Source organism: Coregonus clupeaformis, chromosome 35 (genome assembly GCF_020615455.1).
Source record: "Coregonus clupeaformis isolate EN_2021a chromosome 35, ASM2061545v1, whole genome shotgun sequence".
Lineage (NCBI taxonomy): Eukaryota > Metazoa > Chordata > Actinopteri > Salmoniformes > Salmonidae > Coregonus > Coregonus clupeaformis.
The window spans coordinates 35,744,215-36,032,572 of record NC_059226.1 but is presented as its reverse complement, the minus strand read 5'-3'; the positions used below and the strand labels follow the sequence as shown (position 1 = coordinate 36,032,572).

Here is a 288,358-nt window from a genome sequence, read left to right as displayed (position 1 = left end):
CAGAGAATCTTGTTTCTCATGGTCTGAGAGTCGTTAGGTGCCTTTTGGCAATCTCCAAGCGGGCTGTCATGTGCCTTTTACTGAGGAGTGGCTTCCGTCTGGCCACTCTACTATAGAGGCCTGATTTGTGGAGTGCTGCAGAGATGGTTGTCCTTCTGGAAGTTTCTCCCATCTCCACAGAGGAACTCTAAAGCTCTGTCAGATTGGCCATTGGGTTCTTGGTCACCTCCCTAACCAAGGCCATTCTACCCCGATTGCCCAGTTTGGCCAGGCGGCCAGCTCTAGGAAGAGACTTGGTGGTACCAAACTTCTTCCATTTAAGAATGATGGAGGCCACTGTGTTCTTAACGACCTTCAATGCTGCAGAATTTTTTTTATACCCTTCCCCAGATCTGTGCCTCGACACAATCCTGTCTCGGAGCTCTACGGACAATTCTTCGACCTCATGGCTTTTGCTCTGACATGCACTGTCAACTCTGGGACCTTATATAGACAGGTGTGTGCCTTTCCAAATCATGTCCAATCAATTGAATTTACCACAGGTGGACTCCAATCAAGTTGTAGAAACATCTCAAGGATGATCAATGGAAACAGGATGCACCTGAGCTCAATTTCGAGTCTCATAGCAAAGGGTCTGAATACTTATGTAAATGTGATATTTACGTTTTTTTATTTTTGATAAACGTTCTAAACTTTCTAAAAACCTGTTTTTGCTTTGTCATTATGGGGTATTGTGTGTAGATTGATGAGGGGGAAAAAAACAATGTAATCAATTTTAGAATAAGGCTGTAACGTAACAGAATGTGGAAAAAGTCAAGGGGTCTGAATACTTTCCGAAGGCACTGTACATCTGAAGTTGGTAAAACAGTTTGCAAACATTAAAGTGACCAGTGTTCATTGACTATGTACATAGGGCAGCTGTGATGGGTGATTTGAAGGACTCAGGCGCAGAAGGGTAAATCACAGAATACAGAGTTTATTCCGGAATACAGAGTTACGCAGATATAGCGTCAAACAGTCCAGTGCGCAAAACAGGCGCACTGGAACAAAACAGGCACACAGGGAAAATATACCCTGGCAATACAAAATACACGTAGCTCAACCGAGCTACTCTCTCCTCACATTAAACATTCACCCACAAGGACAAGGGGGCAGAGGGAACACTTATACATGTACTAATGAGGGGATATGAACCAGGTGTGTGTAATAGACAAAACAAAACAAATGGAATGATGAGATGAGATGCGGCAGTGGCTAGAAGGCCGTTGATGACGAACGCCGAAGCCTGCCCGAACAAGGAGAGGAGGCAGCTTCTGAGGAAGTCGTGACAGCAGCAGTCTCTAAGGTGCTGCTACTCATTTACATTTACATTTACGTCATTTAGCAGACGCTCTTATCCAGAGCGACTTACAAATAGGTGCATTCACCTTATAGCCAGTGGGATAACCACTTTACTATGTGTTTTTTTTTTGGGGGGGGGGGGGTAGAAGGATTACTTTATCCTATCCCAGGTATTCCTTAAAGAGGTGGGGTTTCAAATGTCTCCGGAAGGTGGTGAGTGACTCCGCTGTCCTGGCGTCGTGAGGGAGCTTGTTCCACCATTGGGGTGCCAGAGCAGCGAACAGTTTTGACTGGGCTGAGCGGGAACTATGCTTCCGCAGAGGTAGGGGAGCCAGCAGGCCAGAGGTGGATGAACGCAATGCCCTCGTTTGGGTGTAGGGACTGATCAGAGCCTGAAGGTACGGAGGTGCCGTTCCCCTCACAGCTCCGTAGGCAAGCACCATGGTCTTGTAGCAGATGCGAGCTTCAACTGGAAGCCAGTGGAGTGTGCGGAGGAGCGGGGTGACGTGAGAGAACTTGGGAAGGTTGAACACCAGACGGGCTGCGGCATTCTGGATGAGTTGTAGGGGTTTAATGGCACAGGCAGGGAGCCCAGCCAACAGCGAGTTGCAGTAATCCAGACGGGAGATGACAAGTGCCTGGATTAGGACCTGTGCCGCTTCCTGTGTAAGGCAGGGTCGTGCTCTCCGAATGTTGTAGAGCATGAACCTATAGGATCGGGTCACTGCCTTGATGTTAGCGGAGAACGACAGGGTGTTGTCCAGGGTCACGCCAAGGCTCTTCACACTCTGGGAGGAGGACACAACGGAGTTGTCAACCGTGATGGCGAGATCATGGAACAGGCAGTCCTTCCCCGGGAGGAAGAGCAGCTCCGTCTTGCCAAGGTTCAGCTTGAGGTGGTGATCCGTCATCCATACTGATATGTCTGCCAGACATGCAGAGATGCGATTCGCCACCTGGTTATCAGAAGGGGGAAAGGAGAAGATTAGTTGTGTGTCGTCAGCGTAGCAATGATAGGAGAGGCCATGTGAGGATATGACAGAGCCAAGTGACTTGGTGTATAGCGAGAATAGGAGAGGGCCTAGAACTGAGCCCTGGGGGACACCAGTGGTGAGAGCACGTGGTGCAGAGACAGCTTCTCGCCACGCCACTTGGTAGGAGCGACCGGTCAGGTAGGACGCAATCCAAGAGTGAGCCGCGCCGGAGATGCCCAGCTCGGAGAGGGTAGAGAGGAGGATCTGATGGTTCACAGTATCAAAGGCAGCAGACAGGTCTAGAAGGACAAGAGCAGAGGAGAGAGAGTTAGCTTTAGCAGTGCGGAGAGCCTCCGTGACACAGAGAAGAGCAGTCTCAGTTGAATGACCAGTCTTGAAACCTGACTGGTTTGGATCAAGAAGGTCATTCTGAGAGAGATAGCAAGAGAGTTGGCTAAAGACGGCACGCTATATTGGTATAAGTAGTTCATTGTGTAACATTAATAATTATTTAATTATTGTTATCAGAATTAATCAAATACATAAGGTATGGACATATTTCTTTGTGTGACTACAACCTCCTTTAATATACTGAACAAAAATATAAACGCAACATGAAATAATTTCAACGATTTTACTGAGTTACAGGTCATATAAGCAAATTAGTCAATTGAAATAAACTAATTTGGCCCTAATCTATGGATTTCACATGACTGGGCAGGAGCGCAGCCATGGGTGGGCCTGGGAAGGCATAGGCCCACCCACTGAGGAGCCAGGCCCAGCCAATCAGAATTAGCTTTTCCCCACAAGAGGACTTTATTACAGACAGAAATACTCCTCAGTTTCATTAGCTGTCTGGGTGGCTGGTCTCAGATGATCCCGCAGGTGAAAAAGCCGGATGTGGAGGTCCTGGACTGGCGTGGTTACACGTAGTCTGTGGTTGTGAGGCCGGTTGGACGTATGACCAAATTCTGTAAAAATGACATTGGAGGCGGCTTATGGTTGAGAAATGAACATTGAATTCTCTGGCAACAGCTCTGGGGGACATTCCTGCAGTCAGCATGCCAATTGCACGCTCCCTCAAAACTTGAGACATCTGTGGTTTGTGTTGTGTGACAAAGCTGCACATTTTAGAGTGGCCTTTTATTGTCCCCAGCACAAGGTGCACCTGCGTAATGGTCATGCTGTTTAATTCTTGATATGCCACACCTGTTAGGTGGAAGGATTATCTTGGCAAAGGAAAAATGCTCACTAACAGGGATGGAAACAAATTTGTGCACAAAAGTTGAGAGACATTTTTGTGCATATGGAACATTTCAGGGATCTTTTATTCCAGCTCATGAAACATGAGACCAACACTTTACATGTTGCGTTTATATTTTTGTTCAGGATTGATAACCTCATTAAATGTGTGAAAGTGACATTCTATAAACTGTATGCTGTTTCCCATAGAGTAACCATTACGATGAAATTCCAGATCTCCATAAGACGTTCGGCTCATTCCCAGAAGGCTTTGTGTCCTACTTCACCTCCCGCTTCCCCCACCTGCTGCTGCACACCTACCGGGCCATGCTCACCTGTGCTGAGGAGATGGCCTTCCAGAAATACTACCCCAAGTTGAGAGAGGCGTGGATGGTCTATGACACACAGACAGCCTAAGACCAAAAGGTCCTTTACACCAATCTTTGAAGTGATGACAACCAAGCCACCAGCCCAAATATTGTGTATTTTTCTAGGCTTTGCTTTTATTGTTGTTTTCGTAACATGAACCTGCAGTGCACTGAATCCAGAGACATTCCTTCAATGACAATTCCATAACTAGATAGAGGCTGTCAGTTCACTGTACTGTCAGTGTACAAAAGTGAACTTAGCTTTTTTTTGTGTGTATCTGTTTTTCTATTACATTGCTTATGAAATATTATTATTTATGCATGAAGGTATTCCTGATCCTCTGTGGACCCTGACACTGTACCTTGTTTTGTTTATGTATGTGTATAGGTGATTTAATGCTTTATAGATGAAGCCTGTACCATGTTTGACTATGATGGCTTTTAGTGCCTCAACTAAATTTGAGTGGTCCACAGTGTTTTTGTTCCTTTTTTTTCCTGTATTCTTATATTATTGTATCATTGTGGATTGACACTTAAATACATTTTCCTAACTAGGTTACCCTGCCTGGTCCTTATGATCACTGTTAGTCTATTAGAGTCTACCCTGGTCCTTCTGATCACTGCTATTCTATTAGAGTCTATATAGACTGATGTGATAACAAGATGTTTGTACTGTAGCTACTTATTCATTATGATGTACTAGCTATATGAAATATGTGAGCCTGCTTCACGAAAGGGGGGGGGGGGCAATGCAAATAGTCCGGGTAGCCATGATTAGCTGTTCAGGAGTCTTATGGCTTGGAGGTAGAAGCCGTTCAGGAGTCTTATGGCTTGGGGGTAGAAGCTGTTAAGAAGCCTTTTGGAACTACACTTGGCGCTCCGGGTACCGCTCACTAGTTAACATACAACACCATACTTTTTGCATTAGATAAATGCACTCAAATAATCGAAGTATAGGCTACCTCCAGTGTAAACTGTGCGGTAGCATACTAGGCAGCGCCCAGTTTGTCCCTAGCGACATGCCGTCGAAATCGCTCCGTCCAGTTCAACAACAACTTTTCACGTGCGTGGGCAAGCGAAGCGACATTCAATGCATTTTATGTGGCCTGCCCTAGAGTAAGTACTGGGGAAAATGCGTACATTTAATCTCATAATTTTCACCGGCTTTCTAATATCTCTTGCTAACATTTAGCTATGTATGCACTAGGCAGACAATTCTAGCTACAGTCTGTTCTAGCTAACGTTAGCTTGCACACTCCTTGTCTTGTTTATGTGTGTAACGTTAGACTGTGTACACCTGTCAGCTGACATATAACATCTATCGGTAGTGATAGGTCCACAATTTGTTGTAGTGTGTCCATAGTTGCCAATTATCTTAGGCTACCGTTTCATATCATTTTCATTTTTCAGACTTCTACACTGACATGCTGGCTCGTCAGCATTTGGAGACAGTTTTGCCCCACCACCTCCCAGATTTCCCAACTCGACACAGGACATGGGTTTGTCTAGTTGTCTGTCTGCCCTGTCTCTCTCTGCCCTGATCACCCTGGCCTTGATAACATGTTTACACCTTAGCTACCTGTCTGACCAAAAGGTCTCACTGATAAAGTTAACTAGCAAAAAACAACCAGATGAGACACCAATACACCTATCAGTAAGACATGGTTTAGAGGAGGATCCAGCAACAAGACAGGCCAGTGAGAGGGAGGATATAGTGAACCTCCAGAGGGTTAGCTCCCATCTTGCCCCCAGTCACAGATTGCTGGGGGAAGTCCCCCACCCAGCCAGCTCCAGTGGTCCCAGAGAGGCTGAGTGTAGGAGGGTAGCCCATGAGAGCCGCTTTGACTGTGCCCGGGACCGAGTTCTGAGCCAGACAGAGTGTCAGGGGAGAGGGTGCTGCTATGCTCCCCTACCACAAGGCCTCTCTGGAGGACCCCCGTGGTGCTTCTACCCCCCGTCATACAGCGGGTACAGGATGGGGCCCCTCACCCCCACTTCCAGGGGCCAGGCTGCCACCCTCACGAGGCCCACTCCCTCCTACCTGCCCCGGGATATCTCTATACTCCAGTTGGAGGTCCTGGATGAGACAGAAGGCCGACTGCACCTCACGGTTCGTCTTTGTGGATGTATAACCACTCGTATATTTCCTGCCGAGATAAAGGGTTTGGTTTCCATTGTCTTTGTCTATAACATTGCTTTTAAACGTGTTGCCTCTAAAAAGGGCATACAGTATTTGCTACATGTTTTATCTCATTACTTTTTAATAAATTTTACTATAACCAATCACTCATCAGCGAGAAGTCATTCTCCTCAGACTATATTATTGTGTAAGAGTCATAACAACACGTTTCTTCTCCCTACAGTTGAAGGATCCATCGTCCCAGCGATATGAAGTTCCCCTATCCACTTCCCCATCCAGAGGTAACGCTCAAACCCAGGACCACCTCTATGTCACTGAGTTTCAAGCTGACCCTTTTGGGTTCATAGTGTGCCGGAAATCCAACAGCCGTGTCCTGTGAGTATTCATTGTCAGTTGGTCTTTATGTCTGCTTATACAGTACCAGTCAAAAGGTTTTACACACCTACTCATTCAAGGGTTTTTCTTTATTTTTACTATTTTCTAAATTGTAGAATAATAGTGAAGACCTCAAAACTATGAAATAACACATATGGAATCATGTAGTAACCAAAAAAGTGATAAACAAATCAAAATATATTTTATATTTGAAGAATCTCAAAGTAGCCACCCTTTGCCTTGATGAGAGCTTTGCACACTTGGCATTCTCTCAACCAGCTTCATGAGGAATGCTTTCCAACAGTCTTGAAGGAGTTCCCACATATGCAGAGCACTTGTTGGCTGCTTTTCCTTCACTCTGCTGTCCAACTCTAGCCAAACCATCTAAATTGGGTGGAGGCCAGGTCATCTGATGCAGCACTCCATCACTCTCCTTGGTCAAATAGCCCTTACACAGCCTGGAGGTGTGTTTTGGGTCATTGTCCTGTTGAAAAACAAATGATAGTCCCACTAAGCGCAAACCAGATGGGATGGTTCATTGATTAGATCTCCTAAACTTGACATAAAACAATTTGGACTCATCAGACCGAAGGACAGATTTCTACCGGTCTAATGTCCATTGCTCGTGTTTCTTGGCCCAAGCAAGTCTCTTCTTCTTATTGGTGTCCTTTAGTAGTGGTTTCTTTGCAGCAATTCGACCATGAAGGCCTGATTCACACAGTCTCCTCTGAACAGTTGATGTTGAGATGTGTCTGTTACTTGAACTCTGTGAAGCATTTATTTGGGCTGCAATTTCTGAGGCTGGAAACTCTAATGAACTTATCCTCTGCAGCAGAGGTAACTCTGGGTCTTCCTTTCCTGTGGTGGTTCTCATGAGAGCCAGTTTCATCATAGCGCTTGATGTTTTTTGCGACTGCACTTGAAGAGATTTTCCGGATTGACTGACCTTCATGTCTTAAAGTAATGATGGACTGTCGTTTCTCTTTGCTTATTTGAGCTGTTCCTGACATAAAATGGACTTGGTCTTTTACCAAATAGGGCTATCTTCTGTATACCACCCCTACCTTGTCACAACACAACTGATTGGCTCAATCATTTACATTTACATTTTAGTCATTTAGCAGACGCTCTTATCCAGAGCGACTTACAGTTAGTGAGTGCATACATTCTTTTTTTTTTTTTTCATACTGGCCCCCCGTGGGAATCGAACCCACAACCCTGGCGTTGAAAACGCCATGCTCTACCAACTGAGCTACATCCCTGCCGGCCATTCCCTCCCCTACCCTGGACGACGCTGGGCCAATTGTGCGCCGCCCCATGGGTCTCCCGGTCACAGCGAGCTACGACAGAGCCTGGATTCGAACCAGGATCTCTAGTGGCACAGCTAGCACTGCGATCAATCACATTAAGAAGGAAAGAAATTCCACAAATTAACTTTTAAGAAGGCACACCTGTTAATTGAAATGCATTCCAGGTGACTACCTCATGAAGCTGTTTGAGAGAATGCCAAGATTGTGCAAAGCTGTCATCAAGGCAAAGGGTGGCTACTTTGAAGAATCTCAAATATAAAATATATTTTGATTTGTTTAACACTTTTTTGGTTATTACATGATTCTGTATGTGTTATTTCATAATGTTGATGTCTTCACTATTATTCTACAATGTAGAAAATAGTAAAAATAAAGAAAAACCCTTGAATGAGTAGGTGTGTCCAAACTGTTGACTGGGGCTGTATGTCTGGCACTGGTTCATTGATCAGATCTCCTAAACCTGACATAAAACTGTTGTAACCATGTCATAGGCCTAACACATAAGATAAGGATTTTTTGTATCGATCCCAAAGGGTAAATTGGCTTGCAGTATGACAATATATTGCTGTGTTTCTACTTATAGCAGTCATAAGCATGACGTAAGATCTCCCTGTCCCTACTTACAACTGTCATAAGCATGACACCGCTGTCCTCTGTCTGTCAGTGTGAACACCACAGTGGCCCCGCTGCTGTATGCTGACCAGTACCTGCAGCTGTCTACCTCCCTGGCCTCCTCACTGGTGTCTGGGCTGGGGGAACACTACACCCCCCTCAGCCTGGACCTCAATTGGACCTCCCTCACCCTCTGGAACAGGGACATGGCGCCCCATGTGAGTCTGACGTCATTATCATCATCTTCATCATCATCATTCATTTGCTTCCTTTTTAAATCATGATCAGGAGTGGTAAGTAAGTCAGATGTCTTCTTTATTCACCATGCAGGGCGATGCCAACCTGTATGGCTCCCATCCGTTCTACATGGTGCAGGAGGGGGATGGAAAGGCTCATGGGGTCTTCCTGCTCAACAGCAATGCCATGGGTAAAAAAGCATGTTGCTCCATGTACCATATCCTAAAGCAGAAATGTTTTGTTCTAATAGGAAAGCTTTGGTTTGAGCTAGTATATTTTGTAATCCCTCTTTTGATGATCTGACAATGTAATGGGTATTTAGCCTCGAGCAGACCACCAAGGCTGTCGGACATGCTACTTAGCAGCTCTGCCCAGAATGTCGGCAGTCAGTCTTTTTGTGTGTTTACATGGCACAGTACTTCTACTGTATCAGGATACAGGTGTAAATAATTGAGCCGAGTTTGACCTCTCCTTCTCTCTGTAGAGGTGGTCCTGCAGCCTAGCCCTGCTCTGACCTGGGTGGCTGTGGGAGGAATCCTGGACCTGTACATCTTCCTGGGCCCTGACCCTCAGAGTGTTGTCAGACAGTACCTCCAGGTTATAGGTATGGCTGTGTATGACCTTTAGGTGTAACTTCCTGTCACTGAATATCCTTTTCTTGTCTCCTATCCCAGTGTTTCTATGGTGGGAAGGGCCACTGGTGGGTCACAACTAATTCCTTTTGGGTAATAGCTAAGGAAAGGATAGTGTCTGTCTGTATCTTAGTGTCCTAGTAGTCTGAACGTGCTCCCTCATCTCCTTTCCTTCATCTCCTTTCACTTATGTGAAAGAACTTGACTGGTGAAAGCAAAACATTTTCCACTGTTAGGCACCATCCACCATATAGGTGTTATCCACCATATTGCTCTAACCTTTTGTGAATCTTCCGTCATAGCTAATGTCTACCCCGTCGTCTTCCCCCAGGGTACCCTATGATGCCTCCTTATTGGTCACTGGGGTTCCACCTGTGTCGCTGGGGATACCGGTCCACCAACGCAACCCGAGAGGTGGTGCGACGCATGCACAACGCCAACTTTCCCTTGGTAAAGATGCTGGAGGAAACACTTATATTGCAGTACAGTATTATCACTTGGGTTGACAGCTATTGGATAATGCTAACATTGAATTGTTAGCATTATCATGCTACAATGGGTTTTCTCCATGCTAATGCTAATTGGATGTTTGCGTTCTCAAGTACAGTATTATCATACCACTGAGGGTTCACAATTCTTGGAGAACATTCACTGCATTCTTTAGTTCAACTGCTTTTGTTCTTGGTCAGGACGTGCAGTGGAATGACCTGGATTACGCAGACAAGCGTCGGGTGTTCACCTTTGACCCCCAGCGCTTCGTGGACCTGCCAGACATGGTGAAGGAGTTCCATCAGAAGGGCATGAGGTACATTCTCATCCTGGTAAGAGAGAGGCCTCAACCCTCATAACATTTTGGACACATAGGCACACTAATAACTAATATTAGATTGAAATAGTACTTCAATGTAATTTTGTATTCTAAATAACAATCTGCATTGTGATTAAATTGTTGAATGAGTGCAATATTGGAAGGTACATCTAAAACTTCTAACCCTGATAGAAGGGAGCCAGTTAAGGAACCTTTCCTTCTCAATCCACAAGATGGGAGCAAAAGCATTACTGTAATTGTATTTTCCCAGGACCCTGGGATCAGCAGCACCAGCCCCCCTGGTACTTACCCACCCTTTGATGAGGGTCAGCGGAGAGGGGTCTTCATCAGGAACTCTACAGGACAGACACTCATAGGGAAGGTCAGACCTAAAACTCTAATTTCTCCTCTATTTCGAGACCCAGTGTAAACTGGGCTACATATACTTGGGAAATAACATATTTTTGATCGGTTTGAAAACATTGTGTATGTTCATTGTGTATTCAAGTAATGTGTCCGCTGAAAAGCAAGGTTACTCTAAACAAAACTTCCTCTTGAAGGTGTGTGTGTGTGTGTGTGTGTGTGTGTGTGTGTGTGGCATGCAGGCGTGTGTGTTGTGTGGAAAGATATGCATGTTCGGTTCCTCAATCTTCTTCCTCTGTGTCCAGTTGTGGCCTGGTCCGACAGCGTTCCCTGACTTCACCAACCCAGAGACACAGAGCTGGTGGGAGGACTGCATCCGGGAGTTCCACTCCAGAGTCCCCCTGGATGGCCTGTGGATCGTGAGTGTGTCGCAGATAGAAATGTCTTGTAGAGGGCTGAAATCATCCCCTATTCTATATTTGCACTAACAAGCTTGCATCATCCAGGCTGTGTCAATGCTACTCAGCAACCAACACACTCTTTCTCTCGTCGCTCTGTTCTCAGGATATGAATGAACCAGCCAGTTTTGTGCAGGGCTCTATGGAGGGGTGTCCTGACAGTGATTTGGAGAGCCCCCCCTACGTGCCACGTGAGTGTACTGCAGCTGAATAGTTTCCTGTCAATATAAAATCAATTGAGGAATTTAGTGAATTCAATCATACATTTTCATGAATTCTGTCTCCATACACACACATACAGGGGTGGTTGGAGGACAGCTGAACACTGGTACTCTCTGCATGTCAGCTCAACAGAACCTGTACCACTCACTACAACCTGCATAACCTCTATGGGCTGACGGAGGCTAGCGCCACCCACAGGTCAGACACAGCACTACAGGGATCAGTGTCACACCTTATCCTAAAACTATGTTGTCACATTTACTTCTGGTTGTTTGAATGAAGCAGATTTAATTTACCTTGTCTAGATTACAAATTTGCCGCCTTTGTAACTGTAGTTGGAAGATCAATTATAGCAGAAGTGTCGAATCAATGTTGAAACTATGTTGTACCTTGGGTTAAGACTGTATGACATGACCTCCCATCTTTGGCCTTTGACCCTCTCAGTGCCCTGGTGAAGGTCCGGGGGTCGCGACCCTTCGTGCTGTCCCGCTCCTCCTTCCCTGGCATCGGCCGTTTCTCCGGAGTCTGGACGGGAGATGTGAGGAGCGACTGGGAGCAGCTCAGATACTCCATCCCTGGTGAGGGGAAATACATCCCAAAATGTCCATCTCCATTACAAGCCATTCCCATTCCTATTCCCAAAGCCATTCACAAGCCCTGAGTGTGTGTTTTAGCCATCAGAGGACTAATGGTACCGATGCACCATCCAGACAGTACACGTTGCAGTGTGCTCTTACTCAGCAGTTTGTTGTCTCCTCTATTGTCCTCAGTTGAAAGTTGGAGCCTTTTCAGTGGTAGTTAACTATGGACTTGAATGAGGGGTTTGAATAGTCTCTCTCTCTCTCAGACTTGTAATGGAACCTCCTACTTTTTATTTCACTGGATGTAGCTAGCAAGTACAGAGAGATGCCTCTGTCTGCCTGACATCAAAGTTAAATAATGAATAAAGTGAATGAATATGGCCAATATCCGTCCGTCCCTCCACCCCCCAGCCGTGCTGCTGTTTGGCCTGTTCGGGGTGCCCCTGGCGGGGGCGGATGTGTGTGGGTTCGGGGGGGACACCACAGAGGAGCTGTGTGTACGCTGGACCCAGCTTGGAGCCTTCTACCCCTTCATGAGGAACCACAACGACAAGCCCAACGCTGTGAGTTGTGCTATCGTTGTGTGGGTGGGTGCACGCAAGCCAGGTTGTATGGTCTATACAGTTAACTTAGTTGGATAGGAATTTACCAAAATGTTTTCCTGAACTGCTAATGTCTTTTCACTGTCTCTATGTAACAGTCCATGGGTCTCATGTATTATGAATGGAGGTATCTCTAGCTCTGTGTGTGTGTAGCCCCAGGAGCCCTATGTGTTTGGGCAGGAGGCCCAGGCGGCTATGCGTAGCGCGGTGACGTTGCGTTACTCTCTCCTGCCGTTCCTCTACACACTCTTCTACCACGCACACACCTCCGCAGACACTGTGGCCATGCCTCTCTTCCTCCAGTACGTCCCTCTACTCCTCCTCTCTTCTCCTCTCAATTGCCATTGTCCACTCCAATCTTCCCTTCTCCTCTCTCTCTCTCTCTCTCTCTCTCTCTCTCTTCAATATTTGGACACTATTGTAACACTCTTATTTACACTCTTATTTACTATGTTGAAACTGTTTTCTGCCCCTCCCTCCCTCTCTGTCCATCTCTCCCAGGTTCCCCTCGGACCCTAACTGCCAGACCATAGACAGACAGTTCCTGTGGGGAAGTTCTCTGCTCGTCAGCCCGGTGTTAGAGCAGGGGTCAGTGGAGCTGGCTGCCTACCTCCCCCCGGGGACTTGGTACAGTCTGCACAATGTAAACAGCTCCTCCATTCAATACAGTTATACACTAAGTGTACAAAACATTATGAACAACTTCCTAATATTGAGTTGCACTTCACCCTTTTGCCCTCAGAACAGCCTCAATTCGTCGGGGCATGGACTCTACAAGGTGTCAAAAGCGTTCCACAGGGATGCTTGCCCATGTTGACTCCAATGCTTCCCACAGTTATATCAAGTTGGCTGGATGTCCTTTGGGTGGTGGACCATTCTTGATACACACGGGAAACTGTTGAAAGCCCAGCAGCGTTGCAGTTCTTGACACAAACTGGTGCGCCTGGAACCTACTACCATACCCCGTTCAAAGGCACTTAAATATTTAAGTCTATGGCATGGAAAGAGCAGGTGTTCCTAATGTTTTGTACACTCAGTGTATTTGTATAGGCCTTTCATACTGTCACTGCTATTAGTTCACAACTGCTTAAAGGGATTCCTAGGAGACCTAGCCCATCTTTTCTGTCGCTAACAGACATAAACCGATAAAAAAATATGTGTGAGCCTTTCTTACAGTCTTGTAGGCTTACTTTAGGACCAGGCAAAGATGTGTAATACTGTTGTACTGTGTCTACTATAACCATATTCCAATGGGCATCTCTCTCTCTCTCTCTCTCTCTCTCTCTCTCTCTCTCTCTTTCTCTCTCTCCTTTCATCCCTCCCTCCCTAGGGCCAGCCGTTCTACAGTAAGGGTCAGTACCTGCTCCTCCCAGCCCCTCTGGACACCATCAACGTCCATGTGAGAGAGGGACACATCATCCCACAGCAGGTGTGTGTCCTCTGTACACAATAGAGTTTGGTTGGCTGTTGTTTCATTGTGTGACAAAGCTTCATCTTAGGCCCATACTGTGGGTGTTACACACTGATGGTGGAGGAGATGAATGAGCTGCCAAACTCTCATATCATGAAATCAATTAAAGTTATTTGTCATAGAACAAGAGACACAGAATTCCTTTCTGAAACTGTGTGATAAAACCTAAAATGAAATACTCTCTGCGTACTAATCTGACTATGATCTTTTGGAGCTTGTGTCAGTTTTCTGTGTAAAGCCTGTTGCCTGTCTTAATCAGTAATTATATTATATATTTCAATGGAAAATACCCTCAAAATACCTTCTAACTGAGATACAGGAGCCAGCCCTGACCACCTCAGCTTCTCGCAGTAACCCTTTCCTCCTGACGGTGGCGCTGTCTGCTGGGGGTTGGGCCTGGGGTGACCTGTTCTGGGATGATGGGGACAGTCTGGACACCTTCCAGAGAGGAGACTACTCCTATGTTATCTTCATCGCAGGACAGGTAGGAGATGTAGAGGTCGCATAGGGTCCTGAGTTTTTCCTGATCACACAACCTGACCAAGGAAAACTTGGGGCCCTAGTTATAGCCCACTTCAAGGCTATCCCTGATGTAGTGAAAAGAAGAAAAAAAAAAAAAAAAAATTAAGTAAGCTTTATGCGACATCTTTTTGAGTGCGGACCCATCACACCTTTTGTGTGTCCTACTTCAAGGTACTTCATGACATCAAATCAAATTGTATTTGTCACATACACGTGTTTAGCAGATGTTATAGCGGGTGTAGCGAAATGCTTGTGCTTCTAGCTCCGACAGTGCAGTAATATCTAACAAGTAATATCTAACAATTTGACAACATATACCTAATACACACAAAACTAGTAAGGAATGGAATTTAAGAAAATATACATATATGGACAAGCAATGACAGAGCGGCATGGACTAAGATACAGTAGAATATTATAGAATAGAATGCAGTATATACATATGAGATGAGTAGTGCAAGATATGTAAACATTATTAAAGTGACTAGTGTTCCACTTCTTAAAGTGGCCAGTGATTTCAATAGGCAGCAGCAGCCTCTAATGTGCTAGTGATGGCTATTTAACAGTCTGATGGCCTTGAGATAGAAGCTGTTTTTCATTCTCTCGGTCCATCTGGGTAGGAAAAATGTAGGGCCCTAAATGGAGATCAGGGAATTATCTAGGGTGATTTGGATGTTTCTGCAGTACAGTATGTTTCTAGCAATGCTTGCAAGATTTATATCCAGATCCAATCCAATCAAAGATTGAAGATGTACTCTTCCCCTGTCATCCTGTGAACAGTAGGCCTAACTTTTAATGTCTAATGTATACTGGTACTATACAGTGCCTTCGGAAAGTATTCAAACCCCTTGACCTTTTCCACATTTTGTTACGTTACAACCTTATTCTAAAATGGATGAAATAAAAAAACATCTGCAGCAATCTACACACAATAACCCATAATGACGAAGCGAAAACAGGTTTTTAGATATTTCTGCTAATTTATTAAAAATAAAAAACAGAAATACCTTATTTACATAAGTATTCAGACCCTTTGCTATGAGACTCGAAATTGAGCTCAGGTGCGTCCTGTTTCCATTGATCATCCTTGAGATGTTTCTACAACTTAATTGGAGTCCACCTGTGGTAAATTGAATTGATTGGACATGATTTGGAAAGGCACACACCTGTCTATATAAGGTCCCACAGTTGACAGTGCATGTCAGAGCAAAAACCAAGCCATGAGGTCGCAGGTATTGTTCGTAGAGCTCCAAGACAGGATTGTGTCGAGGCACAGATCTGGGGAAGGGTACCAAAAAATTTCTGCAGCATTTAAGGTCCCCAAGAATACAGTGGCCTCCATCATTCTTAAATTGAAGAAGTTTGGAACCACCAAGACTCTTCCTAGAGCTGGCCACCCGGCCAAACTGAGCAATCGGGGGAGAAGGGCCTTGGTCAGGGAGGTGACCAAGAACCCGATGGTCACTCTGCCAGAGCTCTAGAGTTCCTCTGTGGCGATTGGAGAACCTTCCAGAAGGACGACCATCTCTGCAGCACTCCACCTATCAGGCCTTTATGGTAGAGTGGCCAGACGGAAGCCACTCCTCAGAAAATGGCACATGACAGCCTGCTTGGAGTTTTCCAAAAGGCACCTAAAGACTCTGACTATGAGAAACAAGATTCTCTGGTCTGATGAAACCAAGATTGAACTCTTTGGCCTGAATGCCAAGCGTCACGTCTGGAGGAAACCTGGCACCATCCCTACGGTGAAGCATGGTGGTGGCAGAATCATGCTGTGGGGATGTTTTTCAGCGGCAGGGACCGGGAGACTAGTCAGGATCAAGGGAAAGATGAACGGAGCAAAGTACAGAGAGATCCTTGATGAAAACCTGCTCCAGAGCACTCAGGACCTCAGACTGGGGCGAAGGTTCACCTTCCAACAGGATAACGACCCTAAGCACACAGCCAAGACAACGCAGGAGTGGCTTCAGGACAAGTCTCTGAATGTCCTTGAGTGGCCCAGCCAGAGCCTGGGCTTGAACCCAATCAAACATCTCTGGAGAGACCTGAAAATAGCTGTGCAGCAACGCTCCCCATCCAACCTGACAGAGCTTGAGAGGATCTGCAGAGACAAATGGGAGAATCTCCCCAAATACAGGTGTGTCAAGCTTGTAGTGTCATACCCAAGAAGACTCGAGGCTGTAATCGCGGCCAAAGGTGCTTCAACAAATTACTGAGTAAAGGGGTCTGAAAACTTATGTAAATGTGATATTTCCGTTTTTTTTTATACATTTGGAAAAGTTTCAAGAAAACTTTTTTTGCTTTGTCGTTAAGGGGTATTGTGTGTAGATTGATGAGGAGGAAAAAAAACAATAATCAATTTTAGAATAAGGCTGTAATGTTACAAAATGTGGAAAAAGTCAAGGGGTCTGTATACTTTCTGAATGAACTGTACATGTGTGTGTTTGCCAGTAGGGATCAATACGGTTTTTCATTTGATCCAGTCCCAGGTGGTGAGTGACCCCCTGCATCAGAACGGGGCCCTGGACGGGCTGGTGCTGGGAGGGGTGCGGGTGTTCGGGATGCTCTCCCCACCCCGCTATGTATGGGCCAACGGAAAGAAAGTGAGGGATTTCTCTTATCGGACTGACACCAAGGTGAGCAGTAGCTGGCTGAGTTACCTCTATAGAGTTTAGAATTAAGAAATAGTAGAACGGACATTCTAATTCTGCTTGCCTACCTGTTTATTCTATTCAAATCTACAGTATAATATACACTGCTCAAAAAAATAAAGGGAACACTAAAATAACACATCCTAGATCTGAATGAATGAAATAATCTTATTAAATACTTTTTTCTTTACATAGTTGAATGTGCTGACAACAAAATCACACAAATTATCAATGGAAATCAAATGTATCCAACCCATGGAGCTCTGGATTTGGAGTCACCCTCAAAATTAAAGTGGAAAACCACACTACAGGCTGATCCAACTTTGATGTAATGTCCTTAAAACAAGTCAAAATGAGGCTCAGTAGTGTGTGTGGCCTCCACGTGCCTGTATGACCCCCCTACAACGCCTGGGCATGCTCCTGATGAGGTGGCGGATAGTCTCCTGAGGGATCTCCTCCCAGACCTGGACTAAAGCATCTGCCAACTCCTGGACAGTCTGTGGTGCAACGTGGCGTTGGTGGATGGAGCGAGACATGATGTCCCAGATGTGCTCAATTGGATTCAGGTCTGGGGAACGGGCGGGCCAGTCCATAGCATCAATGCCTTCCTCTTGCAGGAACTGCTGACACACTCCAGCCACATGAGGTCTAGCATTGTCTTGCATTAGGAGGAACCCAGGGCCAACCGCACCAGCATATGGTCTCACAAGGGTCTGAGGATCTCATCTCGGTACCTAATGGCAGTCAGGCTACCTCTGGCGAGCACATGGAGGGCTGTGCGGCCCCCCAAAGAAATGCCACCCCACACCATGACTGACCCACCGCCAAACCGGTCATGCTGGAGGATGTTGCAGGCAGCAGAACGTTCTCCACGGCGTCTCCAGACTCTGTCACGTCTGTCACATGTGCTCAGTGTGAACCTGCTTTCATCTGTGAAGAGCACAGGGCACCAGTGGCGAATTTGCCAATCTTGGTGTTCTCTGGCAAATGCCAAACGTCCTGCACGGTGTTGGGCTGTAAGCACAACCCCCACCTGTGGACGTCGGGCCCTCATACCACCCTCATGGAGTCTGTTTCTGACCGTTTGAGCAGACACATGCACATTTGTGGCCTGCTGGAGGTCATTTTGCAGGGCTCTGGCAGTGCTCCTCCTGCTCCTCCTTGCACAAAGGCGGAGGTAGCGGTCCTGCTGCTGGGTTGTTGCCCTCCCTACGGCCTCCTCCACGTCTCCTGATGTACTGGCCTGTCTCCTGGTAGCGCCTCCATGCTCTGGACACTACGCTGACAGACACAGCAAACCTTCTTGCCACAGCTCGCATTGATGTGCCATCCTGGATGAGCTGCACTACCTGAGCCACTTGTGTGGGTTGTAGACTCCGTCTCATGCTACCACTAGAGTGAAAGCACCGCCAGCATTCAAAAGTGACCAAAACATCAGCCAGGAAGCATAGGAACTGAGAAGTGGTCTGTGGTCACCACCTGCAGAACCACTTCTTTATTGGGGGTGTCTTGCTAATTGCCTATAATTTCCACCTGTTGTCTATTCCATTTGCACAACAACATGTGAAATGTATTGTCAATCAGTGTTGCTTCCTAAGTGGACAGTTTGATTTCACAGAAGTGTGATGGACTTGGAGTTACATTGTGTTGTTTAAGTGTTCCCTTTATTTTTTTGAGCAGTGTATATTGTTTATAATCCTGTTTGTCTGTAGGTTCTGACAGTGACCAGCCTGGCCCTGCCCATGTCAGAGGTGTTTGAAGTCCAGTGGACCTCATGACCCAGTGAGCCTTATGAACCGTGTGACTCAGTGAACCTCATAATGACTCAGTGGACTCTGTGACCCAGTAGACAGCCTCTCAGGTTGTTCTGGCACTCCTGACCTAGCAAATCTCTGACAAGAACCTCCACCCAAAGTTGCCCCTTCATCACTGCTACCCTGAAAGTTTCCCCTTCATCACTGCTACCCTGGGTAAGCAATTGCGCTAATAGACTTCTGGGTTTTATGAATGGACGGACTACACTGAAGTATTTTTGGAAATCATGGTTTTTATTGCTTTTATATTCAACTGTATTTTTAATAAAATCTGTGAAAAGTACCAGTGTGAACTGTGTGGGTTATTGGCGATGATAAACTTTTCAAACGCTCAATCAGATATTTCTCCATTTCCTCGTTGTTGCAGATGAGTGATTACATGACATTGTCTCAGGTGAGATGCTGAGACAGTGGTGTGAGATTGAGAATTGGGGTCATTCTAGAACACTGGGCTGAAATGTATTATTGTTTTACTATTTTAATTTGTCTCTCTGAGAAAAGTTTTATTGTAAATCTTTCTAACCTTTTATTATTTTATTTGTTAAGCACTTTTGAAATGCATCCCCTGTAAGAAATGTTCTCTATAAATAACGTTTGATTGATTGTCCTGAATAGAACAGTTAGCAGTGGCTCTACACAAATGTTTTTATTAATTAACATCTTAAATTGATCAGAATATGCAGATTCTGTACACTTCCAGTATGATGGTAGGATCTGTGTTAAGTCTTATCAAATTACTTCTAGTGATATTGCCATATTGTTACCATTAAAGGCAATAGATAGCTCTGGGTTTGTTTCTCCTAAGCTAAGCATTGTTTCTCATGTTTTCTTATTAGTGAGCTGTCACCACTGTTTGAATGTGCAGTCAGTTATCTCTTTCTTCATAGTCTGGTGAACATCTGCCTTATAACTCAGTGCAGTTAAGCTCAATACAAGTGTACAATTGCATATTGTAAACAATTATGAATTGCACAAAATATCATACCTGTAGTAGGGTTATGTTATCTTATGTTATCAATTATTGTTTAAAATATTGGGGTCGAAATACCTTGTCTTGAAATAGTCATTTTGAGATGTGCTGTTTATTGTTTAAATGATTGCTCATTATCCTTGCTGCTAGTGGTTTAACCTGCCATATATAAGAGTTCCAGCGGGACATCTGATATCCGCGTCATGATGCTCCGACTCCAGCTTCACTGGTCCTGATGATGCTCATGTGAGTTCGGGATCAGCCAACTGCAGTGAAGCTTTCGGCATTGACCTCTAAAACGTCATACTATGATAAAAGGTTAGCCTTACATAGATGTCTCATTTTGATGTGTTGATGAGGATAATTTGCTTTTGCTAATAAAACAAAAATACTTCCAAATGTAATGTGATCCTAATAGTTGACTGGCCCGTGCTTTCACAGAAGCAGCCTTTATCCAGTCTGCCATCCCGGAAGCAGAGGAATTTGGGGGTTGGGTTAGAGAAAGATAGCAGCTCGGCGTGCGGTAGAGAAAGACCGCACGGATACAAACACGCACTCCGCGTAACAAAATACCGAAGACGTGACCTCAAACTACTCTGATACAACCACCATAAACACCGCTTCGCTTCGGAATGGATAAGCGGCAAAGACAGTAGTCTCGGGTGGGACAGAGGGTGAGAAAGCAAGACTGCATCTCCTGTGTTTTTGAGTGTGCATTTATTTATTAATTCCCCTGCTCGCACAGGTGTTCACCGATTACCGAAAAGGAATAAAATGACCTCGTTTATTATGGATAAGGTTATGGTGTTTCTAGCCTACAAGAACCCGGTATTTCCTAGGCTAGGCTATTCCTTTGCCGAACTATGCGGGGTTGGTCGGGATGTGCGCTGAATGTGATGGGGAGCAATTTGAGGACATAGGCCAGCCAGCTAAACTAAAATATTTATTCGTGAAGGTAGGCTTAACTACAGATAAAATCCCTGCCCGGCCAAACCGATAGCAATGTCGGAGAGGCAGGGGAAGAAGGACCGGGCCCGTGAAAAATAATGTTGCGGCAGCGAGAATCCCGCTGTTCCATCCTCTCTCCTGTCAAATTGATGTTGCCTGTCATTGATACAATGTGTCAATAGTTGATGTAGCCTCGTCATCACGGGCGTTACGCCACTCTTGAGGATACTCCTCTGTTACTGTATCGCGTAGGCTATTGATAGCCTACAGCTATATTCATTGGCATAGAGAGAGCATTTACTAATGATTTCCACATGGCTATCTCATTGAGTTCATATCCACCTGTTTAAAGCTATAACAGGGTCAAATTATAGGCATATGCCTTGTGAATGTGATTTGGGAAGGTGGGCTAAGCCAACAATTTTTAGCTCCCGTTCGATATTTCTTACCTAGGCTACTTCCATTCGAGCTCTACTTTACTAGGCATAATGTATACAGAATACTTATTGCTCTGTCTGTGTCTGATACAAAGCCTATTGGCTCTTTGCTCATGGAAGTTAGTCTGCATGAGGGATTGCAACACACTGAGAGAGTCTGGTTATTTAAAGTCCCTTTTAGCTGCCCCCAAGGCAGTGGTTTGTTGTCACAATCCAGATGAACAGGAGAGGCAGTTAATTATGGAAGCCTCCTCTATTCAAACGTCAGCAGCCTGACACGTTTATTACAGTGGCCCGGACATGAACTTGAACCAACTGATCTGAGGCACTGGAACCCTCTGCCTTTATAGTCATTGTGGCTGGCAGGACACAGTGGGCTACTGTAGTGATACACTCACTCTGTATTCTCATTGAGGAAGGTTTAGTAGTCTCAGAAACAGAACATCTTCATTTTATCTCAGAAAATCCTTAGGACTGTTTTGTTTGAAGTTTTTCTGAATATAACAACTACATACAGCAAGGCAGAAGGAGACAAATACTCAATGAGATGAATAGCTACAGAAAAAATAATGACAGAATGCAGACTTCACACTCACAGGAGAGTAACAGGTTCTCTGGAAAGCTGTCTCCATTGTTGGAATGCTACAGTAGGACCAGTGTGAGGTGACAGAGGCTATAGTGGAGGAGACAAGGCAATGTGTGAACACACACACTGAGGTGATGACAGCATGGAAGAAGGAGAGAGAGGGTGGGTGGATGGGAGAGAGAGAGAGAGCATTGTGCTATATCAGTCAGGCTCCCTGCTTAGTCACATGCTGAATATGGAATCATATCACACTCTGACCTCTTCTCACCCTGCTGCGATCATACTGACCAGAATAACCTCAGGCTATGGACACACACAGAGATCTGGTTATAACTGTTGTTTTACCACCAAATAACCTCTAACTTCCCTGTTTTGGTGCAGATCGTCACTGTCTATCAACTGGTTAGGGATAGCTGTTGTCTGGGGCGACCAGAAGCAGAAACATGGACTATGAAATGTAGCTTTAATCTGTTGAGGTATGGAAGGTCCAGGGGGGTATGGTTGACACTGAACACCTGGTATAGTGAGTTCAGCCTGGTTTACTACTGCTCATTTGCAAGTCGATTCAATGGATTGGCTTTGTTCTGTAAGCAGTTACCATGCAAATGTCCATGTGAGCAGCTCAGCGCTATGGCCAGAGTGGTTTTAGGATGGTTGTAATACTGAAGTGTAGTGTGGAAATGCAGTGTTCTTAGACAGGTAGCCTAAGAGAGCGACTTAATCATTGTAAAGTGTTACCAGGCCAAATAAATACGTTTGTTGCATAAATGTGTAGTACAACGTTCTTCATGAGGTTTTCTGTTGCCATATTTTCATTAACCATATCTTCAGTAGAGAAAATAAACCGATGGCTCCGGAATACAATACCTTTGATTGTCTTCCTCTGTGGAAATTCCTTGCAACAATGGGTAACTCCCTCTGTCTATACATCAGGATCGTTCCTAGGAACCTCACTCACTCTCCCTAGCCTGGTACCCGGTCTGTTTGTGCTGTCCTGCCAACTCCTATGATCAATGTCAGTCCAAAGACCACAGCAGTTGGCAAGGCGGCACACACATATCTGGGACCAGGCTACAGTACATACTCCATGGCCTTGCCCGGATTCCGGGGTAGAAGACTTCCTGTCCGAGTCCTAATAAGGCAGAAGGGTGAAGTTACCCCTAGATGCTGATCTTGGGTCAGTTTTGCATTTCCCCCACAAATGGTTAAGGTTAGGATTGGGAGAGTGGAATCTGATCCTAGATCTTTACCAAGGGGAAACGTCACCCCGGAGCCCTGATAACAGGAAGTTGTGGGGCATAGAGTTATTCAGAGGAAGTAAACATGGCTACCTCCCAAATGGCACTGTATTCTCTATGTAGCGCACTACTTTTGACCTAGGTCCATAGGGCTCTGGACAAAAGTAGTGCACCATATAGGGGATAGGGTGCCATTTGGGTCACAGGCCATGACTCAGGGTTCTGAGGAAGAGGAAAAGGATGGAACATTCCACACATTCAGGAGTAGTGGGGCACTGGGAATGTGTTAGAGGTCAGCTTGTCCATAGACCATGTCCATGTAGTGATAGGGAACTAGGCTACATTATCATAGGGTCTCACAGAGCAACTTACCCAGTATGGAGTAACACTGATATGCCAGTAGCAAAATAGTGGCCAATTCCAGTCATAGGAGAAAGGTTGACTGGAGTGAACAGCAAACTGATTTTGTTTAGTCATAGTGTAGTCTCTTTCATCAGCCGCTGTGAAAGCTATGAGTCTGGCACGTGAGACCAGTCATAGTGTAGTCTCTTTCATCAGCCACTGTGAAAGCTATGAGTCTGGCACATGAGACCAGTCATAGTGTAGTCTCTTTCATCAGCCGCTGTGAAAGCTATGAGTCTGGCACATGAGACCAGTCATAGTGCACAGTTGTGTGACATGTTGAGTATAGCCATGGATGCTGACATCTGTTAGCTCCTAATAACAGGCTAGGATTTCACATGGAATGAGTGACCAGGTGTGTGTAGTGTGTGTGTTTATTCAAGGTGGGACACACACTTGCACACACACACCTACACTAACAGAGCCAATTGTGTGAGTCAAGATAGTTGACGTGGCATAGGAAAACACTAACTGTGAATATTTGTTGCATGCCAGGGTTGACTTATCGGGGTAAGAACACACACTAATACTATACAAACATCACAGTGTAACTTAAGTACAAATGTCTGTCACTGCCTTAAAATGAAAGCTGAAACTGTAAAAGAGTTAGCTTTGCCATGTATGGTTGTATAACGATAATATACGTTTCTTCAGAAAGTATTCATATCCCTTGATTTATTCCACATTTTGTTGTGTTACAGCCTGAATTTAAAAATAAATGTCTCACCCATCTACACACAATACCCCATAATGACAAAGTGAAAACCATGTTTTTAGAAATGGTAGCAAATTTGAATGAAAATGTAATACAGAAATATCTCATATACATAAGTATTCACACCCCTGAGTCAATACATGTTAGAATCACCTTTGCCAGCGAATACAGCTGTGAGTCATTCTGGGTAAGTCTCTAAGATCATTGCACACCTGATTGTACAATATTTGCACATTATTCTTTTAAAAATTCTTCAAGCTCTGTGAAGTTGGTTGTTGATCATTGCTAAACACCCATTTTCAATTCTTGCCATAGATTTTGAAGTAGATTTGAGTCAAAACTGTAACTAGACCACTCCGGAACATTCAATGTCGTCTTGGTAAGCAACTCTAGTGTATATTTTACCTTGTGTTTTAGGATATTGTCCTGCTGAAAGGTGAATTTGTCTCCCAGTGTCTGTTGGAAAGCAGACTGAACCAAGTTTTCCTCTAGGATTTTGCCTGCGCTTAGCTCTATTCCGTTTATTTTCATACAAAAAATCTCCCTAGTCCTTGCCGATGGCAAGCATGCCAATAACATGATGCGGCAACCACCATGCTTGAAAATATGAATAGTGGTACTCAGTGATGGGTTGTGTTGGATTTTCCCCAAACATAACGCTTTGCATTCAGGACATAAAGTTAATTTATTTGCCACTTCTTTGCCTCTTTTTTGCAGTTTTCATTTAGTGCCTTATTGTAAACAGGATGCATGTTTTGGAATATGTTTTATTCTATACAGGCATCCTTCTTTTCACTCTGTCATTTACAGTGCATTCAGCAAGTATTCAGACCCCTTCCTCTTTTCCACATTTTGTTACGTTACAGCCTTATTCTAAAATTGATTAAATTCGTTTTTTTCCCCATATCAATCTACACACAATACCCCATAATGACAAAGTGAAAATAGGCACACACCTGTCTATATAAGGTCTCACAGTTGTCAGAGCAAAAACCGAGCCATGAGGTCGAAGGAATTGTCCTAAGAGCTTCGAGACAGGATTGTGTCGAGGCACCGATCTGGGGAAGGGTACCAAAACATTTCTGCAGCATTATAGGTCCCCAAGAACTCAGTGGCCTCCATCATTCTTGAAGGGATGAAGTTTGGTCCCGTGTAGCTCAGTTGGTAGAGCATGGCGCTTGCAACGCCAGGGTTGTGGGTTCGATTCCCAAGGGGGGCCAGTATGAAAAATAAATGTATGCACTCAAGTCGCTCTGGAGCGTCTGCTAAATGACAAAAATGTAAAATGTAAAAAAAATTGGAACCACCAAGACTCTTCCTAGAGCTGGCCGCCCGGCCAAACTGAGCAATCGGCGGAGAAGGGCCTTGGTCAGGGAGGTAACCAAGAACCTGATGGTCACTCTGACAGAGCTCCAGAGTTCCTCTGTGGAGATGGGAGAACCTTCCAGAAGGACAACCATCTCTGCAGCACTCCACCAATCAGGCCTTTATGGTAAAGTGGCCAGACGGAAGCGACTCCTCAGTAAAAGGCACATGACAGCCCGCTTGGAGTTTGCCAAAAGGCACCTAAAGGACTCAGACCATGAGAAACAAGATTCTCTGGTTTGATGAAACCAAGATTGAATTATTCGACCTGAATGCCAAGCGTCACGTCTGGAGGAAACCTGGCACCATCCCTACGGTCAAGCATGGTGGTGGCAGCATCATGCTGTGGGGATGTTTTTCAGCGGCAGGGACTAGGAGACTAGTCAGGATCGAGGGAAAGATGAACGGAGCAAAGTACAGAGCGATCCTTGATGAAAACCTGCTCCAGAACCTGCTCAGGACCTCAGACTGGGGCGAAGATTCACCTTCCAACAGGATAACGACCCTAAGCACACAGCCAAGACAACGCAGGAGTGGCTTCTGGACAAGTCTCTGAATGTCCTTGAGTGGCCCAGCCAGAGCCTGGGCTTGAACCCAATCAAACATCTCTGGAGAGACCTGAAAATAGCTGTGCAGTGACGCTCCCCATCCAACCTGACAGAGCTTGAGAGGATCTGCAGAGACAAATGGGAGAATCTCCCCAAATACAGGTGTGTCAAGCTTGTAGCGTCATACCCAAGAAGACTCGAGGCTGTAATCGCTGCCAAAGGTGCTTCAACAAGTACTGAGTAAAGGGTCTGAATACTTATGTAAATTGATATTTCAATGTTGTATTTTTAATACATTTGCAAAAATGTCTAAAAACCTGTTTTTGCTTTGTCATTAAGGGGTATTGTGTGCAGCTTGATGAGGGAAAAAAAACAATTTTAATCAATTTTAGAATAAGGCTGTAACGTAACAAAATGTGGAAAAAGTCAAGTGGTCTGAATACTTTCCGAAGGCAGTGTATACTGTATATATGATTTGTTGCTTTGAATAGGCAAATGTCGTGCTGTAAAATACTAGTGCCCCACTTCCTCCATTCTGACCTGATTCTGTCCCTCTCCCACCCTCTGCTTCCCCTCTCCTTCCTCTTTCCCCCATCTCCCTGTGTCCCCCTCTCTACCCATCTCTCACCTCTCCCCCTCCTCCCACTCCAGAGGATGGGCGCAGTGTCCTGGTGTCAGTGTAGATGTCTCTCGGTCGGCTCCTGCGACGCGCCTCCTCCAAGGCCTCGGACCTCCTGACCTTTAACCCAGGGTCGGCGGGGTCGCGGAACGGCTTGGACGGAGAGATCATCTTCTCCAAGAACAATGTGTGTGTGCACCCTGCCGAGCCCCTGCCGGGCCTGCCCGAACACCACCCAGGTACAGTATATAGCTGTCTAGGAGTCCCCTACATCAGGGTCGTATTCATTAGGGCACACCGTAGCGAAGATCTTTGCGACGGAAAACGGAAAATAGGATTTCTTATCGGACAAGTTCATGCAGTCCCTTCCTGTTTCAGTCCATTTTCTTGCTTTTGGTGCCTAATGCATACGACCCTGGGGTGTATTCAGTGAGCTGAACTATTCTGAACGTCACAGAAATGTAATGAATAGTGCTAACACGATTCCCTATTCTACCTGACAAACAATCATATTTGTTCTACACCATACATTTCTATCTGAATGTTCTGAAACATTACATCCTCCTGAACAGGCCCCAGCTATCACTATAGCATTCACCTGTTCACCTCTTCCTCTGCTGTTCTTCTCTTTCTTTCCCAGTGTGTCATATAGTAGGGTTGAACCATAAGTCCGATTGATTCCAGATATATATAGATGTACCAAATCTGGAGTCAATCTGACTTCTGGTTCATGGGAAGAAGGTTTTGTCCTGAGAACTGATTTGATTCAGGTGTCCTTTTCTCTTATAGTGTGATCTTCTCAGGTGACCTCGGTGTTTTCGTGTGTGTGTGTGTGTGTGTGTGTGTGTCCTCTCTTTCCCAACCTGATCTCATCAGGGTGAGTGTGTGTTCTTGTGTGTGTGTTCTTGTTCACATTCCTGTGTTCCTGTGTGTTTGCGGCCATGTTTCTCCCTCTCCCTCATGCCTCCCTTCTCTCCTCAGGGTACCTGTGTGTGCACATGGAGAAGGATGAGAGCCTGGGCACCACTCTAATCCTGACCTGGGTTCCCAACTCTCGCATCCAGAGACAGGACGAGGAGGCCCTGCGCTATATTACCCCCGAGAGCTCACCTGTCCGCAGAAACGCTCGGCGCAGGCCCCGCAGGTAGAGTGGGGAGAGTGGAACGTAATGGAGTTCTGTATGTGGTGATATTGCAATAACTGGTGTTATCGTGAAAACTGCTTGTATCGCGATAACAGGTTTTATTGCAGTAACTGGTTTTATCATGAAAACGTATTGTATCGTGATAACAGGTTTTATTGCAATAATTGGTTTTATTGTGATAACTGCTTGTATCCCGACAACTGAGCCTGAACTTTTGTAATACAGGTAAACACTGTTTAGGGATGGTGGTTAATTTCCATCTGGTCTTATCTAACTGAATTTCATCGAAAAAGTTATATTTTATGGTAACACTGTAATGCTAACCCAACCTGCAGGCCCCACTCCCGACACCCTCCCGCCCAGGAGGAAGATGAGGACCGGGAGGAGGAGGAGAGGATCGGGAACGGAACTGGGAATGGGAGAGGCCTGGGTCTGGAGGCCAGCGTAGAGCCCCCTCCTCCCCAACAGCAGCAGCCCCAGCCTGGGGGTGATGAGGGGGATGAGGGGTCCTGTGAGCTGTCGGCTGACGAGGTGAGCAGGGACAGCACCATGGGCTCCGACTCGGACACCTTCTCCTCACCCTTCTGCCTGTCGCCCGTCAGCGAGGCCCTCTTTGAGAGCAGCGGCTCTGTGTTCCTGGACAACGAGAGCAGGTGAGCTGGGGGAGGGGTTTGTGTGTGTGGATGATACAGACCTGGGTTCAAATTGTAATTTAAATAATTTCTAATACTTTATCTGGGCTTGATTGAGTTTACATGTTCTAATTGAACCAATAGAAAAAGGCAGGTTAATGCAAATACTAGTATTTGAAAGATGTCAGTATTTGAACGCAGGTCTGTTATGTGTGCACACATTTGTTTGTGACTTGTGTTGGACATCGATAGGAATAGGGTGTTTTAGTGAAAAAAATGAGGTATTGTCAGTTGGATTTTGTGTGAATTATCTCTGCGAGGTAGCTATTGATATGCAGGGAAGTAATGGAAACAGGAGATGTCGTTTCCATGGTATTTATAATTTATGTACAGTAGGGAAAAAAGTATTTAGTCAGCCACCAATTGTGCAAGTTCTCCCACTTAAAAAGATGAGAGAGGCCTGTAATTTTCATCATAGGTACACGTCAACTATGACAGACAAAATGAGAATTTTTTTCTCCAGAAAATCACATTGTAGGATTTTTTATGAATTTATTTGCAAATTATGGTGGAAAATAAGTATTTGGTCAATAACAAAAGTTTCTCAATACTTTGTTATATACCCTTTGCTGGCAATGACACAGGTCAAACGTTTTCTGTAAGTCTTCACAAGGTTTTCACACACTGTTGCTGGTATTTTGGCCCATTCCTCCATGCAGATCTCCTCTAGAGCAGTGATGTTTTGGGGCTGTCGCTGGGCAACACTGACTTTCAACTCCCTCCAAAGATTTTCTATGGGGTTGAGATCTGGAGACTGGCTAGGCCACTCCAGGACCTTGAAATGCTTCTTACGAAGCCACTCCTTCGTTGCCCGGGCGGTGTGTTTGGGATCATTGTCATGCTGAAAGACCCAGCCACGTTTCATCTTCAATGCCCTTGCTGATGGAAGGAGGTTTTCACTCAAAATCTCACGATACATGGCCCCATTCATTCTTTCCTTTACACGGATCAGTCGTCCTGGTCTCTTTGCAGAAAAACAGCCCCAAAGCATGATGTTTCCACCCCCATGCTTCACAGTAGGTATGGTGTTCTTTGGATGCAACTCAGCATTCTTTGTCCTCCAAACACGACAAGTTGAGTTTTTACCAAAAAGTTCTATTTTGGTTTCATCTGACCATATGACATTCTCCCAATCCTCTTTTGGATCATCCAAATGCACTCTAGCAAACTTCAGACGGGCCTGGACATGTACTGGCTTAAGCAGGGGGACACGTCTGGCACTGCAGGATTTGAGTCCCTGGTGGCGTAGTGTGTTACTGATGGTAGGCTTTGTTACTTTGGTCCCAGCTCTCTGCAGGTCATTCACTAGGTCCCCCCGTGTGGTTCTGGGATTTTTGCTCACCGTTCTTGTGATCATTTTGACCCCACGGGGTGAGATCTTGCGTGGAGCCCCAGATCGAGGGAGATTATCAGTGGTCTTGTATGTCTTCCATTTCCTAATAATTGCTCCCACAGTTGATTTCTTCAAACCAAGCTGCTTGCCTATTGCAGATTCAGTCTTCCCAGCCTGGTGCAGGTCTACAATTTTGTTTCTGGTGTCCTTTGACAGCTCTTTGGTCTTTGCCATAGTGGAGTTTGGAGTGTGACTGTTTGAGGTTGTGGACAGGTGTCTTTTATACTGATAACAAGTTCAAACAGGTGCCATTAATACAGGTAATGAGTGGAGGACAGAGGAGCCTCTTAAAGAAGAAGTTACAGGTCTGTGAGAGCCAGAAATCTTGTTGTTTGTAGGTGACCAAATACTTATTTTCCACCATAATTTGCAAATAAATTCATAAAAAATCCTACAATGTGATTTTCTGGATATTTTTTTCTCAATTTGTCTGTCATAGTTGACGTGTACCTATGATGAAAATTACAGGCCTCTCTCATCTTTTTAAGTGGGAGAACTTGCACAATTGGTGGATGACTAAATACTTTTTTCCCCCACTGTATGTATTGAATCCAGTCTCTCTCAGTTCAGACGCTGAATATTGGTGTCTTATCTCGCAATGGAGACCTATTGAAATGGTTTAAGCATAAGCACATAACAGAAATGCTTTTCCAATTATTTGGGTAGAGCAGCATCCAACTTGTTAAATAAATATTTGAAACTGACTGCCTGAATGCAAACAAGAACCTGCAACTCATTTGCGTAAATGTCCAATGCTTATTTTAAGTAACTGCCAATTTGATCGTTTTCCCACCACTTTATAAAAGAGTTTAGAAAAAAGAGCAAGAGCGAGAGAGAGCAGCAACAGTTTTCTGTGTTTAAAGGGTATAAACTTGAATAATGTTGAACCCCCACTCCAGATGCCAGTTTCTCACCTCACAACAAGAGAATGGATGTTTCTCACCAGATCAAGGTAGTTGTAATAGGCTAAACCTACCACATAGTGGAGCCACAGAGAAGAGGATAAGATTACTTTTACTGGCAGTGGGGGAGGTTCAGACTTTACACCGCATTAAAAAAAATATAAAAAATATTTACTCTTTATTTAACTAGGTAAGTCAGTTAAGAACAAATTCTTATTTACAATGACGGCCTGCCAAGGCTGGATGTGTGCACTCTGTAGGGAGAGAAAGGGCTGTGAAAGCAGATAATGACAAGGTTATGGTAATATCCAGTACATGTATGTTCTTATTGTCAACATGGGCCAAAGCACACACATTGTCCTTCACTAAATGCAATCCAATTAAAGCAGCTTAGTTAGCAGTTAGCACGCATATTCATTATGTGGTCCATGCGGGAATTGTACCGACAGCCTTGGTGTTGCCAACACTCTGCTCCAACCAACTAAACCATCTGGACTAAACCACTATCATGTTGCTGTACTGACTTTATGGCCATTCTCCTTTATAAATCCCTCAGAGGTCGTTTCCACACAGAGGTATTTGGCCAGAAACACAGCCCAGGATCAGTGAGTTTGAAGTGTGTGCGTGTGTGTGTCCATTTAGTGTGTGACTTGGCAGCTTTCTCTTGCACTGCCTCTAACCTTTTCTTCATCCCCTCTCCCTCCCCCTTTCTCTCTCACTCTCTTTCGATTGCTCTCTCTCTCTCTCCCTCTCTCTTTATCTCTTTCTCCTTCGCTAATGTTTCTCTTTAAGCTAATCTCTTCATTTCTTGCTCCCTGTACTTCCTTCCCCCCTCCCTTCCTCCCTCCCTGGGTCTGTGTGAAACTCTCTTTGATTCCTCCCTGCTCCTGGGGTTGTTGTGCTGGGCTGAGTGTCAGCTGGGTGGATTAGAGGAGTGGTCTGGTCCGGGCCTGCAGGCAGCAGCCAACGCCTCTGGAACACCACAGCTCTCAGCTTTAATTGACACTGTTAAGGGGCCTGGGACTGGAAACATGTCACTAGGAATCATGCAGAGAGAAATAATCTATGTGTAAGAAAGAGAGAGAAAGAGCGAGAGTACAGTATGCTGGTGTGTGAGAGAGACTGTGTATTGTAGCTAGTGTGTGTGTGTGAGTGCATGCGCGCATACGTGTTCACAATGCTATTAGTGTTTCACCCCTTTGAAACTCTGCTCTAAATGGTTAAGCCATTAGTTGCTCCAGTACAATATTCTAAACCACTGAATGTAGTGCGTCTGTAGGACAAAATTGCTATTATTTTTCTTAATCTTTAAAACTTTTAAATTCATAATGTATCTCAAAGGCTTCTTGCTGCCCTTTACAATGGTTAGAATCCAAAACATAGGTAATTCAATTATAATGAATTTCCATGCAAATGTACAATAATACATTATATTGTATCGTATTAAAACATAAAACCTAGTTTTAGCTCTCCTCCTCTCCCTACCCTACCAAGGGTTTTGATTAGATGTTTTTATACTGAACAAAAATATTAACGCAACATGTAAAGTGTTGGTTTCATGAGCTGAAATAAAATATCCCAGAAATTTTCCATACGCACAAAAAACTTTTGTGCACAAATTTGTTTACGTCCCTGTTAGTGAGCATTTCTCCTTTGCCAAGATAATCCACCCACCTGACAGGTGTAGCATATCAAGAAGCTGATTAAACAGCGTGATTATTACACAGGTGCACCTTGTGCTGGGGACAATAAAAGGCCACTCTAAAATGTGCAGTTTTGTCGCACAACAAAACGCCACAGATGTCTCAAGTTTTGAGGGAGCGTGCAATTGGCATGCTGACTGCAGGAATGTCCACCAGAGCTGTTGCTAGAGAATTTAATGTTCATTTATACCATAAGCCGCCTCAAACATCGTTTTAGAGAATTTGGCAGTACGTCCAACCGGCCTCACAACAGCAGACCACGTGTAACCATGCCAGCCCAGGACCTCCACATCCGGCTTCTTCACCTGTGGGATTGCCTGAGACCAGCCACCGGACAGCTGATGAAACCAAATACACTGCTCAAAAAAATAAAGGGAACACTTAAACAACACATCCTAGATCTGAATGAATGAAATAATCTTATTAAATACTTTTTTCTTTACATAGTTGAATGTGCTGACAACAAAATCACACAAAAATTATCAATGGAAATCAAATTTATCAACCCATGGAGGTCTGGATTTGGAGTCACCCTCAAAATTAAAGTGGAAAACCACACTACAGGCTGATCCAACTTTGATGTAATGTCCTTAAAACAAGTCAAAATGAGGCTCAGTAGTGTGCGTGGCCTCCACGTGCCTGTATGACCTCCCTACAACGCCTGGGCATGCTCCTGATGAGGTGGCGGATGGTCTCCTGAGGGATCTCCTCCCAGGCCTGGACTAAAGCATCCGCCAACTCCTGGACAGTCTGTGGTGCAACGTGGCGTTGGTGGATGGCGCGAGACATGATGTCCCAGATGTGCTCAATTGGATTCAGGTCTGGGGAATGGGCGGGCCAGTCCATAGCATCAATGCCTTCCTCTTGCAGGAACTGCTGACACACTCCAGCCACATGAGGTCTAGCATTGTCTTGCATTAGGAGGAACCCAGGGCCTACCGCACCAGCATATAGTCTCACAAGGGGTCTGAAGATCTCATCTCGGTACCTAATGGCAGTCAGGCTACCTCTGGCGAGCACATGGAGGGCTGTGCGGCCCCCAAAGAAATGCCACCCCACACCATGACTGAACCACCGCCAAACCGGTCATGCTGGAGGATGTTGCAGGCAGCAGAACGTTCTCCACGGTGTCTCCAGACTCTGTCACGTCTGTCACATGTGCTCAGTGTGAACCTGCTTTCATCTGTGAAGAGCACAGGGCGCCAGTGGCGAATTTGCCAATCTTGGTGTTCTCTGGCAAATACCAAACGTAAGCACAACCCCCACCTGTGGACGTCGGGCCCTCATACCACCCTCATGGAGTCTGTTTCTGACCGTTTGAGCAGACACATGCACATTTGTGGCCTGCTGGAGGTCATTTTGCAGGGCTCTGGCAGTGCTCCTCCTGCTCCTCCTTGCACAAAGGCGGAGGTAGCGGTCCTGCTGCTGGGTTGTTGCCCTCCTACGGCCTCCTCCACGTCTCCTGATGTACTGGCCTGTCTCCTGGTAGCGCCTCCATGCTCTGGACACTACGCTGACAGACACAGCAAACCTTCTTGCCACAGCTCGCATTGATGTGCCATCCTGGATGAGCTGCACTACCTGAGCCACTTGTGTGGGTTGTAGACTCCGTCTCATGCTACCACTAGAGTGAAAGCACCGCCAGCATTCAAAAGTGACCATAACATCAGCCAGGAAGCATAGGAACTGAGAAGTGGTCTGTGGTCACCACCTGCAGAACTACTTCTTTATTGGGGGTGTCTTGCTAATTGCCTATAATTTCCACCTGTTGTCTATTCCATTTGCACAACAGCATGTGAAATGTATTGTCAATCAGTGTTGCTTCCTAAGTGGACAGTTTGATTTCACAGAAGTGTGATTGACTTGGAGTTACATTGTGTTGTTTAAGTGTTCCCTTTATTTTTTTGAGCAGTGTAATTTCTACACAAACTGTCAGGAACCTTCTCAGGGAAGCTCATCTGCGTGCTCGTCGTCCTCACCAGGGGCTTGACCTGACTGCAGTTCGGCGTCGTCACCAACATCAGTGGGCTAATGCTCACCTTCGATGGCCACTGGGCGAGCAGTTTGCTGATGTCAACGTTGTGAACTGAGTGCCCCATGGTGGCGGTGGGGTTATGGTATGGGCAGTCATAAGCTACGGACAACAAACACAATTGCAATTTATCAATGGCAATTTAAATGCACAGTGATACCATGACGAGGTCCTGAGGCCCATTGTCTTGCCATTCATCCGCCGCCATCACCTCATGTTTCAGCATGATAATGCACGGCCCCATATCACAAGGTTCTGTACCCAATTCCTGGAAGCTGAGAATGTCTTCCATGGCCTGCATACTCAGACATGTCACCCACTGAGCATGTTTGGGATGCTCTGGATCTATGCGTACCACAGCATGTTCCAGTTCCCGCCAATATCCAGCAACTTCTCACAGTAGTGGGACAACATTCCACAGGCCACAATCAACAGCTTGATCAACTCTATGCGAAGGAGATGTGTCTCGCTGCATGAAGCAAATGGCGGTCACCCCAGATACTGACTGGTTTTCTGTTCCACGCTCCTACCTTTTTTTTTTAAAGGTATCTATCACCAACAGATGCATATCTGTATTCCCAGTCATGTGAAATCCATAGATTAGGGCCTAATTAATTTATTTCAATTGACTGATTTCCTGATATAAACTGTAACTCACTAAAATCTTTGAAATTGTTGCATGTTGCGTTTTCTATTTTTGTTCAATGGATTTTATTCAGATCCCCATTAGCTGTTGAAAAAGCAGCAGCTATTCTTCCTGAGGTGTACACAAAACATAGAACATTACAAAATGCACTAATAGATAAGAACAGCAACACAAATGTAAAACTACATTTTAAACGACTAAAGAAAATGGTGTTTGTATGCGTCTCCACAGTCCGCGTTGTTCCTTGAGGTGTTTTATCAGTTTTCTTTTTAAATATTTTTTTTTCTTGCCTGAGTTACCTGAGGGTAGAAGAAAATTCCATGTAGTCATTTTCCCAGCCTCTGTTCTGACTTGGGGACTGGGTTTTTGAGCTGTGTTAACTGGCTGAACAGACAATTCGGTGCTATCAATACATCAATATTTCTTACAACGATCGACAGTGATGCAGTCAATCTCTCCTCTTCACTGAGCCAGGAGAGACTGATATGCATGTTATTGACATTGGCCATCCGTGTACATTTGAGGGCCAGACGTGCTGCTCTGTTCTGGGCCAGCTGCAGCTTTTCTAGGTATTTGTTTTGTCGCACCGGACCATACAACTGGGCAATAGTCAAGATGCGACAAAACCAGAGCCTGCAGGACTAGTTTGGTTGCATGTGATGTTAAAAAAGCAGAGCATCTCTTTATCACAGACAGACCTCTCCCCATCTTTACAACAATAGAATAAATATGCTTTGACCAGGACATTTTACAATCTAATAGAACACCAAGAAGTTTAGTCTCTTCTACTTGATCAACAGCCACATTATTCATTGAGTTTAGAGACCGTGGGTCTCTGTGGGTGTTTAGCCCCAGGCTCTGGTTCTCAGGGTGACGCCAGAGCTCTGTCCCCAGGGTACAGCATCACGTAGGTGGGGAGCAGAGTGCTGTGGGCAGTCTGGTCTCACCCCAGCTTGTAGCTGTAGCTCCCCTGACGAGGGACATACCATTAAAACAGCTTTTCCATCAAAACATGCTGTTGACATGTACTGAGTGTACAAAACATTAAGAACACCTTCCTAATATTGAGTTGCACCCACACTTTTGCCCTCAGAACAGCCTCAATTTGTCAGGGCATGGACTCTACAAGGTGTCGAAAGCGTTCCACAGGGATGCTGGCCCATGTTGACGCCAATGCTTCCCACAGTTGTGTCAAGTTGGCTGGATTTCCTTTGGGTGGTGGACCATTCTTGATACACACCGGAAACTGTTGAGTGTGAAAAACCCAGCACTGTTGCAGTTCTTGACACAAACCGGTGCGCCTGGCACCTACTACCATACCCTGTTCAAAGGCACTTAAATATTTTGTCTTGCCCATTCACCCTCTGAATGGCACACATACACAATCCATGTATCAGTTGTCTCAAGGCTTAAAAATCATTTTAACCTGTCTCCTCCCCTTCATCTACACTGATTGAAGTGGATTTAACAAGTGACATCAATAAGGGATCCTAGCTTTCACCTGGATTCAGTCTATGTCATGGAAAGAGCAGGTATTCCTAATGTTTTGTACACTCAGTGTATAGTCTGTGTATAACACACTGTTATACATAGGCTATAGTGTAGTCGCTATAGAGAACAGCATCAGCTATTAGTGTGAACATTTAGCATTAGCTAATTGAGATCCACTGATGAGGTAGATGACATTTAAAACCTCTCCGTAAGCACCCACTGTTATGTTAGCGTAAGCTAGCTTCGCTTCATTGATTAAGTAGACGACATTTAAAACAGGTCCATGTTCAACACCTTCTGTTAATGCTGCTTAGTTAACTGGAAAGACCATAGAGACTGTTAGCTTAGCAATATCCCTATGAGAGTTACGGTAGAGTTAGCATGTAGCGCAGTTTAAATATTTGTTTTAATCAATCAAATGTTGTCAGGTGTTATTACAGCAGACCATTAAGTGTGAGACGTTTGGTTTCTGTATGTTCTCTCAGCACCTCAATGTAATACAACAGGCCTAGTACTCAGACCTGGGTTCAAATACTTAAAGAAATAATTTATAATGCTTTTGCTGGGCTTGATTGAGCTTTCCTGTTGCAATGGAACCAATAGACAAGTCCCAAACGTGCAAAGCCCGCTCATTTGGCACCCCAGACAGGCTAAAGTAAACACTCAAATTATTTGAAAGATTTCAAATAGTATTTGAACCAGGTCTGCTATGACTAGGTTTAGATTGAGCCAGACAGAATCCCCCCACTTCTCTGTGCTGTAGTGTCCCAGAACTCAGAACTGGGACCTGGTTTATGATGTGATACATGATCCAGAGGGCAGTAAATCTGACCAATGAGGGGAAACCTTGCTGTCTCTATCAATCTCACATATTACTTTCCCATATACAGGTATGTGACGACCCGAGACATGATCAATTCACAGCCATTGATTTAGTTTGAAACTGACCAGCTCTAGCTCCTCTCCTCGGACCAATAGGCTGTTTGTGTTTATTATGGACTTAGAGAAATACTGTTCCATCAGCATACAAGGAAAGAGCATTTCAATGTAAATGTTTTTCCATATGACTGACTTGTGTTTCTTAGACCTGTTTTTAAAGTTGGCCACATTTGCAATTAATACGTCACTGTGCTTCTCAGGTCTGGCTCTCAGACTCCGAGACGTGTCTTGGAGTACGTTTTGGTTGTTAGTTGTGTTTGATTTACCCCCCTTACCCAGTTGTTTTATGTGTGTGTGTGTGTGTGTGTGCGTGTTAACGCAGTAGAGGAACTCCCAGCTCGGGTTACGGTGCCGGGAAAAACACAGTGGCCATGGGGGAAGGACGGGGGAAATTGGAAGGCAGATGCTGTGATTTGTGTGTGTGTGTGCACAGTTTCTGTTGTATGCACTGTGTGTGTGTGTGGCATGCGTGGTTCCCCCCTGCACAGTAACCTCCATGCATTCTTCTAATTCTCTGTCCCCTGGTCTAAGCCAGCACAATCCCAGGACATAAAACAAGGGACCACAACAGGGCAGCAAATAGACTCCTGATATTCAACACTAGTCACAGACAGTACATAGCCCTCTGGACCCTGTTTGCGATATCTAGGCTTATGTATTGTTAGAACGACATTTGTGTGCAATGCAATGATTGTCCAACATTTCCCTTAGACGCTGTTCTAAGGTCTGTTTTGCATTTACCACTAATAGTTACGGTTACCATCGGGTGGGTGTAAATTAATCTGATCCTACAACCAACTCAACTTCTCCCCCCTCCTTTTCTCAGGGAGCTGTGCGACGAGTCCATGACCCATTCGGCTAGCTCCGCCTCCAGCCTGGACAGCCACGCCCCCTCTGAGAACAACAGCCAATCGCAGGGCATGCGGTGGGAGGAGCAGCAGAAGGTGCTGGCGTTGGAGCAGCTGGGGGGAGTGTTCCGGGTCGACCTGGGGCATATGAGGTCGCTCCGCCTCTTCTTCAGGTCAGCCAGGGGTCACGGGGTCACGGGGGGTCATGTTGTCTGGATACTTTATGACTTCAGGAACTGACTTTTACTCTCATAACAACTCACCTGTGTACAGTTGTGTTGTTTGGCCTGTGAGGGTAAAGGGGAAGATTATCATTGAGTCCAACTCAAACGATTACAAAAATGAAGAAGTCACTTCAAAAAGTAGGCCTATATGTATGTAAAAAAGTACTGTATTTGACAATCCAGGAAATTCCCCTGAAATTCTTCTCCAACAGAGTTTGCTGTATATGTTATAAGCCATGTTTGAGCAGTGCAGGAACAATGTATGTGTATTTCTTTCAGCCAGTGTTTCTGTATGTTTGACATACGGTATGTTTTGATTCCAGTGATGAGGCGTGTAACAGTGGTCAGCTGGTGATCGCCAGCAGGGAGAGCCAGTATAAGGTCCTCCACTTCCACCACACAGGTCTGGACAAGCTGGCTGAGGTCTTCCAACAGTGGAAGTGCTGTAGAGAGACCCAGCTCAAAGACCAGGTGAGACATGGTAGCATTGTGGCTAGACCGGGAGACTCATGGGCGGCGCACAATTGGCCCAGCGTCGTCCAGGGTAGGGGAGGGAATGGCCGGCAGGGATGTAGCTCAGTTGATAGAGCATGGCGTTTGCAACGCCAGGGTTGTGGGTTCGATTCCCACGGGGGGCCAGTATAATAAAAATATGTATTCACTAACTGTAAGTCGCTCTGGATAAGAGCGTCTGCTAAATGACTAAAATGTAAATGTAAATGTTATACCATCTTTTTTTACTTCGGCGTTATTATTGTGGCTAGATATGTTATTTCAGTGTTAGCATAATGGCTAGTTCCTTGATATATCTCTTTCTCTCTCTGCCCCCCACCCATCTCTCTCACTCTCTCTCCGCCCCCCACCCATCTATCTCGCTCTCTCTTTCTCTCTCTTCCCCCCACCCATCTCTCTCGCTCTCTCTCCTCTCTCTCTGCCTCCCACCCATCTCTCTCACTCTCTCTCTGCCCCCACCCATCTATCTCGCTCTCTCTTTCTCTCTCTTCCCCCCACCCATCTCTCTCCTCTCGCTCCTCTCTCTCTGCCTCCCACCCATCTCTCTCACTCTCTCTGCCCCCCACCCATCTCTCACTCTCTCTTTCTCTCTCTTCCCCCACCCATCTCTCTCGCTCTCTCTCCTCTCTCTGCCTCCCACCCATCTCTCTCACTCTCTCTCTGCCCCCACCCATCTATCTCGCTCTCTCTTTCTCTCTCTTCCCCCCACCCATCTCTCTCGCTCTCGCTCCTCTCTCTCTGCCTCCCACCCATCTCTCTCACTCTCTCTCTGCCCCCCACCCATCTCTCACTCTCTCTTTCTCTCTCTGCCCCCCCACCCATCTATCTCGCTCTCTCTCCGCCCCCCCACCCATCCATCTCGCTCTCTCTCTCCTCCCTCTCTTTTCCAGGTAGTGGATGAGAAGTCATGTATGCAGTTCTCCATCCGGAGGCCCACCCTGCCGTCCGCTGAGACCCACCCAGAGGAACGTCTGTACCGCCGCCTGGACGTCACCACCTGGCTCCGACACCTCAACCACAACGGACAGGTGGAGGAGGAGTACAAGCTACGCAAGGTGAGTGTGTAGCTGTGATAAGACCTTGGAAGACTGACTGAGTCAGTGGGCAGCTTCAGATACACAGCAGATGTGGAACGGTCATTGTTCAAATCACCAGTTATGTGTGTGTGTGTTTTAAGATATCTTAAATTAAAATTACTTGGAGCTGATTTCCTGGTATTTTTACAGTGTTATGTCCAACAATGAAAATGAGAAAAACATTTAACCACCAGCAGGCCAAATTCGTCCCTGGGCCACCAGTTGGGGAACCCTGGTGTAGTTACTGTAGCTAACATTGTTAAATTCTAGACTTCTACTACCCAGGCTGATCATGTCCTCTCTTTCCCCCCCTCAGGCCATCTTCTTTGGGGGCGTCGACCCATCCATCCGCGGGGAGGTGTGGCCCTTCTTACTGCACTACTACAGCTGTGACTCCTCCTCCCAGGAGAGAGAGGCCTGGAGACTGCAGAAACGCTCAGAGTACCACGACATCCAGCAGAGGAGGTAGGTGGCTGTGGGGTGCAAACAGTATGTTTCTGGGTTTACTATAACTAATGTCTCTCCATCCAGGGGAGCTGCACTGCTACTGACTGTGTCTCTGTGTGTGTGTGTGTGTGTGTGTGTGTGTGTGTGTGTGTGTGTGGGCAGGCGGGCGGGCTGGGGGGGGCAGAAGAAAAAAAAAGTCAGTTCTAACCATAATAAAGTTGTGTATTGTATTTCTATTCCATGTAAGAAGGACATTCATAACACTGGAACATATGTGGTTTATTTATCCAAAGGAATAAGGTGGCACCAAGCCATATCCTGCTAACTATTAACACACACACACACACACTTTGCAAATGGAGCAAACAATAGACACACTTACAGAACGTGTTATGGGAGTGCTGGGTGTAAATGAACAGGCCTCTTGGGAAACAACATGTAAACGCTGATCAAATCATATTCTCATATTCTACCTATCAATAGGATGACTACAGCTCGATAGGCACGTACGCACCACACATCACACACCACACACCAACACACCACACATCACACACCATGCACCACATACCACACACACCACACATCACATACCACACACCACACACACACACCACACATCACACACCACACACCACACACCACATACCACACACTAAAAGAGAGTAAAGGATGCAACTAGTCAGAGTTTACATTAACCTTCCAGCGTTACCTGTCTGTGTCTGTCCCTAATCCTCTTTCTTTTTTCAATACGTTTAAATTTTTTATTTTTGTCATTTAACAGATGTCTTACCTAGAGCACCTTACAGGAGCAATTAGGGCTAAGTGCCTTGCTCAAGGGCACATTGGCACATTTTTCACCTAGTCGGCTTGGATATTCGAACCAGCGACCTTTCGGATACTTGGCTGTACGCTCTTACCCACTAGGCTACCTAAGCCTCCACACAGTGTGCATGTGTGCACAAGTGCACAGAATTAATATGATAATTGGCCAGTCTTCAGCGGTATGGTATATTAACCTTTTGAATACATCAGAAGACCTAATCCAAACCAGTCAATTAGAAGCTCTATTCCTCCTGTGATGTGATGTGGCTGTTAGAAAAACACTTGACTGAGCCTCCAGGGGCCACTGGCTCATTAAGACCCTGGAACTACAGTCTCTGCCTTATAGAGGTGGTGGCACTGGTAACACTGTCCTTAAAGCCTGCAGATATAATGCATTATGATGCAGGTATAATAACTTTTATAAACTGGGTGGGTCGAGCCCAGAATGCTGATTGTCTGACAGCCGTGGTATATCAGACCGTATACCATGGGTATGACAAAACATTTATTTTTACTGCTCTAATTATGTTGGTAACCAGTTTATAATAGCAATAAGGCACCTCGGGGGGTTGTGATATATGGCCAATATACCACGGCTAAGGGCTGGGTCCAGTCACTACGCGTTTCGTCGTGCATAAGAACAGCCCTTAGCCGTGGTATATTGACCATATACCACACCTCATCGGGCCTTATTGCTTAAATAAGACTTATCATGAACATGTATGACACCCTTAGAATCATCTCTTTGTGATCCTGACTAAAGACCAGCCCCTGTTAATTAAATCAATTAGTTATATATGGAAATGTAACATTAGATTATTTATATTTTGTTTTAGATGGTCATAAGTTACATTTTGAAGAATCAATTATTGCTTGTTTGATGTTCAGTTATGTGCTGTAGCCAGTACTGTTGAAGATGTAAAAAAATGGAGGATCCTGCTTGAGAGGAGAGGAATGTCCAAATATACCTGTTCTGAACAAACACTGGAGGAGAAGAGGGTTGTGGAGAGTTGATTCAGTTTACTCGTCTATTTTCTAGAAGGTCTGATGTCTTTGAGGTCTTACATGCTAATGTTAATGTTGAGTTACAGTGGGGGAAAAAAGTATTTAGTCAGCCACCAATTGTGCAAGTTCTCCCACTTAAAAAGATGAGAGAGGCCTGTAATTTTCATCATAGGTACACGTCAACTATGACAGACAAAATGAGGAAAAAAATTCCAGAAAATCACATTGTAGGATTTTTTATGAATTTATTTGCAAATTATGGTGGAAAATAAGTATTTGGTCAATAACAAAAGTTTCTCAATACTTTTTTATATACCCTTTGTTGGCAATGACACAGGTCAAATGTTTTCTGTAAGTCTTCACAAGGTTTTCACACACTGTTGCTGGTATTTTGGCCCATTCCTCCATGCAGATCTCCTCTAGAGCAGTGATGTTTTGGGGCTGTCGCTGGGCAACACGGACTTTCAACTCCCTCCAAAGATTTTCTATGGGGTTGAGATCTGGAGACTGGCTAGGCCACTCCAGGACCTTGAAATGCATCTTACGAAGCCACTCCTTCGTTGCCCGGGCGGTGTGTTTGGGATCATTGTCATGCTGAAAGACCCAGCCACGTTTCATCTTCAATGCCCTTGCTGATGGAAGGAGGTTTTCACTCAAAATCTCACGATACATGGCCCCATTCATTCTTTCCTTTACACGGATCAGTCGTCCTGGTTCCTTTGCAGAAAAACAGCCCCAAAGCATGATGTTTCCACCCCCATGCTTCACAGTAGGTATGGTGTTCTTTGGATGCAACTCAGCATTCTTTGTCCTCCAAACACGACAAGTTGAGTTTTTACCAAAAAGTTCTATTTTAGTTTCATCTGACCATATGACATTCTCCCAATCCTCTTCTGGATCATCCAAATGCACTCTAGCAAACTACATGTACTGGCTTAAGCAGGGGGACACGTCTGGCACTGCAGGATTTGAGTCCCTGGCGGCGTAGTGTGTTACTGATGGTAGGCTTTGTTACTTTGGTCCCAGCTCTCTGCAGGTCATTCACTAGGTCCCCCCATGTGGTTCTGGGATTTTTGCTCACCGTTCTTGTGATCATTTTGACCCCACGGGGTGAGATCTTGCGTGGAGCCCCAGATCGAGGGAGATTATCAGTGGTCTTGTATGTCTTCCATTTCCTAATAATTGCTCCCACAGTTGATTTCTTCAAACCAAGCTGCTTACCTATTGCAGATTCAGTCTTCCCAGCCTGGTGCAGGTCTACAATTTTGTTTCTGGTGTCCTTTGACAGCTCTTTGGTCTTGGCCATAGTGGAGTTTGGAGTGTGACTGTTTGAGGTTGTGGACAGGTGTCTTTTATACTGATAACAAGTTCAAACAGGTGCCATTAATACAGGTAACGAGTGGAGGACAGAGGAGCCTCTTAAAGAAGAAGTTACAGGTCTGTGAGAGCCAGAAATCTTGCTTGTTTGTAGGTGACCAAATACTTATTTTCCACCATAATTTGCAAATAAATTCATTAAAAATCCTACAATGTGATTTTCTGGATTTTCTTTCTTCTCATTTTGTCTGTCATAGTTGACGTGTACCTATGATGAAAATTACAGGCCTCTCTCATCTTTTTAAGTGGGAGAACTTGCACAATTGGTGGCTGACTAAATACTTTTTTCCCCCACTGTACATGACTAGGGGATTCTGGTAGCAGATCCAGGTACAGCTGATGACTGTTCTCCAGAAAGGAAGAAGAGAGAGAGAGTGAGGCATGGAGGTAGAGAGGGAACGAGGGACTGGGAGAGAGAAGGAGTGAGAGGGAGGAGACGCCGAGGGACAGGCAGACACAAACACAGCCCCAGAAAGTAAACAGTTGCGTGAAGTTGCATCACGCCTGGTGTTATTGTTCCTGGCGGGGCTCAATGGAAAACACATAGTGTTAATTAAATCCCCCCTGCTCTGCTCGTTAGGGTAGGGGTCAGGTCCTCACTGTTCAGGTTCTGAGCCAGAGGGTGATGGGAGGGGGTTAGGGTTAGATCATAGGTTGTTTAAGTGGTTTCAACAACCTCACCCTACCCTTTTCCTGTCATCCTATCAAGGGTTCAATTAAAAGTAAGTTTTTGAAGTTGCGGAACTGCCCTCAAGTTTGGTTGACATTAGTGCATAGCCCCAGTATTTAACCCAGTTTAAAACCGCTTCCTACCTGTGTCTGCCCCGGCCATCCCCAGGTTGTCTATGAGTCCTGAGGAGCACAGTGACTTCTGGAGGAAGGTTCAGTTCACCGTGGATAAGGACGTGGTGAGAACAGACCGCAGCAACCACTTCTTCAGGGGAGAGAACAACCCCAATGTGGAGATCATGAGGTGAGGACAGCTGGCTCTCTGTCTGGGTCTCTCCCTCTTTCGTTCCCTGTTCTCTTACTCTCTCTTCTCTCTGCTCTTTCAATCTTACACCTTCTATCCCCTGCCACTCCTCTTTCTCTCTTTCCTCTCATCTCTATCTCTGTCACTCTTTATTCTATATTTCACTCTTCCCTCTCTTTCTCATTCTCCTCTCCTCCATTTATTCCTCACCTTTTCAATTCCTCATCATCTTTCCTATCCCATAGTCCAGTGCACAGGAGGTAATATTGTACATGAATATCATATTCTGAACCCTGGGGGAAGCTAGCTAATGACTTTCATGCTTTATTGACTCCCACTAAGCTCTTAGTACACTACTTCTGATGCATACTTACAGCTAATAGCTTCCTAAATGAGGCTCTAAAGGTTTCGAAACCAGGCTGTTTGTTAAGTGACTCTCATGGCTGGATCTCAGTTTTGGTCAAAGTAACTGGGTCAAGTAGAGTAGGGGTGGGGGAGGTTAGAACTCTCATGTATTATTATGGCCTAATTTTATCTCACCACTTTTCATATTTGTTTTATTCATTCGCTTACTCTAAGTTCTAATGCCATAGTGTTAATTAGTTTAAGTTCCTTGGTGTCCACATCACTAAGGAATGATCATGGTCAACATACTCCAACACAGTCGTGAAAGCACGGTAACGCCTCTTCCCCCTCAAGAGGCTGAAAAGATTTGGCATGGACCCTCAGATCATTATAAAGTTCTACAGCTGCACCATTGAGAGCATCCTGACTGGCTGCGTCACCGCTTGGTATGGCAACTGCTTGGCATCCGACCGCAAGGCGCTACAGAGGGTAGTGTGTACGGCCCAGTACATCACTGGGGCCGAGCTTCCTGCCATCCAGGACCTCTATACCAGGTGGTGTCCAAGGAAGGCCCTAAAAATTGTCAGACTCCAGCCACCCAAGTTATAGACTGTTCTCTCTGCTACCGCACGGCAAGCGGTACCGATGCACCAAGTCTGGAAACAACATGACCCTGAACAGCTTCTACCCCCAAGCCATAAGACTGCTAAATATTTAGTTCGGGTGGCTATTGGTTAACTATTTAACTATCTGTATTGACCCTTTATGCACTAATTATTTTGACTCATCACATACGCTGCTGCTACTTGTTTATTATCTCTCCTGTTTCCTAGTCACATTATTCCTAGTTATATGTACATATCTACCTCAATTACCTCTTAGCCCTGCACATTGACTTGGTACTGGTACACCATGTATATAGCCAAGTTATCGTTGCTCATTGTATATTTATTCCTTTAGTTATTATTTCTCTATTTTTCTCTCTGCATTGTTGGGGTTAAAAGTAAGCATTTCACTGTTGGTCTACACCTGTTGTTTACGAAGTATGTGAAAAATACAATTTGATTTGATCTAATTGATTATTTTAGTGTGATGGGTTAGTAAGACTTTGTATGTAGGACTTAGTATGAGGTAATATGCATGACTTGATATCTTGATATTGTCTGTGGTGGTGTTCCTCCCTTCCTCCAGGTGTGTGCTGCTGAACTACGCAGTGTTCAACCCAGAGATGGGCTACTGCCAGGGCATGTCTGACCTGGTGGCTCCCCTGCTGACCGAGGTGCAGGACGAGAGCGACACGTTCTGGTGCTTCGTAGGCCTGATGGAGAACACCATCTTTATCAGCTCTCCCCGCGACGAGGACATGGAGAGACAACTGGTAACTCTCTCACTTTATTACACACACTCTATCTTTCTCTCTCTCTCTCTCTTTCTCTCTCTTTCTCTCTCTTTCTCTCTCTTTCTCTCTCTTTCTCTCTCTCTCTCTCTCTCTCTCTCTCTCTCTCTCTCTCTCTCTCTCTCTCTCTCTCTCTCTCTCTCTCTCTCTCTCTCTCTCTCTCTCTCTCTCTCTCTCTCTCTCTCTCTCTCTCTCTCTCTCTCTCTCTCTCTCTCTCTCTCTCTCTCTCTCTCTCTCTCTCTCTTCTCTCTCTCTCTCTCTCTTTCTCTCTCTCTCACTTTCTTACACACACACACTTTTCTCGCTCTCTCTCTCTCTTTCTCTCTTTCTCTCTTTCTCTCTCTCTCTCTCTCTCGCTCTCTCTCTCTCTCTCTCTCTCTCTCTCACTTTCTTACACACACACACATCTCTCTCTCTCTCTCTCTCTCTCTCTCTCTCTCTCTCTCTCTCTGTGATTCTCTTTTGTGTTTGATTGTTTGTGTGTGTGTGTGGTGTTACATTCATATCCACATTAGCGCCCTAACCATCTCTCTCCCCTGTTCCAGATGTACCTGAGGGAGCTGTTGCGTCTGATGCTGCCCCGGTTCCACCAGCACCTGACCCAGCTGGGGGAGGATGGGCTACAGCTGCTGTTCTGTCACCGCTGGATCCTACTCTGTTTCAAACGGGAGTTCCCCGACACAGAGGCCCTGCGCATGTGGGAGGCCTGCTGGGCACACTACCAGGTACACAACTTTACATCAGCATACGCACAGCAACATCATCATGTTGTACATGGCATTGGTGTACACAGAGCAATATCAAACACAACATTGGCATACATACACCAATATCAAACAATGTGTGTAACAATATGTATTAACAACTGTGTGTAACAATGTTAGGAGTTTATAGCCGGTATAGGTATAACCATCATTCATACAACCCACTAGTTATGGAGATTAGAGTTGGATGTAGACACAACCACACACAACCACACACAACCACTGTACTGTAGGCAGGCTCTCCACAGTTAAGTGTAAATGTACTTCATCATTAACACTATCGCTCCCTCAGACGGACTACTTCCATCTGTTCGTGTGTGTGGCCATCATCGTGCTGTACGGTGATGACGTAACGGAGCAGCAGTTAGCCACCGACCAGATGTTGCTCCACTTCAGCAACCTCTCCATGCACATGAACGGGGAGCTGGTGCTGCGCAAGGTAACGCTAGCAGTTAGCCTTTAGCATGATGTTGCGCTACTCCATGCCACTTTACCTCAAGCATGCTAGCATTTTATGCAACACTAGCATTTTACCCTCTAGTTAGCATACTATGATTGTTGTTTACTTCTTAACTCATCCCCTCAGTGTACACTCATCGACTGCGCCGAATGGATTTAAAAGGAATGGAGTTTGTGATACAACAAAGCATAATAGTCCTTGTTGCTTGCTACCCAGCCCTCAAGGAGAATTGAAATACTTGGTGTGATCCTGCCGTGTTGAGGATTTATGAGTCATGGCCGGTAGTGTGTCTCTGTCTTCTCCTCATGTTTATGGATGCCATGTTAGTACTGCTGCTGCAGCAACAGCACATTTTAGCATGCAGGTGTCATGACTGTTTTAGAACCCCTATTAGATTTGATATCTCTGTGTCTGTGAACAGCTCAGACCTTTTTAGTTTAAATTAAATCATGTTAATTGATTTTGGCTGTGTTAGATTGTTCTTCCACATCTGAAGGAGCTATTGATTCAGTCAAACGCTATTCAAATCTACTTGATACTAAGTGTGATCCTGTTAGCTGTTTTGCAAGTCTTGAGGTATAGCTTCTATTTCCTCCTTTCTAAGTGTTTTCCTCATGTTTAACCTATCTCTCATACTCTGCCACTCCCTTCCTCCACTCCCTTGCTCTCTCACATGCTCTCTTTCTTTCTCTCCATTTCTTCTCTCTACTGCTCTCCTTGACTCTCTCTTACGTTCTCTCTCTCTTTCTCTTCCTCTCTCTCACCCACCCTTCCTACTACCAGGCCCGTAGTCTACTCTACCAGTTCCGTCTGTTACCCAGAATCCCGTGCAGCCTCCATGACATGTGTAAGCTGTGCGGTCCAGGGATGTGGGACAGTCGCTACATCCCGGCCGTGGAGTGTTCCGGGGAGCACCCTGACTCCCAGAGCTGCCCCTATGGCGGCACAGCCATCCCCCAGCCCTCGGCCTCCCCGTCGCCCTCACCCTCACCCTACCCCACCCCACTCCCCGAGGGCAAAAGAGGCTCTAAGACCAGAGACATCTTCACGTTTCGGAAGCAGTCCTGAGGTGAAATAGGGGGGGAGGCGGGAGGGAGACAATGGTGCTAACTGTAACTGTTGAGTAGATCAGGAGCTGCAGTACTGATTTTCCGCCACTAGGATTCCTGACATACTGTGCTTCTCTCTGACACATCTCTCCACACTCTCCCCCGTTTCACAATCTCCATCTTAGTAAAGGGATTTTCCACCTGATCCTTTTGTCCAGTGCGACATGGAACACTGCCTTATAAGAATTTATATTTATTTGGAACACTACCACAGAGACTTGGCACTACGGTTCCCATGAAGAAGAAGCTGCTCTGCTATTGGAGGAGATTGGACAATCATCACTCTGTGTTGGACTGTAACCGTTCAGGGTCCACACTGTGGTCTAAGGTTGCTGGACTGGATTCAAGGTGACTCCAAGGGTCAAATACTGACTTGAGGTGTGTTGCAGTTATTTGAACTCCATCGAAAGGTTTTCATATGCTCACAATGGAATGTTTGTGTGAATAATGGAATGATATATTATCTCAGCATATTGCAATCAGGCTGAGGCCTTTTAACACTACACACTTATAAACCTCCATCAACCAAGAGAGAGGCAAGCTGTCATTTCAACTGTCAGTAAGTTGAAATATTGGTACTTTTCAAATAATATATTTTTTCCATTCCCTTCAAAGAGGGAGTGTGTGTATCTGTGGGTTTGCGATTACAATATTTAGCAATATAGTACGGTTATATCCTTGCATGAACAATCCTTTAAGTATAGAGGGCACAACCTGTTTAGCGAATAACACAGAAGCTCAAAACAGAGGTATATAGGAAACTTTCCACAACAGGTTTTCTACAAACATCCTTATCAGATTCCTGTTCAGAAACCTGCTCATGTATTCTCACATTATCAGATGACACTGCCTGTCAGGCAGAAAGAAGGTGGTATTTCATTTATCTTTGATAAGAGAGGATATTAATAAATATGGCATCTATCAAAGCAATATGGACTGAAAAATAGAAGTTAGACTAGATGTAGAGGATATGAGTTTGTGAAAAATATGGGGTGATGGTTGTGGATATCACAACATTACCAGCCAAAGAGTGTACAGTTTGGTCAGTTAGCTACAGTGGGGAAAAAAAGTATTTAGTCAGCCACCAATTGTGCAAGTTCTCCCACTTAAAAAGATGAGAGAGGCCTGTAATTTTCATCATAGGTACACGTCAACTATGACAGACAAAATGAGATTTTGTTTTCCAGAAAATCACATTGTAGGATTTTTAATGAATTTATTTGCAAATTATGGTGGAAAATAAGTATTTGGTCAATAACAAAACTTTCTCAATACTTTGTTATATACCCTTTGTTGGCAATGACACAGGTCAAACGTTTTCTGTTAGTCTTCACAAGGTTTTCACACACTGTTGCTGGTATTTTGGTCCATTCCTCCATGCAGATCTCCTCTAGAGCAGTGATGTTTTGGGGCTGTCGCTGGGCAACACGGACTTTCAACTCCCTCCAAAGATTTTCTATGGGGTTGAGATCTGGAGACTGGCTAGGCCACTCCAGGACCTTGAAATGCTTCTTACGAAGCCACTCCTTCGTTGCCCGGGTGGTGTGTTTGGGATCATTGTCATGCTGAAAGACCCAGCCACGTTTCATCTTCAATGCCCTTGCTGATGGAAGGAGGTTTTCACTCAAAATCTCACGATACATGGCCCCATTCATTCTTTCCTTTACACGGATCAGTCGTCCTGGTCCCTTTGCAGAAAAACAGCCCCAAAGCATGATGTTTCCACCCCCATGCTTCACAGTATGTATGGTGTTCTTTGGATGCAACTCAGCATTCTTTGTCCTCCAAACACGACGAGTTGAGTTTTTACCAAAAAGTTATATTTTGGTTTCATCTGACCATATGACATTCTCCCAATCCTCTTCTGAATCATCCAAATGCACTCTAGCAAACATCAGACGGGCCTGGACATGTACTGGCTTAAGCAGGGGGACACGTCTGGCACTGCAACACACTACGTCCCTGGCGGCGTAGTGTGTTACTGATGGTAGGCTTTGTTACTTTGGTCCCAGCTCTCTGCAGGTCATTCACTAGGTCCCCCCGTGTGGTTCTGGGATTTTTGCTCACCGTTCTTGTGATCATTTTGACCCCACGGGGTGAGATCTTGCGTGGAGCCCCAGATCGAGGGAGATTATCAGTGGTCTTGTATGTCTTCCATTTCCTAATAATTGCTCCCACAGTTGATTTCTTCAAACCAAGCTGCTTACCTATTGCAGATTCAGTCTTCCCAGCCTGGTGCAGGTCTACAATTTTGTTTCTGGTGTCCTTTGACAGCTCTTTGGTCTTGGCCATAGTGGAGTTTGGAGTGTGACTGTTTGAGGTTGTGGACAGGTTCAAACAGGTGCCATTAATACAGGTAACGAATGGAGGACAGAGGAGCCTCTTAAAGAAGAAGTTACAGGTCTGTGAGAGCCAGAAATCTTGCTTGTTTGTAGGTGACCAAATACTTATTTTCCACCATAATTTGCAAATAAATTAATTACAAAATCCTACAATGTGATTTTCTGGATTATTTTTTCTCAATTTGTCTGTCATAGTTGACGTGTACCTATGATGAAAATTACAGGCCTCTCTCATCTTTTTAAGTGGGAGAACTTGCACAATTGGTGGCTGACTAAATACTTTGTTTCCCCACTGTACATATCGAATACGACGCAGGATATTAGACAATGTGTTAGTTTTTTTTACTTTAAGTTTGTTTTTGTTAAATCATTTCAGACAGGGCGGTTGTGTAAAAGCTCAAGTATTGTTTTTTCATATCTAGAAACACATTGACCTCCACCTTGACCAAGTGAAAGAACACCACCATTGTTGTCACTGCACTATACAATATTATAATTCATTTGATTTGTACAGCACAGCTTCAATCAAATACAGTGAAATCTCAAGGTTCTTCACCTGCACCAACCAAGTGAATTTGTCCATATGAATGTATCCACTTTGTTGCTTTCTATTCTCTTGACTGTTTATTTCATGTTTGCGCGTGAGTGTGTGTGTGTGTGTGTGTGTGTAAACGGCAGTGACCTCCCAACATCTAGTAATGAGTTGGGGAGCAGCCCCCAATAGGCCTCCACTGACTGATCTCCTCAATTACAAAACACATCAGCACAGAGGGAGAGAAAGAAAGGGGGAGAGAGGGCGAAAGAAAACCAACCAAAGGAATGGCAGCTCTTTACCTAACCTGGGTACAAATACTATTTGAAATCATTTAAAATACTTTATTTTTGCTTGATTGAGCTTGCCTGGCTGAATAATGGACCAATAGAGTATTCCCAAAAGGCAGGCAGGAAGGCGAGCGCAAACGCTTAAAAGTATTTGAAAGATTTTAATTATTTTATTTTAATTTATTTCCCAAGTTCTCTGGGCCTGTTTCCTGTAATCTGTGAGTTGTCACGGTGGCGAGGGTCCCGGGGGGAGAGTTTGAGTGCCACTCCTGGTGGGAAAACATCTTGAAATTGCCACTAAAAGGTAACATTAGGATCTCCAAGCTGCTTCCCCTCTCTCTCCCGCTCAACATGCAGTCTCTGCAAATGACATGCATTACTGGCCCCTGTGTCCATTAGTCATCTGTGGCTGCTGCTCGCTGAAAAAGCCTGGAGAATTTAGAAGATTGGGCCAACCACTTTATAAAGGGCTAACCGATGGATGGTAACGTGGTTTGGAAAATAATTGGGTGGCAAGGCGGCGGGGGCTTTGTGTGTGTGTGTGTGTGTGTGTGTGTGTGTTTATTTGCTTGCTTACTTAGATTGTCCATCTCTTTCCATGGACTGCTTAACTGAGTCACTGTAACATGTCATTGGGTTTAGCACTATTTAACAAATGGTTGTGACTGCGAGTTATCACTGAATGTACAGTTCTATAAGGTTCTATAATAATACACAGGCCACTGATAAGAGGACCTACTATGGTCCTATGCTGTAGTGTAACCGACATATACAAGACTGGCTTTCACATGCTGGAGGGCCGTGGTGAAGGCCGAAACGTTGGTGATTTGAAATAAATGCATAAATTGAACTTTTTTTTATTCTTTTTTTTTCTCTCTGCATTCTGACCTTGAACTTAAGCATGAGGAAACGCATGTGCCAGCCAGCTATTCATTTGGGGTGGAGATCACAGAAATGGAGGTCTGGCAGAGTTATGTCTACAGATACAGTGCATTCGCAAAGTATTCAGACCCCTGGAGTTTTTTCCACATGTTGTTATGTTACAGCCTTATTCTAAAATGGATTAAATAAAAAAAAATCCTCATCAATCTATACACAATACCCCATAATGACAAAGCGAAAACAGGTTTTTAGAAATTTTGCACATTGGTCCCATAGTTGACCAGTGCATGTCAGAGCAAAAATCAAGCCATGAGGTCGGAGGAATTGTCCTCAGAGCTCCGAGACAGGATTGTGTCAAGGCACAGATCTGGGGAAGGGTATCAAAAAAATCTCTGCAGCATTGAAGGTCCCCAAGAACACAGTTTGGAACCACCAAGTCTCTGAAATCCTTGCCCATAGTTCGTCTACCTAGAGCTGGCCGCCCGGCCAAACTGAGCAATCGGGGGAGAAGGACCTTGGTCAGGGAGGTGACCAAGAACCCGATGGTCACTCTGACAGAGCTCAAGAGTTCCTCTGTGGAGATGGGAGAACCTTCCAGAAGGACAACCATCTGTGCAGCACTCCATCAATCAGGCCTTTATGGTAGAGTGGCCAGACAGAAGCCACTCCTCAGTAAAAGGCACATGACAGCCCGCGTGGAGTTCGCCAAAAGGCACCTAAAGGACTCACAGACCATGAGAAACAAGATTCTCTGGTCTTATGAAAACAAGATTGAACTATTTGGCCTGAATGCCAAGCATTACGTCTGAAGGAAACCTGGCACCATCCCTACAGGGAAGCATGGCGGTGGCAACATCATGCTGCGTGGATGTTTTTCAGCGACAGGGACTGGGAGACTAGTCAGGATCGAGGCAAAGATGAACGGAGCAAAGTACAGAGAGATCCTTGATGAAAACCTGCTCCAGAGCGCTCAGGACCTCAGACTGGGCGCGAAGGTTTACCTTCCAACAGGACAATGACCCTAAGCATACAACCAAGACAACGTAGGAGTGGCTTCAGGACAAGTCTCTGAATGTCCTTGAGTAGCCCAGCCAGAGCCCGGACCTGAACCTGATCAATCATCTCTGAAGAGACCTGAAAAAAGCTGTGCAGCAATGCTCCCCATCCAACCTGACAAAGCTTGAGAGGATCTGGCGGCAGGTAATTAGAGGTTAAGAGCGTTGTGCCAGTAACCAAAAGGTCGCTGGTTCTAATCCCCGAGCCGACTAGGTGAAAAATCTGTTGATGTGCCCTTGAGCAAGGCACTTAACCCTAATTGCTCCTGTAAGTCGCTCTGGATAAGAGCGTCTGCTAAATGACTGTAATGTAATGTAATGTAATGTAATGTAATCTGCAGAGAAGAATGGGAGAAACTCCCCAAATACAGGTGTGCCAAGCTTGTAGCGTCAAACCCAAGAAGACTCAAGGCTGTAATCGCTGCCAAATGTGCTTCAACAAAGTACTGAGTAAAGGGTCTGAATACTTATGTAAATGTCATGTTTTTTTATTTTTTTTGCTTTGTCATTATGGGGTATTGTGTGTAGATTGATGAAGGGGAAAAAAACAATTTAATCAATTTTAGAATAAGGCTATAAACTAACAAAAAGTGGAAAAAGTCCAGGGGTCTGAATACTTTCTGAATGCACTGTACACAATCTAATCTGGAATGGTTGTTTGCTGTAGCTTCTCATTATGGTTGGAGGACTGTAACACGTGCTGGAGTCTTAAACTGCCTTCCATCAACATCTGTTAAGATGGCATCAGAATGATCTTCAGGTGGCCTTGTCTTGGAGAGCAACAGGAACGCTCAAAACAGGGTTGCCAGATTTGTCTAAAATCGCCCGGTCTCTGCTCTTTCCCCATGTTGGATTGATTGCAGCCTTATAAGAAGATGATCTCTGTCTGTTTAGTTTAAGATTACACTACAACTCTATGACGTATTTATCATAGTTCATCATTTGGATGGGAGAGGTCGCTGAAACTAGCCAACAAGAATTTGATAGCAATGTTTTATGACATTTAGAAAGAAAGATTGAGGGAAAAACATTTTTTGACATGATTTCAAAATGTGATAATGTTCATTGCAGTTGGCTGATGCGGCACGCCTATTGGCTGGTTTCATCCTGAGTGACCCTACTGCCTCTGAGGTTGGAACTATAGAAATAGCATGACTAAAACGGACATCCCCATTCAAGTCAATTATTTTTCATTGGTGGACCGGCAGCCATATTGAGTGTACCTGTTAGAGTGCAGTTTTTTCCGTTCTAATAACTCTATTTCTATGCTTGGAACTGACTGCAATTACACAACCCATTAGCAGCTGATTGATAGCCCCTATCAGGCTTAATGCATTTCAAGAGCAGTAAACCAGATCAAGGGAAAATGACAATAAATACATAAATGAATAAAACGCCACTTCTCATTACTCCTATCTACAGTCTCCTTTGAGTAACTCCTATGAGGTTCATCTACACAACAACATTACTGTTGAATGATGATGGAAGCTGACTAAGGAATTGCACATGTGAAGGAAGAGCACTATAAGATCTGTGGGGGCCCATAATCATGAAGCATCTCAGAGTAGGAGTGCTGATCTAGGATCAGGTTCCCCCCTGAACATATAATCTTATTCATTATGATCTAAAAGGCTAAACTGATCTGTGTGCAAAAAGCAGATGGTTTAAACGTTGTCATCTTCTCCCTTCATGTTAATGTAAAGTGTTCGTCTGAGAGGCGCTCATCGTCGTGTGCTGCTTTGCCTAAACCTACAGTGGCAAGGTGGATTAAATAGTTGTCATTACAGCTCTGTATGATTGATAAGACCTGAGGTGTAACTGTAAGTGCTCTATCTCAGACATGGGTGGAAGCCCAACCAACCAACCAACCAGCACCGTCTGCAACCTTACACTGCTGCCACCATAGACATACAGACACATTACAGTCAGTACCTCTACCGCTGTGCGACACCCGTGTGTGTGTCAGTCTCTGTTTTCCATTAGAATTTGTACGCTGCAGATCAGTGTGGGTGTGTCATTCATCTGTGTGTGGTCCTCCTTTATCACATTTATCTCTTTCTCAGCATTGTGTGTGTGCGTGAGGGCATGCCTGCCTGCCTAAGTTCATACCTGTGTTCATGCCTGCCGATGTGCAAGCCATGCCTGCCTGTTTGTGTGTTTGTCCCTCCAAGCTTCCCTTAACTGCAGCCAACAACCTACCCCCCCATCTCTCTCCCTCTCTATTTTCTTTGAGTGACAGTGTGGGGCCTGGCCCCTCCCCTGCTGTGGGGCTGCATTTTTCCACTGGGTTATAGCCCCTTAAATATCAATTACAGGGCCACACTTCCACACCTGGAGACAGGCTGGGCTGAGAATGAGTTTGGCCCATTAGGGTGGACCCCGGCTGGGCTGTTTATCGAGGGGGCTGGGCGGTGTGGTGCGGAGGTGTTAATGGACCTGCCACTGCAATAGTCAGTCACCACCATAAAACAGTAGTGAATGGAGAGTGACGGGGAAGCTTGGTGCTTGTGGAGGCTACTACGTTCTCTGTGTTCGTTGGCTCATTTCCTGATATTGTTCGGTTGGATTTTATGTTTGTTTTGGTTCATTGTGTTGGAATTTATTTAGGCTTTTATTTTATTTTAATTACTGACTTTTTCCTGTTAATTTGTTCAAACTCAAGATATGATCTGGTGAGTTCTTTCAGTACAGTAACAGTAGTCCAGAATAAATACTGGTCTTATGGTGCCGTACACAGTAGTATACAAGTAGTATTATATGGAGAAGTACTGCATACAACAACACTATGACTCCGAAACATAATTTCATAAAGACCCAGTCCACAGGCATAGTTTAGCTTCCAATGCGATTATGGAGCTTAGATACTTTATGATCGATGTCAATGATACAGATGCAGTTTTGCTCTCCTAAATTGGCCACACTATCTATGCTATTATCATTGCGTGGGAGGATGGGGATGGGGATGGGGTGGGAGGGAGGGAGGAAGAGGGAGAGAAAGAGAGAGATGACACTGAATATACTCAGATGACTGCCATATTGATAGAAGTATGAAAATCGTCTCTCCCTCTGTCTGGATTTGTAATGTCATTATGAAAGAATTCACTGGCTGACTTATGGGCCATAAATTATGGCTGATCATTCTCAATTACTTCTAGATTGGGTCGGGGTCAAAGTTTGTATCAGGACAACATCTTATAAATAAGGAATTTCCTTGCATAATGCTTATTCTTAGCTAGTGCAAAAAGTGTCATTGCAGTGAATTTTTTTATCTGGATTTCATATATTGTAATCATATTTCTATGTGTATTACATGTTATTTCATTAGACATCTGATCATTTTTTTCCTTTATATACTGAGTGTACAAAACATTAGGAACACCTACTCTTTCCATGACATAGACTGACCAGGTGAAAGCTATGATCCCTTATTGATGTCACTTGTAAAATCCACTTCAATTAGTGTAGATGAACGGGGGGAGATGGGTTAAAGAAGGATTTCTAAGCCATTCAGAGGGTGAATGGGCAAGACATAATATTTAAGTGCCTAACTACAAGGTATGGTAGTAGGTGCCACGCACAACAGTTTCCCGTGTGTATCAAGAATGGTCCACCACCCAAAGGACATCCAGCCAACTTGACAAAACTATGGGAAGCATTGGAGTCAACATGGGCCAGCATCCCTGTGGAACGCTTTCGACACCTTGTAGAGTCCATGCCCCAACGAATTGAGGCTGTTCTGAGGGCAAAAGGAGGTGCAACTCAATATTAGGAAGGTGTTCCTAATGTTTTGTACACTCAGTGTATATCGCCTCTGCTCTATTACTTTGGGAGCAGCCATCTTGCCTGAACTCCGTGTTCTATGTCCATGTAAGGATCAGGGCAAAAATAGATTTATTTTCACGCTCCAATACAAATAGCTTAACTTGTCTTGGCCTCACCATAACAATGCCAAAACTCAACTCTGCCATAACGGTACTATTCTGTCATTGGTGGCATGTTGGTGAAAAGTATGACTTATGACAGAAATATAGTGTTTCACAAAATAACAACATATTATGCTTGGTCGTCTGTGTAACTTTGAAATGGGCACTTTGTGTCAAATTGTGTGTGCACACTTGTGGATGTGTGTCGACTACTGTAATGAACATCCAGAGAGAAAATGAATGACTAAGAGAGCTACGTATTTATTTTTCTAAGATTGTAATCATAATGGTTCTGGAATTTAGTGGAGATGGAAAAAATGCTGATATTATGGAACAGTTGGGCTCTCTGACTTATAATGGCAAAGGCAGGGGTGAGGAAAACTGATGTTAGATCAGCTGTTCAGGTGCAGCCCTCACTTTGTAATTCAGCTTTCAGGTTAATGTAGACCACATGGAATGAAGCATGGAACATGTTGCCATGGTGATGGATGTACAGTAGCCTCTGTCATCTTCTCATATCACCTCATCAGACTAAATGTCACTGTTTCTGTGCCACAGTCGTTCAATGGCTCACACAAAAGATTGTTGACTGCTTTTTATACATTAGGTTGAACCTCTGTTTTATTTAAATATTGCATCGTTCTTAAAATAGATTTATGTAAGAAACTATTTAAGACAGTATTTTTTCTTAATGTTAGACTTTCAGAATATAATAAAATACAATAGACTAGAATAACAACTACTCTGTGAAGATGATGAAACTCTTGCTTGGGGAAGGTGACTCATGTACTATATAATGTGAATGATGTAACATGGTCACAGTGGTGCTGTTAAAGGCCCAGTGCAGTCAAAAACTATTTTTTTCCTGTGTGTTATATATATTTCCACACCATGAGGTTGGAATAATACTCTAAAAATTATGATAATGCATTTTTAGTGTAAGAGCTATTTTGAAAAGACCGCCTGAAATGTCAGCCTGTTTTGGTGGGATGGAGTTTTGGCCTTCCGTGGTGACATCACCAGGCTTTAAATTAGTTGATAGACCAATGAGAAAGAGAGTTCCAAACCTCTCTGCCAATAACTGCTAGTTTTCCCCTCCCCAGTCAGACCACTCCCAGACAGTCATAGCAAAAATCTTGCTTGAGAAATTGCTCTTTACTAAGAAACTATTTTTGTTTCTTTTTGACCATTTTATTTGAGAACAGTAAGGTAAGGTACTTAATTGTTACCCAGAAATTATTTGATATTGAGATAAAATGGCTGCATTGGACCTTTTTAAGGGTTGTTAAGGGTTAAAACATTAGCGCCAGTGTCTCTCCCCTGACATGCTCCACCGGAGCCATGGGATACGGGTGATGACGCAAGTTAAAACCCCACACGACACGAGCCAGCAAGTAAATAAGCAGTCCGGTGAGCACAGCGGTTGAAGGCACAGTAACACCGATGATAAACAGTGAGCCATGTTGATCAAAACAAAATACATGATTCATTTTCACTGGAAGGCTTTCCGTTTTTATTTTATACACTGATTTGATTGTCTTATTGTAATTAACGATTTAGGGTATATTCTAGTATCATAGTGCAATAGTTAACGATGATCAGGTTAATATTTAGTCACTGAAATACTGTATTTTAAGCCCATTTTCCCTGGGCTTAACATTGTGTGTATTCAGCAAACTAGTTTATATTTCTGTTTGAGTTTTAACCATCACTGTGAAATGTAAGCATCTGAAAACTGATTTATCATCGCATGAACACCATCTTACTATCAGTCCTTGTTTTGACAAATGAAACACCAAAGGAAATGATAAAGGTTCTGGCTATCCTCTGTTAACCACCCATTCTTCAAGCCAAACTCCTACAGTACAGAGGATAGTCACTGGATCTGCTGTTGTTAACTAGCGTTCCCTATGATGTGCTCTCTCTGGGAGGGCAGTACTGTGGTCATTCCTAGCAGGCTTGTGGTGTTGACACACCTGGTGTTGTTGCTCAGAGCACGGTGACTCTCTCACGTCTAGGAGGACCAACATTAAAGGGGTGATTTGTCACTCTCTAATGTCCTGTGAAACCCCCTTGTGGTTTTAGAAAGGATGGTGTGGTCACTCTTTAGTGGTCCCTACCTCTGGTGGAGATGACGTAAATGTGGAGATGGTCCCCTCAGGCAACTCTGGCTTTCCTCCATATCTGTGGTTCACTCTTTCATTCCTTCGTTCTCTCGTTCACGCCTTTTTCCATTCTCTCTCTCTGTCTCTCTCTCGCTCTCTGTCTCTCGCTCTCTCTCTCTCTCTCTCTCTCTCTCGCTCTCTGTCTCCCTCCCTCTCTCTATCTCTCTCTCTCTCTCACTCTGTCTCTCTGTCTCTCTCTGTCTCTCTCTCTCTCTCTGTGTCTCTCTCTCTCTCTCTGTATCTCTCTGTATCTCTCTCTCTCTCTCTCTCTCTCTCTCTCTCTCGCTCTGTCTCGCTCTGTCTCTCTCTGTCTCTCTCTGTCTCTCTCTCTCCCTGTGTCTCTCTCTCTCTCTCTGTATCTCTCTCTCTCTCTCTCTCTCTCTCTCTCTCTCTCTCTCTGTATCTCTGCTCTCTCTCTCTCTCTCTCTCTCTCTCTCTCTCTCTCTCTCTCTCTCTCTCTCTCTCTCTCTCTCTCTCTCTCTCTCTCTCTCTCTCTCTCTCTCTCTCTCTCCTCCCTTCCTCCTTTCCTCCCTCCAGGCATTTAGGGCATTCACCCGGAACATCTACTTTCTGATTTTGTTTGACATGAATATGTGCAAATCAATTCCAGTCCTCCCAGTCAATGCCATGAAACATTCACACCAAAACTCATTGGCGTATATATCTACTTGAGATTGTTTCAGTCCTCACCCTAATGGCTGCCGAGCCTGAGGCTACGATGACTGTCAAAACATCCCTTTACCAGACAGATGACACCTGTAAGGGCTCTCTGTATGTCAGCATACAGGCTGATTCCTGTGCAGCAGCCTCGCCCAATGCTTTTATTGGTGTACAGAAGTCATGTTTGTTTCATGTTTCATCGCCACTTCAAATGAAATTAGGTATTTTACAGAGTGCGTGTGTTTACTTTTGTGTGGTGAGCGACTGAGCGTACTGCGACAAAATGGCAGCCGTGGGCTATGAAGATGATTTAGGCTTGCGCTGCACCATAACCACACATCGTTGGTGGCTCTCTCCTTACAATCTCACCACCAACCTCTTAGATTGTAAATGAAATTCTGTTGAATACAAATATCATCCACTATTATCCCTTTTTATCAACCATCATCATTCAGTATCATTCATCTCCCCCTGCTTTTCTCTCATAACTGGTTGAATCAATGCAATGCCCCTGAGGCGACTGCCTGCCTTGGCTGGGGCAGGGTTTGATGCCATTTTGTTTGTCTGTGTTATTGGATTGGATGGATTGTCTCCTCTCCGTTCCTCTGTGAGTGACTGTGAGGGGGTAAAGCCGGTGCCTGAGGCGCAGCTGTGTACGATCAGCCCCCTTCGGAGTCCCCGGTTGCTCCGTAGGGAGCTGCTCCTAAATCCAGGATTATTCTGGCAGGGCCCACAGCCCGGGATTAGGATGGGAAAGGGCACAGTCAGCACTCTTTTCTTTAGCAGCTCAAGGGATTACCCAACACAGACGAGGCACGGCGAGGTCTTGGTTCTGCGAGGGGTCGCCTGCTCCTTCTGCAGCCAGAGCACTATGTGGAGATGGGAGACGGTGTCAGAGAACACTCACGTTGGGGAGGTGTTGGCGCTTTAGTTCCTTGTTTTAGGTTTCTTGAATACAGTATCAACTATACAAGGGATGATTGGGAAGATGGGTGCTGGATGTTTGAGTGGTGCTGTTATATATTATTTTAAATGTGACTCAAACATTCCTTTCACACTTTAAAAATGCTACAGTTCAAATATACCACATTAGAAAGTATGCTTAACAATTTGTTTTTCACCCTTATCTGGATACATGAGTCTAAAAACCCTCACGTCTCATAGATTCAGTGTTACACCATGCCAATTTGCATCATGGCATTACTCGATGCCAGTTGGCATGATGACAGTTGCATTGCCACCTCATCTGTTTTGCAGGTACTGCCTGTGTTGGCTATAACTGTGTGGCCAGTGCAGCTAAAATAGTATTACACTCAAAGCCCCAAATATTGATGTGCTATATGTGCTGTGTGTAATCAGGTGGTCTTAATTGAGAACCAGTCAATGTGAGGACAGTCTGCATTCTCCCTATAAGAAACGGTGGACTCAAGATCAATAATTCATACAATCAAAATATTAGGCCTACATTCCTAAGGATGTGAATGAAATACCATACTTCATCTAAATTCCCTATAATGAACCCATCTATATCTTCACTATGACTGAATCTGAATCACATCCCATTGATTGTGATCCCATGAAACCATATAACGAACCAAATTGAAAAAGCCAGGTGCCTTAATTTGGTCTTTGTCACAGATATTTGAAAGCAGCCTCCTCCCTCCCCCACTCTGGCAGAGAGAGCCTTGCCTTATAAGGTTGCAGTGGCTTTAAGCGACGTCTCATTCCCAGCAGTAGATCCCTGGCAGCCAGACGAAAGCGTAAAGCCCACCATCTCAAACCCATCTGAAGAAGGAAGTCTCCCAGGCTTTGATTTGATAGCTCCAGCTGTCTACTGCTGCTGCTTGGTTGTAGATGGGATGATGATGATGATGATGATGATGGTGGTGGGGTGTGGTTATGTCATAGTGGTGTTATTGACTCCAGTCCTGAATCACATCCATCATTTTCTTTCTCTGCAAGGGGGTTATATGTTTGGGGTTTTGTGTGTGTGTGTGTGTGTGTGTGTGTGTGTGTGTGTGTGGACATGTTTTCCTACCTTATCAGGACCACAATGTCCTGATAAGTCACCACAATGTCCTGATAAGTCACCAGAATGTCCTGACAAGGTAGGAAGATTAACATTTTTGAAAAGTCAGGACTTTTTTCATGTCCTGAATTTGTTCAAATGCTGTTTTAGGGGTTTGGGGTTAGGGGTTAGGGAAGATAGGATTTTGAATGTGAATACATTTGTACTCCAGAATATTCACGAAAACAAAGCTGTCTGTGTTTGTGTGGATGCTGAGTCAGGTGGGGGGTGTTTAAGATGTAGATGTGGATGATGTTTCAGTGGTGAGGAGAAGCAGGTGTGGACTTGGACTCATCATTCCAACATGGCTTTTCTCTCTGCACAGGAAAAATGCTAATATCCACCTATCCTGGAAAGTAGTTATTGGATTTAATTCAATCCCAAGTCTCTTGATATCTTTCATATTCCTTCCATCTGTCTTCCATCCCCTCCTCCCATCTCTCCTTCCCTTCCCCTTACTTTATTTTCTCCTTCCCCTGTTCCTCTCTTTTCCTTTACCTCTGCATCTTTCCTAATCTCTCCCATTCTTCCTCCTTCTCCCTCTCTCCCCCACTCTTCCTTTCTCTCCCTACCCCCTCCCTCCTTCTCCGTCTCCCTCCCTTCCTCCCTCTGTCTCTCTGTCTCTGTTCCCCTCCCCCAGGCTGGTGTGTATCTCTCAGTCGGGGGCAGCAGCAGGGAGGGATGTTATTTGGGTAAATGGAGGACAGCGTGCAGTCTGCTCATTTGGAGGACGATCTGCCTCCTGCTGTGTCTCTCTCTCTCTCTCCTCTCTCCCTCTCTCTCGCTCTCCTCTCTCGCTCTCCTCTCTCTCCTCTCCTCTCTCTCTCCTCTCTCTCCTCTGCTTTCACTATCTTTCTCCTCTCTCTCTCTTTCTCCTTTCTCTCCTCTCTCTCCTCTCTCTCCTCTCCTCTCCTTTCTCTCTTTCTCCTCTCTCCTCTCTCTCTTTCTCTTTCTCCTCTCTCTCTTTCTCCTCTCTCTCTCTCTTTCTCCTCTCTCTCTTTCTCCTCTCTCTCTCTCTCTTTCTCCTCTCTTTCTCCTCTTTCTCCTCTCTCTCCCTCCTTCTCTTTCTCCTCTCTCTCTTTCTCCTCTCTCTCTCTCTCTCTCTCTCTCTCTCTCTCTCTCTCTCTCTCTCTCTCTCTCTCTCTCTCTCTCTCTCTCTCTCTCTCTCTCTCTCTCTCTCTCTCTCTCTCTCTCTCCCTCTCTCCCTCTGTCTCTCTCCTTCTTCTCTTTATCTCTCTCTCTCTCTTTGATTGAGACTGTAACTCTTTCTTTTCTGTAATTTCTCTCCCTCTCTCTCACCATTTAGACCTGTCTCTCCTTTCAACATGTCTCTATCCATCTCTCTAGCACTCTCTTACTCGATCCTTCTACCCATGTATTTATCTCTGTCTTTCCCCTCTCTCCCTCTGTGCAGATGCCCTCCTGGTTGGGTGGTTATCTGGTAACGTCGTCCCCCCTCCCTCTGCGTGGTGCCAGCTCAAACAGTGGGGGCATTCTTCTGTCATTAGAGACCCTTCACAGGGAGTCCACTCAGCACGCCGACCCACGTCTTCAAAGCCAACGCTGTCGTTTGTTTCCTCTCCTCTCCTCTCCTCTCCTCTCCTCTCCTCTCCTCTCCTCTCCTCTCCTATCATCTTTCTATACCCCCGCCATCTAACGCCTTTCAATGATCTTATAGTGTTTACCGTACACAGCTCCGTGGTCGCTTGGAAACAGCTTTGGGCAAATATTTTCCTTTCATGAATATGCTGTCAGTAAGCAGTGACTTCATAGGTGTGGGAACACTGTCGAAATGTTAATTGCCGCGCTATGAGGGCCTCTCCTCGTTGCATTCCTCCCTCTCTGGAATCTGGCAGGAGGAACACAGACATACGTAGTGGAGAGAGACTGTCTGCGTCCCAAATGGCACCCTATTCCCAATGTAATGAGCCCTATAGGCCCTGGTCAAAGGTCGTGCACTACAGTGGCTTCGGAAAGTATTCAGACCCCTTGACTTTTTCCACATTTTGTTATGTTACAGCCTTATTCTAAAACTGATTAAATCGTTTTTTTCCCCTCATGAATCTACACACAGTACCCTATAATGACAAAGCAAAAACAGGTTTTTAGAAATGTTTGCAAATGCATTTATATAAAAGAATTGAATTATCACATATACATAAGCATTTGGACCCTTTACTCAGTACTTTTTGTTTTGAAGCACCTTTGGCAGCGATTACAGCCTCGATTCTTCTTGGGTATGACGCTACAAGCTTGGCACACCTGTATTTGTGGAGTTTCTCCCATTATTCTCTGCAGATCCTCTCAAGCTCTGTCGGGTTGGATGGGGAGCCAGACAAGGACATTCAGAGACTTGTCCAGATGCCACTCCTGCATTGTCTTGGCTGTGTGCTTAAGGTCGTTGTCCTGTAGGAAGGTGAACCTTTGCCCCAGTCTGAGGTCCTGAGCGCTCTGGAGCATGTTTTCATCACAGATCTCTCTGTACTTTGTTCCATTCATCTTTGCCTCGATCCTGACTAGTCTCCCAGTCCCTGCCGCTGAAAAACATCCCTACAGCATGATGCTGCCACCACCATGCTTCACCGTAGGGATGGTGCCAGGCTTCCTCCAGATGTGACGCTTGGCATTCAGGCCAAAGGAGTTCAATCTTGGTTTCATCAGACCAGAGAATCTTGTTTCTCATGGTCTGAGAGCCTTTGGATGCCTTTTGGCAAACTAAAAGCAGGCTGTCATTTGCCTTTTACTGAGGAGTGGCTTCTGTCTGGCCACTCTACCATAAAGGCCTAATTGGTGGAGTGCTGCAGAGATGGTTGTCCTTCTGGAAGGTTCTCCCATCTCCACAGAGGAACTCTTGAGCTCTGTCAGAGTGACCATCGGGTTCTTGGTCACCTCCCTGACCCAGGCCCTTCTCCGCCGATTGCTCAGTTTGGCCGGGCGGCCAGCTCTAGGAAGAGTCTTGGTGGTTCCAAACTTCTTCCATTTAAGAATGATGGAGGCCAGTGTGTTCTTGGGGACCTTCAATGCTGCAGAAATGTTTTGGTACCCTTCCCCAGACCTGTGCCTTGACACAATCCAGTTCTGGAGCTCTACGGACAATTCCTTCGACCTCATGGCTTGGTTTTTGCTCTGACATGCACTGTCAACTGTGGGACCTTATATAGACAGGCATGTGCCTTTCCAAATCATGTCCAATCAATTTATTTTACCACAGGAGGACTCCAATCAAGTTGTAGAAACATCTCAAGGATGATCAATGGAAACAGGATGCACCTGAGCTCAATTTCGAGTCTCATAGCAAAGGGTCTGAATACTTATGTAAATAAGTATAATAATAAATAGTAATGTATTAAAACCTGTTTACGCTTTGTCATTATGGGGTATTGTGTGTAGATTGATGAGGAAATTGTTTTATTTAATACATTTTAGAATAAGGTTGTCACGTAACAAAATGTGGAAAAGGTCAAGGGGTCTGAATACTTTCCGAAGGCACTGTAAACAGGGAATAGGGTGCCATTTGAGATGCAGCTACTGTCTGGGTCACGGCAGGCTGAGACGTAGTAGGAGACACTGTGTGGAGGGAGGTGGGGTTGGGGGAGTTTGGGGGGGGGAAGTGTTACAGCACAGTGCGTGTTTCAGCACAACTGGAGGCAGACCAGAGAGGTGAACCATGGGATTAGGAACATTTTAGAAACAGGGTGCTGATATCTGTTGAAGTTGACCGTACGGGCAGTGAGGAAGGGAGGGAGTTTTCCTGGAGTCCTCACACTGGACCAGAAGATTTAGATGCAGGTGATAGATGATTCTTCTGATTCCTCTGGGTCCCTATCACAGTGTGGTCGCAGACACCATGGTGAGATGTCTAGAGGATCATCCCAGTGACACCAGCATTTCTGACTCTGAGACTCACGTCACAGCTGGTGGTGACTGGGGCAGGGCCAGGCTGCCACACCAGCACCATGTCCATGTTTGTGGCAGCTTGTCTTCCTTTGTCTCACCTTGTGGCTTCATGGGAGAGAGCACTGGAGTGAGGCAAGGAGGATACGTTCTCTAGTGCACAGGGATGTTTGTTCCCCCAATAGAACAGAACACTGCAATGGCTGCTTTGAAACAGGTCTGTCATGCTTCTGAATCTGAAGTGTGTGTGTGTGTAAGGTGCCTAAGCCTCTCTCTCCAACTCATCCAGCGGAGGCTTGTGATTGGAGAAATCGTTGGATGGGGCTCATTGTAATGGCTGGAATGGAATGAATGGAAAGATTTAAACACTTTTTAATTCATTCCATTATTACAGCCATTACAATGACTCATCCTATTGTCCTCTATCCCTCCTTATTCCATTCCTTAGCCCATTCTGCTTCTCTCTCTCCCTCCCTCTCTCTCTCCCCCCTTCTCTCTCTCCCTCCTTCTCTCTCTCTCCCTCCTTCTCTCTCCCTTCCCCTTCTACCTTTATTTTCCTCTGCCTCTTACCTCTTTTCTCCTTCCCCCTTTCTCTCCTCCGTCCTCTCTTTTCTCCATCCCCCTTTCTCTCCTCCTTCCTCTCCTTTCTCCATCCCCCTTTCTCTTCTCCTTCCTCTCCTTTCTCCACCCCCCTTTCTCTCCTCCTTCCTCTCCTTTCCCTCCCCCTTTCTCTCCTCCTTCCTCTCCTTTCCCTCCCCCTTTCTCTCCTCCTTCCTCTCCTTTCTCCTTCCCCCTTTCTCTCCTCTTTCCTCTCCTTTCTCCATCCCCCTTTCTCTCCTCTTTCCTCTCCTTTCTCCATCCCCCTTTCTCTCCTCCTTCCTCTCCTTTCTCCATCCCCCTTTCTCTCCTCCTTCCTCTCCTTTCTCCATCCCCCTTTCCCTCCTTCCACCATCTCCCTATTATCTTTCACTCTCTTTACCTTCTATTTTCACTCTCCCTCTTTCATTCCCTCTCCCTCTCCACCAGCTCCATTCCCTGGAGGGTGAACCTGTAATCGTCTGGGTCTATGTTTAGCTCAGGGCTGGAACAGTGAACAGCGACTCACCGCCCTGCCTCCCTGCCCGCCCGCCAGCCCTTACACTTAACCCTGCTCTACGGTAACCCAGCCAGCTCACTAACTACTGTCTTCACCAGGTCTGCAGGGAACACATCCTGTGTCATGTTCAAATGCACAAAATGGGGAAAGAATAAACTGAGGAGGCACTTTCATCTTAAATAATTCCTTTGAACGCAACTCTACAGTACCATACATGCGGGTATTCATGCAGACATTAGGATTAGCATACACTTCCATTGTTTAGATGTTTATCCTATGGAGTGCCGGGGTCTATTCAGTCAGTCCCGATACTCATTTCAGCATATCAACTCTGTAACTCTCTAAAGGTTGCAGTGCTAAATCAAAATGCTGCATTTCATAGTCACTAATACAGCTGTGTTGAGATTAACAAAATAGCATGTGTCAAATAGATTTCAGTAGCTAATGGAATGAAATGCACTGAAATGGTGTGTTGAGATGGACTGAAATGTGGTTTTATTTCAGCACATCAACAACGTGACTCTGAAGATGCAGCAGCAACATGGTTTGGTTGTTGTCTCCTCTACACTGTGACTGGAATAATGCATCAGGGACAAGGACCTCAGCACTGACAGACACAAATCCCCCTCTTTACAGCACTCGGATTTCTGGATTAAGGGGGAGATTTTCACACCTCTGAATTGTATTGTGCAACGTGGCTCATGCATCTTTTCATGCATCTTTTCTCCCTCGGGATGTGAGCCTTTCCTTATTTATAGTGAATTATGATCTTTGTGGAGCGGGATGAGTTCATGAATTGCATGTACAGAACATGCTAATGAGGTGGATGGTGAATGGTGGGATGGTACAGTATATTACACTATGGGAGAAGGTTTGTGGGCTGGAAAAGAAAGGGTGGAGAATAAGAGATGATTGTCATCAAATCCTTTAGAAATGGATTTGGGATGAGTTGGGTAGTGAGCTCCATAATAAACATTCTCATAGTTAGTTCAGTTCCACACCAACACATGCCTATCAAATTGTTTAGCTCAGTGAGACTGAGATATTAGTTCAATGAATACTCAAAGCGTTGATTATGTTGTGTATACTGTATTCAATGTATGCACTATCAACATGTAAATTGCATGATTCCACAAATTGTAAAATACACAAATCCTTTTTATACACACAGTGGTTATTCCCCACTTTCCTTCACACCTAAATACCTTTCCTCTCCTCAGTCTCACACAGACAGTTTTCATCAGTCTGCAGTGTGATCTGGGTCTTGTCTGGCAGTAGTTTTCATCAGTCTGCAGTATGATCTGGGTCTTGTTTGGCAGTAGTTATCATCAGTGCTGTGTGATCTGGGTCTTGTCTGGCAATAGTTTTCATCAGTCTGCAGTGTGATCTGGGTCTTGTCTGGCAATAGTTTTCATCAGTCTGCAGTGTGATCTGGGTCTTGTTTGGCAGTAGTTATCATCAGTGCTGTGTGATCTGGGTCTTGTCTGGCAATAGTTTTCATCAGTCTGCAGTGTGATCTGGGTCTTGTCTGGCAATAGTTTTAATCAGTCTGCAGTGTGATCTGGGTCTTGTCTGGTTGTAGTTTTCATCAGTCTGCAGTGTGATCTGGGTCTTGTTTGGCAGTAGTTTTCATCAGTCTGCAGTGCATCCTGGGTCTTGTCTGGCAGTAGTTTTCATCAGTCTGCAGTGTGTCCTGGGACTTGTCTGGCAATAGTTTTCATCAGTCTGCAGTGCGGTCGAGGTCTGGTCTGGAACATGTGTTCTCCTAATAGCTTTAATATAGCTGGAAATAAGAGCGGCAGAATCTAGAGTCATAGTCACATGACATTGAACACAGCTGAGGGTTTTATAAGCTGCTATAGAAAGTGTGCGTGTGCACGTGTGTTTCTGAGTGAGTGTGTGTATGTATATGCTGTTGATTGAATGTGAGTGGTGGCACCATGCAGGCAGCTTTTAACCTGAGCCTCAGCTTCATTAGGGCTGTCTCTGTTGCCATGGTTCTCTATTAAGGCACTGAGATTAAACACTGATTTGCATGTGAAAGAGGGAGGTGTGTGTGTGTGTGTGTGTGTGTGTGTGTAAAGGCACTTGTATGAGATTAAGTCAGTGGTTTGTGTTTGCTGGTGTGTGGGCTTGGGGGTAACATTACATTTGTATGAATGTGTGTAAGATGTGTGTGTGTGTTTTTTATTAGTGTGTGTATGACTGTGTGTGTGTGTGAGTGTCCAAAAGTATCCAAAAGTCTGCAATATCTTCTAGTTGTATCACCCCCTGTCAACTAACTCCATGCAACTATAGTGCTTGTTGTGCCAAAATATTGTAGTTGCCTTTACATTGGCCTTGGCCTGTGAGCTAGCTCTCTCTCTCTCTCTCTCTCTCTCTCTCTCTCTCTCTCTCTCTCTCTCTCTCTCTCTCTCTCTCTCTCTCTCTCTCTCTCTCTCTCTGGGTGTTTCATTAGCTGTTATCTGCTGTTATGGCTGTCAGTGTGGTTTCACTCTGTAGAGTAGCTGCAGCGTGCTGCTGTACCGGTAGACAGCTGGGCTTTTACATACTGTATGTAGGTTGACACTACATCTGCCTCTCTTGGTTTCCTATGAATATCCTGAGAGAGAAACATATTTAGGAACTTATTTTGTTTTGAATAGGGAACAAAATTACTATGTGAAGAAAAATAATTAGATGGCAAAAATGAGCGAGTACAGATGGTGTAATATGTTGTTGATGTTGAGTTTGTTGTTGAGAGATAGCCAAAATGATTCTGGGTGAACATAGTCACTGAGGCTAGTCACTAGAGTGATGAGTCATATCTCTCTCTCTCTCTCTCTCTCTCTCTCTCTCTCTCTCTCTCTCTCATATATATATTCAATTCAAAGGGCTTTATTGGCATGGGAAACATGTTTACATTGCCAAAGCAAGTGAAATAGATAATAAACAAAAGGGAAATAAAAAATGAACAGTAAACATTACACTATCTCTCTCTCCCTTCTCTCTATGTCTGCTTCTCTCTCTGTCTCCCCCTCCCTCCCCATCTCTCAGGAAGTTAATTAGAAACCAAAAAACAAGAAGTGAAATAAGGGATCTCTCGCTTTCGTTCTGACTCACCTTTCCACAACACTCAACCCAAAACATTCCTTATGTACATCCAGTCTACAACAACCCACACTGATTCTAGACTATATATTCATAACAGCACAACTCCTGCAGTGTCTATAAATTCATAATGATAATCCAGTCTCTGTTTATTCATGACAATAGAAACCGCTAGAGAGTCTGTATATTGTATATTCAAAATAACAAAACTCATACAGAGAGAGAGCGAGAGAATAAGCATGAATATTAATGCTGAGTACGGGGGAGGCTGAGGAGGCCACGGGGTGGAAAACCTTAACGCCTCCTCCAAATCCTCGGCAGATAAACTGAGGAGGAAAGAGATGATTACACGCATCGTTTTTCACAGGGCTCCCCAAATCTCATTTTCCGTAGTGTATTTTAATGGGCTCCTCTCTCGCAGTTCACCGTGTGTGTGTGTGCGTGTGTGTGCAACCTCTGCAAAGGATAGATACTCAGGGTGCCGCCTCCACCAGTGTTGTTATGAATTCCCACATCAAGTGAATTGTTTCATTCGTGGGGATTCAGGAGGGAAGTGGAACCTGTTGAGCCTGTGTTTTCACAGTTTTTAATGCTTGTCAAACCTTTGTCTTTGTAACGTGCCGTGCGGATCACCGTGTGTCATGGAAATGCAGCCTGAGGAAATACAAAGCTCCTGAAGCTAGATAAATGAGATTGGATACAGAATAACTAGGAGAGGAATCAAAGTCATTTCCCTCTGAAAGATCATGTGATTTATTACCATGTCTAGCAAAAATTATTTGGGTGTATTTATCAAATGCAGCATTATGGAAACATAATGTAAGAAGGAGCTCAATGCTGTATTAGACTGAGAAAGACACCTCAACATAACCAATCCTAACAGCTATATGTATATAAAAGATAAGGATACAAAATGTACAAGGTATCTTTGACTAGAACAGTTCTAGGAATGGCAGTGAGTAGGCTACTAGGTCATTGAAGAAAAACTGCTTCATGCACCTGCTGTGGTTACATGTGAAATGATAAGACCTATACACATGTGAAATGGTAAGACCTCTTTACTTTCAGAATTCCTAGTCCTTCTGAGATTCCGTTGCTCTGCTTTTTGCCTGAAATCTAAAGACTTCCTAATATGGATGTTCTACTGTTATCTGGTTTCCTCCTTATAGGGTTGATTTGTAATTCTGGAGACTCAGACTCAGACCCCAAACACACTCTAGGGAGTGTTTAATTACAAACTCATTCTGCATGTGTCCATCCATAATTCAATATTTCCAATAATTTAAGCTGTGATGAAATCAATAATGCCAATGCAACCTCACTCTGAGACGAGGTCATCTCTGTGTAGCTCAACAACAGTTTTATAACGTCGTTACTTTTTACGGCCTGCTATTTACCTGCTATTTACATTCCAATGACATGGTAATTTAGGTAATGACTTAATAATGACCTAATCATTCCTCTGTTGTCAGGAGCATAAACAAAATAACTATTTTCTACCAGAGAATTTCCCTGTGTTCAATTATATTTGGTAACTACCAATATTGCTTGTTATGCTTCTCAGTGCAACCTGGTAAACACCTGCTGAAAGAGGTTTGTAAAAAAATACAATATTTTTCATTCATTTTTAATGATGTGATTTCTGGGTGTCTCATGCAGTGGCTATGAAGTATTGAGGGACTAAAGCTGTTTATGTTCATCTTCAAACACTGCTTTTTTCCCTTCTTATCGGTTCCCTCAAATTCCCCACATGTTCCTGAAAGCAGTCTTCTTTTAAGTAGCTAGCGCTTTCGTGTCAAAGAGAAAGTAAGTGTACAGTAGGGAAGGGAGGGTCTGTGACACAGCCGTCAGGTTTTCTACTGTAAACTGTCTCTCAGGTTACCCAGGCTGTAAACAGTAGAGGCATGTGTATGTGGTGCTAAATGACCCATCTCTACTCAAACATGCCGTCTCTATGTCTGCCTCTCAATCTGCTGTCAACAGCAAGAGCTGACCATACAAGGAAAATATGCCTACGTGTGTGCGTGTGCGTGTGCGTGTGTGTGTGTGTGTGTGTGTGTGTGTGTGTGTGTGAGCGTGGTGTGTGTGTGTGAGCGTGGTGTGTGCGTGTGTGTGCAAGATTAAGGGTGTGTGTGTGAGAAGCACACTGTCAAGCAGGATTGGGGAGGGGAGGGTGTGAGTGTTGATTCTAAACTCTTAAGTGTTAGATTAACATCATACCTCCCACCCCCAACCTCTCTCACCCATCAAACTGACAAAGACCACAAATACACATAGAGGACAAGAAGGAGAAGAAACACAGTGTTGTGTGTGTGTGTGCGCCATCAGCTCCAATCTAAAATCTGCCCATGCATGAGTACAGCCAGCACAACAGCGAACATTGCAGTGTGTGTGAGTGAGTGTGTTTGCAGAGGTGTGAGGCACATCCTGTGGCTTGTGGCATTGAAGACAAGCAAAGGGCTGTGCCTTCTCACATTCACACCTGCACTGATCAAGGTGTTAGTGTGAGAGAGAAGAGACATGAATAACAGAACAACATCACTATGTGTAACATTTTCATGCGTCGTTCAACTCAACGTTTCTTTTTTAACGTTGCCAATAGCTTTGTCATGATCCTAGAGGAGTAACATTTCCTCCTCTCTCCATCTCTCTATCTGACCCATTTGTATTCAAATGACATTAGAGACAAAACCATTGAATCACATTGAAATTGCATCAGATATTTTTATCTCCTCTGCCCTTTTAAGATATGAAGAGCCTTTAATGACAATAATAATGGATTGGATTTATATAGACCATTCTACCAACTGAGGTACTCAAAGAACTTTGCATAGTAAGGGGGAAACTCCCCTTATCCACCACCAATGTGTGGCACCCACCGGGTGATGCATGTCAACCATTTTTTTGGTGCCAGAACGCTCACCAAACATCAGCTAGCATAGAATGAGCTCCAGGAACCAGGGGGCCTGGCCTAGGGAGCTACCCAGGAGAGGGCTCTCCAATGTAGGCACAGGGGAGACAATGAGAGGCGTTGTCTGACTGGCTGGGAGTGTATGTGGACAAGAGTGGAGAGATATGCAGGAACAATGGCACTGTTGCTGCAATCTGCAACATGCAGTACCTTCAGAAAGCATTCATCCCCCTTGACTTATTCCACATTTGTTATGTTACAGCTTGAATTCAAAATTGATAAAATATTATTTTTTTTCTCACCCATCTACACACAATACACCATAATGGCAAAGTGAAAACACGTTTTTAGATAATATCTCATTTACATAAGTATTCACACCTCTGAGTCAATACATGTTAGAATCAACTTTGGCAGCGATTACAGCTGTGAGTCTTTAAGAGCTTTGCACACCTGGATTGTACAATATTTGTACATTATTCTTTTTTTAATTCTTCAAGCTCTGTCAAGTTGGTTGTTGATCATTGCTAGACAGCCCTTTTCAAGTCTTGCCAGAAACAGACTGAACCAGGTATTCCTCTAGGATTTGCCTGTGCTTAGCTTATTCCATTTATTTTTATCCTAAAAAACTCCCATGTCGTCCTCTGTAGCTCAGCTGGTAGAGCACGGCGCTTGTAACGCCAAGGTAGTGGGTTTGATCCCCGGGACCACCCATACACAAAAAAATATATATTTATGCACACATGACTGTAAGTCGCTTTGGATAAAAGCGTCTGCTAAATGGCATATTATTTATTATATTGTATTATGTCCTTTAAAGTCACCATTGGCCTCATGGTGAAATCCCTGAGCGGTTTCCTTCCTCTCCGGCAACTGAGTTAGGAAGGACGCCTTTATCTTTGTAGTGACTGGGTGTATTGATCACCATCCAAAGTGTAATTCATAACTTCACCATGCTCAAAGGGATATTCAATGCTTCTTTTTATTTTACCCATCTACCAATAGGTGCCCTTCTTTGGGAGAAATTGGAAAACCTCCCTGGACTTTGATTTGATTTGTTAGGATCCCCATTAGCCGACGCCAATGGTTGAATCTGTGTTTGAAATTCACTGCTCAACCTTACAGATAATTGTATGTGTGGGGTACACAGATGAGGTAGTCATTCAAAAATCATGTTAAACACTATTATTGCACACAGTGAGTCCATGCAACTTATTGTGTGACTTGTTAAGCACATTTTTACTCCTTAACATATTTAGGCTTGCCATAACAAAGGGGTTGAATACTTATTGACTTACATTTACATTTTTAGTCATTTAGCAGACGCTCTTATCCAGAGCGACTTACAGTTAGTGAATACATATTTTTTTTTTATACTGGCCCCCCGTGGGAATCGAACCCACAACCTATCAACTGAGCTACATCCCTGCCGGCCATTCCCTCCCCTACCCTGGACGACGCTGGGCCAATTGTGCGCCGCCCCATGAGTCTCCCGGTCGCGGCCGGCTGCGACAGAGCCTGGATTCGAACCAGGATCTCTAGTGGCACAGTTAGCACTGCGATGCAGTGCCTTAGACCACTGCGCCACTCAGGACTTAAGACATTTCAGCTTTTCATTTTTAATGAATTTGTTTAAAAAAAATCTAAAAACAAAATTCCACTTTGACATTATGAGGTATTGTGTGTAGGCCAGTTACACAAAATATCAAGTTAATCTATTTTAAATTCAGGCTGTAACACAACAGCATGTGCAACAAGTCAAGGGGTGTGAATACATTCTGAAGGCACTGTACCTAAATCATCTAGTCATCTTCCATCTCCACCTTCCACCTCCCTAGCCTGGTCCTAGATCTGTTTGTGCTCTATAGCCAACTCCTATGGTTGTTGGCATGACACTTACCAAAGAAGTAGGAAAGACAGCACACACAGATATGGAACCAAGCTACCACCTCAGAGTGAGAGAAGAACAGGAAAATGTGACACAGGCTATCAGCTATGGTGGTAGAAATGATTAAACAGGATTTAGTGTGATTCCTTAACCCCTACACAAAGCAAAGGCCACGTCAGTGTGAGTGTGGTGACTGAATGGCTGGTGACTCACGCAAGGGTGTGTTGCTGCTGGTTGTTGTGTGAAAGATAGGAAGAGAGAGGAGACTGAGATCATGGAAAGGCTTCTGAGACGATCAATCAATTTTTCCTTCTATGTCATCCAGCATGGGTTCACGACCACTGTGGTAGGTCTACTGTTTTCTTTTTCTCTCCTCTCCTCTCCTCATTTTTCATGTTTTCATCTCTGCCTGTGCTATTCTGTTTCCCAGAATTAGTTACTGTTCTGTTCCTCTCCCATATTTCAGCCCCATCGGAAAATGCAGTGAAATCCATAAGTCATGGTAACAACCTGTTCCTCCTCCCTTCCCTTCGCCGGGCCCATGGAAATATCCCTGTCGGAACATGATGTCAGACGACTGCAAGCTGACAGGATTCTCGCATGCAGGCTTGTGCGTGCACATACATACATACATACACACGCGAGCGCAAACATACACACGTACACATTCCCAATCCAAACAAAACAGGAAACGCACTTCTACACACAGAAACTTCACTCTGTTCTGGAAAGAATGTTCCTGCTTTATACTGCATTTCTCCCTACAACATTCTGTATGTTCCGGCCAACAGAATGACCTCCAACATTCAAACCACCAACTATCCAACCAATTATACTTTGAATTATTTTTATTCTGTGATATCCAATTGGTAGTTACAGTCATGTCCCATCGCTGCAACTCCCGTACAGACACGGGAGAGGCGAAGGTCAAGAGCCATGCGTCCTCCGAAACACGACCCGCCAAGCTTCACTGCTTCTTGACACACTGCTCGCTTAACCCGGAAGCCAGCCTCACCAATGTGTTGGAGGAAACACCGTACAGCTGGCCACCGAAGTCAGCTTGCATGCGGCCGGCTTACAACAAGGAATCTCTAGAGTGCAATGGGACAAGGACACCCCGGCCGGCCAAACCCTCCCCTAACCCAGACGACGCTGGGCCAATTGTGTGCCGCCTCATGGGTCGCAGCCGGCTGCGAGACAGCCTGGGATTGAACCTGGGTGTGTAGTGACGCCTCTAGCACTGCGATGCAGTGCCTTCGACCGCTGCGCCCCTCTGGAGGCCCCAACCAATTTACTTACAGTGATAGGAGGTTGGTGCTCAGTAAAATAATAACCAAAATAAAAACATAAACCAGGCTATTAGATTAAAAACAGCAGTTTAAATATATATTTATTTATATTTTTTCTGTGTTTCCACTTCAATTCGGTCTCCCATCTTTTATCCAGCTGGGCTATTGATTTACCATTAAGTTGAATGGGGGAGAAAATCCATACCTCTCCCTTTAAATATCCATCACAGACAGACATGAGACATACAGTATGTCATATAGAAACAATATTGGAGACCTTGTGTGAGTCCCAAATTAAACCATATTCCCTATATAGTGCACTACATTTGACCAGGGCCCTGGTCCAAAGTAGTGCACTATAAAGGGAATGGGGTGCCATTTGGGGTGCACACCATTTGAGAGGCTTGAAATAACTAATGGAATCCTCCTATCCTGGTGAATACCCTCTGTCCTGCTCTAATATACAGTATTTATATCGAAAACACCCATAGCATCGTTATCAATTAAACACTTTCCTGAATAAGACCTTTACAGCTTAAAATGTATCAGCTTTTCATTGCTTACTGTGTAGTGCTTTCTTATTTCTGTGCAGCGGAGGCTGCTGAGGGGAGGACAGCTCATAATAATGGCTGGAATGAAGTCACTGGAATGGTAACCACCACATGGAAACCATGTATTTGATGTGTTTGATACCATTCCATCAACTTCATTCCAGCCATTATTATGAGCCTTCCTCCCCTCAGCAGCCTCCACTGTATCTGTGGTATGTTGTCTCTTTGTCTTGGGAAGCACATTATAAAGCAGGGTCTCTAATGTTGGTCAGCTGGTATATGGATGCCACTGGAAGGGTCTGCTAGGTGAAAGAGGGGACAGATTGACTGAGAGTGACACTTCACTATGGGCCATGACAGTGATTTCTTTCTCTTTTTTTTCTAATGCGTGTTACAAGGTATGTCAGGCTGATGAGTGGCTGAGACACACAGACACACACATGCATGTGCACACATAGGCACAAAAGCATGCACATACACACACACACACGGAGAGAGAGAGAGAGAGAGAGAGAGAGAGAGAGAGAGAGAGAGAGAGAGAGAGAGAGAGAGAGAGAGAGAGAGAGAGAGAGAGAGAGAGAGAGAGAGAGAGAGAGAGAGAGAGAGAGAGAGAGAGAGAGAGAGAGAGAGAGAGAGAGAGAGAGAGAGAGAGAGAGAGAGAGAGAGAGAGAGAGAGAGAGAGAGAGAGAGAGAGAGATGCCGTAGGACATCAGCCTCAGGTGTAGGTAAACATGAGAGGAGGAAAGTAGGAGGACGTACTGACACAGTAAATTTGTGTATTATGTGTGTGTGTGTGGATGTTTACGGTATAAGTACTGTATGTTTATGACACACGAGTCCCACAACGAGAGGGAGAGAGAGAGAAAAAGAGAGAAAACAAATCCATTCATCCATGTCTTTGTTTCTTGTGTGCCAATCCCAAAACGCAGTGGACTGCAAATTTCTAAATGATTGAAACAAAACGTCAGTCCTCCTACCCCAGCCCTACTGTCTCTATAGATTTAATACAAATCTCTAATCCGCATTGTGCTCTTTGCCCAAATAAGAAAGCCAGTCTTATCTCTGGACCATTCTTCTGAACTCCTCTTTGCTTTCCCAGAAGCCAATCAAAATCCAGTATGATATAAAAAAAAATCAGCAGGGCGGGAGCCAGAGTGACTGAATTTCCATATAGATAGGCCGGCACATTAAACTTGTCTGTCTGCCTCCTCTCTTCTCCCCTCCACCCTTCCTCTTATTACACTTGCTCTTTTCATCTACATCATCGACTTCTAACATCCAGCCGCTCTCGCTGTCTATTCTATCTGGCCAGACAGTTGATTGTTTTTGATCCGCCACTGACCTCTCATATCCACTATAGAGTAAACCAGGTTGTGATATATATACCCGCTGGTTTGTTGTGTTGACTTGGAGACACGGTGTGGGCTGCGCTTGATGTTGTTATTGTTGTATGTTAGAGGTCTCTTGGAAAGAGAGAGAGAGAGAGAGAGAGACTATTGTAAATTAAAATGCAATTAAAACAAGCAAAGGGGGAAGATGGAGGGGGAAGACAACAAGGATTATAAGCACTCAGCCAAAGACGACGGGCCTAGCTATGCCACTCATCATTAACATAATAGGAGCCAGGAAGAGGAAGTGAATCTGAAGAAAGAGCTCTGGTTACGGGATGTCAGCCTGCGACACTAATGAATGGACCCACTCCATGTTACAAGAACAAAGAGACAGTGGGCTGTAGTTCATAAAGATGAAACCACGTCTTAACGGTCAAACATACATTGCCTCACAACTGGCCTGGGAAACTGCATTTGCTACATAGGTATCACTGAGGGCAGTAGTCTGTATCTATTCATTCTATAGTTGTGTGTTATGCCTGTTCAGTCTCGGCTGTAGACTACAGCCCTGTAGAATCTAGAGATTGCAGCCCAGGCCAGCATAGCTCGATACAGTATTGACACGGCTGCTGCAGCGGATTCCACCACACACACCCTACTAGACCCCCCACCCCATCCCCGGGGAGCATGGCACTCTCTATCAGCCCCCCTCCCAGCTCTCCCTCACTCCCACCCACACACCCCCTGCACAGACTCCTGGGTGTGGGAGTAGAGGGGGGTCGCAGGAGGGGTGGAGGGGGGGGTGACTGAGCAAGCCCCACACGACGACAGGCAGGCAGGGAGGAAAGTGAGGCAGCCCACCCTCATAGAGAGCTCCTCTCCATGGACCAGCCGCCCACGACAACAATGGGCCTGACAAAGACACTGGAGGAGGAATTTCCACTCCCCTCCTGCATTAATACACACAGCCCATACAGCCTGATGCAGAGGCTGTAGGCTGCATTAAAGGTCGAATGTAGATGTTTTTCTCTAATATCAAATAATTTCTGGGTAACAATTAAGTTCCTTACTGTGATTGTTTTCAATTAAAATGGTCAAAAAGAAACACAAATAGCTTCTTAGCAAAGAGCAATTTCTCAAGCAAGAATTTTGCTTGGACTATCCGGGAGTGGTCTGAGTGGGGAGGGGGAAACTGAAAATTAACTGTTATTGGCAGAGAGGTTTGGAACTCGCTTTCTTATTTGTCTATTAACTAATTTACAGGCATCACTGTAACTCCATCCCACCAAAACAGCCGAAATTTCAGGAGGTCTTTTCAAACAGCTCTTACACAATTTCACAGTATCATTCCAACCTCATAGTGTGGAAATATATATAAAACACAGGAAAACCACGTTTTTGACTGCGCTGGGCCTTTAAAATCTTAGGCGCGCCAAGATTAATTGGATACTAATGGCTTTCATTTGTTAACATTATCATAATTGAACATATGTCAGAAACAAACCAAGATGAAGGGAGATAGCTGCATTAAAATCCCAATGCTAGGAGATTTAAAATGACCAGCTGTATTATCATATCATTACATTTACATCATTTAGCAGACGCTCTTATCTAGAGCGACTTACAAATTGGTACATTCACCTTATAGCCAGTGGGATAACCACTTTACAACTTTTTTTTTTTTTGGGGGGTTAGAAGGATTACTTTATCCTATCCCAGGTATTCCTTAAAGAGGTGTGGTTTCAAATGTCTCCGGAAGGTGGTGAGTGACTCCGCTGTCCTGGCGTCGTGAGGGAGCGTGTTCCACCATTGGGGTGCCAGAGCAGCGAACAGTTTTGACTGGGCTGAGCGGGAACTGTGCTTCCGCAGAGGTAGGGGAGCCAGCAGGCCAGAGGTGGATGAACGCAATGCCCTCGTTTGGGTGTAGGGACTGATCAGAGCCTGAAGGTACGGAGGTGCCGTTCCCCTTACAGCTCCGTAGGCAAGCACCATGGTCTTGTAGCAGATGCAAGCTTCAACTGGAAGCCAGTGGAGTGTGCGGAGGAGCGGGGTGACGTGAGAGAACTTGGGAAGGTTGAACACCAGACGGGCTGCGGCATTCTGGATGAGTTGTAGGGGTTTAATGGCACAGGCAGGGAGCCCAGCCAACAGCGAGTTGCAATAATCCAGACGGGAGATGACAAGTGCCTGGATTAGGACCTGTGCCGCTTCCTGTGTAAGGCAGGGTCGTACTCTCCGAATGTTGTAGAGCATGAACCTACAGGATCGGGTCACCGCCTTGATGTTAGCGGAGAACGACAGGGTGTTGTCCAGGGTCACGCCAAGGCTCTTCGCACTCTGGGAGGAGGACACAACGGAGTTGTCAACCGTGATAGCGAGATCATGGAACGGGCAGTCCTTCCCCGGGAGGAAGAGCAGCTCCGTCTTGCCAAGGTTCAGCTTGAGGTGGTGATCCGTCATCCATACTGATATGTCTGCCAGACATGCAGAGATGCGATTTGCCACCTGGTTATCAGAAGGGGGAAAGGAGAAGATTAGTTGTGTGTCGTCTGCGTAGCAATGATAGGAGAGGCCATGTGAGGATATGACAGAGCCAAGTGACTTGGTGTATAGCGAGAATAGGAGAGGGCCTAGAACTGAGCCCTGGGGGACACCAGTGGTGAGAGCACGTGGTGCGGAGACAGCTTCTCGCCACGCCACTTGGTAGGAGCGACCGGTCAGGTAGGACGCAATCCAAGAGTGAGCCGCGCCGGAGATGCCCAGCTCGGAGAGGGTGGAGAGGAGGATCTGATGGTTCACAGTATCAAAGGCAGCAGACAGGTCTAGAAGGACAAGAGCAGAGGAGAGAAAGTTAGCTTTAGCAGTGCGGAGAGCCTCCGTGACACAGAGAAGAGCAGTCTCAGTTGAATGACCAGTCTTGAAACCTGACTGGTTTGGATCAAGAAGGTCATTCTGAGAGAGATAGCAAGAGAGTTGGCTAAAGACGGCACGCTCAATAGTTTTGGAGAGAAAATAAATAAGGGATACTGGTCTGTAGTTGTTGACATCAGAGGGATTGAGTGTTGGTTTTTTGAGAAGGGGTGCAACTCTCGCTCTCTTGAAGACGGAAGGGACATAGCCAGCGGTCAAGGATGAGTTGATCAGCGAGGTGAGGTAAGGGAGAAGGTCACCGGAGATGGTCTGGAGAAGAGAGGAGGGGATAGGGTCAAGCGGGCAGGTTGTTGGGCGGCCGGCCGTCACAAGTCGCAAGATTTTATCTGGAGAGAGAGGGGAGAAAGAAGTCAAAGCATAGGGTAGGGCAGTGTGAGCAGGACCAGCAGTGTCATTTGACTTAACAAACAAGGATCGGATGTCGTCAACCTTCTTTTCAAAATGGTTGACGAAGTCATCCACAGTTAGGGGGGGAGGATTCAGCAGGGAGGAGAAGGTGGCAAAGAGCTTCCTAGGGTTAGAGGCAGATGCTTGGAATTTAGAGTGGTAGAAAGTGGCCTTAGCAGCAGAAACAGATGAAGAAAATGTAGAGAGGAGGGAGTGAAAAGATGCCAGGTCCGCAGGGAGTCTAGTTTTCCTCCATTTCCGCTCGGCTGCCCGGAGCCCTGTTCTGTGAGCTCGCAATGACTCATCATGCCACGGAGCTGGAGGGGAGGACCGAGCCGGCCGGGAGGATAGGGGACATAGAGAGTCAAAGGATGCAGAAAGGGAGGAGAGGAGGGTTGAGGAGACAGAATCAGGAGATTGGAGGGAGAAGGATTGAGCAGAGGGAAGAGATGATAGGATGGAAGAGGAGAGAGTAGCGGGAGAGAGAGAGCGAAGGTTGCAACGGCGCATTACCATCTGAGTAGGGGCAGAGTGAGTAGTGTTGGAGGAGAGCGAGAGAGAAAAGGATGCAAAGTAGTGGTCGGAGACATAGAGGGGAGTTGCAGTGAGATTAGTAGAAGAACAGCATCTAGTAAAGATGAAGTCAAGCGTATTGCCTGCCTTGTGAGTAGGGGGGGACGGTGAGAGGGTGAGGTCAAAATAGGAGAGGAGTGGAAAGAAGGAGGCAGAGAGAAATTAGTCAAAGGTAGACGTAGGGAGGTTGAAGTCCCCCAGAACTGTGAGGGGTGAGCCATCCTCAGGAAAGGAACTTATCAAGGCGTCAAGCTCATTGATGAACTCTCCAAGGGAACCTGGAGGGCGATAAATGACAAGGATGTTAAGCTTAAATGGGCTAGTGACTGTGACAGCATGGAATTCAAATGAGGAGATAGACAGATGGGTCAGGGGAAAAATAGAGAATGTCCACTTGGGAGAGATGAGGATTCCTGTGCCACCACCCCGCTGACCAGATGCTCTTGGGGTATGCGAGAACACATGGTCAGACGAGAGAGCAGTAGGAGTAGCAGTGTTTTCAGTGGTAATCCATGTTTCCGTCAGCGCCAAGAAGTCGAGGGACTGGAGGGTATCATAGGCTGAGATGAACTCTGCCTTGTTGGCAGCAGAACGGCAGTTCCAGAGGCTGCCTGAGACCTGGAACTCCACGTGGGTGGTGCGTGCAGGGACCACCAGGTTAGAGAGGCAGCAGCCACGTGGTGTGAGGCGTTTGTATAGCCTGTGCGGAGAGGAGAGAACAGGGATAGACAGAGGCATAGTTGACAGGCTACAGAAAATGGCTATTCTCTCTGTATCATTTGCAATGAATTCATATAGGTTTACTTGGCATGTTCTACTGTGACAGAATTTATCAAAAAGAATGCAGTGATTACAAGGCATTGATTATGCTTTTTTCCAAGCGTGCAAACAAAATCACATCCTTCCCCATAATAGAGATGCTAATTCAACAAGGCTTGGAATAAGCAAAACCGCATTGTTGAAAAACCAAGTAATTCAAGGTTGCCAGATATACAGCTTGAATAATCTCAAACGGCATTCTCATAGAGGGATAACGTCCCCTACTAATTGTGTGTCTCCCCCTCTCCCTGCCACATCAGCCTGGTTGATAGGGGGGCTTAATGACCGCCCACTGAGCTGTAGGGCCCTCTTAACATTTTTGTAATACCCCCCCCTCCTTCTACCCCTCTACCCCTCCACTCTGTCCCCTCATCCAATCCTCTTTTCTTCCATCTTTCTGAGAGGGATGAATCAGATGCTTGGCTGAGCAATGCAAGCATCCGCTGTGGTCCTGCTGCTGTTACTGCTGCTGCTGCCTCTCTCTCTCTCTCTCTCTCTCTCTTTCTCTCTCTCTCTTTCTCTCTCATATCTCTCTCTCTCTCTTTCTCTTTCTCTCTCATCTCTCTCTTTCTCTCTTTCTCTCTCTTTCTCTCTCATCTCTCTTTTTCTCTCCTCTTTCCCTCCTCCCATCCCTCCATTTCTAATCCTCTTCTCCTTCTCTTTTTGACATTCCCTGTCCCTCTCTTTACCCTCTTCACTCTCTCCTCTTTCTATTTTCTTCTCTCCCTCTTCTTCCCCACCATGCCCCGCCACCCAGATCTCTCCATTTCCCCAGTTGGTACTGTCTGGGCACGGCGAGTGCCAAGCCCTCTCTAAGCGGACACCATTTTGTGGGTTGGATGATTATACAGGCAGGCTGTGAGAGAGAGGCTAAGAGCGGGAGAGAGAGAGAGGCTCTGGGATGAGGCTGTGTAAAGGTCACAGTCTGGGATCTCACCCAGCATCTCTCTCCTCACCGCCTCATGACTCCCCACGGTGAGGGGAGCATAGATCACAGTTTAGCCTGACCCTGGGCCCTGCTGAACACACACAGATACACATACACTTGCACACAGGAACACATACACACACATATACACACACCTCTTTCTCTTTCTCGATCTCTTTTACTCTCTCACTTCCTGGAGATCTGCAGGCCTCTCTTGCCATCTGAGGTATATTGAAGGTCTACAACCCAGTGCAAATGTAGATAAGTAATAATGAAATGCAACATATGAGACTACAGCATTTGTGTATTCTATTAAGTATGTTCCTGCACAGAGGCTTAGCCCAGTATGATAAACAGTGGTAAACCATCAGTAATTTCATTAAATAGCACAGTGCTTCCACCATCCATTCTATGATAAATGAGCTACCCATGGGATGATGGAACAAAAGGCTTCTACATTCTAACCCAGGCCCATGTATGTGCATGCATATCTAACATTTGTTTTCTGTAACACCTTCACCAACATGCCAACAGGAGTTGCAATCCCCCATTTTGACCATCATATCTGATAGCTTAACAGTAGCAGAAATGTAGCAGAAATGTTTTACATTTTTAGAACATGTGCATTGCTCATTTGAAAAAATGTATTCTGTATTTTTGGCTCGGCTGTTGTGTCTATTTTACAGTTGCTTTACACTACAACAACTATGTATTTTGTGTCCCAGACTTGAGAAGTTAGTGTGAATAATATAACCTATTAATTGTGGGTAAAAATCGTCCACGGTTCTTACAAGATTGCATACTTTACCTGGTCACAAATAGACACAACTTATATAGACTTAGTCTATGAATGTATTTTATGGAGAAACTTTGAGATACACTGCGAGCAGCATTGCCACATTATACCTACCGTTTTACGCATAGGCCTATTCCGGCTGTAGAGAGTGCAATTATCTGTTTAAAAACTCTAATCAATTAAAGTTATATTTTTGTTCAATTGCTTCTTTCATAACTCGAACTGTGGCCTATAATTATTTTACAATGTTTAGATTCAACACGGCCAAATGCTCTCTATAAAATAAACCATGTGGTGCTATTGAAACACTGTCAGAAAGTTGGAATGGAAGGCCTACTATCTTCATTACACATCCAACAACATTAATTAGAAATTGTTGTATTTAGGCATCCTAATCCTTTATTAGTCGGAATGAACAATCGAAGTTGATTGCCTTTACCTAAAACTATTGGCACAGCTATTGACTAGAGATGCATCAGAGCCTGGAGCCAAACCAGTGAGTTTTTGCACCTGTGTGTTCAGAGATGGATATAATGGTCATATGGGTCGAGAACAACATTGGCTATAGGCCTACATGGCGGGAAACGTTGAATGTAATCAAGGTGTGAGAAAATCAATTAAAACAGTCTACTTGCAAATGTTCAACCACACCCAAATGATTACCAATTCTCGCAGGGTTGATAGGTTGGTTGATTTAGCCTATACCTGAATTCTCACAGCCTAGAGTAGTTTGTGAGTCTGGAATAGGGTTTATTAAATGGGGGGACATTTGTTTAACTTGAAAACAAAAACTATAAGATTAAACCATATCACTTAGTTTAAACAGACAAATGCCCTCTGAAACAAGAATGTATTATGCGCAATGCGTTTCTAAGCCTATTTTAATAGGATCGTTCGTTTCTGTTCAGTGGTGATTATACAAGGTTAGTGTGTAGACATTCTATGTGGTTGTGCTGAGTTGGATGTTTGTATCGACGTGAGAGGCAACACAAAAATGCACTTGCAACATTCCATCAAACTCTTATCGGGAAAAAGTCGGCAGCAGCATTACAGAATGGCTGCGTCAGGAGAAGCCAATGCAAAATGAATGCTCCATTCAATGTGTCATAAAATCATCCCTACTAACATGACTTCATGGAAGGGGAATGAATGCATGTAACCTACTACTATATACAATTTAACAGCCATTGAGAAATAACACCTCTAAATTATAGATATCGTCTTCACTCCACGGCTTCATGTTGCCTTCAGCCATGCATTTCGTTTCTAAAACGCTTAACTAATAAGACAGGAAATTCGCAAACGATAGGAATGCGTGAGCTCTACCTATGACATTTAATTATGGGCTGTATTGGCTCTATAGTCCCAGTTAAATTGTCTTTCGCTCCGAATGCTGTTGCTAAGGGAGCAGGGCGTATTCGCTCTCTGACCGCAGTTGAAGGGCAAATGAAAACCGTGAATATGATCTAAATCCGTCGTTTTAATGACCGCTTTTACGGCAGGCGGTATCAGGAAGTCGGCCAGTATGTATTTCGAGTGTGAAATATGGCTTTTAATTAGTACACCGTGTGATATTACGCTTGTTTCTATCCATTACCTTATAAGGAAGGGCAGCGCTGTATCGTGCCTGGTTGCAATAGGCTGGCGGTTGCCGCTCTATGGAAGATCGTGCATTAACCCTTGTTGTGCTGAATTATAGTTGAGAGGGAAGAGCTTTATGTGTCAGAATACTTCGTATTTTGGTGTTGATTTCTCGATTTACCCCTCGTCTAATCGTTTCGAGGTAGACCTGATCAAAATATATCACCATTGCGGCTGGTACACCAAATGCGCAATGGTGTTATCGGTCGTCTAATCAATCATTAATTTCCTACAAACGAGTAGCCTAAATATTAATGGCACAACTATTAAACGAAGTAGTACCCGACACAGCAGGGTAGCATATGAAGTTGCTTTACTATAGCTTGCATCTTTCTGGACATGCATTGAAATAGCCTATTGAAAGATTATTGAATTCAATTTTCAGAGAGCACATTTAGCCATATATGGCTAATATACGCCTAAAGTTGGCCAAAATATGGATTGCAGCAGCCGTCTGGTGTCTATCAATCTTCAAATGGCATTTGTGAACGCCCGGAGCATATGAAACTGGTTTCGGTGTAGAGTAGCCTAGTGCATGACCTAGATATTTGGTAACCTCATAACCAATAGGCTCTCCACATTTTCAAATACTTCATGCAGGCTACTGCATTGAATATGATCCTGAAAGTCAAAAGGTAAAGTCAATAGGCAGCTTATGGTCGTCGGTGAAGAACATGACGCATAGCCTAGCCTACGGGGGTCGCATTAAAACAATGCCACTGAATGCCGCTCTTCATTGAATCGTGCCATTTCCTTTAGGAAACCTTAAAATATTACACAATTTCCCTTTGAATAATGTAAGTTATTCAAAATTTTCAGCATCCACAACGACACGTTTTATATAATGCTGAAGGTTGACAAGTGTTGTCCCACTGACCAATTTCGGCTCTTAGGCTACATTATGAAAACGCTTTGATAACGTATTTTGATCAATTCATCTCGACTCCATTGCATAATGCATCTATTACATTTAGAGACACGGTCATCGTATCGACAGGCTCTTATGTGCCCAAAATTCGGAGAAGACTTTGCACCTGCGCCTTCTATTCTATTCTATTCTATTCGCAGCAAATTGATGATACAATTTGACAACTATAATTTTTTTGGGAAAATAGACTATAAAGCATCAATACCATGTTATGCACCTATGAAAAGTCCTAAACATGAAAAAAGAATTCAAACTAAAAATGTTGTATTTTCTTTTTCTAAATGGCGTTGGAAGATTCCAATCCAACATACTACATCTTGAGCTGATCGAATGAAACTGGTATAGGACACATCTTTTGTCAACAAGGGTATTGTTTGCCCGTGGATGTAAATTATACGGTAATGGTTTTATTATTTCCATAGCTGCATGTCTCTTGCAGTCCAACTCTGCTCCACACACACGGAGAGGGGACAAACCTCTGCCTTTCACCTCCCCCTCTTCGCTCTGACGTCATGTGCCTGGCTATTGCATGAAGTGTTCTTGCAGCCCCGCTAGTGTGGACTGTGGATATCTTTCTGCTTACTGCCTGCGAGGCAGGACCCTGCGAGAGAGAGTGTGTGTGTGTGTGTGTGTGTGAGAGAGAGAGAGAGAGAGAGAGAGAGAGAGAGAGAGAGAGAGAGAGAGAGAGAGAGAGAGAGAGAGAGAGAGAGAGAGAGAGAGGGGGAGCGAAAGAGAGGAGTGGAGGAGGGAATACAATTTGGTTTCTGATAACTGGAAAACTACCAAAGGAGAGAACGCACCGAGTGAACGAAGGCATCAACCGTTCTTATTTCGACGTTCGTTCGCTTCAAAAGGATTCAAGCCAGAATGGAGCTACCTGCCGCCGGAGAGCACGTCTTTGCGGTGGAGGGCATCGAAAAGAAGCGCATTCGGAAGGTAAAACTTCTCACCAATGCACATTTCAATAGCGTTGAGCTCAATTAGAATGTTATCGGTTTTCTCACCAAATCTCTCTCCTTCTCCATTCTCCTACAGGGCAAAATAGAATACCTGGTAAAGTGGAGAGGGTGGTCTCCCAAGTAAGTGTGAAACATTGAATTGCGCATATTATTTTAAATGCTCGGACACAATATAGTACCCATAGGTGGATTCTGCAGGCAGCAACCTATTTTGTTTTTCTACAAAAAAATCCTCGGTCGAAAGGCAGCAATGGGGACGCGCGCGCGCGCTGAAGAGAGATAGAGGGGAGTATAGAGAGCGAGAAATAGAGAGAGGGCGATACGGATGCCTTCACTAATTTATGCGAGGGAAGGGGGTAGGCACAGCCATGTAATCCCGTTTTAATTATTGCTGCACTGCCAGCAAATTTACGAGACAGTGGTGTTAAAATGGCCGACTGTAACTCGGTGCACAGTGCAAAGATTATTGGTTTTATACCGTTCGCGTTTGGATAGAGCAGGGACCCTACCCTGTATTTTGAATTGTGTACTGCTCTCTCTCTCTCTCTCTCTCTCTCTCTTGCGTAGACTACTTGAGACATACCCAGGGTTATTTGGGGTATTTGGCAGGCATGATCCGCATTTGTTTTGGAATGGGCTTCCCTTGCCAGACATAGTGAATCATCCCAGAGATGAACCCATTACTAGGCTATAACACATTTTTGGAACATGCTGGTGGATAGGCTACTTTACGCATGAAGACAATTGCAACGACATTGTAGGCTAGAGTCAAGAACAGAATGTAATTCATAACCCATAATATATTGAGAGACAACCTTAGCCTCTATATTGTAAAAGGGAATAGCCTATGTTGTTTTTCTCAACATGAATTACACATGTTTTTCTGTTCTTTCTACAGATACAACACATGGGAACCGGAGGAAAACATCCTTGACCCGCGCCTTCTCGTGGCGTTCCAAAACAGGTGAGAGTCTTTGGATATGGCCTAGCAGCCTCGAGTTGAGTCATGACCTTATATGGTCACGAGAGGAGGGGGGCGGTGGGTAGCAACGCATGTTATTCATACGCCACACAGCCTCCCATGGGGGATGTGTTTGAATGTTGGGAGAACTCCAAAGACACGCTTATGGATTGATTAGATACGCGCACGTGTGCATAGTTTTAGTATTAAATTCTGCATTCTGCATTTTAATAGCCTAGACTACCTCATGGCTTGTTGTCATGGTCTGGTCTCAAGGAGTCCATGCTTCGCTGCATGGCAGTTAATATAGGCTAGTCCAATGCAATGAACTGCTACATTTTCACAAAATAAACTGAGGAAGTTGTTGTAATTAGACATTCGGTGTGAGGTTGTCCATCAATAAACGATGTAAATATACGTATGAAGTCAATATCCTTCATTAGCAATATTCATATAGGCCTAATTTACGAGAGTACGGGCCTATTGTGTAGCCTATTACAATCAAAGACTTGGGCTGCTGTCAAAAGTGAGCAAGTCGTGCAGGTGCAGGAAATAACGGCGATGGGATGCTATTGTGAAGAAACTACGCATTTGCCCATATAGGCCTAGTAGTATTTTGGTGGTCTGGTCCCTGGGAGTCAATTCATGAATATATCATTGTGAAAGTCCATACAATGACAAAACCACTCTTGTGTAGTCCTAAACATGGGCTGATTTCAACAATTAGCCTTAAGATTCAGGCGACGAATGATTAGGACTATCGGTTGGCTACATTCAAACGCAATGGGATATTTTAAACCACATTTTATTTCATAACTATTGATCGGAATAATCTTTGTATTAGCTAAAAGCTTTGGAGTATTTACAATAGTTGATTATAAGCAAGGTTGCATAAAAGTATTATGTCTGTGCGAAAGCCTATAGGGCTTAAACAATTTTGCGCAGCAAATTCACAAATAGCCTACATCACATGCAATACTTGACCACGTATGTCGCAGTCATTTCACTCCAACAATGTATCACATGAGCATTGCGTGGTGCAGGCGGCTGGTCTCTCTCTCATCCACGGGATAACCTAGGCTACCCGCCCCATAGGCCACCACCACTCCGTGTTTCACGTCGGTGTGGGGACAGGGAGATACATAGAAGGCTGAAGGCCTAAAGGACGGGGGATGGGTATCACATTTATGGAAACCGTGATTGACATCCTCTGCTCTCCGCCATTTCCAGTGGGTGACCTCATATTCTCCAGTCCTCCGGCGGCCTTGTGTGTGTCTGGGCTGGACGGTCGGCCTCAGAGCGCTGCCTCTGCGCTGTGTGGGGAGGGAAGGCCTGTGTGTTCGGCTCGCTCTGCTCTCGTCCCGGGGGATGGGGGAGGGGAATCGACATGGGAGGTTGCAATTGCCAAATCTTCTGTAAATGGAGGTTGCCCCGCTGGACGTCTCCGGTGTAAAATCACACCACGTTATTGCTTTATGATGCAGAAAGTTCACGGGGACAGGCCGTGTCACCACGAGTTTGCTCAGTGTTTTGCTTACACACTCACTTGTCTCCTGAGTGGCGCAGTGGTCTAAGGCACTGCATCGCAGTGCTAACTGTGTCACTAGAGATCCTGGTTCGAATCCAGGCTCTGTCGCAGCCGGCCGCGAACGGGAGACTCATGGGCGGCGCACAATTGGCCCAGCGTCGTCCAGGGTAGGGGAGGGAATGGCCGGCAGGGATGTAGCTCAGTTTATAGAGCATGGCGTTTGCAACGCCAGGGTTGTGGGTTCGATTCCCACAGGGGGCCAGTATAAAAAAAAAATATGTAAGTCGCTCTGGATAAGAGCGTCTGCTAAATGACTAAAATGTAAATGTATACTGTAGCATAGTATGCCTACTACATTAATGCTGTGTGTTAGCCACATGCGCTAATACGCAGCAGTGTGGGTGCGTCGAGTCCAGCTGCCACTGGGCTAGTGGGTTATATTTACGAGCATGTTATGACTCAAGGCCTCAACTAGGGAGCAATTATTTCATATGGATATGACTGTGCATATGATCACCACAGAAGAATAACGTCCTGCACACCTCTCTCCTTCGAGAGTTTTGTAAACCCAAACAAATATAATGTTATTCTTGGTAGGCTATAGTTCTCTGGAATGTAGTTATTCATTCATTTATTCAGTGAGTGTAATTTACTCGGGAATACAACCCAATATATTCAAATGTACATAGTTAATAATCGACTATTGTGTTCACCTAATCTTTATGCAGGCTAGATGCTGTTGTGTTGCAGTTATTTCATTTTCAGTAAACCCTACTTCAACCTTGTATTTATTCAATTTCATGCACACCTTGTCACCTAATCTTTATGCAGGGTAGATGCTGTTATGTTGCAGTTATTTCATTTTCAGTAAACCCCACTTCAACCTTGTATTTATTCAATTTCATACACACCTTGTGACCCTAATTAGGATTTGACTGTGACAGAACTATAGGGAGGTGTAAGGACTGGCGGTGGGAGAGGATGTGGAAGAGAGAGGGGGAGATTCTTCCCCTGCTGTAGAACTAATTGAATTCCTTCATTATAATGAGAATATGGAATGATGGGCATATTACTATGGAGAGAGTTATGTAAATACAGACAGACCAGAATGCTTTGCAGCAGGTCACACTCGGGTCTTCATTAGCCTTCAAAATCAAAATTCCACTTTCAACCTTGAAGAGATCCAAATGCATTTAATTTCGGTTTTTGAAAAATTAATTGGTCTAGAGATGCTACGGAATTAGTAATAAGACCAATAGAGGGATATATTTGCAAACTGTGTTTTGTTTGTGCACATGTCTGTCAATATGTGCAGTTCATTAATATGTTGTAAAGCTACCAGTATGCCAATATGTAAAAAAACAAAAACAATGATGACACAAGATTACGTTTCATGCCAACATCCACTCTCATGGTAAATCTATGTTTTTTTCATTATCTTTGACAGAGAGAGACAGGAACAGTTGATGGGATATCGTAAACGTGGACCAAAACCAAAACATCTCTTAGTCCAGGTAACTATCATCATCCCCGCCTTATTGTCCATATTGTTTTTATGTTTAATAGTTCCATTTGTTTCAAAAGAACAGGATTTTCAGTCAGGGATCCCCATTCTGTTGGCATGCCACTGAACTACAGTTGGATGCCACTGAACTGCAGAAAGAGCGAGACTGAGAGAACAGTAGTTCCTGTGACACACCAGTGTCAGGTGTTTTGGAGATCCCTGTCATTATAGCTGTGGTTATTTTTTGTAGATTTGCATTAGGAGAGAGAGAGGTATGGGGTCCTCCAGCTGGTCTGGCCTACACACTCATCATGAAACCCAGTTTGTTGCCTCAGGCTCTGGAAGTATTGCTTGAGCGCATTCATTTTATTTTATGCTAATGGGACCGTGCAAATGGCTGTTTCCCTTTTAAGATTTTTCAATTGTTATTTTCTCTTCCCCAAATGAATAACCATGTTGCCTATGGGAAATTTGGTATGCCATTCCATTTTCACGTTCGCAATTTGTTAGCTATAAAATTAGCCTTTTCCAGAATTATTCAAAGCAAAAGTGAAAGAATAACAGAACACAGTTCACAGTTCCCTGAGGTTGAGGTTGAGGATTTTGTATGAACACACTTGGAGCCAGATTTAATTACAAACGGCTAGTGATTTAGAGCCACTGCGTTTATTACTACGAATTATCAAGCCTTTAAAGACCCACTCCATAATTTGAAAAAAAATAAAAATCGCAGCCTTGCCACTTAGTTTGCTACAAAGCTGACGGATAAGGCTGGAGAAATGTAACCACTCTCAAGTTCATAGATGGAGCTATGGAAGCAAGGATTGACAATCCTCAAAAATGTCTGTAAAAAGTGGGCCTTTAAGAGACACACCACGTTGCTACAACCACACATGGTTTGACATCAAGGATCAAGCGTGACATGTCTAGTGGCACCTAAGTGACCCTGAGGTCACAGACATAGTGTCTTCCGGCCCTTTCTGAAATAGCATTCTCGTGGCCTGGGGGGGTCATGCATGGGAAGTGGAGAGGGAAGGAGGGGGGAGGGATCAGAGAAGATGGAGGAAGGAATCCCAGGAGGAGAGCACTGACTGGATGCTCTCCTCACACAAAGTTATAGATTGGTTGTCTGTGTCCTTTATGCCAGGGTAGCCAAGGACTAGAATGTCTTAATGGAATGTGCCGATAACATCTGAATCCCAATGTACAAATGTAGCCATTAGCCAAGGCCTGTGTGTTGCATTTAGGCCTACAGTATGTGGATAATTTATGCAATGATATTGTATTCTTGTGCTCCGACAATGTCTTTGAATTGCCCTTGAGGGGATTGATAATGTCCTATTGAATTGGATTGGATTGCTGGCTACGGCTGAGGACTAGTTATGAGAAGCAACACAGCATAAATGTAGACTTATGGTAAATTCCTGCTTGTTGTCTTTTGCCATTTCTATTTCCCTCGTGAGTTAAACCCCAACATTAAAAGATGAAAGGAGTGCTTTCATTTTTCCAGAATAATAACCTTCCAGTGTCTTCCAACTTTTTCAGCTTCCCTCGTTTGCACGAAGATCCAGCATCCCTGCCGGATTCGAGGAGACGTCTCCGGAGGCCGAGAACCACCTCAGGTCAGACCCGATCCAGATGCACCGCTCCCAGCCCCAACAGTACCAGCTGAACAGCAAGAAGCACCACCAGTACCAGCCCAGCAAACAGGAAGTCCCAGCGGACCAGCTAGGCAACGGGAAGAAGAAGTTATTCTATCAGCTCAATAGCAAGAAACACCACCACTACCAGCCTGACCCCAATATGTACAACACCCAATCCGCCAGGCCCAAAGAGGTGGCCAAAGGTCAGGAACCCAGTCCGCCCACCAATCCCAACCCTGGGTGGAACCTGCCACCGGCTCTGCAGCAGAAATGGGTTCGCGACAAAAACACGGGCTGCCTGAGCAAAGTCAAAGACATGACGATGGTGGAGATGATGAAACCAGCGGTGCGCGTCAACGAGGCTGAGAGCGAATGTGCACTGAAGCCCAGCCCAAAGGAGGCAGCCCTACCCAGCACCGTCAGCAGCAAGATGAAGATAATCAAGAACAAGAACAAGAATGGACGCATCGTCATCGTCATGAGCAAGTACATGGACGGCAACAAGGCTGGGGCCGCCAAGGGTAAACACTCTTCAGACTTGACTGGAGAAGAGAAACCTCAGCACGCCAAGCAGTCAGACAGGACCAAGGTACAGGGGACCACCAATGTCCCTAAAGAGATCTGTAATGCCAGTTCCCCTCCGGCCGCTGAGCATCCCAAGAAACGCTCTCCAGAAGACGGACATTTCTGCAAACCATCGCCCAGCACGGCTGAGGAATACAACACAGAGGTTGCGAGGGGCCAGGCGGACTTACCGGATGATCACCCCCTACAGCTAACCACCAACCCAACCCCTTCCCCCTGGGCGATGGGTACTAGCCTCCCCGCCCCTAGCCCTATGGACCAGATCCGGACACTCCCCACCCCAAATAACGACCGCAAGCGCAAGCTCTCCCAACCCGAGGAGGACAGGGGCACGTGTAAAACGTTTCTGAGCTCCAGGAGCATCAGTGTCCCCAGTGCTGTGCCCACTCCGCCCCAGGACAAACCCATGGACCTCCACCTCATTGTCCCCCGCTGGAGCAGCAGTAGCGGGTATGGATATGAGATTACGGACACCAGCACCAGTCAGGAAGAACCTATGGATCTTAGCTGTTCTAGAACCAGAAAGCAACCTGAACCTGAGCCAGTGCCAGAGCCAGAACCGGAGCCTAAGGACCCAACTCCAGTGGTACAGGAGTCAGAGACAACAACAACGACAACAACAACAGCAACAACAACAGAGGAGGCTGAAGAGGAGCCTGTCTTAAAGTTCTCTCCTTTTATGGGAAACATTGTCATCACTGACATCACCACGAACTGTCTCACGGTCACTTTTAAGGAATACGTTTCTGTTTAACAGTCGCTGAACCAATCGAAACGCAGGACTACTGATTTGACGGCCTTTTAAATATGTGCATATGTAAAAAGAAAGTGAAGATTTGTACATATGGAGATATATAATTTATCATTCAAAATCAATACGTTTCTTATGATGTTTTATACTGCAACTCTTCTGTGATGTGGTAGCCAAGAAAGTGCCCTCATGGATTTCAGTGACTGCATTCAGGTGGATGTAAATTACTAATGAAATGTCCATTATGAAATATCAAGTCACATAGAATAGCTTTTGCTGTTGTAGCTTGATGGTATATACCAAACTTATACACTATTAGAAAAAAGGGTTCCAAAAGGGTTCTTTGGCTGTCCCCATTTGAGAACCCTTTCTGGTTCCAAGTAGAACCCTTTTGTGTTCCATGTAGAACCCTCTGTGGAAAGGGTTCTACATGGAACCCAAAAGGGTTCTACCTAGTACCAAAAAGAGTTCTACAAAGTGTTATCCTATGGGGACAGCCGAATAACCCTTTTAGGTTCTAGATAGCACCTTTTTTCTAGGAGTTTAGCCTGAGATGTATGACGTTTTATACATATAGTATATTCTACTTAATAATGGCGGTTATTTTAGTCCATAAGTAGAAGAGGTTGAGTAACTATGGTGATCAAAGATCCGTTTAAAAGCACTTCATTGCATTCACCTATGTGTGTATATTAATTTGTACTATGTACTGTATATGTATTCTCCATATAATTTATACTTATTTCCATTGCTTTACAATCTACTCCAGCCAGGTGTGCTCAGTCTGAGGCTGCTGTGTCATATTTCATGTTGGTGAGTTTTGTTATTGTTTGTGAGTGCAGGAGAAATTAATGGAAGAAGAAATGCAAATATGAATGTTGGGTGTGCCAGGCACCCACAGCGACATTATACAGACCCAGTTTCACCGAGGGGGATACTCTGACATGAGATTGAAGTGAACTTCTGACAAATCCTCCAATGCTCTAATTTGATAACTAGAGTTACACACATATATTTCAACTAACTGAACACCGGTTTCAGCAAACTCTGTCAATCTTAACCATGAGCTGCTACATTGCATGTTTTCCTTTTGAGAAAACAAAGTGTATAACATAACTTGCACTATTGAATTGGACAGTGGCAGGCAGGCAAACCATTTAGGAAATTAGCTCTCAGATGAGTAATGAAGGCCAGAGTTTTCGTTTATCGACTGGGCCATTTTTCCTTTAAGAGAAATTCTGATTTATTGACTTGTGTCCCTAATTAGGTTGATATATTGCATTGGTGTAGACCCCACAGATGGTCTACTAAGACCATACAGCAGGTCTATGTAGGACTATTTGTGGCAGGTCTATGTAGGACTATTTGTGGCAGGTCTATGCAGGGCTATTTGTGGCAGGTCTATGTAGGACTATTTTTACATTTAAGTTGACCTTATGACAGGGTGACATTTCACCAGAGGAGGCTGGTGGGATGAGCTATAGGAGGAAAGACTCATTGTAATGGCTGGAATGGAATTAATGGATTGGAGTCAAACACATCAAACATATGGAAACCACATGTTTGACTCCTTTCCATTAATTCAATCCCATCCATTACAATGACCCTGTCCTCCTATAGCTCCTCCCACCAGCCTCCTCTGCATTTCACATATACAGTAGGGGCATTCATCTTAACTTGCGATTGACGCTTGCTTTACAAAGGCCTGATAGATTTACATATATAACTACTATGTCTTTAGCTTATCGAAGCTACCTGGGTTACTAGCCATAGATGTGTATTTTCAGTGTTTCCTAACACCCATCTCTGTGAAAAATATAAAAGCTAATTGTGAGTCGCTTATGTTTAGAGGCTGGTATTTTGATCCTAACACACATGAACACAAGCACAATGAGCACAAGCTATTTTTATATTGCTGCTAAAGTGTATGTTAGAGTACTTTCTTCTGTCATTTAAACCTTGTTGGATGTAACCTACTGTACATTACAGTCTAAATTGCCTTCGATGCACACTGAATGCAAAACTATGACGGATTATGGATTTACATATGATTGTTATGAAGACAATGATTAAATAGCTATAATTTATTATCATTATTTTGCTGTCCAAATCTAAGCTCACTTAGATTTCCTCTGCATTAGAGGTGGAACATCTTATACCTGTCTGTACAACATTTAGGATAACTTTTTAACTTTTTGAATCCTTTTGGTTACCATTGATTTGTTGGAGCCAGGTTACATTTCACTGCACTTGTTGGTTCAAAGGCAAAATAATTGTTTTAAAGTGTGTTCCGATGGGGAGGGGCTGGAAATAGTACTGTTGGCACAGCTATGGTACGTTTTACAATAAAGCAAGTGAACTGACCTTTTTCTGATATTGTCTGACTTTGGCCTGCTATGGGGACATGCTGTGCATTGCATTCAGTGCTTAAGGCTAATGAATTGAAGTATTGTTTCAGTCACTATGGGGAAAAATCCTTTATTTGTACATACTGGCATATTGTTACAGGCATTATAATTGCCTTCAACTATCCCAAAATTGTTTTTATAATTTTTGTAAAAATAATTATTCACTTTATTCTACTTATATGCCATGTGATGGTCTTTATTTTGAAACTAAAGTTAATACGTAGGCCCTATAGGCTATCGACCACCTTTTTGTTTTTACTTGACAAAAAAGGCTAACTTTCTTTTTAAAAACATTAATGTTGGTAATAATGTGACCTCTGAATGGAACCACATATGAAGTTGCATAAGCACATATACTATCCAGAACAAAGGGCCTTCTGTCTTAAATAACTGTTAAATAACTGTACTGGGCACTTACTGATGGGTAATTTTTCTGTTGGAGCAAAGACAGCTTGACCCTTGGCAGGAATGTAGTCAGAACCACCACATTGCTGGGAGGTGAGGGTATTATGCAATATCACATTGTGATACCCCTTGCATCACAATGTGAAAGGCTTTGTGGAATGGGAAGGAAGACCTCTATTAGGCTTTCACTTCTATCAACCAAGTCTCAAGTCTTTTACATTCACTTTGAAGAAGAAGCACAGCTGCACATTTGTAGGCTGTTTGATGTAGGCTACCAGTGATGTATTCCCACACCCACTCCATTTTTGTAAGAACACAACTGAGGCTTTGTCAAACTCACTTTCCTTGTTACATAGCTATTTCAGCAACATCTGTCTTGGCCTGACTAGATGCAAGACGTGTCCTTCAGGTAAGTTCTGTCATGGGGTGGTAGGCCTTTTCTTCTGTTGTTGTGATAATGCTGTTTTATTTTTCCCACACACGCATAACCTTGGCCTGTCTAGTAGGCTCGTCTAATGAGCATGCAGTCGTTCCATTTATAATTAGGCCATATAGGCCGTGAGATGTGTCAGGTTGCCTTATCTTTTGGTGGGAGACGTGCAGTGGGAATTATAGATTTGTGAACTGTGTCTAGGGTTTCCAAATCCAAATTCAAATGCCTAAATACCGTTTAAGATGTAGGCCTAACTCTGTTAAGATGTGCATGGTAGCTTACAGTAACCCCCAAAGCCCAACTTATTGACAACCCAAATAAAGGCGCAAATGCAGATGGAAAAAAAACGCACATAACTGGAATTTTGCCGCAAAATGTGTCAATGTATTGCTTCCTGAAACTTCGAGTTTACACGCGGGCGCGCTTCTCAAGGATTCGGACCCAGACCAGTCAAGTGTAACAAGGAAAGTAGACCTACCTATATTGGGAGGGAGTATGCCTATACATAAACGTTACATGAACATCAAAACATGTTGTATGGCTTGTTTAGACTTCATAATATGGGTCTTGACCTTGTCTACAGGCCTTATCTAAAACCAGTGTATAACCATTACATTGTGAAAGACCTTGGACTGGACTGGAAAACATGCCCAGGTCTTTCAATGGGAGTTGCTTATCAAATAATGTTTTTCGGCACTGGGAGTGTGCCATTCAACCTTGGAACAGATAGATATGTCAAGTTTGTTGGGCCAATTAAACAAATCTTGAGAAAAGTATTAATCGGCTTGTAGCCTAGCGGTTAAAAGTGTTGGGCCAATAACTTAAATGTTGCTGGTTCAAATCCCAGAGCCAACTAGGTGGAACATCTGTCGATGTGCCCTTGAGCAAGGTTGTAAATGTTCCGTAATTGCTTCTGTAATAAATGCAAATTGGCGATGCACGCACATGGGGAGGGTCAGGTGATGTCCTTATCTGAAAGCCTTTTTCGGAAATAGTTGGTTCTATTAATCTAAAAAGCAGGGACAAATAAAATCATTTCAGCAATTCTCTTTTGGAATGCGTTCGCTTCTAAATTGAATTCCCTTCATTTGATCCATGCACAAAAGTCAAATTACACATTCAACTTTTTTGTAGCCTATCAAATGATGTTTCATATTTTTTCATATTTTTTGAAAAACACCCCTTTCCGTTATTTGCATTTGTTGCAAGTTTGAAATCTCTCTTAATCACTTTGGGCTTAATCACAACTTTAGGAATTCAAAGCTCTCAAGTGTGCACTGTCCATGTTCATGGCCACATATTTTAGAGATTTTATTTTGTAGGTTAATGTGTATAACTGTATTGTAATCGTGTTAGTATAGCCTATATCAATGGTTCTTTATCGGATATCATTAGGCTAAGTTCCTTGGAGAATGTGTCTATTTTATCATAGGCTAATGATTCTTTGTTTGGTGAACCATATAGAAAAGTTTCAGTTAATTGATTTGCTTGTTTTCATCATGCATTTGAGGAATGATGACTTTATCGAGGTGAATGAAGCTATAGGCTACATTTCGTTTGTTGAGGCATCTACTTTCCAACTGTCCCCCAAGTAGCCTAGGTGATTGTTTTCCGTTTTCAGCTTTAAATGTTTTAGATGTTTACAGCTGAAGTAACTAATGTTAATCATGAAACAATTCGGCTCATAGCCAGCTTGTATCAGTCTCCATTTGGTTTGCACTTGAACCCGCAAGGGTTAGAGGTTAGCTATATTGCATCTACGTTTATAAGTATTCCCTTTTTCGGAAAATATCTTAGCCCTATAGTCAAACTTTCCATTATTCATACACTGCGTGTGTAACTTGCTGAAAATGAGACAGCCATTTTCTCTCGTCTATACCAGCTTCAAGCAGCGGATCGAATGTTCGCAGGGGCTTTGCAGTGTATGAAATGGTCGCTCGGCATAACGCGCTGAGAGTTGGAGGTGTAGCCTAATAAATTACAGATTTGAGTAGTGCAATGGGCGTTCCATGTCAGTTTCAATACAGGATCCCATTCTGAATTTGTTACTGACCGAAGAAGCACGCCATTTTTGTTTATTACGCAGTGTAACAGAGGCAAATGCAACGCAAACGTAGGCACATTTCGAGAAATGGTATTTGATTTTAATGAAAGACAGAATCACTAGTAAGGGGAATGAACAACCTTAGTTTTGGACATATGCACTTGGACAGTAAACAGCAGAAATGCTTCATCGAAATTCATCAACAAGTCTATTTTCAATCAAGGTGTTAGGTGTGGATAGCAAATTGCCAAATGCACACATGATAAATATAGGAGAAGAGGTATAAATATATGGAGAGTCGGACATACATACTCTTATAAAAATTGGCCCATAAAGGGTTCTTCTGCTGTCTCTAACGGATAACCCATTTTAGTTCCAGGTAGAACCCTTTCACCCAACAAAGGAACCCGCAACGAATCCTTTAAGAACCCTTTTGGTGAACATGTTCTGTAACTAAAAAGGGTTATGTTATTGGGAGAGCCATTTTTGCCACTCAAACACACAGTCATGTAAGGTGAGGCACTTGGTGGTCAATTTGAAGAATATATAATTAGGCTAGAAGACGGGCCACAGAAATTGAACAAGAAAACACACATAGGTCTATCTTTAAAAGTGAAGGACATTATAGAAATAGCCAACCTCAAGATTGCACAGGAGATTGCATGAACCTGAGATATGACTGACAAACAGAAACCTCGTTGTACACGTTGGAGCATATAAATAGAACAAGTGCGATGTTTCACATTCCCCCTTTATCACCACACCACAACCTTCCAATGCAGCCTGCCATTGCTGTATCATCTTACATTTACAGACGTAGCCTACTGCAAGGCGTATTTGCCATGTAGCCTATGGCAAACAACAACTAAACACCAATCAATTCGAATGACTGTTTTTGTGTATTTTCTATGAACATTTTTTGATGAACAATTCTGATGGGGGCCTGTAGCATACGCCTTTATGCCACTGTAATGATAAAGTATTCATAAATAAGTCAATTAAATGCAATTTGTGAAGATGATATTTATTTTGTGTTATATCATGCACAAACGCTAATACAATACGCCAAGATTTATTTGCAGCATAGTTGTTGCATAAACACGAGAGAGAGAGAGAGAGAGAGAGAGAGAGAGAGCGAGAGAGAGAGAGAGAGAGAGAGAGAGAGACAGAGCGAGAGAGAGAGAGAAAGAGGCACAGTAAATTCAGTTTGCTTCGAGGCTGTGGTTCTTCTTCTCGAGCTGAAAACATACATGTCTTTTATGTGTCTGTGGTTTCCTCTTACTCAGGCTACGCGTTTTGCACAACAGATAATGTCCTCCATGAAAGTAGGACAGCGAGCAGCGCTTTCGAGCAGTGAGCTGTGTAACGGCGGTTGCCCAGAAACGAGCGAGCCAATAATATTTTATCAACTCGCACTGTGTATCCATGTATGGCTGTCGCCATTGCTGCACTGCAGTAAAGCTGAGACCAATCATCGACACCACCAAATATGGAATCCTACAGTTATGCGTTAATTCTTCTAGATTTAGCGCGTTCCCTTAAAATGTTGTCGTTTCAATACCCACATTGCGTTGAAATGTCGGTCTCATGGTTTGAGCGTATCAAAATGGTGGTGCCATATGATTTCGACGACAACCAATGCATCTTTTGTCCGCCCTCCTTTGTCTCTTCGTCTGTAATAAGGCTACAGTGGCCACATCTACGTGTTAAATTGAACATGTGTTGTTGGGTAACAGTGTAGGGCGAAATAATCTGGCATCTGCAGGTCAAATATGGAACAAATTCGATGTCCATTCTGCTCTACCCTTCGCATAGGCTAGAGCCATTCCGCCAACGCACGGGCGTTTTCTTTCCAAACCCTCGGAAGCATATTGTCGGTTTGATGAACCGCTATGGCGTTATAAACACTATATTAACACACATTGTGCACCCTATTCATGCTATGTATGCTATTCAGTAATAAACTGTAATGATGTAACAGCAGGCTTTCCCTGTTTCTATTGATATTGTGGAAACGCCTGAGTAATTTAGTTATATATCAATTCACATTGTTGACATAAACCTTCCATAATTTCGTTATCATACAAAATTGTAAAATACCTATAATGTAATGTTTAGTATGATATGCAAGTCTCTCTCTCTCTCTCTCTCTCTCTCTCTCTCTCTCTCTCTCTCTCTCTCTCTCTCTCTCTCTCTCTCTCTCTCTCTCTCTCTCTATCTATCTAAATCAAATTCATACATATCTCTCTGTCTCATTATATTTTCATATCTCATATGATTCCTTTTGATAACTCTGCCATTTTTCCATAGATTATGTTCTTACTTGTACAACGTGTTTAGTTGTGTACAAAAATGTGTAGGCTACAGTTGACTACTTGAATTTTCCCAATTTCCCTTTCTGAACAACTTAAACCTTTGATGTGCACTTCAATACCACTGTACTCTAATGACTTAGGCCTACTCCAACATACATTCAGAAGATAACCAACGCGGGTTTTTTCAGTTTGATCCTTATGTAATTCTTGATCATGTTCACCCATAGCGCTGCCTTCATTGCCCTTTATTTTTCACCAAAGAAAGGCTGTAGTTTCCATGGATCAAGAGACGGAACTCAAGGGGTTTATATTTGTATTAATTAGTTTAATGAGTTACCTAAAGAGGACTGTTAGCCACATTTTTTCAAATACTATAGGTTTCAAATGAATGTCGGTTTCTGTAGGATATGTTTCAGATCTCATAGTTGATCTCTTTATTATAGGAGACTTACATCATATTATTATTTTCTCTTGTATAAAAATTCCTTATAAAAACAAATTCATTATGAAAAACACAAAGCCTAAAAACTTTTATAAGTAAGCCTAATTATTAAAAAATATATAAGTTAATGAGACAATTAAAGCAACCGAATAGTCTTGATATAATAATAATAATAAATAATAAATAATAATAATAATAATAATAATAATAATAAACATTCGTTATAGTAAATACAAAACTGGTATAAATTTTTAACAAACCAACATAATTTATTTGACCTAATTTGGTTATTTAGCAATGTAGTAATATTGTTATCATTATTATTAGTAAGTATTAATATGATTATTATTACATTGTGCTTGACTATTGTTTGAGTTATATGTCATTATCGTGTCTTGTTTTTCTTCCAGAGACCTGTTTATTCTTGTTATGTATATGTTATCATATGTTCATATTTCTATGGCTAAGTTGTGTTTGAAATATTTTATAGTTTTCAGTTGTGTTTACCTATTCATCTTCACACATTCAACTCTTCTTAATGTGACTTTTAATTGTTTTCATAAATTCATAAATCTTCAACCGAATTTGTTTTAAAAAAAAGCTATCGGACGACCAAACAGACCCGCGATTCGTCACCCCGCAATAGGGTAAATTACCTTTGAAAAACAAACAATATCTTCATGAAAATGATACAACTTGAAAGGTCAATTTTAATTGATCTTTGTAGAGTTTAGCCTCACGTAGTTGGACGTTAATGAACAATAGCGCAAGATTGTAAAATAACATACTTTCCCATCTCTAGATTACAAATGACATATGCATTTTGAGACATAGCTATCCTATGCATTTGTATTTAGGTTGGTGCATGGGATTCCTGGCAACTAGTTAGATTCGGTTGAAATACAATCGAGCCTCTAGGTCATGTTCTTATTGATTCTCACTTTGATATTTTCATATCAAATAAATTAATGCACTTTTTTATATTTCTAAATGCCGATGGGTGGCTATTTAAATATCTGTTCAAGAAAATAGTCACAATGCAAGGTAAGAGGTTGGGTAGACTATACAATGCAAGGTAAGAGGTTGGGTAGACTATACAATGCAAGGTAAGAGGTTGGGTAGACTATACAATGCAAGGTAAGAGGTTGGGTAGACTATACAATGCAAGGTAAGAGGTTGGGTAGACTATACAATGCAAGGTAAGAGGTTGGGTAGACTATACAATGCAAGGTAAGAGGTTGGGTAGACTATACAATGCAAGGTAAGAGGTTGGGTAGACTATACAATGCAAGGTAAGAGGTTGGGTAGACAATACAATGCAAGGTAAGAGGTTGGGTAGACTATACAATGCAAGGTAAGAGGTTGGGTAGACTATACAATGCAAGGTAAGAGGTTGGGTAGACTATACAATGAATATAAATTAACACATTTTTTGGTGTGCCATAGTCAGACTGGGTTATTTATTCGCCTTTGCCAAAGACATTCCTGCGCACAAGCCAGACTACCGCCAAATCAGCGTCACTTCCTTAGACTCAAGAAGAATTAACTCCTCCCCTTCACTTAGCAACCCAGAGCACGTAGCAACCGCTGAGCCAATGCGCTCTACCAGATACGGTCCGACCGACTGCGGTGCCTGGCAACCCATAAAAAACGTGATGACGTCTTCCTCACTGTGCGTATTATGGGATGTGTGGAATTAAACAGAGAGGGCAGTAGAAAGAAAAAAATATATAGCCTATAAACGGGGTTGAAGTAAACATGGAGCTATCCGCTGTTGGAGAGCGAGTCTTCGCGGCGGAGTCCATCATCAAACGACGCATAAGAAGAGTATGCAGTTTATTTTCGTTACACCTCCGCGTTTCAAACAATAATGTATGTTAATCGTGTGTTTGTGCACCATCGCAATGACATTCTATCGTCAATAAGTAGGCCTAATTTGTTGTTATACTTGCAGGGTCGAATGGAATACCTTGTGAAATGGAAGGGCTGGTCTAAAAAGTGAGTAGGCTAAACACTGGTTTCGAATCAGGCAGCAGAGCTTCCAGCCTGTCGTTTTATCGCTCGAATGCTTGTTTTTATGTGCATCAACGTGTGTTCATGACATGTTTGGGCTATGTAACCGAGGCTTGTTAACGGGCATGGTTTTGGTAACGTTTGCGTATTTTGCTTAGGCTATTTTAACGCACAAGCACAGGACAGGAGTGTTGCTAACATTAGCAGATTGCTAACTCCACATACGTCGCTGTCCGCTAGGCAATGCCAGAATGAAAGCAACGAGATTCTCAGCCGACATTGTGTTTCATTTGGTGAACGCTTTCGCCACAAATGTGACACTCTTCTTACACTACTGTATCGTCCTTTTGGATAGATATAACACCTGGGAACCGGAGGAAAACATTCTAGATGCGCGCCTCTTCGCTGCATTCGAAGAGAGGTAAGGTTTTGACAGCACAGCAGGCCTCTTCAGGCATAGTGCGAATATGGCATCTTGAGCTATCCCCAACAGACGACCGGCATTTAACATAACTCAAATAAGACTATATTCTGTCGATCGAGTTACGTTTCATACGAAAATGGTATGTATTTATTTCACAGGGAGCGTGAAAGGGAGTTATTTGGGCCTAAGAAGAGGGGACCGAAGCCGGAGACATTTCTGCTGAAGGTGGGGGAATTAAACTGTGACAGTTAGTCCATATTTCAGTCATGTATTTTCTTACTCATCACCTATGTTTTCCGAGAATTGAATCATGAATCGCGTGGTCTGATAGAATGTCAGACTACAAAATGTCTGACATTCAGCTAATAAATAAATTAAAGTGGAACATTGTCTCATATTTTGCTCTTTTTTATTTATTTTTTACCTCCGCTTTCATTTCCGTTGTTTTGATGCTATTGTTCTAACTCCAAGTTTAACAAAGTAACACACGTTTCCAAGTTACAGTGGGAAATAAATGTATCGCAAAAGAGTGAATGCATGGGGCTTACTTTCTGCTTGATAGCCAACATTTTCATTACAACACTTGTAATAATGTTTGTTTCTTCCAAAATTGGCATCATTGTAACAGTTATTTTGGTGTAGTGAAATGGCATGTGGATGAACAATATCGGATTGGCTATAGGCTTATTTAATCGTTTTAAAATATCTGCAATGATACGGCCTATAAATAAGACTATTTAGCCTTCCAAGTACATGTTTTTGAAACCCCATACTTATCTAACTTGACCTCCTTTATACAGGCCAAAGCGAAAGCCACAGCAAAGACTTATGAATGCAGAAGAGAAATGCCAAGGGGGATTCGTGTTTCATACCCCGTTCCGGAGCCTATGATTACACCGAGAGCTCGAGAGGGACTAAGGCCTATCGTGCCCACAATCTTCCCCCCTAGCACGGTGAACCGAGGAGAGAGCGTGAGGGTCAGACCACCAGAGCCAGAGAGAAGGCCGCGACCTGCGCCTCCGCCCTCATTCATGGCTGAGGAATTTGTCAACATCCCTAAAAAACGGGGACCTAAACCCAAGTTACGTTTACGATTCAACATAGAGCCAGACAGCTGTCCAACAGAGGAGCCTGCGAAGAGGAGTCGGTTAGAGGAGCAACAGGCCCCATACGGTCTGTCTAAAATGTCCAGACATTGTCATCATAAAGGCGAAATGTCTGAGAGAAGTGTCATCCAGTTGACGCGCTGGTTTCAAGAGGGAACGAGCATTGTGCCAAAATCAAACGATGCGCAAAGACGGGTGGGGACTGTGTCCCATCCTGGCACCCATAGCCACGATGGTAGACTCGTCCAAAAGGCTAGACTCGATCACCAGAGCCGCATGACTTTAGAATGCGTCGGGGGCATGTCTATCCCACACCCCAAACTGAAGCATGTGTCCAAAAACAATTTCTGCGGAGCCAGTGACTCTTCTTCATCCATGCAACAGTCTAGGCCCATTGTCGTCGCCAAATCCCATGCATCGAGGAGTTCTGGAGAGCAGTCAGCGGTGTCTTGGAGGCCTCGTCTGGATAACGTTGAGAATGTGGTGGTCACAGATGTGACAACGAACTTTTTGACAGTCACCATCAAAGAGAGCAGCACAGACAAAGGTTTTTTCAAAGATAAAAGATGACTTCATTTCAATATCTGCTTCACATAACATGACTAACAATGCAACAGCTATTTGTAAGAAGTTGGTAATCGCTTAAACATTATCATTTGTGATACATTTTCTACATCCAGAGTTGTATGTTTTAATATGTATTATGTAATAGTATTTAATGTAATAATGACCAAATTAAACATGTCTATATAGCCTATTTGAATATAATTTTTTGGTTAACTATTTCGTCTTTTAAATATATTCACAAAGTGCTACATTTCCTCACCTTCCAATGAGGCTATCAGTTAAGTCTGGTTTAAATGTGGTAGGCTATAGAGGTATAGGCCTAGGTCAGGCACATGTAATAGCTGTTATTTAATATAGCAATACAAACTTTCCCTAATGTTTAATGCCATTTTCTGTAAATGGTGAACATTTTATTTTTTATGTAAAGTAGGCCTAATGTTAAAAAATATTTGGGAAAAAACCTTCCATTATCAATATTCTATTCTATGCAATAAATCGAGAGTATTCGTGTGAAAATGTATGTCAGATAAGGTTCAATGGACGATCTTGACTTAGAGTTAAAAATTACCCTAACTGAAAAATGTATGCACTCACTAACTGTAAGTCGCTCTGGATAAGAGCGTCTGCTAAATGACTAAAATGTCAAATGTAAGCAGTTCTGTGCTCCGGTGCAGCAACCAGTGTAATTGGAGCTCGGCGGTTGAATTGTTCCCTGGACTCCTTGATGTGTGTCAAATCAGTTCAGCACAGCTGGGACTGGGACTAGCGATATTTTAGTTATGACTTCCACTAATCTGCTTTAGAAAAATGCACGAGCAAAATACATCAGTTTCCGATGCTGAGATAATTTGTTTTTGGATTTGAGGTAATAATTTGTAACATTTCTTTTGTTGGTTTATTCAAATAGCCATTTGGGAATTGTTTTGCGCAGTATTCAAAATAACCAGTCAAGGGATTTTTCTTGACACAACTAATTGTTTGCCTGAAGAAACCTTCGAACAAGATGATTAACCGAGATTTTGGGAAGGTTTCTTCAAGCAAACAATTAGTGTCAAGATAACTCGGGATTTATCTTTAACCTACAGTTTAAGGACTTGTCAGAGTTGAACTTTTTGACAGGATCGAAATGGTAGGTTTACTTCAATTAGGGTACCTAACATTTAATTAATTAATTACCGTTTTTGCTCTGAAGAATTAGTCATGGCGCGAGGTAAGGAGTTTTGATGATCTATTGCTCGTTAGACCAATTTTGTCCTTTTTATAATTATTTGTTCACAATCTATAGGGATATTCGCATGGGGTCTTGATTAGCAGACAAGGACGTGCATGTATGTAGTCAATATTTTATCACTTTACTTATTATTCGTAGGTCTATTGACAGACTGCCGAAAGAAATGGCACACATGGGGTCACAGACTGCTTCATAATTTGGATCTTGAATTGGGCCCCAACCTTTTCATGAAATTAGTCGAACGCTCATAAACTGAAAAATATTCCTAGTTTTGATATTGCCAATATGGCATTGTAGATTTGCTTCTGCATTGTAGATTTACTTCGTTATCTATAGCCTAACATAAATACAGGTTTTACATTCATGTCAGCCTAACTGTTGACGTTTCTATCTTTTGGAAAATACGAAATATGACTCATCATCACACACACTGATGACCCACGCCTCCTTTTATAAACTGAGCTATATTAATACAGTATGCTACACACCATTTATAAATCCTATAATTTCTCCCGCACGCACGGGAATATAGGCCAACCCATGTGTATGTGCAACGTGATGACTCCAAATTGTTTTAGGCCTAGGCCTATGTCTTTTGCGTCAAGCAATGTATGAACGGAGAATAGGTTCCTGTGTAGACACTGGACCGTTTTAGCCAGCCATGGGTTGGTCCTGGGCAGGAGGGCCATGAGAGTTCAAAAGTGCAGAGAAGAAGCGCTGGTGACACGCGGATGCTGCTGGATGTGTGTGATGATGGGCCGTCTGTGTGGCATATTTGACTCTTTTCATATGATGTGGTCGTGCATCGATATGGGATGGGGTGCTTGCCTTTGCCAGTACGCCAGTAACGCTCAAGACTGGGTGAAATGTCACAGACTCAACTCTATGTTGCCATAAACCTATGGGCTTTTCTTTTATTGTTCACGATTTTAATAGATATAATTCAATAGGAATTCTAATACCGCTGCTAGGTTACATTTTACATGAATTAGTAACATTTTAAAGGGGTTCACATTAAAGAAAAATAATACTATGGCCTTTTAGCTTAATGCGTTTTATGGACAGATGATGTAACAAAATGTAAATGACATGCCTGCAGGGAGACAGAGATGTTACAGTGCTGGAGCTGAGCTAGAGGCCGACTGTAACCAGAAATCATCTCTGGCATTTCTAACACACTGGCCCATTATTTTAATTGAGGCCCCCAAACGAACCCATTTTATTGCTTGAGGCTAAAAAATGGACCAGCCCATCTGGCATTTGCCTGAAATGCCAGATGGCTAGTCTGCCCCTATGGGACACTGAACCACCAGCCTTCTGTAGAATTCAGTCAGTCCGGGAGCTGAATGCCACTAGAGGGTTATTCTCTCTCTTTTGGTGGAGTAACAAAGTGTCCATTCATGTTGCTCTCCCCAGGGAACTGGGCTCTGGCCTCCGAACACGTGACGCAAACAGACCAACCTGAGAGCGCGTGTGAAAATGAACCTGGCTGTGACAACAGCGCGAGCCACTCAACTGTCATGGCCATTCAGAAGGCCTTCCCCTACAGCTGAATTCTGATTGCACTGACCAGAGAAGATAGACAATTGAAAATAATAGCTATTCCTGAGTATAGTTTGGAATACTTTTTATAGACTAAATTAAAATAGTGTAGGTTAAGCAATGCATACATTATTAGTGTTTGAAATGAATAAAACGTGCCCTTTTTTAGCCCTTAGCAGTTTAAAAAAAATCTAGGCTATAGGCTGTTTATGTTATTACTACACAGTAGGCCCATGTCTGTTAAATTTCCACCTGGTTGAGGAAAGGACACATATCTTTTCGTAAGCCTATACCCTAGCAGAGGACTTTCCCCGCAGCTGAGAAAACATCTGGCTAAATTCTCCATATGAGTGCAATTTAACCAACCACATTCCCATAAAACGGATAAGCCTTTGATCTCGCACCACCGGAGGGGGCCAACCAAGTCCTGTGACCAACCAACACTATTATACACATGTGGGTGCTGGATACCCCCGCAAGATGTCGCCATGGACTTGACTTACACCTGTTGTTGCTTGGGCCCGGAAGGATTGCTATTTTGTTCACAGGTTTTAACCCTGATCAACGTTAAACCGAGACGCGCATGCTCTGAATTTTCCAGATGTGCGTTACATGTACACGACCACTAGATAGAGCCCAAGTACCAAAAATATGTTGTGCCTTTTTCAGTTCTTGGCCTGTTCCTAGTTGGCTACAACCGGGAATGGATTTCGTCATCATTACCGTTATTCACCCCCACTCTCCACCCAAATTACACTATCTGTGGCCGTTAGGCTTGGTTATATAAAACGAATCGTAGGCCTATCATTACGAAATGCGATTTCAATTATTTATGTAAAATACAATTGTTATCGTATTATTTTGTTATAGATTTATTTTATAAGTTATTTACTTATATAGGCCAATGTTTAGGGGTTGAATGTACAAATATAAAGTGTTCGGAAAATACGCATCAATACTAGCCTACATAAAGAAAAGGCTTCTAAATAAGAAGTAATTGGCATTTATTGGCATTTGTTTCCTGAAGGCTCCAATTATCCAGCTGTGGAAAAGCTGTGAGTCGCCCAGTGCACCCGAAAGTAACAGATGGCTAGAACCTGTGCTGCGGATCGTCTTTTCACTGAACTAGCCTAAAACAAAAGGGAAAAGAGATCGAACGCGTATTAAGTATTCAGTCGTGTGGGAAACATATGCTTAATTAATGCGGTACATTTTTAAAAAATTACATTTTGGTCAAGCTTTTTCGATTCTTGGACCCACAGGCTATTCCGATTGATAGCCTATACCTACAATTTGCCACAAATAGCCTACATGTTGTTTTATCCATCTTACACAACTTCAATCATGAAATTATGTAACGCCAAATGCAAAATTACCGCCTTTGAAAACGGTTTCGTCTTACAAATCTTTGGGCTTGGTAATTACACCATCATCAACACACACACAAACACACACACACGTTCACACAGACATACAGCGAGGATATCCATTCTCTACCAACGCTGCAAGGGGGCTAGGGTGCACATTACTATTCATACAATGCAGTCAGAGCGTCAGTCACAGGCGTCCACAGATGTTGCTAAGAGAGCATCTCAGTGAGCTTGCAGAAGGATTGGAGCGGAACATTTGTGATGTTTTCTCACCAAGTTGATTTTGGATTCTATTTTCATTCCTATAGTTGGCGGTTGCAATTTCGCCAACTCTAAGGATGATTTTCATGTATTTACTGTTCCTCTGCTGTTTGTCTCCCTGCGCCGCAGATCTATGCAACTGGAGTGGAAGGTGAGGACTTGTATTTCTTTCTGTGGATTATATATATTTTCGTTTTATTTCATTGTTAATTAATAATGCTTTTTTTTGTAGTCAGAACTTCAAACCGGTATTTGACTTTGGGATCGCGTTTAGCCTTTCTAAAAACTTTGTTGTCTAAATATTTATAATTATGATCTGTTTATACCAATATCCTAATTGTTTTCTATCAAAATGGGCTTTGTAAAAATAATAAAATACAATTACGCTATTTTTAACACTTGGATTGAGTAGGGGAAAATAATATACCTATTCTCTGTGAGTATAGGCTGATCTCTCTCGTCTTACATTATTTTCTGACCTGCATTGGTTTCTGAGTGAGTGTGCCCATTTGAACCCTTCTCCTTGTTCTTGGATTGCAGTGGCTTGGCGCGTGAGGCTGAGGCGAACTCGCGGACTGTGCAGCAGGTGCGGCTGCGTTGCACCGAGGGTTCGGTGGAGTGGGTCTACCCGGGCCAGGCGCTTCGGGTCGTCCTGGAACCCAACCTGTCCTCTGCGCGCCACACAACGGTCTGTATCAAACCGTTCCGCAGCTTCCACGGCGCCAGCGTCTACATTGAGCGGGCTGGGGAACTGGACCTGTTAATGACGGACGGAGGGCGGCCAGAGCAGGTGTTCTGTTTCCCGGTGGACGGACCTCAGAAGCCAGCCATCTTCCTCCTGGCGAACCCGCAGAGTGATATCAGCCGACGGGCAGTAGGCTTCAGATATGAGCTGCTGGGCATTCGGACCACTGCGCCCAACCTCGGCCAAAGTGTGTCGCAGTGTGAGTATTTGGCAGTGTTGGAAAAATTACCCAATTGTCATAGTTGAATAAAAGTAAAGATTCCTTAATAGAAAATGACCCAAGTAAAGCGAAAGTCACCCAGTAAAATATTACTTGAGTAAAAATGTACAAGTATTTGGTTTTAAATATACTTAAGTATCAAAAGTAAATGTAATTGCAAAAATATACTTATACTTAAGTATCAAAAGTAAACTAAAAGTAAAAATCATTTCAAATTGCAATAAGCAAACCAGACGGCACAATTGTATTTATATTTTTTATTTATCGCTAGCCAGGGGCACACTACAACACGCAGATATGATTTACAAACGAAGCATTTGTGTTTAGTGAGTCTGCCAGATCAGAGGCAGTAGGCATGACCAGGGATAAGTGCGTGAATTGGACCATTTTACTGTCCTGCTTAAGATTCTAAATGTAACGAGTACTTTTGGGTGTCAGGGAAAATGTATGGAGTTAAAAGTACATTATTTTATTTAGGAATGTAGCGAATTAAAAGTTGTCAAAAATATCAATAGTAAAGTAAAGTACAGATACCACAAAAAACTACTTAAGCAGTAGGCTACTTTAAAGTATTTCTACTTAAGTACTTTACACCACTGGCATTTGGAGATAATAAGAGTTCTCTATTTGTATGACATGGTAATAATATATTTATTTGACACTATTGTTAAAGTTGCAATCCCAATTGTAAATAGACCTAATCATATATTGATATAAAAAAATAATGTATGTTTTGTCAGTTGTATTGGTGTCAAAAAATAACATTGGAGTCCAGAATGAAAGTGATCAACAAGTATCCTTAATGCTGATCATCATACCTTCAGTTCTTTTTAAGTGGTTTTTACTTTAGACCCATATTCTTCTTGGCCATCATTTAACAATTTCCAAGCAAGTGCATCAATAATAAAACACTGATACATTCTAACTTAATCATAGAAGACAATAAACTCCTAGCATCACAGCACATGTCACAAGACATGAGCTCATTCACTGTGTGGGTGGAGGGGTGTGCTGGGGAGACTGAGGGACAGTTTGGGGCACAAAGAAATCGGTCAATTATCCAATTAAAGACCAAACCCAATCTTGCCTAGTCTAGGAAGCACCTGCTGGCCGGTCTGTTGTTTTATCTGGTGGTATCATGTCCACCGGAGGGACAAAACCAGGAAGCAGGAACCAGAGTGGCTGAGGGCCATTGGCCCCCGGGTATCTCAATGGAGAGACCAAATACTTGTCGGATTCTACAGATGCCTCATCTCTCTCTCTCTCTCTCTCTCTCTTTGTGTGTGTGGGCCTGTCTCAATGGGGTGATGTCATTCTCCTGTCCTGGTGATGTCTGTCTGTCTGGGTCTTTCTCTCCCAATATTGACAGAGTGGAGGGGTTCAGTGGAGAATACCAGTGACTGGGGGTCACCAGTCTGGGGTCATTCAATTAGACCGCTATACAATAGAAGTCAAATATGGAGGTCGAGACTCATCAATGCTTTTGATCTGTGTGGGTAATGCTAGTATGGTGGAGGAGATGTGAATGGAGTAGAGAGTAACATGCCAGACATTCCTCCATCTGACCCCTTGGCTTGTTGTCTGGATGAACTGAAGAGGAATGGAGGGAGGGATGGATGGATGGAGCTGCTGCTGGTATGTGTGTGTCAATGGAGTGGCAAGCTGTCTATAATCCTCATCCATCAATCAGTTGTCTCAAGCCCAGCCATCACAGTAGGGCGTTGGGTGTGGTCTGAAGTGTTCAAAGTGGGTTCATCAAGGGTTCTTCTAAGATCCTCAAAGTTCTTAGAAGAACCTTAGGGTACTTGGCACTGAAAATGGAGAGAGAGAGAGAGAGAGAGAGAGAGAGAGAGAGAGAGAGAATATATTGAACAGGGTGATGTGTGCCCCTTTCCTCTGCATAGACCCACACTCTTTCTCTAAACTTCTCTCTCTCTCCTCCCACAGCTAGCTGTCGTCCCTGCAATGACACAGAGCTCCTCCTGGCCATCTGCAGCAGTGACTTTGGTATGTATCAATAGAACATAAATAATGAATCATTGTTCTTATTTACAAATCTAGACTCTATATCAAACACGTATGAAACATTTATAAAAACGGTAAACAGCTATAGCTTTTGACTCCTCCATGTGTCCTAACTCCTTAGTTCTCCATAGATCCATGTAGCCCAATCTGTCCCCTCATCTGCTGGGTACCACCACTAATTTATGCTACAAAGGTCTGGGGTGGAGTGAGTGAGTGGGTGTTGGAAAGGAGATTTTGGGTCTGTGTGGAGGGATGGGTTGGGGTTGGGGTTGGGGTTGGGGTTGGGGGGGCTAGTGGGCCTGATCTGTTCCCAGAAAGCAGCTTTCATAGCTGGGCAGAGGGGCCTGACAGATGTGGGTGCTGAGGCTGCACAATGGCAGACACGTTGGCTTAAGGCTGCAACAGAGCAGAAGCAATAGTACCATTGAGTCCACTCCATTTATAGGCTGACTCCCGTGCCCTGATCTCACAAATCACCATCATTGACTTTTTGATGAGAGAAAATAGCTGGCTAATGAAAGTGTAAATGGCCACGGAGAGTGAAAGGAGGGAATGGAGGGATTTCTGTGCAGTGATAATAAAGGAGTGGGGGATGTGGAGACAGAGAGGAGTGAGAGGGAGTGGGGGATGTGGAGACAGAGAGGAGTGAGAGGGAGTGGGGGATGTGGAGACAGAGAGGAGGGAGAGGGAGTGGGGGATGTGGAGACAGAGAGGAGTGAGAGGGAGTGGGGGGATGTGGAGACAGAGAGGAGTGAGAGGGAGTGGGGGATGTGGAGACAGAGAGGAGTGAGAGGGAGTGGGGGATGTGGAGACAGAGAGGAGTGAGAGGGAGTGAGGGATGTGGAGACAGAGAGGAGTGAGAGGGAAGTGAGGGATGTGGAGACAGAGAGGAGTGAGAGGGAGTGAGGGATGTGGAGACAGAGAGGAGTGAGAGGGGTGGGGGATGTGGAGACAGAGAGGAGTGAGAGGGAGTGGGGGATGTGGAGACAGAGAGGAGTGAGAGGGAGTGAGGGATGTGGAGACAGAGAGGAGTGAGAGGGAGTAGGGGATGTGGAGACAGAGAGGAGTGAGAGGGAGTGGGGGATGTGGAGACAGAGAGGAGTGAGAGGGAGTGAGGGATGTGGAGACAGAGAGGAGTGAGAGGGAGTGAGGGGATGTGGAGACAGAGAGGAGTGAGAGGGAGTGGGGGATGTGGAGACAGAGAGGAGTGAGAGGGCGTGAGGGATGTGGAGACAGAGAGGAGTGAGAGGGAGTGAGGGATGTGGAGACAGAGAGGAGTGAGAGGGAGTGAGGGATGTGGAGACAGAGAGGAGTGAGAGGGGTGGGGGATGTGGAGACAGAGAGGAGTGAGAGGGAGTGGGGGATGTGGAGACAGAGAGGAGTGAGAGGGAGTGAGGGATGTGGAGACAGAGAGGAGTGAGAGGGGTGGGGGATGTGGAGACAGAGAGGAGTGAGAGGGAGTGGGGGATGTGGAGACAGAGAGGAGTGAGAGGGAGTGAGGGATGTGGAGACAGAGAGGAGTGAGAGGGAGTAGGGGATGTGGAGACAGAGAGGAGTGAGAGGGAGTGGGGGATGTGGAGACAGAGAGGAGTGAGAGGGCGTGAGGGATGTGGAGACAGAGAGGAGTGAGAGGGAGTGAGGGATGTGGAGACAGAGAGGAGTGAGAGGGATTGAGGGATGTGGAGACAGAGAGGAGTGAGAGGGAGTGGGGGATGTGGAGACAGAGAGGAGTGAGAGGGAGTGAGGGATGTGGAGACAGAGAGGAGTGAGAGGGAGTGAGGGATGTGGAGACAGAGAGGAGTGAGAGGGAGTGAGGGATGTGGAGACAGAGAGGAGTGAGAGGGAGTGGGGGATGTGGAGACAGAGAGGAGTGAGAGGGAGTGGGGGATGTGGAGACAGAGAGGAGTTTTTGGAGGGAAGATTTGAATCCCTTTTCCACTCATACTCACACAGCAAGATCCTGTTCACTTTATAATTTCCCTCTTTGCCACTTTAAAAAAAACACGTTATTGAAATGCACACAATAATTTAGATCAGTAGAATCATACTGTATTGGTGGCTGTTTAATTGATACATTTATCATCTTTCTGTTTATATAATTTGTTTTCATTACAATAAAACATAAGGTTTATTAACATAACCATAAATTATTAGGCTAACTGAAAACAGTCTCTAATGTTAGTCCCCTCCTCTGCCCCTCCAGTGGTTCGCGGATCCATCAGGAACGTATCCCACAATGCTGAGCGGCAGACATCATTGGTGGAGGTCTCAGAGGGGAGGGTGTACCGGCAGCGTAGCGGGGTGTTCGAGCGCCACACCGGCACCATAGGGGTTCCCGGTTCCAGTTCCACCTGGCACGGTCACATCCACACACTTTTACAGTGTCACGTAAAGCCTGGGGGCGGAGAGTTCCTCTTCACAGGGACAGAACACTTTGGGGAGGCCTGGCTGGGCTGTGCCCCCCGCTACAAAGACTTCCTGTCCCTCTACCAATCAGCTTGGGCGGCTCGTCAGAACCCCTGTGAGTTCCCGCTGGACTGAAGGTGCGTCCCATTTCCTAGTGGTCCATGAGCCATTTGACCTATAGGTAGGGATCCCACGTAGGGTTTTACTTTTTTAAATGGAACACATTGAGTCTCTTCTTTCAACACCTGTTGCCGTGGTGGCGTAGTAGAGATTATGTCGCCGTGGCAGCAAACAAGCTAGATGGGTTCCTCACGACCACAGCGGTTTGAGAGACGTTGTCCGTTCTACTCCTCCTAATTCTATACCGCTCACGACACCAGCAGGGACAAGTCTGTTGGAGCACTTGTGGAGCACAGGTAGTACAAGGCCCAGGGCAGGGGCCCACAGGGGACCCATCCAGGCAGCACTAGAGGGGCCTCCCCTGCCCCTGCCGGCCCCAGCAGGGAAAGGCTTAGAGAGCCTGGCCCTTTGTCTGTCTCTCTTCTCACCGCCCACAGCTCCCAGAGACTAAAGATGGTTTGACTGCTGCTTCTCTCTTTGTCTCTCCCCACACCAACTGCTGCTGACTTTAGGGTCTCTGCATGAGAGGTGTCCTCTGAACTACTGTGGCAGGAAATCATATGAATTTAATGTGTGATTGTTGCTGGAGCCTTTATGTGGTCTTGTTTATTCCTTTCTATGATAGGTTTTGAAATATTTTGTTGTAATGTAAATTAAATGTTTTGTAAATTCACTAGGATTTGCTTATTTACAGATTGATTGTATCATTTCGGTTTTATTACAGGGTATTGATGATGCTACAGTGTAGGTGCAAACCTTCAGTTTGATTACCATTTATTGCCAAATATATAAGCAATGTTTGTGGGGATTTCTTGTGTACTTTTTGGATTGACATGAAATGCACTTTCAAGCAATTATTTATACTTTTGGAAGAAGAGATTTGGTCTTCATAACATTCTTTATTGTAGTTCTTGAGCATTATGGGGAAATATTTGTTGAAAATAGCTCCTCCTGTAGGAAATAATGATCATGAATGATGAGTACATTTGCATGACAATTTGCTGCAACACATTTAAATGACAAAAACATATATTGCACTATTGTATCTATTCTCTATTAAAATAATTACTTTTTATTTCAGTCGTTGAGCTTTTGGCGTTAAGCGTTAGACAACCCTAAGCATTAGAGGGAGAGCTTGGAAGATGAGTGCGTCAACTCCAAACCCCCTCACCTCTGCCCCCCTCCCTCAGTGTTAGCCTGGGCGTGGCAGCCCCTCCTGCTGTATTGTGGGTAGTCAGTGGACTGAGTGACGCAGACAGAGTGGGTTTTTACAGAGCTGCTGGGATAGTGAATGAAGAAGACAATTTTTCTTCAGCTTTATGATTGATTAGATATGTGCCAGGTCCTCTGTCCTTTATCAGCCACATTCAACAGACCTGTGCTTTCGATGGCAGCAGTGGGATTTAAACTCACATCTCAGAAGAGGCTGAAGCCAAAACTAAAGGCACTATAAAATATTGTATCACATTAGTATTGCCAGTCTTGCTAGCTCAGCAAACTGTGGACCAGACAGAGAGATCACTTGAGAAAGCTGAGGTGATGAATGTGGGAGCCTTTATTAGACTGCAGAGCTAGATCGTTTAGGCTCTTTCTCTCAGCAATCACAGCAGTGTTGATAATGTGGTATTTTAGATAAGAGTTAATAAATACTTAATAAATAGTTAATGGCCAATGTGCAAGGAGATTATTAATATGGCCTCAAATAACCCTAGTGATTGAAAACGATCCAGTTAAAATCTCACTGCTCACAGGTGGAATGGTTGCTCTAACCAATAATGAGATTTTACAAGTATTACAACCTGCGTCTGAACGCAAATTCTTAATATAGATTTATATTGGGTCTATCCAGTCCATCTAGCTGTGGTCTATAGAGTGTTTCACAACAGAAATGAGCTCATGAACAATAAAGTCCAGAGACATGAGCCCCTCCAAAAGACCAGCATCTAAAAGCACAAGGCCTTTGTGTCTTTTGATATATCTGGTATGGAATAGGTTTAAATGGATGTTATAGCTCCATCCATATGCAACGCAGTGCATAATCTCTGTTTTATAGGGGAATGGGGGTTTAGAGCCAACTGTCCAACAAGTTTCTACTTTGGCCCTTTTCCTCTGCATCCTATACCGCCCTAATTATAAGCAATGTTAATGCAATAACTCAGCGTAAAATTAAATACAAATGTCTAAGATGGGGACAGATAATGAGGAGGCTGAATCAGTCTATTCTTTTGGGGCTGTTGCTCCCCGATCACAGCCTGGGAAACAGAGTGAGCAGAGGTGGGGGGGGGGGGACTTTTCGGGGCCCCAAAAATCTAAGGGCCCCTCCCAATGCCTATTCCACACTTCTACTTGGCTGAGCAGGAAGCACAAATTGCTGTGTTGAATGTTTTATTGGGATTAAATAGCTGCCAATGAAAGTGTAAATGACTGTGGGCTGAATGAGGCCCCCACAATGGGCCCACGGTGACAAGGCCCCGGCAGACTTAATTATCATTGTCACAGACGCTGTTGGCCAGGAACCACTGGGCCTCATGAATCCAAGGGGGCAATTTCAAGCCAGCAGACCGGTCACTTTATCCACCAAGATCAACCATGCAAATAAATGTGACTTCCCATCGTATCTTTATGCTCCTGGGCCCGGTTTCCCAAAAGCATCTTAATGCTAAATTCATCGTTAGAATCTTAGTAGGAGCATCTTTAAATCTCTGAGCTGTTTCCCAAAACCATCGTTACTAAAGTTGCACTTGAAAACGCTAATTATTTACCGACTGCCTCACCACTCGTAGAACAGCTAAGTGCGTCGTTTTTGCCCTTTGCGTCACTTTATTTACAGAAGATCTCTGCTAAACATAGAATCAAGATGTTTATCTGTCTGATTGTGACTGCCGATAACTTCAGAACGAAGTTGACTACAAATACGAAGTTGCCAAAATCTTTGCAATTGTTACAAACAAGTGAAGGATAACAAGATGCATCAAATTAAAACCGAGACGACTGCATTAAAAGATAAACGGGGCCCCGTGTAGCTCAGTTGGTAGAGCATGGTGCTTGCAACGGCAGGGTTGTGGGTTCGTTTCCCACGGGGGGCCAGTATGAAAATGTATGCACTCACTAACTGTAAGTCGCTCTGGATAAGAGCGTCTGCTAAATGACAAAAAAATGTAAAATGTAAACTCTGTCTCCTCTATCTTCTGACCCTTTCTCTTTCTTTCTCTTTCTTCTTTCTATCTCTCTTCTCTTTCTATCTCTCTTCTCTTTCTATCTCTCTTCTCTTCTCTTTCTATCTCTCTTCTCTTCTCTTTCTATCTCTCTTCTCTTTCTATCTCTCTTCTCTTCTCTTTCTATCTCTCTTCTCTTTCTTTCTATCTCTCTTCTCTTTCTTTCTATCTCTCTTCTCTATCTATCTGTCTTCTCTATCTATCTGTCTTCTCTATCTATCTGTCTTCTCTATCTATCTCTCTTCTCTTTCTATCTCTCTTCTCTTTCTTTCTGTCTCTCTTCTCTTTCTGTCTCTCTTCTCTTATCCTTTCGTCCAGTTATCATCAAATGTAGTTTCTTCATGAGGTTTTGATAATAATAACTACTGACACAATAATCCACTAGACTTCCTCTCTTCACTGTATTTTGCTTTCTCTCTCTTTTCTCTTTCTTTTCCTCCCCCTTGATGAGGTTAAAGGTTAAATCAATACGCTCAACCTGATCAAATCCACTACGTTTGCTGTTCGCCAACTCAGGCAGGACATTTTTCTTAGAAAAGCACCCTTGAAAATGTTTACAAAACCCTAAATGGCATTGTGTTTTTAACCAAAATCAAAAATACTATTTGAAAACTTTAAATGCAAAATTGTGGTTTGAAAAAATTATGAACCCCACTCACCTCCAACTCATACCTCCTAAAGTCTCCAAAAAAGTATATTTTCAAACCCAGACCTCCCTCACCAAGTCACCATTGTCCTCCTGGGGGGGGTACCATATCAAATTTCCGAGCTGAATGTTGTCTACTCTCCGGTCTTTTGAGGCCACACAATTCCCATCTTTGGGAATTCTCCAACCGGGCTCTGAGGGAACGACGTCCTGGGGTTTTCCAGGAGCGCCTGGAAGCGGGAGGCCGGGAGCCCCTCGGATGGTGTGCCGGCAGGAGTCCCTTCCATCTGGGGGGTAATTGGTTTATCCCACCGCCTGGCCAGCTTTCCCATGTGGGCCACTGCTGTGGGGAGGCCTGGGGTACAATGTGGAAACAGCATGAGACCCTCCAGACCAGACTTGGTCTCCTTTACAGGCTATGGGACCAGGAGCATGGGAGCACAAAGCTAACGCATGGACATGCCAGAGATGCACCCTGTGGTTTGGAAAAGGTCCTTCATTATTTTGTCGTCTGTTGTTTGCGTTTGAGCTGTGTTTTTTGGTAATTGACTTATGGGGAAAGTGATTTAGTTTTGTTGTTTTTGTTGTTTTTATACCCCAGCTGATTCATAAGGTAATGAGATGGAGAGTTGGGCCAAAGTTTTACAAAGTGGTGAAGCCCTCCATACACAACACACCTGGTTGGAAATTCAGTTTGCTTTTCCACGTTCTTTTCTACATAATGTTCTGCATTCAGCCATTATTTTGTTGGTCTTCTAAAATGGAATGCTGAAATTTAGTCTCAGTATCCGACAGAGAGTGATAACCACATTTCTAATATTTCCAAAGTATCTGGGTGTTTGCAAAAGTCAGTCCTTGACACAAACTGTTCCATGCTGAGAATAACTTGACTGATATACACTCAGTGTACAAAACATTAAGATCACTTTCTTAAATATTTTTTCTTGCCCATTCACCCTGTGAATAGCACACATACAATCTTTGTCTCAATTGTCTCAAGGCTTAAAAATCCTTCTTTAACCTGTCTCCACCCCTTCATCTACACTGACTGAAGTGGATTTAACAAGTGACATCAATAAGGGATCATAGCTTTCACCTGGTCAGTCTATGTCATGGAAATAGCAGGTGTTCTTAATATTTTGTACACTAAGTGTATGTTAAAAATACATGGTTGACAATAGCTTGTCACTTTTTTTTATAAAAAGCTTTTAATCTCAAACAGTCACAGGAAAATAGTGTCCCCAAAATATACTGGGAAATTATTATTTTAGAATTGAATGATTTTAATTAGGATAATAATGGTGATAAAATATGCAACAACAATGGTGATAATATAACAATAATGGTGATAATATAGCAATAATGGTGATAATATCTGTAACAACAGTGGTAATCTCAGACCTATCAACTCGACATATGGTATTACTTCATGAGAATACGTGTCTTCCTATCTCCAAGCAGTAGTCTGAAAAATAAACAGCTAACATAAGAGGTTATAAAGATTATGTATTATTGTGACATTATAGATCATAATTCAGTATGCTCGCTTTCACATCAGTAATAATAAGACTACACATTGAGGCACATGAGAAAACACATACAGTGAAATGGTGGGCACATACTTCAGTTTCTCCATGCATCATCCTGCACAGTCTCATATGCATTCTTACAGTATAGCTGCTGAACCAGACTATTCTGTCTGGGACGTAGCCTCATTGAATGACATCTTAGAAGTAATTTAGTAGGATCTCTGTGTAGCCTATCCTCACCTGACCAGTGCAGCAGCCACCAGTCCACCAGTTATAGGTCCTACCCAGTAAACCCAGTGGTAGGTCCAGTAGTTGGCCACTATAGCAGGACCCAGGGCTCTGGCCGGGTTCAGACAGGTTCCAGACACATCTCCACTGGAGAAATAATAACAGCAAAGAGTATTAGAACCATGATAGTAGAAAGCGTTATTATCTCCAGGTATGCAGCAGAATCATGTCCATCAAAACAACCATGTGCTGTATCTCTACCCATGATGTTATGAAACTAAAGGTTGAGATAACAAGTATTTCATGTTTTGCTATAATCTCATGGTGTAGTGTGGGAACAGTAAATACATGACTTAGAAATGCCCAGAAGGCCATAATAGCAATGTAATAAACGTGTTATCTGAACTACCTATCTAAAATGATGATCTAATCTGTATGTCACAAGAATGCACATTTTAGCAGTGGCTGTTCCATATCTTCAGTTGTGGATGTAAACGTTGATAGCAACTTAATTTGAACGTCTGTTTATCATTCATTATTTCTTTGTTCATCATTAGTTAACATTTTATAAATCAGTATATCATTTGTTTATATATTTATAAACAGTGTATGATAATGCAAGTTAAGTCCATGTAAATCATTTATAACAAACTCTATTTAATAGGTAACAAATTATATAATAGTGGTTTATAAATAGTTAATAATCAAACCTTCAAATCAACTTTTTCCAAACATTATCTATCCAGGTTGATTATTAAGAGAACAAACTGTTTTTTTTAGGAATTACTTGTACCAGGCCCAGGAAAACCTCCAGGCCCTAGTAACCCTATAGCAAGACCTGACCAGGTCATGTAGCCAGGAAAAACTTGGTGCTTAGTTACAGTAAAGAAAATTCCACCTTACAATGGAAAAACTCCACTCTTGGCCCTTTCAGTAACTCGCCCAGCCAGGATGTTGATGATGACAGTGCAGCCCACCATGAAGGGCACCATGGGGCTGCTACTCTTGGCGTTGACCGCCCCCAGCAGCACCACCATGGTGACCAGGCAGGTCATGGCCATCTCCCCAAACAGAGCCCCCCACAGCTGATCTTGTGACTGCAGCAGGGCAAACGCTGCCCCCTGGGCCTTGGAGTAGTTCTCTGTTGTGGTCATCAGCTGAGGAACAATGGATTCAGGTTCATTTACTGGCAGTGGTGTCATTATACTACTACAAAAACCCAATTAATTGTCTGATGAGCTAAACTGGGGTCATGTCTGTTGTCTGCATATCTAATCACTGTAGCTGTGAATATATATATTTTTTGCATCAGTTTTGATTTGATTCAATCCCCCCAATTTTTTTTTCTGCATTTCAAATCATTTCAAGGTGCAAGACAAAATTATACCTCCTGTGAAGAGGTGTGAATGAAGGAGTCAGGCGCAGGAGGTAAAACACCGAAGTCCAGAGTTTATTCCGTTTACATAAATAAAACGCACCCAGCGTCAAAACGAAATATTCCACCTTGGCAATAAAAACAATGAAACAATCACTCACAAAGACAAGGGGAACAGAGGGAACACTTATACACATACTAATTAAGGGAATGAGCACCAGGTGTATGTGTTTGACAAGACATGACAAGTGGAGTGATGAGAATGGGATCGGCAGTAGCTAGTAAGCCGGTGACGACGAACGCCGAAACCTGCCCGAACAAGGAGGGGAGGCAGCCTCGGCGGAAGTCGTGACAGTACCCCCCCCCTTGACGCGCGGCTCCAGCAGTGTGCCGGGGACGGCCAGGAGGACACGGAGCAGGGCGAGTCGGATGGCGACGGTGGAAATCCCTCAACAGGGAGGGATCGAGGATGTCCCTCCTCCCGCACCTCAGACTCCTGGAGCGGACCAGCTACCACCGGCCTCAGGAGAGACACATGAAACGAGGGGTTAATACGGTAATCAGGGGGGAGTAACAACCTGTAAGTAACCTCGTTTATCCTCCTCAGGACTTTAAACGGCCCCACAAACCGCGGGCTCAGCTTCCGGCAGGGCAGGCGGAGGGGTAGATTCCGGGTCGAGAGCCAGACCCTTCTGACGACGCGCTGGAGGCGAACGTGGGCAGCGTCCCAAGTCTCCTCCGCGCGCTGAAACCAGTCATCCACCGCAGGAGCCTCGGTCTGGCTCTGGTGCCACGGTGCCAGGACCGGTTGGTAACCCAAAACACATTGTAAGGGTGTTAGGTTAGTGGAGGAGTGGCGGAGAGAGTTCTGAGCGTATTCTGCCCATGGCAGGAACACCGACCACTCCCCCGGCCGGTCCTGACAGTAGGTCCGCAGGAACCTACCCACATCTTGATTCACCCTTTCCACCTGCCCATTACTCTCGGAGTGAAATCCAGAGGTCAGGCTGACCGAGACCCCCAGCCAGCAGCTCCCGATCACCAACGCCGTAGTTCTGCTCCGCCGAGCTGAGCTTCTTCGAAAAGAAGGCACAGGGGCGGAGCTTGGGTGGCGTGCCCGAGCGTTGGGATAAGACAGCGCCTATCCCTACCTCGGACGCATCCACCTCCACTACGAACGGTAGTGATGAATCGGGGTGAGCCAGTACCGGGGCTGAGGTGAACAGACCCCGCAATCTACTGAAGGCCAAATCAGCCTCAGCAGACCAGCGGAGCCGGGACGGCCCACCCTTCAACAAGGAGGTAATGGGAGTTAGTGGAGGAGTGGCGGAGAGAGTTCTGAGCGTATTCTGCCCATGGCAGGAACACCGACCACTCCCCCGGCCGGTCCTGACAGTAGGTCCGCAGGAACCTACCCACATCTTGATTCACCCTTTCCACCTGCCCATTACTCTCGGAGTGAAATCCAGAGGTCAGGCTGACCGAGACCCCCAGCCAGCAGCTCCCGATCACCAACGCCGTAGTTCTGCTCCGCCGAGCTGAGCTTCTTCGAAAAGAAGGCACAGGGGCGGAGCTTGGGTGGCGTGCCCGAGCGTTGGGATAAGACAGCGCCTATCCCTACCTCGGACGCATCCACCTCCACTACGAACGGTAGTGATGAATCGGGGTGAGCCAGTACCGGGGCTGAGGTGAACAGACCCCGCAATCTACTGAAGGCCAAATCAGCCTCAGCAGACCAGCGGAGCCGGGACGGCCCACCCTTCAACAAGGAGGTAATGGGAGTTGCGACCTTGCCAAAGCCCCGAATAAACCTCCGATAGTAGTTGGCAAAGCCAAGGAAGCGCTGCACCTCCTTCACCGTGGTTGGAGTCAGCCAATTACGCACGGCTGAAAATCTCCCTCCATCTCCACACCTGTGGTAGTAATGCGGCATCCGAGGAAGGAGATTGACTGCTGGAAAAACTCACACTTCTCTGCCTTGGCATAAAGATACTTCTCCAGCAGTCGGACCAGTACCTTGCGAACCAGGGACACATGCTCGGCGCGCGTAGTGGAATACACCAGGATGTAGACCACCACACCGCGACCAAGCATGTCCCGAAACACCTCGTTCACAAAGGACTGGAAAACGGATGGAGCATTCATCAAACCGTAGGGCATCACCAGGTATTCATAATGCCCCGAAGTTGTGCTGAATGCTGTTTTCCACTCATCCCCTTCCCGAATACGCACCAGGTTGTAGGCACTCCTGAGGTCTAATTTGGTGAAAAGATGGGCCCCATGCATTGACTCAATCACTGAAGGAATGAGGGGAAGAGGATAACTAAATCGTACCGTCACCTTATTCAGTGGTTGATAATCAATGCACGGGCGTAAACTGCCATCTTTCTTCTTCACAAAGAAGAAACTTGAGGAAGCAGGTGAAGTGGAGGGACGTATATATACCCCTGGCGCAGGGACTCGGTGACGTATGTTTCCATAGCCTCCGTTTCAGCCTGCGACAGGGGATACACATGACTCCTGGGAGGTACAGCGTCTACCCGAAGGTTTATCGCGCAATCCCCCTCCCGATGAGGTGGTAATTTAGTCGCTTGCATCTTGGAAAAACGTGAGTGCCAGATCATGGCATTCGGGTGGAATGACCACGGTGGGGGTACCGTCTGGACTTTCCACCGTGGTCGCGCCAACGGAAACACCTAGACACCTACCCGGACTCTCACGCGACCACCCCGTAAGAACCCTCTGCGGCCATGAAAAATTGGGGTTGTGAAGGGCTAACCACGGAATACCTAAGACTACAGGGTAAGCAGCAGACTCAATAATCAAAAAAGTGATCTGCTCAACATGCGTCTCCTGTTTAATCATGGTGACTGGTACAGTAACCTCCTTAACCAACCCGGACCCTAATGGTCGACTATCAAGTGCTCTGATGGGGAGTGGAATGGATAGGGGAACCAATGAAATGCCTTGACGGCATGCAAATGCCCTGATATCAGGTTTAACCCCAACCTTTGACATAGAAGCACCTAGCACACCCCCTATGAGCTGACTGATGAGGTAGGGCACCACCATATTCAGCTTCATGCCTCCACACAGGTAGATCGCCATGGTAAACGGGGGGTTAAAATGGGAGCCGCTGTGGAGGTCAGAGAGAAATAGCAGAAGAAAGGTCAGATAGCCCAGGAGGGTTGGGTTTTACACAGTATATTTCACAGTTTTACATTACACACCCACAACTTCAGACTTTCACCTTTGTATCAGTTCAAGGAGATTGGCTTTAGATATTGATTAGACATTGTTAATATGTTCACTCAATTATTAGGAATAACAATATGAATGGAGTCACAGTTTCTTTATAAACGTGGGATATGTGTCAGGTGCATCTGTGAAATCGTAACACATTACACCATAATGCCCACTGTTTATGAGTTGAATGGCACTCGCTGGAATGAGAATAGTTTTACAACCTTGTTTTTTAACTCTGCACACGACGAAGAAACACATAATCACCACAAAAATAATATGGGACTTATGGGTTTTCCACGCCGTAAATGTTTTCAGTATTTTGACCCGAATATTGAAACAATATAGAACACTGCCAATATGATGGAATAACGAGCATGCGTTGCACTCAAATACATTCATTACACTCATATATAGCACACAAAATACTGTTCATGAGAAATATAAATGCTCTATTGAAAACAAATTATTAACGTTCATCTCAAAAGGAGACCAAAGTACAACACTGTAATGTAATATGTGACACTTTGCAGACACTTTTATCCAAAACAGCTTACAGTACAGTGAGACAGTGTGTCAATACACTGTATATAAACACACAGACCCATCTCCTCACCTGATCTCTGCCATGCAAGCCACCATGACCGCCACAGCCAGACCATGGACAAGAGCTGGCTGCAGCCTCCCTGCTGCCTCCACGTTCTCTATGACCGACACACAGCCGATGAACACAAAGAACATGGTCCCCACCAGCACGGCTGGACCAGGCGCTCAAACTTGTTGTGAGGCTTGACCAGTGCTTTCTTAGAGTCTGATGCCATCAGGGATGTCCCAACGTCACGCAGTTCCATCGTCTCTTCTGTCATAGTGGAGAGGAGTTTGGAGAGATAGAGAGAGAGAGAGAGAGAGAGAGAGAATAGAGGAGAGAGATATAGAGTAAATGGAGTAGTTTGGAGAGATAGAGATAAAATAGAGGAGAGAGAGAATAGAGGAGAGAGATATATAGTAAATGGAGTAGTTTGGAGAGAGAGAGAGAGAGAGAGAGAGAGAGAGAGAGAGAGAGAGAGAGAGAGAGAGAGAGAGAGAGAGAGAGAGAGAGAGAGAGAGAGAGAGAGAGAGAGAGAGAGAGAGAGAGAGAGAGAGAGAGAGAGAGAGAGAGAGAGAGAGAGAGAGAGAGAGAGAGAGAGAGAGAGAGAGAGAGAGAGAGAGAGAGAGAGAGAGAGAGCATAAAATTGAATTGCTCCATTGACCAATGATGGACTCTTTGACACTGATATTCATTTTATGATTAATCCAAGGCAGTTTACTCTAGTGAACACAGTACAACAGACAACCAGACAACGAGTTTACAGTATAAAAGTATAGTAATCATCAAGCAGACAGATGCTTTGTTGGCACTGATTTGAAAACAATATTTTCAGCATAGAGCATATGTCAATATCATTATGACATCTTTTAACAATTTAAATAAAGAACTCATTTTGTTACTTTGTTAATACAGCAGCCTACTACGAGACAGAACGTTCTAGATTTCCAGGCCAAGCAAAAAAGTGTAATCTTGGTTAACCTGCTTGTATTAATCATACATAGGTCATTGATGTTGTCCAGTCCCCGCTAGATAAGATAAAACATTAAAACTAGACAGTTTGACCAAGGTCTGCACCTGTGCAAAGTCTGCTGCTGTTATCTCTGAAGGGAGTGAAAGACAATCCAATGAAATTGGCTTTTTACACTTTAGCATAATATCTTATTTGTCCTAAATGGTAGACCCACCCATCAGCAAATAACAGGTGCTAAATTGACATTGTAAATGTGTAGAATGTGGCAAAATCAGACTGTTACTGCGCTTACAGGCATCATGTATGTACTTATTATTGAGGGGGCACTAATGGAATTAATGAATTAATTGAATAATTAATTTGTATTAATTGCACATGAAAGAAACAGTATCTTCTACATTTCCAAAGTACAAATCAATAAATGGACATGACGATGCCTCTGCTGTGTTGTACACGTTTATACTTCATTTCTTGAATCTTCACTGCAACATTTTTGAATGTTCACATACTACTGTCTCAAATGAGTGTCTGCCATATAAATATAATTACTAGAAGAGTGGTCCCCATTCAAGTCAATGAGGCCATAATGGGAGGACCGGTAGTCTGATGGGCTATGTCCTTTCTAGTAATTATATTTCTATGGCTGAGACACTCATATCATGACAGATGCTGCTAGACTTTCAGTCAAAATAGCAATTACAGTGTAAAAATCAATGTTATCTAATGTGGCTAGTATCTGGATGTCTGTGTGCAGATAATCAGTGAAAAGGCATGATGCATATGGAAGGTTTTATGACAGAACAAGTGAGAGTCAGACCAATGCAAGGCTGTAGTTCAGCACATCACCAAAAGGTGGCAATATAAAACACAGAATATTGTCCAGAAGTAACTTTTACTATGTCTAAAGGCATCATTCATATAAATAAATATGCAATGCAATATTTAATGTACAGAAATTAATTTATACAAATGGAATTGAATAAAATACATTACATTTATGGACAATAGATGATCATCATATATACCGGTATACAATAAAGTTGAATTGGTACGATTATTTTAAACTAAGACACATGGAAATAGCAATACAAAAATACTGTTCGAATTTATGTGGATTTTGGAAATTGATGTTTGAATGGACTTGAACTAGAAACCTACATCTGTATCACCTCAAGAGAACTCGGGTTTTCTCATCCCCAAGCAGTAATCTGAAAATTGAAAAAACACCATCAAAATAATACAGAATTGTTGAATGTAACATCACTCGACACATTGTTGGTTCCACACATTTTTTTATTTTTATTTTTATTTTTTTTACCATAAATGTAAATAATTCCTAAAAATATGTCTTAGACAACACAATACTTTAACAAGGAATATCAAGATAAAAAGGTGTCAAATCCACACATTGTTAAAACTAGGTTAACGACTCTAGACTGAAGTATTGTATATAAGCACCCAATGTAAGAGTAACTTTCCATCACATCTTTAGCCATTGATTTTAGAGGGACAGTTAGTTTCTATTTTTTATTTATTTAACCTTTATTCAACTTAATGTTCATCAAGTTGAGGACAAACAGCCCTGTCTAACAGCCATGTTAGGATACAGTGCTTTATCGCACAAGACAACATATCCCTGTATGGTGGTGGTGGATTCTCTTACGGATTTGCAAGAACTTATGTCAGACAAGGCTTCTAATCCCCACACTTGCACCTTGTGTAGGCAACTTCCATTCAATAGTAAATATATTCCTTTCTAATCTATGGAGCTCCAGTTGGATAATTATTTTTATATTAATGGTCATTTCAAGAACAAAGATTAAGGCTGATTTCCCCAACAAAGTGTTTCAATAGTAGCCTGGGATCCAGTCTGTTTCTGTTTAAAACCAAACAGGACAATGATGTAAACAGCCAGGTATCCAGGCCCCAGAAGATCAGAGCTGTACAGTACCGTATCAAGCTGGCGGTTAGCAGGGCTCCAGACATGGGTCCCACCCAGTAGATCCAGTGGTAGCTCCAGTAGTTGGCCACCACGGCTGGGCCAAAGGCACGAGCTGGGTTCATACATGCCCCAGACACCGCTCCCCTGTAGAGGACATGATATAAAAGTGATCCATGAATGAATGATAGAGTATGTGGTGACTTACGGTACACAGTTGGGGGTGTATTGTGGTGTACTGTTTTATTGGTAGTATACAGGGATTTATCTCAGTGGAAGTTAACTATACTGTACAAAGGTAGGCCATTACATCAAACGTCTCTATGTTTGTTCCTGAAAAGTTGTCCTGCAGAATGTACAGTACAGTATTTCTCTAGGCTAATTTGTCAAACCTTTCCAGCCCTCCTCCCATCCTATCCTCTACCCGCACACCTTACATCAATCTACTCCACTCCACAATCACCCCACCCACCTCACCCCACAACTTCTATCCCATGGGTCCTCACCCAGCCAGGATGTCTGCAGTCACGGTCAGCCCAATGCAGAGAGGGGCCAGCAGGCTGCGGGTGCGTCCATTCACGGCCCCCATACACACCACCATCGTCAGGAACAGAGTCATGATCACCTCTGCCACCGTGGCCGGTACTATCTGGGTGTCTGCCTGCACTGTGTTGAATGCTGCCCCTGAAACTTTGGCATAGTTCATGGCTGGGGAAATCACCTGGAGAAGGAGATATTACTGATATTAATATAGGATCTGTAGGGAGAAAAGTATAGGTTCAGATACAGAAGAACATTATTTAACATTTGCTTATCGACTGCTACTTTCATATTCTACCTCTGTTCAGAGTTTGTCTTTTCAAGTATGATAAAAAATATATATATATATATATATATATATATATATATATATATATTGAGACACAACACAGCAATAGATAGGTAAAGTGTATATCTGTGTTATTTTCTAGACATCTTGCAGTCCATTTCTTCCACTCTCAATGAGATACTATCATGTGTTGGTCAGGTGATGCATACCCAGCTAGCACATAACGTTCTGAGAACCATATCTTTCTTAGAGCTTGGTGAGAGCGTGGTTGTCCTATGGTTATTTTGCATACAACCTTCTCACAACTTTCTGGGAATGGTGCAGGATGGTTGCTTGACTTTGGAACATTCTCAGCACATTTAAGGAACTTGACATTTCTTGGTATTTCATTACTTTTACAAAACGTTTCCTTAAAGTTCAAACATGGTTACATTTAACTAAAATGTTGGTAATGTTATAGGAACGTTCTCCAACTGGTTTGACATTAGGAATGTTCTCAAATAGTTCAGAGAACGTTAAGAAACAATGTTATTTTGGGGGAATTTCAGTCCTTCTGCATAATGTTTCTTACAGGTTTCCTCCATGGTTCTATTTAAAGCCATGTTCTCAAATTGTTCCGAGAGTGTTAAGAAATGTTCCAAATTTTACCGGTCAGGAAACATATGGCTTCATTCCCAGAACCAATGGGAAACCAAAAATGTATGTTCCCACAACTTCCAAGGAACCTAATGTGCTAGCTGGGTAATGACCAACAAGCTCTTGACTTTACAAGGTGGTTAAACACAGACTCAACTCACCCTTGTTCAGCTCTACAGATACTGTACATGTAAATGACTGCCAATAGAGTAAAGTGGGTGACTGCCTGGTCACTCAACCCTCATGGACTTCAATTGCTTTATCATTTTACTGTCCTGATAGCAGCCAGGAGAAGAGCAGTGTAGGTGTAGAAAGCGATTTACTGTTAGGATAAGTGTGGAATGTAGAAGTGTTGTGTATTATGGGACGATCAAACTGCTGAAAGTGTGAAATATCTAGAGAATATTTTCCTAATGTTTACATAGTCTTTATGACAGTAGGCCTACCAGGTAGTTACCAAATACTATACAGTGGGGAAAAAAAATATTTAGTCAGTCACCAATTGTGCAAGTTCTCCCACTTAAAAAGATGAGAGAGGCCTGTAATTTTCATCATAGGTACACGTCAACTATGACAGACAAAATGAGAAAAAAAATCCAGAAAATCACATTGTAGGATTTTTAATGAATTTATTTGCAAATTATGGTGGAAAATAAGTATTTGGTCAATAACAAAAGTTTCTCAATACTTTGTTATATACCCTTTGTTGGCAATGACACAGGTCAAACGTTTTCTGTAAGTCTTCACAAGGTTTTCACACACTGTTGCTGGTATTTTGGCCCATTCCTCCATGCAGATCTCCTCTAGAGCAGTGATGTTTTGGGGCTGTCGCTGTGCAACACGGACTTTCAACTCCCTCCAAAGATTTTCTATGGGGTTGAGATCTGGAGACTGGCTAGGCCACTCCAGGACCTTGAAATGCTTCATACGAAGCCACTCCTTCGTTGCCCGGGCGGTGTGTTTGGGATCATTGTCATGCTGAAAGACCCATCCACGTTTCATCTTCAATGCCCTTGCTGATGGAAGGAGGTTTTCACTCAAAATCTCACGATACATGGCCCCATTCATTCTTTCCTTTACACGGATCAGTCGTCCTGGTCCCTTTGCAGAAAAACAGCCCCAAAGCATGATGTTTCCACCCCCATGCTTCACAGTAGGTATGGTGTTCTTTGGATGCAACTCAGCATTCTTTGTCCTCCAAACACGACAAGTTGAGTTTTTACCAAAAAGTTCTATTTTGGTTTCATCTGACCATATGACATTCTCCCAATCCTCCTCTGGATCATCCAAATGCACTCTAGCAAACTTCAGACGGGCCTGGACATGTACTGGCTTAAGCAGGGGGACACGTCCTGCACTGCAGGATTTGAGTCCCTGGCGGCGTAGTGTGTTACTGATGGTAGGCTTTGTTACTTTGGTCCCAGCTCTCTGCAGGTCATTCACTAGGTCCCCCCGTGTGGTTCTGGGATTTTTGCTCACCGTTCTTGTGATCATTTTGACCCCACGGGGTGTGATCTTGCGTGGAGCCCCAGATCGAGGGAGATTATCAGTGGTCTTGTATGTCTTCCATTTCCTAATAATTGCTCCCACAGTTGATTTCTTCAAACCAAGCTGCTTACCTATTGCAGATTCAGTCTTCCCAGCCTGGTGCAGGTCTACAATTTTGTTTCTGGTGTCCTTTGACAGCTCTTTGGTCTTGGCCATAATGGAGTTTGGAGTGTGACTGTTTGAGGTTGTGGACAGGTGTCTTTTATACTGATAACAAGTTCAAACAGGTGCCATTAATACAGGTAACGAGTGGAGGACAGAGGAGCCTCTTAAAGAAGAAGTTACAGGTCTGTGAGAGCCAGAAATCTTGCTTGTTTTTAGGTGACCAAATACTTATTTTCCACCATAATTTGCAAATAAATTCATAAAAAATCCTACAATGTGATTTTCTGGATTTTTTCTCCTCAATTTGTCTGTCATAGTTGACGTGTACAGTGAGGGAAAAAAGTATTTGATCCCCTGCTGATTTTGTACGTTTGCCCACTGACAAAGAAATGATCAGTCTATATTTTTAATGGTAGGTTTATTTGAACAGTGAGAGACAGAATAACAACAAAAAAATCCAGAAAAACGCATGTCAAAAATGTTATAAATTGATTTGCATTTTAATGAGGGAAATAAGTATTTGACCCCCTCTCAATCAGAAAGATTTCTGGCTCCCAGGTGTCTTTTATACAGGTAACGAGCTGAGATTAGGAGCACACTCTTAAAGGGAATGCTTCTAATCTCAGCTTGTTACCTTTATAAAAGACACCTGTCCACAGAAGCAATCAATCAATCAGATTCCAAACTCTCCACCATGGCCAAGACCAAAGAGCTCTCCAAGGATGTCAGGGACCCGATTGTAGACCTACACAAGGCTGGAATGGGCTACAAGACCATCGCCAAGCAGCTTGGTGAGAAGGTGACAACAGTTGGTGCGATTATTCACAAATGGAAGAAACACAAAAGAACTGTCAATCTCCCTCGGCCTGGGGCTCCATGCAAGATCTCACCTCATGGAGTTGCAATGATCATGAGAACGGTGAGGAATCAGCACAGAACTACACGTGAGGATCTTGTCAATGATCTCAAGGCAGCTGGGACCATAGTCACCAAGAAAACAATTGGTAACACACTATGCCGTGAAGGACTGAAATCCTGCAGCACCCGCAAGGTCTCCCTGCTCAAGAAAGCACAAATACAGGCCCGTCTGTAGTTTGCCAATGAACATCTGAATGATTCAGAGGAGAACTGGGTGAAAGTGTTGTGGTCAGATGAGACCAAAATCGAGCTCTTTGGCATTACCTCAACTCGCCGTGTTTGGAGGAGGAGGAATGCTGCCTATGACCCCAAGAACACCATCCCCACCGTCAAACATGGAGGTGGAAACATTATGCTTTGCGGGTGTTTTTCTGCTAAGGGGACAGGACAACTTCACCGCATCAAAGGGACGATGGACGGAGCCACGTACCGTCAAATCTTGGGTGAGAACCTCCTTCCCTCAGCCAGGGCATTGAAAATGGGTCGTGGATGGGTATTCCAGCATGACAATGACCCAAAACACACGGCCAAGGCAACAAAGGAGTGGCTCAAGAAGAAGCACATTAAGGTTCTGGAGTGGCCTAGCCAGTCTCCAGACCTTAATCCCATAGAAAATCTGTGGAGGGAGCTGAAGGTTCAAGTTGCCAAACGTCAGCCTCGAAACCTTAATGACTTGGAGAAGATCTGCAAAGAGGAGTGGGACAAAATCCCTCCTGAGATGTGTGCAAACCTGGTGGCCAACTTCAAGAAATGTCTGACCTCTGTGATTGCCAACAAGGGTTTTGCCACCAAGTGCTAAGTCATGTTTTGCAGAGGGGTCAAATACTTATTTCCCTCATTAAAATGCAAATAAATTGATAACATTTTTGACATGCGTTTTTCTGGATTTTTTTGTTGTTATTCTGTCTCTCACTGTTCAAATAAACCCACCATTCAAATGATAGACTGATCATGTCTTTGTCAGTGGGCAAACGTACAAAATCAGCAGGGGATCAAATACTTTTTTCCCTCACTGTACCTATGATGAAAATTACAGGCCTCTCTCATCTTTTTAAGTGGGAGAACTTGCACAATTGGTGGCTGACTAAATACTTTTTTCCCCCACTGTATATTGAATTATTGGATGTTAGTACTAGAAAGTACACATCGTTACCAAATAATTTCATATTAAAGTGAAATAAATGTATATGTATACATTTATGTTTTCAATTTCAATAATAAGAAAGAAAAACATTTAAATTCAAATCCAATTAAATACCAAGTTAGTACTAGTAGAAACAGTGCAACTCACATTTTAGTAGGCTACAGAGGGGTACCCACCTTGGCTAGTCCCGCCCCTATCATCCCTCCACACATCTGAGCCAGTATGTAGGGGACCAGCAGTATGATGTTGAGACCCCCGATCAGAAACACAGACACAGACACTGCTGGGTTGAAGTGCCCCCCACTGCAGAGAGAGACATTGAATAAATGAATTACCGTAATACATTTTAATTAAGTTATTTTATTTGAAATAGTTCCCAATAGTTTTTTTTAGATGAGGCACATCATTTAGAAAACAAGACAAACCATTTTAAATATAGAGGCATGTAGCAACAATAAAACCATAATACCTAAGTAAGAAAAAATGCTAATGTAAATTGCCTGATCAAAATGATGCAAGTGTGATAATAACATTCTGTTGTGCGTTTTTTATCTCTTACACACCAACATACTGCATGTTGAAAGCTTAGGCACAGACTCTTCTCTTACTCTGCTAACGTTTGAACTCCTGAGCATCAACTTCCCAGCCTAGTCCCAAAACCTATACCATATCACGGCCAGAGAGCTTGGCTATACAACACAAACAGATCTATTACCAGGCTATCACCTTCCAGCCTCTCACCACCAACCTCCAGGGGGTCCCCCAGCCGTACCTGATCTCACCCAGCACGGCGATGACGATGCCCAGGGCCAGGCCATGTGCCAGGGCCGGCTGCAGCCTCCCGGTGCCCTCCGTGTTCTCGATCACAGACAGACACCCCACAAAGATAAACAGAGATGAACCCAGCAGCTCTGCCAGACAGGGCTGGACATAACGTTCGAACGCACCCCTGAATGGCTTGGTACCGCTGGTTCCATCTGTGGCTGGACCTGGACCTTTCCCCTCTGGCTGGATCACACTGATATCCAGGTCCCATAGCTCGGTCTTAGACTCTGATAGAGCCATGGTGTTGGGTTAGAATGAGTGAGACTGGAAACAGCCAGTGGGTTGTTAGCGCTCTTAAGTCTAGGGCTTATGGAAGAGTGCTGATAAGGAATAAGAAGGGAGGAGGAGGGGTGAGGTGGATGAGGAGGAGGGAGGTGGAGGAGGGAAGGAGGAGGTGGAGGGCCGAAGACAAGGAGGGAGGTGGAGGTGAGAGGCGGCGGTCGGGTGATGTGAAAGAGGAGGAGGGTGAAGATAGCAGAAAGGGGTGGAGGTGAGGGGCGGAGGTGGGGTGAAGTGAAGTGAAGGAGGAGGAGGGTAAAGATAGCAGAGGGGGTGGAGGTGAGGGGCGGAGGTGGGGTGAAGTGAAGTGAAGGAGGAGGAGGGTAAAGATAGCAGAGGGGGTGGAGGTGAGGGGCGGAGGTGGGGGTGAAGTGAAAGAGGAGGAGGGTAAAGATAGCAGAGTGGGGTGGAGGTGAGGGGCGGAGGTGGGGTGAAGTGAAGGAGGAGCAGGGTAAAGATAGCAGAGGGGGTGGAGGTGAGGGGCGGAGGTGGGGTGAAGTGAAGTGAAGGAGGAACAGGGTAAAGATAGCAGAGGGGGTGGAGGTAAGGGGCGGAGGTGGGGTGAAGTGAAGGAGGAGCAGGGTAAAGATAGCAGAGGGGGTGGAGGTGAGGGGCAGAGGTGGGGTGAAGTGAAAGAGGAGGAGGGTGAAGATAGCAGAAAGGGGTGGAGGTGAGGGGCGGAGGTGGGGGTGAAGTGAAGTGAAGTGAAGTGAAGGAGGAGGGTAAATATAGCAGAGGGGGGTTGAGGTGAGGGGCGGAAGTGGGGTGAAGTGAAAGAGGAAGAGGGTGAAGATAGCAGAAAGGGGTGGAGGTGAGGGGGCGGAGGTGGGGTGAAGTGAAGTGAAGGAGGAGGAGGGTAAAGATAGCAGAGGGGGGTGGAGGTGAGGGGCAGAGGTGGGGTGAAGTGAAAGAGGAGTAGGGTGAAGATAGCAGAGCGGGGTGGAGGTGAGGGGCGGAGGTGGGGTGAAGTGAAGGAGGAGGGTGAAAATAGCAGAGGGGGGTGGAGGTGAGGGGCGGAGATGGGGTGAAGACAAGGAGGGGTTGTTTTGATCTCTTGCAGACAAGTGGAGTTATTTTCTTGGAATGGTCCAGATAGCTAGTCAGTGAAATGCTCACAGATCATCAAACGATGGGACAAAATAAAATAAATGTTCAGATATGGTTCGCTTACATGATTACCGTTTAATATAATACCGCATCATGACTTTTGGTTTAACTTCAAACATACTTGTCAGCACTTTGTATCGAGAAAGAAATGCAAGAAATCAATCAAAAAAGATTTCCCCATGACTGTTATTATGAATAGTATTATGAATAATAGTTGTGAAATTAATAGCTTACATTTCAATATACGGTATGCAGTTAGAATACAGGGACAGAAACCATGCTTCTGCCTAAAATACAATATATGTACAGTATGTAGGCTATGTGGGACATTTTAAATATATCTACATAATAATCAGAATAACATATTACGATGACAATCTTATACATATCCTTTTAGGTTATAGGTTTCATATGAAGCTATGAATTTTCCTGACCACGTTATGTATAAATAGAATCTGGAGGTTTTCCTGGTCATGTCACCAGGTTAGGAAAAACTCCTGGCCCTATTCATATGCCATCAACTAATGTTCATCCTACTTTTGAATACAAGGTCAGAAAATATAAACCTCTACAGTACACCACCACATACCATACATTATAATATTATGCCCTAAATAAAAGTCAGGTGAGAAACACAATTTTCTGGGAAACAGCAAGGACCAAAACAATAGATATAGTGTTGGCTCAATGTTAAATGGTCTAATCATTTGACATTGATATTAACCTCATAACTTGTTGATCTTTCCGATACTTGTTTGTCTTTCCGTCTTGGTGGGGGAGTTGTATTGTATTGAATGTAATGACGAAATATGTAATCTTAGGCACAAATATTTCACTACCTAGGAAGGTGAATTTCAAGTGATAGGATGAACGTTTTCAAGAATATGACTTGAGTCTGAGGAGTCTTTTCATTCCTGAAGTACATTTTGTCCTTCAATGTCACGTTCGTTTACAGACGGGACGGACCAAGGCGCAGCATGATATACGTACATGTTTATTTAAATGAATAAACAACCGACAAAACAACAAACAAATGAAACGTGAAGTCCAAGGCAGCACAACACAACATACCTTTCAAGGAACAAGATCCCACAACCCACTAGTGCCAATAGGCTGCCTAAGTATGGTCCCCAATCAGAGACAACGAGCTACAGCTGCCTCTGATTGGGAACCACCGGCCAACATAGAAATACACATAATAGAATATACAACATAGACAATCACCACATAGAAAATACACACCCTGACTCAACAAATAAGAGTCCCCAGAGTCAGGGCGTGACAGTACCCCCCCCCCAAAGGTGCGGACTCCGACCGCACAACATACACATAACAGGGTAGGGGCCGGGTGGGCATTCCGCCTCGGAGGCGGATCCGGCTCAGGGCGTGACGACCTCTCACTCTTCGCCTCCCTGTTGCGCCCCTGGTCTGGTCTGGACCTCGGCGCGTTGCTTCCCCTCTCTTTCCTCCCACTATACTCCAAGCCCTGTCTGGACCCTGGTGTGGGAGACCCCGAACCTGGAGAGGGGCTGACGTCTGGGTCTGGACTGGAGCCGCTGACCGGAGCTGGACTAGGCACCGGTGGAGCGGACTTCTCAGGCTCCGGACTGGAGCCGCTGACCGGAGCTGGACTGAGCACCGGTGGAGCGGACTGCTCTGGCTCCGGAGTGGAGCCGCTGACCGGATCTGGACTGGACCCCGGTGGAGCGGACTGCTCTGGCTCCGGAGTGGAGCAGCTGACCGGAGCTGGATCAGGCACCGGTGGAGCGGACTGCTCTGGCTCCGGAGTGGAGCCGCTGACCGGAGCTGGACTGGACCCCGGTGAAGCAGATTGCTCTGGCTCCGGAGTGGAGCAGCTGACCGGAGCTGAACTAGGGCACCGGTGGAGCGGACTGGACACACGCACCACTGGCTTGGTGCGAGGAGCAGGAACAGGCCGGGCTGGGCTGGTGACGCGCACCACTGGCTTGGTGCGAGGGGCAGGAACAGGCCGGGCCGGGCTGGCGACGTGCACCACTGGCTTGGTGCGAGGGACAGGAACAGGCCGGGCCGGGCTGGCGACGCGCACCACTGGCTTGGCGCGAGGGGCAGGAACAGGCCGGGCCGGGCTGGCGACGCGCACCACTGGCTTGGTGCGAGGGACAGGAACAGGCCGGACCGGGCTGGCGACGCGCACCACTGGCTTGGTGCGAGGGGCAGGAACAGGCCGGGCCGGGCTGGCGACGCGCACCACTGGCTTGGTGCGAGGGACAGGAACAGGCCGGGCCGGGCTGGCGACGCGCACCACTGGCTTGGTGCGAGGGACAGGAACAGGCCGGGCCGGGCTGGCGACGCGCACCACTGGCTTGGTGCGAGGGACAGGAACAGGCCGGGTAGGCGACGCGCACCACTGGCTTGGTGCGAGGGACAGGAACAGGCCGGACCAGGCTGGCGACGCGCACCACTGGCTTGGTGCGAGGGGCAGGAACAGGCCGGGCCGGGCTGGCGACGCGCACCACTGGCTTGGTGCGAGGGACAGGAACAGGCCGGACCGGGCTGGCGACGCGCACCACTGGCTTGGTGCGAGGGGCAGGAACAGGCCGGGCCGGGCTGGCGACGCGCACCACTGGCTTGGTGCGAGGGGCAGGAACAGGCCGGGCCGGGCTGGCGGCGCACCACTGGCTTGGTGCGAGGGACAGGAACAGGCCGGGCCGGGCTGGCGACGCGCACCACTGGCTTGGTGCGAGGGACAGGAACAGGCCGGGCCGGGTTGGCGACGCGCACCACTGGCTTGGTGCGAGGGGCAGGAACAGGCCGGGCCGGGCTGGCGACGCGCACCACTGGCTTGGTGCGAGGGACAGGAACAGGCCGGGTAGGCGACGCGCACCACTGGTTTGGTGCGAGGGACAGGAACAGGCCGGACCAGGCTGGCGACGCGCACCACTGGCTTGGTGCGAGGGGCAGGAACAGGCCGGGCCGGGCTGGCGACGCGCACCACTGGCTTGATGCGAGGGACAGGAACAGGCCGGGCCGGGCTGGTGACGCGCACCACTGGCTTGGTGCGAGGGGCAGGAACAGGCCGGGCCGGGCTGGCGACGTGCACCACTGGCTTGGTGCGAGGGACAGGAACAGGCCGGGCCGGGCTGGCGACGCGCACCACTGGCTTGGCGCGAGGGGCAGGAACAGGCCGGGCCGGGCTGGCGACGCGCACCACTGGCTTGGTGCGAGGGAAGGGAACAGGCCGGACCGGGCTGGCGACGCGCACCACTGGCTTGGTGCGAGGGGCAGGAACAGGCCGGGCCGGGCTGGCGACGCGCACTACTGGCTTGGTGCGAGGGACAGGAACAGGCCGGGCCGGGCTGGCGACGCGCACCACTGGCTTGGTGCGAGGGGCTGGAACAGGCCGGGCCGGGCTGGCGCGCGCACCACTGGCTTGGTGCGAGGGACAGGAACAGGCCGGGTAGGCGACGCGCACCACTGGCTTGGTGCGAGGGACAGGAACAGGCCGGACCAGGCTGGCGACGCGCACCACTGGCTTGGTGCGAGGGGCAGGAACAGGCCGGGCCGGGCTGGCGACGCGCACCACTGGCTTGGTGCGAGGGACAGGAACAGGCCGGACCGGGCTGGCGACACGCACCACTGGCTTGGTGCGAGGGGCAGGAACAGGCCGGGCCGGGCTGGCGACGCGCACCACTGGCTTGGTGCGAGGGGCAGGAACAGGCCGGGCCGGGCTGGCGACGTGCACCACTGGCTTGGTGCGAGGGACAGGAACAGGCCGGGCCGGGCTGGCGACGCGCACCACTGGCTTGGCGCGAGGGGCAGGAACAGGCCGGGCCGGGCTGGCGACGCGCACCACTGGCTTGGCGCGAGGGACAGGAACAGGCCGGACCGGGCTGGCGACGCGCACCACTGGCTTGGTGCGAGGGGCAGGAACAGGCCGGGCCGGGCTGGCGACGTGCACCACTGGCTTGGTGCGAGGGACAGGAACAGGCCGGGCCGGGCTGGCGACGCGCACCACTGGCTTGGTGCGAGGGGCAGGAACAGGCCGGGCCGGGCTGGCGACGCGCACCACTGGCTTGGTGCGAGGGACAGGAACAGGCCGGGCCGGGCTGGCGACGCGCACCACTGGCTTGGTGCGAGGGGCAGGAACAGGCCGGGCCGGGCTGGCGACGCGCACCACTGGCTTGGTGCGAGGGGCAGGAACAGGCCAGGCCGGGCCGGGCTGGCGACGCGCACCACTGGCTTGGTGCGAGGGACAGGAACAGGCCGGGTAGGCGACGCGCACCACTGGTTTGGTGCGAGGGACAGGAACAGGCCGGACCAGGCTGGCGACGCGCACCACTGGCTTGGTGCGAGGGCAGGAACAGGCCGGGCCGGGCTGGCGACGCGCACCACTGGCTTGGTGCGAGGGACAGGAACAGGCCGGACCGGGCTGGCGACGCGCACCACTGGCTTGGTGCGAGGGGCAGGAACAGGCCGGGCCGGGCTGGCGACGCGCACCACTGGCTTGGTGCGAGGAGCAGAAACGGGCCGGACCGGACTGCGAAGGCGGACTGGAGGTCTGGAGCGGAGAGCTGGCACAACCCGTCCTGGCTGGCTACCCACTTTCGCACTACACGTGCGGGGCGCTGGCACAGGACGCACTGGGCTGTGCACGCGTACTGGCGATACAGTACATAGAACCTGCGCAGAATATGCGGGACCGAGGAGGCGTTCTGGAGACCAGGAGCATTGAGCCGGCACACCCCGTCCTGGCTGGATGCCCATCTTCGCACGGCACGTGCGTGGTGCCAGCACAGGACGTACAGGGCTGTGCCGGCGCACTGGCGACACAGTACGTAGCTCCGCATAACATGGAGCTTGCCCAGTCATACGCCTTCTCGCGTGAGTACGGGGAGTTGGCTCTGCTCTAACCCTAGACTCCGCCAACCACCCTTTTAGCCCCCCCAAAAAAATGTTATTGGGGCTGTCTCTCGGGCTTCTTCCTTGGCCGGCGCCTTCTGTGTTGCCGCTGCTCCTCTCTATACCGCGCCTCCACTGTCTCCTCCCAAGGACGGCGATCCATCCCGGCCTGAATCTCCTCCCATGTCCAGGAACCCTTCCCTTCCAGGATCTCCTCCCATGTCCAGGCTGTCTGCTCCTGGACACGCTGCTTGGTCCTTGTTTGGTGGGATCTTCTGTCACGTTCGTTTACAGACGGGACGGACCAAGGCGCAGCGTGATATACGTACCTGTTTATTTAAATGAATAAACAACCGACAAAACAACAAACAAACGAAACGTGAAGTCCAAGGCAACACAACACACCTTACCTTACCTTACCTTACCTTACCTTACCTTACCTTACCTTACCTTACCTTACCTTACCTTACCTTACCTTACCTTACCTTACACGGAACAAGATCCCACAACCCACTAGTGCCAATAGGCTGCCTAAGTATGGTCCCCAATCAGAGACAACGAGCTACAGCTGCCTCTGATTGGGAACCACACCGGCCAACATAGAAATACACATAATAGAATATACAACATAGACAATCACCACATAGAAAATACACACCCTGACTCAACAAATAAGAGTCCCCAGAGTCAGGGCGTGACATTCAATTAGACTGTAAGAATGGAAACAGCTTTGATAAAAAGGAAATCATTTAAAAGTCAATTTTTTCAAACATATTTCTATGAAACTGTGGGTACGTCTTCAAAAAACAATTTCAACTACTCAAAAAATAAATGAATTCATTCAAGATATTCTAACATAGCAGTCAAACTTAAAGGGATAGTTCAGCAATTTGACATATTTAGATATTTCTTTCCTTTCCTTGAAAGCAGTATATGGACAAGGAGCCAGTCCAAATAATTACCAACCTTAGCATTTTGGGATCCATTTCCCATCTCCCCTGTTTAGCATGTTTTAAAGGAACTATATGTAGAAACTTTCATTCTATAACTTGAAATTCACCCTCCTAGGTAGTGAAATGTTTGTGCCTAAGATTACATATTTCGTCATCACACTCAATACACTACAACTCCCCCACCAAGACAGAAATACAAACAAGTATCAGAAGACCAACAAATAATGAGGTTAATATCAATGTCGAACGATTAGACCATTTAACATTGAGCCAATATCTAACATTTCCACCTGCAACTCAGTGTCTTACGTCAGATAGTGCGTCGATTCTGCCTGCACTGATCGGTTGAGTGCCGATCATCGTGTGGGAGTGACACCATCTGACGTAAGACAATGCCTGCAACTAGCACCAATTGCCAATTACATACCAGTAGTAGCAAAGGAATAGAAGTCCATGAGAATAAAACATGCTTTTTAGAATGTTGCGTAATGCGTTTTAACCATAGCATTCAGCATTTTTTTGTCACTAGACTGCTTTCAAAGTATGTAAACAAATATCATAATATGTAAAATGGCAGAACTATCCCTTTTAAATAAACTATCATATTGAAGGAAGACATTAAATTCTTTAACAAATAAATAAATACCTGAAATAACTACAAACTCTTCACTTTTTGAACCAGAGTTGAAGTTCCTGATTCATACTTAAATTACCAGTATTCATTGATTTATCTGACAATTTATCTTTAATTTAACAAGTAAGTTGACGGATATACCTTTACCTGACCAGCACCTGTGGAGTTTGCCTCTTGTGTAGTAACAGTACTTATTGGCTACTATAAATAATATAAATAAGGCTGAAGAGCCCTACCGCTTCGACATGACCCCTGCTCAGAAATACCAGGAGCCTGTCTGATAGGGGAACGTTAATAGTTAACTGGCACTTTGGGCTCCAATGGAAATTAATAGTCTAGCTCTGTTATTATGGAGTTATCACTTAATTGATTGAATGAAAACTCATATCCAAACAGTAAAGAAGAGTGATGTTTTATATTTCTCTGGACACTTCTAGGTATTTTTCTTCAATCTGAAGTAGACCCACAGGTTGTTTACAAGACCCAGAAGTCAACTGTGCCACTAGCTGTCATTCAACACCACCAAAAGGTGGAGCTCTGTTTTATAGTCCTAGACTAGACATTTTAGTAGGCTATACCCTCTTTATTAGAGACAAGTACCACATCATATTCCTGAGTTTGTCTTGTGTGCGAACCACCCTCTTAATTTACTGAACTGTTCATAGTTTTTTATGAATCAACCGAAACTACTATTTATGTTTTTTAATTGGTTTCGTCAGCCAAGTAGGCCTAGGCCTACCACATCAATGACCATCTAATTATAGAGCTGAGGCAAAAATAGCAATCATGTGTCAGACTAAACCAGACAATTACACACCTGATTTTGTTCAAACAATCTGGAAAAGGAGTGCAAATCAAAGAGATGATGGACTGTCAGTGGATTATCCTCGCTAGCGGTTTCAATATGTAAATCTTTTTACTAGATAAGATTGTGGATGAGATACGCCACACACCCACACCACATCATGAAGAGAGGAGTGGGGGGAGGTCCTCCCCGGGAGGACAACATAGGGTCAGTTATAATAAATAACATTAAATCAAATCAAAGTTTATTGGTCCCATACACAGATTTGAAGATGTTATCGTGGGTGCAGCGAAAAGCTTCTGTTCCTAGCTCCAGCAGTGCAGTAATAACTAACAATTTAAAAAATAGATGTATAATAAAATAAAATTAAATAACAATAAATAACAATACAAATATAATCCAAAAAGGAAAAAGAAGGGGAAAAACAAGACATCAGAAATATCAGAGCGAGCAATGTCAGAGTCCGGAAAAAAAATATATGGTGTGAATAGACAGTATGGACAGTATATGAATAAAAAAGGTGTGTACAGCAGTAGTTATATAGGATGAGCCTTGACTAGAATACAGTATATAAATAAAGGGGCAAAACAGTATATAAACATTATTAAAGGGACCAGTGTTCAATGACTCTATGAGTATAGTGCAGCAATCTCTAAGGTGCAGGGTTGAGTACCTGGTGGTAGCCAGCTAGTGACAGTGTCTTAAGGGGCTAAGGGTATATTGCAGTGCTTTTAAAATACAAACGTATGCATGGGCATGCTATGTTTCTTGTCAAAGTCAATGAAGACATATGCACATTCCACACTCATTCTGTGAGAAGGCATGTTATGCATGTCATGCAAATGGCCACAAGGTGGCAGCAGAACACTGGAAATGACAGCAGACATTGAAGGCTCCAGGTATTATCCCCAAGTATAGGTCTAGTATCAGCTCACTCTACCTACCTCAATCCATACAACTGATCAATGACCGGTGGAAATTTCATGGCCATATGAAACACCTCATGAAGTTCACATCAAGGAATTTGTTAGACTTGTACATACCTACTATTAACAGTAATTAAAGTTCAGTCACCATGTGGAATTCATATCACTGCACTGTAATAATAAATTTGTTGTAACATAACATTGTAAAATCATTATAATAACATTGTAATAACATATTGCATGGCCATAGTGCTCTTTATTTAATGAATTGAGAGTATGATTTTGTAAGCCTGACTGCCTAGTCACTCATTAGAAACAACACTGTTTTCATCATGTTGAGAACATCCCTGGGTTGCCATAATGGCAATACCATTTTCAAAAAGCAAAAATGTACAGAGAAATAGTTTCACCTGACCGCTAGCTACTGTATTGTAAGCCTATTATGTGCTGCTGTTGAATCAAATAGGTGGATAAGCCCCTTTAAACCTATAGTAAACAGTTGTGTGACAGGTAGAAAGCCATTAATGCATCTCAAGCAATCTGCTTTACACACTCTTTTGTCAGTTTTTTCATACTCATAATAGTCCAAGTGTGTCACTTCGACAGGGTTGTTTTACCAAGGTATCACATGCCACTCACTAGTAGGCCATGTAGGCTTACCAAGGTATCACATGCCACTCACTAGTAGGCCATGTAGGCTAGCCTACAGTAGGGAAGTGAATTGCACTTCCTCCTTTTACACACCACTGTTCGACACAGTATTTGGATTATAGGAGTAGTCCACAAAGTGAAAATAGAAAGAGCGAAAACTGAACGGGGTTGTGTCCTGTAATTGCCTATTCACTTTGTCAGAGGAAAAAACATTGCGGGGAATGACAATCGATTCTTATTAGAACGCTCCAACAACACCTATGCAGTAGCGAGCAGCAGAGTCAACGTAACATTTTCAGCAATACAATGGCAGCGACGTAGATCAACTTTTGGACTTGCTTTCTAAAAGGATCCTAGGGTGGGCCTTGCAACTTCTTGAAACTTGTTGGTTACGGTGGAACAAGGACGCAAACATGAAGAAACAGTTTAATCGCATGAAACAGCTCGCCAACCAAACAGTTGGAAGGTAGGCGAAGTATTTTGGATAAATAAAAGAGTAGGCTACTATTATTTAGTGGGGTCAGTCTGCATTTCCTTTTGCTGTGTTGCAGTCATTGCTGTCATTTATTTAGTCGGTAGTGTTACATTGTAGTTAGGCTACATTGTAGTTACATTGTAGCTTTGTAGTTACAGTGTAGCCGCTGAGACGGGCTTGGCAGCTGTAATTGTCGTGGCATGACCAAACTGTCACTAACCATGTTATGATACATATCTCCCCATCACAAATCGTTTCCTGACCATAGCCAGCCTTTGTGAGTTTTATCTCATCTCAGTGGGCTTTGTCAGAAGTGTTGTGCCACATGAGTGCTCAAGAATGTGTTGATAACAATTAAATGTGATAATATAAGAAAGACATGCCTAACATAATAACTTTTATAATGAATAACTTTTGTAGTGAATGCATGAACATGTCATCAAAAAAGGTTAAAGTCACAACCTGTTGGGGATATAATGTCTGAATGGTTTGCATGACAAATGTTAACTTCTTACAGGTAGACTACATGCATCATGCATAGATTGGCCTACATTATTGTGTTATGCTTTATGAGTGGTGAAGCAACAATGTGGTGTGGGAATAAAGTAAAAATGGTGGTCTAACTAGTTCACCAGTAACCATGATGTAATTCCTGCATTGTGGACAACCTGCCTTGTATATAGCTAGTGTGCTATGATGGAAAAACACTGACTGCTATATGTTTATAGCCAAATCCCATGTAAAGGGGAATCCCAATCCATCCATCCAACCAGGCACTGTGCAGCCCCCATCCCAGACTGCCTCCTCACTGACCTCTGACCCTACAGGGTTGCCCTCAGGTGCTCAACACCACTGTTGTCCCTCAGTCTCTGCTGATGTCCACTGATCTAACACCACTATTGTCCCTCAGTCTCTGCTGATGTCCACTGAGCTAACACCACTGTTGTCCCTCAGTCTCTGCTGATGTCCACTGAGCTAACACCACTGTTGTCCCTCAGTCTCTGCTGATGTCCACTGAGCTAACACCACTGTTGTCCCTCAGTCTCTGCTGATGTCCACTGAGCTAACACCACTGTTGTCCCTCAGCCTCTGCTGATGTCCACTGAGCTAACACCACTGTTGTCCCTCAGTCTCTGCTGATGTCCACTGAGCTAACACCACTGTTGTCCCTCAGTCTCTGCTGATGTCCACTGAGCTAACACCACTGTTGTCCCTCAGTCTCTGCTGATGTCCACTGAGCTAACACCACTGTTGTCCCTCAGTCTCTGCTGATGTCCACTGAGCTAACACCACTGTTGTCCCTCAGCCTCTGCTGATGTCCACTGAGCTAACACCACTGTTGTCCCTCAGCCTCTGCTGATGTCCACTGAGCTAACACCACTGTTGTCCCTCAGTCTCTGCTGATGTCCACTGAGCTAACACCACTGTTGTCCCTCAGTCTCTGCTGATGTCCACTGAGCTAACACCACTGTTGTCCCTCAGTCTCTGCTGATGTCCACTGAGCTAACACCACTGTTGTCCCTCAGTCTCTGCTGATGTCCACTGAGCTAACACCACTGTTGTCCCTCAGCCTCTGCTGATGTCCACTGATCTAACACCACTGTTGTCCCTCAGCCTCTGCTGATGTCCACTGATCTAACACCACTGTTGTCCCTCAGTCTCTGCTGATGTCCACTGAGCTAACACCACTGTTGTCCCTCAGCCTCTGTTGATGTCCACTGAGCTACAGTATTATCACATTAGGATTGTCTATCGACCATAAGTACTGCACACTATATACTCCAGTAGTATTTCCTCTGGAATAACTATTAAAGCTCTAATGGATGAGTGCTTCACACTGGTAGCTTATAGTGCATATGTGTAAAACTCATTCCACGAAGGGCTGCAGGTTTTCACTCTTCCCTTGTACTTGATTGATGAATTAAGGTCCCTGATTAGTAAGGAACTCCCCTCAGCTGGTTGTCTAGGTCTTAATTGAAAGGAAAAAACAAAAACCAGCAGACACTAGGCCCTCTTTGGAATGAGTTTGACAACCCCTGCTATAGTGGATGATGGGGGTTACATTGCCCCTCATAATGTAAAGTGTTATATAAATACAATCCATTATCATTAAGCCTATCCATAACTTTCCCCTGTCTGTAATAGTCATTACAGTTTAAGTTAGAGGCCTTGATTGCCTATCCAGTCTTTTCCATTCAATGGGACATAGCTCTAAACACAGCTGGGCAGGCTGACAGCTAGAGAGGTTGCATCCCAAATGGCACCCTATTCCATTTATAGTGCATTTTTGACCCGGGCCCCATATGGCTCTGATCAAAAGTAGTGTACTATAAGATTACTTTATTGGTCAATTATACCGAAACTTGACTTCCGCCTTTAACCCAACCCCTCCAAAAGAGACACATACATACACAGGTATATACATTCACACATACTGTATATACATACATACATACATACACACATACATACATACATACATACATAGATACATACATAGATACATACACACACACACACACACACACACATACATACATACATACATACATACATACATACATACATACAGTGAATAGGCTGCCATTTGGGACACACAGTGTAGACAGACGTGCATGCCGCCACCTGCTTTAGGCAGAACTACTCTACACACTGACATTCCTATGGGACTGCCTGGTAGGCCTACCAAACAAAAGGCTTTTCACAAAAACAGTTGGCTCAACACAGGAGTTGCATGAGGAGTAATTTATGCAGGAGTTTGTTGTGAACTCTGAGTATCTATGAGTATCACAAACTAATATGAATGACCTCAAACTAAAAGTAGTTTTGATGAGAATGATAAAGAGAAACAGTTTGATCAATGCAGAAAAGTATGTATTACGCATGAACACATACCTACAGGGAATATAGTGACTAGGGAAACAAAACTCAAAGTAATACTAATACATTTAACCTTAACTTTTAACCCTAACTTTTAGCAGAAAATAACAATGTTTTTTTCCGGTTTTGATGGTGACTATGTGGAGGGTGGTGTACTGAGGTGTAATGATTCATATAAATCTCCCCTCTGTATGTCACCACCCTGGTGATGAGGGCCTCTGTCTGTTTCCGGAAAGGACAGGTGGGCTAAAGTCTGTACCAGTAATACTGTATTGGTAGTCAAAGCTAGTGTAGTAGGGTGTTTATTTAAGTGATAATTTGAAGGATATATTGGCACGGTTTGGAGGATATATTGGCACGGTTTGGAGGATATATTGGCACGGTTTGGAGGATATATTGGCACGGTTTGGAGGATATATTGGCACGGTTTGGAGGATATATTGGCACGGTTTGGAGGATATATTGGCACGGTTTGGAGGATATATTGGCACGGTTTGGAGGATATATTGGCACGGTTTGGAGGATATATTGGCACGGGTAGGGCCGGCAAACTGTGCCATATATCCTCCAAACACGGGTTCGAGGGCATTATCACTTTTATACAACCTGTTACCAACATATTCAAATAATGATTGACATAGTTTAATAAAAAAACTTTATTTTGATGAATTTATTCATACTATTTCATCCTTCCACGAGATATAGTCCCGACACAAATCTAAGGTTGCTACCCAAGCCGTCTGGTCATTTGTTCAATCGGTTCGGTTGCCAGAGACGCGACCCAGTCGTTAAATATTTTTGTTCTGTATCTATGTACGCGACCCAGTCATTCGTTCTAAATGTTCCATTGCCATACTGGCTGGTAACATTCTTATCCCTTGCTTGCTAGCTTGCCAACTACGGCTAACTTACAGTCACGTCAAACAGTACAGCCAGAATAACAGCAAAGTAGCTGCATTTGCGTTTGTTTAAGCTGTTTTCTAGTGACATTTATTTGGACACATCAATAACAATGAGCTAATGATGTGCGATTTCGCCTGGCATAGAAAATGTGCTCTCTCGTCAGGACACTGTTGTTCAGAGGAGCTAGCCAACAACACAGCTAACACAATCACTTCAAACTGAAGCTGGAAAGACTGCAAACTAGCTGCATTTCGTTTAGTTTTACCTGTTTTCTATTGATATTTCTTTGTATATATCCATAAAAATGTTGCCAGCTGATTCATGATTTCGACTGGCTGAGAAAAGCTGTCTGCCTGTCTGTCTCATCCCGACTCCCGACACGTTCATTACTATAGGACAGCTGGAGATCGAATTTCAATATTGAATAAATGTTGCAAATGTCGGAGAGACAGACGGCAAGGTTTATACAAATCTCTGGTGTTGAAAACTAAATGTTAGTCTAAAAGAAATGGGAGATAATGTCTAGATGCTTTTTATAGTGGAGATCAAGTTTATACATTGCCTGGCTGGGTTGATGAGACAGTGGAATAGACACCTGCTGGAATGCGTTTTTAACCAATCAGCATCCAGGATTAGACCCACCCTTTGTATAATGTCATACTGTAGTCTCACTTCCAACCCTGTCTCTTCATAGTAATGCTATAAGCCTGACAAGAGAGGCTAGTCATTCTGTTCTGGTACTATAGTTATAAAGCTAGTCATTATGTTCTGGTACTATAGTTATAAAGCTAGTCATTCTGTTCTGTTCTGGTACTGTAGTTATAAAGCTAGTCATTCTGTTCTGGTACTATAGTTATAAAGCTAGTCATTCTGTTCTGGTACTATAGTTATAAAGCTAGTCATTCTGTTCTGGTACTGTAGTTATAAAGCTAGTCATTCTGTTCTGTTCTGGTACTATAGTTATAAAGCTAGTCATTCTGTTCTGTTCTGATACTGTAGTTATAAAGCTAGTCATTCTGTTCTGTTCTGGTACTGTAGTTATAAAGCTAGTCATTCTGTTCTGGTCTGGTACTGTAGTTATAAAGCTAGTCATTCTGTTCTATTACTATAGTTATAAAGCTAGTCATTCTGTTCTGGTACTGTAGTTATGAAGCTAGTCATTCTGTTCTGTTCTGGTACTGTAGTTATAAAGCTAGTCATTCTGTTCTGGTCTGGTACTGTAGTTATAAAGCTAGTCATTCTGTTCTGGTACTGTAGTTATAAAGCTAGTCATTCTGTTCTGTTCTGGTACTATAGTTATAAAGCTAGTCATTCTGTTCTGTTCTGGTACTGTAGTTATAAAGCTAGTCATTCTGTTCTGGTACTGTAGTTATAAAGCTAGTCATTCTGTTCTGGTCTGGTACTGTAGTTATAAAGCTAGTCATTCTGTTCTGGTCTGGTACTGTAGTTATAAAGCTAGTCATTCTGTTCTGGTACTATAGTTATCAAGCTAGTCATTCTGTTCTGTTCTGGTACTATAGTTATAAAGCTAGTCATTCTGTTCTGTTCTGGTACTGTAGTTATAAAGCTAGTCATTCTGTTCTGGTACTGTAGTTATAAAGCTAGTCATTCTGTTCTGTTCTGGTACTGTAGTTATAAAGCTAGTCATTCTGTTCTGATCTGGTACTGTAGTTATAAAGCTAGTCATTCTGTTCTGGTCTGGTACTGTAGTTATAAAGCTAGTCATTCTGTTCTGGTACTATAGTTATCAAGCTAGTCATACTGTTCTGTTCTGGTACTATAGTTATAAAGCTAGTAATTCTGTTCTGGTACTGTAGTTATAAAGCTAGTCATACTGTTCTGGTACTGTAGTTATAAAGCTAGTCATTCTGTTCTGGTACTGTAGTTATAAAGCTAGTCATACTGTTCTGGTACTGTAGTTATAAAGCTAGTCATTCTGTTCTGGTACTATAGTTATAAAGCTAGACATTCTGTTCTGGTACTATAGTTATAAAGCTAGTCATTCTGTTCTGTTCTGGGACTATAGTTATAAAGCTAGTCATTATGTTCTGGTACTGTAGTTATAAAACTAGTCATTCTGTTCTGGTACTGTAGTTATAAAGCTAGTCATTCTGTTCTGGTACTGTAGTTATAAAACTAGTCATTCTGTTCTGGTACTGTAGTTATAAAGCTAGTCATTCTGTTCTGGTACTGTAGTTATAAAGCTAGTCATTCTGTTCTGTTCTGGTACTGTAGTTATAAAGCTAGTCATTCTGTTCTGGTCTGGTACTATAGTTATAAAGCTAGTCATTCTGTTCTGGTACTGTAGTTATAAAACTAGTCATTCTGTTCTGGTACTGTAGTTATAAAGCTAGTCATTCTGTTCTGGTACTGTAGTTATAAAACTAGTCATTCTGTTCTGGTACTGTAGTTATAAAGCTAGTCATTCTGTTCTGTTCTGGTACTGTAGTTATAAAGCTAGTCATTCTGTTCTGGTCTGGTACTGTAGTTATAAAGCTAGTCATTCTGTTCTGGTCTGGTACTATAGTTATAAAGCTAGTCATTCTGTTCTGGTACTGTAGTTATAAAGCTAGTCATTCTGTTCTGTTCTGGTACTGTAGTTATAAAGCTAGTCATTCTGTTCTGGTCTGGTACTGTAGTTATAAAGCTAGTCATTCTGTTCTGGTACTGTAGTTATAAAGCTAGTCATACTGTTCTGGTACTGTAGTTATAAAGCTAGTCATTCTGTTCTGGTACTATAGTTATAAAGCTGGTCATTCTGTTCTGTTCTGGTACTATAGTTATAAAGCTAGTCGTTCTGTTCTGGTACTGTAGTTATAAAGCTAGTCATTCTGTTCTGTTCTGGTACTGTAGTTATAAAGCTAGTCATACTGTTCTGGTACTGTAGTTATAAAGCTAGCCATTCTGTTCTGGTACTGTAGTTCTAAAGCTAGTCATTCTGTTCTGGTACTGTAGTTATAAAGCTAGTCATTCTGTTCTGTTCTGGTACTGTAGTTATAAAGCTAGTCATTCTGTTCTGGTACTGTAGTTATAAAGCTAGTCATTCTGTTCTGGTACTGTAGTTATAAAGCTAGTCATTCTGTTCTGGTACAATAGTTATAAAGCTAGTCATTCTGTTCTGGTACTATAGTTATAAAGCTAGTCATTCTGTTCTGGTCTGGTACTGTAGTTATAAAGCTAGTCATTCTGTTCTGTTCTGGTACTGTAGTTATAAAGCTAGTCATTCTGTTCTGTTCTGGTACTGTAGTTATAAAGCTAGTCATTCTGTTCTGGTACTGTAGTTATAAAGCTAGTCATTCTGTTCTGGTCTGGTACTGTAGTTATAAAGCTAGTCATTCTGTTCTGTTCTGGTACTGTAGTTATAAAGCTAGTCATACTGTTCTGTTCTGGTACTGTAGTTATAAAGCTAGTCATTCTGTTCTGGTACTGTAGTTATAAAGCTAGTCATTCTGTTCTGGTACTATAGTTATAAAGCTAGTCATTCTGTCCTGGTACTGTAGTTATAAAGCTAGTCATACTGTTCTGGTACTGTAGTTATAAAGCTAGTCATTCTGTTCTGGTACTGTAGTTATAAAGCTAGTCATTCTGTTCTGTTCTGGTACTGTAGTTTTAAAGCTAGTCATTCTGTTCTGGTACTGTAGTTATAAAGCTAGTCATTCTGTTCTGGTCTGGTACTATAGTTATAAAGCTAGTCATTCTGTTCTGGTACTGTAGTTATAAAGCTAGTCATACTGTTCTGGTACTGTAGTTATAAAGCTAGTCATTCTGTTCTGGTACTGTAGTTATAAAGCTAGTCATAATGTTCTGGTACTGTAGTTATAAAGCTAGTCATTCTGTTCTGGTACTGTAGTTATAAAGCTAGGCATTTTGTTCTGGTCTGGTACTATAGTTATGAAGCTAGTCATACTGTTCTGTTCTGGTACTGTAGTTATAAAGCTAGTCATTCTGTTCTGTTCTGGTACTGTAGTTATAAAGCTAGTCATTCTGTTCTGGTACTGTAGTTATAAAGCTAGTCATTCTGTTCTGTTCTGGTACTGTAGTTATAAAGCTAGTCATTCTGTTCTGGTACTGTAGTTATAAAGCTAGTCATTCTGTTCTGGTCTGGTACTGTAGTTATAAAGCTAGTCATTCTGTTCTGTTCTGGTACTGTAGTTATAAAGCTAGTCATACTGTTCTGTTCTGGTACTGTAGTTATAAATCTAGTCATTCTGTTCTGGTACTGTAGTTATAAAGCTAGTCATTCTGTTCTGGTACTGTAGTTATAAAGCTAGTCATTCTGTTCTGGTACTGTAGTTATAAAGCTAGTCATTCTGTTCTGTTCTGGTACTGTAGTTTTAAAGCTAGTCATTCTGTTCTGGTACTGTAGTTATAAAGCTAGTCATTCTGTTCTGGTCTGGTACTATAGTTATAAAGCTAGTCATTCTGTTCTGGTACTGTAGTTATAAAGCTAGTCATTCTGTTCTGGTACTGTAGTTTTAAAGCTAGTCATTCTGTTCTGGTACTGTAGTTATAAAGCTAGTCATTCTGTTCTGGTCTGGTACTATAGTTATAAAGCTAGTCATTCTGTTCTGGTACTGTAGTTATAAAGCTAGTCATACTGTTCTGGTACTGTAGTTATAAAGCTAGTCATTCTGTTCTGGTACTGTAGTTATAAAGCTAGTCATTATGTTCTGGTACTATAGTTATAATGCTAGTCATTCTGTTCTGGTACTGTAGTTTTAAAGCTAGTCATTCTGTTCTGTTCTGGTACTGTAGTTATAAAGCTAGTCATTCTGTTCTGGTACTGTCGTTATTAAGCTAGTCATTCTGTTCTGGTCTGGTACTGTAGTTATAAAGCTAGTCATTCTGTTCTGGTACTGTAGTTAAAAAGCTAGTCATTCTGTTCTGGTCTGGTACTGTAGTTATAAAGCTAGTCATTCTGTTCTGTTCTGGTACTGTAGTTATAAATCTAGTCATTCTGTTCTGTTCTGGTACTGTAGTTATGAAGCTAGTCATTCTGTTCTGGTACTGTAGCTATAAAGCTAGTCATTCTGTTCTGATCAGGTACTATAGTTATAAAGCTAGTCATTCTGGTCTGGTACTGTAGTTATAAAGCTAGTCATTCTGTTCTGGTCTGGTACTGTAGTTATAAAGCTAGTCATTCTGTTCTGGTACTATAGTTATAAAGCTAGTCATTCTGTTCTGGTACTATAGTTATGAAGCTAGTCATACTGTTCTGTTCTGGTTCTGTAGTTATAAAGCTAGTCATTCTGTTCTGGTACTATAGTTATAAAGCTAGTCATTCTGTTCTGTTCTGGTACTGTAGTTTTAAAGCTAGTCATTCAGTTCTGGTACTGTAGTTATAAAGCTAGTCATTCTGTTCTGTTCTGGTACTGTAGTTATAAAGCTAGTCATTCTGTTCTGGTACTGTAGTTATAAAGCTAGTCATTCTGTTCTGGTCTGGTACTGTAGTTATAAAGCTAGTCATACTGTTCTGTTCTGGTACTGTAGTTATAAAGCTAGTCATTCTGTTCTGGTACTGTAGTTATAAAGCTAGTCATTCTGTTCTGGAACTGTAGTTATAAAGCTAGTCATTCTGTTCTGGTCTGGTACTGTAGTTATAAAGCTAGTCATTCTGTTCTGGTCTGGTACTGTAGTTATAAAGCTAGTCATTCTGTTCTGGTCTGGTACTGTAGTTATAAAGCTAGTCATTCTGTTCTGGTACTATAGTTATAAAGCTAATCATTCTGTTCTGTTCTGGTACTATAGTTATAAAGCTAGTCATTCTGTTCTGGTACTATAGTTATGAAGCTAGTCATACTGTTCTGTTCTGGTACTGTAGTTATAAAGCTAGTCATTCTGTTCTGGTCTGGTACTGTAGTTATAAAGCTAGTCATTCTGTTCTGGTCTGGTACTGTAGTTATAAAGCTAGTCATTCTGTTCTGGTACTATAGTTATAAAGCTAGTCATTCTGTTCTTGTACTTTAGTTATAAAGCTAGTCATACTGTTCTGTTCTGGTACTGTAGTTATAAAGTTAGTCATTCTGTTCTGGTACTGTAGTTATAAAGCTAGTCATTCTGTTCTGGTACTGTAGTTATAAAGCTAGTCATTTTGTTCTGGTCTGGTACTATAGTTATGAAGCTAGTCATACTGTTCTGTTCTGGTACTGTAGTTATAAAGCTAGTCATTCTGTTCTGTTCTGGTACTGTAGTTATAAAGCTAGTCATTCTGTTCTGGTACTGTAGTTATAAAGCTAGTCATTCTGTTCTGGTACTGTAGTTATAAAGCTAGTCATTCTGTTCTGGTACTGTAGTTATAAAGCTAGTCATTCTGTTCTGGTCTGGTACTGTAGTTATAAAGCTAGTCATTCTGTTCTGTTCTGGTACTGTACTTATAAAGCTAGTCATACTGTTCTGTTCTGGTACTGTAGTTATAAAGCTAGTCATTCTGTTCTGGTACTGTAGTTATAAAGCTAGTCATTCTGTTCTGGTACTGTAGTTATAAAGCTAGTCATTCTGTTCTGGTACTGTAGTTATAAAGCTAGTCATTATGTTCTGGTACTATAGTTATAATGCTAGTCATTCTGTTCTGGTACTGTAGTTATAAAGCTAGTCATTCTGTTCTGTTCTGGTACTGTAGTTATAAAGCTAGTCATTCTGTTCTGGTACTGTCGTTATTAAGCTAGTCATTCTGTTCGTCTGTTCTGGTCTGGTACTGTAGTTATAAAGCTAGTCATTCTGTTCTGGTACTCTAGTTAAAAAGCTAGTCATTCTGTTCTGGTCTGGTACTATAGTTATAAAGCTAGTCATTCTGTTCTGTTCTGGTACTGTAGTTATAAATCTAGTCATTCTGTTCTGTTCTGGTACTGTAGTTATGAAGCTAGTCATTCTGTTCTGGTACTGTAGCTATAAAGCTAGTCATTCTGTTCTGATCAGGTACTATAGTTATAAAGCTAGTCATTCTGGTCTGGTACTGTAGTTATAAAGCTAGTCATTCTGTTCTGGTCTGGTACTGTAGTTATAAAGCTAGTCATTCTGTTCTGGTACTATAGTTATAAAGCTAGTCATTCTGTTCTGGTACTATAGTTATGAAGCTAGTCATACTGTTCTGTTCTGGTTCTGTAGTTATAAAGCTAGTCATTCTGTTCTGGTACTATAGTTATAAAGCTAGTCATTCTGTTCTGTTCTGGTACTGTAGTTTTAAAGCTAGTCATTCTGTTCTGGTACTGTAGTTATAAAGCTAGTCATTCTGTTCTGTTCTGGTACTGTAGTTATAAAGCTAGTCATTCTGTTCTGGTACTGTATTTATAAAGCTAGTCATTCTGTTCTGGTCTGGTACTGTAGTTATAAAGCTAGTCATACTGTTCTGTTCTGGTACTGTAGTTATAAAGCTAGTCATTCTGTTCTGGTACTGTAGTTATAAAGCTAGTCATTCTGTTCTGGAACTGTAGCTATAAAGCTAGTCATTCTGTTCTGGTCTTGTACTGTAGTTATAAAGCTAGTCATTCTGTTCTGGTTTGGTACTGTAGTTATAAAGCTAGTCATTCTGTTCTGGTCTGGTACTGTAGTTATAAAGCTAGTAATTCTGTTCTGGTACTGTAGTTATAAAGCTATTCATACTGTTCTGTTACTGTAGTTATAAAGCTAGTCATTCTGTTCTGGTACTGTAGTTATGAAGCTAGTCATTCTGTTCTGGTCTGGTACTGTAGTTATAAAGCTAGTCATTCTGTTCTGGTACTATAGTTATAAAGCTAGTCATTCTGTTCTGGTACTGTAGTTATAAAGCTAGTCATTATGTTCTTGTACTATAGTTATAAAGCTAGTCATTCTGTTCTGGTATTATAGTTATAAAGCTAGTCATTATGTTCTTGTACTATAGTTATAAAGCTAGTCATTCTGTTCTGGTACTGTAGTTATAAAGCTAGTCATTCTGTTCTGGTCTGGTACTGTAGTTATAAAGCTAGTCATTCTGTTCTGGTACTATAGTTATAAAGCTAGTCATTCTGTTCTGGTACTGTAGTTATAAAGCTAGTCATTATGTTCTGGGACTGTAGTTATAAAGCTAGTCATTCTGTTCTGGTACTGTCGTTATAAAGCTAGTCATTCTTTTCTGGTCTGGTACTGTAGTTATAAAGCTAGTCATTCTGTTCTGGTACTGTAGTTATAAAGCTAGTCATTCTGTTCTGGTCTGGTACTGTAGTTATAAAGCTAGTCATTCTGTTCTGTTCTGGTACTGTAGTTATAAAGCTAGCCATTCTGTTCTGGTACTGTAGTTATAAAGCTAGTCATTCTGTTCTGGTACTGTAGTTATAAAGCTAGTCATTCTGTTCTGGTACTGTCGTTATAAAGCTAGTCATTCTTTTCTGGTCTGGTACTGTAGTTATAAAGCTAGTCATTCTGTTCTGGTACTGTAGTTATAAAGCTAGTCATTCTGTTCTGTTCTGGTACTGTAGTTACAAAGCTAGTCATTCTGTTCTGTTCTGGTACTGTAGTTATGAAGCTAGTCATTCTGTTCTGGTACTGTAGCTATAAAGCTAGTCATTCTGTTCTGTTCTGGTACTGTAGTTATAAAGCTAGTCATTCTGTTCTGTTCTGTTCTGGTACTGTAGTTATAAAGCTAGTCATTCTGTTCTGGTCTGGTACTGTAGTTATAAAGCTAGTCATTCTGTTCTGGTCTGGTACTGTAGTTATAAAGCCAGTCATTCTGTTCTGGTACTATAGTTATGAAGCTAGTCATTCTGTTCTGTTCTGGTACTATAGTTATAAAGCTAGTCATTCTGTTCTGTTCTGGTACTGTAGTTATAAAGCTAGTCATTCTGTTCTGTTCTGGTACTGTAGTTATAAAGCTAGTCATTCTGTTCTGTTCTGGTACTATAGTTATAAAGCTAGTCATTCTGTTCTGGTCTGGTACTGTAGTTATAAAGCTAGTCATTCTGTTCTGGTACTGTAGTTATCAAGCTAGTCATTCTGTTCTGTTCTGGTACTATAGTTATAAAGCTAGTCATTCTGTTCTGGTCTGGTACTGTAGTTATAAAGCTAGCCATTCTGTTCTGGTACTGTAGTTATAAAGCTAGTCATACTGTTCTGTTACTGTAGTTATAAAGCTAGTCATTCTGTTCTGGTCTGGTACTGTAGTTATAAAGCTAGTCATTCTGTTCTGGTACTGTAGTTATAAAGCTAGTCATTCTGTTCTGGTCTGGTACTGTAGTTATAAAGCTAGTCATTCTGTTCTGGTACTGTAGTTATAAAGCTAGTCATTCTGTTCTGGTACTGTAGTTATAAAGCTAGTCATACTGTTCTGGTACTGTAGTTATAAAGCTAGTCATTCTGTTCTGGTACTATAGTTATAAAGCTGGTCATTCTGTTCTGGTACTGTCGTTATTAAGCTAGTCATACTGTTCTGGTACTGTAGTTATAAAGCTAGTCATTCTGCTCTGGTACTATAGTTATAAAGCTGGTCATTCTGTTCTTTTCTGGTACTATAGTTATAAAGCTAGTCATTCTGTTCTGTTCTGGTACTACAGTTATAAAGCTAGCCATTCTGTTCTGGTACTGTAGTTATAAAGCTAGTCATTCTGTTCTGGTACTGTAGTTATAAAGCTAGTCATTCTGTTCTGGTCTGGGACTGTAGTTATAAAGCTAGTCATTCTGTTCTGGTCTGGTACTGTAGTTATAAAGCTAGTCATTCTGTTCTGGTACTGTAGTTATAAAGCTAGTCATTCTGTTCTGGTACTGTAGTTATAAAGCTAGTCATTCTGTTCTGGTCTGGTACTATAGTTATAAAGCTAGTCATTCTGTTCTGGTACTGTATTTATAAAGCTAGTCATTCTGTTCTGGTACTGTAGTTATAAAGCTAGTCATTATGTTCTGGTACTATAGTTATAAAGCTAGTCATTCTGTTCTGGTACTATAGTTATAAAGCTAGTCATTCTGTTCTGATACTGTAGTTATAAAGCTAGTCATTCTGTTCTGGTACTGTAGTTATAAAGCTAGTCAATTTTTTCTGTTCTGGTACTGTAGTTATAAAGCTAGTCATTCTGTTCTGGTACTGTAGTTATAAAGCTAGTCATTCTGTTCTGGTCTGGTACTGTAGTTATAAAGCTAGTCATTCTGTTCTGGTACTGTAGTTATAAAGCTAGTCATTCTGTTCTGGTCTGGTACTATAGTTATAAAGCTAGTCATTCTGTTCTGGTACTGTAGCTATAAAGTTAGTCATTTTGTTCTGTTCTGGTACTGTAGTTATAAAGCTAGTCATTCTGTTCTGGTCTGGTACTGTAGTTATAAAGCTAGTCATTCTGTTCTGTTCTGGTACTGTAGTTATAAAGCTAGTCATTCTGCTCTGTTCTGGTACTGTAGTTATAAAGCTAGTCATTCTGTTCTGTTCTGGTACTGTAGTTATAAAGCTAGTCATTCTGTTCTGGTACTGTAGCTATAAAGTTAGTCATTTTGTTCTGTTCTGGTACTGTAGTTATAAAGCTAGTCATTCTGTTCTGGTCTGGTACTGTAGTTATAAAGCTAGTCATTCTGTTCTGGTCTGGTACTGTAGTTATAAAGCTAGTCATTCTGTTCTGGTACTGTAGTTATAAAGCTAGTCATTCTGTTCTCGTCTGGTACTGTAGTTATAAAGCTAGTCATTCTGTTCTATTACTATAGTTATAAAGCTAGTCATTCTGGTCTGGTACTGTAGTTATAAAGCTAGTCATTCTGTTCTGGGACTATAGTTATAAAGCTAGTCATTCTGTTCTGTTCTGGTACTGTAGTTATAAAGCTAGTCATTCTGTTCTGGTCTGGTACTGTAGTTATAAAGCTAGTCATTCTGTTCTGGTACTGTAGTTATAAAGGTAGTCATTCTGTTCTGGTACTGTAGTTATAAAGCTATTCATTCTGTTCTGTTCTGGTACTGTAGTTATAAAGCTAGTCATTCTGTTCTGTTCTGGTACTGTAGTTATAAAGCTAGTCATTCTGTTCTGGTACTGTAGTTTTAAAGCTAGTCATTCTGTTCTGTTCTGGTACTGTAGTTATAAAGCTAGTCATTCTGTTCTATTCTGGTATTGTAGTTGTAAAGCTAGTCATTCTGTTCTGGTACTATAGTTATAAAGCTAGTCATTCTGTTCTATTCTGGTACTGTAGTTATAAAGCTAGTCATTCTGTTATATTCTGGTACTGTAGTTATAAAGCTAGTCATTCTGTTATATTCTGGTACTGTAGTTGTAAAGCTAGTCATTCTGTTCTATTCTGGTACTGTAGTTATAAAGCTAGTCATTCTGTTCTATTCTGGTACTGTAGTTATAAAGCTAGTCATTCTGTTCTATTCTGGTACTGTAGTTATAAAGCTAGTCATTCTGTTCTATTCTGGTACTGTAGTTGTAAAGCTAGTCATTATGTTCTAATTTGGTACTGTAGTTGTAAAGCTAGTCATTCTGTTCTATTTTGGTACTGTAGTTATAAAGCTAGTCATTCTGTTCTATTTTGGTACTGTAGTTGTAAAGCTAGTCATTATGTTCCAATTTGGTACTGTAGTTATAAAGCTAGTCATTATGTTCTATTTTGGTACTGTAGTTATAAAGCTAGTCATACTCATACAGTACAGGTATGGTACTACTAGGCTACAGGTGTTTATTGAGAGGCCAGACTGGGGGGGGGGTGTTGGTGGATTGGTTTAAAACTAGACATTCCCATAGTCCATTGCTGTAGCACGGGTCGGCAACAGACGGCTCGCGGGCCAAAACCGGCCTGCGAGTGATTCATTTAATTTAATTTTAGTTTTGGGTCAAAAAAGGAATTCAGCTTAAAATGTGTTTAAATTAGGAAATATGTTCCTAAAAGACGTATGTAATGTAATTCAAGGTATTAAATGATTGTTTAAAAAATCGGCCCGTGGCTGAATCTAGTTGCCTACCCATGCTGTAGCCTACCCATGGTGTTTCCCTCACCTTTATGTACCAGTATACCAGTATTCATTTAATTAGTTTAACTATAGATATGTTCACATAACACTCAACAAAGACTTTTAAAGTGTTCCACTGTCATTTCCAGTGAATGAATTAGGGTCTTTCTATTTCACCAGAGTGGTAAAGCTGTAGAATGCCTCCCTAAGTGTACCTGTGGTCTGGTGAAAGACTGCTGGAATACTCATCATGTCTGTGATACAGTAAATCAAAGACTGTAATGTAATCTGCAGACCTGAGTCAATGAGAGATCACAGTGTGTGTGTGTGTGTGTGTGTGTGGAGGAGGGGTGTATGTGTGTTGTGTATGCTTGTGAGTAGCCTACGTGTGTGGTTTTGTGTGTGTATTTGTGTACACTTTGGTATGTGTTTATATTTAATATATATTTGTGTGTGTGTGGAAGAGGGGCGTGTGTACTCGTGTGTGTGTGTGTATATTTGAGTACATGTCTGTTTATATTTATCTGTGTATGTCTTGAGCTATTTGGGTTACAGATTAGCATAGTGGTTATTTCCTGCAGCAGTATGTTGCTGGCTAATATGGTCAGTCTGTTTTGAATTCCTTTCCCCCATATCTTAATTTCTGTTACCATGCTTAAAGTATGTGTAGTACACTGCAATAATAACACTGTTGCTTTGGATTAGCTCTGAGGACATAGCAGCTTTGAGAGACAGTACTGCATCACCAAATATGTAGACATATTAAGATGGTAAGCTGACATGAATGACCTGAGAAGTGGATGTATAGGGTTGTGTTGTGACTCTGATGAGTAGATTGGTCTGATCATCTTCCTACATATGTTTCATTTCTTATTCTGTGTTATACTCTCTCTTCTCCCAGGGTCCTGACTGTAGCATCAAGATGCCTATTCTTAGAATAATGCCTGCTAGCCTAATGCAGCTATTCCAGCTCAAATCAATGCTAATTCATTATAGATTTTTGCTCAGCTCTTAGCCTCCTACCTCCCCAGGCCAACCAACAACCATCTCTTCTCTTTAACGAGATACTTTACTGCTGTAACGAGTGTCAGTGTAATGCGGTGGATCGAAGTCAGGCGCAGGACACAGAACTCGAGGAAACGTACTTTACTTTAAAGAAAACAACACAGCAATACCTTCACGCAGGAAGGAACTAACCCGCTCACCAAACGACACACAAAACGAAAAACAACCACACACAAGACACATTGGGAGCACCTGGGTTAAATAGGGTAGGCGTGATTACACAAATGGGAAACAGGTGTGTGACATAGACAACAGGTGCAACATAGACACATATAACATAGATCGGCAGCAGCTAGTATTCCGGTGACGACGAACGCCGCAGCCTGCCCGACAAGGAGGAGGGGCAGCCTCGGCAGAATCCGTGACAGTACCCCCCTCCTGACGCGCGGCTCCAGCCGTGCGTCGACACCGGCCTCGGGGATGGCCAGGAGGACGCGGCGCGAGGCAAGTCGGATGACTACGGTGGAAATCCCTCAACATGGAGGGATCGAGGATGTCCCTCCTAGGGACCCAGCACCGCTCCTCCGGACCATACCCCTCCCACTCCACGAGATACTGCAGGCCTCCCACCTGACGCCTCGTATCTAAGATGGAACGGACCGAGTACGCCGGTGCCCCCTCGATGTCCAGTGGGGGCGGAGGGACCTCCCGTATCTCAGACTCCTGGAGTGGACCAGCTACCACCGGCCTGAGGAGAGACACATGGAACGAGGGGTTAATACGATACTCAGGAGGAAGCTGTAACCTAGAACATACCTCGTTCAATCTCCTCAGGACTTTGAAAGGCCCCACAAACCGCCGACCCAGCTTCCGGCAGGGCAGGCGAAGGGGCAGGTTTCGGGTCGAGAGCCAGACCCGGTCCCCCGGTGCATACACCGGAGCCTCACTGCGGTGGGGGTCGGCGCTCGCCTTCTGCCACCCGATGGCCCGCTGCAGGCATACATGGGTAACGTTCCAGGTCTCCTGCGAGCGCCGAAACCATTCATCCACCGCAGGTGCCTCGATCTGGCTCTGATGCCATGGTGCCAGAACCGGCTGATAACCTAATACACACTGGAATGGAGTAAGGTTAGTGGAGGAGTGGCAGAGTGAGTTTTGGGCTATCTCTGCCCAGGGGAGGAACGCCGACCACTCCCCCCGCCGGTCCTGGCAATACGACCTCAGAAACCTACCCACCTTCTGGTTGACTCTCTCCACCTGCCCGTTACTTTGGGGGTGAAACCCTGAGGTAAGGCTGACCGAGACTCCCAGACGTTCCATGAACGCCCTCCAAACCCTCGAGGTGAACTGGGAACCCCGATCAGACAATATATACTCAGGTATCCCATAGTGCCAGAAGACGTGTGTAAATAGGGCCTCAGCAGTCTGTAGGGCCGTAGGGAGACCGGGCAGAGGAATGAGGCAGCAGGACTTAGAAAACCGATCCACAATGACCAGGATCGTGGTATTCCCTTGTGAGGGAGGAAGATCCGTCACGAAATCCACCGATAGGTGGGACCACGGTCATTGTGGAATGGGTAGGGGTTGCAATTTCCCTCTGGGCAGGTGTCTAGGAGCCTTACACTGGGCGCACACCGAGCAGGAAGAAACATAAACCCTCACATCCTTAGCTAAGGTGGGCCACCAGTACTTCCCACTAAGACAATGCACTGTCCGACCGATACCAGGATGACCAGAGGAGGGTGACGTGTGAGCCCAATAGATCAACCGATCGCGGACCTCCAGCGGAACGTACACACAACCCTCTGGACACTGGGGAGGAGTGGGTTCGTTACGCATCGGCCGCTCGATGTCCGCGTCCACTTCCCACACCACCGGTGCCACCAGACACGACGCCGGAAGTATGGGAGTGGGCTCCACGGAACTCTCCTCTGTGTCATACAGTCGGGACAGAGCATCTGCCTTAGCATTCTGGGAGCCTGGCCTGTACGAAAGGGTGAAACAAAAACGGGTGAGAAACATTGACCACCTTGCCTGGCGAGGGTTTAATCTCTTCGCCGCCCAGATGTACTCCAGATTGCGGTGGTCAGCCAAAATGAGAAAAGGTTGGTTAGCCCCCTCAAGACAATGTCTCCACGTTTTCAGGGCTTGGACCACGGCCAACAGCTCTCGGTCCCCCACATCATAGTTGCGCTCCGCCGGACTGAGTTTCTTAGAAAAGAACGCACAGGGGCGGAGCTTGGGTGGTGTGCCCGAGCGCTGGGAAAGTACAGCACCTATCCCAGCCTCCGACGCGTCCACCTCAACCGTGAAGGCCAAGGAGGGATCCGGATGAGCCAGCACTGGAGCCGAGGTAAACAGGCTCTTCAGACGATTGAAAGCCCTGTCCGCCTCAGCTGACCACCGCAAACGCACCGGTCCCCCCTTCAGCAATGAGGTAATGGGAGCCGCTACCTGACCAAAGCCCCGGATAAACCTCCGGTAGTAATTGGCAAATCCCAAAAATTGCTGCACCTCCTTCACCGTGGTTGGTGTCGGCCAATTACGCACGGCCGAAATGCGGTCACTCTTCATTTTCACCCCAGACGCGGACATGTGGTACCCTAGGAAGGAGATGGACTCCTGAAAGAACAAGCATTTCTCCGCCTTGGCATACAGGTCATACTTCAACAGTCGTCCAAGTACCTTACGCACCAGGGACACATGCTCGGCCCGTGTAGCGGAGTATATGAGGATGTCATCAATATACACCATTACACCCTGTCCGTGCAGATCCCTGAAAATCTCATCGACGAAGGCTTGGAAGACTGATGGAGCATTCATCAACCCGTATGGCATGACGAGGTACTCATAGTGTCCTGAGGTAGTGCTGAAAGCCGTCTTCCACTCATCTCCCTCCCGAATACGCACCAGATTGTACGCGCTCCTGAGATCCAATTTCGTGAAGAAGCGGGCTCCGTGCAGTGATTCCGTCATACATGCTATCAGAGGTAAGGGATAGCTGTACTTGACAGCGATCTGATTAAGCCCACGGTAATCAATGCACGGGCGTAACCCACCATCCTTCTTCTTCACGAAAAAGAAACTTGAGGAATCAGGTGAAGTGGAAGGCCGAATGTATCCCTGTCTCAGCGATTCGGAGACATATGTTTCCATAGCCGCCTTCTCCGCCTGTGACAGAGGATACACGTGACTCCGGGGAAGTGCAGCGCCTACCTGGAGATTTATCGCACAATCCCCTGGACGATGGGGTGGTAATTTAGTCGCCCTCTTCTTACTGAAGGCGAGAGCCAAATCGGCATACTCAGAAGGAATGTGCACTGTGGAGACCTGGTTTGGACTCTCCACCGTAGTAGCCCCCAAGGAAACCCCTACACACCTCCCCGAGCACTGACTGGACCATCCCTTGAGAGCCCTCTGTTGCCAGGAAATAGTGGGATCATGAGTGGTTAACCAGGGAAGTCCCAACACCACAGGATACGCAGGAGAATCAATCAGATAGAGACTAATCCTCTCCTCATAACCCCCCTGCGTCCTCATAGAGAGTGGTGCGGTAACCTCCCTGATTAGACCTGACCCTAGCGGGCGACTATCTAATGCGTGGACAGGAAAAGTCACATCAACACGAACAGTAGGAATCCCTAACCTAAGAGAATATTGACGATCAATAAAATTCCCAGCTGCGCCTGAATCTACTAGCGCATTATGCTGGGAATGAGGAGAAAACTCCGGAAACACAACCTCTATAAACAACTAACCAACAGGGAGCTCTGGGTGAGTCGGGTGCCTACTCACCTGAGATGGTCGACCAGTGCTCTGCTTACTGCCTCGACTCCCTGGGAACCCTCCCCAGCACCGAACCGCAGTGTGTCCTCTGCAGCCACAGTTGGTGCAGGGGACGGCCCCTCTCCTGGTCTCCCTAAGTGCAGCACCTCCGAGCTCCATGGGGGTAGAGTCGGAGGTGCTGGGGGATGGAATGAATGAGCCCTGATCAGAACGTCCGCGGGTCTCCAACAGGTTATCCAGCCTGATGGACATCTCCACCAGTTGGTCCAGATTGAGATTGGTATCCCTGCAGGCCAGTTCCCGCCGAACGTCCTCCCTTAGGCTTTACCGATAGTGGTCGATCAGGGCCCTCTCATTCCATCCGGCGCTGGCTGCCAATGTCCTGAACTCCAGCGCAAAATCCTGGGCGCTCCTCCTCTCCTGTCGTAGGTGGAACAGACGCTCGCCCGCCGCTCTCCCCTCTGGTGGATGATCGAATACCGCCCGGAAGCGGCGGGTGAACTCCTCGTAGCGGACCGATGCAGCGTCAATTCCTCCCCACTCGGCGTTGGCCCACTCGAGCGCCTTCCCCGACAGACAGGAGATGAGGGTGGACACGCTCTCGTATCCCGGGGGCGCCGGGTGGATGGTTGCCAGGTAGAGCTCTACCTGGAGCAGGAAACCCTGACACCCGGCTGGTGTACCGTCATATGCCCTCGGGAGCGAGAGCCGAATCCCACTGGGCCCAGGTGGAGAAGGGGTGGACTGTGGTATGGGTGGTAGAGTGGTTGGAGGTGGTGTGGGAAGGCCACCTCTCTCCCAACGGTCCATAGTATTCATCACCCTCTCCATGGCGGTGCCGAGCGCCTGGATGATACTCTCCTGTTGTTGAAAACGTTCCTCCATAGATTCGGACTGACGAGCTGTACCTGCTGACTCCATAGAGGGTGTGTGGTTCTGTAACGAGTGTCAGTGTAATGCGGTGGATCGAAGTCAGGCGCAGGACACAGAACTCGAGGAAACGCACTTTACTGAACTTGAGTAAAGAAAACAACACAGCAATACCTTCACGCAGGAAGGAACTAACCCGCTCACCAAACGACACACGAAAACGAAAAACAACCACGCACAAGACACATTGGGAGCACCTGGGTTAAATAGGGTAGGCGTGATTACACAAATGGGAAACAGGTGTGTGACATAGACAACAGGTGCAACATAGACACATATAACATAGATCGGCAGCAGCTAGTATTCCGGTGACGACGAACGCCGCAGCCTGCCCGAGCAAGGAGGAGGGGCAGCCTCGGCAGAATCCGTGACAACTGCATGGTCTGTGTGGATATTCTGGTTTGGGCTGCCATTGGTCTGGCCTAGATGATATCAGGGCTTGATTTATGTGGCCTATACGGATTAAAATATATCCATACCAAGTCTCTCTGGTAGATTATAAATGTACTTCACCAATTAAAGGGACAGCAGCGATTTAACAAAACCAAAGTGTGGATTTTAGTCCCTCCTTGTCCATAGACTGCTTTCAAGGTAAGGGAGCAAATATGTAAATACGTAGACTCGCTGAACTATCCCTTTTATACAATTCTGCTACTTTCAATGGGATAGATCATAGACACAGTTTATATATGGTGTACTGTATACCAGTGGTACCATTTACAGTAAAGCAGGGTCTAGGTACAGCAATGTGCAGTATAGTGTTTAGTAAGGTATTATTTCAGTGGGTTATAGCAGTATTAGGTAACAGCTGTTGTGTGTGTGAGGGGGTTAATTGATCCCAATGAGCATTACTGTATGTTGTTGGCCCAGACTCCAGTAAGAGAGCACCCTCTGGGGAAGATGGTGTGTTTGTGCCTGTACGTTCACACGTGTGAGTGGGGATGACCTAAGTCTCTATAGCAATCCTGCTGGCTCAGCAGTATCAGAACCCTCTAAATGGTGAGCTAATGATCACTTCACTGTCAGAACCCTCTAAATGGTGAGCTAATGATCACTTCACTATCAGAAACCTCTAAATGGTGAGCTAATGATCACTTCACTATCAGAAACCTCTAAATGGTGAGCTAATGATCACTTCACTATCAGAACCCTCTAAATGGTGAGATAATGATCACTTCACTATCAGAACCCTCTAAATGGTAAGCTAATGATCACTTCACTATCAGAAACCTCTAAATGGTGAGCTAATGATCACTTCACTATCAGAACTCTCTAAATGGTGAGCTAATGATCACTTCACTATCAGAAACTGTATGTGTGGTCCTCTGTAGCTCAGCTGGTAGAGCACGGCGCTTGTAACGCTAAGGTAGTGGGTTCGATCCCCGGGACCACACATACACAAAAAAAAAAAAAAAAAAAAAATGTATGCACGCATGACTGTAAGTCGTTTTGGATAAAAGCGTCTGCTAAATGGCATATTATTTATTTATTTTATTTAGAAACCTCTAAATGGTGAGCTAATGATCACTTCACTATCAGAAACCTCTAAATGGTGAGCTAATGATGACTTCACTATCAGCACCCTCTAAATGGTGAGCTAATGAATCACTTCACAATCAGAACCCTGTAAATGGTGAGCTAATTATCACTTAGCTATCAGAACCCTCTAAATGGTGAGCTAATGATCATTTCACTTCCCAGCACACTTTAAGTCTGGCTTTTGTTAAGTGCTGGGAAAATATACTGCTGGGACCACCACTCCACTCGATTAAAGGGGAGAGAGAGTTGTGTTATTACAGATGTAGGGTAGGTCTATGGAGAATATTGGCTGTTCTTCTTTTCCACAGTGAATGATGGTGTTAAGATTGGTAGGCTGTGTTTCCCAAAAGGTGGATCAGGAAGATCAATATGGGTTTCACTTGTACCTGATTCGTTGTGGCTGAATGTTAGATTGCGTCGAGAAACAGGCCCTGTGTAGCTCAGTTGGTAGAGCATGGCGTTTGCAACGCCAGGGTTGTGGGTTCGATTCCCACGGGGGGCCAGTATGAAAAATGTATGCACTCACTAACTGTAAGTCGCTCTGGATAAGAGTGTCTGCTAAAATGACTAAAATGTCAACAGTTTTTGCTTATTGGGTGGGTCTCAAGAACATTTGAATGGCTTTAAGTCTGTCACAGTGCCAAGAAAACCTTTGAAACCACAGGTGTATGGGATAGTGCATTTTGGTTTTGGGATGATGTCAGTAAACTCTCTCCACTCTACTCCTCTCTCTCCTCCAACATACAAGCTGACTAGTGGGTATTACATGTTTGAGACATCAACAGACCTCTCACCTCCTGCTGTTGCCATAACAAAGGCTGGAATTCAGGGAACAGGAAGTGTGTGTTCTAACAGGGGGAGGATCTAACAGACCCTCTCCCTGGAAACAGCCACAGGCAGAGGTGTGGAGTGTCAGTGTGTGTGAGTGAGTTAGGTCTACTTGTGATGTTTGTTGTGCAGACCACTCATAGTATAGCAGAATCTATTTTGTTGCTATAGGGCTACCGGCTGCGTTGTGGAGAGAAATAAATTGCAACGTTAGCTATGACGTTACCTATGACTTGCCCCTAATCAGTAAGACAGGTTAGTCTTCATTACCTGTCATAGTATTTGCTCAGAGATGGAGAAGTAGAGAGATACTCTTTACTCTGCCAATCTCTGTTCACTGCAACTTTACTCTTACTAAGTTGAAATGAAGTGCAGTGGAGTTGCAGGCTTACAGCACCACTATAGCTCACATTAACTCTTTCAGTCAGTCCTGGAATTGCATTGGTGTAAATCAGTAGAGAAGTCTTAAACTATGAGAGAGTGTGATCTGGCACAACTCTGACACAGGCCCTGCACTACAGTTGGGCTTTCCATACCATATGATATCTTAAATACCACCATGGTGCAGGTAGAAATGCAAAGTATAGAACTGACACCATTCTCTATTCTTTACAACAGAGAAGCGTTTCTGTAGCCTGGTTGAACCAGACTGAACGCTGCACTTACCATTGTTTCTGGTGAGCGCACAGTTCAGTCTGGTTTAACCAGGCTAGCGTTTCTGTTCTACATTTTACATTTACATTTTAGTCATTTAGCAGACGCTCTTATCCAGAGCGACTTACAGTTAATGCATACATTATTTATTTGTTCATACCCCCTGTGGGAATCGAACCCACAACCCTGGCGTTGCAAACGCCATGCTCTATCAACTGAGCTACATCCCTGCCGGCCATTCCCTCCCCTACCCTGGAAGACGCTGGGCCAATTGCGCGCCGCCCCATGGGTCTCCCGGTCGCGGCCGGCTACAACAGAGCCTGGATTCGAACCAGGATCTCTAGTGGCACAGCTAGCACTGCGATGCAGTGCCTTAGACCACTGCGCCACTCGGGAGACAATTCTACACACTACACTTCTATTGGAACTCTCTGTAATGAATAAGCCCTATTATGTCTGCCTATCTGACCTTTGACCTCTTATGTGTTTCCCTCCACAGAGCTGAGAAGACTGAGGTACTGAGTGATGACCTTCTACAGGTGAATATTATTATTCTGTCTCCTGCTTCCACTTTATACTCAGTCACAGCAGCCATAGACACTGTCAAGTCAAATGTAACCATTAACATACAATATGATGGTGCTGGATGGAACATGTGATGACTTGTGTTGACTGGATGGAACATGTGATGACTTGTGTTGACTGGATGGAACATGTGATGACTTGTGTTGACTGGATGGAACGTGATGACTTGTGTTGACTAGATGGAACATGTGATGACTTGTGTTGACTGAATGGAACGTGATGACTTGTGTTGACTAGATGGAACATGTGATGACTTGTGTTGACTGAATGGAACATGTGATGACTTGTGTTGACTGGATGGAACATGTGATGTCATGGGGAAAAGGTCAGATGCTGCACAAAAGAAGACCATGGTGTTGAAACCCTGGAAGTAATTTCATTTAGTGAACCTGGGATTGTTTCTTAATTCAATAATACATTGCCTTGGCAAGACAAGTTGGCTAAAGCAGAACCGTTTGTTTCAAGTCGTGTTATCACATTCACAGTCTACCTCCATCATCATAACCCCTCCTAAAAGAGTGAGACGCAACATGAGTAATTTAGTGTTGAGGGATTTTGTCAAAGTACACACACAAAATCTTGACTCTGGTCTTGAAGCAAGGCTGTTGGCAAGGGTTTGTTGTTGGGTCTGGTTTCAGTGATGTGATGCCAGGTGCGATGTGTGGGAAAGCAGGTGACCATGTTTTTCCAATCAGAACAGACCTTGGCAACTTGTCTTACTCTGGAACACATACTGTGTCCATGCTGTGCCAGGGAGAACAACATGGCAGCTGAATGAAGTGACTGGACTCTGTAGTGTGACTGATGGATGAAGTGGTCTTTGGAGGAAAGGAGAGAGAGTGTATGTTAACTGAGAGGAGGGGAGAGAGAGAGCATGAAAGAAAGTCAGTCTCCATGCTCTATTGAATAGATATGGTCTTTAAGAGAGGGAAGGAGTGTGTTAAAAGTGGAACAGAGGAAGTGAAAGAGGGAGTGTGAGTGCCAGTCAACTCTACACACCTCTCTCTCAGCTCTTCATAAAAAACAACTGAGTCACACTTTTAGGAACTGCCTTAGTGAACTATGAACCCAGGCTTGACTTAACATACACACAGTCTAAGCACCTGGTTAACAAAGTGACAGTTTATAGGGCTGAATAGACAAACAGAACAGGAATGGATAGGGATGCTGAAACTACATAGAGTTACAAGGCAGTGGACAATGTATAGAATCTGTACTTACTGGATATTGTCACGATGCACTATGGGATCTGAGGCTGACTTCATAGTCTGAGTTGAAAGGCATTTACTCTAAATAAGAGACTGCCTGTCAATAGTCTGGAATGGCTTCCTTTCCTCCACTCCTCTCCCCGTATCTTCATAATCACCAACTGAAATAACATAACAGGTAAAGTGATATGGAAAGGAAAGTGAAATCCAATCTTTCACTTATGAATGACTTGAAGGAGATACTTACTGTAAATTGAGGGTGAGTAAACTGATTACAAATATTGAAACACGTCCTAAGTCTCTGCTATGCTGACTGACTCTTCCTTGGTGAGAATGCAGTAAGAAGCTCTTTACAAGTATTGAGACACAGCCAATAACTGCCTCAAGACTCTCCCCTGGGAAGAATTCAAGAGATAGGGATTCCTTCCCCACAAGTTGTCTTTCAGCTAAACTTTGCTCCTGCAGAAGTGCACTGTGCTGCCCAAGACATTCCTACTATCTATCCCCACTGGAGTGTGCTTCACTAGTTGAATGCTAATGTCTCTGAGTGTGAGGGCAGTCCAAGTCAGGCCTATGGTTCATATCACATGGATGACACAGTCTAGTTCCAGCATTTAGTGTTCCTTTCTGGGGCCTGGTGGGATTTATACAGGCATTTTACACCCTTGAAGGGTATTGCCTGCATATACAAACATATTAGCATACACATACACATGTAGATACACACACGCAGGTATGCATACATGTACACACACACACACGTTATGTTCTTCTATCCTCGTGGGGACGTAACATTTTATTTCCATTCAAAAGCATATTTTCCCTAACCCTTACCATAACCTTAACCCTAACCCGTAACGCTAAACCTAACTCCTAACCCTAACCCCTAAACCTAAAATAGCCTTTGTCCTCATGGACACACACACACACACACACACACAAGCACCTTCCTAATATTGAGTTGCACCCCCCACTTTTGCCCTCAGAACAGCCTCAATTCATTGGGGCATGGACGCTACAAGGTGTCGAAAGCGTTCCACAGGGATGCTGGCCCATGTTGACTCCAATGCTTCCCACAGTTGTGTCAAGTTGGCTGTCCTTTGGGTGGTGGACCATTCTTGATACACACAGGAAACTGTTGACACTCAAACCAGTGCGCCTGGCACCTACTACCATACCCCGTTCAAATGGGGTCCTCTGTAGCTCAGCTGGTAGAGCACGGCGCTTATAACGCCAAGGTAGTGGGTTCGATCCCCGGGACCACCCATACACAAAAAAAAATGTATGCACGCATGACTGTAAGTCGCTTTGGATAAAAGCGTCTGCTAAATGGCATATTATTATTATTATTATTAAATGCACTTAAATCTCTTGTCTTGCCCAGTCACCCTGTGAATGGCACACATACACAATCCATGTCTCAATTGTCTCAAGGCTTAAAAATCATTCTTTAACCTGTCTCCTCCCCTTCATCTACACTGATTGAAGTGGACTTAACAGGTGACATCAATAACGGATCATAGCTGTCACCTGGTCAGTGTATGTCATGGAAAGAGCAGGTATTCATATTGTTTTGTACACTCAGTGCACACAGGCATGTCTATACACACATGCCTGCAATACAAACACAGGCATACACATAAACAAGAATACCATAAACAAACAGACAAACCGAGACAGATGGCAAACACATTCAATTAAATTCAACAGATACATTATAATAAACATATATAACCCACAGTTTGCTGTTTGCATTTCAAGGCGCAATGTCTGTGGGTGGATAGCTCAATATGTCAAGAGAGACTAGTTACTATGAAATGGGATGCAGACATATCTTGTAAACGTCTAGTTTACTACAGATGATTCATTGATAATGTTAGCCTTATCCATCTGGCAAGTAACCAGTTACAGTTGTGCCTGCTTGCAATGGGTTTTATTACCCAACTCCAAAAAGGATAGCCCTACCTACACCATAGGGTTTACTCTATAGATAAAGTCAAATTTTCCTTGTACTATTATGGTCTAACAAGGCAGAGCTCAATTCAATTTAATCCACTTTTTTCTTATCTCCAAGGGGTAGATATTAGCTGGGCTTGAAGTGATTGTGCAGATCACATTCAATAACATGATACATCACCAACTTTCCTAAACATGAGCCGAATGTTAGTTCAGTTTAGCCTGTTGAAATGTGACACTTTAGTTTTGCAGGACCTCTGTCTATTTAAATGCCTCAGTCCTAATCTTGTTTGGACATGTTTGTGTCAGTAACAGGAGAGCAGCTAGCCCTGTCAGACTGGCCTGTGTCTGTTGGACTGGACTGACACTTGGGAAAAAGATGCTGAGAGAGTTGAGAGAGAAAGGGAGTGAGAGAGAGATGGGTGAGGGAGAGGAGAGAGATGGGTGAGGGAGAGGATAGAGATGGGGGGTGGGAGAGAGTGAGAGAGAGGGAAGCTGTCTCTCTTAGACAACAAAGCCTAAACCCCAGAGCAGCACTGCTCTGACTCACTGCTCTGGATGTTCCATATTCCCTTTGAGCCAGGGTCAGGGGTCAACTGGCTGCTCAGTCCACTAACTGTTTTTACTGGCTACTGCTCTGGGCCGTCTGCTGGAAAAAGACGGCCACAATAATATGCCTGTAAACCTTTGAACATCATTGCACATAATGTAGAGAGGAAGGTGGGGGTGAGGGTGGGGTCTGTGTGCGTGCATGTGCACATTTACTCCTTATTTCATCCCTTTCCAGCCTTCAGGCCAGTCTCCAGGGCAGGCTGTAATACTATATATTATTCTGAATGAGGTGGAGGGTGTCACTGTCAGACCTGGGGGTGGTTGTCAGTGGTGTAAAGTACTTAAGTAAAAATACTTGAAAGTACTACTTAAGTCGTTTTTTTGGGGTATCTGTACTTTACTGTTTATATTTTTGACTACTTTTACTTCACTACATTCCTAAAGAAAATTATGTACTTTTTACTCCATACATTTTCCATTACACCCAAAAGTACTCAAAAATGGTCTAATTCACACACTTATCAAGAGAACATCCCTGGTCAACCCTACTGCCTCTGATCTGGTGGACTCACAAAACACATACTTCATTTGTAGTGTTGGAGTGTGCCCCTAGCTATCCGTACATTTAAAAAACAAGAAAATGGTGCTGTCTGGTTTTCTTAATAGAAGGAATTTTAAATGATTTATACCTTTACTTTTACTTTTTGATACTTAATGTCAGAAGCTGATGTGGATGCGGTGTTGGAGTCAGGCGCAGGACACAGAAGCTTAGTCGAAAACGACTTTAATTGTCACAAAGACAAATACAAAATAACGGGCCTCAAAACACAGGAGGCGAGCGATTACGCAAACAGTGCGTAAAACACTAACAACTAGGAAACAAATAACATTCACCAGCGGACAGCGGACAACAACACACAACTGCAAACAAAACCAAAGGAAACTTATAGGTGACATAATCAATACATAATACGAAACAGGTGCACCAACAAGACAAAACCAAACAAACATAGAGAACATCAAGCGGTAGCAGCTAGTACTCCGGGGACGACGAACGGCGAAGCCTGCCCGAACAAGGAGGAGGAGCAGTCTCGGAGGAATTCGTGACACTTAAGTATATTTGAGCAATTACGTTTACTTTTGATACTTAAGTATCTTTAAAACCAAATACTTTTAGACTTTTACTCAAGTAGGATTTTACTGGGTGACTTTCACTTTTACTTGAGTCATTTTCTATTAAGGTATCTTCAGTGGTGTAAAGTACTTAAGTAAAAATACTTTAAAGTACTACTTAAGTAGTTTTTTGGGGTATCTGTACTATACTTTACTATTTATATTTTTGACAACTTTTACTTTTACTCCACTACATTCCTAAAGAAAGTAATGTACTTTTTACTCCATACATTTTCCCTGACACCCAAAAGTACTCGTTACATTTTGAATGCTTAGCAGGACAGAAAAATGTTCCAATTCACACACTTTTCAAGAGAACATCCCTGGTTATCCCTACTGCCTCTGATCTGGCTGACTCACTAAACACAAATGCTTTGTTTGTAAATTATGTCTGAGTGTTAAAGTGTGCCCCTGGCTATCCGTAAATAAAAAAATAATAATAATTGTGCCGTCTGGTTTGCTTAATATAAGGAATTTGAAATGATTTATACTTTTACTTTTACTTTTGATACTTCAGTATATTTTAGCGATTACGTTTACTTTTGATACTTAAGTATATTTAAAACCAAATACTTTTAGACTTTTACTCAAGTAGTATTTTACTGGGTGACTTTCACTTTTAGTTGAGTCATTTTCTTTTAAGGTATCTTCACTTTTACTCAAGTATGACAATTGGGTACTTTTTCCACCACTGGTGGTTGTGTTGTGTAGGGTTAGTCTGGGTATCTATCTATCCCATCCATCCATCTATCCGTCTGTCCGTCCGTCCGTCCGTCTGTCTGTCTGTCTGTCTGTCTGTCTGTCTCTTCCTGTCAGTACAAGTGCTGAATGAGACCAGTGCTTGTTTTCAGAAGTCAGTTCTCCATTGCTGTTATTGAGCTCTTTCTCTTTTGACCTTTCACTTTTTGTCTATTTCTCCTTCGCAGTCTCTATTTTACTGTCTTTCTTTCACTGTCTACTCAATGTCTGCTCACCCTCTGATTCTATCAGTTTTTCTATTGCTAACAATCTCTTTGTCAAACTCTCTCTGCCACCCTCTCCTGTTTCCACATCCCCATTAGTTCCATTCACACTTTGTGCTGCACAGCGTCTTTATATTCAATATACAGACTCATAAATAATGTCCTAAAGACTTCCATCAACAAAGGTAGTATGACCACTGAGACTGAATGTATCCACCACCACCTTCTGCCATAACTCAAGCCTGCATCCCAAATGGCACCATATTCTCTGTATAGTGTACTAGTTTTGACCACAACCCTATGGGCCTTGGACAAAGTAGTACACTATTCTGGTAAAGGGTTTGCCATTTGGGACGCAGCCCTACTCCGGCACCCTGGCACCCAGTGATGAGGGATCCAATAGAGCTGTCATACATTACAGTTATTACTAGCAGGCATGAATCACAGCCCAGGATCACTGTTACAGTGAATCAATTGGATCCAGACAGAGAGAGAGATCTTCAGGACAGCTGGCATGGAGAAGCAGCTGGAGGGAAATGCATGGGATTGAGAGAGTGGGGAGAGAGAGAGGGTGTGTGAGAGAGGTACAATAAAGGTTGGAGATACAGTCAGAGAGAGGGGTCTCTCAGCCAATGACGTGGCTGAAGAGGCAGAGCCAGCTGGGTGGTTACAGTGAAACAGGAAGAGGAAGTAAACACTTAGCACCAGACAACAACACACTCATACTGATAGTTCATCAGAATACTGTGGACTGCATAGGTAAATCACTATCCTACAGAGCCCCCTCCTTTAGTTACACGTATGTCGTTGCGTTTTCATTTGCTTGGAATATGATAGTTTGCTGACTGTAATACTTTTGCTCATAGTCCCATACAGGAACTACACTAAGAAGGCCACTGTGTGTGGACCTCATAAGCAAATCTTTATAGTTAAAACCCCCTGCTTCACCAAGACAAGCATCACGGCATTTTCACTTCCTTTTTATACAGTCGTTTAGTTTGTGGACTATAATAGTTTGTTGAATATGATGATTTCTTTACAGGCTCATACTAAAATGACATAATTTAGGGCATTCAAACTCAACTCTGGACCTCGAAGCCAGTTCCACTGCATTTTTGAATTGTTCCCCTCTAATCAGGGACTGATTTAGACCTGGGACACCAGGTGTGTGGAATTAATTATCAGGTAGAACAGAAAACCAGCAGGCCCCGGGCCTCGTAGGGTAAGAGTTGAATACCCCTGATATAGGGTATGGACCACAAAGGCACATATTTAGCCTATACTTAGATCCCCTCCGAGTCATTAACACATCCCTCATTGCATTTCCACTTCCTTTTTCAAGGTTGTGGACTGTAACAGTTTGATAAATATGATCATTTGATCAAAACCCCATACCAAAAGTATATACTGAAATAGAGCACAGTGGAGTGTGGGTGTGGACTAGAGCTGTTGCGGTGACTGTATTACCGCCACACTGGCGGTCACGAGTCATGAGGGCAGTCAAATTCCACGTGACCGTTTAGTCACGGTAATTAGGCTTCTCCAAGCTCTAATGCTGCTGATGGTCATTAGTAGCCTACCAAACTTGCTAACTGCCTGGTACTCAGCACTCTATTGTCACCTAATCAATCTGACATCAATGCAAATGTCATTGAAAATCTAATCAAACACTTCATGAGAGCCCATGAGCTCATGTTGCGCAACATTTCTATAAGCTATGCAATTGCGGGAGAAAACAGAGTGATGGCCTCTGGTCTAAGTGGTGCAGTGGTCTAAGGCACTGCATCGCAGTGCTAGCTGTGCCACTAGAGATCCTGGTTCGAATCCAGGCTCTGTCGTAGCCGGCCGCGACCGGGAGACCCATGGGGCGGCGCACAATTGGCCCAGCGTCGTCCAGGGTAGGGGAGGGAATGGCCGGCAGGGATATTGGTAGAGCATGGTGTTTGCAACGCCAGTATGGAAAAAAATATATAATGTATGCACTCACTAACTGTAAGTCGCTCTGGATAAGAGCGTCTGCTAAATGACTAAAATGTAATGTAAATGTAAAAAGAGGAGGATCCGATCAGCTTTCTATAGGCTAGGCCTACTATATTTATTTCACAACTTTCCTAATATTAAACAAATATTAAGCATATTGCTTATCTTTACAACAGGAGTATAGCCTACCTGGCTGGCATGAAAATGGACCACAGGAAAAGCGTCCTCCATTCGCTATTTAAGTGTAGAGATGACATTTTTTCGCCTGCCCCTGTTTTCGAGACAGGTGCATGATAATGGTCCATTCTAAATCAAAACGAATTTCACACATATATTATTTAGTATATGTAAAGACAAGATTAAATCAAGAATTGTCTGATGGGTGACAATATTAGCCTATCACTTGTGATTTATATATTATCACTTGTGAATGATGCACAGCTTAAGGCAAGAAACAATGCCTTTTTTGTGTGACTTTTTCTAATCATTACATTTACATTTTAGTCATTTAGCAGACGCTCTTATCCAGAGCGACTTATAGTTAGTGAATGCATACAGTGGGGAAAAAAAGTATTTAGTCAGCCACCAATTGTGCAAGTTCTCCCGCTTAAAAAGATGAGAGAGGCCTGTAATTTTCATCATAGGTACACGTCAACTATGACAGACAAAATGAGAAAAAAAATCCAGAAAGTGAAGATGATAGTGTGCTAGTGAAGAGGATAGTGTGCTAGTGAAGGGGTTGGTGTGCTAGTGAAGGGGATAGTGTGCTAGGGAAGGGGATAGTGTGCTATTGAAGGTGATAGTGTGCTATTGAAGGTGATAGTGTGATATTGAAGGTGATAGTGTGCTAGTGAAGGGAATAGTGTGCTAGTGAAGGGGATAGTGTGCTATTGAAGGTGATAGTGTGCTATTGAAGGTGATAGAGTGCTTTTGAAGAGGATAATGTGCTATTGAAGGTGATAGTGTGCTAGTGAAGGGGATAGTGTGCTAGTGAAGGGGATAGTGTGCTATTGAAGGTGATAGTGTGCTATTGAAGGTGATTGTGTGCTTTTGAAGGGGATAGTGTGCTATTGAAGGTGATAGTGTGCTATTGAAGGTGATAGTGTGCTAGTGAAGGGGATAGTGTGCTAGTAAAGGGGATAGTGTGCTATTGAAGGTGATAGTGTGCTGGTGAAGGGGGTAGTGTGCTATTGAAGGTGATAGTGTGCTAGTGAAGGTGATAGTGTGCTAGTGAAGGGGATAGTGTGCTAGTGAAGGTAATAGTGTGCTATTGAAGGTGATAGTGTGTTATTGAAGGTGATAGTGTGCTTTTGAAGAGGATAATGTGCTATTGAAGGTGATAGTGTGCTAGTGAAGGGAATAGTGAGCTAGTGAAGGGGATAGTGTGCTTTTGAAGGGGATAGTGTGCTAGTGAAGGGGATAGTGTGCTAGTGAAGGTGATAGTGTGCTAGTGAAGGTGATAGTGTGCTTTTGAAGGTGATAGTGTGCTAGTGAAGGGTATAGTGTGCTAGTGAAGGGGATAGTGTGCTAGGGAAGGGGATAGTGTGCTAGGGAAGGGGATAGTGTGCTATTGAAGGTGATAGTGAAGGTAATAGTGTGATATTGAAGTTGATAGTGTGATATTGAAGTTGATAGTGTGATATTGAAGGTGATAGTGTGATATTGAAGGTGATAGTGTGATATTGAAGGGGATAGTGTGATATTGAAGGTGATAGTGTGATATTGAAGGTGATAGTGTGATATTGAAGGGGATAGTGTGATATTGAAGGTGATAGTGTGATATTGAAATAATACATCAGTCTTCTGCTTTGCATTGATAGGGTCCTGGTACTAACTGTTCACTGATCTCTCTAACCTGACTTGCATAAATATTAAGATAATATAATGTAGCCTAGCTCTGCTCCCTGTAGAGAGGACTATATGTATAAATCCTGCTGGTTTTCCCTCAACAGCCCTCTATCTGTCTGTCAGAGCTGACAGTTAAGACACATCATGTAGGGCTGTGAATAACCGTGACCAGATGGTAACCAGGAGGAGCCAGTCAATCAAACCAGCTTCTTCCACTCAATCATTTCACATAACTAGGTCTATAATCATTATGCAATGGACATACAGTATATATCTATTTGAATGAAACAGAAATGCAAAAACATTGGTACAACAACCGTATAGATCAGGGGTGTCAGGAGGGTAGCTCTCCAGGAATAGGGTTAGAGTTAAAACCTACAGGAGGGTAACTTTTCAGGAACAGGTTTGGAGTTAAAATCTACAGGAGGGTGGCTCTCCAGGAACAGGGTTGGAGTTTAAACCTACAGGAGGGTAGCTCTCCAGGAACAGGGTTGGAGAGCACTGATATAGAGAAAGACTATATTGCGGTACCATTCTATTATGTGTTTTGTGATGGAGTGTGAGTGTGTTTTTGCTTATGTTCATTTGTGTTTCTTCTGACCTGCCCACCATCATGAGTGTGTATGTGTGATTGCAGATTGAGAGGCGCATGGAGCTGGTCCGTCTAGTGTCCCACAACGCACACAAGAGACTGGTCACCTGTCTACAGGGTCACATCGGAACAGACGCAGAAAAGAGACACGTAAGGACAATCTCCTTCTCTACCTCCTCATCCTCTTCTATCTCTCCTTCTCACCCTCTCCTCTTCTATCTCTCCTTCTCACCCTCTCCTCTTCTATCACTCCTTCTCACCCTCTCCTCTTCTATCTCTCCTTCTCTACCTCTCCTCTTCTATCTCTCCTTCTCACCCTCTCCTCTTCTATCTCTCCTTCTCTACCTCTCCTCTTCTATCACTCCTTCTCTACCTCTCCTCTTCTATCTCTCCTTCTCACCCTCTCCTCTTCTATCTCTCCTTCTCACCCGCTCCTCTTCTATCACTCCTTCTCACCCTCTCCTCTTCTATCTCTCCTTCTCACCCTCTCCTCTTCTATCACTCCTTCTCACCCTCTCCTCTTCTATCTCTCCTTCTCTACCTCTCCTCTTCTATCTCTCCTTCTCACCCTCTCCTCTTCTATCTCTCCTTCTCTACCTCTCCTCTTCTATCTCTCCTTCTCTACCTCTCCTCTTCTATCTCTCCTTCTCTACCTCTCCTCTTCTATCTCTCCTTCTCTACCTCTCCTCTTCTATCTCTCCTTCTCACCCTCTCCTCTTCTATCTCTCCTTCTCACCCTCTCCTCTTCTATCTCTCCTTCTCTACCTCTCCTCTTCTATCACTCCTTCTCACCCTCTCCTCTTCTATCTCTCCTTCTCACCCTCTCCTCTTCTATCTCTCCTTCTCACCCTCTCCTCTTCTATCTCTCCTTCTCACCATCTCCTCTTCTATCTCTCCTTCTCACCCTCTCCTCTTCTATCACTCCTTCTCACCATCTCCTCTTCTATCTCTCCTTCTCACCCTCTCCTCTTCTATCTCTCCTTCTCTACCTCTCCTCTTCTATCTCTCCTTCTCACCCTCTCCTCTTCTATCTCTCCTTCTCACCCTCTCCTCTTCTATCTCTCCTTCTCACCATCTCCTCTTCTATCTCTCCTTCTCACCATCTCCTCTTCTATCTCTCCTTCTCACCCTCTCCTCTTCTCAGGGAGATGTGTTGTGAACAGCTCTTACCTCTAACTCAGACATCCACATTAACCACATACTAATGTCAATGAAAGATGTGCAATTACTGTAATTTGAGTTATTTCAAGTTAGGTTTGGAGCACTAGAGAAAGGAGACTGGGACAAGTTAGACATCATCGCAATGAGTGATGTTAGCAATGTTCTCTCTCCTCTGCAATCACAGCACAACATCTCTCACGAAATAACAGAGGATAGACTCAGTGGACAGACATGTGAAGTAGGCCTCTCTCCAAACCCTCCACTATCTTTCCAAAATACTGTTAGCCAGACCCGCCCCAGTGATGCAACATTACTGATATGACTGTCAATTCACTGTCATTACTTTCACTCCAGAATTGTCCTCTTATCTCGTGTTCGAAACATAATTTTTTTATCGTCCAACATTTTTGCTTTGACTTGAGAAAGACAGCTACTCATGGTTCTTCAGAAGACCTAAGATGATAAAATATCTCATGGACAGGTACGGCTGAGAGTTTCTGTTTAGAGGCGTGTTCACTTCACTAGTCTCATTAGTACAAACATGTATCCCTACAGAAGTTAATAGAGCATCTGACGCATTACACAATATTTTTGTTCTAGGTGTCCGAGATGAAAGATGATACAGTAACATGTCTTGTGTTGAGCAATTTAACTACAAATCCCATGATGCCTTGTGTTTCCTGCCACAGAAAAAGCTCCCTCTGTCAGCGCTGTCCCAGGCCATGCAGGATGGAGGAAGCCAGCTGGGGGAGGAAACACTGATTGGGTGAGTGTGGAGCAATGACTGCAGACGTATATGGGGCCGGTTTCCCAGGTACAATGGAGATCCTCCATGCTTCTCAGTCCAAGACTAGGCTACATCTGTATTTGGGAAACCAGCCAATGATATCTATTGTTTGGACATGTTGAACATGCAGATTCAGAAATATTCCGTTGAGAAAGTTAGTCCATAAGCACAGAATATGAACAGATCCCAGGACTAAGCTAGTGAGAGTTATACAGGGATGGATATGGATGCTTAAAAGGCCTTTAATGTGTTTGTGGTATTCCTACAGTACCTATTACTCTCAGCTTTAGGAATGATAATGCAGTGATAACGTTGTCTCTCTCTCTCTGTCCTCTTTCTCTCTGTTTATCTGTGTATATGTGTGTGTTTACGTGTGCTTGTGTGCATGCATGTCTCTGTGTGTGTCTGTGTGTCTTTCTCTATATCTCTCTGTGTGTGTGTGTGTGTGTGTGTGTGTGTGTGTGTGTGTGTGTGTGTGTGTGTGTGTGTGTGTTGGCAGTAAGATGATGGATGTGTGTGGGGAGGCAGAGAACAGACTAGCGTCTGAGCTGATGCAACACGAGGTCCAGCTAGAGAGAGAGATCCTGGAACCTCTCAACCAGCTAGCAGAGGTGACCACCAACACTCTCCATATCTTATCCTGGCATTGATAACACTGAGCATGTCAATGGTGATCAAGTAATACAGATCCCAAGGTCATTTCACCTTGCTTCTGTTTTAATACAGTACTGTTTTACTACATAATACATGTTTTCACTACAATAAAACGTGTTACTCCCATACCTGCCCAGGTGGACATTCCCAACATCCTGAAACAGAGGAAACAGCTGGCTAAGCTAGTCCTAGACTATGACTCAGCCAGAGCCAGGTACTGTACTACAACCCCAGAGCCAGGTACTGGACTAGAACCCCAGAGCCAGGTACTGGACTAGAACCCCAGAGCCAGGTACTGGACTAGAACCCCAGAGCCAGGTACTGCAATAGAACCCCAGAGCCAGGTACTGGACTAGAACCCCAGAGCCAGGTACTGTACTACAACCCCAGAGCCAGGTACTGGACTAGAACCCCAGAGCCAGGTACTGGACTAGAACCCCAGAGCCAGGTACTGGACTAGAACCCCAGAGCCAGGTACTGGACTAGAACCCCAGAGCCAGGTACTGGACTAGAACCCCAGAGCCAGGTACTGGAATAGAACCCCAGAGCCAGGTACTGTACTACAACCCCAGAGTCAGGTACTGGACTAGAACCCCAGAGCCAGGTACTGGACTAGAACCCCAGAGCCAGGTACTGGACTAGAACCCCAGAGCCAGGTACTGGAATAGAACCCCAGAGCCAGGTACTGTACTAGAACCCCAGAGCCAGGTACTGGACTAGAACCCCAGAGCCAGGTACTGTACTACAACCCCAGAGTCAGGTACTGGACTAGAACCCCAGAGCCAGGTACTGGAATAGAACCCCAGAGCCAGGTACTGTACTAGAACCCCAGAGCCAGGTACTGTACTAGAACCCCAGAGCCAGGTACTGGACTAGAACCCCAGAGCCAGGTTCTGGATTGAACCCCAGAGCCAGGTACTGGACTAGAACCCCAATCATAAGGCTATGCCAAATACACATTGTATGTGCATTTTTCAAGTAAAGATTTGACTCTATGTGCACACGTAGATGAGACAAAGTTCCAAATCTCCATAATATATATTTTTTTGCTCCAGGTGGTCGCAGGCAAGCAAGTCTATTCACTTTTCCACCAACAACCAGGCCACGGCCGCCAAGGCTGAGACTCTCAAAGATGAGATGGACGAGGCCCTGAACAAAGTGGAGATGTGCAAAGTAGGTAGTGGTTTTTACAGATTGATTCGCCATATCAAGTGTCTCCGCTGAAATGTTCAATTTTATAGCGTATTGAACTTATATTATTTATCATTTAAGGGAGAATGATATATATATATTGGCACCAAATGTGCACATACAACAGAGGATGTAATTGGTGGGCAAAGTGGTAGAAACAGGTTTCCAGGGCATTTTGCAGGTTTCCAGCACTATGAAAAACCTCTCAGTAAAAAGGGAAGTCTAGGGACAGTACAGGGCAGCATGAGAGCACACACCTGGTATTCCCAGTATTCCTAGATGACCTTGGGAAGTTGGGAATACCTTCCTGCTCTAATGACTGAAGGTAAATTTGAAAAATGGCGGCACATTCCAGCTAAGGCTTCTTAATCATGACAGGATCATATCTGATGACCTGGCTGAACAGAGGGTTATTGTGACAGAGCCTGACATACATGTTATTAGGGCTATGTTATTAAAGGGTTGTGACTGTGCTGTCAGTTACCTATACATGCTATTCATATTGTTAGGTTCTAAGTTCTGGTTCAATAATCCAGACAGATACCAAAGAAAGCTCAGGCTAGATTTATTAACCACACTGGGTGTTGCAGCTTCAAGACAAGATACAACTTCACAAGCACATATACAGTGGGGAAAAAAAGTATTTAGTCAGCCACCAATTGTGCAAGTTCTCCCACTTAAAAAGATGAGAGAGGCCTTTAATTTTTATCATAGGTACACGTCAACTATGACAGACAAAATGAGAAAAAAAATTCCAGAAAATCACATTGTAGGATTTTTTATGAATTTATTTGCAAATTATGGTGGAAAATAAGTATTTGGTCAATAACAAAAGTTTCTCAATACTTTGTTATATACCCTTTGTTGGCAATGACACAGGTCAAACGTTTTCTGTAAGTCTTCACAAGGTTTTCACACACTATTTTGGCCCATTCGTCCATGCAGATCTCCTCTAGAGCAGTGATGTTTTGGGGCTGTCGCTGGGCAACACGGACTTTCAACTCCCTCAAAGATTTTCTATGGGGTTGAGATCTGGAGACTGGCTAGGCCACTCCAGGACCTTGAAATGCTTCTTACGAAGCCACTCCTTCGTTGCCCGGGCAGTGTGTTTGGGATCATTGTCATGCTGAAAGACCCAGCCACGTTTCATCTTCAATGCCCTTGCTGATGGAAGGAGGTTTTCACTCAAAATCTCACGATACATGGCCCCATTCATTCTTTCCTTTACACGGATCAGTCGTCCTGGTCCCTTTGCAGAAAAACAGCCCCAAAGCATGATGTTTCCACCCCCATGCTTCACAGTAGGTATGGTGTTCTTTGGATGCAACTCAGCATTCTTTGTCCTCCAAACACGACGAGTTGAGTTTTTACCAAAAAGTTATATTTTGGTTTCATCTGACCATATGACATTCTCCCAATCCTCTTCTGGATCATCCAAATGCACTCTAGCAAACTTCAGACGGGCCTGGACATGTACTGGCTTAAGCAGGGGGACACATTTGGAACTGCAGGATTTGAGTCCCTGGCGGCGTAGTGTGTTACTGATGGTAGGCTTTGTTACTTTGGTCCCAGCTCTATGCAGGTCATTCACTAGGTCCCCCTGTGTGGTTCTGGGATTTTTGCTCACCGTTCTTGTGATAATTTTGACCCCACGGGGTGAGATCTTGCGTGGAGCCCCAGATCGAGGGAGATTATCAGTGGACTTGTACAGTGGGGAGAACAAGTATTTGATACACTGCCGATTTTGCAGGTTTTCCTACTTACAAAGTATGTAGAGGTCTGTCATTTTTATCATAGGTACACTTCAAATGTGAGAGACGGAATCTAAAACAAAAATCCAGAAAATCACATTGTATTATTTGTAAGTAATTAATTTGCATTTTATTGCATGACATAATTATTTGATCACCTACCAACCAGTAAAAATTCCGGCTCTCACAAACCTGCTAGTTTTTCTTTAAGAAGCCCTCCTGTTCGCCACTCATTACCTTTATTAACGGCACCTGTTTGAACTCGTTACCTGTTAAAAGACACCTGTCCACACACTCAATCAAACAGACTCCAACCTCTCCACAATGGCCAAGACCAGAGAGCTGTGTAAGGACATCAGGGATAAAATTGTAGACCTGCACAAGGCTGGGATGGGCTACAGGACAATAGGCAAGCAGCTTGGTGAGAAGGCAACAACTGTTGGCGGAATTATTAGAAAATGGAAGAAGTTCAAGATGACGGTCAATCACCCTCGGTCTGGGGCTCCATGCAAGATCTCACCTCGTGGAGCATCAATGATCATGAGGAAGGTGAGGATCAGCCCAGAACTACACGGCAGGACCTGGTCAATGACCTGAAGAGAGCTGGGACCACAGTCTCAAAGAAAACCATTAGTAACACACTACGCCGTCATGGATTAAAATCCTGCAGCGCACGCAAGGTCCCCCTGCTCAAGCCAGCGCATGTCCAGGCCCGTCTGAAGTTTGCCAATGACCATCTGGATGATCCAGGGGAGGAATGGGAGCAGGTCATGTGGTCTGATGAGACAAAAATAGAGCTTTTTGGTCTAAACTCCACTCGCTGTGTTTGGAGGAAGAAGAAGGATGAGTACAACCCCAAGAACACCATCCCAACCGTGAAGCATGGAGGTGGAAACGTCATTCTTTGTGGATGCTTTTCTGCAAAGGGGACAGGATGACTGCACCGTATTGAAGGGAGGATGGATGGGGCCATGTATCGCGAGATCTTGGCCAACAACCTCCTTCCCTCAGTAAGAGCATTGAAGATGGGTCGTGGCTGGGTCTTCCAGTATGACAACGACCCGAAACACACAGCCAGGGCAACTAAGGAGTGGCTCCGTAAGAAGCATCTCAAGGTCCTGGAGTGGCCTAGCCAGTCTCCAGACCTGAATCCAATAGAAAATCTTTGGAGGGAGCTGAAAGTCCGTATTGCCCAGCGACAGCCCCGAAACCTGAAGGATCTGGAGAAGGTCTGTATGGAGGAGTGGGCCAAAATCCCTGCTGTAGTGTGTGCAAACCTGGTCAAGACCTACAGGAAACGTATGATCTCTGTAATTGCAAACAAAGGTTTCTGTACCAAATATTAAGTTCTGCTTTTCTGATGTATCAAATACTTATGTCATGCAATAAAATGCAAACTAATTACTTAAAAATCATACAATGTGATTTTCTGGATTTTTGTTTTAGATTCCGTCTCTCACAGTTGAAGTGTACCTATGATAAAAATGACAGACCTCTACATGCTTTGTAAGTAGGAAAACCTGCAAAATCGGCAGTGTATCAAATACTTGTTCTCCCCACTGTATGTCTTCCATTTCCTAATAATTGCTCCCACAGTTGATTTCTTCAAACCAAGCTGCTCACCTATTGCAGATTCAGTCTTCCCAGCCTGGTGCAGGTCTACAATTTTGTTTCTGGTGTCCTTTGACAGCTCTTTGGTCTTGGCCATAGTGGAGTTTGGAGTGTGACTGTTTGAGGTTGTGGACAGGTGTCTTTTATACTGATAACAAGTTCAAACAGGTGCTATTAATACAGGTAACGAGTGGAGGACAGAGGAGCCTCTTAAAGAAGAAGTTACAGGTCTGTGAGAGCCAGAAATCTTGCTTGTTTGTAGGTGACCAAATACTTATTTTCCACCATAATTTGCAAATAAATTCATTAAAAATCCTACAGTGTGATTTTCTGGATTTTTTTTTCTTAATTTGTCTGTCATAGTTGACGTGTACCTATGATGAAAATTACAGGTCTCTCTCATCTTTTTAAGTGGGAGAACCTGCACAATTGGTGGCTGACTAAATACTTTTTTTCCCCACTGTATCTATAACCTCCGACTAGGCCCCCCTTCCCAAACAGAACCCCCTGGGCTGGGCAGGTGGTGTTATCGACCCAGCTTGAGTCCGGTACTCCTCCACGCCTCTCACAGGACTTCTTATCAGTCAGGAGAGGCCTTCAGTTATAGGGAGTGCACATTCTTGCAGTCTACCGCTGTCCACTAGATAATTACTCTTCTCATACACAAAGAGCTTAAACCTAACACTACTTTTCATCCCTAAGAATATATATGTGCTGTATCCTCATATTAAAAGGATATAGTGGTATAAAACAGTAAAGATATTAGACAGTGTTATAGAACAGTAATTACGATCTACCAGCTCTAACTCCAAACAATTGTCTCCTATTCAACCCTTATGGAAGCATTCTTGCCCTCAGAGACAGGCCCTTTGTACTTTCCCTCTGCCCAAATACAATGGACATAGATTATTCCATCTAACCCATGGCACAATCATTACTACTGCTAGGCTCATTTTACAATTATATTAAAATGGGCTCAAGTCCATATGCAACAATATTATTAATGCATATTTCACTGGGTGATTGGGTAAAAAGCGGGTTGAAAATTGAAGTCTACACCACATTTGGAGGGACAAAATGCTAATGTTCACGTCTTCCTTCCTAAGGACCAGCTGTCTGCTGACATGTATAACTTCTCCTCCAAGGAGGGAAACTACGCCCGCTACTATGTCATTGTGAGTATTCTTCATCCTGACTATATCATAAGCTCATCATCATCATCATTTCATTCAGATCACATTTGACCCACAATATCTCATGAAATGTTATGTTAAGAGTGGGGTAGTATTGGATTGAATAACGTTCTTGTCCCACAGGGAATTTAAGGTGTGGCATTTGGAATAAATTGAAGGCACAATACGTGATACAATATAAATGTGTGTGATACCATGTGAATGTGTGTGATGCCATGTGAATGTGTTTGATGCCATGTGAATGTGTGTGATACCATGTGAATGTGTTTGATGCCATGTGAATGTGTGTGATACCATGTGAATGTGTTTGATGCCATGTGAATGTGTGTGATACCATGTAAATGTGTGTGATGCCATGTGAATGTGTGTGATACCATGTAAATGTGTTTGATACAATATAAATGTGTGTGATACCATGTGAATGTGTGTGATACCATGTAAATGTGTGTGATGCCATGTGAATGTGTGTGATACCATGTAAATATGTTTGATACCATGTGAATGTGTGTGATACCATGTGAATGTGTTTGATACCATGTGAATGTGTGTGATACCATGTGAATGTGTGTGATACCATGTAAATGTGTGTGATACCATGTGAATGTGTGTGATGCCATGTAAATGTGTGTGATGCCATGTGAATGTGTGTGATGCCATGTGAATGTGTGTGATACCATGTAAATGTGTGTGATACCATGTGAATGTGTGTGATACCATGTAAATGTGTGTGATGCCATGTGAATGTGTGTGATGCCATGTGAATGTGTGTGATACCATGTGAATGTGTGTGATACCATGTGAATGTGTGTGATACCATGTGAATGTGTGTGATACCATGTGAATGTGTGTGATACCATGTGAATGTGTGTGATACCATGTGAATGTGTGTGATACCATGTGAATGTGTGTGATACCATGTGAATGTGTGTGATACCATGTAAATGTGTGTGATGCCATGTGAATGTGTGTGATACCATGTAAATGTGTGTGATGCCATGTGAATGTGTGTGATACCATGTAAATGTGTTTGATACCATGTGAATGTGTGTGATACCATGTGAATGTGTGTGATACCATGTAAATGTGTGTGATGCCATGTGAATGTGTGTGATGCCATGTAAATGTGTGTGATGCCATGTGAATGTGTGTGATACCATGTAAATGTGTGTGATGCCATGTGAATGTGTGTGATACCATGTGAATGTGTGTGATACCATGTGAATGTGTGTGATACCATGTGAATGTGTGTGATACCATGTGAATGTGTGTGATACCATGTGAATGTGTGTGATACCATGTGAATGTGTGTGATACCATGTGAATGTGTGTGATGCCATGTGAATGTGTGTGATACCATATAAATGTGTTTGATACCATGTGAATGTGTGTGATACCATGTAAATGTGTGTGATACCATGTGAATGTGTGTGATGCCATGTGAATGTGTGTGATGCCATGTAAATGTGTGTGATACCATGTGAATGTGTTTCAGTTGGTAGAGGCCCAGGCCGACTACCACAGGAGGTCTCTGGCTGCTCTGGAAGGAGTCCTGCCGACCATACAGGCACAGAAAGGTAAAGGAAACCTTAATGAATCAAAACCTGTTAACACAATTTTCTTGATAAAAGAATGCACATTTCAATTAATATGCTCAAGAGACTAAGGTAAAAAATCAAATAATAATAATAAATTAAACTGAATGTTGATTCATAATGCTTTCTCACTGCATGCAATGAATGTTCTGACTGCATCACCTTGGTCAGATATGTTTTACCTCTAATCAACAGTCTCTTTCATTTCAAAGCCAGTATTCACAAAGCACAGCCAACTATTCATGTAATGTTAAGTAGGAAACGGAGTCTGGTAAAGGTTTGTTATAAAAATAGAAAATCTCAAGTGACATAACTGACGTCAGTTTGTTAAGTCTTGGCACTTCATTGCCTTAGCAGTAAAACAAAGCGGTGCTAATGAGCAGTTTTTCTCGGACTTAATGAAATAGGAATTGGATTGAATCAGGTTCAATTTGATTTGAGTGAAAACGGCTCTATTGTCTTAAAAACATCTACAGTCACATCTGGACCCGTATCTCTCCTGTCCATATAAAGCTGATTCATTATGAACTAAAAGGCTAAACAGATCCTTGATCAGCAGTCCTATTCTGAGCGCTTTTTGAATAGAGGCCCTGGTCTCACTCTGGATCAGATAAATTCATTACATTTGCTAAGATGAAGTTGGTTATTAGTGAGCAATCGGTTAATCTGTTAGTCGTACTCTAAAATGACAGGAATAACCTAGCAGTCAGAACAGAATCTCTGTTTCCTCACATACTGTTCATGATAGTGAAACTGACCTACGCCAGCGGCCATTTTGTGCCCTGTGTACAGACTCGTGGATGGAGAAGCCTGCGTACGGCACGGCTCTGGAAGAGCACCTGAAGAGGAGTAACCGTGAGATCGCCCTGCCCTTAGAGGCCTGTGTCATGATGCTGCTGGAGACTGGCATGAAGGAGGAGGTAACCATCACCATGATGATGATGATGGTGAAAAGAATGGACTAGCACAGGGATCATCAACTAGAGTTTTTCTTGAGTGGATGTTCAGGGGGCCAGAACATAATTACAAATAATTTGTACACTTCAAATTGACCGCAATAAGCCCAAATAGATATAATATTTGACTAAAACATAATAATTTCAAACCTTCCTTACATTTGTATACGATCAAATACAGGTTAGCTCTCTATTATGCGTGGGAATACTTTGGAACAGACTTCCAAAATTAAAAGCAATTGGAGCTGATTTGCTGGTGTTTTTACAGTCTTTTATGTCCAACAAAAAACTTGGGGGGACAATTAAAATAATTTGGCCCACCGGCCGCCAGTTGGGGAACCCTGGGCTAGGTCTCAATGCACTACTAGTTATTGAGGGTAAGTCACCCTATCCATATCTAATATGTAGCAAACTACCCACTCCTTTGATCAAAACCAACATGTTACTGTTACAGACAGACGACTAGACAATTGCCATTTCACAGACATGCTGAGTAAGAGCCTGCAGTCTAGGGCGGCAGGTAGCTTAGTGGTTAAGAGCGCTGTGCCAGTAACCGAAAGGTTGCTGGTTCTAATCCCCGAGCCGACTAGGTGAAAAATCTGCCGATGTGCCCTTGAGCAAGGCACTTAACCCTAATTGCTCATGTAAGTCGCTCTGGATAAGAGCGTCCGCTAAATGACTAAAATGTAAAAATGTAAATGTAGTACTGATGACATCTGTGGTCTGGTTCTTTGGTTGGTTAGCCAGCCTCGTGCCTTGGAGGGAAGCTTTCAACTGTAACACTTTCGTTTTTATTTTTTACAGACAGTCAGAACTGTTGTTGCGAATGTCTTTCGCTCAACCTCAAAGACTCGTATCTCTATAGATGTGAAATGATGGTATCTATTTTCTCCCTCCTTCCTTCTCCTTGTCTCAGTCATACCAGACCAGACGGCCTTCTCTAATATTAGAACAGAAAGCAGACATCCATTTCCCCCTCAAAGAGCTTCTCAATTCAATTCAAATTGGCATTTTTCATCATTTATATTTGTATCTAACTATGGTTAGTTTGTTGAGAACCAGTTCTCATTTGCTATGAAGACAAAACCATTTACAAACTTTAATAATGTATCTCTCTCTTCTCAGGGTCTGTTCCGAATCGCTGCTGGGGCCTCCAAACTAAAGAAGCTGAAGGCAGCGCTGGACTGTTCCACCTCCCAGTTAGAGGAGTTTTACTCTGACCCCCATGCTGTAGCTGGTATGACCCATTTCCCTTACATCACTCAGTAAAGTTGTTTTCGTTCCCCTTGACTCTCAATAGTCTATGCAGGGGTTGAATTTGGAGGTGCGGAGGGGAAGACAATACAAACTGCAGTCTTTGGATTTGAGAGCGTATTCAGTCCAGTGGGAATGGTGTATATTTCAGTTGAAAATTATCATGTATTTTAGGTGGACAGTCCCACTACTTCGAAAAGCACAATTGAACCCCATTCAGTTCATGTACTATAATGCACCATGTTTGTGGTTGTGTTGTCCCTGTCTCTGTCCAGGAGCTCTGAAGTCTTACCTCAGAGAGCTGCCTGAACCCCTTATGACCTTCGCACTGTATGACGAGTGGACACAAGCCTCCAAGTAATAATACCACATATCCACCTGTGTACACATTGATTCACTGTCATGGTCGTATTCAATAGGCACAAAACTGAAGAAAACAGACCGAAACGTGGAGGTACTACCTGAATTGGCCAATAAGAAATGCTCATTTTGGTTTTCTGTTGCAAAGCGTTTTGCTATGGTGTGCCCTAATGAATACGACCCAAACCCAACAGGTGTTTATTATAGAGACTGTGAAACATTGTACCATCTTATTTGTGTATGTAATGTTGTGTTGTACAGTGTGTCTGACACAGACAGGAGGCTTCAAGCTTTGTGGGTGGCGTGTGACGGTTTGCCAAAGAACCACAAGGCCAACTTCAGGTGAGTGTCATGCTGGAAACATTTAAACGTCCACCACTCCAATGATATGCTCCCAGAAGTGATTTATTTATGAGATGCACAGAAGGTCAATGGTTCATTCCCCCTTTGGGATTTTGTTTGCAGGTATCTGGTAAAGTTCCTAGCCAAGCTGGCCCAGGACAGTGAGGTGAATAAGATGACTCCCAGTAACATCGCCATAGTGCTGGGACCCAACCTGCTCTGGTCCAAGACTGAGGGGTGAGCAGTACACTGAGGAGGATATACATCCATCCCATGCATCAAAAAGAAAGGACCAAGGCACTCTTCATTTAATTAATACAAATTACTTTATTTGTATGGCATGTTCAATGGAAACAAAGATAACACATTTCAAACCTTTGTTTCCATTGAACATGCCATACCAATAAAGGCATTTTAATTAATTATATGAAGAGAGCCTTGGTCCTCCTTTCTTTGTGATGACCCATTTACCCCTTTTACCAAAGACCACCTTCTGTCTACAGAAACCTACTATTGTGTACCTTAGCAACGCTTCCTGCCTTCTTTTTTTCTACAAATCCATCCCTTGCATTTGAGTTCAATAATTAGCATGAATAGTGTTGTACAGTACATAGATACAGTAGTTAATTTCCTAACAACTGATTTTGCTTGATGTTTCATTGATCTCTCTCTCTCCCTGTATCCTCAGGACTCTGGCAGAGATGGCTGCTGCTACCTCTGTCCATGTGGTGGCCATCATAGAACCCATCATCCAGCACGCTGACTGGTTCTTCCCAGATGGTAAGCGACCTCTACTTGTACCTGGGAAGGGATTGTGTTACTGAAAGTCTTTATCTAAGTGACTATGTTACTCCTAAGTTACTCCTCACGTGACATAGAACGGGAAATGCCCTTTGTCTTGCTTGCTGACCTCTCTGTGTTTCACTTCTCATCAGACGTGGACTTCAACGTGTCGGGCATGTTCGTGGCCATGACCCCTGAACCTGACCCGGGACCTTTCGAGAGGCGACACCCCAGCAGCCTGGTGGACGGGGACAGTCCTCGCAAAGACAGGTACCTGTCCTACCCCTGTAGCAGCCCCCGTTCCAGCCCAGGTCTCATCCCCCATCCCCGGACACTGACCAGGCAGGAGTCCAGGGGGGCAGCAGCCGTCTCAGCCCTCTATGTAGTGGCTGACGAGTCCATCACGGTCAAAGAAACGCCCGCTGGGGAGCAGGAACAGCCGATGCCACTGCCTTCTTAACGAAGTCCAAGCTATACACTAGGAGACAGTTTGTGAATCCAATAGTGAATCCAGAATCCCAGTTTCTCAAAGTCCATTCCAATGTGTTTGTGTGTGTTTTGACACTACAGTATTGCCGATATGTAAGATGATTGTAGAAACGAACCAATAAAATGTGTTTAAACCGAGGACCGTGGTGAACGTGATGAATAACCACACTTTCTCACTAAGAATTGTTCTTAAATTAACACATTGTTTCAGGATATATAAGGATTAACTCTCACTTGTCTTGAATCACACTTTTATCAAGCTGTGTCACAAAACAATGTTTAACACTTTGAACATCCTATATGCCAACTCTATTAAAGCCTAGGTTTTAGGTTACTGGTTGTATGTTTTGTGTCACTCTATTCTGTTGTCTTAGCATCTATCTATACTCTCGCTGTAAGAAACGGCAGGAGCTCAAAGTTCACTAGTTCGAAGGTCACTTGAACTAGAATCATGTGATACTCTGTTTCAGTAAAGGCCTTTGGTTAATACCTCATTCTTCTCTCTCTCTGTGGAGTGGTCTCTCTTTTAACTGTCTTTCTTTTTCTGTTTCTGTATCAGTCCCTGTCTCTCATTCTCTCTCTCTCATTCTCTCTCTCTCATTCTCTCTCTCTCTCTCTCTCTCTCTCTCTCTCTCTCTCTCTCTCTCTCTCTCTCTCTCTCTCTCTCTCTCTCTCTCTCTCTCTCTCTCTCTCCCTCTCCCTCTCCCTCTCCCTCTCTCTCTCTCTCTCTCTCTCTCTCTCTCTCTCTCTCTCTCTCTCTCTCTCTCTCTCTCTCTCTCTCTCTCTCTCTCTCTCTCTCTCTCTCTCTCTCTCTCTCTGTCTGTCTGTCTCTCCCCTCTCTGACGTTGTCATTGGTGTGTCCTCACCCCTCACTCTCTCCCCTCTCCCCCCTGTATAGCCCCGCTCCTAACAAACTGGGTGACCACACCCCCAACCCCACCCCACGTAGAGCTGCCACTCTAAATAGAAAACAGCACCATCATGCCTCTTCGCCCGCCTTCCAGCCCCCTCTACCACCGCCGGAGGCTGGAGGGGTCCCCCAGACCCAGCCTGTGGCTGAGCCCCAGACCCAGGAGCAAACTCTGGGTGGGAGTACAGAGGCTGGCCAACCTGGCCTGGCTGGGGGTCAAGGTCAGGGTGGGGTACCAGAGGCCCAGGTGGCCCCAGGGCAACAGCCTCTACTTCTTACCCAGCACAGCGCTGAGGAGAGCAGGTAAGGAGGAAGTAGAGACTGAGTCCCTCCCCGCCTGTCACCAATCAGAAATCAGAAGGCTGCACGCCGCCCTGCTGTCGATCCTGATTGATCAACCTACAGCTACTCACTCTGTCATTGGTTGTCCCATATATGTTCTATGCAGGCTGATACTGCCTATGTGTTGTAATCAAGTACGCTGTAAATCAAACCGATGTCCCAAAGCCAATGATTTAGCTGTTTGTTGAAAGGCCTCTCCTAGTGATCCAGGAAGCAGCTTGTCTATTGTCCTGCTCCCTCAAGTGTCTGCCTTCCTGAATATTTGTCTGTTGGTCAGCCCTCCCCAAGCCTGCCTAGGTGTTTCATGTGGTTGTCTAATGTTTGCTTTGTGATCGTCCCAAACTCTTGAGTCACAGCCCTATGGCTTTACCATGCTGGCATCATCCCAAGCAGGCTTGGTACTCCTGCTCTGGTTATCCTCAATGCATGTGCAACTGTAATTAGTTTCCTTGAATGAACTTCCTGAACTCGAATGAACTTCCTGTAGTGTTTTGTGTCAGTTGGAAACGCACCTTGATTTGAGAGACGTGATTGTCTTTAATCTTTCCATGTTATGATTTGACTCATGTAACTGGCTAACTGTCCTTATACATGATTGCCAAGGAAGTGACTAACCCTGACATGTGATGCAGTTTTTGCATGTGATCACTTGCGTTGAGACCTGGCTTGTAGACTGACGGGTGAACGTGACAGTGGGTTTGTCCTGTCCTCTATCTTTACAGCCCTGGCCCCACCCCCCCTCCTCTGAGGAACGGGGGCTCCCAGCTCACCATGGGGACGCCCCACTCCCAGGCAGGATGCAGGGGTCCCAGCCCCCACATTGTGCGCAGAGGTGAGACAACGCACCTGACCACTCAACCACACCTCTCTACAAGTTTCCACTGAAGAGACTGACACAACTCACAATGTACTTCAAATAGTATAGTATATCCCATTTAGTAGACACTTTTATCCATAACAACTTAGTCATGTATACATACATGTGTGGTGCCGGGAATCGAACCCACTATCCTTGCGTTGCAAGCACCATGCTCTACCAACTGAGCTACAGAGGACCACAATAGCATCAATCAAAATCAGACAGAATGCTCAGACCTTTATAACTCACATACTTTTCAGTGCTTTGATCAGTGTGATTTCATAGTTTAAATCCATGGTTTTACTGTGTCTTCCCCAGGTACTAAGAAGCAGGCCCCTGCCCCACCCAAACGGGCCAACCCCTTTGTAGCTAATGCCTCCACCCCTGGCCACACCCCTGGCCACAGTCCTGCATCTAACAACCCCTACCCCCTCATCACCCCACGACACCACTCTGTTAAAGAAACCCCCATCCACGCCCCCAGCCACCCGCCCCCACAGCCCCCACAAGCCCCCCAGTCTCAGGGGGAGTCAGACCCCTCTCTGCCCCACACTCCCACACCCCCCTAGCACCCCTCCTCACGATGGTCCAACCTCCACCCCCTTCACCCCCCTCTCCTCCTTCCACTCTGGCTCCCTCCCTCGCCCCACCAGGCCGGCCCCGAAGCCACGCCCCCGACCTAACGTTCCCCCGCCCCCTCAGCCGCCCGCCAATGACGACAGCAACGGGACCTGCGGCTCCGCCTCCAAGGTCATCACCGGTAAAGTTACCGTCCATCCTTTCCCAATCCAAACTACTCATGACTTAGTTGTATACCGGATATTATATATAACTGTCATGACACAAACTTACTTGTGTTACTTGGGTAAGCTAGTTGGCCAGTATACCTTACAACAGAGGACTCAATCCAGCTCTCAATATGTGCTGTATGTGTGTCCTAGCTAATAGAGTCATAGCCCATATCCCTTCTCTCTGGTGAGAAAGGACATCTCTGGAAGGTAGGACACACACAGTCTAAGCAGTTCTGAGAAAAAGAAAATGCATCCAGAGAAAGGAAGAACAGAAGGATGACTAAAATAAGGATAGAGTTTCAGTGTATTGTTCACTAATCAGCTCCTTCATTAGCTTCCCATAATAATCAGAGCTGGAAACCCAACTCAACAGAGGAGTTTGTTTTCCTGGTAGGAATTCTCTCAAGGTTCCAAGCAGAGCAGGATGCTCCCTGGCTGACTCACACACAGTATTGCAGTAGCACATACTGATGTATTGTTGGCCCTATTTCCACACACACACACACACATCCTGCAGTAATGGAAATGTCCTTGTTTGCCAAACATTCCATTATATGCTCAGAGTCCAAATCAGAAAAAAACATTATTGCTATTCAACAATGTAGACTGGAATTTGTCTCTGTGTACAATACTGTCTCTGGGCCTGTGCTAACAGCATTCATTTAGTCCCAAGGGTGACAATGTGTTGATTATCAATTACTTGTGTTCTACTAATATTATATTATACTGCGTGTAATCTATGCATCCTTTCTTTGGCCCGGAAGGACATTTTGAGAATCTTTTTTTCAAGCTCTGGCTAAGTCTGTTTCAGACATAGTTACACATAAAGCACTACATCAAAAGTTTAAGCACAAATGTATTAGATATTATACAGTGACACAAAGCAAACACAACAGGAAGTCTTCCTACTGTATAAACAGACACAGTTTATTGTCCAACTGCCAATGAAATCATATGCTGCTGACAATGCTAGCTAATCGAGCATTGTGTGATTTCATCAGGACTTTCACAGAGAGAGAAATGTAACAATGAAGGGTTCACTTGGATTCTGGTCTCGCTGCCTTTAGTATTGCCTCACGCACACCATACACTGTAATTGTGGTGATTTAATTAAAAATGCATGATGGGTAAATATTGGAATATTGCAGATGTGTGAGCTGCCGCCCTGCCTGTGAGCTGAGATTGAGAGGCAGGTAATGGTAAGGATATGATTGGCTGATGCTCTGAGTTGCTGCCCCTTGCTTCTCCGTGTGTGTGCGTACGTGCTCGTGTGATTGTCTGCATGTGTGCGCGTCTGCCTGCGTATGTGCTTGTGTGCATGCACGCATGCTGCACATGCGTGTGTGTGTGTGTGTGTTTTGTGTGTGTATAGTATGGTTGAGCCCAATGCATTAACCCTGTCTGCCAATAGTAAATAACATACATGTGATTCCCACCCCATTGTGCCATGGCTGTGGTTGAATGGCTACAGGCTACTTACACCTACCCTTGTTAACTAACCACTCTTAACACCCCTGGGATAGTCCAAGAGATGGTCCAGTCTGATACTGATGATCCAATCTGATACTGATGATCCAGTCTGATACTGATGGTCCAGTCTGATACTGATGGTCCAGTCTGATACTGATGGTCCAGTCGGTACTCATCTATTTAATCTCTAGGTCAAATAATAGAAGGTCTGGACATGAAGTTTAGAATTAATCTGCATAAAAGCAAAGAGTTATGATATATTTAAACATTCATGTCCAGACCTTCTAAATTACTGGATTTAGCTTCATTTCTTTGAAGCATTCTAGAACCCAGGTGATGCACTTATAGCATTTGAGAGTAACACACCAGGGAACTCTCCAAGCCACTCTGTTATTGAAATCAGATTTCCCACATCGGAAAATGTACGAACTGTGGCTAGAAAGTGGCATTCAACTTCCCTGTCATAGTCAAATGAATGTCCTTTTGTATTATTATTATTATTTATTTTTTAACATTGTAACAAATCCTTGGTGTCTTTTCTCCAGTACGCAGAGTTTGTGTGTTTTCCTTAGGTTTGAGGTGTCTGATGTGGATATGGTCTGTTCGGTGACACTAGGGGATGTGTGTCTCTGTCTGTTCTGTAGAGCATCTTGCTGCAGACTGATAGTGGTGTACTATAGGGTTAGGGTCAATTCCATCAATTCAGGAAGTGAACGGAAATTGAAAAATCCTATTTGAAAACAATAAATGGCACTTTTTGAACTGGAATTTTCATTTATCCCCTGAATTTGCTAATAAATAGCACTTCTCAATTCTTGAACTGGAATTGCCTGAATTCAAATGGAATTCATCCCAACCCTAGTAGGCTGTGTTTTGCCTGATTGATCACTTACCTGTCAATCTAAATGTCTTCTGTAGATCCCAGCCTGAACTTGAAGGGTATTGGCCGAGCCCTTATCCCTGAAATTACGGTGGACATACAAGGGGAGAGCTCTGCTGGTCACGAGCCCGCCCCCTCTCCAACCCCACCCTCGGACCCTGAGATCCAATTAGAGAGTACCATTCTGTGAAAGCGGGAGGGATCACTCCAACTGACATCACCAAAAAAACATTCTGCCTCTGCCCAATTGGTCAATATGCTAGCCATTCAGCCAATTGCCGTAGTCAGAGTCAGCTCTGAGCCTCAACAGACTGGACCATCAATCCAGTGAGCAATACTGTCTGGAACAAACAACCCCTAACCAACATTACTCTCTACAGCAATACAGGGACTAGACAACCTTCTCATACTACATAATCCAAACGCAACACTGTTAGCACCCACCACCCTCAATACTAGACCACACCAACGCCCTTCCATCCATATCCATAAACCATCAACCCTGAACAGTTCTGGAACTGGACCACAGGATCACCCCATGTTCATTGAACCTTCAACCTGCTAAATATGATAGGAACTTGGCCTGCAGCTAGAGATGCCACTGTAGCTTTCTATTGAATCACCCAAGCCTGTACTGGGACTGGACAATATATATATACAGTACCAGTCAAAGGTTTGGACACACCTACTCATTCCAGGGTTTTTCTTGATTTTGACTATTTTCTACATTGTAGAATAATAGTGAAGACATCAGAACTATGAAATAACACATCACATCAAAACTATGAAATAACACATATGGAATCATGTAGTGACCAAAAAAGTGTTAAACAAATCAAAATATATTTTAGATTCTTCAAAGTAGCCACCCTTTGCCTTGATGACAGCTTTGCACACTCTTGGCATTCTCTCAACCAGCTTCACCTGGAATGCTTTTCCAACAGTCTTGAAGGAGTTCCCACATATGCTGAGCACTTGTTGGCTGCTTTTCCTTCACTCTGCGGTCCAACTCATCCCAAACCATCTCAATTGGGTTGAGGTCGGGTGATTGTGGAGGCCAGGTCATCTGATGCAGCACTCCATCACTCTCCTTCTTGGTCAAATAGCCCTTACACGGCCTGGAGGTGTGTTGGGTCAATGTCCAGTTGAAAAACAAATGATAGTCCCACTAAGCGCAAACCACATGGGATGGCGTATCGCTGCAGAATGCTGTGGTAGCCATGCTGGTTAAGTGTATATTCTGATTTGTTTAACACTTTTTTGGTTACTATATGTGTTATTTCATAGTTTTGATGTCTTCACTATTATTCTACAATGTAGAAAATAGTAAAAATAAAGAAAAACCCTTGAAGGAGAAGGTGTGTCCAAACTTTTGACTGGTACTGTATATATAACCACTGAACAGCGAAGCTGTAATGTTATGACCCAGTACCTGGAGGCATCCGATGCAAATCTGAATATACTGTTTCATTGTTGATCTTTGGATCCATTGTAGAATGTTGACATTGAATGGGGGTGGGGTGGGAGGCTAAGCTTGTAAACCTAAAAGCTGAGAACTAGTATTTTTGTATTATGCAACATTCTTCCCTGTGGTGCATTGTATGGTGGTTGTAGGAATGTTTTTTGAATGGAAATTGCTAATTTGTATACATGTCCTCAATGCATTACCTAAGATTGTCTACAAAACTGCAATTTTCCCCCATTGAGAACTTTTTTTAATGGTTTTTAATGGGCCAAATAATAAAAATGTCATGCAGAAAGTGCTTACAGACTATTGATGAGCCAAATAAATCCTACAAATTGCCATACTTGATTTGACAGGAGCTCTCAAGGACCAAAGATGCCAGTTGATTAATAATAAAATTTGGTGAGTGTGCTGCTTTGTGTTTATAACATAAATGTTTTATTAAATGGTTGCCAAGGACCAAAGAAATATCAGTGAGGAGTGCAATTTAAGTAACTGCATTCATTTCATACGGTGCCTTCTCCACTCCCAATATTCACCCTGTTTCATTTGTTGATGTTGTTTTTAACCTGTCTTACCTTAATATACTATAGGACTGTGTTTTATTCAACCCCAATCAAACCATGTGATAAATTATTGAACAGAGCTGTGACATTAAAGGGGCAATCTGGAATTCAAACAAAACGGTCACCCCCGCCAAAAATTTGTATACCAATCACAGATTCACCCTTTTAAAAGAAAAGTTATATAAGAAAAGGGATAGATTGGACATTCCCTGCTACATATAACTTTTATTTGAGAAATGATTGGATTTGTTTTGATATCCGTTTTGATTAATTTAGCTCAGGAAATGGACAAGCAACAACCCAACAGAACAATAGCCCAGGTTTTATTTTATGATTATTATTCAAATTCAGGCTATTATGTTGACAATCTTTAGTGGGAAACTTGGCTTCTCACTATGCCTTTGATTATTGCCTTTTTTTAAATTACATTATACGTTTTGAATGTGATTTGCGTCGCTTTATTTCTGCTCATGAGTGTCTTTTCAACCTGAAGATGAACAAAGATTTTTGATAATGAGTGAATGGATCCTCCTCTGTTATTAAAGGAAAATAGTTTTTGGTATTATTACTCCAAATAAATAAAACAAAACATGAATTAAAACAGTAATATTCCATGTTTATTCATGTCAGTTTAATACTGAATTTATACTGGTATGTTCACTGAATTTGTACTGTATATTCTAATCTAATGTAATGTCAGTGGTGTAAAGTACTTAAGTAAAAATACTTTAAAGTACTACTTAAGTAGTTTTTTGGGGTATCTGTACTTTACTTTACTATTTATATTTTGAAAACTTTTACTTTTACTTCACTACATTCCTAAAGAAAATATTGTACTTTTTACTCCATACATTTTCCCTGACAACCAACATTTATATACTTAGCAGGACAGGAAAATAGTCAAATTCACGCACTTATCAAGAGAACATGTGGTCATCCCTACTGCCTCTGATCTGGCGGACTCATTAAAAACAAATGCATCTTTTGTAAATAATGTCTGAGTGTTGGAGTGTGCCCCTGGCTATCCGAAATTTTAAAACACAAGACAATTGTGCCGTCTGCTTTGCTAAATAATAGGAATTTTAAATGATTTATATACTTTTACATTTGATACTTAAGTATTTTTTAGTAATTACATTTACTTTTGATACTTAAGTATATTTAAAACCAAATACTTTTAGACTTTTACTCAAGTAGTATTTTACTGGCTGACTTTCACTTTTACTTGAGTAACTTTCTATTAAGGTATCTATACTTTTACTCAAGTATGACAATTGGGTACCTTTTCCACCACTGTGGAATGTATACAATTAATAAGAACTATAATAAATGTAGCATATTGAGAGGCATCATTCCCATTTAAACACTGCCAATCAAAACTATACATTGCTATTATACAATAATAAATAACAGCCTTTGCTGTGACACCTCAGCGACACTCCTATGATGCTTGCCGATTGGCTGCAGCAATGGCCAAGCTCCACCTGTCCCTGCCAATATCATTGGCTGTTGAGAATTCCTCACTAGGCCCAGTAGCCAATGATAAAGACGGCGATGGCGAGGCAGATGATGAGGTTGGCGTCGACCACGTGGCTAAGGCATGGGTCCTCTTCCAGAGAGCTAGCGGTGTCGAGAAGAGGAGGGGGTTGGGGAGCTCTGTCACCCTCCTTCTGCCTCTCCATCCCACACAGCCAGTAGAGGACGGCCTTTAGCCTGGACTGGCTCCTCACACTGGCTACTGAGGAGACAGAGTCTGGGGAGAGAGAAGTGTGGGTATATGTGTATGGGCAGTGTTTGACTTGGGCTGGAACACACCAGTACTTGCGCCTCAATTTTGAGTACCGGCATCTCTTATAGAATATTGCTGGCTTAAAAATATTCCTGCACCTAAATATAAACAGTACTGGCACCCAAAATAAGTGCTGGCACCTATTTCAGTCCACTTCAAGCACTGGGATTGTGAGTATTGTATGAAACATGGTCCTTAGAATTGTTGAAGCAACTTACCAGTATTAGCCTACTACTACCTAACAAGGGACAACACTACCCACCTTTCCTCTGAAGGTGTGCCTCGCCGTTAGTCTTCTCCTGCTCTCTGTCTTCTATCTCCTGCTCTGCACTCTCCTTGGTCTCTGTAGCACTAGTCACAGTCTCTACAGTCTCCAGAGCTCCACTGCTCTTCTCCACCTTATCAAATCTGGTGAACCAGGTGAGGCGGCTGATCTGTTCCGTAGCAACAACAACACAAACACAGCAACGGTTAGTGATAGGCCTACAGTAACAGGCCGTATCGTGCTCACAGTTAGAAAACACTGCCCCCTTCTATCTCAAGTTTACAGTGGGGAAAAAAAGTATTTAGTCAGCCACCAATTGTGCAAGTTCTCCCACTTAAAAAGATGAGAGAGGCCTGTAATTTTCATCATAGGTACACGTCAACTATGACAGACAAATTGAGAAAAAAAATCCAGAAAATTACATTGTAGGATTTTTTATGAATTTATTTGCAAATTATGGTGGAAAATAAGTATTTGGTCATCTACAAACAAGCAAGATTTCTGGCTCTCACAGACCTGTAACTTCTTCTTTAAGAGGCTCCTCTGTCCTCCACTCGTTACCTGTATTAATGGCACCTGTTTGAACTTGTTATCAGTATAAAAGACACCTGTCCACAACCTCAAACAGTCACACTCCAAACTCCACTATGGCCAAGACCAAAGAGCTGTCAAAGGACACCAGAAACAACATTGTAGACCTGCACCAGGCTGGGAAGACTGAATCTGCAATAGGTAAGCAGCTTGGTTTGAAGAAATCAACTGTGGGAGCAATTATTAGGAAATGGAAGACATACAATACCACTGATAATCTCCCTCAATCTGGGGCTCCACGCAAGATCTCACCCCGTGGGGTCAAAATGATCACAAGAGCGGTGAGCAAAAATCCTAGAACCACACAGGGGGACCTAGTGAATGACCTGCAGAGAGCTGGGACCAAAGTAACAAAGCCTACCATCAGTAACACACTACGCCGCCAGGGACTCAAATCCTGCATTGCCAGACGTGTCCCCCTGCTTAAGCCAGTACATGTCCAGGCCCATCTGAAGTTTGCTAGAGTGCATTTGGATGATCCAGAAGAGGATTGGGAGAATATCATAAGGTCAGATGAAACCAAAACTCAACTCGTCGTGTTTGGAGGACAAAAAATGCTGAGTTGCATCCAAAGAACACCATACCTACTGTGAAGCATGGGGGTGGAAACATCATGCTTTGGGGCTGTTTTTCTGCAAAGGGACCAGGTCGACTGATCCGTGTAAAGGAAAGAATGAATGGGGCCATGTATCGTGAGATTTTGAGTGAAAACCTCCTTCCATCAGCAAGGGCATTGAAGATGAAACGTGGCTGGGTCTTTCAGCATGACAATGATCACAAACACACCGCCCGGGCAACGAAGGAGTGGCTTCTTAAGAAGCATTTCATTGTCCTGGAGTAGCCTAGCCAGTCTCCAGATCTCAACCCCATAGAAAATCTTTGGAGAGAGTTGAAAGTCTGTGTTGCCCAGCGACAGCCCCAAAACATCACTGCTCTAGAGGAGATCTGCATGGAGGAATGGGCCAAAATACCAGCAACAGTGTGTGAAAACCTTGTGAAGACTTACAGAAAATGTTTGACCTGTGTCATTGCCAACAAAGGGTATATAACAAAGTATTGAGAAACTTTTGTTATTGACCAAATACTTATTTACCACCATAATTTGCAAATAAATTCATAAAAAATCCTACAATGTGATTTTCTGGATTTTTTTTTCTCATTTTGTCTGTCATAGTTGACGTGTTCCTATGATGAAAATTACAGGCCTCTCTCATCTTTTTAAGTGGGAGAACTTGCACAATTGGTGGCTGACTAAATACTTTTTTTCCCCACTGTATATTTGATTTATACAGTACTGTAAATGCAAATTCTTAATTTATCACAGTGTCGTTGAAATAGGTTGATTTGTTCAAATACACAATTGCCATCACAATCACAATCAAGATCAAGATACTGTCTTTGAGTTCTGTTTTGTAGTTCTGGTCCCTCTGCACTCCCCAGCCTCCCCTCCCCTCACCTGCTCTGGGCTGGGTTTCTCCGTGGCCAGGCTGACCCCCACCACCACCACCAGGGTGAGCAGAGACAGCATGGTGGAGAAGTAGAGGTAGTGGACGTGTTTCACCACATCAGGCCTGCTGTCCTCCTGGTAACACAGTGGTGAGGGATAGATGAAGTCTAGGGCCATCCTCACACTGCCCACCAGCAGGCCCAGGAACAGGCCCCAGAAAGCCCCCTGCAGAACACAAAGGAGGGACATTTCATCTCTACATCATCTTTCAATATATCTGATTGGTACTGCAATCTGACTGGTGCTGCAATCTGATTGCAAATTGAGCAGCATTTCATTCCTGTAGGTGAAAAACCAAGAACAGTCTATTTTCAGATGCAAACACCTATTTTCACTACACACACCTTCACTACAGACACTTTCATTACAGACACCTTCACTATACACAACTTCACGACACATACCTTCACTACACACATCATCACTACAGACATTTTCACTACAGACAACTTCACTACAGACACCTTCACTACACATACCTTTACTACTCACACCTTCACTACAGACACTTTCACAACTTCACTACAGACACCTTCACTAAACACACTTTCACTACACACAACTTCACTACACACACCTTCACTACACATACCTTCACTACACATAGCTTCACTACACACAAACTTCACTGCAGACACTTTCACTACAAATAACTTCACTACAGACACCTTCACTACACACACTTTCACGTCACATACCTTCAGTACACATTTTCACTACACACTTTCACTACACATATCTTCACTACACACACACTTTCACTACAGACAACTTCACTACATACACTTTCACTACATACATTTTCACTACACATATTTTCACCACACACCTTCACTACACACACCTTCACTACAGACTCCTTCACTACAGACATTTTCACTACAAATTTCACTACAGACAACTTCACTACATACACTTTCACTACAGACAACTTCACTACAGACAATTTCACTAAAGACATCTTCACTACACTACAGACAACTTCACAGACACCTTCACTACATACCTTCAGTACAGACACTTTCACTACAAACTTTCACTACAGACACCTTCACTACAGACACTTTCACTACAGATACTTTCACTACAAACCTTCACTACAGACACAACAAGAACCTCACATACTTTACTCTGTACTTACACTTTCTACCTCTCTCTCTCTGTTCTGTCTCTTTCTCTTTATCTCTCTCTCTCTCTCTCTCTGTCTCTGTCTCTGTCTCTGTCTCTCTCTCTCTCTCTCTCTCCCCATCTCTCTCTCTCTCTCAAATCAAATCAAATTTTATTTGTCACATACACGTGTTTAGCAGATGTTATTGCGGGTGTAGTGAAATGCGTGTGCTTCTAGCTCCGACAGTGCAGTAATATCTAACAAGTAATATCTAACAATTTCACAACATATACCCAATACACATAAATCTAAGTAAGGAATGGAATTAAGAATATATACATATATGGACAAGCAATGACAGAGCGGCATGGACTAAGATACAGTAGAATATTATAGAATACAGTATATAATTATGAGATGAGTAATGCAAGATATGTAAACATTATTAAAGTGACTAGTGCCAGTGATTTCAATAGGCAGCAGCAGCCTCTAATGTGCTAGTGATGGCTATTTAACAGTCTGATGGCCTTGAGATAGAAGCTGTTTTTCATTCTCTCGGTCCCAGCTTTGATGCACCTGTACTGACCACGCCTTCTGGATGATAGTGGGGTGAACAGGCAGTGGCTCAGGTGGTTGATGTCCTTGATGATCTTTTTGGCCTTCCTGTGACATCGGGTGCTGTAGGTGTCCTGGAGGGCGGGTAGTTTGCCCCCGGTAATGCGTTCGGCAGACCGCACAACCCTCTGGAGAGCGATCATCTCCTTTGTTTTGTTGAAGTTGAGTGAGAGGTTATTTTCCTGGCACCAAACTCCCAGAGCCCTCACCTCCTCCCTGTAGGCTGTCTCGTCATTGTTGGTAATCAAGCCTACTACTGTTGTGTCGTCTGCAAACTTGATGATTGAGTTGGAGGCGTGCTTGGCCACGCAGTCATGGGTGAACAGGGAGTACAGGAGGGGGCTGAGCACGCACCCTTGTGGGGCCCCAGTGTTGAGAATCAGTGAAGTGGAGATGTTGTTTCCTACCTTCACCACCTGGGGGCGGCCCGTCAGGAAGTCCAGGACCCAGTTGCACAGGGCGGGGTTTAGACCCAGTGCCTCGAGCTTAATGATGAGCTTGGAGGGTAGTATAGTGTTGAATGCTGAGCTGTAGTCAATGAACAGCATTCTTACATACAGTGGGGGAAAAAAGTATTTAGTCAGCCACCAATTGTGCAAGTTCTCCCACTTAAAAAGATGAGAGAGGCCTGTAATTTTCATCATAGGTACACATCAACTATGACAGACAAATGGAGAATTTTTTTCTCCAGAAAATCACATTGTAGGATTTTTTTGGAATTTATTTGCAAATTATGGTGGAAAATAAGTATTTGGTCACCTACAAACAAGCAAGATTTCTGGCTCTCACAGACCTGTAACTTCTTCTTTAAGAGGCTCCTCTGTCCTCCACTCGTTACCTGTATTAATGGCACCTGTTTGAACTTGTTATCAGTATAAAAGACACCTGTCCACAACCAAAGTAACAAAGCCTACCATCAGTAACACACTACGCCGCCAGGGACTCAAATCCTGCATTGCCAGACATGTCCCCCTGCTTAAGCCAGTACATGTCCAGGCCCGTCTGAAGTTTGCTAGAGTGCATTTGGATGATCCAGAAGAGAATTGGGAGAATGTCATATGGTCAGATGAAACCAAAATATAACTTTTTAGTAAAAACTCAACTCGTCGTGTTTGGAGGACAAAGAATGCTGAGTTGCATCCAAAGACACCATACCTACTGTGAAGCACGGGGGTGGAAACATCATGCTTTGGGGCTGTTTTTCTGCAAAGGGACCAGGACGAATGATCCGTGTAAAGGAAAGAATGAATGGGGCCATGTATCGTGAGATTTTGAGTGAAAACCTCCTTCCATCAGCAAGGGCATTGAAGATGAAACGTGGCTGGGTCTTTCAGCATGACAATGATCCCAAACACACCGCCCGGGCAACGAAGGAGTGGCTTCATAAGAAGCATTTCAAGGTCCTGGAGTGGCCTAGCCAGTCTCCAGATCTCAACCCCATAGAAAAGGAGGGAGTTGAAAGTCCGTGTTGCCCAGCGACAGCCCCAAAACATCACTGCTCTAGAGGAGATCTGCATGGAGGAATGGGCCAAAATACCAGCAACAGTGTGTGAAAACCTTGTGAAGACTTACAGAAAACGTTTGACCTGTGTCATTGCCAACAAAGGGTATATAGCAAAGTATTGAGAAACTTTTGTTATTGACCAAATACTTATTTTCCACCATAATTTGCAAATAAATTCATAAAACATCCTACAATGTGATTTTCTGGATTTTTTTTCCTCATTTTGTCTGTCATAGTTGACGTGTACCTATGATGAAAATTACAGGCCTCTCTCATCTTTGTAAGTGGGAGAACTTGCACAATTGGTGGCTGACTAAATACTTTTTTTCCCCACTGTAGGTATTCCTCTTGTCCAGATGGGATAGGGCAGTGTGCAGTGTGATGGCGATTGCATCGTCTGTGGATCTATTGGGGCGGTAAGTAAATTGAAGTGGGTCTAGGGTGACAGGTAAGGTAGAGGTGATATGATCCTTGACTAGTCTCTCAAGGTTTTCCTTTTGTAGTCCGTGATTGTCTGTAGACCCTGCCACATACGTCTTGTGTCTGAGCCATTGAATTGCGACTCCACTTTGTCTCTATACTGATGTTTTGCCAGTTTAATTGCCTTACGGAGTGAGTAGCTACACTGTTTGTATTCTACCATATTCCCAGTCACCTTGCCATGGTTACTCCCGAGTGGCACAGTGGTCTAAGGCACTGCATCGCAGTGCTAGCTGTGCCACTAGAGATCCTGGTTAGAGTCCAGGCTCTGTCGCAGCCGGCCGCGACCGGGAGACCCATGGGCGGCGCACAATTGGTCCAGCGTTGTCCAAGGTAGGGGAGGGTTTGGCCGGCAGAGATGTGGGTTCGTTTCCCACGGTGGGCTAGTATGAAAAAAACATAACATGGATGCATTCACTAACTGTAAGTAGCTCTGGATAAGAGCGTCTGCTAAATGACTAAAATGTAAATGTAAATGGTTAAATGCGGTGGTTCGTGCTTTCAGTTTTGCGCGAATGCTGCCATCTATCCACGGTTTCTGGTTAGGGTAGGTTTTAATAGTCACAGTGGGCACAACATCTCCTGATAAACTCAGTCACCGTTTCAGTGTATTCGTCAAAATTATTTTCACAAGCTGCCCGGAACATATCCCAGTCCGCGTGATCAAAACAATCTTGAAGCATGGATTCCGATTGGTCAGACCAGCGTTGAATAGTTCTTAGCACGGGTACTTCCTGTTTGAGTTTCTGCCTATAGGAAGGGAGGAGTAAAATGGAGTCGTGGTCAGATTTGCCGAAAGGAGGGCGGGAGGGAGGGCATTATAACCATCCCGGAAGTTTGAATAGCAATGGTCGAGGATTTTAGCAGCCCGAGTACAACAGTCGATATGTTGATAGAACTTCAGCAGCCTAGTCCTCAAATTTGCTTTGTTAAAATCCCTGGCTACAATAAATGCGGCCTCAGGATATGTGGTTTGCAGTTTGCATAAAGTCCAGTGAAGTTCTTTGAGGGCCGTCGTGGTATCGGCTTGAGGGGGAATATACAGGGCTGTAACAATAACTGAAGACAATTCTCTTGGGAGATAATACGGTCGGCATTTGATTGTGAGGTATTCTAGGTCGGGTGAACAAAAGGACTTGAGTTCCTGTATGTTACTACAATTACACCATGAGTCGTTAATCATGAAACACACACCTCCACCCTTCTGCTTCCCGGAGAGATATTTATTTCTGTCTGCGCGATAAACTGAGAACCCATCTGGCTGGACCGATTTCTACAGAATATCCCCAGAGAGCCATGTTTCCGGGAAACAAAGTATGTTACAGGCCCCTCTGGAAAGAAATCCTTGCCCTGAGCTCGTCGACTTTGTTATCCAAAGACTGAACATTAGCGAGTAGTATACTTAGAAGTGGTGGGTGGTGAGCGCACCTCCTAAGTCGAACCAGCAGGCCGCTCTGAGTGCCTCTCCTCCGCCGGCGATGTTTTAGGTCAGCTGCTGGAATCAGTTAAATTGCCCTGTGGAGAGCAAACAAAGGATCTTCATCTGGAAAGTCGTATTCCTGGTCGTAATGCTGGTGAGTTACCGCCGTTCTGATATCCAATAGTTTTTCCCGGCTGTATGTAATGATACAAAACACTTTCTGAGCTAATAATATAAAAAATAATACATAAAAAAACAAAATACTTCAAAGTTTCCTAAGAGCTAGTTGCGAGGTTGCCATCTTCGTCGGCGCCAGGTTTAATCCCCAACACACACACGCACACACCTTCTCGTTTGTCCTCTTCCAGAAGCATCCAGTCAGGAAGACGATGGAAACAGGAGGCTGGAAGTAGGTACTGATGGACTGGATATAGATGAACAGCTGTCCTCCCTGACTGGCCTGGACCACAGGGATCCACAGCACTGACACCGCCACCAGAACCAGCACAAACATCCTGAGGAGGATAGGACACAGTATGATGGTATGGTGTGTGTGTGTGCATGTGTGTGTGATTTCATTCATGTGTCCATTTGCATGTGTATGTGTACCTTCCCACAAGCATGAGTTCCCACTCAGTAGCGCGGGGCCGGATGTGCCTCCACAGGTCCATGGTGAAGATGGTGCTGGAGCTGTTGAAGATGGAGGTGAGGGAGGACATGAGAGCAGCGATCATCACCGCCATCATCAGACCACGCAGACCTGGAGAGCAAGAGAGAGACACAGCAGTATGGAGAGTACACAGAGAGAGCGAGAAAGACAGCGAGCGAGAGAAAGAGAGAGTGAAAGAGGGAGAATGTGTAAGGTCACATGCATGTGTGTATGAAATTTGAATGACATTTTATTTTCGTGTCAAATCGGCAGTTGGCAACCCATCCCTTATGGGATTAATTGACACATAAACAAGCATTACAATAATTCACTGTGGTAATTCTTCTTCCGGTGTTCTCTGCAGTGCGCATCGCATGAAGTGTATATGTGTATATTTGAAACATGCGGCCTTCAACTTGATCTTGTGCTGATATTGTCTGTTTACACTCATAAGATCTGAGTACAATCAGATCACAATGCATCTTTTAATCGTCTACACTTCTCAAAAAAATGTGGGCACAATCAGAATGTGCACAAGATCAGGACAAAGGCTGCATGTTAGAACCAGGTTTACTCCCGAGTGGCGCAGCGGTCTAAGGCATTGCATCGCAGGCGTCACTACAGACCCGGGTTCGATCCCAGGCTGTGTCACAACCGGCCGTGACCGGTAGTCCCATATGGCGGCGCACAATTGGCCAGCGTCGTCCTGGTTAGGGAAGGGTTTGGCCGGGGGGGCTTTACTTGGCTCATCGCGCTCTAGCGACTCCTTGTGGCGGGCCGGGCGCCTGCAGGCTGACCTCGGATGTCAGTTGAACAGTGTTTCCTCTGACACATTGGTGTGGCTGGCTTCTGGGTTAAGCGGGCGGGTGTTAAGGAGCGTGGTTTGGCGGGTCATGTTTCGGAGGACGCATGACACGAACTTTGCCTCTCCCGAGCCCGTTGGGGAGTTGCAGCGATGAGACAAGATCGTAATTGGATATGACGAAATTGGGGAGAAAAATAATCAGGTATAAACAGGGCTAGAGAGTGAAAGAAACGCACAGCAGATGTTTGTGTGTACAGGAAGTGAGAAAGACAGATATACACAATGTTACAGAGAGAAGAAGACTTCCTCACCTGAGGGCAGTAGCTTCATAACCAGTTTGGCGTAGGCGATGTCTGAACAGCCCACTGGGTTCCCACACACCTCAGTACACACATCAGGGTCACCACACGCCACCTCGTCTAGACGCAACAACAACAACACTGCTGTACATACACTGTCTCCTTTCTGTTTGATGGCGGTATCAACAGGTTTTACCTGGATACAGTATCCACTCTAGAGGTACTACCAAAGCGTAGCAGTTAGGACATTGTACCTGGGTAGAGTATTCTGCTGATCATGCCAGGCAGGACCATCATGAAGAAGGGCAGGATCTTGAGGTAGGCAGCCAGCAGGGAGCCTCCTTTAGCATGGAGCAGGTTCTTAGCAGACAGGGAGCGCTGCACTATCACCTGGATTCAACACAACACAGGATCAGTGACTGGAACTGTTGACAGAGCAGCTGAATGTGCCTCCCAAGTCTATAGAGCACTTAAACAATCCATCTGTTTTATTATTAAGGTGTATCAAAACTCTCCTGCCAGTATGGCGATTTACAGTTAGATGGTGTTCTAAAGCCTAGTGTTTCCATTCCCCTTTAAGGTGTATCAATTCTGATACCTCAGATCTTCAGATACCGCCATCTAGTCAAATAAAATAAAATAAAATTGTATTTGTCACATGCGCCGAGTACAACAGGTGTAGACCTTACAGTGAAATGCTTACTTACAAGCCCTTAACCAACAATGCAGTTTTAAGAGAAATAAGTGTTAAGTAAAAAAAATAGATGAGTAAGAAATAAAAATAAAAAATAATGAAAGAGCAGCAGTAAAATAACAGTAGCAAGGCTATATACAGGGGGTACCGGTACAGAGTCAATGTGCATGGGCACAGGTTAGTCGGGGGGGGGACAATGCAAATAGTCGGGGTAGCCATTTAATTAGCTGTTCAGGAGTCTTATGGCTTGGGGGTAGAAGCTGATAAGAAGCCTTTTGGACCTAGACTTGACGCTCCGGTAACGCTTGCCATGTGGTAGCAGAGAGAACAGTCTATGACTAGGGTGGCTGGAGTCTTTGACCATTTTTAGGGCCTTCCTCTGACACCGCCTGGTATAGAGGTAAATACTAGTGACTGTCCCTGAGCAGTGTCACTGTTACCTGGTCTGAGCACCAGTACCACATGGAGGGTATGGACATGCCCAGGAGGATGCCCGGCCAGGGCAGGTCAGAGGTCACGGCGTCACGGAACAGGTGGAAGGCGTCATCCCGGGGGATGCCACAAGTGGTGTTGGGGTCACGGACCGAGGGGATGGCCGTAGCGTACCGCTCTAGGAGGGCGTTCCAGCCCCCCACCTCAGCGAAACCTCCACAGAGTAGGGCAGAGTTAGACAGTTAGGCAAACTGTACTGTACTGTACAGAGTCTAACCTATACAGAGAGTGAACAACATGAACATTTATAACTGACAATAAAATCTAAAATCTAGTTGAAAACTATTTTTTCTGATTAAAGACAAAGTATTTGATACATACACTGAGTATACAAAACATTACGAACACCTGCTCTTTCCATGACATAGACTGACCATGTGAATCCAGGTGAAAGCTATGATCCCTTCTTGATGGCACTTCAATCAGTGTAGATGGTAGTAGGTGCCAGGCACACCGGTTTGTGTCAACAACTGCAGTGCTGCTGGGTTTTTCACGCTCAACAGTTTCCTGTGTGTATCAAGAATGGTCCACCACCCAAAGGACATCCAGTCAACTTGACACAACTGTGGAAAGCTTTGAAGTCAACATGGGCCAGCATCCCTGTGGAACGCTTTTGACACCTTTTAGACTCCACGCCCCGACGAATTGAGGCTATTCTGAGGGCAACTCAATATTGGGAAGGTGTTCCTAATGTTTGGTATACTCAGTGTATACAGTAGCCACCAATCAACACAGCACCAAAGCAGATCCAGTATTGACCATTGTAAGAGTAGGAGACTTACTGAAGCCCATGAGGGTGAGTGCTCCTATCAGCATGATGCCAGTCTGGGCAGCGTCTGTGTAGATGACTGCTGCCAGTCCACCTGAAACAACACAACACTGAACCAGTACTGGACATACATCATCTGTCACAGACAAACTGAGTGTTTTCCATTTCAATTAGGGTTGTTTGGTTGTTGTATTTGGCTGTATGTTTGAACTGGTAGTCTTTAGGAAACTAAATCTGATTGTTTTGGAAGAGAGTGAAAGAGAGAAAGGGATATATAGAGAGAAAATTAGTGAAAGAGTGAGACAATAGAAGGGTACCTGCTACAGTGTAGAGAGCAGTGATGAGCAGAAGCACCACCACAGCTAAATAGATGTTCCACTGCAGGGCCTGTTGAATGAACACTGCCCCAGCATACATATCCACCTGCACACACAAGCACAGGTTGCAGCAGCGGAGCAAGCGATCTCAATTCATACAATAAATTCACATTTTGCATTTGCATTTGAGTCATTTAGCAGACGCTCTAATCCAGAGCGATTTATAGGAGCAATTAGGGTTAAGTGCCTTGCTCAAGGGCACATCGACAGATTTTTCACCTAGGCGGCTCGGGGATTAGAACCAGCGACCTTCCAGTTACTGGCACAACGCTCTTAACCACTAAGCTACCTGCCGCCACATCAAAACCAATGTTGTATTGAGAAAGTAAATAGCTGATGAGATACAAAGAAGAGTTTTGATTTTACTTACCGATATCTTTGTGAAGATGTAAATGAATAAATACAAAATAGCTATAAATAATTGTATTCTCTTCCCCCCGAATCGCTTCTGCAAGTATTCAGGCATGGTTGTCACCTGCATGATAAAGGGAACAGACAGAACAGAACATTAATGATTGAACAAGTTAGCACTACTGTGATCTAAAGTGTCTCTGTACACAGAGAGGAAAGTGTCTCAGTACACAGAGAGGAAAGTGTCTCAGTACACAGAGAGGAAAGTGTATCAGTACACAGAGAGGAAAGTGTCTCAGTACACAGAGAGGAAAGTGTATCAGTACACAGTGAGGAAAGTGTTGCGTCTCAGTACACAGAGAGGAAAGTGTCTCAATACACAGAGAGGAAAGTGTTGCGTCTCAGTACACAGAGAGGAAAGTGTTGGTTCTCAGTACACAGAGAGGAAAGTGTTGGTTCTCAGTACACAGAGAGGAAAGTGTCTCAGTACACAGAGAGGAAAGTGTTGTGTCTCAGTACACAGAGAGGAAAGTGTCTCAGTACACAGAGAGGAAAGTGTCTCAGTACACAGAGAGGAAAGTGTATCAGTACACAGTGAGGAAAGTGTTGCGTCTCAGTACACAGAGAGGAAAGTGTTGGTTCTCAGTACACAGATAGGAAAGTGTTGGTTCTCAGTACACAGATAGGAAAGTGTTGGTTCTCAGTACACAGATAGGAAAGTGTTGGTTCTCAGTACACAGAGAGGAAAGTGTTGGTTCTCAGTACACAGATAGGAAAGTGTTGGTTCTCAGTACACAGAGAGGAAAGTGTTGGTTCTCAGTACACAGATAGGAAAGTGTTGGTTCTCAGTACAGAGAGGAATGTGTTGTGTCTCAGTACACAGAGAGGAAAGTGTCTCAGTACACAGAGAGGAAAGTGTCTCAGTACACAGAGAGGAAAGTGTATCAGTACACAGTGAGGAAAGTGTTGCGTCTCAGTACACAGAGAGGAAAGTGTCTCAATACACAGAGAGGAAAGTGTTGCGTCTCAGTACACAGAGAGGAAAGTGTTGGTTCTCAGTACACAGAGAGGAAAGTGTTGGTTCTCAGTACACAGAGAGGAAAGTGTCTCAGTACACAGAGAGGAAAGTGTTGGTTCTCAGTACACAGAGAGGAAAGTGTCTCAGTACACAGAGAGGAAAGTGTTGCGTCTCAGTACACAGAGAGGAAAGTGTTGGTTCTCAGTACACAGAGAGGAAAGTGTTGGTTCTCAGTACACAGAGAGGAAAGTGTTGGTTCTCAGTACACAGAGAGGAAAGTGTTGGTTCTCAGTGCACAGAGAGGAAAGTGTCTCAGTACACAGAGAGGAAAGTGTTGCGTCTCAGTACACAGAGAGGAAAGTGTTGGTTCTCAGTACACAGAGAGGAAAGTGTTGGTTCTCAGTACACAGAGAGGAAAGTGTTGGTTCTCAGTACACAGATAGGAAAGTGTTGGTTCTCAGTACAGAGAGGAATGTGTTGTGTCTCAGTACACAGAGAGGAAAGTGTCTCAGTACACAGAGAGGAAAGTGTCTCAGTACACAGAGAGGAAAGTGTATCAGTACACAGTGAGGAAAGTGTTGTGTCTCAGTACACAGAGAGGAAAGTGTCTCAATACACAGAGAGGAAAGTGTTGCGTCTCAGTACACAGAGAGGAAAGTGTTGGTTCTCAGTACACAGAGAGGAAAGTGTTGGTTCTCAGTACACAGAGAGGAAAGTGTCTCAGTACACAGAGAGGAAAGTGTTGGTTCTCAGTACACAGAGAGGAAAGTGTTGGTTCTCAGTACACAGAGAGGAAAGTGTCTCAGTACACAGAGAGGAAAGTGTTGCGTCTCAGTACACAGAGAGGAAAGTGCTGGTTCTCAGTACACAGAGAGGAAAGTGTTGGTTCTCAGTGCACAGAGAGGAAAGTGTCTCAGTACACAGAGAGGAAAGTGTTGCGTCTCAGTACACAGAGAGGAAAGTGTTGGTTCTCAGTACACAGAGAGGAAAGTGTTGGTTCTCAGTACACAGATAGGAAAGTGTTGGTTCTCAGTACACAGAGAGGAAAGTGTTGGTTCTCAGTACACAGATAGGAAAGTGTTGGTTCTCAGTACACAGAGAGGAAAGTGTTGGTTCTCAGTACACAGATAGGAAAGTGTTGGTTCTCAGTACAGAGAGGAATGTGTTGTGTCTCAGTACACAGAGAGGAAAGTGAGGTACTAATCTGGTGTACTAAGTAAAATAGGCACAATGCTTTTTGATGTTGCATAGAATTTCAGTAGGCCTACTCGTGGGTTGTGTGATATTTCAGTAGTACAGACAGTACACTGACAGAAAGGTGTTGGTTGACCTCTCACCCCGGAAGCAATATAGATGGGCAGGAAAAGCCAACCCAGGAGCAGCACCATCAGCATCCCCTGCCAATCAGAGACATTGATACTTGTAAGTGATTTAAGCTAAACTTAGTATAAAAAAGTAGTATTTTTATGTTAGCATTAAACCATACTGTATTTCCTATCAAAATAATGTACAGATGTAGGGTCTTAATTAATCCTGCAGCAACAGGAAATTTGAATTATTATGTGGATTATAATTAATGGAGATTTTTGTAGGGTTGATACTTTTTTCGTGAGGGAAAAATCTAGTCTGAAATTTCTAAGTGGAAATTACAAACTTCAGAAGCCTTTTTAAACCTAAATTGCCTGCATTGCAGGAAAGTTCTCCTGCTACAGGGTGATCAAATTAAGATCCTACATCTGTAATAGAGATTCACACATTTTATGCCCAGTTTAAAGTGAATTATAATGTCCAATTTCATGGTCTTACGTTCCACTCATATGCCACAGCACCAATGCCCGCTGCCGCTCCTGAGCCTGCCAGGCCCATGAAGTGGCCACTACCCACATTACTGGCAAACAGAGAGGTACCCACCTGCAGAGAGAGTGTAAGAGAGATAAAGAGAGAGAGAATGACAGACACAGACAGAATGAGTGAATGACAATACAACAATGTCTGACTTTAAGCCAACCCCATTGTATTCATATCTCCCCATATAAAATCGCAGTTTCACCCCAATAACAATACAAGGGCTGCTTTGTTTCACCATCTGGTTTGGTCCTGGAATAAATCAACATGGTTTCCTCTTGGCATCAAACATCTGGAATCCATTCAACATACAGAGTGGATGTAATTTGTGTGTAGTTTCCATAGCAACATCTCTGTTTCTTTTCACTCACCGGCCACCAGGACATGCTCTTTCCTGCCAGGAAGTATCCATCCACCGTGCTCCGCTTGGTTTTCCACATGGACTGGAAGAGAAGGACTGGCTGTTAGACAAATTCTCTATTCAGACTTCAATGTGTGCTGAAGGAGTGTGCTGAAGTAGTGTGCTGAAGTAGTGTGCTGAAGGAGTGTGCTGAATTAGTGTGCTGTAGGAGTGTGCTGAATTAGTGTGCTGAAGGAGTGTGCTGAATTAGTGTGTTCAATTTGTGTGCTGAAGGAGCATGCTGAATTAGTGTGGTGAAGGAGTGTGCTGAATTAGTGTGTTCAATTCGTGTGCTGAAGGAGTGTGCTGAATTAGTGTGCTGAAGGAGTGTTCTGAAGTAGAACAAATCTACTTTGAGATTCAGATGCAAGGATATACTGTAGAGCAACAAAAAATATATATCCCAATAGAGCACATGACATGTTTCAGTAAATCTCACTAGAGCTACTGAATAGCATCTGGTTCAAATCATTTAGAAATTGAATCCTATTCCCTATATAGTGCACTACTTTTGGCCAGCTACATAGCAATAGGGTGTCATTTCCCAAGTTTTCTCTTACTTACCCAGAGGCCCACAGCCAGCACAAGTAGGAAGTAGACAACGAGCACCACAATGTCTACGGTGACCAGGGTGGGTACACCTACACCTGGGGATTGGGAGGGGGACACGCTGGTCCCCTGGGTGGTAGCCATACTGTAGGGTCAAAGGTCACTGGAATTCTCAGGGAGTGATTGCGTATCCTGCTGGTGTGGGAAATGTAGTCATTGTTGATTCTAATCACAATAGAACCTCCAAACACTTCATTCACTAGATTAAATTCACTTTATTGCTCAATTGCACACAAGGTCCAACCAAAATGTTACTTCCTATTTTAACCCAACCCCTCCGAAACACACACATACATACACATACATATAGAGGTTTTACACTATACACACTGGACCCTGACCAGAGTTTATACATTATCCTGATTCATAGCCTCAATTTGTCAGGTGTCGAAAGCGTTCCACAAGGATGCTGCCCCATGTTGACTCCAATGCTTCCAACAGTTGTGCCAAGTTGGTTGGATGTCCTTTGGGTGGTGGACCATTCTTGATACACACGGGAAACTGTCAAGCCGGTGCTACTATACCCCGTTCAAAGGCACTTAAACCTTTTGTCTTGCCCATTCACCCTCTGAAAGGCACACATACACAATCCATGTCTCAACTGTCTCAAGGCTTAAAAATCATTCTTTAACCGGTCTCCTCCCCTTCATTTACACTGATTGATGTGGATTTAACAAGTGACATAAATAAGGGATCATAGCTTTCACCTGGATTCACCTGGTCAGTCTGTCATGGAAAGAGCAGGTTTCCTTCATGTTTTGTATACTCAGTGTATGCTGAGAAGCTCCACAGTGTAAAGTGTTATCAAGAGAGACCAACTATTCTACAGTCCATGTTTTAATTCCCACACACCATTCATACAATATCCTCACACCAAACACTAACTCAAGGACAATCGTCACCTTGCTTTTAAGAGTACTGAACCATACAGTACTCACCTGTCAGCGGGTAGTCAGACTCAGGGTTTAATTCCAGTTGGCCGGTCCTATGGCAGTTCACATGGTGTATATTGTACATTCAGCCTCAAACACTTCTCACCTCAAGGAAAATTCCAGTCCAGTCTAGGTCTCCTTTCTGACCAGAGGATCAAACTCCACCGTCTACTTATATATGACAACACTAGCTGGTTAAACTGTAAGAGTTTTATTACCAGTGAACAGCGACGTTGCACAACATCTGCCCAGAGTTAATAGTAGAATGATAGTTGTTGGTTGAGTTGTAAACCAGAGCAAGTGTGTGTGTGAGTGTGTGTGTGTGTGTCTACTGAACTAGTAAACATACTCTGTAACAATAATTGTACAAACATGTGCAGATAAGACACTCTTCGTTCTGCTAAATTATAAGATTAGTTAGATCTGTCACTACACTGACCAGAGCTCTTCAGACTCTACAGTACTAGTGTTTTACTGTAATACCTATCCACAACAATCAGATTAAACTGGCTTTTGGCTCACAATTCCTCATAGCACTCTTATCAATGTTTCATAGCACTCTTATCACTACAATAGAGACAACAAACTCACTGATGATCACACAGACATTTCCACTACTAAATCACTTGCATAACTCAGGTTGTAAAAAGCTGTATTTAGGAAAAAGACAGTAATTCAGGAAAATGTTCTTAAAGTTTATATTTGTCAGCATTGGCTGTTACAATACAAAACATAGACTTATCCGAGAGCAACGACTTCCAGAACACATTGCTGAATATGTATAGCTATCCAGATGACAAAGTCAGAAATTAAGATCATACCGTTAGAAAACAAATGATGGCAATAACTTATCGAAATGTAATTAATAACATTATCAGTACGTCTTCTTACATTTGCCTTATTTTATTAATTTGAAATTATGCACAAAAATTATCCTATTTCTCTCATGTAACGAATGTCTGAAAAGCTGGAGGCCAGTGTTGCTCTAATTGAATATGTAAAATGTCCTCCATGTTTGGGTTGAAAACATCCATGTGTCAGTTACACAATCAGTCCATATCAATTGACAATGTTATGTTGAAACATGGTTTGATAAAGTTAAGTATTAATATCCTATGTCATTAAAGTCAATAGTTACTGCATGTTTAAGGGATAGTTCACCCAAATTACAACATGCCATATTGGTGTTCTTACCCTGTAAGCAGTCTATGGACAAATTACGACGGCAATCCATGCTTTGGTTTAGTTTCCCTGGTACTGCTAACATTTTTGCATTTGTGGCACAAATCCATTCTAGTAATGGGACCGATATTATCATTTTCACGCATCATGTTCAAATCATCTACTGTAGAAGTGACATTGTTGAGCTTCACAATCAATTTGAGATACTTTGGGATTATTTGGACATGATAAATGAAAAATGCTAATATCGGTCCCATGATTTGAATGGGATTTGTGCCACAAATGCTAAAACATTAGCATGTGGAAACAGTGCCAGGGAAACTAAACCAAAGCACGGATTGCCGTCCTACCTGCTAAATGGCATATTACCTTGTCCATAGACTGCTTACAGGGTGAGGAAACCAATATGTCATTTTGTAATTTGGGTGAACTATTCCTTTAAGTAATGTGCTTCAAGAAAGTTGTGTGTACCCTCATTGAATTATAGAGATTAAAGTGAAGGTGCAGTATGCAGAAACTATCCAGAAAAATGAACAAATCCTCCTACTGTTCATAATAGCACATTGCACACTGCCCGTTTACCGCATTTCAGTATCAACACAATCAGAGACAGAGAGGCACATATATTTAACAGCATAAATGTACATCCATCTTTCTTTTCATTTTCTTAACATTCCTTTTCTTTAGTAGATGTGCAATGAGTGTCCACTGGATATGGTACAAGATACACTTCATTCAAAATAAATAACTTGTAAATACATTCAGTGTGGTGGGTGGCTTACAAAAATATGGAACAGGTAAATCATTTAAAAAATGAAATTATTGTAAAGCATTTGATAATTGACTACTTAAATATGTATCTTCTGTATTACATGATTACAGTTATATTTAAATGGTACAATGTATAATAAGCATTGAATTCTCAAATCATACACATTGACACAGACATTCAGTCATCTCTTTTAACTGCTGAAGTATCAAAGACATGTTTTAGCAATAATTGATTAAATCTGTATGTCTCTCAAAACCATGGTATCCCACAGGTAAACTATACAGTATTCTGTTTACCATTGCTGATCATGTTCTGTAGACTTAATCTTTCTAGCCTATAATTGTATCATACATTCATATACAGTATATCAGACAGCTGGGTTCAAATGGTAACTGTTGTCAGTCTCTTTCCTATTCCATTTCATGATTCTTTGCTTTTAGATAAATGGTATAACATTTTTATTTACAAGTATATAAAAAGCAAAACCATTGATCCAGTATAGCTGAATTTGTATGTTCCAGAGGAACACTGTATAGCCATGGAACATACAGAGTTTGAGGAGTTAAACTAGCTGGACATCCAAACTACACTGTCATGTATTAAAGCCCTGTATCCTCAACTCTGCAGACAACCTCATTCCCACAATAGAATATCTTGAATTACAAAAATTGAAATACTGTGAGTGTGTTTGTGTGCATGTGTTTGTGTGTGTGCGTGCGTGTGAATGTATGTGGATTTTTGCATGCGCTCCTGTCTGTGTGTGTGTGAGAGAGAGATAGTGTGTGTGTGTGCCTGTCTGCCTGCCTGCCTGTCTCTCTGTTCACCAGGCCAGGGGTGAGGACATTCTTGGGCTCCTGGGACTCCTAGGAGGGTTCTCATTGGCCTGGTTCTCACTGAGAGCTCTCTGAAAAACAACAACAAAACATTGTCAGACAAGACAAACACATGCAGTACCATTACTACTACCATCTTGATAGCACTTCTTGATAGCACTACATACTTGTCTATTTCAGAGGACTCTTTCAAACTCTAGGCGGTTCACCTCAAACTTGGCGAGGAACTCGGCGAATATCCCAAAGAAGGCCTCTGTGTTGGTGGCCTGGCTGTCCTCTCCGAAGAAGGAGGCTGTCTTGGAAAACTCCTCCATGGCCCTCTGCTGCAGGGACTCCAGAGACTGTAGCGCTGGGTGGATGTTCTCCAGGAAGCCCTGCTCAGAGTGAAGTCAAGGACACAACAGCCAGAGGTAGGAGCTACAGTACACATTGGTGGTGGATGGGTGAGAGACCCCCATGTAAAGGGCTTTGAGACTTGGACTAAGGCACCTTATGAATATATACAGTGAGTCAGTGATGTTCAAAGCATTCAAGTAATATAGGTCAATTCTAGAGGGATATGTGTGTGTGTTCGGGAGAAAAGTGCAAATACAATACAAACATGGACACTGTATGTACTTAGCCTACAAACACACACATTGTACATTGAAAGTATGAATGAAGAGAACCGAAGTATAATATTTTACAGTATGCATACTCTAACACCTGTGAATATAGAAGCCTGTAATAAATAATTCTCTCTCTCAGGTTTGTTGTGAAAGATACACTCATGACTGCAGCGAAGCGGTCATCTGCTGTAGCAGGCATTTTCTGGCAGGCAGATCGGATGTCCTGGATAGTGGTGTGAAGGTCATTCAGATCAGATGTGATGGTCTTCTGGTTCACTACAGAGAGTGAGTGAGTGAGATAGTAGAGAGAGAGAGAGAGAGAGAGAGAGAGAGAGACAGAGACAGAGACAGAGACAGAGAGAGAGAGAGAGAGAGAGAGAGAGAGAGAGAGAACAAAGGTGGAAGAGTGCTTATGGAAAAACTGGATTACATATTTAATCTATTCATTGACACGCAATAGGTAAACATTACATGTAACACAACATACATGAAACACTACACCCGACACACAAAATTAATTGTGCACATGAAAAAACTGCTACTCAGTTTACCTTTGGCTGCCAGTGGAACCGTGGTGAGGTCCTTGGCAAAATCCAGGACGTTGGGAAAGTGAAGACACAGTGACTTGACGAGGATGTGCAGAAACGTAGATTTCCCATCCACTGTTTTTGTGGTGCTGAGCTACAAGAAACAGTGGTCTATTAGTAACAATGTCCGTTGGTTAACAACAGTGAATTAAAGAAATGTAATAGGAATACAGGCCAATACCCCTGAGGAGCTTACCTCAGTGAGGAAGTTGATCTTAAACCCGGTGGTCTTGTTGCCGGTCTTAGGCTGACCGTTGTTCAGATAGTTTCCCATCGCCAGCACAAACTAAGGAAACATCCGACACAGTTAGCATATAGCTTGTATTTAATTTAGGATTGAAAAAGCAACATTACCACTTTAAGGCTAAACGTTACCCACAATAACACTATCTTTATTTTCCACTTAGGTAAACGGTGTGAATCAGCTCATGGATGAAGATGAAAGCATCCTGTTCATTGCTGTTTAGGTGTTTTGTCTTTGGGTTACTGCCTATCCTTAACCTTCCTGGTGTATCTGGGGCTCAAGCTAAAAGGTTGGTCAAACCAAACAAACGCATTTCCACCATCTCCATTTTTAACACCGAATGAGACTGTTATTGGTTTTATCTTATCAGAATCATGCTGGCGGGTGACAGGTTCAAGTAGAAGAAGTTGCATAGCTCTTCCTGGTGATTGTACATGTCAGCAGGGGCGCAACATTCACTGGAGACATGACCCCCCCCACATTCTGAAATTGCATTTTTGTCCCCCCCCAGTTTTATAATTGCGCTGTGATACAAAACGTGGCTCCGGTGTGCTTTAGGACCATGCGGACGCCTCAGAGCGGTCAGGTAGGCTGTTTTCCGGTTTCAGCCAGCTTGATTTAGGACCGCACAGACACCACAGAGCATGCGGACATGCTGTATGAAGGCAAAGCTTCTAAAAGGCTGGCGTATAGGACCAGCACGGGAGAGATGAACAGAGGCAGCTGCTGTCTGTGCTGCGCTTTTTCTCCGAGTTGTAAAAGCATGCAGAGCAGAAACTGCCTACTCTTTAGTTGACTGATCTAGCAGGCAAGGTAACTGCTGTTTGACAGAAAAATACATATTTACTCCCAGTGCTGAGCTAGTAGTGTAACTGACATGTTCCATTAGTTAATGTTCATCCCCTCTCGACTGAAGTGAATGACCTACTAGCAGCTAGTTAGCTAGCTAGTAGCTACCACAGCTAGTTTAGCTCTAGCTAGCCCCTAGCTATCTGTCAGGTAGCAGTATCTCACAGCTGTTGTGTGTATGGAAATGTTTTGTAGCCTTTGTTTTGTCCCGTTTCAACAGAAGTAATTTGATGATGTATCATTGTACCATTAGTTAGCAGAGCTAGTCAAAAGTTAGCTAACGTTAGCTAGCTAGCTAACTAACTTCAGCTATTATTTTTGCCTCAATCACACTCAACCTGAATCAAATGATGAAACCAGCGGCCAAACGACTGAAGACCAATATTCTGATGTTTTTTCAGCGAAATGTGAGTTTTTATTAGTCAGTATAGCAATGTTACATTATTGATCTGTCAGTTTCCCTAGCTAATTCACTACTTTTCACACAGACACGGTATACTCCCGAGTGGCGCAGCGGTCTAAGGCACTGCATCTCAGTGCTTGAGGCGTCACTACAGACCCCCTGGTTCGATTCCAGGCTGTATCACAACCGGCTGTGATTGGGAGTCCCATAGGGCGGCGCACAATTGGCCCAGCGTCGTCCGGGTTTGGCCGGTGTAGGCCGTCATTGTAAATAAAAATGCGTTCTTAACTGACTTGCCTAGTTAAGTAAAGATAAAATAAATACACAGCTCTACAGGCTTCACTGTCATGGTGCACAAGTCAGTATTTACATAATGTCTTAGCAGGATGAGATGGTGACAGGTGTCCCTGCAGGATCAGACAGCCAGGGAAGACCAGTCTACAGAGCTCAGTTGAATTTTGCAGTATATTATAACAATCAGTGAATGGATACAAAGTTCCACCTTGAGTTGATGGGTAGGCTACAGTCTGGGATCTGGGAATAATGGTTATTTCAATTGTTGAACCATTGATTCTATTCATAGATAATATAATGTATAAATGTACACCAATACAATTATTTGTCATGCCTCATCTGAGCAGGACAAGCAAGAAGCTTCAAAGATTGAAATTATTTTAAGGCAGTCCGACAAACCTCTAAAGTTGATTTCCAAACTGTATCAAGGGTTGATAGAGGCTTTTCCCGATGACACAAAACATGTCAAACAAAAATGTGAGGAAGACCTGGGAGACGCTATTGATGATAATGGAGACAGATATGTTAGAATGCCCAGTTATGTTCATATAATCCAAGACATAAATTACTGCAGTTTAAGACCATCCATAGAACGTACTATAAGCCAGTGAAACTGAATATCATGCACACAAATGTAACTATTCTGCTGGAGGTGTAAAACACAAAAGGGGACATATTTGCATATGTTATGGTCTTGTGAAGGCTGGCTGAATTCTGGCAAAGAGTACGCTCTTATATCTCAGCATGTCTACAGATTCTCCCTTCTCCCTGTTTTTGTTTGCTTGGAAATGTTGACACTGGAGACTATTATCAGTAGAAACTGTGTAACCTAGCATTTAAAGCGGCTAAGAAATGAATTGCCATTAATTGGAAGGTTGGTTATCCTCCCACAATGGATGGAAGAAATGTTAATTATGTATCACTAGATTTTATGTATTTGATGTATTACAAGATTAAGGGTATACTGTGCAACTTTCATAAGGTCTGGATGCCTTATATGTACGACAAAAGGAGTCTGTATTGAAAACATGCCCACGTCAGGGGAGATACCTATTTAGGCAATCCCTAGCTGCTGGGCTGCTCAGTCCTGGCCCTGGGGGTCTGCCGTACTGTTGGTTGACACTTTGGCCTTGGCCTAACACACCTGAAACCAATAATTAATGTTTCACTAAGATCCTAAAGCTGAGTGGGGTGTGCTGGGTTGGGGCGCTGCAGGGCCGTAGACCCCTAGGGACAGGACTGGGTGACCCAGCTATATCGTATGCAAGTAAAAAGAGCTCTACAGTCATATTAGGCCTATGGTATTAATTATATGGAGGGTGTACTGTTTCTGTGTCTTAATGTGCAGGTGTATGTGTGTTTTCATTCAACTTTTGTTTTCCAAACCTTTCCCTTGAGACATAAAAAAAAAAAGATAGGAAGGAAGTTGTGTTGGGGAGAGAGTTGAGTTATTAACTAGATTGGTGGGGGTTGGGCGGGCTGGCTGGCGGTCTGGCTGAAATTTGATATAGAGGATGTCTTAATAAAGACAATTAAAAGTCTTTGTATTTTATTTGTAAGAGTTGTTCATTTGTTAGGCTATTGGTTAAAGGTGCAACAAAATATGTATTATTGAATTATCTTTGATCTAGTTCAGTCTTATCAATCACTTTAACATATTTCATAATGATATCTTACCTAGCTTGATGACTGTGCATTTTTGCTTACTTTATGTTGTTCTAAATAGAGAAGGCTAGAAGGGCCGTGGGTCATATTAGACTGTGTAGAAATGCAGGAAACGAGCTTTAGATGCCCCCAAAAACAGGAGGATCCGCAGACCCCCCACCAAGTTATGTCCCCCCCACTTCTAAAACCAAAGTTGCGCCCCTGCATGTCAGAGTACATAATTGTATACCTCCAGTATCTTGGCTAGTTTCTTGCTGGTCTTGAGCTCCATGGAGGCGTTGTAGATGCAGTCGTAGCCCCCCCTCATCTCCTCTGTCTTCTCCTGCAGGGTGCTTTTGAAGTGGAGGCTTCTCAGACGAGTCTTGTACTCTGGTACTGACAGCATCTATGACATTATGCATACGCGCACACACGCATTCACACACAATTACAAAGGAGGAAACAGAAACAACACCTACACATAACCAAAGTCTCAGTCTATGACTGTGAGCAACCATTAAACTATACTACTACTACTACTACTACTACTACTACTACTACTACTACTACTACTACTACTACTACTACTACTACTACTACTGCTGCTACTACAACAACTACATTTTAGTCATTTAGCAGACGCTCTTATCCAGAGCGACTTACAGTTAGTGAATACATACGTTTTTTTTTTTTTCATACTGGCCCCCCGTGGGAAACGAACCCACATCCCTGCCGGCCAAACCCTCCCCTACCTTGGACGACGCTGGACCAATTGTGCGCCGCCCATGGGTCTCCCGGTTGCGGCCGGCTGCGACAGAGCCTGGACTCGAACCAGGATCTCTAGTGGCACAGCTAGCACTGCGATGCAGTGCCTTAGACCACTGCACCACTCGGGAGCTACTACTGCACCAACTACTACTGCTACTATTTCTACTACTACTACTATTTTTACTACTACTACTGCTGTTACTACAACTACTACTACTACTACTACTACTACTACTACTACTACTACTACTACTGCTGCTTCTACTACTACTACTACTACTACTACTACTGCTGCTACTACAACTACTACTAGCTCTACTGCTACTAGTTCTACTACTACTATCAATCAATCAATTTTATTTTATATAGCCCTTCTTACATCAGCTAATATCTCGAAGTGCTGTACAGAAACCCAGCCTAAAACCCCAAACAGCTAGTAATGCAGGTGTAGAAGCACGGTGGCTAGGAAAACTCCCTAGAAAGGCAAAACCTAGGAAGAAACCTAGAGAGGAACCAGGCTATGAGGGGTGGCCAGTCCTCTTCTGGCTGTGCCGGGTGGAGGTTATAACAGAACCATGCCAAGATGTTCAAAAATGTTCATTAGTGACAAGCATGGTCAAATAATAATCAGGAATAAATCTCAGTTGGCTTTTCATAGCCGATCATTAGAGTTTAAAACAGCAGGTCTGGGACAGGTAGGGGTTCCATAACCGCAGGCAGAACAGTTTAAACTGGAATAGCAGCAAGGCCAGGCGGACTGGGGACAGCAAGGAGTCACCACGGCCGGTAGTCCCGACGTATGGTCCTAGGGGCTCAGGTCTCTCAGTTGGCTTTTCATAGCCGATCATTTAGAGTTGAAAACAGCAGGTCTGGGACAGGTAGGGGTTTCGTAGCCGCAGGCAGAACAGTTGAAACTGGAATAGCAGCAAGGCCAGGCGGACTGGGGACAGCAAGGTGTCATCATGCCCGGTAGTCCTGACGTATGGTCCTAGGGCTCAGGTTCTCAGAGAGAAAGAGAGAACGAGAGAATTAGAGAGAGCATACTTAAATTCACACAGGACACTGGATAAGACAGGAGAAGTACTCCAGGTATAACCAACTAACCCCAGCCCCCCGACACATAAACTACTGCAGCATAAATACTGGAGGCTGAGACAGGAGCGGTCCGAGACACTGTGGCCCCATCCGAAGAAACCCCGGACAGGGCCAAACAGGAAGGATATAACCCCACCCACTCCGCCAAAGCACAGCCCCCGCACCACTAGAGGGATATCCCCAACCACCAACTTACAATCCTGAGACAAGGCCGAGTATAGCCCACAGAGGTCTCCACCACAGCACAAACCAAGGGGGGGCGCCAACCCAGACAGGAAGATCACGTCAGTAACTCAACCCACTCAAGTGACGCACCCCTCCCAGGGACGGCATGAAAGAGCACCAGCAAGCCAGTGACTCAGCCCCTGCAACAGGGTTAGAGGCAGAGAACCCCAGTGGAGAGGGGAACCGGCCCGGCAGAGACAGCAAGGGCTGTTCGTTGCTCCAGCCTTTCCGTTCACCTTCACACTCCTGGGCCAGACTACACTCAATCATATGACCTACTGAAGAGATAAGTCTTCAGTAAAGACTTAAAGGTTGAGACCGAGTCTGCGTCTCTCACATGGGTAGGCAGACTGTTCCATAAAAATGGAGATCTATAGGAGAAAGCCCTGCCTCCCGCTGTTTGCTTAGAAATTCTAGGGACAATTAGGAGGCCTGCGTCTTGTGACCGTAGCGTACGTATTGGTATGTACGGCAGGACCAACTCGGAAAGATAGGTAGGAGCAAGCCCATGTAACGCTTTATAGGTTAACAGTAAAACCTTGAAATCAGCCCTTGCCTTAACAGGAAGCCAGTGTAGGGAAGCTAGCACTGGAGTAATATGATCAAATTTCTTGGTTCTAGTCAGGATTCTAGCAGCCGTATTTAGCACTAACTGAAGTTTATTTAGTGCTTTATCCGGTAGCCGGAAAATAGAGCATTGCAGTAGTCTAATCTAGAAGTAACAAATGCATGGATTAATTTTTTCTGCATCATTTTGGACAGAAAATTTCTGATTTTTGCAATGTTACGTAGATGGAAAAAAGCTGTCCTTGAAACAGTCTTGATATGTTCGCAAAAGAGAGATCAGGGTCAAGAGTAACGCCTAGGTCCTTCACAGTTTTATTTGAGACGACTTTACAACCATCAAGATGAATTGTCAGATTTAACAGAAGATCTCTTTGTTTCTTGGGACCTAGTACAAGCATCTCTGTTTTGTCCGAGTTTAAAAGTAAAAAGTTTTCAGCCATCCACTTCCTTATGTCTGAAACACAGGCTTCTAGCGAGGGCAATTTTGGGGCTTCACCATGCTTCATTGAAATGTACAGCTGTGTGTCATCCGCATAGCAGTGAAAGTTAACATTATGTTTTCGAATAACATCCCCAAGAGGTAAAATATATAGTGAAAACAATAGTGGTCCTAAAACGGAACCTTGAGGAACACCGAAATGTACAGTTGATTTGTCGGAGGACAGACCATTCACAGAGACAAACTGATATCTTTCCGACAGGTAGGATCTAAACCAGGCCAGAACTTGTCCGTGTAGACCAATTTGGGTTTCCAGTCTCTCCAAAAGAATGTGGTGATCGATGGTGTCAAAGGCAGCACTAAGGTCTAGTAGCACGAGGACAGATGCAGAGCCTCGGTCTGACGCCATTAAAAGGTCATTTACCACCTTCACAAGTGCAGTCTCAGTGCTATGATGGGGTCTAAAACCAGACTGAAGCATTTCGTATACATTGTTTGTCTTCAGAAAGGCAGTGAGTTGCTGCGCAACAGCTTTTTCTAAAATTTTGAGAGGAATGGAAGATTCGATATAGGCCGATAGTTTTTTATATTTTCCGGGTCAAGGTTTGGCTTTTTCAAGAGAGGCTTTATCACTGCCACTTTTAGTGAGTTTGGTACACATCCGGTGGATAGAGAGCTGTTTATTATGTTCAACATAGGAGGGCCAAGCACAGGAAGCAGCTCCTTCAGCAGTTTAGTAGGAATAGGATCCAGTATGCAGCTTGAAGGTTTAGAGGCCATGATTATTTTCATCATTGTGTCAAGAGATATAGTACTAAAACACTTAAGTGTCTCTCCCGATCCCAGGCCCCTCGCAGAGCTGTGCAGATCCAGGACAGCTAAGCCCTGGAGGAATACGCAGATTCAAAGAGGAGTCCGTAATTTGCTTTCTAATGGTCATGATCTTTTCCTCAAAGAAGTTCATGAATTTATCACTGCTGAAGTGAAAACCATCCTCTCTTGGGGAATGCTGCTTTTTAGTTAGCTTTGCAACAGTATCAAAAAGAAATTTTGGATTGTTCTTATTTTCCTCGATTAATTTGGAAAAGTAGGATGATCGAGCAGCAGTGAGGGCTCTTCGGTACTGCACGGTACTGTCTTTCCAAGCTAGTCGGAAGACTTCCAGTTTGGTGTGGCGCCATTTCCGTTCCAATTTCCTGGAAGCTTGCTTCAAAGCTCGGGTATTTTCTGTATACCAGGGAGCTAGTTTCTTATGACAAATGTTTTTCGTTTTTAGGGTGCAACTGCATCTAGGGTATTGCGCAAGGTTAAATTGAGTTCCTCAGTTAAGTGGTTAACTGATTTTTGTCCTCTGACGTCCTTGGGTAGGCAGAAGGAGTCTGGAAGGGCATCAATGAATTTTTGTGTTGTCTGAGAATTTATAGCACGACTTTTGATGCTCCTTGGTTGGGGTCTGAGCAGATTATTTGTTGCGATTGCAAACGTAATAAAATGGTGGTCCGATAGTCCAGGATTTTGTGGAAAAACATTAAGATCTACAACATTTATTCCATGGGACAAAACTAGGTCCAGAGTATGACTGTGGCAGTGAGTAGGTCCAGAGACATGTTGGACAAAACCCACTGAGTCGATAATGGCTCCGAAAGACTTTTGGAGTGGGTCTGTGGACTTCTCCATGTGAATATTAAAATCACCAAAAAATTAGAATATGATCTGCTATGACTACAAGGTCTGATAGGAATTCAGGAAACTCAGAGAGGAACGCTGTATATGGCCCAGGAGGCCTGTAAACAGTAGCTATAAAAAGTGATTGAGTAGGCTGCATAGATTTCATGACTAGAAGCTCGAAAGATGAAAACGTCATTTTTTTTTTGTAAATTGAAATTTGCTATCGTAAATGTTAGCAACACCTCCGCCTTTGCGGGATGCACGGGGAATATGGTCACTAGTGTAACCAGGAGGTGAGGCCTCATTTAACACAGCAAATTCATCAGGCTTAAGCCATGTTTCAGTCAGGCCAATCACATCAAGATTATGATCAGTGATGAGTTCATTGACTATGACTGCCTTTGAAGTGAGGGATCTAACATTAAGTAACCCTATTTTGAGATGTGAGGTATCACGATCTCTTTCAATAATGGCAGGAATGGAGGAGGTCTTTATCCTAATAAGATTGCTAGGGTGAACACCACCATGTTTAGTTTTGCCCAACCTAGGTCGAGGCACAGACACAGTCTCAATGGGTATGGCTGAGCTGACTACACTGACTATGCTATTGGCAGACTCCACTAAGCTGGCAGGTTGGCTAACAGCCTGCTGCCTGGCCTGCACCCTATTTCACTGTGGGGCTAGAGGAGTTAGAGCCCTATCTATGTTGGTAGATAAGAGGAGAGCACCCCTCCAGTTAGGATGGAGTCCGTCACTCCTCAGCAGGTCAGGCTTGATCCTGTTTGTGGGTGAGTCCCAGAAAGAGGGCCAATTATCCACAAATGTTATCTTTTTGGAGGGGCAGAAAACAGTTTTCAACCAGCGATTGAGTGCTGAGACTCTGCTGTAGAGCTCATCACTTCCCCTAACTGGGAGGGGGCCAGAGACAATTACTCGATGCCGACACATCTTTCTAGCTGATTTACACGCTGAAGCTATGTTGCACTTGGTGACCTCTGACTGTTTCATCCTAACATCGTTGGTGCCGACGTGGATAACAATATCTCTATACTCTCTACACTCGCCAGTTTTAGCTTTAGCCAGCACCATCTTTAGATTAGCCTTAACGTCGGTAGCCCTGCCCCCTGGTAAACAGTGTATGATCGCTGGGTGATTCGTTTTAAGTCTAATACTGCGGGTAATGGAGTCGCCGATGACTAGGGTTTTCAATTTGTCAGAGCTAATGGTGGGAGCCTTCGGAGTCTCAGACCCCGTAACGGGAGGAGTAGAGACTAGAGAAGACTCAGACTCAGACTCCGACTCGCTACATAATGGGGAAAACCGGTTGAAGGTTTCTGTCGGCTGAATGAGCGACACCGGTTGAGCATTCCAACAGTATTTCCCTCCAGAAGCCATGAGAAAGTTGTCCGGCTGCGGGACTGTGCGGGGGATTTATACTAACATTACTGTCTGTACTTACTGGTGGCACAGACGCTGTTTCTTCCTTTCCTACACTGATATTACCCTTGCCTAACGATTGCGTCTGAAGCTGGGCTTGTAGCACAGCTATTCTCGCCGTAAGGCGAGAATTCTCCTGTATATTATGAGTACTACTACTACTGCTGCTACGACTACTGCTGTTGCTACTACTTCTACTACTACTACTGCTGTTACTAGTTCTACTACTACTACTTATATTACTACTACTATTTCTACTACTACTACTACTACTGCTGCTGCTTCTACTACTACTGCTGCTGCTACTACTACAACTACTACTACTACTGTTACTACTACTAGCTCTACTGCTGCTACTACTACTACTACTGCTGCTGCTTCTACTACTACTACTACTACTACTACTACTAGCTCTACTGCTGCTACGACTACTGTTGCTGCTACTACTGCTGCTACTACTACTACTACTACTACTGTTACTACTACTAGCTCTACTGCTGCTACTACTACTACTACTACTGCTGCTGCTGCTACTACAACTACTACTACTGTTACTACTACTAGCTCCCACTGCTGCTACTACCACCGCTGCCGCTGCTACTACTACCGCTGCTGCTGCTACCACCACTACTACTACTACCACCACTACTACTACTACTACTACTACTACTACTACCACTACTACTACTACTACTACCACTACCACTACTACTACTACTACTACCACCGCCGCTGCTGCTGCTGCTGCTGCTACTACTACTACTACTACTAGCTCTACTGCTGCTACGACTACTGTTGCTGCTACTACTACTACTACTACTACTGTTGCTGCTGCTACTAGTTCTACTACTACTACTGCTACTACTACTTATATTACTACTACTACCACTACTACTACTACTATTTCTACTACAACTACTACTATTACTACTATTTCTACTACTACTATTACTACTACTGCTGCTACTACTACTACTCCTATTTCTACTACTATTTCTACTACTACTACTACTTTCACCCACAGTACACCACAACAAAACAACACAAATACATCCAATACGATCCCCTAAACCTGCTGAGCATCTCCACTGCAGTCTAGGCCCAGTACCTGTAGTACAAACTGGTCAGGCTCGCTGAGCTTGGCCGGGTCCTCGCTGTACTGTTCATACTGCTTGACCTCCTCCGCGTCGGGGGCGTATAGCAGCAACTGCTTGATGTGGGCCGGCTCCAGCCGCTCTGTGGCCATGGTCATCAGCACCTGGCGCAGTTCACCTGGGGACAGCTTCAGGTGGGCGATCAGGATGGCTGGGGGTCATGGGTCAAGAGATTAAAGGGTCAAAGGTCAGATGCCACAGTAAAAGTGTGACACAGTCTCATGGTTTCAGTCAACACAGACTAGATTAGAACAATAATATAAGATCTGAAGTGCAGTGTAACACAGCCTGGAACAATGTAGCACCCTCCTTGTGTTCTCCACGCTCATACTTACATGCGTTGTAGGCCTTCTTATGGGACAGAATCTCCACTATGTCTTTCTTCTTGAAGGTCTCCGACTGAGGGGCTGGGTCTGGAAGAGAAACTGACACAGAACATGTTAGTGCACATGGTCTACTGGTGGAGGGAGAGAGGGAAACAGAGAATCATGAGAAGAGAGGCAGAAAGGAAGACTGTGAAGACAGAGATCAAGGGAGAAAGAGACTCTGCTAAGGAGCAGAAAATGTCCAAATCAGGATTTTCAATGTATTTCTAAATACATAATTTCAAGTATCAGACTTAAATGGGTCAGTGAAGTGCCTATGGCGGTAATGCTGCTGTCATTCGTCAGAGGGACCACTGATCAAAAGCAATTCAAAACCATGGTGGGATTCACACACATTGCTCAAGATGAAGAAGTATTCATATTAGACACACTATGCAGGAACGGACTCATTGGTGGTGGTGTGTGAATGGTTTTGCAGAAGAGACTTACACACGTACAGTATGTGCAAGCATACTGTATGCATACTAACATATGCATTATGCGTGCATACACACAAACACCCACATACACACGTGGGCACATTATACTCACTGGGGTTCTTTTGTGTCCCAAAGTGCAGTTCTAGATCCAGATACTTCACCATGTCATTCAGTTTGTCATAATCAGAATCCTCTCCCAACTGCAACACACAGATTAAAAACAGGCATTATGTACATTATGCACCACCTACTCATTAAGTTCAAGCTAATGCTTGTCATTTCAGAAATTGACTGCTGTAAAAAATAAAAAAAATAATGTAACTGTTGTAAATCTAAAAACCTGACCCAACCCTGACTAACTCACCTGTTCCAACCTTGGCTAGCCTACCTGTCCCAACCCTGACTAACATACCTGTCCCAACCTTGACTAACCCACCTGTTCCAACCCTGACTAACTCACCTGTCTCAACGCTGACTAACTCACCTGTCCAAACCCTGACTAACTCCCGTCCAAACTGTGGCTGACATACCTGTCCCAATCCTGACTAACTTACCTGTCCCCATCCAACCTCACCTAACAAAGTTCACCTTTCACAACTTTGACTAACTCACCTGTTGCAACCCTGACTATCTCACCTATCTCAATGCTGACTAATTCACCTGTCCAAACCCTGACTTACTCCCGTCCAAACTGTAGCTGACTAACCTGTCCCAATCCTGTCCCAATCCTGACTAACTTATCTGTCCCCAACCAACCTCACCTAACATAGTTCACCTTTCCCAACCCTGACTAACACACTTGTCCAAACCCATTACCTGTCCCAATCCTGACCAACTTACCTGTCTCAATGCTGACTAACTCACCTATCAAATTTGTGACTAACTCACCTGTCCCCAGATGGTGCCCTCAGAGTTCTCCACCTGTTCCCAGCGCAGCCTCTTTACACTCATATGGTTGGAGTCCATCCTCGGAAGGCCGGGGCGAGGCAGCGGAGGTGGGGTTCCGGGAGGGGGCAGGGGCGGAGGAGGAGGGGGCTCCTGTTTCCCCAACTGGTCCAAGTTATTCTGGGACTGGGAATGCTGCTTGGGCTGAGGTTGGGGTTGGTGGTGGGAGTGGTGGTGAGACTGGGATTGACTGAGTAGCCGCTGAGAGGGCTGGGACTGAGGACGACCCTGGTTGGAGGGGTGGACCTGGTGGGTTTGGTGGGGTTGATGTTGGGGCAGAGGCTGGAAGGTGGACAGGGTGGACTGGTGGGGTGGAAGGGGCTGGAAGGTGGACAGGGTGGGCTGGGGGTGGTGGCGCTGCTGGGTGGGCTGATGGATGAGGTGGATCTGGTGGAGCTCTGGCTGAGTGGGCTGGGGAGGGACCTGGTGGTGGATGTGCTGGATCTGGGGAGTGTGGTGGTAAGTCTGCTGGACGGAGTGGGGACGCTGGGGAGATGGCTGGTGAGTGCGATGAGACTTGAGAGATTGACGAGTTTGATGAGTCTGCTGACCCTGGTGGCTGGCCTGGGAAGATGGGTGAGTCTGATGGCTCTGATGAGTCTGAAGAGACTGGTGGATCTCCTGATCCAGGTGTACTGTTAGTGAAGCAGGCTGATCTTGGTGGATCTGATGAGCTTGGTGAAGGAGCTCCGTGGATGAGTGGTGCTGCTGGATCTGATGAGCTTGGTGAAGGAGCTCTGTGGAAGAGTGGTGAGGTTGGTGAAGAAGCTCCGTGGATGAGTGGTGCTGCTGGACCCGATGAGCTTGTTGAAGGAGCTCCATGGAGGAGTGGTGCTGCTGGACTTCCTGAGCTTGGTGAATGAGCTCCATGGAGGAGTGGTGCTGCTGGACCTGATGAGCTTGATGAAGGAGCTCCATGGAGGAGTGGTGCTGCTGGATCTGATGAGCTTGGTGAAGGAGCTCCATAGATGAGTGATGTGACTGTGTATGAAGACTCTGATAGATTGCCTCCGAGTACTGACTCTGTTGATCTGGATGGACAGGGGAACGGGCTAGGGGGTTGTGAGGTGATGTGGCTGAGTGAGTCTGATGACGGCTTTGACGATGAGTCTGTTGTTGAGCTTGGTGCATCTGGTAGAGTGAGGGGTCTGGGTGGTTTGGATGGTCTGGATGGGTGTGGGCTGCCTCTGGAGAGGGGAGGGGGGGCAGGGACTGGTGAAGCTGCTGCAGGGTGTGTGCTTTGTGCGAGGACTGGGCAGGCAGTGACTGGTGCCCCTGGTAAATATTTTGCTCCTGGTACGCTTGTTGCTCCTGGTACGCTTGTTGCTTCTGGTATGCTTGTTGCTCCTGGTATGCTTGTTGTTCTTGATGTGCTTGTTGCTCCTGGTAAGCTTGTTGCTCCTGGTAAGCTTGTTGCTCCTGGTAAGCGTGTTGCTCCTGGAATGCTTGTTGTTCCTGGTAAGCTTGTCGCTTCTGTTGCGCTTGTTGCTCCTGGTAAGCTTTTTGTTCCTGAAATGCTTGTTGCTTCTGGAATGCTCGTTGCTCCTGGATTGCTTGTTGTTCCTGGTACACTTGTCGCTCTTGGTACGCTTGTTGGTCCTGGTAAGCTTGTTGTTCCTGAAACACTTGTTGGTCCTGGTAAGCTTGTTGCTCCTGTAATGCTTGTTTCTCCTGGTACGCTTTTTGTTCCTGCATTGCAGCGTGGGCTAGAAGGTCCTCCCGGGTAGGAAGCACCTTGTGAATGGACTGGCGTTTGGGCGGCGGGTTGGAGCGAGGAGGAGGTGGTGGAGGCGGCCCGGGGTGGCGGCGGAAAGGTAGTTGTATTCTGGGAGACTGTTCAGGGGTGGCGGTGTAGCTTGGGGGTAGAGGAGGATCGTTGAATTGGATGGGCGGAGGTGGCGGGGGAGTCATGGGGGGAGGGGGGATGTGTTCTGAGGAGGAGGAGTAGGTGAGGGAGGAGGCGTCCTCTCCGCTGCTGCCCTGGCACTCGCTGGGGCTGCTCAGCTCAGGGGGTATTATGAAACCCCCGTCTCCATCTTCATCATCCACCCCCACCTCCTCTTCATCCTCATCCTCCTCATCTGGGAAGCTCATCTGGACAACATCCTGGCATTACCACCAATCACATAGATTCATTAAGGCTCGGGCCATTGCTCCAGTGTAATTTATAGTCTGAGGTGCTTTACGGTAGAATTTCCTAATAGAAATACACAAATTATATATATATTAAAAACAAAAAACTAAGTTTTAAGTGAGAAGTAGGCATTGGTCTGAAGCCGAAAAAGAAAAGAAATGCACATGAGCACCACAATGCCTCCTCCACCCATGCTCTACCAAGGTTTTCCAGCACACAGCTTTTACCTACTACGTGTATGCAGGTTGCTTAGAAAAAAACAATTTCCATGGTTTTTACACCAGAAGGTGATTATAAAAAATGATGGAAACATTTCCACACTCAAAAGGTATCTTTCAAAAATATCATTTGCCTTTCAAATTAGTTTTGTCTCACATAATTTGTTGTCCAGTTATATATATATATATATATATATATACACTACCAGTCAAAAGTTTGGACATCAAAACTATGAAATAACACATATGGAATCATGTAGTAACCAAAACAGTGTTCTTAAAATCAAAATATATTTTATATTTGAGATTCTTCAAATAGCCAAACTTTGCCTTGATGACAGCTTTGCACACTCTTGGCATTCTTGGGGGTATGATATTTGTGCGTCTTTCTCACTTATCATTATTCATGATTTATTTAGCACTATCCATAATCATGGTAGCATCCACATTAATGTAGAAGTATTTAGAAACATATTATATTCTTATTAACAATAAATGACACAATACATTATTTACCATTAATTTCTATTGGGCACAAAATAATCTGAAACACAACCAAAACAAACAGCAAATGTATCCAACAAATTTGTAGAGTCACAAGCTTAATGTATTCATTGCGTGCTATGAATATGGGACCAAATACTTAACTTTTGACTACTTTAATACACATATAAGTGAATTTGTCCCAATACTTTTGGCCCCCTAAAATGGGGGAACTATGTGAAAAAAAGTGCTGTAATTTCTAAACGGTTCACCCGATATGTATGAAAATACCCTCACAATAGAGCTGACAGTCTGCACTTTAAACTCACAGTCACTGTATCATTTCAAATCCAAAGTGCCAAAAAAAAAAAATAATGTCACTCTCCCAATAATTTTGGACCTTGAAAAGGTAGTGGAGTGGGATTAGTGTGGTGTGTGAAGAATCCAATACTTTAACTTGTATGCGGTATAAATCACATTATTGTGGGAGCACCACCTCTAAGAGTATGGATTAGAATGTTTGAGAAGGTTTGAATCCTAAGCAACCTGCATACACATTGTTTGAAGTACTGTAGACCAACATAGCTACTGTAGTAGGTCAAAGCTGTGTGCTGGAAAACCTTGGTAGAACATGGGTGGAGGAGGCATTGCTGTGCTTGTGAATTTCCTTTCTTTTTTGGCTTCAGACCAATGCCTAATTCTCACATAAAATATTGTTTTTGGTTTTTAATATATATACAGTGCATTCGGAAAGTATTCAGACCCCTTCCCTTTTTCCACATTTGGTTACGTTAAATCAAATTTTCTACACAATGTGGAAAAAGTAAAGGGGTCTGAATATATATACAGTTGAAGTCTGAAGTTTACATACACTTAGGTTGGTCATTAAAACTCGTTTTTCAACCACTCCACAAATTTCTTTTTAACAAACTATAGTTTTGGAAAGTCGGTTAGGACATCTACTTTGTGCATGACACAAGTAATTTTTCCAACAATTGTTTACAGACAGATTATTTCACTTATAATTCACTGTATCACAATTCCAGTGGGTCAGAAGTATAAATACACTAAGTTGACTGTGCCTTTAATCAGCTTGGAAAATTCTAGAAAATGATTGGCTTTAGAAGCTTCTGATAGGCTATTTTACATCATTTGAGTCAATTGGAGGTGTACCTGTGGATGTATTTCAAGGCCTACCTTCAAACTCAGTGCCTCTTTGCTTGACATCATAGGAAAATCCAAATAAATCAGCCAAGACCTCAGAAAAACAATTGGTTCATCCTTGGGAGTAATTTCCAAACGCCTGAAGGTACCATGTTCATCTGTACAAACAATAGTATGCAAGTATAAACACCATGGGACCACGCAGCCGTCATACCGCTCAGGAAGGAGACGTGTTCTGTCTCCTAGAGATGAACGTACTTTGGTGCGAAATGTGCAAATCAATCCCAGAACAACAGCAAAGGACCTTGTGAAGATGCTGGAGGAAACAGTTTCAAAATTATCTATATTCACAGTAAAACAAGTCCTATATCGACATAACCTGAAAGGCCGCTCAGCAAGGAAGAAACCATTGCTCCAAAACCGCCATAAAAAAGCCAGACTACGGTTTGCAGCTGCACATGGGGACAAAGATCATACTTTTTGGAGAAATGTCCTTTGGTCTGATGAAACAAAAATAGAACTGTTTGGCCATAATGACCATCGTTATGTTTGGAGGAAAAAGGGGGTACTTGCAAGCCGAAGAACACCATGCCAACCGTGAAGCACGGGGGTGGCAGCATCATGCTGTGGGGGTGCTTTGCTGCAGGAGGGACTGCTGCACTTCACAAAATAGATGGCATCATGAGGAAGGGAAATTATGTGGATATATTGAAGCAACATCTCAAGACATCAGTCAGGAAGTTAAAGCTTGGTCGCAAATGGGTCTTCTTCCAAATGGACAATGGTCCCAAGCATACTTCCAAAGTTGTTGCAAAATGGCTTAAGGTCAACCAAGTCAAGGTATTGGAGTGGCCATCACAAAGCCCTGACCTCAATCCTATAGAACATTTATGGGCAGAACTGAAAAAGTGTGTGCGAGCAAGGAGACCTACAAACCTGACTCAGTTACACCAGCTCTGTCAGGAGGAATGGGCCAAAATTCACCCAACTTATTGTGGGAAGCTTGTGGAAGGCTACCCGAAACGTTTGACCCAAGTTAAACAATTTAAAGGCAATGCTACCAAATACTAATTGAGTGTATGTAAACTTCTGACCCACTGGGAATGTGATGAAATAAATAAAAGCTGAAAGAAATCATTCTCTCTACTATTATTCTGACATTTCACATTCTTAAAATAAAGTGGTGATCCTAACTGACCTAAGACAGAGAATTTTTACTAGGATTAAATGTCAGGAATTGTGAAAAACTGAGTTTAAATGTATTTGGCTAAGGTGTATGTAAACTTCCAACTTCAACTGTATAATAATCTCTAAAGTCATGCAAGACAAGCAGCTTACTGTCTTTGTCAAACATATCATAATCAACCATCTAATGCACTATACAGATGTGCATCTTTACGATCCTACCTCCTCGTAGTCGTTCTCGGGTGACAGGAAGTCGTCGACGATGGCAACCCTCTGACCCAGCTGCTCACTCAGCGCGTCCAGGAAGCGGTCTGTATCGGAGGAGCGCGGCGGATGAGAGAACGTGTAGCGCCTCTTATTGAGACGGGCGTGGGAGGGTGGGCTGGCGGGGTAGTCGGGGGGCGAGGGAAGGGGGCTGTCCAGGCTGATGTAGGGGTTTGACTCGGCACTGGTCTGGGAGGTGAGACCTGGGGGGTAGAACTGGACCGGGGCAGGGGGGCTAGGGAGGGGCTCCTGCCAGGCGGAGGGAGGTGGTGGGGGGCCCTTACGGCTACCTGTGGAGAGGAACAATGACATCACTGCTCCTATAGAGAAGAACATCTAACATTGCATTGATCAACTATTATCTTGACCAAGGGTTGTAGATCATGTCAATGCACAATACATGGTCTATTAATTTCTGCTGTTATAGCTATTTGGTTAGATGTTTTCATACATTTACATTTACATCATTTAGCAGACGCTCTTATCCAGAGCGACTTACAAATTGGTGCATTCAACTTATGATAGCCAGTGGGACAACCACTTTTCTTTTTTTTTATGGGGGGGTGGGGGAGGTGGGGGTGTAGAAGGATTAATTTATACTATTCCAGGTATTCCTTAAAGAGGTAGGGTTTCAAGTGTCTCCGGAAGGTGGTCAGTGACTCCGCTGTCCTGGCGTCGTGGGGGAGCGTGTTCCACCATTGGGGTGCCAGAGCAGCGAATAGCTTTGACTGGGCTGAGCGGGAACTGTGCTTCCGTAGAGGTAGGGGAGCTAGCAGGCCAGAGGTGGATGAACGTAGTGCCCTCGTTTGGGTGTAGGGTCTGATCAGAGCCTGAAGGTAAGGAGGTGCCGTTCCCCTCACAGCTCCGTAGGCAAGCACCATGGTCTTGTAGTAGATGCGAGCCTCAACTGGAAGCCAGTGGAGTGTGCGGAGGAGCGGGGTGACATGAGAGAACTTGGGAAGGTTGAACACCAGACGGGCTGCAGCGTTCTGGATAAGTTGTAGGGGTTTAATGGCACAGGCAGGGTACCCAGTAGCTACCTGTGCTTGTGAACATATTCACACTCAACTCAAACTATGAGACATACATCTATGTCAGGCAAGCTGCAATTCAGATTTAAACCTGCTTGTAATTACATTATTTTAACCAGATTTCCTGGATGCGTCATGATGAACAACACTTCAAGTAAAGCGTTACCGGTTGGAGTAACTACCTGTGTTAGCGTGCATGGACGGAGAGCCTGCGTGTTCGAGGACTTCCAGCTCTACCAGACTGTCTGCAGGAGGAGGAGCACGAGCCTTCAGAGACTTGGACCTCTTCCCTGAGTACACGTTCTCCAGCTCAGCATACACTGCAGACAGCTAGACAGAGAAGAAATTCCCTTTCATAACAACTCAGATAGAAGAGATCAAAGCCAGAAGATAAGCCCCTAAAGAGGAAACAATCTAAATCAGTGGTCACTAGTCCTAGTTCCCAAGAGCCAATGAGTGTACAGGCTTTTGTTCCAGCCTAACACTGACACACCTGCTTGAATTAATGAGCCACTCACTGGGTCTTTGAGTAATTGAATCCAGTGTGTTTTATAGTGCAGGACATTTTTACATTTACATTTTAGTCATTTAGCAGACGCTCTTATCCAGAGCGACTTACAGTTAGTGAATACACATATATATATTATTATTTTTTATACTGGCCCCCCGTGGGAATCGAACCCACAACCCTGGCGTTGCAAACGCCATGCTCTATCAACTGAGCTACATCCCTGCCGGCCATTCCCTCCCCTACCCTGGACGACGCTGGGCCAATTGTGCGCCGCCCATGAGTCTCCCGGTCGCGGCCGGCTGCGACAGAGCCTGGATTCGAACCAGGATCTCTAGTGGCACAGTTAGCACTGCGATGCAGTGCCTTAGACCACTGCGCCACTCAGGACTGGAGCAAAAAGCTGCAGACCTGGTAGCTCTCCATGACTAGGGTTGGTGACCACTGTTTTAGTCATGCTTATTCTAATATATCCCATTTAGCAGACACTTTTATCCAAAGCTGGGGGCACTAATTTTACATATGGGTGGCCTCAGCGGGAATCGAACCCATGACGCTTGGCGTTGCAAGCGCCATGCTCTACCGACCGAGTCACACAGGACCACTTCTCTCAGTCTCACTTGGGTACCCACGTTGGTGAGGTTGTTGGGGGTCTCTGGGAGGGACGTCCCGTCTCCTGACTGTCTCTCTCCTGGAGCCAGCCTCATCCCCATCTCCCCTGGATCAGTACGGATCCCTACAGGAAACATACTGCATTAGGTTTCAAGGCATTCCAAAAAATATGTATTTCTTGATACCCATTCACTTGACTGGGTAGGTGTAAGCAAAAGCTCCACCTAGTGTCAGAAATATTTATTTAATGCTACTTATGACAATACTGATGATGATGATGATGATGATATAGCCACTGATAGTAATGATGGTACTACTTTTACTGGTGATGAAGATGAAGGACAAAGACAAACGCAAGTACCCATCCCCAGGTGAGTGCCGATGACGAGGTCGTCAGAGCTCCGCCCACGCATGCTGGCCCTGTAGGCGGTTCCTGTCACTCTCATGGAGCTGCTACGGCGATGGGGCTCGGGGGCGGGCTCTGGCTCAGGTGGGGGGGCTGGCGCTAGAATACACACAGTGTGTGTATGTCAGTGTACACACACACACACAGACACAATCACAGACACAATCACAGATTGACGTTCTCTTTCATATCTACACATACACCCCCAAAAACCACAAATGTACACGCAGATATCACATATACTTGCATAAGCAAACACATACACCTCCCAGAACCCACCTGCAGTCTTGTAACCGAGGAAACGTGATATCTTGCTCTGGCAGTGCTCCTGCTCTTCGTAGGTCAGAAGCTGGTAGACAAAACGCCAGATCACCTGCTTGGCTGGCGTGTCCAACACCGGGAAAACGTCCACGATCAGAGTGTCAACATTCCTGTCGCCATGGAAACAGAGAGGAGGGGGGAGGGGCTTGGCGGGGTTAGGGTCATCTGGCTGTCTAATCATTGGTCACGCTAATACAGTGGTCTTACAGAACCTTGCATGAAGAGAAAATTATGGTAACTTATTCTAGACAGTGTACAGTGCCTTGCAAAAGTATTCATCCCCCTTGGCGTTTTTCCTATTTTGTTGCATTACAACCTATAATTGAAATCAATTTTTATTTGGATTTCATGTAATGGACATACACAAAATAGTCCAAATTGGTCAAGTGAAATGAAACAAATACCTTGTTTCAAAGAATTCAAAAAAATAAATAACGCAAAAGTGGCGCGTGCATATGTATTTGCTATGAAGCCCCTAAATAAGATCTGGTGCAACCAATTACCTTCAGAAGTCACATAATTAGTTATATAAAGTCCACCTGTGTGCAATCTAAGTGTCACATGATCTGTCACATGATCTCAGTATATATACACCTGTTCTGAAAGGCCCCAGAGTCTGCAACACCACTAAGCAAGGGGCACCACAAAGCAAGCGGCACCATGAAGACCAAGGAGCTCTCCAAACAGGTCAGGGACAAAGTTGTGGAGAAGTACAGATCAGGGTTGGGTTATAAAAAAATATCTGAAACTTTGAACATCCCACGGAGCACCATTCAATCCATTATTAAAAAATGGAAAGAATATGGCACCCCAACAAACCTGCCAAGAGAGGGCTGCCCACCAAAACTCACAGACCAGGCAAGGAGGGCATTAATCAGAGAGGCAACAAAGAGACCAAAGATAACCCTGTAGGAGCTGCAAAGCTCCACAGTGGAGATTGGAGTATCTGTCCATAGGACCACTTTAAGCCGTACACTCCACAGAGCTGGGCTTTACAGAAGAGTGGCCAGAAAAAAGCCATTGCTTAAAGAAAAAAATAAGCAAACACGTTTGGTGTTCGCCAAAAGGCATGTGGGAGACTCCCCAAACACAGAAGGTACTCTGGTCAGATGAGACTAAAATTGAGCTTTTTGGCCATCAAGGAAAACGATATGTCTGGCGCAAACCAAACACCTCTCATCACCCGAGAAAACCATCCCCACAGTGAAGCATGGTGGTGGCAGCATCATGCTGTGGGGATGTTTTTCATCGGCAGGGACTGGGAAACTGGTCAGAATTGAAGGAATGATGGATGGCGCTAAATACAAGGAAATTCTTGAGGGAAACCTGTTTCTGTCTTCCAGAGATTTGAGACTGGGATGGAGGTTCACCTTCCAGCAGAACAATGACCCTAAGCATACTGCTAAAGCAACACTCGAGTGGTTTAAGGGGAAACATTTAAATGTCTTGGAATGGCCTAGTCAAAGCCCCGACCTCAGTCCAATTGAGAATATGTGGTATGACTTAAAGATTGCTGTACACCAGAGAAACCCATCCAACTTGAAGGAGCTGGAGCAGTTTTGCCTTGAAGAATGGGCAAAAATACCAGTGGCTAGATGTGCCAAGCTTATAGAGATATACCCCAAGAGACTTGCAGCTGTAATTGCTACAAAAGGTGGCTCTACAAAGCATTGATTTTGGGGGGGGTGAATAGTTATGCACGCTCAAGTTCTTTTTTTTGGTCTTATTTCTTGTTTGTTTCACACATTCTTTTATTTTGCATCTTCAAAGTGGTAAGCATGTTGTGTATATCAAATGATACAAACCCCCCAAAAATCCATTTTAATTCCAGGTTGTAAGGCAACAAAATAGGAAAAATGCCAAGGGGGGTGAATACTTTCGCAAGCCACGGTAATTGTAGGGCTGAAGGTCCTGTTTCTGTACCATGTCTCTCAAACCAGTAGGTTATCTCTTCTTTCACACCCAGTCTCTCTTTCACTCTCTCTTTCACTCTCTCTTTCACACTCTCTTTCAATCTCTCTTTCACACTCTCTTGCAATCTCTCTTTCACTCACTCTTTCACTCTCACTTTCAATCTCTCTTTCACTCACTCTTTCACTCACTCTTTCACTCTCTCTTTCAATCTCTCTCTACATATTTTGTAGCTTTCTCTGATTTCTCTCACTGTCTCCCCCTCTCCCTCCCCCTCTACCTCCCTCCCTATCCTTCCCTCCCTCCCTCCCTCTCACCTATGCTGGAAGAAGTTCTCCAGGGCTTTGCAGATGGTGTATCTCTCCTGGATAGTGAGCAGGTGCTCCAGCTGCTGTCCGAAGGTGCGCCCCTGGACCCTGATAGAGGAAGGCAGGATCTCAGCCACCCACTGCAGGGAGTTGAGCACTGGGGAGCGGGGGACGCCTCCACCCGGGGACGCCCTCCCTGGCCCTCCTGGCTGCTCGGGCTCGGCCAGCATGAAGGTGGGGGGGCCTTCCTCCACGACCAGGGTGGGCATGGCACCGCTGCCCTGCAGCATGGAGACGACCTTCTCATGGGAACAACTCCTTCAGACACATATAGAGATACAGAGATAGTGTCAATATACTACATACTCTATACCATGATCACCACTACACTCTTAGAAAAAAAAGGTGCTATCTAGAACCTAAAATGGTTCTTCGGCTGTCCCAATAGGATAACCCTTTGAATAACCCTTTTTGGTCCCAGGTAGAACCCTTCTGAGTTCCATGTAGAATCCTTTAAACAGAGGTTCTATATTGAACCCAAAATAGTTCTACCTAGAACCAAAAATGGTTCTCCTATGGGGACAGCCGAATAACCTTTTTGGAACCATACATACCCCATAAAGTAGCATGGACACCACATTCTAATGGAAACAACTGAAAAGCCTGGAACCAAAACCTTATATTGAAGTCTCTATACTACAGTATCTAAGGCTCTGATCCCACAAACTACCACTGCAGAGGAAACTACTCTGCTTTTTATCCACACTCTAAGTAATTAACAAATTCAATACAACACAGCTGTCAGGTAATGTTTGTTCTTTCATCAATTTAAACAACGTTTTATTAATCTGTCACTACAAGAGTGTGAGATATGAACACTGGTTTCCAAATCCATACAAAGCTTACAGTTAGCTACCTGAGGTCAAGAAACAAGAGCAGTAGCCTGAAGTAAATACAACAAGAGGAGGTCGGCTTGACAACATACAAACTAACGTCAATGAACCAGTAAATCATATGTTTCTATATAAAATGACTAAGCCTCATTTCGAATGCTGTCTGACCTCATGTCAAGTCCATTGAGGAACAGGATACGGTCTCCAGGTTTGAGCCCCGCCTTATCTGCTGGACTCCCTGGAGAGAGAGAGAGAGAGAGAGAGAGAGAGAGAGAGAGAGAGAGAGAGAGAGAGAGAGAGAGAGAGAGAGAGAGAGAGAGAGAGAGAGAGAGCGAGAGCGAGAGAGCGAGAGACATAATATAGGTTACAGAGTCTGTGCTCACAGATGGACCTCCAGAAAGCGTCAGCACATAGCTGGTGTGAACACTGTGGCAACACAATGTCTACACAGCAACATGACATACAGGTTGACAATAAATATGCCTTGATTGGCACCAGTCTGAGCATAATACACTTGCCCACATGGTGTGTTGTGTGTGTGTGTGTGTATCCATGTGTCTGTGTCTGTGCGCATGTGATAGATTAATTATTAATGACTAATTATTACACCCTGAAACTGTGTATAATGTGTGAGTGTAGGACCAGTAAAGGCTATGGCATTGAGCCACTATTTAGCAATGTGAGTAAGAGTCAGGCCAGACAACAAAGACAACTGAGAAACTAAGATAAAGAGGCCTCCCAATTTAGGGAGGGGAGAAACTGTTATGAAAACATGGTGCAGAATATTGTGAGAACGGCAATAACTGAGTAAAGCAGGGAGTAGGATATGTGTGTGTGTGTGTGTATGTATGTGTGTATGCATGTGTGTATATGTGTGTGTGTGTGAACTGAAGGTCAGTAGAGCAGTTTTAGAGTGGAAAACTACAGCCCGCCTACAGAGGGAAGGGATTTCTTTTTGTATGACGTATGAGTATAAAAGATGGACTCTGAAATTGTGATGGCAGAATTCTCAATGAATAAATATCTCTGACCATGCAGACCGGGACTCTGGCCGTTACTTAAATCCCAAAAGACTTACAACCTTTTGGGAGACGCACAGAGACACTAAAATAGTTTGTTAAATAATTCACTTAACAGCTTGGTCCTTCTGAGCCGGACTCCAATACCCTGTTTCTGTCATTCCAGGTAACTCTGAAAACTGTCGACGGGCGAATGATACATTCGTAAATAGAAAGTCCTGCCCTTTGACATTAAGGGTTAAAACAGGCCAGAGGACACCTGATTAATGACAGAGACAGTGACGGAATCCAAACCTACATTGAATCTCGGCTGCAAGGATAAGGTCAGTAGTCTTTATTCATTAACTTGGTGAAATTGATTTGAGGACTTGCTAAAATATTGAAAAGTAGCAAATTGATCAATGCGTAGCCATTTTAAGTGAAATGTGGGGTTGACTGTCAGGAATTATCAAGATTACATTGTGAGGATAGACTCCTCCGTAAAGTATGAGATAATTCTGGGGGACTAGTCAACCTGGTGGTGGGTCCGTAATGATTCACGGTAATAGGCCATTACCAAAAGAAACTACCCGGTGTTGAAATAGAAGGAACTATTAAAAGTACACCTATGGGATGTAACCTGTAAGAGATTATTGAGCAGTCAACAAATAATCTGGGTTAAACAAATACAAAAAGTACACCAGAAGGAATTAAAATAGCATGTGTGAGAAATAGAATATTAGTTAAGTCAAAAGTCACAAACAACTGTAGATTTTGCTGTAACTCTATCCGTTCTGGAGCCTTATAAACTCCAGGTTACCGATACAACACCAATAATCATGTAAGGTTGTATACGTGTGAGACCTAATGTTTGCTCAAAAGTCACATGAATAATTCCAGGTGGTTGTATAGAGGAGGGAGAACCCATTCCTGTTGTATGAGACTGTCAGGAATTATCAAGATTACATTGTGGGGATCAATCCCTCTGTAAAAGTATGAGATAATTCTGGGGGACTAGTCAAGACTACATATACAGGGAGAGGTGGTTGTATAGAGGAGGGAGAACCCATTCCTGTTGTATGAGACTGTCAGGAATTATCAAGATTACATTGTGGGGATCAATCCCTCTGTAAAAGTATGAGATAATTCTGGGGGACTAGTCAAGATTACATATACAGGAAGGGGTGATTCAAGGTGTTGTTGTGTGAAGCTATTTTGAATTACTTGTTAAATTGACTTGTTATATAGAAGAGGTGGCTAAGGGATTTTTAACAGTACCAACCATGGGGGGCAAATCCTCACAAGAGGTCCCAGAATTTACTGGGGACGAGAAATACTTGATGTAATTAAAATGGAATCCAGGGATAGAAGAAATGTCCATTATGTAACCAGGTGGAGGGAGAGGTATGGTTTTGAGGGACGTCTAGACGCAGATAAACTCGAATCCATGCTTAAACAGATACATAAGGTGTGTAAAGGAGAAATAAGCAGTGAGAGAGAGAGAGAGTAGGAGGGGGCCAGTACCCACTGATAGCCTTACCTAATCTATTGGCGGGGAATGAAAGGGGCCCCAGCAACCTTAGATGTATACAGTAATAATAATAATATGCCATTTAGCAGACAGGCCATGAACACAGAGGACGTGGCCAGAGCGGTAGAAGGAATAACCCACCCCGAAACAGGAATAGTAAGGTTTGGGCTGCCGTTAGAGGGCAGTGGGTTTCAGGGGATGCCCAGAGGACACTTTTGCCATGGGCCGATTACGGAGAGTATGTTGGGAAAATAACTGAATTGTGTAATAGCCTCAGAGAGACATGCAATCCATCATGAGCAGAATAACAGACAGGACAGAGCCAAGAAAGAAGAGGAAGATGCAGAGTAACTAATTGCCACTCTGGGAGAGATGGCGGGTAGAACTAGAAACTTAGGAGAGAGAGGAGATAAGGCAGGAAGAAAAGAGAAGTGAGTGAGAGGGAAAGAGAAGTGAAGGTTGAGGTCTCCGTGCCTCCCCCAGAGCAGAGGGCAGAAAGGTTATATCCAAACTTGGCAGACCAGGCATGGAGAGAAAATCCAGATGATGAATACGTAGGGAGGAGAAGGAGAGTGCAGGGGAATAATGTTGCCCCCAACCGGCCCCACCTCCCTATGAGGAAGAAGGGGCTGGAGGAGGAAGGGAAGATGAAGGTGAGGAAGAGCCAGAGGTAGAGGAGTACCAGACAAGGGCAGAGAAAGTCAGACAGGAGAGAAAAGAGAGAAAAGAGAGAAGAGAGGGAGAGAGAAGTCCATCCCCCAGCTTTGAGCGTGAGGAAGAGGAAGATAAGGCATGACTAGTCCTTGAGGGAGAAATAGTAGACTCTAGTGGGGGGAAGACTAAGGAACCCTTTGATACAAATTGTGAGGTGTTTGAATTGGCTACTATTGACTTAGCACTTCAACAGGAACAGAAACCTTATTTGACATTGACAGTAATGGGTATGAAAATTAAATTCCTTTGTGATACGGGAGCCTGCAGGACAGCAACCTGTGCAACAGACAAGCCAGATGGAGTCAGGATTGATGGGGAGAAAATCATAGTGCGATCTGCCTCTGGTCATCAATTTATTGAAAGGTTATCAGCCCCAATAACCCTAAAACATGACCAATCAGGATGAGAGGCAACCATACCCATCCTGATATCTAAGCTGTGTCGGGTAAATTTACTAGGACGTGATGTAATGACTAAATTGAATGTGGCTGTCATTTCCGCTGAGAGGGGAATGAAAGTACACATAGTCAGAGACAATATGGTGGTCTGTGGGGAAGGGGAGCCATGTTATTGGGATAGGCAAGATTTGTTTAGGGGGGGAATAACTGATATTCCCCGAACCTTGATGGAACTTGCTGATGATGTAGTACCAGGCCCCACTAAAATGTCCCCGATGACCTACACTGTACTCTCTGGTATAACAAACACCCAGGTCCAGATGCAATCTATGAGAAAGCATTATTTAAAACCACAGAAAGGACTATAGCCTTGAAATGGTTTCACTATGACAACACCCACGCAGTAGTGGAGGTGGAAATAGGGCCCCAAAGTCAGAGACTGTTCAGGGAAAGATGGAGCCCACATGTGTCCCTAGCAAAGGAGCCAGCAGAGGACTGGAAAGACATGGGCCAGTGGGTATCCAAGGGTAAGAGGATCACTGATTGGGTCAATATTGTGAGTGGCGATCAACACAGCCCATCCACAGATAGTACATTTAGATGAGAATAGCAGATGCTGAGGAGAGGAATACCTGTTGACAGAACAACAGGAGTCAGACTTAAAAGAAGTTCCAGAGCATTTGTGGTCCCGGGGTCCAGCAGACGTAGGATTAATAAAAGGGGTAATTCCAGTACAGGTGATACCCAAATCTAATCATAGGCCATATCAGAAGCAATACCCTATGTAACCAGAAGCAATACAAGGTTTGCAGTTTACCAAGAGCAGATTGGGAGGGACCTTGAGGGAGGGCCAATTCCCGGGGAGATAGTGAGGCCAGAAACAAAGGTGCAGTGTCCTGGAAATCACAGTCTGTTTTGTTTTTTTCAGTTCTGCTGGGAGTACATTGGATGATGGGGTTTTGTGTTGAATTAGAGACAGTGAGACTATTAGTCAATAGCTAGGAGAGAAGAGAGGTTACGGTAGCAAAGACAGACAAGAAGGAAATGGTAATAGTGGAGACAGGAGTGAGTGGAAGTGTTACAATTGTGACAAAACGGGACATTTTGCTAGAGAATGTGAGGAACCGTGTAGTTACTGTGCAAGGAAAGGGCACCAGTTAAGAAACTGTAGGCAGAAGGGGAAGAGAGAAATCAGGAGTCCTCATGACCTGGCTGTTTGGTTGTTGTTTTTTAATTGGGGTTTTCAAATAAAAAACAACACACCTAGTATGATGTTTATAAAGCCTTGTTGTTTCAATTTTGGGGGGTTTTCAGCAGGTCAAGGGTGATAGGTCTTAGAGGAGCACACAGTGAATTATATGGAGTTTTTTAGGTTTTTGCTGAGTTTGGGGTATATATGATTTCTTATGAGAATGAATGTCATGAGGATTAATGAACACTTGGGATAAGTAACATTTATTAAATATTTAGAATAATGGTAATGTTTGGTATACTATGGGATGGAATTTCAATTGCCTCTGAACTCTGTTTTAACTTTCTGGTGTTAATTAATCATCCACACTGGTAAATTCTAAAGGCATGAGAGGAGGACTTTAAGATAGTTTATTTTACCAATAAATAAAAAGAAGGGATGGCAATTGGATGATAAATTACCAATATTACCTAAGTGATTGTTAGGTAGGTGATAATATTGACACATGGGCAGTGACATGTGTCAAAAGGAGGGATGGATGGTAGAACAGATTAGACAACACTTTGTTGCACATGGGATTACTAATTATAAAAAAAAAAAGATGTGTTATCTGTGCTCAAAATAATCACCAGGGCAGACAAAGGGCACCTCAGGGTGAGTATCCTCCGGCTAAATACCCTTTCCAGCAATTGGAAATGGATTTTATAGAGTTATCACGGAGTGAAGGGAAGAAATTTAGAGTAACCCCAGATAAAGATGGGTTATCCCCCTTTGAGAAAGTGTTTGGAAGACCTTACAGAATGCCACAGTTGGCAGGACCAGACAGGCAGACATAGAACTAGAGAGCACCCTAGCAGAACACGTGAGAAGGTCGTTTATTAACCACACCTGTATGTCAGAGGTTTTGTGCCCCCACAGGTGAATTAAAGGAGAAGGTGACCCACTCTATCTAACCAGGAGACTGAAGCAGGCCTGGCGGGAAGGGGCCCTACCAAGTACTGCCTTTGCCAGCAGAATAGCTGAGAGATCCATCTGGGTGCATGTCACACACTGTAAAAAGGTAAAACCAGCTACACCTGACGAACAAACACAGAGTTAGGAGAAAGATCCGATCACCACTAGGGCTCGGGGGTTGGCTCCTTAACGAAGATTCCCTTACCCTGTCTGATCATCCCTGTGTGAGTTCGATAGAAGGTAAAGCAATGGGTTGGCCTCTGGCATCTGACATGTTCTCAGGGCGAGGGTGGGGATTCACAGGTCTCCCGACGGTAGGTAGCTGTCTGATTGTGGGGGCCATAGTCCTAACACACACGGACCCTCCTGTTTCAGCCAGAAGTGGTAGTTAACCTAACACAAGTTGAAAAGGCATAGGAGACAGCTAGATGTAGGGAAAGGGGAAATACTAGGGACTTTAGGGAAGGACATCACCAATCTCCCTACACAGTTTAGGGACAGGTGGAGTATTGTGAAAGTAGGGAATTATCAGAAATGGCAGTGCGACCCATATGAGGGTAGGTACTGTCTGAAAGTCTGAATTATGCTAAAACAGATTACAGACCTGACAGGTGAGTTATCCTCTTCAACTGGGGCACCCTATAGAGTAAACCTCTCTGAGGGAGGTAGTGAGACAGTGCAAACTATAGACCTGAATGAAGTAGTACAGATGGAGATGGAGTAGATAGATTTTAACCTGTGGTTGGAATGGATTCAGTATATGGTCTAAAGAGGACTGTTATGCCTGTAGGACAGCCAAACCAAGGTTAACAACTACTCCGTTCCCCTTGACAGGCTTTGACTCTCTGTAAGGTTTATCCTTTATGCAAGCCACCTGGGAATGTGGTGAAAGAGTCTTATGGTAACTTGCACTATCTGTTTCCCCCGATAAACAAAGTCATCCCGACCTGGGTTGCCTCAGTTTGAAGTCACAGGGGATTCTTATTGTTTTTCTATGACTAATAATATAGGATACAGGGTAAGGCATCTTAGCTCCTGCTCCCACACAGAGAATATCACAACTAAAAGAGACCATGACTAATCTCTCCTCTTTGTTGCAGCCAGAGGATTTTAGGAACCAAAACCAGGCCCGTGCTGACATCTGATGGTTGTGTGGTGATAACTGATTGTGAACTCACCTACATACGCAAACAATCAAACGTGTCAGAGACTGGTGAGTTGTCACGTAGAAAGTAGAACCTCCTCCCGGGATCCTTTATGGGATAGGAGTACCTCGAGGGGTTCCAGAACAATTCAAAGCTAGGAATCAGATCGCAGCTGGGTTTGAATCAAGTATTTTCTGGTGGTCAACAATTAATAAAAACGTAGATTGGATGAATTATGTTTACTATAACCAGCAAAGATTTATAAACCACACTTGTGATGCAATAAAGGGATTAGCTGAGCAGACAGCGGCAACTAGCTTAATGACATGGCAGAATAGAAAAGCTTTAGATATGCTTTTGGCTGAGCGGGACGGGGTTTGTGTTCTGTTTGGATCTATGTGCTGTACTTTCATCCCCAAACAATACAGCACCGGACGGGTCCGTGACCAAAGCGCTTCAGGGACTCACCACGCTGGCGAACGAACTGGCTGAGAACTCTGGTATTGATAGCTCCCTAAACGGTTAGTTTGATAACATATTTGGTAAATGGAAAACTATTGTTGTAACTATTCTGGGTGAAGTTATAGCTTCTATGGGTATACTTGTTCTTTGTGGATGTTGTCTTATTCCCTGTGTCTGAGGGTTGGTGAGCAAGGCGGTTTCCCAACAGATGGTGAGATACGGCCCAATCCCGGACTCCGACTGAAGGATATGACCTACCAGGCTTGGTGGAGGACGACTGACGATCCAGATAATTTGGGACTGGATGTTTTCCTAGAACTATAAATCTCTAGTTTAAAAGTTATTGTAATGATCTTTTGTGTATTAAAGTCTCGTTTTAAGTATGATGTACTAGTTACCATTGCTAAAAAGTAACGTTATGCTTTTAATCATGGGGTAACCCTGATGAACCTGTAATGTTTTAATATGCAAACCAACTTATATACTTCAATGAGTGTGATTCATTTCTATAACAACATATATTTTGTATGTGTGTAATATTTAGTCAAAGGGTGGAATTGATAGATTAATTATTAATGACTAATTATTACACCCTGAAACTGTGTATAATGTGTGAGTGTAGGACCAGTAAAGGCTATGGCATTGAGCCACTATTTAGCAATGTGAGTAAGAGTCAGGCCAGACAACAAAGACAACTGAGAAACTAAGATAAAGAGGCCTCCCAATTTAGGGAGGGGAGAAACTGTTATGAAAACATGGTGCAGAATATTGTGAGAACGGCAATAACTGAGTAAAGCAGGGAGTAGGATATGTGTGTGTGTGTGTGTGTATGTATGTGTGTATGCATGTGTGTATATGTGTGTGTGTGTGAACTGAAGGTCAGTAGAGCAGTTTTAGAGTGGAAAACTACAGCCCGCCTACAGAGGGAAGGGATTTCTTTTTGTATGACGTATGAGTATAAAAGATGGACTCTGAAATTGTGATGGCAGAATTCTCAATGAATAAATATCTCTGACCATGCAGACCGGGACTCTGGCCGTTACTTAAATCCCAAAAGACTTACAACCTTTTGGGAGACGCACAGAGACACTAAAATAGTTTGTTAAATAATTCACTTAACAGCATGCCTGTCTGCACACACACACACACACACACACACACACACACACAGACACAGACACAGACACTGCTGTAAGCAACCTACCTGGGATGACTGAGTCGATCCATACAGGTGCATGGCCCCTGAGGGTGAATCCAAAACTCAGGTTCCCTTTGCAGACTCTCACCGTCCTGCAGTACAGATAGAAACACAACACACATGAATGGATATGGCCTTGGTAAGGTGGCTCACTCACCCTAACCCTTAGTAAGGTGGCTCCTGCTTTAGGGAACAGACTGGTGAAATTACATGGAAACAGAACATGTGAAAGTAAGTCAAAAGGGACAGCTGTAGCCATGTTTCATTGTGCCCGCCAACCTTCCTCAATACATGGCTTGTTACCATAGAATCTCCTCTGGGTAATATTTGGGATTAGTATGTAATCTAAAAATGATGTTGAATTGTCTCATTTAAAACCTATTAGAGTCTATGGAGGGTCTGCAGTATACACTCTCCATTTCAGGTGTAAACAAATAAAAACATGCAGTTGGAAAGTACTGTAATAATGAGGTTACAACTACTCTACCTGCTGTACTGAAATACATATATCACTTCACTGATTGGATTCATATACGAGGAACACTTTGAGAGACTGTCCCAAATGGCACCCTATTCCCTATATAGTGCACTACTTTTGACCATGGTCCATATGGCTATCCTCAAAAGTAGTGCACTATATAGGGAATAGGGTACCATTTGGTACATATTCAGAGTCTTGTACACAAGTTACTTTATATCCACAGCCAGACTGAACAGCCCACCCAGCATTCACTTAAACATAGACACTCCATCCCCGAGGGACAATGTTGCTTCATTATTTGTTTGGCTAAGTTAGGGCCACAGAAAAAGGTGGGCATTCCTTGTGATTCTCTCTTTGCACATCTGCGGTATTATTTAGATTATTTAGTCAGTTTTTCTCTCTGAGTATTTATAGTCTACTCTAGAGCATTAATATTCAGTGTTGTACTGTCAGAGCAGGAAGCCAGCATCAAGTTGCAAGGTGCTTTCTATTCTTAAAACAGTGACACTATCTAGAACTTTCTATCAGGTATGCACCCTTATGGGACAAACCACATCAATTTTACGTGAACACGTGAAGTGTTCCAAAAACACATGTTTTCATGTGATAACACGTAAAGCAACGTGATAACATGAAACTACACATGTGAAAACATGAAGTGTTCCAAAAACACGTTTTTAATACAACATTGTTTTACTACATGATTTAATGTGAAATTTCACATATGAAATCATGTTCTTTTTCTGTAAGGGCAGGTACTGTCAAAACAAGGCTTCAAATAGACATAGAGTGTGTTGTTTTCTGTAGACTGACAGTGATGTGTCTATTTGAACCGACTCCTACACACAGTCCATGCTAGTATAGTAATCTCTGTCAAATGTGAAACATTTAGCTGTAAATGTTAGCTAATGAAGTAATTGACAGGAGAGGAGAATGATGGAAAGCAGAGCAGTTTCATTAAATGGTTATAAATGACTTGCCTTGAGGATAACATTTATATGATGTATTGCTTCAAACACATTGAATCAACATACAGCACCAATATATAGGCTGCAACATTATACAGTGAGGGAAAAAAGTATTTGATCCCCTGCTGATTTTGTACGTTTGCCCACTGACAAAGACATGATCAGTCTATAATTTTAATGGTAGGTTTATTTGAACAGTGAGAGACAGAATAACAACAAAAAAATCCAGAAAAACGCATGTCAAAAATGTTATGAATTGATTTGCATTTTAATGAGGGAAATAAGTATTTGACCCCTCTGCAAAACATGACTTAGTACTTGGTGGCAAAACCCTTGTTGGCAATCACAGAGGTCAGACGTTTCTTGTAGTTGGCCACCAGGTTTGCACACATCTCAGGAGGGATTTTGTCCCACTCCTCTTTGCAGATCTTCTCCAAGTCATTAAGGTTTCGAGGCTGATGTTTGTCAACTCGAACCTTCAGCTCCCTCCACAGATTTTCTATGGGATTAAGGTCTGGAGACTGGCTAGGCCACTCCAGGACCTTAATGTGCTTCTTCTTGAGCCACTCCTTTGTTGCCTTGGCCGTGTGTTTTGGGTCATTGTCATGCTGGAATACCCATCCACGACCCATTTTCAATGCCCTGGCTGAGGGAAGGAGGTTCTCACTCAAGATTTGACGGTACATGGCCCCGTCCATCGTCCCTTTGATGCGGTGAAGTTGTCCTGTCCCCTTAGCAGAAAAACACCCCCAAAGCATAATGTTTCCACCTCCATGTTTGACGGTGGGGATTGTGTTCTTGGGGTCATAGGCAGCATTCCTCCTCCTCCAAACAGGGTGAGTTGAGTTGATGCCAAAGAGCTCCATTTTGGTCTCATCTGACCACAACACTTTCACCCAGTTCTCCTCTGTATATGTGCTTTCTTGAGGAGGGGTACCTTGCAGGCGCTGCAGGATTTCAGTCCTTCACGGCGTAGTGTGTTATCAATTGTTTTCTTGAGATCATTGACAAGATCCTCCCGTGTAGTTCTGGGCTGATTCCTCACCGTTCTCATGATCATTGCAACTCCACGAGGTGAGATCTTGCATGGAGCCCCAGGCCAAAGGAGATTGACAGTTATTTTGTGTTTCTTCCATTTGCGAATAATCGCACCAACTGTTGTCACCTTCTCACCAAGCTGCTTGGCGATGGTCTTGTAGCCCATTCCAGCCTTGTGTAGGTCTACAATCGGGTCCCTGACATCCTTGGAGAGCTCTTTGGTCTTGGCCATGGTGGAGAGTTTGGAATCTGATTGATTGATTGCTTCTGTGGACAGGTGTATTTTATACAGGTAACAAACTGAGATTAGGAGCACTCCCTTTAAGAGTGTGCTCCTAATCTCAGCTCGTTAGCTGTATAAAAGACACCTGGGAGCCAGAAATACTTATTTCCCTCATTAAAATGCAAATCAATTTATAACATTTTTTACATGCGTTTTTCTGGATTTTTTTGTTGTTATTCTGTCTCTCACTGTTCAAGTAAACCTACCATTAAAATTATAGACTGATAATTTCTTTGTCAGTGGGCAAACATACAAAATCAGCAGGGGATCAAATACTTTTTTCCCTCACTGTAACACAGAGACTCTTGTCTATGCCACTTTTACAGATGACTAACTGACAGACTTCATTCTATAATACCTGATCCAACATATCAATCATCAGCCAGCGTGGGCTTATCAGCATAGTCAACTAAGACTCTGTACTATCATTGGCTAAGGCCAGGGTGGTCAACTAAAACTCTGTACTATCATTGACCGACTGGCCAATTAGAGCCTAATTCACACTATAGGGCAATACCAAGCCAAGCCGAGCTGTTACTGCACTGGCCTGGTTACGCTTCCACCATAGTTTATGTAACCATGCAATATTCCCTGAAGTGTGAATCAGGCTAAAGACTCTTACCTGCGAAGGGCTGCAGCGTTTCCAGCGTGCCCCGCGATGAGTGAGGTGGTCTTCCTGAGGCCACGGATGGGGGGCATCACGCCCTCCTCGGCATGCGTTCGGGGGACGGAGCTGGCCCGGGTGGACACCAGCAGGCGCTCCGGGTGGTCCTCGCTGCGGCTTCGGCGCAGGCGGTTGCGGCTGGGGTCGCTGAAGCTCCTCCCCTTGAGCCGGCCGATCAGGCTCTGGGACACGACGTCATCGAAGCGCTCCCGGTGCTTCTTAGGGATGAAGATTCTGGCAAACATGGTGGATGGAATAGTAAACATGAATCCCTATTCTGTTACTGGCAATGGTCAGACCCACTGTCAGAGACAGAGAGGCTACTAGAGACTTAGAAGAACCAGCACTGTTTCAGAGGAGAGAGAGCGAGTGTGAGTGAGAGAGAGAGAGAGAGACAGAGAGAGAGAGAGAGAGAGAAAGAGAGAGACAGAGAGAGGGAGGGAGGGAGGGAGCGAGCGAGGGAGGGAGGGAGGGAGAGAAAGAGTGTGAGTGAGAGAGAGAGAGAAAGAGTGTGAGAGAGAGAGTGAGAGAGAGAGAGAAAGAGTGTGATTGACAGAGAGAGAGAGAGAGAGAGAGAGAGAGAGGGGGGGGTTCTTAATTTCCTTTTATTTTGATTCCTGTTAGCTGTCAGTGGCTCCTTTCCCTAGTGTCCAGTCCACTCTAAAGCCACATATTTGGGGCAACACAGGCTACCAACCAGGCACCCTGTGGTGGTTCAGGAAGCGCTCCTTGGGGAACACAACAGACTTTAACAGGCTGGTGAACACAGACTCAAGAGACAGACACAGAGGGTTTCAATCCAAATCCTCCAGAAGCTAGTAAACACCATCCTGTACAGCAGGCGTTGATATAACACAAAAATAGCATCCAGGTTGAGAAAAAGCATCTCAGTTGATGGTGAAAAGCTTATAAATCCCATTAAATGATCTTTAAAAACAAATTTAGTCCAAGACAGAAACAGTTAGGCTATCAGATGAAATGAGTTCTGTACGCAGCTTGGTATCCAAATAACTGATGTGAAATCAGCAGCATCAGCAACTCTCTATCCATAGAATCCCCTGGGAGAGAGTTGAGCGAGGTGAGACAGCAGATAGGGGAAGAGAGGAGGTAGGTCAACAGTAGCTCTACTGAGTGTGTGTCTGTTGGTGGAGATGAGGATAGCGTAGACCCTTCCCTGAGCCTCTCTCACTAGCAGCTCCAGGTGTGAACACCCTGAAGAATTGACAGCAGCACACAGCTACTGTACGGGAACGAGAGCAGACACAATCCCTCTGTATACCACCTCTATAGAGAAAACTCCCCCTCTCTCCTTCTCTCCATATCTCTATTTCCCACTCCATCCCTGCACTCTCTCTCTCTCTCTCTGTCTCTGTCTCTTTCTCTCGCATAAGCATTGAATTGTTTCTGTCAAATTGAGCTACAATACATTAGCAGAGTGATGCCTACACAGCTGTCAAACTTCAAACACAACTGTATAAAGTTCCCTCTATAGCACACATCCCACTGTTGAGAATAAAGTGATTCAACCAAGCAGAGGAAGAAAGATTTGTCTTTGTTTCCAAGCTGTTACATTACAGTTTACATAATATGTAAATTATACAGCAGATGGTCTTCGAACACATTAATGAAGACGCAAAGAAAATATGTAGTAGGACCGCTACTCTGTAAACCTATAGTGAGTTTGTTTTATAAGACCAAAGCTGTTGGAGTCGAAACATTGCCAATGTGGGTGCAGGAATAAAGCACAGGAGCAGCATACACTATCTTTTTGGCACTGGAATAGACATTTTGGGATTTGCATATTATCACCTACACACTATCCTTTAATAATCAGCTGCCATACCATGTTTGATGAAACACCAGGGGGAGGAAGTGATGGTGTTCGCTAGAATATTCATCCTCAGGGACAGATTTCTAATCAAGGCACAAAAGACCAACCAATGAAAGGCATATGAATGTTCTTAAGCAATGGATCAGGAAGTAAAATTATATAATACAAGCGAATGAGCAAGCGTTCATGAATACAGGCACACACACACACACACACACACACACACAGATATTTGGAATCCTACTTCTGGAATCAATCAGAGAAGAGTCTTAGGAGGAAGCTAGTGTGGAGGAGGGAGATAGAATGGTGACTTCTGTTTTAATTAAAGATCGATATAAGATGTTGAAATGTTGAGCCCCTCTGTCACTTCTCTATTTCTAAATGTTGAGCCCCTCTGTCACTCCTCTATTTCTAAAGGTAGCTTAGTGGTTAAGAGTGTTGTGCCAGTAACCGAAAGGTCGCTGGTTCTAATCCCCAAGCCAACTAGGTGAAAATCTGTCGATGTGCCCTTGAGCAAGGCACTTAACCCTAATTGCTCCTGTAAGTCGCTCTGGATAAGAGCGTCTGCTAAATGACTAAAAATTTAAAAATGTAAATGTTGAGCCCCTCTGTCACTCCTCTATTTCTAAATGTTGAGCCTCTCTGTCACTCCTCTATTTCTAAATGTTGAGCCTCTCTGTCACTCCTCTATTTCTAAATGTTGAGCCTCTCTGTCACTCCTCTATTTCTAAATGTTGAGCCCCTCTGTCACTCCTCTATTTCTAAACTGAGACAATGACTCACACAGGTAGACAGTAGACAAGTATACAGGAGTGAATAGCAGTAAAACTACTCACACAGTCCAAATTTATTGCCAGAGCCTTGTATTTAGAATAGCTTGACTTGGCTATTGCATGTCCTGTTTTGAGTATTTTGTATATACCATATACTGTATTCAGTTTTTCTTGATTGCTGAGACAATAGGGTTGACACTGTGACTGATAAGCATTAGAGCAGGTCAATTATAGAAGGAGAAATGGTCACCTACTGTATCACACCATAATACTAGTGGATAATAATAGTCAGACAGACAATACAGACACTATAATTAAATGCTTCCCAGCCAGCAGCCATCCATCCATCCAGACAGGCAGCCATCCATCCATCCAGACAGACAGCCATCCATCCATCCAGACAGGCAGCCAGCTAGTCCTGACCTGGCCACCTTGCCTCCTACGCACACCCTGCCATGCAGCCGCCAGCCAACACCTTCCTCTTGACCTCTCCACATTGTTGTTTGTGTGTGTGTGTGAGTTTCTGTGTGTGTCCCAGAGTGATTAACCAGCGAGGGGGCAGACGAGTGCGCTACAGCAGAATGTTATCCTTTGTGGAGAGCTCTCCAGTCACCTAAAGAGCAAAGCATTAGTGGAGCACCACCGGCATTTAGCAGACATCGAATGCAGCCTGATTAGGATAATTGGAAATGTATTGAAATAATAGCAGACTGTCTGTGACTGGGAGATGTGTGGCTGGTTAAGGACAGGTGTGTGTGTGTGTGTGTGTGTGTGTGTGTGTGTGTTTGTGTGTGTGTGTGTGTGTGTTTGTGTGCCCCAAATTACTCCTTAAGTATCAACACATTTAGATACACACAGATACAATCAAAGACTATTGGAAACACAATCAATACCAAAACTGACCCTGTCATACTCCTCCATACCTTCCACCCTGGAGAATACAGTAGGCTACATTAGGGGTTGGATTGCTAAACATTCTTCAAAAAATGGGCCCTATTTGTAGTGGTCTTCATAGAAACCACAGTTGATCAATTCAAAACAATCGGCAGGTTGGTGGTTTTTTAATTGAGGCCATTGTACATTTCCATATTTATCCACAATATGGAGTCATCAGTCACCGTCCCTGGTTGCGCCAGCAACACAGGTACAGACCACTCTCTACTGCTCCCCAGAGGAAAGACCTGGCACTGCAGCAGGAGAACTGAAATATGAAAAGAGGCTGAGCATTACAGAGAAATCATTAATCTTGAAGACAGTATCTGACCAAATTAAGCGAGATTTGCGTTCTGGGTTGCATAACACAGTAATAAGCACATTGATTCTTGTTTGAGTGGCAGGTTTCCCCCATATAATTATTCTTATTCTAATTATTTCCACAACCTATGAATAGCACCAAACTCAAATGTACTTAGCTCTTTTTGCCTCCCTGCCACAACTCTTCAGAGCCATGCACCTGAATGTAACAAGTTAACAGACTAAGCCTACCATAGAGACAGAAATAGAGGCAGAGAGAAAGAGAGAGAGAGAGAGAAAGAGGTTATTTTAATAGGCCACGGAGTGCTAGGCCTACCTGCTGTAGTTCCAGGTAGTCATGTAATCTACTTCAAAAGGCTAGGGTTAGGCTATGTAGGCCATTGAGCCTCTATTGAGAGGTCACTCACCATGCAGTCAAGACAAAATTGAGGATGAGAAACTTAGAAAAAGTATATCCAGTCCACACTACAGGCCCAGTTCCCTTGTCTTTCGGTCCCACTCCCAAGCACTTTGTCCTACGTAGACCCAACCTCTTGTGCACAGGGTCTGAAAACTTTGGATAGGTGAAATAACACAGCATCAGACCTTTCTGCCCTGAACCAAAGTTAAAGAAAACTTAAATTATTCTTCCATGTTGAGTAGTGATGTAGGCCCCTGTGATGCCCTCAATTAAAAGCAGGTCGTGTCTATCTATAACTAGAGATGGAGGAGGGGTGGACCAAGGACGCGCCATGCTCAGGGATGAATGACAACCAGAATGTGGGAAACTTATTAAGGAAAAACCATGTCAATTATCTCCTGAGACCCAGTTAGGAGAGATGAGAAATCAGATTCACATGCCGATGTGTAGTAGGCTGTTACTGTAGCCTACCAGGGTAGAGAGAGGAGAGCTTAGACACAACAACTATAAATGGAGAAAGTAATGGGGGTGCTGTATTATGTCTTGTAATACCTTTAGCATAACACAGTGAAAAATAGGTCCATCTATGGTCAACATTATAAGGTACAGGGAGATTTAACTATTACACATACAAGTGTTTCAATAATTGCAAACATTGTATTTATTTTACGGAATAATATCAAACTTTAATATGGACTTCAAGCAATAGAAACACTATTGTAAGCCAAGGGCACAAATTCTCAGTTGATGCTATTTTCACAATAAGGCAATAGGGTTTGACAAAAGAGAAATCACAGCAACTCTCATGTCCAAGCTTTAGTAATAATAACATCAACAAATGCTCAAACCTAATGTCAACTCAGCGCTAAACAAGGTAAGAACACAACTAAGATGAAAGCACACATACCACCATACCGAAAGTGGCGGGAGATGCTCCTATCCCTCCCCATGGCTCTTCAGGTTACCAGGAAGTTGTGAAAGAGCTCTGTACGAGAAGGTAAGTAGACGTCTCTCCGTTCTTAACAAGACTAATTAATCCTCGTGGTTTAAATAAAGAAAATAACTCTCCAGGAGAAACAGGAAGAGAGGAAGAAGGTGAGCTTGCTGCAGGGTAGGAAGCCAGCCGCCCAATGAGAGAGAGAGATGGTAACAGTAGAGAAGAGTAAAAAGTGTGGCGCTCTCTCTCAAAATTCTCAAAACCTCCAAAACATCCTCAGGAGGACAGCGTCAGATGATACGCCTCTCTTTGTTTCGCTCCTCTTCCTCCTCCTCTCCTCCTCTTCCTTTTCCTTGACTACTGGGTCACCCAGGGGTGGTCATGGCAACCACTCGATTCCAGAATGCTCATGTGTGTCCAAGGTGTCACCCAAAGTGAGAATGGAAGAGACTTAAGGATTAATCGTCTCGTCTCTCAGAGGATGGAGGGAGGAACGGGTGAGGAGGGAGAGAGGAGAGGAGAGTCCCTTCTGAATTACAGAGGCAGGTCAGCACAGACTGTGAGATCCACTGATGAGCAAATTACGTAATGGGATGGATAGAAAATAGTTGAGGTCTGTTATATGAATCAGAGAATCACACATCAATTGCAACAACAGTAGCCAACAGTACAGCGGTGGAATCTCCCCCAGAAAACCTACTCACAGGGGACTCTTTAAACACTACTTACCAACTTTACCCAAACTATTAGCGAGGACATACAGCAATAAAAAGTATCTGTAACTCTCCAGTTAACGAGACATATAAACAATGCTCCAATATTTTCTGACTTTCAATTGACTATTTGCCCACATAATGTCAAATAACTACCACATAACATTGCAGGACATACTGCACTGTACGCTCTTATCCAAAGCTGTATCATATCAAACTATATGTTTTGCAGAACTTTAAAGTGTTCCAGCACTTGCTAACCCATGGGTTGTTAGGCAGTTTAAGAAGTTCTGCTGGCGACTGCGTCAGAAATTTAAGGGAGAATTTATTAAAGGAAGTAGGCTGCTTAAAAATAGAACACATCCGTGGGGAGAGATGGGTAGATTGGCTGGGACAGAGGCACAAGCTGGCTGGTCAAGTTTAGAAGAAGCTAGAGAGGACAGTGACTTCACCTCTGTATCCACAGGGCACGTGCACACCAAGGCAGTGATAATCAAAGAGAGATGAGGAAAGTTAATGAAAGATAATGAAAAAGAGAGAGAGAGAGAGAGAATAATAACGTCTGTGAAAACACCCAGTGACAGATCATCTGGGTCCATCCATTATAAACACCATAATATATTATTATGAGCCCATATTAAAACATTGCCACTGTCATATTAACTGAGAGCTCATATTGATGAGAGGGACTGAGACAGTTGTGGAGGTGTGACGCACATACTGCTGTTCTCACATGGTAATCCATGTAGGGAGGCAGTGGAGATGTAGCCTCGTACGAACCATCCTGATCTCGCGAGCTCACATTCGGTTTCACTACACGGAATGTGAGCTCGCGAGATCAGGATGGTTTGTACGAGGCTAGTGGAGATGCATATGTTAGTGAAATCTAGCCCATCTCTGCCCATCAGCAAAGGTCAGAGGGATGAAAACAGTAGAGTACAGCAAGCAGCACATGACAATCTACATTAGTCCAGGTGGCAACAGCAGGAGCTGCAAGGTTTTAGACTATATCCCAGAGACTGAACCTCATCAGCAACCATTTACACCAATCAGGAAAGTCAATTTGCAGCAGCAGCAGCAGCTGAGTTAGCCACAGGTTTGTGCAGGGTTGGTGGTAGCTAACTAGCTAGTCTCCCTCAGCTTAAGGGTTGGCTAATGCTAGTAAGCTAGCATTAGCGCTCAGCATCTTTAAGCTATTGGGTGTCAGTCAGAGTTATTTAACAGTATATTTAGTGAATAGGCAAGCTAAGGATGTTGATATAAGTCATAATATTAGGAAAAGTGTTTATTTCCAGCGAGTGTACAGTTGAAGTCGGAAGTTTACATACACTTAGGTTGGAGTCATTAAAACTTGTTTTTCAACCACTACACACATTTCTTGTTAACAAACTATAGTTTTGGCAAGTAGGTTAGGACATCTACTTTGTGCATGACACAAATAATTTTTCCAACAATTGTTTACAGACAGATTATTTCACTTATAATTCACTGTATCACAATTCCAGTCGGTCAGAAGTTTACATACACTAAGTTGACTGTGCCTTTAAACAGCTTGGAAAATTCCAGAAAATGATGTCATGGCTTTAGAAGCTTCTGATAGGCTAATTGACATCATTTGAGTCAATTGGAGGTGTACCTGTGGATGTATTTCAAGGTATACTTTCAAACTCAGTGCCTCTTTGCTTGACATCATGGGAAAATAAAAAGAAATCAGCCAAGACCTCAGAAAATAAATTGTAGACCTCCACAAGTCTGGTTCATCCTTGGGAGCAATTTCCAAATGCCTGAAGGTACCACGTTCATCTGTACAAACAATAGCACGCAAGTATAAACACCATGGGACCACGCAGCCGTCATACCGCTCAGGAAGGAGACGCATTCTGTCTCCTAGAGAAGAACGTACTCTGGTGCGAAAAGTGCAAATCAATCACAGAACAACAGCAAAGGACCTTGTGAAGATGCTGGAGGAAACAGGTACAGAAGTATCTATATCCACAGTAAAACGAGTCCTATATCGACATAACCTGAAAGGCCGCTCAGCAATGAAGAAACCACTGCTCCAAAACTGCCATAAAAATGCCAGACTACAGTTTGCAACTGCACATGGGGACAAAGATCGTACTTTTTTGAGAAATGTACTCTGGTCTGATAGAACTGTTTGCCCATAATGACCATTGTTATGTTTGGAGGAAAAAGGGGAATGATTTCAAGCCGAAGAACACCATCCCAACCTTGAAGCACGGGGGTGGCAGCATCATGCTGTGGGGGTGCTTTGCTGCAGGATGGACTGGTGCACTTCACAAAATAGATGGCATCATGAGGAAGGAAAATGATGTGGATATCTTGAAGCAACATCTCAAGACATCAGTCAGGAAGTTAAAGCTTGGTCGCAAATGGGTCTTCCAAATGGACAATGACCCCAAGCATACTTCCAAAGTTCTGGCAAAATGGCTTAAGGACAACAAAGTCAAGGTATTGGAGTGGCCATCACAAAGCCCTGACCTCAATCCTATAGAAAATCTGTGGGCAGAACTGAAAAAGCGTGTGCGAGCAAGAAGGCCTACAAAACTGACTCAGTTACACCAGCTCTGTGAGGAGGAATGGGCCAAAATTCACCCAACTTATTGTGGGAAGCTTGTGGAAGGCTACCCGAAACGTTTGACCCAAGTTAAACAATTTAAAGGCAATGCTATCAAATACTAATTGAGTGTATGTAAACGTCTGACCCACTGGGAATGTGATGAAAGTAATAAAAGCTTAAATAAATAATTCTCTCTACTATTATTCTGACATTCCACATTCTTAAAATAAAGTAGTGATCCTTACTGACCTAAAACAGGGAATTCTTACTAGGATTAAATGTCAGGAATTGTGAAAAGCAGAGTTTAAATGTATTTGGCTAAGGTGTATGTAAAAACTTCCGACTTCAACTGTATTTGATGGGTTTGGCTGGGTAGCCACTTCGGTAGCTACTTTTTTTGGCTCATGTCTCTTTATATTCGTATAGCCTAGGGGCTATGTAGCTTCTTATCTGTCATGTTTGGAATTTTGTTGCTCTATTTTGCGGACACTTGAATTTTTCTTTACAGCTGAGTTGCCCTGATCGTGTCAGTATACAGTAACTTAAAAATGAACTAATGACATATTGCACCTCTACCTTGCTACCTTGCAGATGAGCCAAGGAGGACAGATGAGAACAGCAGGCCAATGGAGCACTTACAACAGCAGCAGCCAGGGGCAACTGGTAGGGAAGAGGATGATTTAGGTGACCCAGACACAGGCCCAAAACAAGTTAAGCTACCCCACTATCCCCTTGATCATTTTGGATTGCAAAACTAAAGAGAGACACCAGACAAGACACAGAGACAGCAACAGAACAGTAGATGATGGAGAAGACACCAGACAAGACACAGAGACAGCAACAGAACAGTAGATGATGGAGAAGACACCAGACAAGACACAGAGACAGCAACAGAACAGTAGATGATGGAGAAGACACAAGACAAGACACAGAGACAGCAACAGAACAGTAGATGTTGGAGAAGACACCAGACAAGACACAGAGACAGCAACAGAACAGTAGATGTTGGAGAAGACACCAGACAAGACACAGAGACAGCAACAGAACAGTAGATGATGGAGAAGACACCAGACAAGACACAGAGACAGCAACAGAACAGTAGATGATGGAGAAGACACCAGACAAGACACAGAGACAGCAACAGAAGAATAGGATGGAGAGAGATACCAGAAGAACAGAACAGACCATAACAGAAGAGAATAGAAAAAGGAGACAGCAACAGACAAGACACAGACAGCAATAGACAAGACACAGACAGCAACAGTCAAGACAGAGAAAGTGACAGAAGAGCGCAGATGGAGCGACAACAGAGGTGGGTTGAGCACACAGTAGACTGTATCATTTCAAGCTTCTCTGTAGATTCCAATTAGTTTTATTTATTTGCACAAATTATAACAGGTGAAATACAGACAATGAAACGTAAAACATGGTTTACAAAGAATTTGCAGGTTAGGTGAAAAGCCAGTGAAATTACTATTAAAACAATTGTTTAATTTTACACTTTTTACAACCAGGAAAGGAAAAGAGAGGAGGGTTGACAGTAACATAAAAGACTAAGGTACAGCAACAGAAGATGGCAGACAAGAGACAGCAACTGACAACACATAGAAAGCGATGGAGAGAGGCAGAGGAGGGGTGAGCACACAGTAGACTGTATCACTTAAAGCTGCTCTATGGATTCTAATTACTGCAATGTGTGAGAGAGAGAGAGAGAGAGAGAGAGAGAGAGAGAGAGAGAGAGAGGGGGGGGGGGTACTGTGGGATTATTTAATCAGTTTGGTTTATTGGACAGCCCAGAGTCTGTTTGAAGTTGTTGAGTGGTATGGAGGTTTTTGGCAATACGTTGTAAATATATTTTTTCCAGAGTAGAGAGACTCCCAGTAGCAACTGCAATTGAGTACTGGCAGTGTCTGCTGTGGGAGGTGGGAAGGTGCAAGTTACCTGAAAAAGATCTAATCTCTCAATGTGCACCAAATTCATGCATTTAGCTGTTGAAATTACTTCTTATTTTTTTTGCTGGGGGAGGATGCCCCTGGACACCCCTACTGGCTTTGGGCTAACCCCTGCATGTCTTCAAATCCTACAAAACACCCCTGATGAGAGCAGAGAAGTCTTTTGGAGTAAGATTCTGCTGTGACAGATACAAATGAGACCCAAATTACATTATCTTCTCCCATTATCACATTATGTTACATTACCTCTTACCTCACCTCCCACTGAGGGAGGGAGCAGACTAAACTCTCTCCAGTCAACACTGGTTATGTAATAATAATATGAGCCTTCTGTTTTTGGAGGGGGGAGAGTGAGCTAGGAATATTCCTTGATGGTGAGAGAAACTCATCGTAACTGCACAAAATTGATGAGAAGGAGAAAGCAACAAACAACGCCCATTAAAAAGCCAGGACATACATTTATTTTGACAATTGATAACACGTAAACTAGAATTTACCTTTGGTAGCCTAGCTATCAACTGAGTATTAGTACCATTGCGTTCTGACAAAACAGTCCTGTCTACCAACCATCATTAGTACAGTTGTTGACAAATAGCAGCAATTTTCTAAACTCCAGACTCTATGACATTTCGACATATCAGCTGGCATTATCAATTACAGGAAGATGAGAGGAACACAAAACTGATCAAACTGGCCAAAGGCTTAGTCAAATAAACCAAAATCCTCCCCATCACCAGACAGATGCAGTGAAATGTGTTTTACAGGGTCACTAATAGTAGTACAGCGCCCCTGGATCAAATTAACGTAAAGTGCCTTGCTCAAGGGCACATAGACAGATATTTTTCACCTTGTCGGCTCAGGTTTTCGAACCAGCGACCTTTCGGTTACTGGCCCAATGCTACAACCGCTAGGCTACCTGCCGCCCCTATGCTGTATCTTATTGAGTACACAATACCTGCATAACTGTCTATTTCACAACACCTGCCCAAATCACAGTACTAACATCACTCAGATCACCAGGCAGCAGTACTCACCTGAAGCAGGTCATCATCAGCAGCATCGCTTTCTGCAGGGTTTATAAATCCAAACCAGAGGAAGGAACAGTGTGTGTGTGTGTATGTGTGTGAGTGCGTGCGTGTATGTGTGTGTGTGTCCAAAGCCTGTCACTGCAGTGTGCAGATGCAGCAGATGTGTGTGAGAGTGACTGCGTGTGTGCATCTCCCTAACACCAACAGCAAAGTGCCTGCAGAGAAGCTAAGAGCTGGATAAAGAGACTGAAAAAATGATGATAATCAACAATGTGATGCAAAAAATGTGTGTGTATATAAGTCTCTCAGACACACAGAAAGTGCCTGCGCACACAAAAATGTTTGTTTTCTATTTCGCTATCAATGCTAAGAAGAAAGAAACGTGATATTCCCTGGGGACTTTGACAGTTTTCCTCTGTACCTGAAGGATAAATGGCCTGGCTCACAAATGTCACTCTATTACCTACATAGTGCACTAGTTTAGACCAGAGCCTGGTTAAAAGTAGTGCACTATATAGGGAATAGGGTGCCATTTGGGACGCATCCATTGAGTATGCAAACCAAACTGACATCTCCAGCCCGAGGAGGATTTCAAACAGGCAGTCCTCACCACGAGACAGCCCACTGGTGACATCTGATCAAAGTCATTGAGCTTCGTCACATAACTAATTCTGTTCCTCCCACCTTTCTGAGGAAGAATTATGAGGAAAGCAGTTTTTCGATTAAATATTGATTGTCATGCAATTAAATTGCTCTTGTTCCTCCAATGCAGACCTATTGTTGTTCAAGATTACCATATCGATTAATACCTCAGCCAGGGCCTGTATTTATAAAGCATCTCAGAGTAGGAGTTCTGATCTAGGATCAGGTCCCCCCTGTCCATATAATTCTATTCAATATGATCTAACAGGCTAAACTAATCCTAGATCAGCACACTTACTGGTCCTGGTCGGTTAAACACACTAAGGTCTACTAGACTCTCCCCAAGCTCATTGCTGTGTAATAGAACACTAAAACACAAAGGGTATTGGTAGACCACTTGAATATGATTCATTACAATGAACATTCAAAGCTCCCCCTGTGGGTAAAATCAATTGTCCTGATCCAATGCACAGTAAGTCATCCAGGTGAGCTGAACTGAACCAATCGATCTAAATGGACGAGATCGATTTTGGATTGCTCAAAGGGTTCAGTTTTCGCGGACTGCTCCATATTTTCTCACAAACGTGCAACTCAATCAGGTTCCATTCAATTCAATACAACGGTATTAGCCCCCTTGGGGGCAATTAGGAATAATACACCATGTGATGAAACTAAGATTTTACCATAAATCATAAACATTATACACATATGTTCAGTATATGGACATCATAGCATTTCACGTCTGAGCCATCCCTGTAAGCAACCTCGATGAAACATATCCAATATTAAAGCACTAATCATATCACACACATGCACACAAACAAAGAAACAAACAGATTTGTTGATTTTGTACGTTTGCCCACTGACAAAGAAATGATCAGTCTATAATTTTAATGGTAGGTTTATTTGAACAGTGAGAGACAGAATAACAACAAAAAAATCCAGAAAAATGCATGTCAAAAATGTTATAAATTGATTTGCATTTTAATGAGGGAAATAAGTATTTGACCCCCTCTCAATCAGAAAGATTTCTGGCTCCCAGGTGTCTTTTATACAGGTAACGAGCTGAGATTAGGAGCACACTCTTAAAGGGAGTACTCCTAATCTCAGCTTGTTACCTGTATAAAAGACACCTGTCCACAGAAGCAATCAATCAATCAGATTCCAAACTCTCCACCATGGCCAAGACCAAAGAGCTCTCCAAGGATGTCAGGGACAAGATTGTAGACCTACACAAGGCTGGAATGGGCTACAAGACCATCGCCAAGCAGCTTGGTGAGAAGGTGACAACAGTTGGTGCGATTATTCGCAAATGGAAGAAACACAAAATAACTGTCAATCTCCCTCGGCCTGGGGCACCATGCAAGATCTCACCTCGTGGAGTTGCAATGATCATGAAAACGGTGAGGAATCGGCCCAGAACTACACGGGAGGATATTGTCAATGATCTCAAGGCAGCTGGGACCATAGTCACCAAGAAAACAATTGGTAACACACTACGCCGTCAAGGACTGAAATCCTGCAGCGCCCGCAAGGTCCCCATGCTCAAGAAAGCACATATACAGGGCCGTCTGAAGTTTGCCAATGAACATCTGAATGATTCAGAGGAGAACTGGGTGAAAGTGTTGTGGTCAGATGAGACCAAAATCGAGCTCTTTGGCATCAACTCAACTCGCCGTGTTTGGAGGAGGAGGAATGCTGCCTATGACCCCAAGAACACCATCCCCACCATCAAACATGAAGGTGGAAACATTATGCTTTGGGGGTGTTTTTCTGCTTAGGGGACAGGACAACTTCACCGCATCAAAGGGACGATGGACGGCGCCATGTACCGTCAAATCTTGGGTGAGAACCTCCTTCCCTCAGCCAGGGCATTGAAAATGGGTTGTGGATGGGTATTCCAGCATGACAATTACCCAAAACACATGGCCAAGGCAACAAAGGAGTGGCTCAAGAAGAAGCACATTAAGGTCCTGGAGTGGCCTAGCCAGTCTCCAGACCTTTAATCCCATAGAAAATCTGTGGAGGGAGCTGAAGGTTCGAGTTGTCAAACGTCAGGCTCGAAACCTTAATCACTTGGAGACGATCTGGAAAGAGGAGTGGGACAAAATCCCTCCTGAGATGTGTGCAAACCTGGTGGCCAACTACAAGAAACGTCTGACCTCTGTGATTGCCAACAAGGGTTTTGCCACCAAGTACTAAGTCATGTTTGCAGAGGGGTCAAATACTTATTTCCCATATTAAAATGCAAATCAATTTATAACATTTTTGACATGTGTTTTTCTGGATTTTGTTGTTGTTATTCTGTCTCTCACTGTTCAAATAAACCTACCATTAAAATTATAGACTGATCATGTCTTTGTCAGTGGGCAAACGTACAAAGTCAGCAGGGGATCAAATACTTTTTTCCCTCACTGTATATATTGTGGCTTCTATCAATGTAATTGTCGGCATCATTTCCAATCCCCCTTATATATTGTTTTATAAATATATATTATTTTAAATATATATAAACTACCGTTCAAAAGTTTGGGGTCACTTAGACATTTCCTTGTTTTCCATGAAAACATACATGAAATGAGTTAGAATAGGAAATATAGCAAAATGAATAGTAAATGTAGTCATTGACAAGGTTAGAAATAATGATTTTTAATTGAAATAATAATTGTGTCCTTCAAACTTTGCTTTCGTCAAAGAATCCTCCATTTGCAGCAATTACAGCCTTGCAGACCTTTGGCATTCTAGTTGTCAATTTGTTGAGGTAATCTGAAGAGATTTCACCCCATGCTTCCTGAAGCACCTCCCACAGGTTGGATTGGCTTGATGGGCACTTCTTACGTACCATACGGTCAAGCTGCTCCCACAACAGCTCAATAGGGTTGAGATCCGGTGACTGTGCTGGCCACTCCATTATAGACAGAATACCAGCTGACTGCTTGTTCCCTAAATAGTTATTGCATAGTTTGGAGCTGTGCTTTGGGTCATTGTCCTGTTGTAGGAGGAAATTGGCTCCAATCAAGCGCCGTCCACAGGGTATGGCATGGCGTTGCATGTGATAGCCTTCCTTCTTCAAGATCCCTTTTACCCTGTACAAATCTCCCACTTTACCACCACCAAAGCACCTCCAGACCATCATTGCCTCCACCATGCTTGACAGACGGCATCAAGCACTCCTCCAGCATCTTTTCATTTGGTCTGTGTCTCACAAATGTTCTTTTTTGTGATCCGAACACCTCAAACTTCGATTAGTCTGTCCATAACACTTTTTTCCAATCTTCCTCTGTCCAGTGTCTGTGTTCTTTTGCCCATCTTAATCTTTTATTTTTATTGGCCAGTCTGAGATATGGCTTTGTCTTTGCAACTCTGCCTAGAAGGTCAGCATCCCGGAGTCACCTCTTCACTCTTGACGTTGAGACTGGTGTTTTGCGGGTACCATTTAATGAAGCTGCCAGTTGAGGACCTGTGAGGCGTCTGTTTCTCAAACTAGACACTCTAATGTATTTGTCCGCTTGCTCAGTTGTGCACCGGGGCCTCCCACTTCTCTTTCTATTCTGGTTAGAGCCAGTTTGCGCTGTTCTGTGAAGGGAGTAGTACACAGCGTTGTACGAGATCTTCAGTTTCTTGGCAATTTCTCGCATGGAATAGCCTTCATTTCTCAGAACAAGAATAGACTGACGAGTTTCAGAAGAAAGTTATTTGTTTCTGGCCATTTTGAGCCTGTAATCGAACCCACAATTGCTGATGCTCCAGATACTCAACTAGTCTCAAGAAGGCCAGTTTGATTGCTTCTTTAATCAGCATAACAGTTTTCAGCTGTGCTAACATAATTGCAAAAGGGTTTTCTAATGATCATTTAGCCTTTTTAAATGATAAACTTGGATTAGCAAACACAACGTGCCATTGGAACACAGGACTGATGGTTGTTGATAATGGGCCTCTGTACGCCTATGTAGATATTCCATTAAATATCAGCCGTTTCCAGCTACAATAGCCATTTACAACATTAACAATGTCTACACTGTTACATTTTTTTGTGTATTAAAATAACATCAGATTGATCAGAAATAATAATAATAATAAATAATAATAATATGCTATTTAGCAGACGCTTTTATCCAAAGCGACTTACAGTCATGTGTGCATACATTTTTACGTATGGGTGGTCCTCTGTAGCTCAATTGGTAGAGCATGGCGCTTGTAACGCCAGGGTAGTGGGTTCGATCTCCGGGACCACCCATACGTAAAAATGTATGCACACATGACTGTAAGTCGCTTTGGATAAAAGCGTCTGCTAAATAGCATATTATTATTATTATTATTTCTGATCAATTTGATGTTATTTTAATGGACAAAAAAATTGCTTTTCTTTCGAAAACAAGGACATTTCTAAGTGACCCCAAACTTTTGAACGGTAGTGTATATATATATATATATATATATTTTTAATGTATATATTTTCCTTTATTATTTTCCCCTAACCCTACCACCCCTCACCTAATTGGCGTAAACTAATGGACAACAACACTTAGGCTTCCACTTCCAGCTTACAGTGAGGGAAAAAAGTATTTGATCCCCTGCTGATTTTGTACGTTTGCCCACTGACAAAGACATGATCAGTCTATAATTTTAATGGTAGGTTTATTTGAACAGTGAGAGACAGAATAACAACAAGAAAATCCAGAAAAACGCATGTCAAAAATGTTATGAATTGATTTGCATTTTAATGAGGGAAGTATTTGACCCCTCTGCAAAACATGACTTAGTACTTGGTGGCAAAACTCTTGTTGGCAATCACAGAGGTCAGATGTTTCTTGTAGTTGGCCACCAGGTTTGCACACATCTCAGGAGGGATTTTGTCCCACTCCTCTTTGCAGATCTTCTCCAAGTCATTAAGGTTTCGAGGCTGATGTTTGTCAACTCGAACCTTCAGCTCCCTCCACAGATTTTTTATGGGATTAAGGTCTGGAGACTGGCTAGGCCACTCCAGGACCTTAATGTGCTTCTTCTTGAGCCACTCCTTTGTTGCCTTGGCCGTGTGTTTTGGGTCATTGTCATGCTGGAATACCCATCCACAACCCATTTTTCAATGCCCTGGCTGAGGGAAGGAGGTTCTCACCCAAGATTTGACGGTACATGACGCCGTCCATCGTCCCTTTGATGCGGTGAAATTGTCCTGTCCCCTTAGCAGAAAAACACCCCCAAAGCATAATGTTTCCACCTTCATGTTTGATGGTGGGGATGGTGTTCTTGGGGTCATAGGCAGCATTCCTCCTCCTCCAAACACGGCGAGTTGAGTTGATGCCAAAGAGCTCGATTTTGGTCTCATCTGACCACAACACTTTCACCCAGTTCTCCTCTGAATCATTCAGATGTTCATTGGCAAACTTCAGACGGCCCTGTATATGTGCTTTCTTGAGCATGGGGACCTTGCGGGCGCTGCAGGATTTCAGTCCTTGACGGCGTAGTGTGTTACCAATTGTTTTCTTGGTGACTATGGTCCCAGCTGCCTTGAGATCATTGACAATATCCTCCCGTGTAGTTCTGGGCCGATTCCTCACCGTTTTCATGATCATTGCAACTCCACGAGGTGAGATCTTGCATGGTGCCCCAGGCCGAGGGAGATTGACAGTTATTTTGTGTTTCTTCCATTTGCGAATAATCGCACCAACTGTTGTCACCTTCTCACCAAGCTGCTTGGCGATGGTCTTGTAGCCCATTCCAGCCTTGTGTAGGTCTACAATCTTGTCCCTGACATCCTTGGAGAGCTCTTTGGTCTTGGCCATGGTGGAGAGTTTGGAATCTGATTGATTGATTGCTTCTGTGGACAGGTGTCTTTTATACAGGTAACAAGCTGAGATTAGGAGCACTCCCTTTAAGAGTGTGCTCCTAATCTCAGCTCGTTACCTGTATAAAAGACACCTGGGAGCCAGAAATCTTTCTGATTGAGAGGGGGTCAAATACTTATTTCCCTCATTAAAATGCAAATCAATTTATAACATTTTTGACATGCGTTTTTCTGGATTTTTTTGTTGTTATTCTGTCTCTCACTGTTCAAATAAACCTACCATTAAAATTATAGACTGATCATTTCATTGTCAGTGGGCAAACATACAAAATCAGCAGGGGATCAAATACTTTTTTTCCCCTCACTGTATATAGTACATACTATATACATTTTAGGGACAAGGTATATTTTACATTAGTTATCATTTGTTTGTTTTTAATCCCACCCTTCAGCTCCCCTCAACACCTCTCATCTATCTCTGAACACCATCCCGTTTTGATTTCTATTTGCCATATATTTTTCAACTATGCTGGGATGTTTCACAAAAGTTCTGAACCTATATACATTTTACACAGTATATTTTACATTAGTTATCTCGTTTATTTTTTATTTTTAGTCCCACCCTTCAGCTCCCCTCAACACCTCTCATCTATCTCTGAACACCATCCAGTTTTGATTTCTATTTGCCATATAATCTTCAACTGTTGGGGAGTTAAAAAAAAATAATATTATGACACCCCCCCAGTACATTTCGAACTGTCCCTTATAGGGTAAGCATTAGAATAGTCTAAGTCGCCTCAATATTTGCAGCCATAGGTGATAATATCTCTCTAGGAGCTGATCCGTTGTCAGTATTGTGGAATCATTCTCCTTCTAACGACGCACTTAGTGAACGTTCTCTCTATGTGGTGTTTTGGGAAACGCATGTGACAACTTTGGCCGTTATAGGAACGATGCATTGTTAAAACATTCGTAAGCTTAAGATCCATCGCTATTGGGAAACAGGGCTCTTGTCTGACCCCTTATTCAACATCTCTTCATTATAAAAATCTGACCATGACGTAATGCCACAAAGAGGCAGCATGACAGTGTGTTATAATCAGCTGATTGGTACCTGACGCTGTCAATCAGCTGCTGATGGTCCTCATTGGTTAAGATGTCCGGGAGGGCTTCAGCTAGGTTCTCCACGTTCCTCTCGGCTGCGTACTGTTTCAGAACACCAAACAGCTGTTCCTTTATATCTGGTTCATCACCAAGCACCTCCTCCACCTGCAAGAAGATAAACACAACTTCCTGTTGACGTGGGCTTGTGTGTGTGGAGACCTCCACAGATGGAGACACAGACAGAGACAGAGATGGAGACAGAGACAGAGACAGAGATGGAGACGGAGACAGACACAGACACAGACACAGAGACAGAGTCGGAGATGGAGACAGACAGAGAGACAGACAAAGATGCAGACACACACACACTCACCCTACACACACACACCCCTGCCACCCACACACCTTCTTGTTAAACTCCAGGGCCTTGTGTGCACGGTCCTGCCTGACGCTATCCCCGCTCAGTGACACCTCCCTCATACTGTGGCTGAGGCGCTTGATCCTCCGTCTCATACTGAGCACGCCCAGACGCAGTGGGCGCCCCTGCGCCACCTTGATCATGGCCGCCGCCGTTTCGTGATACTTGACGGGGATCCCGTTGACCTCCATGACGTAGTCGCCGGCCCGGAGGCCGCTGCGGCCCGCCGGGGAGTTGGGCAGGCAGTCATCCACCAGGAGGGGGCAGTCTCCTACGATGGTGAAGCCGAAACGGCCGTCGGGGCCTGGGTTGATGTCCATCTAGGGAATGGGAACCAACAGTCAGATTAAAATTAGATGTGAAGTCAATGAACTGTCTATTTGATAAGTATCTGCATGGAAAGTAATGGAAGTTGTTTTAAAAGTACATGTCATTTTGCCCTAGACTTATGTGTTACCCAGCTCACAGTTCCAGATCAGTAGTAGTGATCACACTGGGGCTTATGTAACATGCAACAACACTGTCACAAACAACTCCTATCTGCCTTTCAAAAATGTCTCTAATGAAAAACCGAGGTCAAACGTCCACTATCTGCATCACTGAAGCCTAAATGACCTCCCATCTGTTCCAGACCTGTTCTATGCGTGACACCACTCCGATGCTGGGGGGTACAGTCTTCAGAGTCTGTGCCAGGGCCACCAAGGCCTGGGTGCTGAGAGAGGACACCTCCTGGCCCTCGATGTCCACCACCTGGTCCCCAGGCTGCAGGCCCGCCAGGTAGGCACTGCTGCCCTCAATCACAGACAGGATGTAGCTGGGGCCCGCGCCCCCCAGAGTGAACCCAAACTCCTCCGGCCAGTTCTGATTGGTCGCCGGGAGGGTCAGGTCTGGAGAGTAGTCAGGATTGGGTTGGTTACTTAAGCCTGTTATACATAGCCTGGGTGCCAGTCTGTTTCTGCTGTCTTGACAACTCCTTATGGTACATGTTTGACTTAGCAATGACAGCAATGTAGTTGGCAAGAGCACAAACAGATCTGGGACCAGGATACTTCTAACACAAACACTGCTATTACCAAGGTCTAGAGTCCATGCTTTTCTCAAATACTATCCCCAAATATAGCAGATTATAGACACAGGCACATGCACGCCTCCTGCTGTGGTAGAATGGTAAAACATTATGGGTACTTATTTGTTTTACACCAGTAGGAGGCGTGGCGAGATTCAGGAACTATAATGAGAATCCAGGTTTCCCCAAATACACTGGTGGAGACCCAGGTAAGACCAGGGTCAGACCTGCCTCTGGACAAGGGATCCAAAGCAGGGTCTGATAATCTGGGATGACCTGAACTGAAGACAGAGCCCAGGTAAAACCAGGGTACCTTGATGTATTTGGGGCATAAGAGTGTAGATTATTTTAATAACAATGTCATGCAATGTCACATTATGATACCATTTAAATGGAGACTCAGCGATATGAGCAGCTGTGTGAAGAACCAAAGCTACTGGAGAGTGAGTGCCATGCAAGAGGCTGCACTTGTGAGCATGCACACCACAGAGCATCTGCACATGTTCACGAGAGTTTGCGTCACTCTCCTGCAACGTGATAGCTGCGTGACAACAACAGCGGAGGAGATTTGCCTCTTGCTTCGCGCTCTTTGATGTTTTGGAAGTCATCCCGATCTGCTAACGGTACATTTGTATCGCTGAGTCTACCTTTAACTACATTGTAGTCTCTTCTCACAGTTGCTTGTCTCACTGAGGCGGAGACAAGCGGCAGTGAAGAGACTACTACACTGTAGCTGTACTTGACTGACCCGGGTTCAAATAATATTTGAAATAATTGTAAATACTTTATCTGGGCTTGATTGAGCTTGCCAAGCACAATTGAACCAATGGAATAGTTGCAAATCCCACCCATCTGGAACCCCAGGCAACTAAAGCAAACTGTAAAAGTATTTGAAAGATTTAAAATAGTATTTCAACCCAGATCTGGGACTTGAAACTAGTTTAAAAGTCTTACTGATATTCATTGGATTATTCATTGGAGGACAGCCCATTTGTTGACGGAAAGCATCATCTGAATGGGCGAGAGAACCAGAGACTGAAGCATCACAAAAATGAAATGGGTTGAGAAGGTTTTTCTGCTCTTAAGGGGCATCCACAATGGTCGAACACAGTGGTATCACTTTTTAACAGACACTATCATACCTCCATAGTATAACGCCCCGCTTGGAGGGTTCGAGAGTGGAACATCAACTATAGGAAAAAACGTGACTTTATTATATAATAGCAATCAATAAGAAATAACTTAATAACAAATAAATATAATTTTATTCTGAAGAGTGAATATAGTCAATGTTTAGAGAGATCAAATATAAGCACCACCTGTCCTCTCCATCAAGAACAGGTCAAACTGAATATACGTTTCCACCATATTGTTTTTACCGAAGTTCCTTCAAGTTCCTTTAAGACCAGTGATCATGAAGGACAGAACATGAGGGAAGGATGCTGTTTTAGACTGTTGGGACTCAGCCTGTCTGTCATATCTTTCTGTTCTGAACTGCTGGCCCTCCCCTGGTCACTGGCCTCATTCTCATACTGCAACTCAATACTCTAAAATGGCTTCCTATCCTCGTTTCCGCTCACTCATCTGCACTGAACAGACGCGATAGCTGAAGGCAAAGTGGCAGAGACAGGCCTATCAAAATGACTTGCTTTCTCTTGTCCAGTTGTTTCAGATCAGTGCAGTTGAAGGAAAGCTGGATACAACGGGAGGAAACGTCTTTAGAGTATTGAGATGTACCCAATCATTCTCCTCTCTCTCCTGTACCAGACTGTTAACCTCCCAACACTGGAGTCTACAGCCGCAGCCTCATTCATTTTAATAGGCCATATGATAATGTAATCCTATGAGGATTAATGTTTAATGAAAAGATGAATGGGTTCCATGACTACAGCAGGCAGTTTATGAAATTTCAGTACAAGTCAATGACTTAAGTGGCAATCTTTCTTTCATTAGCAAGGGGTGCATGAAGACACACGCACACGCGCACACACACACACACACACACACACACACTCGCTCTCTCTCTCTTTCAGTCTCTCTTCTTCTCTCTCTCTCTCTCAGCACCAATGTGTATAGGTAGTCTATTGTATGTTGAACAAGAAATGGATGGTCAGGATTAGATCAGTTTGAGACAATTCAAAAGAGAAAATCTGACTACAGTGGCATCATGACATATTTCTACACTGCCTTTGCAGGGAAAATAAAAAAGTAATGGTGTTATGAAAATGTACGAGCCCCGGATTATCCGGATAAAAGTTCAGAACACAGCAAGTGAGAACACGTCGTTCTATATTTCACTTTGTAAGCCTCCATGTATTGGGTCATAAAACAACAAAGTCTAAAGTAACGTGTCAAAATAAATTAGGACATCTTAGACCTGTGAGAAAGTACATTGGTTAAATCAAACATTTCTTTCTCTGATGTTCCAGGACACACAACCCCACCGTCGAGATTAAACTTCCCACAGCCTTCTTCTCCCTTCTCCAAATCTGAAATAGTTGTGAAGCCTGCGACCTAGATACACACACAGCTTTAGTCCTTTTGTTATCTTCTGTCTCCTCTCCTCTCTCCAGAAGAGAGGGATGAAGCAGATAAGAGGAATAATAAAAAGGAATTAAAGTAAAGACTTACAGAAATCTTTGGAGGCACCGCGAGGTCCAGACTTGCTCTGGCGCAGTGAGAAGCGGCCCTTGCGGCTCAGAAAGCGCCTCATCTTGACCCTGGTGGTGTCCACTGAGAGGTCAAGGTTCGCGAGGACACGTCCAGCCAACGGCCCAAAGTCCCCGTCTCTGGTGCCCACTCACACCCTTACCCTCTCTCTGGCTCCCGTACCCAGCTCCAGCACCCCCACCAAGACCTACAACCCAAGCCCTCTCAGGAGGTCACATCAGTGTACAAGTAGGCTGATGTCTCCCTTTCCAGGATCAAAGAACCAGAGGTATGGAGCAAAGAAGGAGGAGGAGGCTGGGAGAGAGAGGAGTCGGTCTGTAAGTCAGGCTCCCCATCGCAGGTAGGATCTGCCGGCCCACAGCCCTAGCTAGCTGCTATTGCGGAGCACCCATACAAGAACTGGGACACTTTGTCCTCTAATGATTATTTTGCAAAAAAAGGTAGTGCGAAGCCCCATTTTTCTATAAATACCTCTGCCTCTCTATCTTTCTCACTCACTCTCCTCCTACCCTCTCTCGCTCTGGCTCTTTCAGATGGGGCCCTCTCTAAGGGCTGAGGACTGACCCAGAAACAGTGAGGAGAACCAGCCAGGGACACTTGTCACTGATTAGAGTGTGTCAACCTCAGTATTGAGGCACTGTAGTCTATAGGCAGTAGGCACACAGTTCCCTCCTCAATGGCTCCTCAAGGTTAGGCTCATTGAGAGAACAGGTTAAAGGTAACACATTCCAGGTAGCATACCATCCTTACATTCCAGGTAGCATACCATCCTTACATTCCAGGTAGAATACCATCCTTACAGTAGCATACCATCCTTACATTCCAGGTAGCATACCATCCTTACAGTAGCATACCATCCTTACATTCCAGGTAGAATACCATCCTTACATTCCAGGTAGCATACCATCCTTACAGTAGCATACCATCCTTACAGTAGCATACCATCCTTACATTCCAGGTAGCATACCATCCTTACATTCCAGGTAGCATACCATCCTTACAGTTGCATACCATCCTTACATTTCTGAGGCGAGGAGAAAGAGCAAGGTGGTGAATGTCTGTTATACCTGATGGTAACATCAAGAACCTTGGCTGATGATCAGCACGAGAGAAATCCTGGTTACCTGTTAGATACTGATGTCAAGCTTGCACCTCCTCCAAACTGGCTACCTGAAAGAAAGTGAGAGACATCTGTTCAATATCAAATCAACCTTTACACTACTCTTGTAGATCTGAAATGATAGCAATATGGTGATAGCTCCACCTTGCACTGTAATAGGCTACGTGGACCAGCCATCACATTGCTTACACATATAACCTTTCAGATCTACACAAAGTACCTAAGAGTAGGGATGAGGTGTCAGTTTGGAATTGGGCAGTATCCCTCAGTGTGAGCCCTGAGGAAACCATTTCCTATTGGTAACAGTGTTTACCCCTCCGGGGCTGACTTGACCACCATGGATTCGTGATCAGTGTGTTTACAGTGGGAGATGCAGGCAGCTCTTTTCTAACAGTGATCATGGCTCATGTGAAACTCTGCCAAATAAATCTCTAGAGATGATCATGTTCAATAACATACAGTATGAGGAAACTAATCAGGGAAACAAAGTGATGTGTGTCTTTGTTTGGACAATGTCCAAGTAGGGTTTAGTTATGAATGGCTAGATCACCATGCCAGTATGTAGAATACAACAGGGCAGAATCAATGCTTTGTTTAGTAGAGATGGGGACATCCTCATTAGGTGTCTAATAAATGACTTTATTT

The 288,358-nt window shown here is 44.1% G+C and overlaps 9 protein-coding genes, 1 long non-coding RNA gene, 1 other non-coding gene and 2 pseudogenes across 15 annotated transcripts in view; 7 read left to right on the top strand and 6 right to left on the bottom strand.

Annotated features, from left to right (window-relative positions):
* The window catches only part of LOC121551321, a 10,335-nt gene extending 5,945 nt beyond the window's left edge, over nt 1-4,390 (top strand). For 2 of the 3 annotated variants that reach the window (XR_005997056.1, XR_005997059.1), the window contains exon 5: nt 3,793-4,390. This is a non-coding gene — a long non-coding RNA (uncharacterized LOC121551321). Of the gene's footprint in view, nt 1-3,767 lie in introns of all 3 variants that reach the window. The other variant, XR_005997057.1, reaches the window with a different exon arrangement.
* A 385-nt stretch (nt 4,391-4,775) lies between these two features.
* On the top strand, nt 4,776-19,006 carry LOC121551657 (lysosomal alpha-glucosidase). Its single transcript, XM_041864365.2, is given in 21 exon segments — nt 4,776-5,041; nt 5,336-6,035; nt 6,289-6,440; nt 8,415-8,580; nt 8,693-8,789; nt 9,084-9,203; nt 9,563-9,681; nt 9,921-10,052; nt 10,311-10,421; nt 10,708-10,821; nt 10,967-11,051; nt 11,162-11,220; nt 11,222-11,280; nt 11,527-11,660; nt 12,075-12,226; nt 12,419-12,567; nt 12,767-12,908; nt 13,596-13,694; nt 14,056-14,220; nt 16,742-16,894; nt 18,622-19,006. Coding segments are annotated over 20 exon segments (2,889 nt in total). The 5' UTR covers nt 4,776-5,041; nt 5,336-5,420; the 3' UTR covers nt 18,688-19,006.
* On the bottom strand, nt 7,629-7,709 carry trnae-uuc. The gene has a single exon. It is a non-coding gene; the product is annotated as a tRNA-Glu (tRNA).
* Nucleotides 19,007-20,171: 1,165 nt separating the features above from the next.
* Nucleotides 20,172-49,919, top strand: LOC121551658 (TBC1 domain family member 16-like). Its single transcript, XM_041864366.2, has 13 exons — nt 20,172-20,367; nt 26,584-26,790; nt 27,533-27,695; nt 28,031-28,348; nt 38,320-38,514; nt 38,889-39,036; nt 39,969-40,133; nt 40,471-40,619; nt 44,647-44,781; nt 46,318-46,504; nt 47,068-47,247; nt 47,579-47,725; nt 48,530-49,919. The coding sequence occupies exons 2-13, from the start codon at nt 26,616-26,618 to the stop codon at nt 48,812-48,814; spliced, it is 2,247 nt and encodes a 748-aa protein (XP_041720300.1). The 5' UTR covers nt 20,172-20,367; nt 26,584-26,615; the 3' UTR covers nt 48,815-49,919.
* A 38,583-nt stretch (nt 49,920-88,502) lies between these two features.
* LOC121551656 (E3 SUMO-protein ligase CBX4) lies at nt 88,503-96,144 on the top strand. Its single transcript, XM_041864363.2, has 5 exons — nt 88,503-88,761; nt 88,861-88,904; nt 89,683-89,748; nt 92,721-92,787; nt 94,323-96,144. Exons 1-5 carry the CDS (start codon nt 88,693-88,695, stop codon nt 95,757-95,759), a joined length of 1,683 nt encoding a protein of 560 aa, XP_041720297.2. The 5' UTR covers nt 88,503-88,692; the 3' UTR covers nt 95,760-96,144.
* Nucleotides 96,145-105,435: 9,291 nt separating this feature from the next.
* On the top strand, nt 105,436-108,350 carry LOC121551653 (chromobox protein homolog 8). Of its 2 annotated transcripts, none has more exons than XM_041864360.2 (5): nt 105,436-105,675; nt 105,758-105,801; nt 106,172-106,237; nt 106,399-106,465; nt 107,041-108,350. In XM_041864360.2, the coding sequence occupies exons 1-5, from the start codon at nt 105,562-105,564 to the stop codon at nt 107,914-107,916; spliced, it is 1,167 nt and encodes a 388-aa protein (XP_041720294.1). In that variant the 5' UTR covers nt 105,436-105,561; the 3' UTR covers nt 107,917-108,350. The 2 variants fall into 2 exon arrangements, with proteins under 2 accessions (XP_041720294.1, XP_041720295.1); XM_041864361.2 differs by having other exon boundaries at nt 105,439-105,630; nt 107,041-108,347.
* A 3,290-nt stretch (nt 108,351-111,640) lies between these two features.
* Nucleotides 111,641-118,908, top strand: LOC121551655 (meteorin-like protein). Its single transcript, XM_041864362.2, has 4 exons — nt 111,641-112,468; nt 112,858-113,261; nt 115,230-115,289; nt 117,511-118,908. Exons 1-4 carry the CDS (start codon nt 112,395-112,397, stop codon nt 117,846-117,848), a joined length of 876 nt encoding a protein of 291 aa, XP_041720296.2. The 5' UTR covers nt 111,641-112,394; the 3' UTR covers nt 117,849-118,908.
* A 4,208-nt stretch (nt 118,909-123,116) lies between these two features.
* Nucleotides 123,117-128,935, bottom strand: LOC121550752 (annotated as a pseudogene).
* A 1,858-nt stretch (nt 128,936-130,793) lies between these two features.
* LOC121551893 (aquaporin-8-like) lies at nt 130,794-137,812 on the bottom strand. The gene is made up of 5 exons (XM_041864573.1): nt 137,520-137,812; nt 136,924-137,050; nt 132,074-132,288; nt 131,580-131,714; nt 130,794-130,836 (listed from the first exon to the last, which is right to left on the bottom strand). Exons 1-5 carry the CDS (start codon nt 137,810-137,812, stop codon nt 130,794-130,796), a joined length of 813 nt encoding a protein of 270 aa, XP_041720507.1.
* Nucleotides 137,813-147,851: 10,039 nt separating this feature from the next.
* LOC121551652 lies at nt 147,852-203,624 on the top strand (annotated as a pseudogene).
* A 2,523-nt stretch (nt 203,625-206,147) lies between these two features.
* On the bottom strand, nt 206,148-223,613 carry LOC121551650 (sodium/myo-inositol cotransporter 2-like). Its single transcript, XM_041864358.2, has 16 exons — nt 223,463-223,613; nt 222,480-222,659; nt 221,887-221,958; nt 221,477-221,581; nt 221,008-221,067; nt 218,672-218,776; nt 218,242-218,347; nt 217,938-218,018; nt 217,104-217,309; nt 216,224-216,359; nt 215,982-216,089; nt 214,826-214,976; nt 214,563-214,731; nt 209,039-209,254; nt 206,989-207,160; nt 206,148-206,690 (listed from the first exon to the last, which is right to left on the bottom strand). The coding sequence occupies exons 2-16, from the start codon at nt 222,606-222,608 to the stop codon at nt 206,461-206,463; spliced, it is 2,046 nt and encodes a 681-aa protein (XP_041720292.2). The 5' UTR covers nt 222,609-222,659; nt 223,463-223,613; the 3' UTR covers nt 206,148-206,460.
* Nucleotides 223,614-225,005: 1,392 nt separating this feature from the next.
* Nucleotides 225,006-263,684, bottom strand: LOC121551651 (delphilin-like). Of its 2 annotated transcripts, none has more exons than XM_045211048.1 (19): nt 263,398-263,684; nt 260,012-260,097; nt 251,582-251,651; nt 250,530-250,838; nt 248,260-248,411; nt 247,936-248,079; nt 247,595-247,698; nt 246,637-246,784; nt 245,382-245,713; nt 239,919-242,081; nt 239,143-239,230; nt 238,561-238,650; nt 238,180-238,376; nt 231,123-231,278; nt 227,635-227,724; nt 227,403-227,532; nt 227,009-227,127; nt 226,453-226,617; nt 225,006-226,314 (listed from the first exon to the last, which is right to left on the bottom strand). In XM_045211048.1, the coding sequence occupies exons 1-19, from the start codon at nt 263,682-263,684 to the stop codon at nt 226,231-226,233; spliced, it is 4,914 nt and encodes a 1,637-aa protein (XP_045066983.1). In that variant the 3' UTR covers nt 225,006-226,230. The 2 variants fall into 2 exon arrangements, with proteins under 2 accessions (XP_045066983.1, XP_045066984.1); XM_045211049.1 differs by having other exon boundaries at nt 226,224-226,314; nt 226,411-226,617.
* Nucleotides 263,685-264,128: 444 nt separating this feature from the next.
* LOC121551891 (delphilin-like) lies at nt 264,129-286,636 on the bottom strand. The gene is made up of 5 exons (XM_041864571.1): nt 286,555-286,636; nt 283,491-283,891; nt 282,845-283,177; nt 282,450-282,604; nt 264,129-264,195 (listed from the first exon to the last, which is right to left on the bottom strand). Exons 1-5 carry the CDS (start codon nt 286,634-286,636, stop codon nt 264,129-264,131), a joined length of 1,038 nt encoding a protein of 345 aa, XP_041720505.1.
* Between the last annotated feature and the right edge of the window lie 1,722 nt (nt 286,637-288,358).

Bases quoted from the DNA above. Each gene is read 5' to 3' on its own strand.
- LOC121551891 (XM_041864571.1), bottom strand. From the start codon at position 286,636: ATGAGGCGCTTTCTGAGCCGCAAGGGCCGCTTCTCACTGCGCCAGAGC. The intron at 283,892-286,554 runs GTAAGTCTTTAC...TCCTGGTCCCAG, and splicing joins CGGTGCCTCCAAAGATTTCT to ATCTGTTTGTGCTCTTGCCA. The intron at 282,605-282,844 runs GTGTGTGGGTGG...ATCTTCTTGCAG, and splicing joins CCCTGGAGTTTAACAAGAAG to GTGGAGGAGGTGCTTGGTGA.
- LOC121551650 (XM_041864358.2), bottom strand. From the start codon at position 222,608: ATGGCTACCACCCAGGGGACCAGCGTGTCCCCCTCCCAATCCCCAGGT. The intron at 218,019-218,241 runs GTACCCTTCTAT...GTGTTGTTTCAG, and splicing joins TGCTCTCTACACTGTAGCAG to GTGGACTGGCAGCAGTCATC. The intron at 209,255-214,562 runs GTGTGTGCGTGT...TGTGTTCTGCAG, and splicing joins GGAAGAGGACAAACGAGAAG to GGGGCTTTCTGGGGCCTGTT.
- LOC121551653 (XM_041864360.2), top strand. From the start codon at position 105,562: ATGGAGCTATCCGCTGTTGGAGAGCGAGTCTTCGCGGCGGAGTCCATC. The intron at 106,238-106,398 runs GTAAGGTTTTGA...TTTATTTCACAG, and splicing joins TTCGCTGCATTCGAAGAGAG to GGAGCGTGAAAGGGAGTTAT. The intron at 106,466-107,040 runs GTGGGGGAATTA...TCCTTTATACAG, and splicing joins CGGAGACATTTCTGCTGAAG to GCCAAAGCGAAAGCCACAGC.
- LOC121551658 (XM_041864366.2), top strand. From the start codon at position 26,616: ATGTCTCTCGGTCGGCTCCTGCGACGCGCCTCCTCCAAGGCCTCGGAC. The intron at 27,696-28,030 runs GTAGAGTGGGGA...CCCAACCTGCAG, and splicing joins GCTCGGCGCAGGCCCCGCAG to GCCCCACTCCCGACACCCTC. The intron at 44,782-46,317 runs GTGAGGACAGCT...CCCTTCCTCCAG, and splicing joins CCCAATGTGGAGATCATGAG to GTGTGTGCTGCTGAACTACG.
- LOC121551651 (XM_045211048.1), bottom strand. From the start codon at position 263,684: ATGTTTGCCAGAATCTTCATCCCTAAGAAGCACCGGGAGCGCTTCGAT. The intron at 260,098-263,397 runs GTAAGAGTCTTT...TCTGTACTGCAG, and splicing joins AACGCTGCAGCCCTTCGCAG to GACGGTGAGAGTCTGCAAAG. The intron at 239,231-239,918 runs GTGAGTTAGTCA...TGTGTGTTGCAG, and splicing joins AGGGCACCATCTGGGGACAG to TTGGGAGAGGATTCTGATTA.
- LOC121551656 (XM_041864363.2), top strand. From the start codon at position 88,693: ATGGAGCTACCTGCCGCCGGAGAGCACGTCTTTGCGGTGGAGGGCATC. The intron at 88,762-88,860 runs GTAAAACTTCTC...ATTCTCCTACAG, and splicing joins AAAAGAAGCGCATTCGGAAG to GGCAAAATAGAATACCTGGT. The intron at 92,788-94,322 runs GTAACTATCATC...CAACTTTTTCAG, and splicing joins CAAAACATCTCTTAGTCCAG to CTTCCCTCGTTTGCACGAAG.
- LOC121551893 (XM_041864573.1), bottom strand. From the start codon at position 137,812: ATGGCTCTATCAGAGTCTAAGACCGAGCTATGGGACCTGGATATCAGT. The intron at 137,051-137,519 runs GTACGGCTGGGG...CTCTCTCTGCAG, and splicing joins GCCGTGCTGGGTGAGATCAG to TGGGGGGCACTTCAACCCAG. The intron at 132,289-136,923 runs GTGGGTACCCCT...CTCCTTCTCCAG, and splicing joins TAGGGGCGGGACTAGCCAAG to GTGATTTCCCCAGCCATGAA.
- LOC121551655 (XM_041864362.2), top strand. From the start codon at position 112,395: ATGATTTTCATGTATTTACTGTTCCTCTGCTGTTTGTCTCCCTGCGCC. The intron at 112,469-112,857 runs GTGAGGACTTGT...CTTGGATTGCAG, and splicing joins CTATGCAACTGGAGTGGAAG to TGGCTTGGCGCGTGAGGCTG. The intron at 115,290-117,510 runs GTATGTATCAAT...CTGCCCCTCCAG, and splicing joins CATCTGCAGCAGTGACTTTG to TGGTTCGCGGATCCATCAGG.